Source organism: Nuphar pumila, chromosome 16, assembly GCF_984573655.1.
Source record: "Nuphar pumila chromosome 16, dmNupPumi1.hap1.1, whole genome shotgun sequence".
Taxonomy (NCBI): Eukaryota; Viridiplantae; Streptophyta; class Magnoliopsida; order Nymphaeales; family Nymphaeaceae; genus Nuphar; species Nuphar pumila.
The window spans coordinates 80,973,064-81,261,421 of NC_143264.1; the positions used below are offsets into that span (position 1 = coordinate 80,973,064).

General features: G+C 38.3%; 3 protein-coding genes and 1 long non-coding RNA gene across 10 annotated transcripts; 2 read left to right on the top strand and 2 right to left on the bottom strand.

Moving 5' to 3' along the window:
- Nucleotides 1-16,055: 16,055 nt before the first annotated feature.
- On the top strand, nt 16,056-19,089 carry LOC149813815 (putative xyloglucan endotransglucosylase/hydrolase protein 32). 2 transcript variants are annotated; one of them, XM_089991513.1, is made up of 4 exons: nt 16,056-16,407; nt 16,501-16,601; nt 16,739-16,956; nt 18,907-19,089. In XM_089991513.1, the coding sequence occupies exons 1-4, from the start codon at nt 16,200-16,202 to the stop codon at nt 18,971-18,973; spliced, it is 594 nt and encodes a 197-aa protein (XP_089847639.1). In that variant the 5' UTR covers nt 16,056-16,199; the 3' UTR covers nt 18,974-19,089. The 2 variants fall into 2 exon arrangements, with proteins under 2 accessions (XP_089847639.1, XP_089847638.1); XM_089991512.1 differs by lacking the exon at nt 18,907-19,089 and adding an exon at nt 17,993-18,802.
- A 5,407-nt stretch (nt 19,090-24,496) lies between these two features.
- LOC149813816 (uncharacterized) lies at nt 24,497-30,344 on the top strand. The gene is made up of 4 exons (XR_016428199.1): nt 24,497-24,579; nt 29,782-29,828; nt 29,912-30,031; nt 30,120-30,344. It is a non-coding gene; the product is annotated as an uncharacterized LOC149813816 (long non-coding RNA).
- Nucleotides 30,345-47,286: 16,942 nt separating this feature from the next.
- On the bottom strand, nt 47,287-208,656 carry LOC149813817 (uncharacterized). Of its 6 annotated transcripts, XM_089990768.1 has the most exons (26): nt 208,438-208,656; nt 208,018-208,327; nt 203,914-204,072; nt 202,744-202,818; nt 202,261-202,339; nt 200,633-200,697; nt 186,845-186,934; nt 186,539-186,628; nt 186,253-186,339; nt 186,005-186,088; nt 184,048-184,167; nt 174,101-174,132; nt 146,040-146,172; nt 145,394-145,948; nt 143,548-144,083; nt 143,355-143,418; nt 143,145-143,247; nt 142,837-143,015; nt 122,706-122,831; nt 122,473-122,543; nt 64,246-64,308; nt 60,304-60,376; nt 58,274-58,393; nt 58,092-58,169; nt 47,788-47,838; nt 47,287-47,655 (listed from the first exon to the last, which is right to left on the bottom strand). In XM_089990768.1, exons 2-26 carry the CDS (start codon nt 208,108-208,110, stop codon nt 47,542-47,544), a joined length of 3,240 nt encoding a protein of 1,079 aa, XP_089846894.1. In that variant the 5' UTR covers nt 208,111-208,327; nt 208,438-208,656; the 3' UTR covers nt 47,287-47,541. The 6 variants fall into 6 exon arrangements, with proteins under 6 accessions (XP_089846894.1, XP_089846896.1, XP_089846898.1 ...); XM_089990770.1 differs by lacking the exons at nt 208,018-208,327; nt 208,438-208,656 and having other exon boundaries at nt 203,850-203,925; XM_089990769.1 differs by lacking the exons at nt 47,287-47,655; nt 47,788-47,838; nt 58,092-58,169; nt 58,274-58,393 and adding an exon at nt 60,083-60,200.
- A 31,287-nt stretch (nt 208,657-239,943) lies between these two features.
- Nucleotides 239,944-241,161, bottom strand: LOC149813818 (gamma conglutin 1-like). Its single transcript, XM_089991211.1, has one exon. The coding sequence runs from the start codon at nt 241,159-241,161 to the stop codon at nt 239,944-239,946; it is 1,218 nt and encodes a 405-aa protein (XP_089847337.1).
- Nucleotides 241,162-288,358: the final 47,197 nt, after the last annotated feature.

Here is a 288,358-nt window from a genome sequence, read left to right on the forward strand (position 1 = left end):
TTATTGATGGGTATCCAATGAAACATTTATTGCAATTTAATTTGAAGAACCTCTTCTCTAAATGCCATAGAAAGTAATGTTAGTGGTTTGGTTGCTTGGATGAAATGAAAAGAGAAGTGTGGTAGGCTATATTTTGCACTAATATCCAATTCTCATGCGTCTTAATGTTTTCAAATAATTAAGAAGAATCGCATTGTTTTACTGAAAGTTTGCCTCAATCACGAGATATATAATAAATAGAAAAATGGCCATACCAAACTATTATGAAAAGAGTCATAATCCGATCACTTGGCCATACACAATGAACTTACCACAAAAAAGTGCATTTATTAAGTTTATTAAGGAAGCACCCTATTGAAGAGGGGTCACAATTTTTATAAGTAAAATGAAGACAAACAACTTCTTAGTTTTTTACTATGACAAATACTTATTTATGCCAAAAGGAAAATCAGAAAAGCTTCACTATTTTTTAGTACTTAAAGACTTGTCATTGACAACACCGCTTACCTTTTCGGCCTATGCATTGTTTTTTCAAGATGGACCTCAGTAACAAACTTATGCTGTTCTTTAGAAAAGGCACTAGTCTCACCTACTATTCCGTATATCTCTTATTTACCTTGGCGGTGTCTCCACCACAACATTGCATCATTTGAAAGGTATATTATTATAGTGTGCAATATGTTTGCATCTTCCTCAACTTCAGCAGCATTGAGGTACTGATCTATAGGGTAAATAAAGTTTTCTAGGTCCTTCAAATTTTGAGTACCCTTGTACTTCTTAGGTTTAAGCAACTTGATACGTGGCCTGTCCCCCCATGTGTAGACCTCCTCCAAATGAGACAATTCTCAATGACACTCTAGTTAGTCATTCTTCCGGCGGACCCCAACCATTTCTTTGACGATAGACTTAAATCTCTCAAGCAGATCATCAAAGTTAGTAGTAAGATTGTCTACAAAGTCTTCCACTCATTCCACTAAAGAATTGATCTCGTGATCAAGCTTCAAAATTGCAGTGTTTGGATCATGAACCAACTACTCCATGTTGGTCATAGTATCCATCAGTTTAACAGCATTCACCAGAGTTACCACACGATCATCAGCCATGAACTCATCTTTGGGAGGAACCTGACTTCCTAAAGCAGTCTCTTTCTACTTATGATTGTGAGCTCCCTTGAAAGATAACTCAGTCATCTTCAAAGACATGATCAACGACTCGTTGGACATTTGCTATCGAGTCCCTTTCTTAGTTTCAACAAGGCTCTTGCACCACTTTGTCATGGGATTCAAAGCAAAGGCCTCATGACTCGCCTCGATGCACCCCAGCACTAAAGGCTGACCTCTCGAGTACACCACAAATGCATGCAAGCAGTCACTCGAAAGGTGTGCAAGCACAGTAACACAAGCACATGCACATAAAATCACATAAAGAGATAGAATGCAAAGAGCAAGAATGTAATAACTTCTTAGCAAAAGAAAGCATGTACAAAGGGCTCTATATCACTTAGTACATAGGGCTCTTAGGGAAAAGCCCATTACAACACTTAAAAGAGGGCAAAAAAGTATTACATCAAGTAAACAAAGTGAAAACTACATGTATTTTTTTGTAATCATATTTCTTCTAGCTCCAAAACAATGCATTTTTTTCTATAAACAAGTCAGCTCAAACTCGGATCATTTAACTCAAACTGATTAAGTTTGGCTTGCCACAAGAATGAGCCAAGCTTGAACACTTCAAGCTTGTCTTGTTCAACTCGTTTACCAGCCATAGATTGAATTGCTCAATTGTTGCTTACGTAGTGAAAAGTGCACGACCTGCTCAAGATATAGCATAAGTCTGGTTTCTATTGTATCTTGTTTTTCCATGTTAAATGCGGCAAAAATTCATCCCTTGTACTCACCAAGTTTTTAGTGTCCTTTTAATTGAATTTTTATTTTCATCAAAACACAAGATATTCAAGAAGAGTATCAAAAGGTAACTTCACCAACATGGCTTCCACTACCAATGCAAGTTTATCCTGAACATGGTTTTTATATTTATAAAAAATAACCATACTACCCTTGAAAATAACGCTATTTCACTGCATAGCCGCCAGATATTATAATATTCCTCTAATATCCATCTGCTTGCTTTTCACCAACACTACAAGAAAAATGGTCATTAGCGACAAAAGTTTGCGACGGATTTTTTCCATCGCAACTTTGCGGCGGATTAACGAGAGAAACAAATCTATCGCTAAAATCCATAATATTAACGAAAATAGCGACGGAAAAACTTTTGTCGCCAAATCCGTCGCTAATTAGCGACGGCTTAGTGACGTTAGGTTTTTGTTGCAATACCCGCAATATTTAGCGATGAATTTGGCGACGAAAGTTTTTCCGTTGCTACGTAGCGACGATGTTAGCGACAAAAATATTTTGTCGCTAACTAAATTTGCGACGGAAGTAGGTCGTCGCCAAATCCGTCGCTAAGTTTCCCGTAAATCCCTAATCAGAACCCTTCTTTCTCTTTCATGTTTCACCTCTCCCGACCGCTGCCCTCTCCAGCCCGATGCACTCCCCGGCCCGTCGCTCCCCGGTCCGCCGCCCGTCCCTCCACCGGCCCATTGCCCCTTGTTCTGCCTCCCATCCCTCCCCCGACCCATCGCCCCCATTCTGCCGCCTGTTGCCACCCGGCCCATCGCCCCCCGTTCTGTCGCCGCCTGCCCGCCGCCCGGAGTCTCGCAGGTAAGTGGGTCATTTTTTTTTTCGACAGGGGGTCGCCCCCCTGCGTCATTTTTTTTTTGGCAGGGGGGGGGGGGGGGGGCGACCCTCTGCCTCATTTTTTTTTCCTGCAGGGGGTCGCTCTGCCTACCTCATTTTTTTTTATTCGTGCAGGGGGTCGCCCCCTGCCTCTTTTTTTTTCCGGCAGGGGGGGGGTGATCCCCTGCCTCTTTTTTTCTGGCAGAGGGTCCCCCCCCCCCAAGCCGCATTTTTTTATTCGGGCAGGGGGTCCCCCCCTGCCTCATTTTCTTTTTCCGGCAGGGGGGGGGGGGGACGACGACCCCAGACTCATTTTTTTATCGGCAGGGGGTCGCCCCCCTGCCTCTTTTTTTTCGGCAGGGGGTCGACCCCCTTGCCTCATTTTTTTATTCGGGCAGGGGGTCGCCCCTCTGATTATATCATGCTTTGCCTACCTTAGAACACATATGAGCATGATAGAATCACATATAAAGTTTTTTAACTGTCTTAGAGCATATATGACAATGATAAAATCACATATAAAGTTTTTTTGACTGCCTTAGAACACATATGAGCATGATATAATCACATATATAGTTTTTTGCCTGTCTTAGAACACATGTGAGCATGATAGAATCACATATACAGTTTTTTGCCTACCTTAGAGCACATATGAGCATGATAGAATCACATGTACAGTTTTTTTGACTGCCTTGGAGCATATATGAGCATGGTAGAATCACAAATACATTTTTTGTGACTCCCTTAGAGCACATATGAGAATGATATAATCACATATATAGTTTTTTGCCTGCCTTAGAACACATATGAGCATGATAGAATCACATATACAGTTTTTTGACTCCCTTAGAGCACATATGAGCATGATAGAATCACAGATACAGTTTTTTTTAATGCCTTAGAACACATATAAGCATGATATAATCACATCTATAGTTTTTTGTCTGCTTTAGAACACATATCAGCATGATATAATCACATATAAAGTTTTTTGACTGTCTTAGAGCACATATGAGCATGATAGAATCACATATAAAGTTTTTTGACTACCTCAGAATACATATGAGCATGATATAATCACATATACAATTTTTTGCCTGCCTTAGAACACATATGAGCATGGTAGAATCACATATAAAGTTTTTTTGACTGCCTTATAACACATATGAGCATGAGATAATCACATATACACTTTTTTGCCTGCCTTAGAATACACATGAGCATGATAGAATCACATATAAAGTTTTTTTAATGCCTTAAAGCACATATGAGCAAGATAAAATCACATATAAAGTATTTTTGATTGCCTTAGAACACATATGAGCATGATATAATCACATATACAGTTTTTTGCCTCACTTAGAACACATATGAGCATGATAGAATCACATATACTGTTTTTTGACTGCCTTATAGCACATATGAGTATGGTAGGATCATATACACAGTGTTTTTACTGCCTTAGAGCACATATGAGCATGGTAGAATCACATATAAAGTTTTTTTATTGCCTTTAGAACACATATGAGCATGATTGAATCACATATAAAGTTTTTTAACTGTCTTAGAACGCATATGAGCATGATTGAATCACATATAAAGTTTTTTAACTGCCTTAGAACGCATATGAGCATGATAGAATCACATATAAAGTTTTTTTGACTGCCTTAGAACACCTATGAGCATCATATAATCACATATACAGTTTTTTGCCTGCCTTAGAACACATATGAGCATGATAGAATCACATATACAGTTTTTTGACTGCCTTAGAGCATATATGAGCATGGTAGAATCACATATACAGTTTTTTTTACTGCCTTAGAGCACATATGAGCATGGTAGAATCACATATACAGTTTTTTGAACTGCCTTAGAGCACATTTGAGCATGATATAATCACATATATAGTTCTTTGTCTGCATTAGAACACATATAAGCATGATAGAATCACATATACAGTTTTTTGACTGCCTTAGAGCACATATGAGCATGATAGATTCACATATACAATTTTTTTACTGCCTTAGAACACATATTAGCATTATATAATCACATATATAGTTTTTTGCCTGCCTTAGAGCACATATAAGCATGATAGAATCACATATAAAGTTTTTTTACTGCCTTAGAACACATATGAGCATGGTAAAATGACATATACAATTTTTTTACTGCCTTAGAGGATATATGAGCATGGTAGAATCACATATAAAATTTTTTTACTGCCTTTAGAACATATATGAGCATGATTGAATCACATATAAAGTTTTTTAACTGCCTTAGAACACATATGAGCATGATATAATCACAAATACAATTTTTTGCCTGCCTTAGAACACATATGAGCATAATAGAATCACATATACAAATTTTTTACTGCCTTAGAGCACATATATATGAGTATGATAGAATCACAGAAACAATTTTTTTACTGTCTTTAGAACACATATGAGCATGATTGAATCACATATAAAGTTTTTTAACTGCCTTAGAACACATATGAGCATGATAGAATCACATATAAAGTTTTTTTTACTGCCTTAGAACACATATGAGCATCATATAATCACATATACAGTTTTTTGCCTGCCTTAGAACACATATGAGCATGATAGAATCACATATACAGTTTTTTGACTGCCTTAGAGCATATATGAGCATGGTAGAATCACATATACAGTTTTTTTTACTGCCTTAGAGCACATATGAGCATAATAGAATCACATATACAGTTTTTTGAACTACCTTAGAGCACATTTGAGCATGATATAATCACATATATAGTTCTTTGTCTGCATTAGAACACATATAAGCATGATAGAATCACATATACAGTTTTTTGACTGCCTTAGAGCACATATGAGCATGATAGATTCACATATACAATTTTTTTACTGCCTTAGAACACATATTAGCATTATATAATCACATATACAGTTTTTTGTCTGCCTTAGAGCACATATAAGCATGATAGAATCACATATAAAGTTTTTTTACTGCCTTAGAACACATATGAGCATAATAGAATCATATATAAAGTTTTTTTGACTGCCTTAGAACACATATGAGCATGATATAATCGCATATACAGTTTTTTGCCTGCCTTAGAGCACATATAAGCATGATAGAATCACATATAAAGTTTTTTTACTGCCTTAGAACACATATGAGCATGGTAGAATCATATATACAATTTTTTTACTGCCTTAGAGCATATATGAGCATGGTAGAATCACATATAAAGTTTTTTTACTGCCTTTAGAACATATATGAGCATGATTGAATCACATATAAAGTTTTTTAACTGCCTTAGAACACATATGAGCATGATATAATCACAAATATAATTTTTTGCCTGCCTTAGAACACATATGAGCATGATAGAATGACATATACAATTTTTTACTGCCTTAGAGCACATATATATGAGTATGATAGAATCACATAAACAGTTTTTTTACTGTCTTTAGAGCACATATGAATATGATTGAATCACATATAAAGTTTTTTTACTGCCTTAGAACACATATGAGCATGGTAGAATCACATATACATTTTTTTGACTGCCTTCGAGCACATATGAGCATGATTGAATCACATATAATTTTTTTTTACTGCCTTAAGAAAACATATGAGCCTGATAGAATCACATATACAGTTTTTTTACTGCCTTAGAACACATATGAGCATGATAGAATCACATATATAGTTTTTTTACTGCCTTAAAACACATATGAGCATGATAGAATCACATATAGAGTATAATTTATTTTAGTATATTTTGTTTATCAATACTGACCTTTCTTTTCTCGTGTAGGTTGTTGGCGATAATCAGCGTAGTGGAGCTGAAGGGACAGATCAAAACATTGAACAAGAGGACACACAAAATCTTGGCGAAGATTAGATTCATGTGTTGAATTTGTTCTACCTTCTTTTTGTTTCAAAAATGTAAATGTTGAATTGTAAATAATTAGAACTTGCAAATTTTACAGTGGATCGATTAATTATTTTAGTTTCCTTTTATATGTATTTTGATGTGTACTTTATTTTTTATTCACAGAAAATATAAATTGTACATGAAATATAAATTGTATCCCGAGAAATTTTTTCTCGATATTTAATTTTCAATTTTTTTGTTTTTATTTTTTTCTTGTTTGTGACGGATTAGCGGCGGATATATCCGTCGCTAATTACTATTAGCGTTGAATGTAGCAACGGATTAGCGACGACTATAAATTCATTGCAACACCAAAATTGTCGTATAGTAACGATGGCCTTGTGACAGATGTTGGCATTCGTTATTCTGTCGCAACTTAGCGACGAAACTGGCGACAAATACATTTTGTCGCTACTTTGCGATGGAATGGGCGACAAATATATTTCGTCGCTAATTAGCGTCAAAATTTTTATGATGGAAGTTATCTGTCTCTAATCCGATGTTAATATGTCGCTATGCTATTTAGCGACGGATTAGCGTTGGTTTAGCGACGGATTTAGGTCACCGCTAATCCACAAATTTCTTGTAGTGTAAATATGGAGGTATTTCATATGATTTTACCCTTTCACTGGAACATAAACAAAGTGACGTTCATAGTCATTACTCTTTGGCGAAACTCCTTTCTAGTGAAAGTCCAAATAAGAGCATAATTGAGATTCATCAGTGGATCTAAACAGTGGAACTCTATTTTTAGACAGAGCTGCAACTTGCTAAACTATGCAACAAATTGTGAAACTTTGTTATGTGCAAAAAAACTAAAAATTTCATGTAACATATATAAATAAAATTAAAATATACTTGTAACATGTATAGGAAGAACTGAATAGCAAAACTCTGTTATGTGCAAAAAAACTAAAAACTACTTATAATAGTTATGACAAATATAAAAAATGTACACGCATACACAAAAAACACATTGTTATTGAAATATTTATATTGATCAACAATTTTTCTTGATAATGAAGTGAGATGTGTCTTCTAAGTCTTTGGAGTCTTCTCAGGCATCATCTGAATGATATTCCACCTCAGTGTCACCCAATTTCTTCAATAGAGCTTTGACCTTCTTCATCATTGATTATAATCTTTTATGTTTTTTCTGAAACTCAGAAATCTTTTGCAATTTGAAATTTGAAGAATATCACATGAATATAACATACTTAATAAACTAAAAAATACAAACTTAACCCTAATAATACACAAAAGTATTTTAAAACTTACAATGTGGTGTTGCTTTCGTGCATTATTGCCATCAGGGCAATCATGGAAAATGACTCCAAAAAATGTTTCTTATAGGCTGTTATGTACCCTAGTTTGAACCCTTGGTCATCTAAAAACTTAATGGCTTTACCTTTTTAATCACAGGTCATAAGTTCAAGCCTGAATATGCTCTTAAAATCGTGGTCATGTTTTGTATTATCCGAAACTTGAGTTCTAGTTGTTCATGGTGTTAATGCTAATGGAATCTGAAACATCTTTAGTTGTTCATCTCTGAACGGACAAACTAGTTTAGTTGTCCAATCAGTTTGAGCAAATGACACACATTTGCCTTATCTCTAACCACTTTTGCATGATTTTGAGATAATATTCCCCCTAGATAAACTTTCTCACGGAAAGGACTCCTTTCAATTAACCTCATCTGTTAATGTCTATAAATAGGAGACCACCCCTATGATCAAGGGGAGGAAGGAAGACATTCGAACGTTGGCACTAAGAAAAATGAACACAAGACCATTGAAACTCACTTCTTCGATCTTCTTCACTTGTGCAGAGGTTCTGGCAAAGCAATTGCAGAAAACCCTCACTTTTCTGTGAAAGTGCTGCTAAACAAACGAAAATAACTCTAAAGCTTAAAATGGACCCCGAGTCTGAAAAATGTGTATTTACTTTCCCTTTCCCTTTCCTTTTCCCTTTCCCTTTACCTTTCCCTTTCCCTTTCCCTTTATTTTATTTTCTCATTTTATTTATTGAGTTAATTTTATTAGTTTAGAGCAGATACTTACATATTTCTTTTATTCATTTGCATCATCTACTGTGTGAGTTATGCTACAAGATCAAAAGGTGTGCTTCAGTTTTACCTTCTCTTTGGCGAATGACGGTCAAAGTTCGAACGACATCCCCATATCATTTAAAAAGGAATTTTTGTGATTTAAAAGGTAAGTCTCAAAATTTTTATCAATAGCTTTTTGCAATCACGATGGGCCACCGTTTTCCTTTAAAATTATGTAGCGAGACCTACATTTTGGTCTCTATTTTTTAGTCTGCTCTGTTGGACAACTAAACCACGTTAAGTTGTCCACCTTGTTCTTTTCGCAAACTAGGCAGTCTGAGGTCATGTCCGCACCTACATTTTTGTTGCTCTTAATAATATTAGTGTTCAGTTTGGATGGCTAAACTAGGTTTAGCCATTCATCCTCTTTTTCTACAAACTTGACTGACTAAGGGTCTGTCTGCATTCTTGTGTTTTTACTGCTCTCTAGAATATCATTGTTCTTTTTGGTTGTCTAAATTAGGTTTAGTCGTCCATCCTGCTTTTTTCGCAGACTTGGTCGTTTGAGGCCTTGTTTATGTATTGTCTTCTTGTCATCTACTCTGTTGTCTCTAACAGGTTTGGTCGTCCAGTCAAACTCTACTCCTAACAGATTTGGTCGTCCGGCCGAAATTTGTCTTTATCCTCTTTTTTGTTTTTGTAGATTGGTCGTCCAGGTCCTACATATCCTTTTCGTAGACTTGGCCATCTTGGCCTTGCGACCTTATTGCAAACTTGGTCCTTCAGACCCTGCAAGTTTCTTGCAGAGTTGGCCATCCAGGTCATGCAGCTCTTCGCTCTTTGGTTGTCTAAGGCCATTTTTTTATTTTAGCCATCTGGCCTAGTTTGGCCATCAGGCTCTGTTTGCCCGTCTAATACCTGGTATTCCAAACCTTGATTTCATTTAGTTTCTTTTTATTCTAAATATAGGCCGTTTGCATTAGTTTAATGCATAAATATTAGGTTTAGGATTTTATCACATTTTTAGATACCATTGATGGAGAAATTGCATGACATTTAAAAAATAGGAAAACATAACCTCTAGAAATTTTAGGATATTGTGTGAAAATATTATTTTTTCAATTATGTGCTTCCTACTTTTTCCTATTCTCGCTTTTAGGATTAAAACCCTCATTTTATTTTGGATTTTCAACTTTTTCCTATCCTATAATTTGGATCTTTGGATTCCCCCACATATACCTTTAACTTGTTATCTTGAGTATATTGGTGGCGGTAGCGTTCGGAGTCGGAACATCCACACATGTACTCTTAAGTTATTAGCTTGAGTACATCAAATATTGAATCCGAAATGAAACCCCTATCCCAGAACCCGAAGAAACCTCGCAAATCCATGGAGTACTTTTCGAAGAGACTTAGGATACCCGCCTAATTAAAAAATCTCTCTTTACTTGTTTGAGATTCTTTAAATCACTTGTTTAGAGTATCATGAATACCCAACCTTAGACCAAGAAGACCAACCCCCTATCTATTCTGGAGGAACCACCTTAGAAAAAATTCCACTTATGGGATGCCACCCCATCTGCTTAGACCCATGCATGGGATGTCACATCAAATGTTGCCAAATGTTGCCTATGATGTGGATCTAGATGAAAAGACTTACATCGATGTCCCAAGAGAGCTCGAAGATGCTCAAAAAAGGGGAAAGGGTTCAGTCCAGTAGGAGTCTAGCTCTTATCAGTACTCCTGATTTTCTCATAACATTCTTTTAACGGATTACGAGATGGATGGCTCTAGCACAGACGAGTCCACAAAACTTCCCAGGTCAGATCCCCCACCAAGGAATGAGATGAGCTGGCACAGATAAGTCATCACTTGAGGAAAATGGAAAGAAGGATAAGAGAATTACAAGAAAGAGAGAAGTACCAACGGGCCCAATAAGCATGGGAAGAGGAAGAAGACATAGATGCCCAAGAACAAAAATATTGGGGTGAATCCCAAGCATTCAATCGGGAGAAGAGAGCTCATAGACACCGAGTAACCCACCCGGTCCACACTAAATCCTCAGAGTCAGATATAAAAATAAAATCCTTTGAGGACATGGACTAGAATCTCAACACCAGAATGAGATCTGTGGATATGGAAGGAAGGGAGTATTCTACGGAGGACTTTTTATCTAAAGGGTATGATGATGAAGACAATGAAGCTCCTCATAAGTTTTTGAAATTCATAGAAAAAGGTGACGCGAGAACTCACCTAGCACTATTTAAAGTAATTGAGAGACACGGCCAACCATGACTCCATCTATCCCATGATATTCACTTTTGCTAGTCATGCCTTGTTCATCTAAGGTAACATGATGAGTAGCACTTGTATCTAGGTACCATGAAGAATCTTACATACTATTGAGATCCCTAGATGCAAACATTTTGAGGATATCATAACATGTATGAGTTGTATGATTTTTGTGACCATAGAACTGACAGATTACCTGCTCATCTCGACCATCACATTGGGGTGCCCTTGATTGCCCCTGATTATCCTTAGCACCAAAATTTTGAAAATTTTGGAAGAAGGGGTTAAAACAGCCAGCCCCTCTTCCTCTACCACCACATCCTCGACCACACCCACTTTCAAAAAAGAAGGCAGTAGTAGAAGACTATATTTGCTGCTGAGGAGGCTTAAGGTTTAACATTTGAAGTCTCTTTTCTTGATTCAATAAGAGATCATAAATCTTGGAAAATTTAGGGAGCTTATTGAGGGAAGACGTAGTAACGATGGTAATGAAACTTTCAGTCTTGAGAGAAACAATTCAGAGTAAATTGAACCAGATCTGTATCAGATACAGATTCATTGACAACACAGAGGGAGTTCGTAAGAAACTTAACATGATTCATATATTTTACTGTACTCTTTTCTTCCTTTTTCACAAAGAAGTATGTATAAGTCAACCACCAGGATACCCTGACTTTGTGTGCAGACTAAACTACACTCTTTATGGATTGAAACAGGCTCCCCGAACATGGTTTGAGAGGCTTCATGTTTACTTAGAAAAATTGGGTTTTATTGAATCCAAATTGATCCATCTATGTTTATCTATCATAATAATGATTTTCATATGTTTATACTCATATATGTTGATGACATCAATATTACTGGCAATTCAGAAGCATGTGTTGCTCATAAAATGGCGAAACTATTTATGCATTGCAAAATGATTTCTGGAAATTGGTTTTCCTAAATTAATTACACTGTTGAATTTGATGGAGCAAGGGCCCGAATTTGTTATTGCATATTGATTTGCATAATTATTCTTGTGTAAATAACTCTTAATTGATTAAGAAAGTAAAAGAGACCAAACCGTGTAATAATGTTTTTCCTTGATGTTCCTATGACAGTGTGAGAATCTTGGATGGCGGTCATGGGAGATCGTGAGGATACTAAACACCATTTTGAATTATTGTTCCAAAGAAACCAATGTGTGGTTTGTATTTCTGACCATAGTTGTAGGAAACTTTCAGCCACTTTGACTGGAAGTATTGTTGTTGACTCATATGTAGTTATTGGTATACCAAGAAAGTGGTATCAATAAATGTTGATTTTTTTTATGTCCTGGCATTAGGTGCTAATGTCTAATGTTCTGATTGATGGTGTTGATATCTGATATCGGTCAGAAAATAATTATAGAACACAATAATTAAAATACAAATTATGTGTTAAGCTATGACTAGAAACTACATTGAACATCAGAAACTTAGACCGTTTTGAGTATCCACAGGTTTGTAAGGAAAGTGAAAATCAAATTTGTATGCATTAAATAAAGACATGTATGCAAAAAAAATTCTGATAATTAACTTAAAAAGTTATGCATGCATGTTGCATTGGTTTATGCATCCTTAAATGATTAAACATTAATTTCGTACATCTCTAAAACTTTGATATGTTTGATTTAGCATGAAATTGTTGAATGCTTGTTTGAACTGCTTAAAGGGTAAGTTAGTTACGTTGATTTGTTGTCTGTGATTTCCTCTTCAATTTGTATAGGATTTAATTTGTGTTATTTACTTACTGTTGGATTTTTAGAAGAATTCGTATGAGGCCTTCAGTTCTTACACTTTTCTAAAAAAAAAAATCAGGCACGGAGGCTCAGTTATGAGAGGGACTAGCTGACTGGAGGACTCGAGGTTTATGATTTGGTGACCTGGGTTTTGATGTGCATGGGATGAAATAGAATTGATTTTTGAATTTTTGAACTCTCTTGACTTATTTGATTAAATAAATGAAATTTAATTCAGAGTTTTAAATTGTCTCTATGTTTTGAATGGTTGATGGAATGAGAATATTAAATCTGTAATGCGTCCCTAGTCCTTAGAAAGTTTTTCGTAATTGTTTAAAAAAAATATGCATTTTTTTAGGGTCAGTTTGGGGTCATTATAGTTCATGCATTCTAGGATTGTTTTGGATCTTTTTGCTCAGAACAAATATGGCAGACTGTAAGCCTATGGCTACTCCTACTGCACCAAATCTTGTACTTTCCATACATGAGGGAGAATTGTTAGAAGACATCACTCAGTATAGGAGCATCATTGGGAGTTTTACAATATGTCACCTTTAGCAGGCCAGATATAGCCTACTCAATTAATAAAGTTTGCCAATTTATGCATGAATCAACCTAAGATCATTGGACTCATGTAAAACAAATTCTGAGGTATCTTAAGGGAACCATCAACTTGGGGGTATACAGATGATGGCAAGTCTACAAGTGGTTACTTAACGTTTGTGGGAATAAATTTAATATCTTGGAGCTCAACCAAGTAGTGCATTATTGCTCGATCCAGTACAAAAGTTGAGTATAAGGCAGCCGCAAGTGCAGTCTCTGAACTAGTTTGGCTCAAACAACTATTGACAGAGTCGAATGTCATTTTTGAAGAAACTCTTACTCCATGGTGAGACAATTTGGGTGTCGCATATCTTGTTGTCAATCTTGTAATCTATACTTGAATTAAACATATTAAGATTAATTATCACTTCATTCGAGAAAAGAATTCTAAAGGTGAAATCAATGTGTAGTTCATTTCTTCTCACGATCAATTGGCTGACATCCTCACTGAACCGTTGGCAAGGCCTAAGTTTAATTTGTTCAGAAACAAGATCAATCTCATGAAAATTAGCTTGATGGGGCATGTTAAGATGAGACTCAAGATCTGATCCAAGATCCAACGTGAGTACATAATACCATGTTAAATAAGCTTTTATTGTAGAGAGTTCCAAGGATAAGAATACTCTTGTTGAGAAGAAGTCCCTGTCTCATAAACCTCTTCTAAAAAGTGTATCTTAGGTAAGGGTGACAATGGGTCAGGTTTGGTTTGGATCCAGGTGGAACCAGTCTTGGACCAGATTTTTGGGCATGGTATCAGATCCACTATAAGAAAAACTATACCCGAACCCGATAAGAACTACATGAACCAAACCCGAACCATACCCGTTAAAACCATATTTTTTTTATCATTTTTACATTGAAAAATTGCGGGTCTTAATCAGAACTCGGGTCGGGTCCGAATCTGGCATAAAATTTCACAAACTTTACCTAGGTTCATGTATTAATCAAACCTTCGGGTCCAAAGCCGAGTCTTAATCAGGTCTTCTTACTTATCACCATACCCGGACCCTATAGAGTTTGGTTTGGTTTGGTTCGGGTCGGGTTCAGGTAAACCAGGCCCCTTGGCAACCCTAATCTTAGGACTCTAAGTATATAGAAAATTGTAGAGTCCATTCCACTCATGATTGTAATCATAAGAGGTTTAGTTGAACTCTGAACCTCCCTCTTATAACTTTTATATAAAGGAAGAAGTTTATCTCGTCACAACATCAATTTAGAGAGAGAGATTACCCGTGAATGTAGGTCACACCCAGACCGAACCACGTAAATCGTTTGTGAGTGTGTGTGCTTATGATTGGTTTCTTTATTGTGAGTGTGTGAATCCTTAATTTACATGTATACATTTAACAGAGTTAGCTCGAGTTGCCTCGTCTCAAAGGACCAACGGACGTAGAAAGAGTTCCAGTCGGAGCTGACTCGCTGGGATAGGTCATCATAATCTTGGTTGAAAAGGACAAAGCACCAACTTATCCCTGCCTTCTTATATAAATAAGAAGAGGACCTTTCAAATCTTTTTCTTTTTTCAAATTATAGACCCAACTTATCCCCATGGAGTTATCACCATCCCTTCTGATATAAAATTCAATAGTTATTCTCACTCAATGACAAAAGTTTACCCCATGTCCGTTCTTGCTGCTTTAATTAATTGACCTATTTCCCTCAAAAAAGAGTAAAGGAAGTAATATTACGCTAGGAAAAAAAAACAAAGGAAATTTGATGATAGCAAATTTACATTTACAAGGGAATTAGTAAGATTTTACTTGGTATAGCTGACAAGGATTTTGCACCCCTCGCTAAAGGGTCAGCTCGTACATCTCAAGTTGAACAGACATCACAAGTTCGATATCTGCAGGGTGTGTCCCTTATCGCAAGCCCAAAGTTGGGAGCTCTTGGTGGGTAGATTTTTCCTTGGGGGTTTTACTTCGAGGTTGTGCAAGACGAACGTTGATCAGTATGCAATAGTACCTGCCAGCAACTAAAAATTGAAGTTTTTTTTTTTGCTGGTTATCAAAAAAAAAAAAAACACAATAAGTACTGCAAAGTTAAGTGTTCTTGAGCGAGGGAAGTATTGAGATGGGTGACCTTACGGTTGAACCTCTTTTGGCGAAAAAAATAATTTCCCTCTACATACTTTTTAAAGAAACAGCAAAAATACAATATCATGCAAGGGCCTGGCCAAATAACTCCAGTTGTGTGGGGGGTGGAGTGGGAGGGGGGGTTGTGCTTTGGTATACTTGTCCACCAGTATGCTTGAGTGAGAGTAGTATTGAGATGAGTGATACTATTCCTCACTCACATTTCAGGCTCTCTTAGAATCCAAATTTATTGTCTTGGTCCAGTCGACTTGTCTTGTAGAAGCAGTGAGTGCACGTCACCTTGTGTTGGGACGTTGCAAGTTCGAATCCCAATGGTATTGTTGTACAACTGGTAGTGGTAGGGGTCTGGCTAACCCAGCTTGCCTAAAAAAACAAGAAATTGGTAAAAAATGAGGTAAAGGGACATGCGTGTGAATTGTGAAAGATGACCCTCTTCGAGTTTAACCCTACAGGAATCCAAGACAATATGAACATGGAACAATGGCCTGGATTTGTCCCTATCGTACCTCTGGGACGAGAGGGAGGGAGAGAGAGAAAGAGTATTTATTGACTGTACCACCCCCCACTGAAGTTCCGTATCTCGTGGCCCCAACAACAACAAGGGAAAGGATTCAATAACTAGGCCACTAGCTCCCCTTTCTCCTCTCCAAAAATAGAAAAGAAAAGTGTGTATCCTCTTGTATTTTTTATCACCCTCTCCCTTCTCATCTCCCCTTTCTTGATGGCACTGCCTCTTGCTTTCCTTCTCCTCAACTTAATGGTGAAAGTAAGCAGCACCAACGCCCAGGGAAACCCATCTCCCGTCTACTACCCAACCTCAATCTTCCCTGCTGCCTTCTATCATTACTTCAGAACTCTCTGGGGTTCCCAACACCAATATGTTTCTCCTGATCAATCCTCTGCCACCATTTGGCTCGACAGCACCTCAGGTTCCTCTCTCTCTCTCTCTCTCTCTCTCTATAGAGTGTGTCTATATGTTTGGTTCTTATTAGCTGTTTGTGTGATTTTGTTGTGAAAATCAGGAAGTGGGTTTAAGTCTACAAGGCCTTATCGATCGGGTTATTTTGGAGCAGCAATCAAACTCCAATCTGGCTATACTGCAGGTGTCATAACTGCATTTTATGTAAGATATTTAAGTCATTGTGCTTTTATATATATATTAATGCTACGGTGCTCCGGGAACACCTACTAATTATAGGCTGCATCTTGTCAATCACATCTTATAAGTGCAAAGATTGATTTAGTTGTTGAAATTTACAGCTTTCTAATAATGAGGCACATCCCGGGTACCATGATGAGGTGGACATTGAATTCTTAGGTACTACACCAGGCAAACCCTATACACTACAAACCAACGTATACATCAATGGGAGTGGTGATAAAAGGATTATAGGGCGAGAGATGAAGTTTCATCTGTGGTTTGATCCCACTGCTGATTTTCACCACTACGCCATTCTTTGGAATCCAAGAGAGATAATGTGAGTTACTGTTGTTTCAATTATTGTTGTCACTACTGTTTTGCTAACATTACTTTTTGCTGGATGCTCTCTGCCTGTGTGAAGCGTGTCCTTTTGTGAATGGCAAACCTATCACTTATTTATAAGAACTCTAAAAAATCGTACCACCTTTTCCAAAACGCGGAAGGGGTTATCTACCAAATCACAGATCTTTGGGGTTATGAGATTGTCACTGCCGTTCATTGTGTAACTTATATGACATCATCATCATCAGCGGTTTTATTGGTGATCTGTTGATCTCTTGAATGGGTGGTGACGATCTCAAGACACTAAAAGATTGGTGATTTGGCACATCACTTGATTGATCTGCTCGCGGCACTAATGCACCCTCTTTCTAATGTTTTTTTGTGCCACCAATCTTTTTGGACAATCAATTACAACTTTTGTAATTGGTGATATTAGTACCCGTGTACAAACCTTTGGAGCCCTTTTGCTTTTAGGATTTCCGAGTGAACCATATAATATTTAGCAATTAAAGAAATGGTTAATTAATTGCATTCTCTGTGTATGTAAAGAGAGATCCATCAAAAGTTCTATGATACGTGTAAAGTTCCCAACTTATCCATCAAATGGTTACCTTAATTGCATGGTAAAGCCGGCTTGAGTTTTTTATTGTCCTTGGTCACTACATGATTCACAGCTCTAATTATTAGCATAATAAATTCTTTTTTTTAATGAGAAAAAAAAGGAATAAATAAACTTATATTTTTTCCCCCTTTTTTTCCTTTCAAAAGTTGGTGGAGATTCTTTTGCCCTCAAATAATAGTTGTGTTCCAAAGCTTAAGCCTATTATAGTAAGAATGCCCACAAAGGCTTCACTTTCCTGGCTACCATGATCGAGGCTTGTCACCTAACATGAAATGACAACGGTTCGAAACCCATGTGGGGGCATCCCTTGCCCCAATGTTTATGCCCTCTTTTGATTTATGTAAATTGGCTTTGATTAACTGGCAAGAACTTAAGCTCATGTCGTGTATTGGTTGTTTCTTATGTGTAGATTCTTTGTGGATAATATTCCCATCAGGATATACACAAGGAAGAGCCGTTCCACCTTCCCTCTAAGGCCAATGTGGGTCTATGGTTCAATATGGGATGCATCCTCTTGGGCCACTGAGAATGGAAGATACAAGGCTGACTATAGGTACCAACCCTTTGTGGCAAGGTTCACTAGGTTCATCATGAGGGGTTGTTCGGCCTACGCACCTCTGACTTGCCGGCCTCCGGTGGGCTCCTTCGGTCTGACCAGCAAGCAAAGGCTAACCATGCACTGGGCTCAGAGGTACTACCTGGTCTATAACTACTGTTGGGACTCCTCTAGGGACCGCTCCCTTACCCCAGAGTGCTGGACTTAAGAACCTGAAAACAAAGTCTCAAGAGCAAAGGCACCCTCCCCTTGTTGTAAAAGGAAGATTTGTGGGCCCCATTTTTCAGGACAAAGGCTGCAACAGATATACGGCCCATGTGTATATAAATATCGGGGTAGCTAGGGCACTTATAGACATTGTGTGGTGATGAATAAAAGATAGAATTAAATAATGATGGAATGTGAGAGATGTTATGTTTCTCAAAAAAATTGCTTGTTTTTTGCCAATTGTCATGTTTCAATGAGTGATCTTTTGGTTGGGGCATGATTGTAAGTCCAATTATTAGAAGCATGCATTGTTAGGGTAAGAGTCTCACTCAAAGGTGGCATTGGATGGATGTGGTTTCATGTAATCCCCCCATGATAAGGGGCATTATGTTATATCAGTATTTCCTGTTGTGGTTGTGAGTGTGGTAAGATTGCTATTGAGTGATAATAAATGAGAAAGCCTATTTTTTTTTCCTTCATTTGTTTGCATGGTTCAATTTATGGAGAAAGGACTAATTGAAATAGGACAGATAAAGACAATCTTTTTTGTTTGTTTACAGGATATGGATATTTCAGAAACGGAAACAGAAAAGTTACCCATGGATGGCCACATTTATGTCCGAGTAATCTACAGAAAATTGCCTAATGTTTTGGTTTTTACATTTAACTGCAAGCCTTTATATGTTATGTTTGAAAGACATGCTTGACCCTAATATTTGGCTATTGAACTTTGTTTAGTAAAAATAAAATGACTAATTGCCCTTACAATTGATTTGTTTAAAAAATTGACCAGAATTGTGGAATGAAAAGTTTCTTTTAATACAAAAGGATAAAAATGGTACTTTATACCTCAGGTGGAATGCATTCAGATAAAATAGGCAAACAATTGTAATAACCCAAATATTGGGCATCTTTTTGAAAATAGATGATTTGTTAGGTGGCTTTTTTGTATATTTTTTACGTATAGGCAATACAGAGAGAGAGAGACTCTAAAATTCTAGATCTGGTAAAGTGGTAAACTTTGAAAGGCAAGCTGGGGTTAGTCTGACCCTCTCTGACAAATATCGCTAGATTTATAAAAAATCTTTCCGATATATCACAGAGAAATTGCCTGAAAGTTTAAAACAGTATTTTTTCATGAAATTTTCAAACCGTGACAAATATCATGATATTTATAGTTTTTAAATATATTTATCATAAAAACCCCGAGATTTTTATTTTTAAAAATGTTTTATTTTTATTTTTTTTTAAGTTATTTTTAAAAAATTTTAATTCCTTAGATTTTGCCAAAAAATACAAGATTTATGATAATTTTCAAAATCTCTCAGAGTTTTTTGCCTGCCAAGATTTTGCGGTTTTTAACTTTTGTCACTATGGTCTGACCCCACCAGTTATTATTCAAATGTACCACTGGGGTTTTGAACCTGCAACGTCTCACCACACCCCCCAAAGGAGACGTGCACTGACAGCTCCTACCAACCACACGAAGACCCAATTGGTTATTTCCAGCTTTTGTGAGCCATTACTTTTCAGCAATTTTTAAGCGGGCATCGATATTATGGAGCTTGGCTTTTAATGTCCTTATTTAAACTCCATTTTTCAGACACTATGATTTGGTACTTCAATAAAATGCCAAGAAAAGGAGATCATTCCTTTATGTCCTGTCAAACCTTGCCCACAAATGAATGGCTAAAATGAAGCGAGGTGACGCCAAGATTATATATATATATATATACAAAAGGTGATAGTTGTGTTTGTAGTTAATCGGGCTTTTGAAGGATTTTTTTCATGTTTTTCTCAAATCATGTGTTCTATGGGCTTGATTTTCATAGATATTTAATATTTAAAATCATATTTTTTTATAAAAAAAAAACATTATTCAAGTGGCATTTTTTTAGTAAATTGACCATGTAGTATATATATATATACGCACACTGAAGGTATGGTCTCTGGCCCCATTCCGTCGAACGGTCGCTGTGCGTTCAACCGGGAGAGAGAGAGAGAGAGCAGGTAAAGCGGTGCATCGATGACTTAGCACCATAGAAAATAAGCGAGAGAGAGAGAGAGAGAAGTAATCAGTTTGGATAAACGATGTGATGTCGAGATAAGGGCGTATACGGTTGGCATGTTCAATGGTTACCCTTCGAAACGCGGAGAAAGGGTGTGATCCACAAATATAGTCATCGTTACATATTTCTTCTGACATTTTTGCATATTTTGAAAGGGCGAAAAAAAAAAAAGAGTTGTTCTTTCATATGTCATTCATATCAAGTACGTTGTCATGTTTCACCTTATCAATTAAAATAATATTTCATTTAAATACTCATGCATATCTACGCTTACTTAAATATGTTATGTTTATTTGTTATACAAAACAAACCAAAGCATTATTTGCATTAATAATTGGTGGTAATAAAAAGTAAAGAATTATCCGGCCTGGAAGGAGAAGTTGGTTTTTTGTTTGGTTGTTCACCGTTTGGTGGCCGTTTTGGTGAGACCATAACGCAAGGACCTTAGAGGGTCGGGGTAGGCCGGTCTCCTTTCATGGTTGCCCTGAAATGGCTGGCGATGAGGTTGAGTTGGATTCGCCCTATCTTTGCAGGCTGCCCTAGTGCCTTGCTCTTCTTGTAAAGCTGGGGTTGATACCTCATCGCCCTAAGCCTTTTCTATTTCTTGGTTTAATAGAATTAAGTTTTCCTCCGCCTAAAAACAAGTATAGAATTAAAGTCAAAATCACTTTCTTTTCATTTTTTTTTTTTTGGAGTTTTTATAGATGGGATCCTATGGATGTAATCTACAAGGTCGGTATAGTAGAAGATGAGTTATAATTAATGAGATCGTGACCCATAAGAGGTCTTTTAAGATCTTCAAAAACCAATCTCATAATTAATGTACCAAAACTTTCCTAGTTAAAATAGCATACTATAACATAAAATCATGAACCAAGGTTTTAGTTTTTAGCAAAATAAACTATGTTGAACACATCTATATGGATATGGTTAGAATGAACCAACCAAGTTTGAACCTATAATTTTCAGCTCAGTAGTTTCACTAGTTTCAAATTAAAACCCACAATATTCATTGGTTAAATTAACTAAAAATAGAAGAAAAGTTGAAAGAAGGAACAAATGATAGTGGGTTCCTAAAGTAGGCTCTTGAGACCATCAAATCAAACCTAACTATACTTGTAAGTTGTTTGTTGGTATGAAAAAAAAGGCCTTAGCATCCTTTTTCTGCTATAAAATTAAAGTGCTATGTTTGACTTAGCATGAAGCGTGGGGCAAAAAGTTTTTTAGAAACGCTTCACCATCATAGGTGAACATTGCTCATTGTTGATTCCTGGTGTTTAAATGTTGTTGGGTTAATTATGACTTAACTTGAGTTATGCTTTATGATCGTGTTAGAACTCGAAAACACAAGATTTTTTTATGTGACCAAGTCAAGATATAAGATAAGCATGTGAGAGCTTCACTCATCTAGTAGGAGGCAATTTGTGAGCTATGAGACGTCACAAATTCGAAACCCATCGGTGTGCATCTCCTGTTATAAGGCTTAAGGCTGAGGCTGTGTGTACTCCCTGGTTGGCAAGGACTTTGTGTTTTTAAACTAATGAGCTCTAAACGAGTAAAGTGATTTTTCCAAGTTATTGGAGGAAAAAAAAGGCGATATAAAATAAATGGTAACGATAAGGTGCTCCCGGAATACCTACTCCCCAAGCTTTAGATTTTTAAATTTCTTAATTTTTTTGCATTATTTATTGAAAAACAAGTTTTGAATCATGTCATTATAGCATACATGTATATTTTTTAAGACTTTTAAAAATCAACTGTCCACAATGTACCAAAATTTCATGACTTAAAAAATCATATTTTTATGTCCAAAAAACATGATTTCCTATGCATCCATAAGGTTTAATTGAGAAGATACAACCTATTTTTTCTAGTACGTGGGAGTAAGTACTCCGGGAGCACCTTAGCATTACTCATAAATGGTAATGCCCTTAGAGAAAGCAAAAAGTTTCGCTCAGTCCAAAGACCCCGTTTAAGTCTGACTTAATCCAAATAGTTTTTATCCTTAATCGAAGTTCAAGTTCGGGTTGGATATCCAACCAAATCCAAGTCCTTTAGTTGGATACAAAAGAGATACCAGTATCCTATTAGTAATCAAACTCGGATTCAGACCTAAACGAGCCAGTCTTTGCCCTTCGGGCCTTTTTTTCTCTTTTGGAGTGGGAAGCTTATGGATGGCTCCCCTGTGATTTGAACCTTGAGACCAAGTATGCTATGCCTGAATTTACCAAGTCAGACTGGATAAAATGAATGGTGATTTGGATCAGGACCAATGGGTCCCATCCTAACTCATCCACACCTTGGACTATGGATGCAACTCGGCTCCAACTCCGGCCGGTCCGAAACATGTCCAATGCATAACTTATTTAGATAGTATATATCGAAATCCAGGTCTGACTCGTAACGAATATTGTCAGTTCTACTTGGAACCAGATTGTAATTAGGTGAACAAATAAGTTAGAATCCAGATTAGAACCAGGTCTAATCCAAACGATTTTGGTTTTTCTCTTCAGAATGATGTTTTACCTGTTTTACAATGTGTCCCAGTAGAGCAAGGTCACACCTTATATAACAACCAAATCCAAAATTGTTTTTATAATATTCAAATAGTAACCAGATCCGTAATCAGACCCACCCTTCAAAATCCGGACCCTGTGTAGGGTCGAGTTTGACCAGTCCATACACAACCTGTTCTCGTCCATACCCTGGCTGGCTAGCAAAACTCAATAAATAGTTGTTTATTTTTAAATATATTTAAATTGGTGGGACTCACAATTTGGACATGAAACCGGGATGGAGGCAGAGATAGAGGTTAAAATCAAAACCGGTGTGGGGATGGACTTAAGTGTTCCCCCGCCTCGCCCTGCCCCGTTTCCGATCCCCGTTAGTAAAATAATTAAAATATCCTTAGACGGTTCGACCTCCTTCCGGCTGTGCACCGGGAGCAAATGGAGCCCTGCCCCACCTCACCCTGTTTGGACCTGGAGGATATGAAACGGGGATGGCGGGGTAGGGACTTATCCGGTCCATTGCCATCCCTATTTCAAAGTAACTAGTAGAAAGAAGGACCAGGTCTTCCATTCTAGCATTTGAAAGGCAACTTCTGAAATGCACCTATATTTTGAGCATTATTTAAAAAATGCAACTAAGTTTAGAATTTTCAAAAAAGCCACAAAGTCTTATTTGTGCAGATCAAAACACATTTTTTTTTTTTAGAATTAATCGCAGTTGCTGATAACATATCTATCTTGCTGCAGTACAACTACAAAAACTACTACTTTTTACCTTCCAGCAGTTACATTATGCCTTGGTCCTACGTCAATATGTGTTTGGAGGATTAAAAAATAAGTTTGCTTTGATTCAATATATTCTTTTTTTATCCTTTATGGCATTGTTTTGATTTATGTATTTGATCCTTCTAAATTATTTTGGGATTTTCTTTTTTGGTTCATATCGCCGACCCCAATTGTTTAGGGATGAAGGCATAGTAGTTGTTGTTGTTGTATCCTTCTAAATTATGGATGTAAACACATCGGATTCAGTTTCAAATGTAGTCTATACCATATCCAACTAATCAGATATTCGCTAGTCAGATTTTGATTCAAATAAAGAAAGAATAATATCAAATCGGAGTAATTACATGTATTTAGATTTTGATATCCATCGGAATCAGATCTGTCGGATTCAGTTGTAACATCTTAAATTTAACCTGGTTCTATCTCTTTACCAAATCTGACTGATCAGAGTCGGATTCGGATTGAATATTGGATAACATCCTATCCATTGACATCTCTATTCGAGATCAAACTTTTAGTACATAAGAAAAAAAAAGTAATTAACAAAAATTTCAAAGGCCAATATAAAGTTTTGCTATAAAATTAATGTCCAAACTGTTTATTGGTATTTTATTGAGCGCAATAACTAATGAAAGCAAGGATGCATTTTTTTTTTAAATTTTCTAAATTATAGCTGCATTTTTTAATTATTCTGAAACGTTAGGTGCCAATTAAAATTTATTACCCACAAGCAGAAACGTCCCAGCGGGTGCTGTGGAGTTTCCTCGTCTCTGAAATCTTTCTTCCCATTTTGCACTCTTCTCCTTCGTTAGAGAGATCAAGAAAGAGAGTCTTCATTATCATCTGCAACCATTGTCAAGACCTTCTGGTTCGTCCCCTCTTCTTCTCTCCTCTCCCTTTTCCTTTTTCTCTTATGTTTTTTGTTTATACCAATTCTCTTTAATGGTTGTTGTTGTTGTTGTTAATTCTCGTTGTTTTTGTTATCTCGTTTTCTCCTTCGGTATCTTATCTTCGTTTGTTTTTAAACGGAGAAATGTAAGTTTTTTTTTTTATATTAATTGTTGTCAATTCTCATTGGATTGAATCCATTTTCTCTTCATTCTAACTTCGATATTCTCTTTTTGTTCATCGTCTGGATTTACGTAAATAGGAAAGAATTGATTTTAAAAATCTGGGTGGAAATTGGAAAGAAAAATAACGTGAAATTGTGTCGTAGTGCTTCGATTTTGGGGGTATCCGGTTAAGCGTTTTGTGTCATCTTTTCTTTTTTTTTGGCGATTTTTTTGGGTGCCCGTGATTGTCTACTAAGTGGTTGTTGGGCGTCTAGAATAACGTGCTTATTATTGATTCCGAGATATGAAATGAAGTTTGCTTCTTGCTTTGATTCCATGCTACGATCATCTATTCTGCTGCTAGAGCAGGTATGAAGCTGAAACAGAACAACTCTCTATCCTCCCTCTTTTCTCTTTTTCTTTTCCCTTGATGATTTTGGTTTCAATTCGTAAACCATCCATTTGGGTTTCTTTAATTTCATAATTGTCATGCTACATTGCTCATAATTTGGTAAATATTGCAAACTATGATTTCCAAACTAAATCAGCTCAGGGAACTGGTTTCACAATACACGAAACATTTTTAGATTTGTTTACCTCATGTCGCCTATGCGAGGTGCCTCTGGAATTTATTGCGGAAAATCTTGATGTTTGTGCTGTGGATTGAATGGTTGTGTTGTAGAATGATGTAAAGTAGTAAACTGGAATTAGTATTTTGAGTCATTAGCTTGTAGCAGATATAGCTCATACATAGACTGATGTACTTGATTCTATGGTTTAAAACGTTTTGTTACAGAAACCAGCATAGTGATTTAAATTTGTAACCCAAGCCTGCAAATTCTTTTTGGTAAAGACAGAATTTGAATGGGTGTCTATATATATATATATATATATATATATATATATATATATATATATATATATATATATATATATATATATATATATATATATATATATATATATATATATATATATAGGGAAGTGGGACCATCCAACCAAAGGAAGGTCCAAAATCTACAACCAGCACAGCATCTCATCGATCGGACCAAATATATTTGTTCTTTATAATTTATTTAGTAAGAAATATGCTTTACACGACCATTTTAGACGTAGACATGTTTTTCGGAAAGTAAAAAATTGATGGCTCACAATGTATTTAAAACTTTACAATACAAAATTAATGTGGGCCGTTGATTTTTAGTGCTTTAAAAAACACATTTAAACATCAAAAATTTATAATCCAAAACATGGCGCTCACTAAATGAATAATAAAAATCCAATATATAAAGTCCGATAAATGAAAAACTTGATCGTTAGAGAAGAAATATCATCGATTATCATTGGTTGTAGATTTTGGACCTTCTTTTGTTTGAACGGTCCTCCTTATATATATATATATATATATATATATATATATATATATATATATATATATATATATATATATATATATATATATATATATATATATATATATATATATATATATATATATATACCAAATTATATGAATCTATTGAACCAAAAATTATATGTTTTAGCTTTTCTTTTGTAAATTAAATCTTATGGAGGTGATCTACAATATTTGTTTAGTGGGAAATGATTTTTCAATCATATGATTGTGACACATAAGCAGATTTTTTAAGGGCTTCAAAAATGAATGGTATACAATGCACTAAAATTTTATGACTCAAAAAATCATACTTTTGTATCGAAATAACACGATCCAAGGCTTGATCCTTGGCAACTAAACCTTCTTGAGCACATCTATATGGTCAGATTGATTTGATAAAGCTTGAACCTATGGTTTTTAGTTCAATAGTTACATATAATTTGGTGCCTTCAATAGCATTAAATATTGACCCTTTATATAGTGACATGGATTTTTAAAATTATTAACAAGTTAGCAAAAGTTTTTGCCCTAGCAAGATTGTGAAGATTCATCCTTCAGGTTAATGCTTTACGTAAATTATCATTTTGGAAATTGTTGAGGGCAATGATTTTGATCAAAGTAGCATCCACCAAAGATTGTGGATGAAGAAGCATGCTTTTCTAAATTTGACATTTATCGATTTTTGTGTTCACATGGCTTCTTATTCTACTTGATTCATGCCATTGGGCTTTCATGTAAACGGATATTTATATCATGCATGCCGGTTTTTCTCCATTTAGTTTAGCTTTATTTTCAGCTTATTCGGAGCCAAAAAATTGACCAAATTTGGCTTGTTGATTCACTAATGTCTCTCGCATTCATGCAAAGCTTCTTCATCTTCGACAACGTATTAAGGAATGGCTCAGCTTTAATAACCTGAACAAGTTTAGGTTCATCAGCCAGTGGAAAGCTGAGCTCTTCTCTTTGGCCCAACGTCAGGTCGATCTTGTTGGTGTGCCGGAAGGTCAAGTGCTTCAATTGCATGAGTGTATCGTTGTCCTCTCTGCCATTGTTGCAGAATGGAGAGCGCGAGATGAGCTTAGATGGAAGTTGAGGGCCAGAGTTGCATGGTTGGCTAATGGCGATGATAATACATAATTTTTTCATATGAATGCATCAAATAAGTACAATAAGAACTGGTTCCTCTTAGTCGAGATCCCTAGATGCCAGTTTGGTCAGCAAAATTGTCTGTCAGCTATTACTTCATATTTCTCCAAGCTGTATTCGACTGACGTAGGCGTTGGGGGGTCATCGGCGATATGGGTTATAAGCAGTTGGCGGCAAACCAATTTATTCCTCTGCAGGCTCGATTCACCGAAGTTGAGATTTCTAATGCTATTAGCGGCCTCTCAGGATGGAAGGCCGCAGACCTTGATGGTTTCTACGTAGACTTCTTCAAAGCTTTTTGGCCAATTGTTAAAGCTTATATGTTATACTTGTTTAATTAATGAATTCTATTGTAATGCAAGGTTGCCTAAACCATACCATGTGGCAGTCATCTCTTTGATTCCTAAGAGGCAAGGGGCGTCAGACATATCCAACTTCAGGCCGATTTCGGTAATGGGTGCTCTGTATCGTGTTATATCTAAGGTGTTGGCTAACCGATTGTGTGTTGTCATTGATCAACTTGTCTTTCTGAATCAGGGAGCGTTTATTCCAGGTTGAAGTGTGCAAGGGTCTTTTATTTGTGCAACTGAGCTTCTTCACTCTTTACAGTTGACTGAAGCACCGTACTTCTTGTTAAAATTAGATTTTAACAAGGCTTATGATAGTCTGGCATAGAATTTTCTGTTTGAATCTCTAATAAATATATGATTCGGCAACCAGTTTATAGCATGAGTTAAGGAGCTGGTCACGAAATCTGTGTCGTCGGTTTGCATCAACAGACTGAGAGGGGAAGAATTCAAGTTGGCTAGAGGTGTGTGACAAGGGTGTCCCCTAGCCCCCATCCTTTTTAATATTGCGGCAAAGGGTTTACCTATTCTCATGAAAAGGGCAGAGCAAACAGGCTTCTTGAATTCGTTGGGCATTCCTAGTTTTGTTGGTCACACAATTCAATATGCAGATGATACTATAATATTTGGTCATATGAATGTTAATCAAATGTCTAAGTTGTGCTTCATTATTAAAGTATTTGCTGCAATTTCAGGCCTTCGCCTGAACGAGAGTAAGTTCGCTCTGGTCTTACTCAATGCTGACCCTCTCCTCCAATCGGCTGCTGCAAGGATCTTCAACTGCCCAATATCCGACCTTCCTGTTAATTTCTTGGGTCTATCGTTGCACTCACTGCAGCCATCGAGAACTTCGTCTTGGATGTCTACTATAGAGCAGGTGCAAGGGAGATTGCAGTCTTAGAAGGCCCGATATTTATCTTTTGAGGGGCGATTGACGCTAATTCACCATGTTTTGGCCAGATTACCAGATTTTCGTATGAGCATGTCCATTATACCGACGATAGTAGAACGAACGATTAATCGTTTGCTTTCGCACTTTCTTTGGTCTGGGAATGCGTCTCACAAAAAGTACCTGCTTGTTTCTTGGCAGCAGATCGTTCTCCCGAGGCAACAAGGCGGCTTGAAGATTTCGGCTCTGAGAAAGAGGAGCATCATTTTAGTCTTGAAGTGGGCATGGGTCACTTCCACGTCTCCATTTCTTTGGGCTACGTTTGTTAGGCAAAAATATGGTAGTCTACCTAACTCCCTTCTTTTGATGCTCAGTTCAGTGTGCCATTTGTCCCTCTAGTTGGAGTGGCGGAAGACACTTCGCTCATTCAGTGACAGTGATCTTAGGGCTGGCCATGGTGGCTCGTGGCTTCACTGGGCCATGACGAGCGAAGATAGGTTCTCCATTAAGAAAGTTTACCATTCCTTGTTGCCAGTCGGGATGGACTGGTTTTCCACTGATTGTATATGGGGTAAGGGGCCCGCTCCAAGGGCAAAAGCTTTGGCGTGGCTAGTAGTTTTGAATCGTTTTCAAACCCAGATTAATGTCAGGAAATGGAGGCTTCAATTTCCCAGTAGGTGTGTTCTTTGCGAGAAGGCAGTAGAGGACACAACTCACCTATTTTGGTTTTGCCCTATAGTTCTAGACCTATTTTTTCAAACTTGGGGTGCACTGTCTGTTCAAACTCGTTCGAGTTCTGTTATTCGGGACCTCGTGCTTGGTCCCATGATTTTACAAAATAAAAAAAAATGGAGATTATTGTGGCGGGTATGGTTGTTTTCAGCATGGCTGGTGATCTGGACTGAAAGAAACAATATCTTTTTCAGGGGCATCAAATTCGATTTTGGAAGGCTACGTCAGCGGATTATGTCTGATGTGTATCTGGCTCTTAAATTATATAGTAGAGACGGGGTTAGATCTACTTGTACTCTGAACTGTGCACAGTCACCATCTAGATGGTGGCTGTCTTATTCTTATGTTCCTCTCTCATCCAATATTTTGTTGGATGTATTTTGGTAATGTTGAATGATGAATGCTCTCTCTCTCTCTCTCTCTCTCTCTCTCTCTCTCTCTCTCAATGTGTGTGTTCTGCATGCACATGCATGTGTTTGAGTGCTTGTCTTTCTTGCATATTGATTAGTGGACAACCTGGACAAAGAACCATGGATTTCAGAGATTAGGAATCAGGTAAGTTGTCCACAGTTGTGTTTGATGCTTTTTCTTGACGTCTAAGCATCTGATAAGAAATCACTGTTTCATTGGGACAACAGTGTATGATAATCAGAATGACAGAATTAGCAGCTGCACAAGAGAAGCTTAATGATCTAGAAAAGGAAAAGGAAGAGACATTGAGACTTTGTGCACCTCCACGCTTATCAAGAAGATGCAAGGCGAGTGGTCTTGGTTGTTGGTTTTGCGTGTCAACATGCATGAGTCTGAAAAAGAAACAAATTGCTAACTGCTGTCTGGTTTTTGCAGGTGCTATGGTTAGTGCAGATTCAGAGTCAGTTTACCTTCATTAGCAGTTTCTCGCAAGGGAGGTCAACTTGCAGAGCTTCTTAAACAAATACAAGGATCTCGGCATGATCTATCATTGGCGCTCGCTTCTCAATCTCGCTGCAAAGACATCTGTTTGATTGGCAACAGTCTGAGCACCTAGTGCATCCTGTGTAGCACACATCTGATTGTATTGGATTTGCATTTACTGTGTAGTTTTTTTTTTCATCAAATTCCCTGTTAATAATGGAGCATTGCTCGTTTCACTGGTAGGTCATGTTCCTAGAGCATTGGCTTCAGTCTTTTCTGAGTAACCCACCACGGTCCATGCTGGTGGGTTTTAGCATGCGATTCTCGCATGCCGTCAGAGTGCATTTTCGTGCAGCTGCTTGGGTAAGGTCTTCATATAGGAAAGCTGCAAGCCTGCAATCTCCATTGACACACTAGCGTGTGTGCGCTTGCGTGAGAGAGATGTCTGCATGTGTGTGCGTCGCTGCATGGCAGAGGGATAACCTTCAATGGAACTTCAAACCTTAGTACAGTGGAAACTTTCTTTCCGATATTTTACCCAGGAAAACCGCTGTCCGGGCTTAGAGACATAGTCGCCGTACCGTTTGGCGTAAAATGCTGTAGCTAGGACCCTCGTCCCATGGCCTATGCAAGGGGGTGGTGCCTGCAGGATTCGAACCCTGACTGCCCTTCTGACGGTGAGGCGTGATCCAACTACGCTAACCCCTTTGGGGCTAGGACAGTGGAATTGTACCGAGTTCATTCAACATACGGACGTCCAGGCACATGTATATGCACCATTTCTTGCTTTGGCTGACTGATTTGATCAGTAAACCTCTTAAAACCCCATCAAATATCTTTCTCCCCATTAAAATCAGAAAACCTCTTGAAACCGAGTGGTGCTTACACAGCTCTGCCTACAGTGCTGCACGAGGCTGGGAAACTTTTACGCTGCTCGGAAAAGCAAAGAGGGTACGGTTTGATAAGAGATCGAGAATCTAATTGTTCATGAAAAGAGATAAAGGGTAAGACTGGCGGTGCTATCATCAACGGGTGCCTTGGATGCTGTATCTGACCACCATGGGTCCAGTGCAATGTAACAGCAAGAAAAAAAAAAGTACCGCTCCTCTTGAGCACGCGCAACACTTGTCTGATTCAGACTGTGAACCCACTAACTTTGACAGGTTCATAGCATGTTTTCCCCAGGCACCAGTTGTGCACTCGAGTTAGTGTACCAGTTTAAAGGTGAATAAGGATGAGCATCTAATAACTACTGATGCAAAATCTAACCACAGATCAAATCCTTGTAGCTTTCCCTGCGCACGCCTTTCTTATGAATTATAGCATGTTTGGTTGGATCAGATGTGATTTACTTTCTCATTTGAATGAGAAAGTGAATCGATCATACATAAATTACATATATCTTTATACAATTTATGCATGAATTTTATTGATTTTAATGTTAAAATATCCATGGTTGATGAATTTTGATGTTTTTGTGTGCAAGAACCTTTTGGTGCCAATTTCGTCAAAAAAATGTATAATTCATTTTAGAGTTATTTCAAAGTAGTTGCAGCAAAGATCCAAAGTCGAGATTCAAATCCTACGTGCTCAAATCTCAAATCCAGTTGTGCAAATGTTAAAAAGTCTAAAATAACCCTTTGTAAGAGGCGCCACCTTGAAATTGTTATGAAATAATGGTATTTGTAGTGTAGTTTTAGAAATAAGTATTATTTTTTTAAATAAGAATGTTAGAAGTGTTTTTAAGAATTTAGAAATTAATAAAGTTAGCATAATAAATAGGTTATAAAACCTAAGAAGAAATTGATCTTCTCCTTAGGAGTTGCCACCACACCCTCTTTCCTCCACTTCTTTCCCAACGTGGGGAACTCTTTCTCCCTCTTTCTTCTTCTCTCTTCTTTTATTCTTTCTTCTTCCCTTCTTCCTCTCCACGTGAGTTTCATGTGCAGCTTCCAAGAGCTTGACGTGTCATCACTCCTCACGTTATAGGCAACCTCTGAGACGCAGTACCATCATACGGGGGATCCGCTCTTTTCTCAACCCAATCCAAAATCGAGAATCGCCGCTGGTAAGTTCCTTCTTCTGCCCCTTCTTTAGATTTTTAAAGTTTCTTGCATGTAGATCAGATTTTGTTTTATTCTTCTTGCATATTTAGATCTATTCTTTGTTATTTTTGTGTATTAGGATTGTTTATGATCGCTTAGACTCATTATTTTAAATTTTAGAATTTTTATTTTGGCAGAAAAACTTTTCTTTTCACTAGTCGGATTTTCTGTGTCGACTTGAATTTTTTAGTCTGATAAATAGATTGTTTCAGTCGATTCAGATGGAGTTTAAGGCTGAAATTTTATTATATGTTAGTTGTATATGTCTAGAGTATACCCTTCAAATTTTAGCTCAATTCGACCTGGGGTAGGGATTTTACGACTATTTTACTGAAGCTGGTTTTCTGGTCCTGCAGAAATCTGACCTTCGATTTTAGTTGCAGTGACTTTTGGAAATTATTTTTATTTTTATTTTTATTTTTATTTTTATTTTGTAATTAAGTGTTAAGTTTTTCTTGCCTGTATATGATTAGACATGTTTAGGAAGTGTCTAGATATTTTTGTTTGATTTTTAGAGTTGCCTAATTTCAATTTTAGAAGGCTCCAAAAAGAGGAGTCCTCCTTTTTTACCTTCCTCAGACTTCATTTTTTTAAATTGGAAAGTCCAACTTGGGAATCATTTCCTTCCCATCTTTCTAAATTCAATTTTTTTTTAAAGAGGAAGGTTCCCTTGTATGTGTTAGGCAACTAAAGGTCTCCTTTCTAAGAAGGGAGGGTCGTTCCCCACCTGAACCCAACCTAACCTAGCCTAGCTAGGTCAATTAGGTTTGATGGGTCAGTCTAGTCAAGGTGATCTAGCCAAGTGAGATAGGTCCTTTGTTGGTTTGTGTTCTTTGTCTTTAGTAAGTCAAGTATTGTGAGGTAAGTTAGGTCACCCAGGTTAGGTTTAGGACACGTCGAGACCTAGTCCACCAAGTTAAGTTAGGTTAAGTTAAATCGAGTAGAGTAGTTTTGTCAAGTTTTCGGTGACTAAGTATCTTGGGGTGTAATTGGTGAGTTTTTGGTGTCTTAGTTGAGCTCTTTTGTATGTGTTAGGTGCTAGTTTTCGTCAGAAATCAGAACCTAAAATTAGGTTTTGAGTGCTTAAGTTAAGTCTAGTTGAGTCTTTGTCGAGTCACTAACATAGTATAGAAATAGTTGCCTTTTGTATTTCCATTTTGTGTGATTGCAGGTAGTGGCCTCAATGAGCACTAAGGTGGATAAGGTTGTTGAAGTGGACACACTAAAGTTTCTTGCACGCGGGTTGAAGGAAGCTAGCTCGAAATTATATTTGGAGCTTTTATTTTTATTTTTTTATAGTTAGGGCATTAGGCCATTTCTATCATTTTGGGGTTATAATTTTTATTGTCGCTTGTACTTTTATAATAGGTTTTGTGCGCATTTGCTTCCATACTATTTTTTATTTTTGAGACAATAAAGAGTGTGATTTTCTTGGAATACTTGTTCTTATCTCGTTCCCTGTGTTTCGGCCCAGACTTCACCAACTTTATATGAGTCGGTTATTTAGATTTGGTGTAAGGTTTACACTTGATTTTCATTGAAAATATCTTTCAAAAAAAAGTAACACCAAATTTTTGGTGTCGTTGCCCGATAATGGTGATTAAGATTTAAGTATTCACTTTATTGCCTAGTATTTATTCACGTTTACCTAGGATTGTTAGTTTTTTTTGTTTATTACATAGGATTATTTAGTTTACTTCTTTGTTATATATTAGGAGTGTTTAGTTTGCTTTGGTTAAATTAAATAGGATTGCTAGATCCACGCTTAGTTGTAAACCTTAGAGCTATCTTACTTTTATTGTCTGACCCACCTTAAATAGGGTACCCAAACTATAGGTGATCGAGCATCTAGTTTGATTATTGATAAGATAACTCCATTGTTTCAAGTGCGTGATTGTGTATTTATTTGCTTTCGTAGTACTTGCTTGTGTGGTTTGGCTTGATTATACTTGTACGTTAGGTTAGGTAGAAAGCCTTTAGGATGTGTGTTATATCTGGTCCAACTCAATGGTGTATGCAAGAGCGATGCTCTCTAGACCCTGAGCTTATTGATCCTGTCGATAACCCCGAATCAATTTTCAAGAGATCCTGTAAAGTCGAACCCATGACGAAAGACCTCGCCTAAATCCGTCCTTTGAGGGAGTACTTCGTTCCTACCGAGTATACTTCCATCTTTTGCATTGCAAGACCTGATGTAGGAGTTAACTAATATAAAATCAACGTCAGTGTCATTCAAATGCTCTCATCCTATTATGACCTTAGCAACGAGGATCCCTACCATCATCTTGATGAATTCTTAAAGATATGTTTCACTGTTAAGATCAACAACTTTAGAGATGACGCACTTAGGCTAACCATATTCTGATTTTCTCTCAAAGACAAAGTCAAGCACTGGTTAAAGTTTCTAGATACGGTTCGAATTACTACTTGGGATCAAATGCAAAATGAATTTTTGAAAAAATATTTTTTGATTCCTAAAACGAACTAATTTTGGAAAGCTATCACCAGTTTCAACCAACTGGAGGAAGAACAATTCCATAAAACCTCAGAGAGGTTAAAGGATCTTCTCAGGAAGTGCCCCCACCACCAGGCGCCTAAATGACAACTGGTTTAGTACTGTTATGATGGCCTGATGGAGAAGAACTGTCAAATGGTTTGTGAAAACCCCAAATTTTTCAAAAAATTCAAAAATTCCCTTTTTGCCCCTAGCTCCATCCTCTGAATAAATTGGTTCAATTTCTGATCAAAATTTCATTCATTTCTCGGATTCACTGGAATCCAAATTTAAATTTCATATCTGACCCAATCTCGGATCCAGATCTGACATGCAAATCCGATTCTGAGTCTGGATCTTCTATTTTTCAAAAATAAAAAAAAATCAAATTCTCTGTATTTTCTCAGATATTTTATCTCGATCCAATCTCAAATTGAGATCCAAACTTAGTATTTTTCTTAAAATCTCAGATCCAGACCCATTTCTGAAACCTAATTTTTGAAATTTAACCTTGTGTTTTCACAAAATCTTCTTTTGTAAACACCTTAATTTTCAAAACAAATATTTTATAAAATACCTCCAAAAATCTTGTTTAGATCCCCATTTCCTAAAAATCCCTCATATTTTTCCTCTTATTTTTAGAATCTCTCTCAAAAATATAAAAAAGATTTCAAAAAAATATAGCCTTTACACCATTTTGAAGAAAACTTGTAAATAGGCCCTCTTTTTAAAAATTCCTAAAATTAAAATATCATTTTTGAAAATTAGCCTAACAACTTTCTCCTATAAAACCAACTGCAAGGGATCAATATTATCCATCGCCTTTCACCTCCCCATTGCTCTAATCACCTTCTTCTTCCTCTCTCAGCTTCTCCCTTCCCCTTTTTCCTCCTTCTTTGTTTCCCTCTGGTTTGATCGGCTGAAGGAATTCTACCTAGCAGAAACACAAGGAGAGATCAGATTTTTAGGGTTTTTAACCGCTTCTTTAGATTTTTAGGGTTTCTTGCATATAGATCAGATTTCATTTTATTCTTCTTGCATATTTAGATCAACTCTCTGTGATTTTTGTGAATTAGGATTGCTTATGATCGCTTAGACTCATTATTTTAAATTTTAGAATTTTTATTTTGGCCAAAAAACTTTTTTTCTTCACCGGTTGAATTTTCTGTGTCAGACCTGATTTTTTCGATCAGATAAACAGATTGTTCCAGACGATCCAAAAAGAGTTTAAGACTAAAATTTTTGTATATGTTAATTGTACGTGTCTAGAATATACTCTTCAAATTTTAGCTCAATCTGACCAGAGGTTAGGATTTTATAGACATTTTACTGAAACCGATTTTTTGGCCCTACAGAAATCTGACCTTCAGTTTTAGTTACAGTGATTTTTGGAAATTAATTTTATTTTTATTTTTTTTTATAATTAAGTATCAAGTTTTTCTTGCCTAGGTGTGATTAAACATGTTTAAGAAGTGTCAAAATATTTTTGCCTGATTTTTAGAGTTGCCTAATTTCAATTTTGGAAGGCTCCAAAAAGAGAGTCCTCCTTTTTTACCTTCTTTTCTTGGACTTTCAGTTTTTCTAAATTAGAAAGTCCAACTTGGGAATCATTTCTTTCCCTTCTTCCTAAATTCAATTTTATTTTAAAGAGGAAGGTTTCCTTGTGTGTGTTAGGCAACTAGAGGTCTCCTTTTTAGGAAGGAAGGGTCATCCACCACTTAGACCCAACCTAACCTAGCCTAGCCTAGCTAGGTCGGTTAGGTCCAATGAATTGATCGAGTCAAGGTGATCTAGTCGGGTAGGATAGGTCTTTTGTTGGTTTGTGTTCTTTGTCTTTAGTAAGTCAAGTATTGTGGAGTAAGTTAGGTCACCCAGGTTAGGTTTAGGATACGTCAAGACCTAGTCCAATGTCTAACTAAGCTAAGTTAGGTTAAGTTAAATCGGGTAGAGTAGTTTTATCAAGTTTTTGATGACTAAGTATCTTAAAGTGTATTTGGTGAGTTTTTGGTGTCTTAGTTGAGTTATTTTGTATGTATTAAGTGTTGATTTTCGTTAGAAAATCAGAACCTAAAATTAAGTTTTGAGTGCTTAAGTTAAGTCTAGTTAAGTTTTTGTCTAAGTCACTAACATAGTATAAAAATAGTTGTCTTTTATGTTTCTGTTTTGTGTGATTGCAGGTGGTGGCCTGGATGAAAACTAAGGTGGACATGGTGATTAAAATGAACGCACTAAAGTTCTTTGCACACAGATTGAAGAAAACTAGCTCGAAATTATATTTAGAGTTTTTATTTTCTTGTTTTTATAGTTTGGGCATTCGGTCATTTCTATCATTTTTGAGTTATAATTTTTATTGTCATTCGTACTTTTGTAATAGATTTTGTGAGTGATTTCGAATTCTTTTTTATTTTTGAGACAATAAAAAGTGTGATTTGTTTAGAATACTTGTTCTTATCCCATTTCTTGTGGTTCGACACGAACTTCACCACTTTTGTGGGAACCGGTTATTTAGATTGGGTGTGCAGTTTACACTTGATTTTCATTGAAAATATCTTTTAAAATAGCTTTAAAAAAAGTAACACCACAAATCTCATTTGTATATGCAGCCAAACATAAAAAGATAAGTTGTGAGAAAGTGAATCTCATTTGACTTTGCAAATGAGTCTCTTTCTAATTTGCTTGCAATTCAAAATTACGTGACCCCATGTGATTCTGAATCACATGATTCTGAATTATGTTTTAAAAGGAGCAGCCGAACATACCCCAAGTCTTACGGCGGTCTGAGGGATAAAAAAATGCCTTGGTGGTACTTTCTGTTTGATCATCCATCAATGCGACCATGACCGTAACCCACTGGTTTTTCCTAAATGCATTTTGAATTTCCACCTAAACTCTTTAAATTTTCTAAGAAAATAACTTATTTTATAAAAATAAAGTATTAAACTCATGAAAAAGTGGTAGCTGAGCACTACAGGATCACACTGGCCAACCATCGCAAGTGATGGACGGACGGCTAGCAGAAAAAATGCAGAAAAAAATGATGAAAAGGGAGTTTTTCCGCATTGAAAAGGAATTAGCAGTGCTCGAAACCGCCACTAAAGCCTATAAAGGATGCACCCGTCCTTTTTAAAAAGAACTTTAACAGCGGTTTTGAGCACTGCTAAAGGTTTTTATTAGGTTCAACGCAGGCAATATACTTGAGAGACAGTAAGCTACTTGGTTCATGACAGTGACATCCCTCTGTTGCAGCAGGTCATAGGAAGAATTTCCATATGCTTCACTTCTCTCCACCATATGGTACTTGAACAAAACTCGTTGAGATAGCATACAAATGATGTACCCTTTATAATTTTTCGGCCTTCCTCTTGAGAAATAAATTAAGACCTTAAAAGCATTCGCTTAACCATCTTAGAGCAAAAACCTGAAAACTTTTTGGCATTACATCAATCTTGACATGTGCACCTGTCTAGGTATCAAAATAGCGGTATGAGAATCCATTCCACTGGTGGAAAGAACATCCAATCCAAGATTATGTTCTCATGGCTCTGATGTGGAGCTTTGGAACACTTCCAAAGGCGAATATATTCTTCAATCTACTAGCCATATGCTTTTCGATCAGGCATTCTCATCTTTCAGGAAAGAATTCAGTGTCCCTTAATATTCTCTTTTAACACACTTTATCTGTAAAATGAGATCAAATCTGACATTTTCACTGAATCAACACGAGCAGCATGCAACCTGATCATGCATATATTTTGCATCTTATACATATATTTTTATGCATGATCCAGCAAAAAAATGCATTAAAAACTCATTCTTATCAGTGTTTTTGAAAAACTATTTTGAAATTAAAAATAAAAATAAAATCTCATATTTCAAGTTCTTCCCTACATTTTTTAGTGTTTTGATTAATTTAGGACCTTTTAATTGGTAGTTTAATTAGTTTAAAATTTATTATTTAATATTCTAGTTGGTTTAGAAGTTGTTTTTATAAAACATGTTTTTAGAGGAGAGAAGCTTTTAAAATTTTGGAAATCTAATTGGACGTTTTAGAAATTTTAGTTTTGATCTAATATCTTCAATATAAATAGTATTTTTCAGTCATAAGGAGGTGTTTTTCTCTTGGATTTCATGCAGCTCTATCTCCCTCCCTCTTCTCTCTTTCCCCCGTTTCACTCTTGGTTGTTTCCTCTCTCGGTTATTCTTACTCTTGTTTTATCTTGCCTCTAATTCTTGCTTTCACTGGCGTCCCCATCGTCGAAGCTACGTATAGCCTGGAGGAAGACCATGTTCTTCTTCTCAACCCTTTCATCGAAAACGGATCGTTTCTTCTCTCTCGTTGCTCCATAGTTATTATCTAGATTAGTTATTTCTTTCATAGCATACATTCATCATGTTTCATCATTACATATAGTTTAATTTAGTTGTTGTATATCCATTGCATATACTTTAGATGAGTTTTATTTTTAGAAAATATAAAAAGAAAAAAATAAAATAAAATAGCTTAATTTAGTATAGTCAATTTCTTGGATTTTCGTGTTGAGTTGGATAGTAGTATTTTTTTGTATAGATAGTTCTTAATTTTAAATTCATGTTTCCAGGTGATTTGATCATAATTAATTAGTTAATTTCATTAAACATAAATTAGTTTAATTCAAAACTAGATTAGATTTAATCATGTTAGCCAATTTATGCTTTTATCATTTTCTGTTTATTAGGTAAAGTAGTTGTTGTTTTCTTTATAAAATAATTGTAGTGTTCTGCAGTTTATTTTTATTCAATTCATAGTTAGTAGTAGTTTAATGCACGTTGGTTTGTTTATCTTTAAGTTCAATTCGGTAGTCACAATAGCTTTAGTTTTATTAAATACATAATAGCCAATACTTTTTTTTATTCGTTTACGTGCATTGATAATCAATTAGTTAGATATTTTAGTTCAGTTTGTTATTATTTTCAGCATTCATTAGTAGTTAGATTTAGATTTTATTCATTGATTTACTTCAACTTTTGATTTCAATCTTGCATGTAAATCGGGTAGGTTAGTCAATTAGCCGATTCTTGTTTTTCTTGTTTAATGTAATTAAGTGCATTAAATAGGCTATTTAAGTTAGATTTCATTGTATTCCAGATTTGATTAATTAGTTAGTTGAATCCGTACAATCATTAGATTAGTTAGTATTTTTTTATTTGTTTTCTTGAATAGTTTTTTTAGTTAGAATCTTGAATTTATTTAATTAGTTTTTTTTGAATTATGTGTTTCTTGTTTAGTTAAATTAATAGTAGTTCAAATCTTGATTTTCGATTAGCTTAGTTTATTGTTTTCTTAGTTGGATTGTTAAATTAGTTGTTACAAATTAGTTTCGTTATTGTTATTTAGTTAGTTTGTTTGTTATTTTATTTTTTAGTGAATTAGTTTATTATTGTTAGTTAATGTATTATAGGTTAGTTCGATTCTTATTTTGTGATTTTTTATCAAACTAACATTGAATTTTTGTCTAGTTTTCCTTCGTTTCGTTTTTGTTTTATATTTGTGTTTTACAGAGAATTGGTTATACATGCGGTGAGCCCTCAAAAGTACCTCAAAAGAGCTCTTTGAAGTCCCCAAAAGGTCTCCTCAAAAGGCCCTTTGAGCCCCTCAGAGAGCCCTCAATAACAAGCAAGAAGCAATAGAAGATAAGAGAGACTAGAAGCTCAAGCACTGAAGACCATGTTTTTTTTTCTTTCAGATTAAGATTGTTTATTTTATTAATTTGAATTTGTAAAAGGATTGTAACTCATTATTATTTGTTTAAGCCCTCTGCAAAGGGTCGTATTCTCAGTTGATGAGTTAATTAATTATTTTTATTTTCAAGACAATAAAGAGTAGATTTCTGTGGAATACAAAGTTTTCTCCCGTTCCTTGAGTTCGACCCAAACTCCACCCTAGTGTGAGCCGGTTTTTAGCATTTGGTGTCTGGCTTGAATAAACCGTTTTTATCAAAAATATATTTTAAAAATCTTTCATAAAACTTATACCACAATCCAATCCACTATTACCATCATTTCCAGATCTTGCGAGCCTTTCTTCATTCAAATCGAGTTGGGCCAAGAATGTCCAGCATGTCTGTTTTGTATAATTGTCCTAAGGTAAACTGAGAGCAAAGAGGAGAGGAGAAAGGGGAGGGGAAGAAAGGACATCAGGATATCTGTGCATATTACACCAATCAATTGTTGTGAATGAGTCAGCAATACCTTTTTTAAAAGAAATCAAAATACTACACAATTTAAAAGTCAGCATAAAAGTGGAGAATGTTTTCATGACATGTTCCTAGTCTGTTCCTAATTAGATTATTCCCTCCCCCACTTCGGAAGAGGGTTAATACTCTAGCAGGTATTCATTACCAAGGTATGTACCACAATTTCGAGAGCTCATTATTAAGGTCCCTTCCTGCATTAATATAAAATATTTGTGAGATTCCCATGCAACATAGTACAAAGAAATGAGATTCCAATTGCACTAACAAATTCACCAAGTACATAAGTCATGAAGCATTACTGTTAAGACCTACAAGGAGACTATACATGACATGATTTCCATGAGATTTTTTGTGAGGAATTACCATATAAAGTGCTCAGTTATTGTATGTATGCCTCAAATGTAAGTAGTGCTCAAGGGATCCACTGATGATTTTTTATCAGAAAAATAACAAGGATTAGCAGATGATGTCAGACTGAGAATAGTGAAAATATTAAAGATATATGAACCGAATGCTGCTGAACTTTTTTATCAGGTCAGGAAAGTTGAATATGTGATTTGAATTCAACTTGTAATGAAGTATGCGGAAGAATTCAAGAATGCCAAAGCATTCACAATGTCCAACACGGACAAATGAAACAAGCACAAGAGAGAAAATCCACCAAGGGATATACGAAGGGCCTTATAATAAGGCTACACACGTAAAAGAATATTTCTTTTATTGAAGAGGAGCTCTCTAAGAGCCATACCAAATACAAGGGGGGTTCCCCCTATTTATAAGAGAAGGGAGACAACGGTCACAATTGTGACCGTTGGGGGCCCCAACAACTCCATTGTGGGGCCCCTTTTCAGTATCCCAAAATACATTTAAAAAATAAAAAAACAAAAATAAAAAACAGCAAAATAAAAGAAATAAAACAAGTACCCCTATTGGGTACTTGTGAAAAGACCATAATACCCCTATCGGGTATTATGGTAAATACATCTATATTTATATATATATAGATGTATTATTACATATTATTACATATGTCTTAACACTCCCCCTCAAACTTTACGGGGAAATGATCGAAAGTTTGCCAAGAAGGAACAAGAAGCGAGGAGCAGGCAGGGCTTTGGTAAAGAAATCTGCAAGTTGATATTCTGAAGTGACATATGGCAGTGTAACTGTCCCACGAAGATATTCATCATGTACATAGTGACAGTCCATTTCAATATGCTTAGTCCTCTCATGAAAGGTGTGGTTGCTGGCAATGTAGATGGCACTTTTGTTGTCGCAACAAAGCTTCAAAGCACCGGTAATTTCGACTCCCATATCTTGAAGAAGACTTCGAAGCCACACAAGCTCCATTGTAGTAGTTGTCATAGCCCTGTATTCTGCTTCAGTAGAAGACAATGAGACTTTCTGTTGTTTCTTGCACCTCCAAGCAATTAGCGAATCTCCTAGGAAAACACAAAAGCCAGAAGTTGAGATTCGATCATTTGGGTTTCCTCCCCAGTCAGCATCAGTATAAGCCAGTAAGTCTAAGGAAGAGAGTGAGGATAGGAATAGCCCTTTAGTCAAAGTATTTTTGATGTATCGAATGATCCGGAGCACAGCACTCATATGCACAGATGTAGGAGCATGTTGAAATTGGCTTGCAGAGTGCACAGCATGAGCATTGCCAGTGATGATCATATCATCAACATAAAGCAGAAGGATGATGATACTATTACCTGCACGTTTAACAAAAAGAGCGGTGTCAGTATAACATGAACGAAATCCCAATTTTAACATGATAGCACTAAATCTATCATACCAAGCCTTAGGAGCTTGTTTAAGACCATATAAAGCTTTTAATAACCGAAGAGTTTGACCTTGGTTAAGGTTAATTCTCGGCGGAGGGTCCATATATATTTCTTCATTCAACTGACCATTAAGAAAGGCATTTTTAACATCTAATTGAAATATAGGCCATTTCTTAGATGATGCTACCGCTATTAGAGTTCTAACGCTTGTCATGCGAGCCACGGGGGCAAAAGTCTCCTCATAATCGATGTCATATTCTTGTGAATATCCCTTAGCAACTAATCTAGCTTTATAACGTTCTAAGGAACCATCACTTTTTGTTTTGACTTTGTAGACCCATCGACATCCTATAGCTTTTTTATTTGGAGGAAGGTGAACTATTTTCCAAGTTTTAGCCTTATTTAAAGCATCTAGTTCAACTTTCATTGCTTCAACCCAATGAGGAATATTTTTTGCTTGATTATAGTGGGAAGGTTCATAGTAAGAATGCAAGGCAATTAGACAAGCTCTATATTTAGGTGAGAGAGTTTCATATGAGACAAACCTATTAGGTGGAATTGATTCTCTAGAAGAACGCCTAAGGGAGGTTTCTTCTAGGGGTTCATTAAGCCGCAAGAATTTTTCTAAAGCACTAATAGGTTGTGCTTCCTCACGCCGAGTGTATACTTGGAGATTGTCACCATTAGTTGGTGATATACCATTATCATGAGTATTTTCTAAAAATTCTGGATGACTCAAAAGGTCATCATTTGAGTCTTCTAAAAGATCATTGATAAACATATAATCAATTTCATTTGGTTTTTCCAAAATTTCAAATCCATTTTCATCTTCTAAAAAGGTCACATCTTTGGAGACAAATAATTTATTGTTCTTATAGTCAAAGCATCTATAGCCCTTTTGATTTTCACTATATCCTAAAAATACGCATTTTATTGCTTTAGGTGACAATTTATCTCTTTTATGCAAAAGAACAAAGCATTTACACCCAAAAATACGAAGACGATTGTAGTCGGGTGTCATATTGAAAAGTTTTTCATAAGGAGAGATATTGTTCAATTTTGAAGATGACATCCTATTGATTAAATAGGTGGAGGTTAACACGGCTTCGGCCCAAAAACTTTAGGAATATTTTTGGAAATGAGTAAGGATCTAGTGGTTTCTAAAATATGTCTATGTTTTCTTTCCGCTAGACCGTTTTGTTGAGGAGTTCTTGGGCAAGATTTTTTATGACAAATGCCATGTTGTTTTAGATATGATTGAAAATCATTTGATAAGTACTCTCCACCCGAATCGGATCTAAGAATGGATATTTGACTTTGGAATTAATTTTGAACTTTTGCATGAAATTCTTTGAAGAAGTTAAAAACTTCTGATTTAAAGTTAAGAAAATAAATTCATACATATCTAGTATAATCATCAATAAAAGTAACATAATACGAATAACCACCTTTGGATAGAACCGGAGATGGTCCCCATACATCGGAATGCACCAATTCAAAAGGTCTTGTTGTCACAAAAGTTCTAATAGAAAAAGGAGTAGACTTCATTTTTTCCAAAAATGCAATCTTTGCAATTGATATCTTTTTCTTTACAAAACTTGTTTCCAAAAGAAAAAAGATACATTTTAGAGTAACTTGGATGTCCAAGCCTTTTATGCCAAGTTTCAATATTTTTGTTTTGGACATAAGTACAAAATGAGGTATTTGGAAGTATTAAGTTATCAATAAAATAAAGGTCTCCCTTCCTATGGCCTTGCCCAATCTGCTTCCCGGACCGGAGATCCTGCACAAAGCACCCTTGGGATGAGAAAGATATTTCACATCCATGGTCGGCTATTTGAGAAACGGAAAAGAGGTTAAGATTTAATTTAGGAACTATTCTAACTTTTGGAACAAGAAAATTTTGAACATTTTTAGAATCAAGAGTTTCAATACCATTTATTTTGAGAAAAGTTCCATCGGCCGTAGAGACACAAGATATTTTTGAATTGGTGTGCACATTGGTTAATGCATTTTCATGAGGAGTCATGTGAAAAGAGGCTCCGGAATCTAAAATCCAAGAGTACGTACCGGGAGGTGATGATGAGGCAATGGCGGCACCGGAGGTGGAAGAAGTAGCCTTTAGAATTTGTTGGAGAGCCAAGGAGATTTGTCCAAGAGTATCTTTAAGATCCCCATTCTTGTCGTCATCTTCTTTGGTGGATGATTCTTCAACGGAAGCCACCTTTGGCTTGAATGCCCCATTTAGCTTTGGGCAAAAGGGTTTAATATGTCCCGGCTCATAACAATGATGACATATAATCATTTTTCTTCCTCCACTCCCTTGCTTACCAAAATGAGGTGGTTTGTATGTTTTAACATGATTGCCGGGTTTAGATACGGCAAGAACTTCCTCTATGCTTTTACCCATGCTATGCCTAGTCTCTTCTTGAGTAATCTCGGCAATAGCCTCTTCTAAGGGAGGAAACGTAGATCTATGGAGAAGTGAGGATCTAACTTGTTCAAATTCGGGACGAAGCCCAAATAAAAATTGAAACAATCTATCTTGTTCTATTTGTTTTTGTCTTAGTACCACATCCTCCATAGCCACACATTTAGGCTCTAAAAGAGCCAATTCATCCCACAAAGGATTTAGAGCACTATAATAATCTTGTATGCTTATGTCACCTTGTTTTGTGGTTCTTACTTTTTCTTGCAAAAAATAAGCTCTTGCAAGATCCTCTTGGGTAAACATACCCTTCATAAAAAACCAAGCTTCATTTGCCCGACGGAATTTTGCAATATTTGCGCATACCTTGAGTTCGACATTATTCATAAACCATGCTAGGATTTTTGCATGGTTGCTCTCCCAATCTTCCATTTGGTGATTATAATCTTCAATGGCCTTGAGACGAGCATCGCCTTCAAGTGCTTTCTCTTGATCTCCTTCCAACTTTGTGAGCTTAAGTTGGGGTTCCGGAACGGTTCCCATTACATAACCCCAAAGCTTCTTGCCTTTGAGATTATTCTCCATTGCAGATGCCCACATCATGTAATTTTTCCCATTGAGTTTGAATTATAGATCGATCTTGACTTCCATTGCTACAAAATGAAGATGTGAGAAAGAAAGGAAGTAGAGAGAGACATGATTTTACCTTAGAAGATCGTATGGCTCTGATACCATGTAATGAAGTATGCGGAAGAATTCAAGAATGCCAAAGCATTCACAATGTCCAACACGGACAAATGAAACAAGCACAAGAGAGAAAATCCACCAAGGGATATACGAAGGGTCTTATAATAAGGCTACACACATAAAAGAATATTTCTTTTATTGAAGAGGAGCTCTCTAAGAGCCATACCAAATACAAGGGGGGTTCCCCCTATTTATAAGAGAAGGGAGACCAAAGGGGGCTCCCAATAGAGTCGTTGGGAGCCCCCAACGGTCACAATTGTGATCGTTGGGGGCCCCAACGACTCCATTGTGGGGCCCCTTTTCGGTATCCCAAAATACATTTAAAAAATAAAAAACAGCAAAATAAAAGAAATAAAACAAGTACCCCTATTGGGTACTTGTGAAAAGACCATAATACCCCTATCAGGTATTATGGTAAATACATCTATATTTATATATATATAGATGTATTATTACATATTATTACATATGTCTTAACACAACTGATACTGAATTGGCATCTGTTGAAGGTGACAGGATCTCTCCAATGTGCAGATGTACTATTGAAGACGCTGGCAACGGATCATGGACAGGTCACCTAGCTAGGGATTCCATTAAAGAAAGAAGGGGGGAGAGAAGTTAAAGAATATTGGAATTCAGGCTACACAATCGAAAAAAAAGAAGCTTAAGAGGTGAAAAACAATATTCATTTCATGCAGCAGTCCATGTAGTTAAAGGTAAATCATCAGTTCAGTTCTTGCAAAAGGATGTTATAAAAGTGGTAACACCAAGAAATCTCTCTTCCTAAAAGCTAATTTCAAGCAGAATGGAGCTACTAACCTGGCAGAAACCCATTCCTGGAATCTCACTCTTGATCTTTTAGCAGCAGAGAATTTCCCTCTTTGGGTAAAGGGCCTTCTTCCACATCCCACAAGTGGCTTCTGCACCAGTCAATTACTCTCATCCGAGGTCTTGCCACAGCCCTCAACAAATCATTTTCAAGAATCAAATGACCATCCCCTTCACACTTCATGGATCTGTCTATGCCTGCACCTCCACACATATTTCCTATATAGATGAAGCTTCATAATACATCCACCGAGTCAGTAAAAGGGTTATATTTCTAATTAAGTCATAAAAAGAAAGCAAATTCAGTTCTATTTGAGGGTAATAAAGCTTCATGATACATGCAGTAAGCCAGTAAAAATCTTGAATATATAACTAAGCCATAGAAAAAAGGAAAATTCAGTCCTGTTTGAAGGCAAGTATGCTGAGTCAAAGCATTACACTGAAAAGTCAGTAGGCGGAAAGAGGAAACAAAATAATCGCTCAGTACAAACACCAGATTTATGCCATCAATCATCTTTATATGAATTATTTAAAGACCAAAAAACACCCCGTGCATCTTTTACAGGTAAAATCAAGATGCTAATTTCACTGACTCAATGCATATATATATTTCCCTCATAATGAATGTAAATAATACATAGCAATATAGGAAAAAATAATATACAGCCTTTCTATCATAAGCAATATACACAAACCACAATAAATAAGCTGCCTAGAGACTGATGATCAAGACAGCATTTGAATATGTATAGCTACAAATTTCCTGTTTCTATCTTCTCCAGCACATCCAATCTTGTTTTTCTTTTCCAATTGTTCATTGTTGCAACCATATTGACCAGGCCTGTTATTTGGTTTTTATTATATTCCTGCAAGGAAAAAAAAGGGATATATATTTACAGGTAAATATAGAGTAGTTCTAAAGAACAAAACCATAATTTTTCTTTACATTCACTATACAAATCATATTTTGAAAAACAAAACAAGATAGAGGGTTATACCGGATGGGCGCGTGCCCAGTGTACATACTCAGTTTCAGGGAGGTAGTAGGCCTGTCACAATGTGAAACGTATACATCAACACCACAAAGAGAAGTATTAAGACTTCAAAAAAAGCATTTAAAAGAAAAAGAAACCAAGCTTGGTTATTTAATAGTTATTTTATAGAATCTAGTAAGGACCGCAACCATATCTATGGAGGCATTACCTATAAATCAAACACTGGTGACAAAAACAGTCAAAAGGAGCAAACAGCTTGTTGAGGGAATACAAAAAATAGATGCTTATGAATTAAAAAGAAGCAAGGAGTTAAATAAAATAAATTGCATGAGTAGGCTTTATTACTAGTTGATCAATTTCGCCCAGACAAGACAAACTAAGGCCCTTTCCCACCCTAACATCATTCGAGATATACCTATTAGAACAATAATGGAGTGTGTGCAAAGGAAAAACCACCTATATAAGTGTCATTTTTTAAAATAAGTTTTACATTGATATAGTGTAATAAGTTTGTAAGGACTTGGTTAAGGCTGGGTAACAAACCCAAGAAACTGGAAGAACAGTATATTATGATTGATAAGCTAATGAGGGTGCAGTAAATATGCATTTATATAGAGAGTCTTTGTGGAGTCTGCTCACTATGAGTTGTTGGTGTACTTAGATTAGTAGACCAAAGGCATGCCCATCCATAACTACCCTTATGCCCAGACAAGGAAAACTAAAACCTTTTCCCAACCCAACATCATTTGAGATATAACTATTAGAACAATAATGGAATGCGTACAAAGGAAAGCCACCTATATAAGTGTCAATCTTTAAAATAAGTTTTACAATGATACAGTGTAATAAGTTTGTAAGGAATTTGCTAAAGCTGAGTAACAAACCCAAGAAACTGGGAGGACAGAATATATGATTGATAAGCTAATGTGTGTACAGTAAATATGCATTTATATAGAGGGTCTTTGTGAAGCCTGTTAAAATGTACATATATAATGTATATATGTGTATCTATATGTATACATATGTATATATACATATGTACATACATGTATATATATTGTATAGATTTTAATCTTTTTAATTTTTACTTTTTTATTTTGTAGTCAACTCAATGTTGACTAGCCGTTGAAGCTAAGCTCCATCGGATAGAAGTCCTTCTCTTGTTGTATATATAGGGGATCTCCCCCTCCTTGTAAGTATGCATCTTGCATACTTTGAGTGAACTAATAAAATATTGATTTTTATATTTTGTGAGCCTTCTTTGGTGTGTGCTCTTAGTGGCCTTTGTGAGTGTGACCATAGTAGCTCTTTTGTGTTTGTCCATTTGGTTTCTTTGGTGGACATTTGTTCTTGTTTGAAGGCTCCGCTCTCTTTACATGGTATCGAAGTAACAGTACTCATGATAAGTTGGCAAACTCATTGTTTGTCTGCTTGTGGATCTCTCCTCAAGTGCTCGTGGTGCGGTGCTCATGGTAGATCAAGTGGGTGTGCTTCTCTACATCAACCTCTCTCTCTTACCACTTCTCTTTCTCTCTCACTCTCACTCTCACTCTCTCTCTTTTCTTTGTAATCATAGAAGACAAGGAAAGTGTCACCGTTGTGCCCATCAAACTCAATGGCACTAATGTAATGTGGTCTTCAATCATGAAGAACCATATTTGGGGCAAAGGTTTGTGGGGATTAGTGGATGGATTCAATCCAGAATCTAAGTTTCCCAGCACCAAAGTGGAGAATGGGAAGAAAGTTGCACTCCAAAAGGATGAGAGAACCAAGGCTATAACCGATTATGAAGAAAAATGGAAAGAGCAAAGAATGGGACACTGAAAATAATGTTTTGGCTTATCAATAGCTTAGACATTAAGAAATGCTCTAGCCTTGCAAAGTTTGAGCATGCCAATGATACATTACCTCAAAAATATGTATTCTCTTAAAGATTTTGCACATGTGTGCAATATACAAGATAATATTAGAATCATGACTCAAAGGGATATGAAGACACTGTGGATACTATAATGCTCTATTCGAACTTTGGAAAGAGTTGGTTATTCTTAAACCAAAGTGGCATTGCCCTTTGGATATTCAGCTTCGACAAAACCAAAAGGATGCGGAGCATTTTTACCAATTCATAAATAGGTTGAGACTCGAGTTTGAAGCTACCAAGTCAACTCTTCTCCATAGAGGAAAAATTATCTTTATTGTTGATACGATAGAATAAACAAGTATGGAGGAAAATAGGTTAAAGAACCCATTTTGCCCGAAAACCTATACTCGCACATACAAACCACCTCAGTTTGAGAGACAAGGCAATGAGTACGACAACAAGAGGAAAGTCATGTGTCACTATTGCCATGAACCGAGACACATCAAACCCTTGTGTCCTAAGTTGAGAAAAAGGGAGGAAAGGAAGGTGGTTTTGGTTGGTTCACCTCAAGAAACTAAGAACATGAGCAACCCTTAAGATACATCTATTGGAAGCATGTCTCTATCACAATTGGTGGAAACGCTTCAACCTCTTCTCAGAGGATCATCTTCCTCAACCTAAGCCGCGGTCTCAACCTACTCTGATCCTGTTAAGTCTCCTTGGCTTCTTAATTCCGACACATTATTTCATATGACCCTCAATCTTAATATGCTATCTGAATGACGTACTAATTCAAATGTGTGTAATGTTTTCACTGTCGATGATACATCTCTTGAAATCAAAGGAATAGGGAATTTTAAAAGAAATCTTCAAAACTCCAAAAAAATTAAATTCCAAAAATTAGATATATTCTCAAACTAAATTTAAATCTTTTATCTGTCTCTCAAATATCAGACCATGGATGTAATGTCTCATCATCAAGTGGTTGTTGGGTACAAGATCGCCAGATAAAAAAGTTGATTGGAGGAGGCCATAGAGAAGGACTCTACTACATATATTTTTTTAAAATATCCAAGAATACATTTTGTCATAATGTCCAAAAATTATAATTGGATTTATGGGACAGAAGATTAGGACATCCAAATGTATCCAAAATTCTATATTTTCCAAGCTTGAAAAAAAATTGTAACATTGACAATTTACCTTGTAATGATTGTATTATTGGCAAAATAAAGAAAATATCATTTCATGAAAGAACTTTTGTTTCTACTAAACTACTTGAGTTAGTCCATTTAGATGTTTGGGGTTCGACAACAATCATATCAAAAGGTGGATATGCATATTATGTGATATTTATGGATGATTTTTCTAGATATAACTTGGATTTACTTCTTTAGACACAAGTCTGAAGTCTTCTTGAATTTCCAAATCTTTCATAACTTCATGAAAAATAGGTTTAATAATAACATTTCTATCTTTCGCACTAATTCAGTGGGAGAGTTTTTATCTAAAGAATTTAAAGATTACCTTAACTTACATGGTATTACACATAAAATATCTTACCCGCACACACCGCAACAAAATGGTTTGGCTGAAAGAACTATATTTATTGCAATTCATGTACCTAAAGTTTTTTGGGCCGAAATCGCTTTGACTATTGTGCATCTTATAAACAAAATGCCATCTTCATCACTATAAAACATCTCTCCTGTTGAAAAACTTTTCAAACTTACTCAATATTTCAGATTAAGAGCTTTTGGATGCGAGTGTTTTGTCTTAACCAACAAAAATGGCAAACTTTCTCCTAAGAATATTCTTTGTGCTTTCTTTGGATATGCTGACAACCAAAAAGGTTATAGGTGTTATGATTCTAAAAATAAAAAATTATATATTTCAAGAAATGTATCTTTCTTGGAAAATAATTTTTTTTTATTATGAAAAATCTAAAGAAGTAAGTGAGTATTCTTTTCTATTTGATTTTGTTTCAAAGCATGATATTGATGATTGTGATTGCGAGTTTGGTCTTGAAAATGTCGATGAATCAAGAGGAGAGACTTGCAATACACTAGACATAGGGCTCAAAAACCTCCAATGTGCACTTGAAAAATATTCAAAGATTGGAAGTGAAGATGATGTAAAATCTAGGAGATCATCTAGGGTATCCAAGCTCCTAGAAAAGTTTGTATCTTACGACTCTTTTTTGTCTAAATATAAGGCATGTATTGTGTTAATTCACTCCTATATAGCTTATGCCCAAGCTAAAGAACATTCCAAATATGTAGAAGCCATGGAAGTATAAATAGAAGCCTTACAAAAAACCAAAACTTTGACTCTTCAAGATAGGATGTAGGTGGGTGTATAACGTAAAAACCAAGAGTAATGGGACCCTTAAGAGGTATAAGGCTAGAATAGTAGCCAAAGGGTACTCTCAAGAATATAGAATAGATTATGAAAAAACATTTGTTCGCATTGCCCGAATGACCACTGTTAGGCATAGTTAGCAAACTCGTGACTCGGGCTCAGATCGAACCCCTACTGGGTCACCGAGTCAGTGGGTTGACTCGGTGACTCGTACAAGTCAGGACTCTATATTTTATAGTGTAAGCATATGAATAAAACACGAAAATAACTAAACTTCAAGCTAATATGTCAATAGCTAAGTTAAAAAACATATAATTATATATGATTATTAACTTTTTTTATTGAACAATATTAGATTCTTCATAACAAGTGACTTTACATAAGAATTATGCATTAAAATAAAAAAATACATGATAAAATAAATTATTTAATAGGTTGGATCGGCAGTCCTGAATCGTGACTCAGTTGGGGTCGGATCTGAGTCGACTCGGGCGATTCCCGAGTCGTCTCGCCGGGTTTGCCAACTATGTTGTTAAACCCTTATAGCCGTTACATCCATTAGGAACTAGCCGATATACCAAATAGACGTTAAGAACGCTTTTCCTAATGGGGATCTTGTTAAAGAAGTGTACATGGAGGCACCACCTGGTATGAGCATTCCAAAAGGGAAGGCACTTCGCTTGAGAAAGGCACTTTATTGATTGAAGGAAGCGCCAAAAGCATGATATGATAGATTTAGTAAGGTTATGCTTGATATTGATTTTAGATCTTGATTGACTGACGCAACTTTTTTTTGTTAAGAAAATGATTCAAATATTGTCATTTTACTCTTATATGTGGGCGATATGATCATCACTGTGGAAGACAAACAGGGAGTTGAAAATATTAAAAGGTTTCTTAAAAACGATTTTGATTGGGTTTTTTAAGATACTTTCTAGAGAATGAGGTTGCTTATTCCCCTAGAGAGTACCTATTGTCTCAGTATAAATTTGTTTCTTATATTATTTTAAGGTTTGGAATTACGGATTATAAGAGTAGATACTTTTGAGGTTACTAATGTCAAGATGAGAATTGATGATGGAGAGCCTCTTGAAGATCTAACACCTTATCAATATCAGAGCACTCTCATATCTGTCAACATAGCACACGTTGTCTACATAGCTAGTCAATTTCAACATGCTCCTATATCTGTTCACATAGGAGCAGTCTTACGAATTATTAGATATATTAAAACTTCTATTTCTAAAAGCTTTTTTTGTCTTCTTCGTCTCCACTAGATTTAATTGCATATGTTGATTGAGACTGGAGAGGTGATCCCAACAATAGACACTCAACCACGGGTTTTGTGTTTTTTCAAGTGAATCTTTAATCTCGATGAGGTGCAAGAAGCAATAAAGGTCTCAATTTCATCAACAGAAGTTGAATACCAGGTCATGGCCACTACTATGATGGAGGAGGCTTGGCTAAAAAGATTGTTGGCAGCAGTGTTGTTAAAAGCATGCCTCGCCCTGAGGCGAGGCCCTTTACGCCTCAAGGCGCCAGCTTAAGGCGTGAAGAAGAAGAAGAAGAAGTGTGTATTTGTGTGTAAAACAGATATACATTAGGACATTATATTTTTTCAAAGCTATACAATTTGTTTCTAAGTTATATAATTAGTTTCTCAATTATATAATTAGTTTTCCAGTTATATAATCAATTTCTTAGTTACTTTTATATGTTAATCTCATATTTTTTAGTATTTATTTGAGATTTTCTATTTCTTATTGGTTGTTGCTTCATTAATAAAGCATTTTTTATTTATTTGTATTTTTAGATATTTTTTATAGTTTTTTTAAGTATAAAAAATTTTTTGAGACGAGACCCATGGTTTTTGGTACGCCTCACCTCAGTTTTTGGTGGAGCGCCTCGCTACGCCTCAATGTTTTTTACAACATTGGTTGGCAGACAAGAGAATTCGAATAAAATGAGCTTCAAAGATATCTTGTGATAATAAGAGTGTTATATATATTGCCAACAACCATACATTTCACGAAAGAACAAAACATATTGAAATGTATTGTCACTATATACGAGAAGAATATTTTCAAGGCAACATTGATTTGCCATATCACATCGGAATACCAATTGGCATATGTCTTCACTAAACCTCTCTCTACTCCTAGGTTTCACTTCCTTAGCAAACTTTTGGTCATTTTACTGTAAGTTTGAGCGAGAGTGTTATGTACAGACATATTGTAATATCTCATAATAATTTTGGAATTTCAAAAATTTAATAAATGACATTTTTATTCACTTAACCATATTTTATGCAACTCGGTGTAAAATAATATATAATATATGTTACAGGACTTGGTGCAAGCTTTGGACCCTAACTGGATCATGGGTCTTGTAGACAAGACCCATGGTTCAAGGTTTCAAATTGATTGTATTTTTAGTTTACAAAGTTAATTAGGTTAGATATGAAATATGTTATAGATAACAAATTTTAGCATGATATTTAAAGATAAGAAAATCTTATCTTTAAAAAAGAATCATGGTTTCCTAAAGAGGGACATCACCTAGGTGGAACGTCTCCTCCCTAAGTAAAGAAAAGGGGATTCCCCTTTTATAAATTTGGGTGTGACCCTCTCTCTCAAAACACAACTTTGAGAGAGAGGGCAGCACGACAGAGAGAAAGAGAGGGTAATAAGAGAGAGGAAGAGAGGGTTGTGTGTGTGTGTGAGAGAGAGAGAGAGAGTTAGAGCCCTATATATACACTCTCAAAGGGACCACCTTGGGGGCTCCCAAAGGAGACGTTGGAGAGCCCCCAACGGTCACATTTGTGACCGTTGGGGGCTCCCAACGTCTCTATTGGGAGGCCCCCAATGTGGTACGAAAAACGAAAATAAAAAAACAAAAAATAAAAGAAATTACAATGCATATTCCAATTGGAATCTGCGTAAAATGACAAATTACAGAAATACCCTTGAGGGTATTTTAGGAAGAGAAAATATATATATTTATATATAAATAGAGATACGTATACATATATATATATATATGTATCTTTATATATATATAAATATATATACGTACATTTAAGGATTATATTTCAACATATATGTGTACGAGTACACATATTTTAACAGTTGTCTGACTCGGTTGCAGTTATTGGTATACCAAGAAAAGTGGCGTCAAAGGGTGATGATGATGCCCTTATCATCCCAACATTAGGTGATGATTTTTAATGTTCCAATTTAGGGTGATGATCTCCGACATTGATTGAAGGACGTGTGGGACCCAGTTAATAAAATACAATTGTATGATTAAGATACAAACAGGTGACTGCCTTGGACCACGAGATTTGGCCAGTTTTTAGTATATGCGGGTTTTATGTAAGATGAAACTTAAATGTATTGCATTAAGTAAGAAATAGAGTTACCGGAAGCGCGAAATGTGGCACTTTCGAAATGTGCGGGGGAATCGCACTTCCCCTTATTTTTTTATTTTTTTGTGTTTTTTATTTTTTTTTTTACTTTTTTCTCTTTTTTCGCTTCCCCCTCGGTTCCTATGTCGCTTCTGGTTCGCTTCAGAGATGATTCCTGGTTTGCTTCTAAGTCGTCCCGCGTTTCCTGCTTCCTAAAATTTTAGAAGTGTCTCGCTTTCCGCTTTCCCGACTGGCAACTCTAGTATGGACATGCATTCAAAAGCAATGATTGATAATTAAATTAAAATGTTACTCGTTAAAGTTGCATTGATTCATGCATTAACATTGGTTTATGTAACATGTGATTTTTGATTGCCTAAAATTGATTGGTGTATATTGCAAGTCCGGTTTAATTGGAAATGTTGTAAGGCTTTCTTAAACTTATGTTTGATTTGATGTATACTTCATTCCTTACTATTGGATTTTGAGAGAGTCTCGTACGAGAACTTTGGTTCTTACCTTATTTTTAAAATCTTTTTCAGGTAATGAGGCTCAGTCTTAGCTAAGCAAAGTAACGGCAGGACCGGCTTGCTGGAGGGTGCAACAGTTTATGAATTGGTGGCCCAGATTCTAACAGCTATAGGAGTTGACTGTTTTTTGAACTTATTGAACTTTGAATTGGGTTTACTAAGTTAAATACATTCAATTTAAATTTGTAGATTGCATAAATTTATGTTTTGGAATGGATGTTGATTTGGTGAATATAAAACCTGTAATGTGCCTTAGATCCATGGGTTATCTTTCCGCAATGATTTAAAAACATTTATTCATTTCAAAAAAAAAAAAACATCAGACAACCACAAATCTATGGCCTTAGGTCGTTGAGCACATCAGAACTCTGCACATACCATCAATATTTCTGATACATGATCAATCTAAAATCCATACATGCATGGACAGTAAAACAAAATTTGTGCATGCGTCCTCAATAAAAATCGATACATGCTAAAAGAAAATCAGGATCTAAATAACCCCAAACAAGTCTGAATATACTATTATATCCCTAAACTGCATAAAGCAGTCCCTGCTATGGATGTGATAATTCGGAACATGCCCCTTTAAATAACAGGCTCTATTCAACGTGAATCAAATTCTGTCCACGGTATTAGAATATCCAAAAACGCATACATCTACTCATGCTCTAAAAATATTCTAAAACCACACGACCCTATCCATGCCATTAAAATATCAAGGAAACACATAGATTTAACCCCTTCTCTCTCTAACTCTTGCTCTCTCTCTCTCTCTCCCTCTCTCGCAGCCTCTCTCTCTTTACCCTCTCTTCCTCTCTCTCGTTACACTCTATCTATTGTGCTGCCCTCTCTCTCAAAGTCGTGTTTTGAGAGAGGTCACACCCAAATTTATAAAAGGGGAATACCCTTTTCTTTATTTAGACAGAACTCTAGGTTACAAAAGGGCAAGTTTGCACTGGTGCCAAATTACACCTTAACACACAACAAAAATAGCGGTATGAACAGGCAACTGCTTTGGAGACTTTGGATAATCATAACTTCAAAGACAATAATCTTATATGAAACATGAAAGGAATGGAAATGGAAAAGACAAAAAGCATTGCTTCACCTAAGAATAAGTGTCTTAGCATCCCAATTCCTTTGGTAGCATGATTCTCCTATGTATATAAGATTAGCGTAGTTCATGGGTCAACTCCAGGCTATCATGATCAAGTACAATCAGCAACAACAACTACGCCTTCATCCCAAAACAATTGGGGTCGGCGATATGAACCAAAAAAGAAAATCATTCTGGGTCTTCCACATGAATCCTTCTCCAATCATTTCTATCCAATGCCATGTCCTCGGTGAGGTTCAAAGCATTCATATCCTTTCCTATCATCTCCATCCAAGTCTTCTTAGGCCTACCCCAACCTCTTTTAACTAATATATTTTCCCATTTCTCCATCCTTCTAACTGGAGCATCATTAGGCCTTCGCCGAATATGTCCAAACCACCATAAATGATCAAGTACAATCAGCAATGTCTTTAAATTTTGATCCACATAGATCAAATTACATGTATCACATTCTGAATCTGGATGTGGACCAGAATAGTAAATCCCAACTGTATTAGTTTCAGAATCAGATGTTCATAAAGAGAGATTCTATAATATCTATGTATACCTTTTTGTAATCATAGTACATGCACACCTTACAACTTTTTAATGGCCCAGCAGCAAACATGCTGTCTGTCACCTGGCAATCCCATCCTTACTCCGACTGAAATTGCACAATACTCTGGGCCAGCAAGAGTCAGATATCTAACTAATCAGACCCTTTGTCATTCATCCAATACTAAACGTTGGACTGGATCAAAAGAGTCCTGCTCCAAATAATATGAGCAGTGTACATAGACTAGCATAAGATGATGCATTCCCTATATTGAAAACTGGAAAGACACGTTTTTGTTAATTAACCAACATCGTTTAATTGCTTTTTCACTCTTCTACGCCGATGCATCTTGAGCCAATTCTATTGAATACCTAAAAACTAAAGATGGATAAGAATGAAAGTTTGCTTCAACCCATAAGCAACGGAAAGACAAAAAGTTGGTCGACAACCCTGTCATGTGATCAAAGCAATGATGTAAAACATTAATATTTTACCTTGATAAAAGTTTCAACGATCTGCAATTTGGGTTTTACATTTACCGAAACAAAATGTTGAAGTCCATTGATTAGCACCTGAAAGAGAACATATGAAATACATATATAAAAACTACATACTAGTATCAAAATGACTAAGTAGCTACTGCTAAAACTAGACAAAAAGTTAGCCATAGGAGAACCTGAAGATCCAAGGCCATTAGTGCTCTTCCTTCATTTGTACACCTCTTTGCACGTGATATACCCTCGATAAAAATTTCGGAGACATTTTCAAGACCATATTCGAGTAGTACATCTTGAACCTGGTGTTAAGTGGAAGAGAAGAGCGGTTATTAGAACAAAACAATGAAGGAATAAAGAATGATCAGCCTCGAGTTGAAGTATTGCTACATTCCAGATACAAGATTCTATGAGGCAAAGGTGCTGCAGATTCTATTTTTATGGATGATCATTATTCCATTAATTTGTCATTTACTAAAAATGCACATTGTCACTCTTAATACTAGTCTTAAAGTTTCATATTAGCAACTCTTATAAGCCAATAACCACTTTGTATGAAGATCAAGTAATCACCAATTTTTCCTATTTACCAACAGAAATGAGCAGTGAACAGACATATGAGACTCTTAAATATGGATGCTTGGAAAAAGAAGGCCCTGAAAATATGACAAATCATAAAAACAATGATTTATAACTATGATATATATTATTTATTTATTGTTTATCTATAATCATTATTCAACACATCCTTGTATTCAGAGCACATACAAGATAAAGGAATAAGTGCAGATATCTTATGCCATGAAAAATCGTTCTCATCAAATTCTTCTTTCCCCCTTTCTTTCTAGTTTATGATACATTATGTTATCTTTTGTGTTTCATACAGAAAATTATTAAATTGCATGTCATAAATTATTTTGACTTTTCAGGGTATATATTACTATGGTGAATAATTTAATTCAAGGTCTTTTCTATCATAATTATGATGTGGTGGATATTACCCAATTGAGTACGATATTTTCTTTGATGGCCATTATTTAATACAAATACATTAAAATTTTAAAATCAGCTTTGGAAAGGCAACATTCTTCCGTAATTCATGATATGGTTGAGCTGTGGGAGTTTTGAAGGATATAGTAATATAACAGTACTCACTGAGCTGTCTACAGTCAGCTCTGATATCTATAGCACTATTGTTATCTAGAAACTTGCCTTGGTTTTCATCTTTTTCAGTAAAGTACAAAGTGTTGTCCTCTTCATACAAACAAACAAGATGATTTACCAGTTGGAAAGGGTGAACAGACACCATACCAAAAAAAATTTAATTATTATCCATTGCCCTGATGCTGTAGAACTAGATCATATTGAAGAAGTATTGACTGAATAAAAGAACAGAGAATGAAAGTATAAAGAACTTAAAAGAAATTTGTTGAACTCAAACAAGTTCAACGTATGAATGTGCTATGTGTGTGTGTGCTATTCCATATGGGTGGGGGTGTGGTGTGATTGGGCAATTTCAAAACACATGGGTGCGGGAGTGCGGCTGGGCTATATATATGTATGCATGTGTATACACAAACATACATATATAATGCATTAACAATTATACAAAGAAACTAATATATATATATATAGGGCCACTAGAATGTGAACTAGCCTTTCCCGATACCCATTTTTTGCAAATGCAGCCCTGCAGCTGTGTTTAGCATGACTCATTGCTAGGAATCGACTGTTGGATCATGATTTTTCAACAAAGAAACATGATTTTTGAATGCTTGAATATTTACGAAAATTCTGAACCATCGATTTTCAAGCCTTAAAAAATGCTGCCTATGCATCGCCAATCGGATGATTCAAGAACTGGTCCCTTTAAAACCAAGCATGTAGATCACATCCGTATGGTCAGATTTAAGGGGGAAAACCCATGAAAATCTCGGTTATATATATATATATATATATATATATATATATATATATATATATATATATATTTATTTATATATTTATAAAGTAAACTCAATCAAAGTTGACCAAGTCCAGTTTCGGAAAGAAATGGACGTGGGTGTAGTTGATTGCACCCACAGCAGAATCCATGAACAAGTGTCGCACCTGCATCAACACGGATTTGTTCAGAAGTGTACATGTCACATAGTGTGTGTTTGTCATGGTGAAATCTTCAAATAAACACAATCACCACAGAAAGACATACTACCTCCTTATGTATTCCTCCATGAGCTAGCCTTGTTTTGTAATGCTTAAACTCACCCAGCAGCAAATCAACGTACCTGATCACAATTAAGGAATGGTCATGTGAATAAACCAAAAGTTTAGACCTAACGTAAAATAACTGAAAACTGCTTTAAAAACTTTTTGCCCATCCAAGTTCTGCATCAAGGACTATTGCAATGTCACAACCAACATCTGCAAGATGTTTTCTAGTCAATATATTGACTAAATAGCAGCAAAGGTGCTTGAAGAAAAGGGTCTTTGTGTGTTTCACATATACACTAATTCAAATATGTCACTCTATGTATTATGTTACACATAAAAAGATGCTTATCACCATCCATCAACCAAACAAGCCTCCACACCATGTGAACCTGGAATTCAAAATTATGTATAACCATCTTCCATTTTTTTTTGTGTATATATATAGAGAGAGAGAGAAGGTGGTAGCAGACTACGGCAGCCTACCGCGACTGAAGGGGGAGTTTCTGAGTTGTTTTTCCCAAATCTGTCCATCGCAAATGTGTTCCGCATGGTCGATTTGCTAGGAAACGACACTTGGATCATGTTTTTTCAATAAAAAAATATGTTTTTTTAAGCCTTGAATATTTATGGTATTTATAAAAAATCTACACCGTCGATTTTCAAACCTTATAACAACCTACCTGCGCATCAAAATCGAATGATGCAAGAGTCCATTCCTATAAAATCAAACACGTAAAACACATCTATATGGTCAGATTCGAAAAAAACATGGGAAAAAACCCTTCAAAAGCCCTGTAGGCAGTGGTAGGAACAGCTTTGCATGTATTATCATTTCTAAGCTCTATCCAGTGAGAGTAAGTCAACTGTCTTTGCATGGCTTATCAGGATATGGTCGTTGCATCATTTTCCATTATCCAGAACAGAATTTCATGATTAACGCTTATTGGTTTCACTAAATCAAAACACTGATAAAATTATACTTTATTTGTTGTTATTCTCAATCTTATTTAACATCATCTGGTACTTGAATTATTAGTCTAAGTTTTAACTTGATTACTAAAAAGCTAGCAGTCAGTTCTGACCATTAAGCTACTGTTGTTTAGTGATTTGAACACATTATCTTTTGCAAGTGAGTAATTTGCTAATAACTTTATACCACACACATGACACTGATTCAATATATGATATGATGCGCACATCAACCCTTATAGTGTTTCACGTTTCACGTTTTCCTTGTGGTTGGCATAAAATAAATAAAAAATACAAGTACCCATGTCCTAATGAGAACCCAAGAAAATCAGCCTCCATTTAGGATTCTCACAATACCGTGGTATCTAGTCATCCATGCACCTTCTCAATCAACTTTTAAAAGGCTAAAGCTCAAGATAATCCTAGTTTCAGCATTTGGTAACCCAAGGGTCCGGTATCCGACTTATCAGGGTGCATCAGACCTACCAAATAACAAATAGCTGGGTTCGTGTTATGCATGGTTGAGAAATTGGAAGCCTGAAACAAGCCCCTATGATTTAAATAGTATCTAAAATATATATACAAAATACTCAAGTCAATTTGTTCGAGTTGGATGCTATGTAGCCAAAAGCGATAGGCGGTGCCTAGTCGGTAGACTCCTAAAAAGATTAGTCGGAACTAGTACATAACCAAAATTGTCCAAGACTGAGCTTTCGGAATGGGGCATGCGCAGTGCAGAGCTCTACCGAGTGGAAAATGCATCGAGTGTAGGAATGTGCAGTATGTGTTGGCTTGATCGGTGGCGTGTGGTGGTAGCACGGCACGTGATAGGAATCAATATTGTCATTAATGCATCGTTGTGTGGCGGCACAGACATGGAACGTTGTTTGGTTAAGTAGTGCCAACGGATCAGAGGATGTTACCTCTCGAGATTTGGTTAAGGACCTCTCAGCTTTCAGGAATGAGCCTCACGAGTAGCGGTTGGACGCACGGGGGTACATGTGGGTTAGGGCTAATTCTCCCAGGTATCAAATCAGGTGATTTCAACCGAGTATGGCGACTCGGGGCTAGGCGAGTGAATGCCTAGGCGTCGGTGAATGAGTCTGAGTGGTGCCCTTAGCTATGGTGTTCAATCATCAATTGGTCTTCAGACTGGGGGCCGCAAGGTTTTATTTCTTCAGTGGCGAGGTTTTGTTGTGGCGTGCGCATGGAGTCCCAATACGCTCCATGGCACACAAGGCTAAGGCACGTTTGTACCCTTTTCAGAAGTGATAGCTGGTATGGGACGGCTATGCACTAAGCGGCATGGACTAAATGGAATTCACATTTGAAAATGCGCTTGATCAGCTTTTGTTAAGCAGCTGCGCACGAGGTGTGTGCAGGGCCAATGAAAATGATTCAGCAGATGGAAAGGTGTTGGTACGCGGCCTTTGGCCGTTAGGCTAGACAGATTAGGCAGTTTGGCGCATCGTGGGTTTGTGAAGTATTCTATGCCTGTGACAAATTAGTTGCGAGTGAGCAACCGAAAGGCTTGTGACGGTAAGGAAGGATCGTCACGCCGCACTGGCCTATGGAAGAAATAGGCCCGTGACAAAAATATATATATATATAATTGTAGACACACACGTATGTATATATATATATATATATATATATATATTTCAATTATTCATAACATATTCAGTATAATCAACAAAATATGCTTTCAACCTTTCACAGAAGCACAATAACACATACATATATAAATAAAATATTACATAATTCATGGTGCTAAACATGCTTTCAGGCTTTTATAGAAAAATTCATCAAAACAAAGTAACATACACATATATAAAAAACATAATCAATTAAAATTAATTGTGCATGCTTTTAATGTTTCACAGAAAAAATCCTAAAAGCAAAGTGGCACACACACATATAAATATAATAACTATGCATGCTTTCATGATTTCACAAAAAAAATCACACAAACACATGCACATACATATAATTATATATATAAAAAAATAATATATATATATAATAAATAACTAAACTGCCCTCGTGCCTAGGCAAAGGCTGCTTAGTCACCGACTAAGCACCTTAGTCGGTGCCTAGTCGGCAAAATTGGCACATTTTAAGGTACCCACCTAGGAATTGCAAAGCCTAGGCGTTTTACTTAGCCTAGACTGACTAGGCAGACTAGTCAGTGCCTAGTCGGGACTTTTGACTACATAGGTCGGATGTATGACAAAAATCATAACTCATATTCAGTCCATATATTACCAGAATATTCAGGTCAGCATTTATGCATATAGCTGGGCATTCATATATGGATCAGGTCGGATACCAAATGTGAACCAGATCCATTGACATCTTTGTCAGTATACCAATACCGAGGCTGGTACTTCCTGGTGCTTGTGTTTCTAATTGTACATATATTTATAAATGTTCTGAAATTTTATGTATTTCTTTTTCATTTTGAGCATGTGATACCAGTTGCATCAGTGTCATACCAACTGTACCCACATCCTTGTGACAAATCAACACACACACAAACAGAGCCTAAAAATCTATCTAATAAACATTTGGCATCTATTACTATATATATCATAATCAATGCCACCAATCCATGAAAATAAAAAAGTTAGAGGCTTCCAATCAAAGCACCATTATGAGGGAAATGATACCAGAATCAGATTAGAGGAACTGAGATCCTTCAGGAGGACTAAAAAGATACATTGGAGAAAGATCCCTAGATATCATTGGTGAGAAACAAGAGATTTTGGGTAATTCACGATTCAGCTACAGAATAGATAGTATTCCAAAGTGAATATTAAAGTTACCATGCAAAAACACAAACAACAAAAAAAATATGAAATTCTTAGAACAGAAAAATTCAAAGCCACACTAAGACAAAGATTTTTGGATTTAGTGGCTAAAGTAAATTTATTAGAAAATATGCACAAGATCATCATGCTATAGAAAAGCATACCCATTGTGCTCTAGTCCAAGATCCTTAACCTCCCATTTTGCATTTGCAATCCGCTCCACATACCTAAAATTGAAATTAGTGCTTAGAAACACAGCATTAAACATATACATTCTTTCATTGAAAGAAATATGTTGCACAAAAATTTAAAGTTCTTTTATAGACTGGAAGCAGAGAAAAGCAACATGAAAGAGATGGATATTAAACAAGTTACAGAAGTCAGACACACAAAAAATTAAATGCTATAAGTATATTGTTTGCCATGACAGGAAAGTTTTAGAGGTTGACAAGATGAGTATTCATATATAAAACCCTTGGACAAATATGAATAAGGAAAAGAAGTTAAACTGACAGTAGTCAAGGAATATTTGCAAGAATCTTTGGGTTGATTCACCAAGAAAGTGTGGATCCTCAAAAAAAAAATGCGCTGAAATAACAAAACAGGCTACAAGGAATTTTGTTTCCTATTGCATACAATAAACTTTCAAGGGATAAGACCAATAAGACTCTACTCAGATACATGTTCTAGTACTACCAAGAATTAGAGTGGCACAGATCTCTTGCACAAGCTCTGCTTTGAACATGAATATAGATTTGTTAATGGAATGCTCTAACAACATATTGTATAGTGTATATCAATTGTGTAAAAAGGAGTAGAAACCATAGGTACCAGAGAGGAAAGCGAAATCAGGAAGCAATGTGAGAATCAAAAGGAAAACGCATACAAGAGTTCGTGAAACAAGAATTAGAAAGGAAGTGATGTTAAGAAATTCTTTTGCAGCAAATTAGGATTTGTCTCCACAGTGATGGGAAAGTGAATGGAGTAAAAAAAATTAACAAATATCATAATACAGAAGCTATGTAACACATTCGTAGTACTTTTAAACTAAAAGAAAATGAAAAATATAATAAAATATAATACAAATGTTTGAAACAACCATCATAGCATTTGATACAAAGATGACATCACATCTGCTCACAGTACAGATTATTGGGTGATGAATTGCTATATCTAACAATTTTAAGTTGGGCAGAATAAGAAAGATGCTGACCAATTCAGTGTGATAACAATGACATTTTTTTTGCTACTAATGCACTAATTGTGAGATCAAATTGTAAAAATGTCTTCAAAGAGACAATATGCATACAAGCCCTAATTCCTCACAAGAGATGTGCACAAAGGCACCCAAAGAACACTTAAATAACTATGCACAGAGGCATAAACACACACATGCACAAAGGCATAAAAATATCTCTTTATTGGAAATGCAAAGGAGCTTGAGGTGTCAAGCATATTTGAAATACAAGGGGAAGTCCCCTATTTATAACCCACATAAGGAGGCCCTGGAGGGGCTCCAACGACTATATTGGGCCCCCCAAGGATGGTACAAAGTACAAAAATAAAAATAAAAAAAATGAAAAATAAGAAAAAGAAAAAGAAAATAAAAATGTACAAACATATTTCTATTGAAATATGTGTAAAATGAGAAAAGACTGAATTACTATTTATCAGGTATTACAAAAAGGTAAATGATATATATATATATATATATATATATAAATAGAGATACGTATACATATATGTATATATTGTAATGAAATACGCAAAAACAAACACAATGTCCTATAATGGACATTTACACATAGAATGCAAAAAACAAGTCCGCAATGGGCATACAAAAAACCAACAATGGCTTGCAAACATAAAGATCTTATAAAAACAAGAAATGGGCTTCAAGAAGCCTTTCTTTACAAAGGGGTGTACCCCACTATTTTTAAACAAAGGAGTGAGAGAGAGAGAAAAAAAAGGATGAGAGAGAGAATACTTTGGGAGGCCCAACAAGGTGTCGTTGGGCCCCCAACGGTCACATTTGTGACCGTTGGGGGTCCAACGACTCTTAGTTGGGACCCCCAATGTGTAAAGCATTAAATGTCTTTTATAATAAAAAGACAAAAATAAAAATAAGAAAATAATAAAGAAAGTATAAAATCAGTCTAAAAATTGAGCCTCAAACGATTTTCCTCCCAGACTTAGCCAAATTTTCGACAAAACCTGAAGATGGCTAAGTGTGGAAATATGCGATATTACAAAAATGCCCCTATTGGGCAGAATTACAAAAGTACCTTTTATCGGGTATTAATGATATATATATGAATTATATATATTTTAACACCCTCCCTCAAACTTTACAGGGATATGACCGAAAGTTTGTTGAGAAGAAACATAAAACGAGGAGCAACAAGAGCTTTGGTGAAAAAGTCTGCCAACTAGTACTCGGATGTAACGTATGGCAATGCTATGGTTCCTCTTAGGTATTCATCACGAACATGGTGGCAGTCCATCTCAATGTGTTTAGTACGCTCATGGAAGGTGTGGTTGCTTGCGATATAAATTGTGCTTTTATTATCACAACACATCTTCGAAGGTGTAGAGATGACTATGCTCATACTTTTAAGCCACACAAGCTCCATGGTTGTAGTGGTCATTGCGCGATACTCTGCTTTTGTTGAGGACAATGATACTTTGTGTTGCTTCTTGCATCTCCAGAAAATCATAGTCACATAAGAATACACAAAAGCTAGTAGTTGAGACTCTATCATTGTGATTTCCTCCCCAATCAGCATCAGTATAAGCAATTAAATCTAAGTGTTGAAGAAGAGGAAAGAAAAACTCCCTTAGTTATGGTATTTTTAATGTATTTGACTATACTTAAAGACTCATGTGCACAGTTGTAGGTGCATGTTGAAACTGACTGACCGAGTGAACTGCATGAGTTATGTCTGGTCGAGTGATGGATAAGTATGTCAGAGACCCAACGAGTTGGCGGTAGGGAGTGGGATCTTCGAGAAGAGTTTCATCTTCCAACCTCAACTTTGCATTGATAACTTCAGGGGTTTCTGTCTTTTGTTATCTGAAATGTCAGACTTTGAACAAATGTCAGCAGCAAGTTTCATCTGAGAGAGAATATACCCTCGGAGAGAGTATGCAACTTCAATACCTAAAAAATGTTTTAAGAAACCAAGATCAGACATGTCAAAATTTTCTTTTAAAACTTTCTTAATATCATTAATTCCTTAATCATCACTTCCAGTGATGATCATATCATCAACATAAAGCAGTAGAATGTGGACCCTGCACTTTTTACAAACAAAGCAGTGTCAGTATAACATGAACGAAAGTTTAAACTTGTCATTACATTGCTAAATCTATCATGCCAAGCCTTTGGAGCTTGTTTTAATCCATATAATGCTTTGTTAAGTTTGCGAATTTTATCTTTACCAATACATATTCCTGGTGGAGGATCCATGTAGACCTCTTCATTTAATTTCTCATTTAGGAATGCATTCTTAACATCTAATTGATAAATGGGACATTTTTTAACTGAAGCAAGGGCAATAAGAGTCCTAACACTAGTCATTCTAGCTACCGGAGCGAAAGTTTCTTCATAGTCAATGACGTACTCTTGGGCATATCCTTTGGCTACCAACCGGGCTTTATAGCGTTCTAATGACCCATCACTTTTAGTTTTAATTTTGAAGACTCATCTACATCCAATAGATTTCTTTCCAGTGGGTAATGAGGTTATTTCTCAAGTTTTTGCCTTTTCAAGGGCACTAAGTTTTAAGTCCATGGCTTCAACCTACCGGGGAATATTTTTGGTCTCATTATAATGAGATGGTTCATGAAAAGAGTGTAACGCAATTAGACACGCCCTATAATTTGATGTTAGAGACTCATAGGAAACAAACCTATTGGGAGGATTGGAGATTCGGTCGGATCTTCTTAAAGAGGTTTCTTCTATGTTAGAACCTTGAGAGTATTTTTCTAAGGTATTTATGGGAACTTGTTGTCCACACCTAACATAGGCTTGAATTGGTCTACTTTCAATGACAGCGCTTTCATTTTCAACATTGTTAAGAGGAATATCTTCTTGATCATCCAACAAATCATTAGAAATAATCTCTTCTTGAGGAGTCGCATCTTCTTGAGGAAGAAGATCAAACAAGAAAGCATATTCACTTTCATCAATATCTTTAGTTTTCTCAAAACCATTTTCATTTTCTAAGAAGGTTACATCTTTAGAAACATATAGTTTGTTGCTTTTGAGGTTGAAGCATCTAAAACCTTTTTTATTTTCTCCATATCCTAAGAAAACACATTCAATAGCTTTAGGAGATAATTTATCTCTTTTATGTGAAAGAACAAAGCATTTGCACCCAAAAATTCTTAATCTATTAAAATTGGGTGTTCTTTCGAATAATTTTTCATATGGAGATGTATTTTGTAGGGATGAAAATATCATTCTATTTATCAAGTTGATGTTAAAGCGGCTTCGGACCAATAGCTTTTTAGAATTTCTTTGGAAATAAGTGTCCTAGTGGTTTCCAAAATGTGTCTATGTTTTCTTTTGACTAGACCATTTTGTTGAGGAGTTCTAGGACAAGATTTTTTATGACAAATTCTATTTTTTTTAAATAATTTTGAAATTCATTTGATAGGTACTGTCCACCCGAATCGGATCTAAGAGTAGAAATATTACTTAAAAATTGATTTTTGACTATCATATGAAATTTCTTAAAAAAGGCAAAGACATCGGATTTTTGGTTGAGAAAATAAATCCACACATATCTAGTGTAGTCATCAATAAATGTAACATAATAGGAGTATCCTCCTTTCGATATAACCGAAAAAGGACCCCACACGTCCAAATGAACTAACTCAAATGACCTTTTGGACACAAAGGTTCTATTTGGAAAATGAGTAGATTTCATTTTTCCAAAAATGCAATTCTTGCAAACAAAATGTTTCTCATTACAAAATTTCTTTTCAAAGAGAAAGGAGTACATTTTTTAGAAAACTTGGATGTCTAAGTCTTTGGTGTCAAATTTCAATATTTTTATCTTGGGCATGGTTACAAAAAAAGTTTGTTGGAAGTTTCAAGTTGCTCATGTAATAGAGATCTCCCCTCCTATGGCTTTGCCCAATCTTCTTTCCGGACCGGAGATACTGTATAGATTGACCCTTAGTTGAGAAGGAGATTTCACATCCATGATCACATATTTGAGAAACAGAAAGAAGGTTTAAATTAAATTGAGGTACCACCCTCACATTTGGCACAAAGAAATCTTTGAAAAAACCTAAAGTTCCAAAACTTTTGACTTGTAAAGAAGTACCAAGCGGTTGAAACATAAGAGGTTTTTGAGTTATTACATAAGTCGGATAGCCCACTCTCAAGAGGTGTCATATGAAAGGAAGCTCCGGAATCAATGATCCAAGAGGACATACCTGGAGGAGAAGAGGAAGCGATGGCGGCATCCGAAGTTGATGGTGATTTGAGTAGAATTTGAAGTGCCTCCGATAGTTGAGCAAGAGAGAAGGAATCTTTCCCTTTGATGGGCTCCTCCTTTTTTTGAGTAGTTTCTTCAACAGATGCAACCTTACTTTTGAGAGCTTCATTTAACTTAGGGCAATTAGGTCTTATGTGACCCAGTTCTTGGCAATGATGGCAAATAGTTTTTCTATAGTTGTCATTATATTTATTTTGCCTTCCAAAATGCCGAGGCTTGTAAGCTTTCACATGATTGTCGGGTTTAGACACAGCCAAAACTTCATCCCCACCTTTAATCATGCCAAGACGAGTTTCTTCTTGGCATATTTCAGCTATGACATCTTTCAACAGAAGAGGCTTAGATCTATGAAGTAGAGAAGATCTAACTTGTTCATATTCAGGCCTAAGCCCATGTAAAAATTGAAAAAAGTGTTCTTTTTTCATTTGTTCTCTCTGTAGTTCAACATATTCACTAGAAACCCACTTTGGTTCTAGTAAAGATAACTCATCTCATAAGGGTCCAAGAGTGCTAAAGTAATCTCTTACACCCATTTTCCCTTGCTTAATGGTACGAATTTTTTCTTGGCAGAAGAATTGTCTAGCAAGGTCCTTTTGAGTATACATATCTTTCATAAAGAACCATGCTTCGTTTGCCATTCGAAATTTTGCAATGTTGGCACAAATTTTGAGTTTCACATTGTTCATGAACCATGCAAGAATCTTTGCATGTTTGTTTTCTCAATCTTCAACTGTAGATTGGTGATCTTCAATGGCCTTCATGCGAGCATTTCCTTCAAGTGCTTTTTCTTGATCATCGTCCATCTTTGTGAGTTGGAGTTGTGATTCCGGAATAGTGCCCATAACATATCCCCAAAGCTTTTTACCCTTGAGGTTGTTCTCCATGGTGGCAGCCCGCATCATGTAGTTGGTACCATTAAGTTTAAAAGAGAGATCAATCTTTTGTTCTCCTTCCATTATAACTCAAGAGAGGATGACAAACCAAAAAAGAGAAATACAATATGTAAACTACAAATAATTAACTAGCTATAACAAGAATCAAGAGCATAAACCTTGCTTTGATACCATGTAATGAAATACGGGAAAACAAACACAATGTCCTATAATGGACATTCACACATAGAATGCAAAGAACAAGTCCATAATGAATATACAAAAAACCAACAATGGCTTGCAAACATAAAGATCCTATAAAAACAAGAAATGGGCTTTAAGAAGCCTTTCTTTACAAAGGGGTTTACCCCACTATTTATAAACAAAGGAGTGAGAGAGAGAGAGAGTGAGAAAGGGATGAGAGAGAGAATACAATGGGAGGCCCAACAAGGTGTCGTTGGGCCCCCAACGGTCACATTTGTGACCGTTTGGGGTCCAACGACTCTTAGTTGGGACCCCCAATGTGTAAAGCATTAAATGCTTTTACAATAAAAAGACAAAAATAAAAATAAGAAAAGAAAAAGAAAAAGAAAAGAATAAAGAAAGTAAAAAAGACTAAAATGCCCTTATTGGGCAGAATTACAGAAATACCCTTTATTGGGTATTGATGATGATATATATATAAGGGTACATTTTCAACACCCTCCCTCAAACTTACGGTGTGATGACCGCAAGTTTGCCAAGAAGAAAATTAAATCTAGGAGCACAAAGCGCCTTAGTGAAGAAGTCAGTCAGTTGATACTTGGATGTCACATATGGGAGATTGATAACCTTCTTCAAATATTCTTCTCTAACATAATGGCAGTCCGTCTCGATATGCTTCATGCGCTCATGAAAGGTGCGGTTCTTGGCAATGTATATCGCACTCTTGTTGTCACAACACAACTTTATCGGTTCTTGAATGTGAACTCCCATATCTTCTAGTAAACGTCGAATCCATACTATTTTCATGGTTGTAGACACCATGGCTCAATACTCGGCTTCAGTAGAAGATAGAGATACATTTTGTTGTTTCTTGCATCTTCAAGAGACTAATGACTCTCCTAAAAAAATACAGAAACCAGTAGTGGAGTGACGATTATTAGGGTCACCTCCCCAATCAGAGTCAGTATATGCAATTAAATTTAATTTAGAAGATGAAGAAAGAAAGACTCCCTTATTTATAGTTCTTTTTATATATCTGATGATGCGAAGAATGGCACTCATATGCACCAATGTAGGAGCATGTTGGAATTGGTTGGCGATATGAATTGCATGAGATATATCAGGCCTGGGGATGCTAAGATACATCAATGATCCAACCAGATATCTATCAATGATCCAACCAGATATCTGTAGGGAGTGGGATTATCCAAGGGAATCCCATCATCAATTTTTATCTTTGATCCAACTATCTCCAGTGTTTCACAAATTTTATCATCAGTAATATTTGACCTGTCAATAACCTCACAGGCAAGTTTAGTTTGTGATAAGAAATATCCTCTATGAAAAAAGGCGGCTTCAATGCCTAGAAAATATGTCAAAAACCTTAAATCTGACATCTCGAATTTTTCTATCAATGAAAGCTTAATTCTTTTTACTTCCTTGACATCATCACCTGTAATTAACATATCATCAACATATAATAGCAAGATTACAATTCTTGCATCAGATTTCTTCACAAACAGGACAGTGTCAATATAGCATGAGATAAATCTATTTTCTGTCATTAAGTTCTTAAAACGATCATACCAAGCCTTGGGAGCTTGTTTTAAACCATAGAGCGCTTTTCGTAAGCGAAGAACCTTTTTGTTAGGACAATTCATTCCAGGAAGAGCATCCATGTAGACTTCTTCATTTAAATCTTCATTTAAAAAAGCGTTCTTAACATCTGTTTGGTATATGTTCTACTTTTTAATTGGCGCAATGGTAATAAGATACCTAACTGTAACCATACGTGCAACGGGAGCAAATATTTCATCGAAGTCTATCCCATATTCTTGACCATAACCCTTAGCAACTAGACAAGATTTATATCGCTCAAGAGTCCCATCACTCTTGGTTTTGACCTTAAAAACTCATCTACACCCTATAGTTTTCTTACTTTTAGGAAGATCTTGAAATTCCCATGTCTTAGCCTTTTTAAGGGCTCTAAGTTCATTTTCTATAGCCTCTATACATTCATCATTCTTTTTGGCTTCTTTAAAAATTTTGGTTCTATGTATGAGTGAATGGCACTAAGGTAGGTTTTATGTTTGGGAGAGGAGTCATAGGATATGAACCTAGAAGGGGGTTTCCTATTTCTCTCCGTTCTTTGCAATTTTTCATTACTCAATGTAGTCATTTTATTAGGCTCATTATATTTTTCTATAGCACTTCTAAATTGTTTTTGTCCCTATGTGTATAGGTGATAGGCTCCTTGTATGTTCTATCATCAATCCCTTGATGGATAGATGGATGAGGAAAGTTGTTATTTTCCTCTACTTCATTATTGCTAAGACTATTTTATGTGGATTCATCATCACTAATGCCATCATCTCTAGATAATAGGTCGAAGAGGAAAGAGTAATCTACATTTTTCTCATGAGATTCATATCTTTCAAACCCACTAACATTTTCTAGAAAACTTACATTTATAGACACATACAATTTATCATTTTCAACATCATAGCACCGAAACCCTTTTTGAGTTTCGGAGTATCCCAGAAAAGCACATGGAATGGCCTTTGGTGAGAGTTTATCATTCTTATCTGTAAGAACAAAACACTTGCACCCAAAAATTCTTGACCTACTATAATCAGGATCTCTCTTATACAAAATTTCAAAGGGTGAAACCTTATTTAAATTTTTGGATGGAAGACGATTGATGAGATAGACAAACGCAAGAGTTGCCTCGGCCTAAAATCTTTTTGGAATGTTTTGAGAAATAAGGTTCTAGATGTCTCAATGATGTGTCTATGTTTTATTTCGGCCAAATAATTTTGTTGAGGTGTTTTGGGACATGATTTTTTATGGATTATCCCATGATTTTCAAGATAACTCTTAAATTCATTTGAAAGATATCCTTCTCCAGAATCGGTTCTAAAATTTTTTTAATTTTTGCCAAATTGATTTTTAATCATCATATGATATAGGTTTGAAATGTTGTGAAAAGCTCATGTTTATGTTGGAGAAAGTATATCCAAGAATATCTAGAATAAGCATCAACAAAGATCACATAATATGCAAACCCTCCTTTTGAGATAACGGGTGCCGATCCCCAAACATCCGAATGAACAAGTTCAAATGGTTTTGTAGCAAACATAGATCTTTGATAAAAAGGCAAACTTCTCATTTTTCCAAGAGTGCAACTTATTCTTACATAGATGTTTGGCAAAAGGTAAATAAGAAATCTTGGTGACATTGGGATGCCCAAGTCTTTTGTGCCATACATCAATGTCTATATGTTACACAACATTACAAAAAAGATTCTTTGGAATACGAAGAAAGTTCACATAGTATAGATCTTCATTCCTAGAGTCTTCCCCAATCAACTTCCCGGACCGGTGATCATGTATCCAACATTTATCAGATGAGAATTTCATATCACATCCATGGTCCGAGAGTTGAGAGACCGAATACAAATTTAAATTCAATTTTGGTATAAATCTAATTTTAGGGATAAAAAAACCTTGTTCTTCAAAATTTCCGATTCCTTTAATTTCAAGAGAAGTGCCATCCGCGGTTGAAACAAAAGTTGGAGAGGAATTTTTTAAATATTCGGAAAGAGAACAAATACTTGGAGACATATGAAAAGAGGCAACCGAATCCAAAAGCCAAGAAGTCTTACCGGGAGGAGAGAAGGTGCACACGGCCGCTCCGAAAATTGCCCTTTTGAGAAGTGGTTGAAGTGCTTCCACAATTTGATGCAAGGAAAGATCTCAATTTGAAGAAGTTGAACTTTCTTCCTTTGGGGGTTGAGATGTGGTGGTCATAGCTAGCAACTCCTATTTTGGGCAAACCGGTTTGATGTGCCCCGGTTCCTTACAAAAGTGGCACACAACCTTGCTATAGTCTCTTTTACCTCCTTGACCACTTGATCCTTGATTTTGATTTTTGAAGTGGGGAGGTTTGTAGGTCCTTAAATTGTTCCCCGGTCTTGAAACGGCATTTACAACATCACTTTCTTCTTGGTTAGAGGGTGTTGCAATAATACTTGGGTTGTTTTTGCTTATCTCCATACGGGTCTCTTCCCCACTTAGTTTTGTAATAACATCCTCAAGAGAAGAAGTAAATGAGGAAAGAAGGGAGGATCGTATTTGTTCGAATTCGGGTCTAAGCCCATTTAGAAAATTAAAAAAACGACCCTCCTCCAATTGCTTATGCCTAAGCTCAATGGCTTCACCACTTCATTTGGGTTCAAGCATGGCAAGTTCATCCCAAATGGATGACAATTCCACAAAATACTCTCTAATAGTCATTTCATTTTATTGGAGGGTCAAGGCCCTTTTTTGAAGATAATACTTATGAGATAAATCTCTTGAAGTATACATCTTTTCAAGATATTGCCATGCTTGAGAAGCTTTTTTGAATTTTATGATATTGGCATTGATCCTTATCTCAACGGATGAGAAAAATCCATGATAGGATTTTAAAATTTCTCCTCTCATTCCTCATGCTTCTTGGAATAGTCTTCAAGAGCTTTATATTTTTCTTCACCTTCAAGAATTTTTATTTCTCCTCTTTCTACCAAAGTGATCTTTGATTCCGGTTCCAGTATTGAACCTTGGACATATCCCCAAAGCCCTTTTTCCCTTGATATGTGCTTCCATATTTTCAGCCCAAACATGATAATTTGAGCCATTCAATTTGAACCCAAGAGAGAAGTGTGAATCCTTTTCCCCCATTTGAGAAGAGAAGAATTTCTTATCACTAGATGGGTTTCTTGGAGCTTACTTGATGACGTATATTTCTTGATACAAATGGCAAGAGGTCTTCACGCCAAAATCCAAGAGAGAGAGAGAGAGGTGCACGACTTTCGATGTAAAACCACAATTAAAAAAAAATCTGTTTGGACCCGGGCCGGGTCGGGTCCGGACCCGACCCGGGCCCCTTTTTATTTAGGGTTTTAAAAAAAACCCGAGCAGTCGGGCGCCGCAACCCCCCTTCTCCCCCCTGCGTTTTCGGGCTGGATAGGGAAACCCATCGAGGGTTTCCCCATTCAGGTGCCCCCCTGCGCCTTTAAGAGAGAGGTTCTAGGGCGAGGGGAGTCTCGCCTCCCTCTCGCAGCCCTCGTCCCTCCCCCTCCACGCCGGTCTTCTCCTTGCTGCGCACGCCGCCGACGCCGGCCACCACTCCCAGGTACGCCGTTCTCTTCTCTTCTCCTCCCTCTTCTTTTCCTCACCCCCCCTCTCTGTCACCTCGTCGGGAGGCCAGCAGGCTGCGCACAGCCCCTGCCGTGCCCTCCTGCCTCTCCGGTAATCACCGGAGGGCCGACAGGTGGCCTGCAAGGCCCCTGCCGTCCCCTCTTCCCTCTGGGGGTGCGCCGGAGTGCCGCCAGGGGACCAATGCCCCCTGCGACACTCCCTCACCTCTGTGGGTGACAGGGAAACTGACGGGAGGTCGGTTTCCCTCCCTGTCACCCCCACCCCGGTCTCCCTTTCGGCAGGGGTCAGTTCCCCTGCCACCTTTCGACCACCTTTAGGCAGGGGCAATGCCCCTGCCGCTTCTTGTTTTTTCGGCAGGCAGGGGCTCGCCCCGCTGCCTCTTGTGTTCTGGCGCGCAGGGGTAGTGCCCCTGCCGCCTTCCTGTTTAGGCTGGCAGGGGCAATGCCCCTGTCGCCCTTTATTTTGTTGGGCTGGCAGGGGCAATGCCCCTGTCGCCCTTTATTTTGTTGGGCTGGCAGGGGCTCACCCCCCTGCCGCCCTCTGGCTTCTGGGAGGGCAGGGAATACCCCCCTGCCGCTCTTGACCCTGCGGCTCCGCGATTTTTGACTGGCAGGGGTCGAGGCCCCTGCCATTTGTAGGTGTTTCTGGCAGGGGCCGAGGCCCCTGCCGTCTCTTGATTCGTCAGGCAGGGGCTGGGGCCCCTGCCATCCCTCATTTTCGGCAGGCAGGGGCTGGGGCCCTTGCCATTTCTTCATTTTTGTCAGGCAAGGGCCAGAGCCCTTGCCATTCTGTTTGTACCAGGCAGGGGCTGAGGCCCTGCCTTTCCCTATTCTTGGGGTAGGGGCCGAGACCCCTGCCATGCGTGACCTGTTTGGCTGGGGCAAGGGCCCTGCCCTTCGCGTTTTGTCATGCAGGGGCCAAGGCCCTTGCCATTCGCTATTATTGTCAGTCAGGGGCCTAGGCCCCTGCCATTCCCTATTTCGTCAAGCAAGGGTCGAGGGCCCTGCCTTTTATTGTTCTGTCTGGAAGGGGCCGGTATCCCCAGTCACTTAATCCTACCCTTGCTCCCGTCGCACCATTTAATTAAATTATCATTATTGAATACTCACCCTGTTGCAGACCTCGCATCGGAAACCCTCCGCTCTGGCTCCGCGGCCCGAGCCTCGTATCATCTACACGCGTAGACGCACGCAGCTGCACGACATCCCGAGGTAGGGGAAAGTCGCACGATGGGTTTGTAAGAATGAATTAAAATTATAAGGATTTTGTGATAGAATAGTTTATTTGGCATGCATTCTCACTCGTAGAAATCCCTAACTGGTGAATTGTCTGTGTTGTGTTTCTGCATCTGTATTCTTTTGAAATTTCATACTTATTGTTGAAGCTCTACGAGTAGACTCATTGCTAGAAAGACCTTATTCCTGTATGTTCGCCTGGCTCACTGTTATAAGTTACTATAAATGCCTTATTGATTATTGCCTGATGAATCTTGGAGGTGACTTCTTGATTCTTAGTATTCGAGCATGCCAAGCATAATACAGACATTTATAAAACCATGTGATAGGCTATCTATCAAGAACCCACAAATTTACTTTGGTAATTAGACCTGAAGAAAAGTATGATACAATAAGTACGGGAGGTCATTCAGTACCTCAAAGTGATTAAGAAATTCCTTATTGATATCCATGAGATGATACCGGCCTCCCCAGGCCCCTCTGCTCATAGAGCAATTCATGTTATGTATGAACCAAAAGAATCATAAACCATTATGATGCCCTCTCATCGTAGTTGTACATCTGGGAAGGTACGATCGTACTTTTGGACAAGTACATCCCATGTGGGTTACGATGGTGGGATGATGAGGTTGTGGCAACCTCGATGAATGCTATTAGCAAAAAGCTGAGATCACATAAAATGGTGACCATTTCGCCTTCACAGGCAAGATGCTCGAGTGGGTCTAATGGACCAGAGCATGTAGGATGGGACGGCGGTTAAGAAACCCCCGTCGTACCCATCCGATCTTCACGGTTCATCAAGGGAGAGGATGGATGGTACAAAGACTCCGATGGACAGGTTGTTAACAACCACCCCACGAACAAAAGACTCGGTTTTCCCCAGTCATCGGAGTTAGGGGAATGGGGATTACTATAAATTATCCTAGGTGGTAATTCCCAAGCACTTCTACAGAAGTTGGATGCATCCATGGGCCACGAATGCCTTTGGGGATTTACTCTCTTGGTCACTGACCGTCCCCTTAGGAGCGGACTCAGTCAGCCATCCGGGTTAATGAAAACACCTGACATAATAAACCCCCGGATCGGTCTCGGCTGTTTCTACGTTTCGCGTCTGTGCGTACCCACAGGCCAGTTAATATCAGAACTTAAAGAATATATTCAGGAATAGATATAGATGACAGAGACTTACACTGCTTCTCTTTGCACTTATTACATTTGCTAGAATAGACTACAACTACTTTAATTGCTTAAATATCATAACTGCTGATCTCATGAATGTCCTGTGTTATTTTCATTCTACTTATCTGTTCGTGCACCTACTAGTTTGTTATGAAACTGACCCATTTCATGAGCAGGTGAGGAGTAGGACTTCACTGGCGGCCGATGGCGTGGTGCAACGTGGATCAAGATTCATTTTCTTTCTGCTGGCGGCTTGGCTCTGGGACTTTTTGGAGTTTTTCTTAGATTTATAGAACTTTGAAATAAAAGACCCATTTTGTAATAAACTGCAGATTTTAATCGATTGCCTTATTTCTTAAATTCTTTTAAGATGTGGTACATGTGAATGATGGTTTTTCAGCTAACGTACCCAGGATTGTTGACTTGTGTCCCTTTCTAAATGTCTTCCGCTGTTGTTTTTTAAATATTAAACTTTAAATCTTTGAAAGGTTTTTCGATAAGGTTTTCGAAATCACAAGTCGAAATTTTGGGGCGTTACATTCGAGGCGCACGATGAAATGAAGTGACACACTATTTACTTCTATAATAACCAAGCTCTGATACCATGTAAAAATGTCTTCAAAGAGACAATATGCATACAAGCCCTAATTCCTCACAAGAGATGTGCAAAAAGGCACCCAATGAACACTTAAATAATTATGCACAAAGGCATAAACACACATGCACAAAGGCATAAAAATATCTCTTTATTGAAAATGCAAAGGAGCTTGAGGTGTCAAGCATATTTGAAATACAAGGGGAAGTCCTGTAACGCCCCAAAATTTCGACTTGTGATTTCGAAAACCTTATCGAAAAGCCTTTCAAAGATTTAAAGTTTAATATTTAAAAACAACAGCGGAAGACATTTAGAAAGGAACACAAGTCAACAATCCTGGGTACGTTAGTTGAAAAACCATCATTCACATGTACAACATCTTAAAGGAATTTAAGAAATAAGACAATCGATTAAAATCTGCAGTTTATTACAAAATGAGCATTTTATTCCAAAGTTCAATAAATCTAAGAAAAACTAAAAAAGTCCCAGAGCTAAGCCGTCAGCAGAAAGAAGATGAATCTTGATCCATGTTGCACCACGCCATCGGCCGCCAATGAAGTCCTACTCCTCACCTGCCCATGAAATGGGTCAGTTTCATAACAAACCAGTAGGTGCACGAACAGATAAGTATAATGAAAATAAAACAGGACATTCATGAGATAAGCAGTTATGATATTTAAGCAATTAAAGCAGTTGTAGTCTATTCTAACAAATGTAATAAGTGCAAAGAGTGGTTAGTTGAAGCAGTGTAAGTCTCAGTCATCTACATTTATTCATAAAATTATTATTTAAGTTCTGATATTAACTGGCCTGTGGGTACGCACAGACGCGAAACGTAGAAACAGCCCAAACCGATCCGGGAGTTTATTATGTCAGGTGTTTTCATTAACCCGGATGGCTGACTGAGTCCGCTCCTAAGGGGACGGTCAGTGACCAAGAGAGTAAATCCCCAAAGGCATTCGTGGCCCATGGATGCATCCAACTTCTGCAGAAGTGCCTGGGAGTGACCAACAGATTTTTTTTTTTTTTAAATGGGGTTTTACATCCTACCCCTCTTAAAAGAATTTCGTCCGCGAAATATTTATTACCTTGAAGAATCAAAATACAGGTCAGGATATTTTTCCCTAATATCGTTCTCAGGTTCCCAAGTACATTCGTCAATCCCATGATGTTGCCACCGAACCTTTACAAAGGAAATGGTCTTTGATCTAAGCACTTGGTCACGACGGTCGATGATCTCCACTGGTCTTTCTTCGAATGTCAAGTCCCCTCTAATGTCCACATCATCATAATGAATGATATGCGATGGATCGTGAACATACTTTCTCAACATGGATACGTGAAAAACATTATGGATCTGAGCATACTGCGGAGGTAACGCCACGCGATAAGCTGCTTCACCAATCCGCTCCAGGATTTCGAACGGTCCGACGTACCTAGGACTTAGCTTTCCCTTCTTCCTGAACCGAAATACGCTCTTCGTCGGAGATACCTTAACAAAAACCATCTCACCAATATCGAAGGTAAGCTCTCGTCGGCGTCTATCTGCATAGCTCTTCTGCCGACTCTGAGCGGTACGGAGTCGTTCCCGAATCATCTGCACTTGTTGAGTATAGTGTTGCAAGACTATAGGTGCCTCCAATCTTCGCTCGCCAACCTCGTCCCAGTAAACAGGTGATCGACATGGCCTCCCATATAAAGCTTCATATGGGGCCATCCCGATGCTCGCATGATAGCTGTTGTTATACGCGAACTCCGCCAAACTGATGTGGGAATCCCACTCTCCCTTCCAGTCCATCATACAGGCTCGAAGCATGTCTTCTAATGTCTGAATCGTACGTTCCGACTGCCCGTCAGTCTGAGGATGAAACGCAGTGCTGAACTTCAACTTGGTGCCCAACGCCAACTGAAGTTGTCCCCAAAACCTTGAAGTGAATCTAGGATCACGATCGGAGATAATCGAGACTGGAACACCGTGCAATCTCACAATCTCTCTAACATAGAGATCAGCGAGACTATCTAACGATTGGTTGAGACGGATAGGTAGGAAGTGAGCCGACTTGGTGAGTCTATCAACGATCACCCAAATCGCGTCATGCTTCCTCCGCGTCCTCGGAACACCGACTATAAAGTTCATGGTAACATCTTCCCACTTCCAAAGAGGGATTTCTATCTGCTGCATGAGCCCACCGGGTCTCTGGTGCTCGATCTTGATTTGCTGACACGTTAAACACTTCGAGACATACTCAGCCACGTCTCGCTTCATACCGTTCCACCAATAACTGCGTTGTAGGTCCTTGAACATCTTCGTGCTACCCGGGTGAATTGCGTACCTAAACTTGTGGGCTTCTGCAAGAATTTTATCTCGAAGAACCGGGTCATCAGGAACCCAAAGGCGCTCCCTCAACCATATACTTTCATCCTCCTTCAGACGAAAAGGGGTATCTGCCAGTATCGCCTGAGCCTTCAACTTCTCGTAGCGTGTATCAGTCTTCTGCCCATTGACGATTCTCGCTAGTAGCTCAGGTTGAGCAACAAGGTGGGATAAACCGATTGAACCTTGAGTGATTGTGAAAGGTTCCCAAGAGGCTAGGTCTTCGACCAACCTCCACCCAGCAAATAAAGCATTAATCGAAACTTCTGGTGCTTTGCGGCTGAGGGCGTCCGCCACTACGTTCGCCTTTCCTGGGTGGTAGGAGAGGGTGAAGTCGTAATCCTTGAGGAATTCAAGCCAACGCCGTTGTCTCATGTTCAATTCCTTCTGCGAAAATAGGTACTTAAGACTCTTATGATCGGTGAATGCTTCAAACTGCTCCCCATACAAGTAATGTCTCCATATCTTCAGTGCGAACACCACTGCCGCTAACTCTAAATCGTGAGTTGGGTAGTTCTTCTCGTGAATTTTAAGTTGTCGAGAAGCGTAAGCGATCACCTTCCCATTCTGCATCAGCACGGCCCCTAGGCCTGACCCAGAGGCATCAGTATAAATCACGAACCCGCCCTTACCAGAAGGTAAGGTCAAAATAGGAGCACTGGTAAGTCGCTCCTTCAACAACTGAAAACTCGCCTCGCACTTCTCGTCCCATAAGAATTTAGTCTCTTTCTTCAGCAACTTCGTCAAGGGTAACGCAATTTTAGAAAAATCCTGAATGAATCTTCTGTAGTAACCCGCTAGTCCAAGGAAACTTCTGATATCACGCGCGTTCTTTGGTTGCTGCCAACCAAGTACAGCCTCCACCTTTGCAGGGTCCACGGACACTCCTTCTTTAGAAATAATGTGTCCCAAAAACATGACTTCCTCGAGCCAGAATTCACATTTAGAGAACTTGGCATACAAATGTTCCTTTCGCAAGGTCTCCAACACAACTGTTAGGTGTTCTCGATGTTGCTCTCGACTTTCTGAGTACACCAAGATGTCGTCGATGAACACGATCACGAAGGTGTCCAAAAATGGCTTGAACACCCTATTCATCAAGTCCATGAAAGCTGCGGGGGCATTGGTTAGTCCGAACGGCATGACTGTGAACTCGTAATGTCTGTATCTCGTCCGAAAGGCCGTCTTAGGAATATCCTCATTCCTAATTCTGAGCTGATGGTATCCGGACCTAAGATCGATTTTCGAGAAAACCTTGGCCTTCTGCAACTGATCGAACAAGTCTTCGATACGCGGCAATGGGTACTTGTTTTTTATTGTGGCCTGGTTGAGCATTCGATAGTCGATGCACAACCACAAAGTCCCGTCCTTCTTCTTCACGAAGAGCACAGGAGCTCCCCCAAGGAGAAACGCTGGGGCGAATGAATCCCTGATCCAACAACTCCTGCAACTGCTTCTTCAGCTCCTCAAGCTCAGCTGGCGCCATTCTGTAGGGTGCTTTGGAGATTGGTGTCGTACCTGGTAGCAATTAAATATTGAATTCTACCTCACGAGACGGGGGAAGTCCCGACAGCTCTTTAGAGAAAACGTCGGGGTAATCGCGAACAACATCCAGCTCACCGATGGGAATAGGCATTGGATCTGACTGGATAACACCAACCAGAAAGGCAGTGCATCCCTTCCGCAAGAAGTTCTGTGCCTTAAGTACCGAGATCATCCGGCTTGCTCGAACAGGTCTGGGGATTCTGAATTCTACTCTCGAAGAGCCTGGAGGTGATAAAACGATCTTGCCATCACGGCAAAAGATCTTGGCATGATACTTGTGCAACCAATCCATGCCTAGGATGACGTCAAATTCAGTCATCTCCAGCAAGATAGCACAAGCAGGCAAGTGCCGCTCTGCCACCACTACATCCAATTCAGGTATGTAAGTGGTGCAAACCGTGATCTTCCCAACGGGGTTATACACGTCTAATGCATTATTAAGCGTTTTTACCGTTATATGCAATTGTTTTACGAATTTTTCTGACACAAACGAGTGTGTAGCACCACAATCAAAGAGTGCAAAAGCTGCTTGATCGGCAACAAGAATGGTACCTTGAACGAGATCCTCTTTGGTCAATTGATCGACCGTGGCTGCATAAACTCGACCCGGCTCTCTGCCACTGCTTGGTTGTGCTCGTTGTTGCTGTTGATGAGGTGGTCGAGGAGGCTGAGATACGTTGCCGGTTCGCTTGAGGTCATCTGCTGCTTTCTTCCGGCAGTCGCGTATGAAATGGCCCATCTTGCCACAGTACAGGCATCCGCCGGTGTCCCGCGGACAAGATTGTCCCACATGAGGCCTCTTGCACCTGGGGCAGTTATCACTCGACGGTTGCCTGGGCGGTGGAGGGCCTTGTTGTCGCTGGCGTTTTGCTGGAGGAAACTGTTTCTTCCCTGCTTCAGTCTTTACTGGAAAAGGTGGTCGTTTCCTTGGGCCGCCGGAAAATGTCTTCTTCTGCTCACCACCTGACGCGGTTGACTTCTTGGCTTGCACACTTTTTGAACGCTCTCAATCCTCGTTCAGTAGGGTGGCTGCTGCTACTGCCGCAGAAAAAGTCGCGGGCATGCTGGTGAGAACCCTATGCCTGAGTCCTTCCTTCAGTCCGCGAATAAACTTCCCGGCCCGCTCATGATCATCCTCGAATAGGTGAGCACAATAGCGCTCCAACCGTTGAAATTTGGCGATATATTCGTTCAAACTTAAGCTTCCTTGGCACAGCTCCAGAAATTTCACTTTCTTCTTTTCCCTCGCATGAGGAGGGAAATAGTTTCCGAGAAAAACCCTTCGGAAGGCCTCCCACGGAATCACCTCAGCACCCGGAAACTGCACCTCCCGCGTAGTGTCCCACCATTCGCGAGCGTCGTCCTTCAAACGAAAGGACCCGAACATCGTCTTCTTATCCTCAGGAACGGACAACACTTGGAACACCCGTTCCACCTCTTTAACCCAACTCTCCGCCAAGTCAGGATCAACCTTGCCAGAGAAAGTAGGAGGGTCCAGCTTTAGAAATTTTTCATATGTGGCGGTTGGGGCATTCCCAACAAGGGAACCTGGATCCTGATGGGGGCGACCCTGGTTACGAATCGCCTCAGCTAAGGAGTTGAGGGTATTCATCATGAATCCCCTCTGTTCACGCAACTCATCGGCCATGCTGTGGCTTGAGTTTCCCACCATCCTTAAAAAGCAACCAAGATTAAAGTCAAAAACACTGAAGACGTACAAGTAGGCATAAGTATAGAAACAAAGGCAAGAACATAAATCTTTATTCCGAGAGTCAAATATTTAGAATCCAGCTGTGTTGGTACATAAGCAAAAGTTATATTCCGCAATTATAAATGAGTTCACAGACTCCAACAAAACTGGGCGCGTGCTACCTCCCCTTAGGGACGACTAGAATACTTCCTAAGATATTCCCTTCTATTGCCTGTGCGCCTGAATCTGCGCTTAGGGGTGAAGGGAAGTGGCTCATCGTAGGAGGGCTCCTGCCCGTAAAGGGGCGTCGCCGGAGTATATTCCGGTGAGCCAAGACTATAATCTGAAGAATCCGTCGCAGGTGTATATGTGGGTGATACACCGCCCACTGGGTCTGCCGGAGGTGGTGGTTGCTTGCCTGCAGTCGAAAATGCGATCTTGTCGTCATGCTCGGCCTTGTGGAGGCAAGCATCCACGGTGTGCCCAGTTTCTCCGCAAAAACCGCACTCCTCTGCTAACTCAAGGGGAACAAAATCTCCCGATGACTCCTGTGGTGTCTGATGGTGCACCCGAATGTGTGAAGGCGCAAAACCACCTTCTCGAGCATGCACTTCAGCCCACGCTGTTGCCAAGGTTATCTGGTAGGCAACCGGTAATGAGAAGCCTTGCTCATCCGTAAAAATGGGTAGAGGAGGGCGGTTAGCCCAGTAACCAGCCCCGAACATTTCACGTCTGCCCCTCTCCCTTACGGAACGGCCACGTACACTACGTGTGCTCCTACCGCGACTACCACTAGCACCAGTAAACGGGTCCATATATCCAACGGTACTACGAATAAAACAAGAATATAATTTAGTCTAAACATGCTATGAAATATTAAAGACTTACTTACAGCGCGATGGGATGCTCAATAGTCAAGATTCACTTCTTTCTAACCTGGCTCTGATACCAAGTTGTAACGCCCCAAAATTTCGACTTGTGATTTCGAAAACCTTATCGAAAAGCCTTTCAAAGATTTAAAGTTTAATATTTAAAAACAACAGCGGAAGACATTTAGAAAGGAACACAAGTCAACAATCCTGGGTACGTTAGTTGAAAAACCATCATTCACATGTACAACATCTTAAAGGAATTTAAGAAATAAGACAATCGATTAAAATCTGCAGTTTATTACAAAATGAGCATTTTATTCCAAAGTTCAATAAATCTAAGAAAAACTAAAAAAGTCCCAGAGCTAAGCCGTCAGCAGAAAGAAGATGAATCTTGATCCATGTTGCACCACGCCATCGGCCGCCAATGAAGTCCTACTCCTCACCTGCCCATGAAATGGGTCAGTTTCATAACAAACCAGTAGGTGCACGAACAGATAAGTATAATGAAAATAAAACAGGACATTCATGAGATAAGCAGTTATGATATTTAAGCAATTAAAGCAGTTGTAGTCTATTCTAACAAATGTAATAAGTGCAAAGAGTGGTTAGTTGAAGCAGTGTAAGTCTCAGTCATCTACATCTATTCATAAAATTATTATTTAAGTTCTGATATTAACTGGCCTGTGGGTACGCACAGACGCGAAACGTAGAAACAGCCCAGACCGATCCGGGAGTTTATTATGTCAGGTGTTTTCATTAACCCGGATGGCTGACTGAGTCCGCTCCTAAGGGGACGGTCAGTGACCAAGAGAGTAAATCCCCAAAGGCATTCGTGGCCCATGGATGCATCCAACTTCTGCAGAAGTGCCTAGGAGTGACCAACAGATTTTTTTTTTTTTTAAATGGGGTTTTACATCCTACCCCTCTTAAAAGAATTTCGTCCGCGAAATATTTATTACCTTGAAGAATCAAAATACAGGTCAGGATATTTTTCCCTAATATCGTTCTCAGGTTCCCAAGTACATTCGTCAATCCCATGATGTTGCCACCGAACCTTTACAAAGGAAATGGTCTTTGATCTAAGCACTTGGTCACGACGGTCGATGATCTCCACTGGTCTTTCTTCGAATGTCAAGTCCCCTCTAATGTCCACATCATCATAATGAATGATATGCGATGGATCGTGAACATACTTTCTCAACATGGATACGTGAAAAACATTATGGATCTGAGCATACTGCGGAGGTAACGCCACGCGATAAGCTGCTTCACCAATCCGCTCCAGGATTTCGAACGGTCCGACGTACCTAGGACTTAGCTTTCCCTTCTTCCCGAACCGAAATACGCTCTTCGTCGGAGATACCTTAACAAAAACCATCTCACCAATATCGAAGGTAAGCTCTCGTCGGCGTCTATCTGCATAGCTCTTCTGCCGACTCTGAGCGGTACGGAGTCGTTCCCGAATCATCTGCACTTGTTGAGTATAGTGTTGCAAGACTATAGGTGCCTCCAATCTTCGCTCGCCAACCTCGTCCCAGTAAACAGGTGATCGACATGGCCTCCCATATAAAGCTTCATATGGGGCCATCCCGATGCTCGCATGATAGCTGTTGTTATACGCGAACTCCGCCAAACTGATGTGGGAATCCCACTCTCCCTTCCAGTCCATCATACAGGCTCGAAGCATGTCTTCTAATGTCTGAATCGTACGTTCCGACTGCCCGTCAGTCTGAGGATGAAACGCAGTGCTGAACTTCAACTTGGTGCCCAACGCCAACTGAAGTTGTCCCCAAAACCTTGAAGTGAATCTAGGATCACGATCGGAGATAATCGAGACTGGAACACCGTGCAATCTCACAATCTCTCTAACATAGAGATCAGCGAGACTATCTAACGATTGGTTGAGACGGATAGGTAGGAAGTGAGCCGACTTGGTGAGTCTATCAACGATCACCCAAATCGCGTCATGCTTCCTCCGCGTCCTCGGAAGACCGACTATAAAGTCCATGGTAACATCTTCCCACTTCCAAAGAGGGATTTCTATCTGCTGCATGACCCCACCGGGTCTCTGGTGCTCGATCTTGATTTGCTGACACGTTAAACACTTCGAGACATACTCAGCGACGTCTCGCTTCATACCGTTCCACCAATAACTGCGTTGTAGGTCCTTGAACATCTTCGTGCTACCCGGGTGAATTGCGTACCTAAACTTGTGGGCTTCTGCAAGAATTTCATCTCGAAGAACCGGGTCATCAGGAACCCAAAGGCGCTCCCTCAACCATATACTTTCATCCTCCTTCAGACGAAAAGGGGTATCTGCCAGTATCGCCTGAGCCTTCAACTTCTCGTAGCGTGCATCAGTCTTCTGCCCATTGACGATTCTCGCTAGTAGCTCAGGTTGAGCAACAAGGTGGGATAAACCGATTGAACCTTGAGTGATTGCGAAAGGTTCCCAAGAGGCTAGGTCTTCGACCAACCTCCACCCAGCAAATAAAGCATTAATCGAAACTTCTGCTGCTTTGCGGCTGAGGGCGTCCGCCACTACGTTCGCCTTTCCTGGGTGGTAGGAGAGGGTGAAGTCGTAATCCTTGAGGAATTCAAGCCAACGCCGTTGTCTCATGTTCAATTCCTTCTGCGAAAATAGGTACTTAAGACTCTTATGATCGGTGAATGCTTCAAACTGCTCCCCATACAAGTAATGTCTCCATATCTTCAGTGCGAACACCACTGCCGCTAACTCTAAATCGTGAGTTGGGTAGTTCTTCTCGTGAATTTTAAGTTGTCGAGAAGCGTAAGCGATCACCTTCCCATTCTGCATCAGCACGGCCCCTAGGCCTGACCCAGAGGCATCAGTATAAATCACGAACCCGCCCTTACCAGAAGGTAAGGTCAAAATAGGAGCACTGGTAAGTCGCTCCTTCAACAACTGAAAACTCGCCTCGCACTTCTCGTCCCATAAGAATTTAGTCTCTTTCTTCAGCAACTTCGTCAAGGGTAACGCAATTTTAGAAAAATCCTGAATGAATCTTCTGTAGTAACCCGCTAGTCCAAGGAAACTTCTGATATCACGCGCGTTCTTTGGTTGCTGCCAACCAAGTACAGCCTCCACCTTTGCAGGGTCCACGGACACTCCTTCTTTAGAAATAACGTGTCCCAAAAACATGACTTCCTCGAGCCAGAATTCACATTTAGAGAACTTGGCATACAAATGTTCCTTTCGCAAGGTCTCCAACACAACTGTTAGGTGTTCTCGATGTTGCTCTCGACTTTCTGAGTACACCAAGATGTCGTCGATGAACACGATCACGAAGGTGTCCAAAAATGGCTTGAACACCCTATTCATCAAGTCCATGAAAGCTGCGGGGGCATTGGTTAGTCCGAACGGCATGACTGTGAATTCGTAATGTCTGTATCTCGTCCGAAAGGCCGTCTTAGGAATATCCTCATTCCTAATTCTGAGCTGATGGTATCCGAACCTAAGATCGATTTTCGAGAAAACCTTGGCCTTCTGCAACTGATCGAACAAGTCTTCGATACGCGGCAATGGGTACTTGTTTTTTATTGTGGCCTGGTTGAGCATTCGATAGTCGATGCACAACCGCAAAGTCCCGTCCTTCTTCTTCACGAAGAGCACAGGAGCTCCCCAAGGAGAAACGTTGGGGCGAATGAATCCCTGATCCAACAACTCCTGCAACTGCTTCTTCAGCTCCTCAAGCTCAGCTGGCGCCATTCTGTAGGGTGCTTTGGAGATTGGTGTCGTACCTGGTAGAAATTAAATATTGAATTCTACCTCACGAGACGGGGGAAGTCCCGACAGCTCTTTAGAGAAAACGTCGGGGTAATCGCGAACAACATCCAGCTCACCGATGGGAATAGGCATTGGATCTGACTGGATAACACCAACCAGAAAGGCAGTGCATCCCTTCCGCAAAAAGTTCTGTGCCTTAAGTACCGAGATCATCCGGCTTGCTCGAACAGGTCTGGGGATTCTGAATTCTACTCTCGAAGAGCCTGGAGGTGATAAAACGATCTTGCCATCACGGCAAAAGATCTTGGCATGATACTTGTGCAACCAATCCATGCCTAGGATGACGTCAAATTCAGTCATCTCCAGCAAGATAGCACAAGCAGGCAAGTGCCGCTCTGCCACCACTACATCCAATTCAGGTATGTAAGTGGTGCAAACCGTGATCTTCCCAACGGGGTTATACACGTCTAATGCATTATTAAGCGTTTTTACCGTTATATGCAATTGTTTTACGAATTTTTCTGACACAAACGAGTGTGTAGCACCACAATCAAAGAGTGCAAAAGCTGCTTGATCGGCAACAAGAATGGTACCTTGAACGAGATCCTCTTTGGTCAATTGATCGACCGTGGCTGCATAAACTCGACCCGGCTCTCTGCCACTGCTTGGTTGTGCTCGTTGTTGCTGCTGATGAGGTGGTCGAGGAGGCTGAGATACGTTGCCGGTTCGCTTGAGGTCATCTACTGCTTTCTTCCGGCAGTCGCGTATGAAATGGCCCATCTTGCCACAGTACAGGCATCCGCCGGTGTCCCGCGGACAAGATTGTCCCACATGAGGCCTCTTGCACCTGGGGCAGTTATCACCCGACGGTTGCCTGGGCGGTGGAGGGCCTTGTTGTCACTGGCGTTTTGCTGGAGGAAACTGTTTCTTCCCTGCTTCAGTCTTTACTGGAAAAGGTGGTCGTTTCCTTGGGCCGCCGGAAAATTGTCTTCTTCTGCTCACCACCTGACGCGGTTGACTTCTTGGCTTGCACACTTTTTGAACGCTCCCAATCCTCGTTCAGCAAGGTGGCTGCTGCTACTGCCGCAGAAAAAGTCGCGGGCATGCTGGTGAGAACCCTATGCCTGAGTCCTTCCTTCAGTCCGCGAATAAACTTCCCGGCCCGCTCATGATCATCCTCGAATAGGTGAGGACAATAGCGCTCCAACCGTTGAAATTTGGCGATATATTCGTTCAAACTTAAGCTTCCTTGGCACAGCTCCAGAAATTTCACTTTCTTCTTTTCCCTCGCATGAGGAGGGAAATAGTTTCCGAGAAAAACCCTTCGGAAGGCCTCCCACGGAATCACCTCAGCACCCGGAAACTGCACCTCCCGCGTAGTGTCCCACCATTCGCGAGCGTCGTCCTTCAAACGAAAGGACCCGAACATCGTCTTCTTATCCTCAGGAACGGACAACACTTGGAACACCCGTTCCACCTCTTTAACCCAACTCTCCGCCAAGTCAGGATCAACCTTGCCAGAGAAAGTAGGAGGGTCCAGCTTTAGAAATTTTTCATATGTGGCGGTTGGGGCATTCCCAACAAGGGAACCTGGATCCTGATGGGGGCGACCCTGGTTACGAATCGCCTCAGCTAAGGAGTTGAGGGTATTCATCATGAATCCCCTCTGTTCACGCAACTCATCGGCCATGCTGTGGCTTGAGTTTCCCACCATCCTTAAAAAGCAACCAAGATTAAAGTCAAAAACACTGAAGACGTACAAGTAGGCATAAGTATAGAAACAAAGGCAAGAACATAAATCTTTATTCCGAGAGTCAAATATTTAGAATCCAGCTGTGTTGGTACATAAGCAAAAGTTATATTCCGCAATTATAAATGAGTTCACAGACTCCAACAAAACTGGGCGCGTGCTACCTCCCCTTAGGGACGACTAGAATACTTCCTAAGATATTCCCTTCTATTGCCTGTGCGCCTGAATCTGCGCTTAGGGGTGAAGGGAAGTGGCTCATCGTAGGAGGGCTCCTGCCCGTAAAGGGGCGTCGCCGGAGTATATTCCGGTGAGCCAAGACTATAATCTGAAGAATCCGTCGCAGGTGTATATGTGGGTGATACACCGCCCACTGGGTCTGCCGGAGGTGGTGGTTGCTTGCCTGCAGTCGAAAATGCGATCTTGTCGTCATGCTCGGCCTTGTGGAGGCAAGCATCCACGGTGTGCCCAGTTTCTCCGCAAAAACCGCACTCCTCTGCTAACTCAAGGGGAACAAAATCTCCCGATGACTCCTGTGGTGTCTGATGGTGCACCCGAATGTGTGAAGGCGCAAAACCACCTTCTCGAGCATGCACTTCAGCCCACGCTGTTGCCAAGGTTATCTGGTAGGCAACCGGTAATGAGAAGCCTTGCTCATCCGTAAAAATGGGTAGAGGAGGGTGGTTAGCCCAGTAACCAGCCCCGAACATTTCACGTCTGCCCCTCTCCCTTACGGAACGGCCACGTACACTACGTGTGCTCCTACCGCGACTACCACTAGCACCAGTAAACGGGTCCATATATCCAACGGTACTACGAATAAAACAAGAATATAATTTAGTCTAAACATGCTATGAAATATTAAAGACTTACTTACAGCGCGATGGGATGCTCAATAGTCAAGATTCACTTCTTTCTAACCTGGCTCTGATACCAAGTTGTAACGCCCCAAAATTTCGACTTGTGATTTCAAAAACCTTATCGAAAAGCCTTTCAAAGATTTAAAGTTTAATATTTAAAAACAACAGCGGAAGACATTTAGAAAGGAACACAAGTCAACAATCCTGGGTACGTTAGTTGAAAAACCATCATTCACATGTACAACATCTTAAAGGAATTTAAGAAATAAGACAATCGATTAAAATCTGCAGTTTATTACAAAATGAGCATTTTATTCCAAAGTTCAATAAATCTAAGAAAAACTAAAAAAGTCCCAGAGCTAAGCCGTCAGCAGAAAGAAGATGAATCTTGATCCATGTTGCACCACGCCATCGGCCGCCAATGAAGTCCTACTCCTCACCTGCCCATGAAATGGGTCAGTTTCATAACAAACCAGTAGGTGCACGAACAGATAAGTATAATGAAAATAAAACAGGACATTCATGAGATAAGCAGTTATGATATTTAAGCAATTAAAGCAGTTGTAGTCTATTCTAACAAATGTAATAAGTGCAAAGAGTGGTTAGTTGAAGCAGTGTAAGTCTCAGTCATCTACATCTATTCATAAAATTATTATTTAAGTTCTGATATTAACTGGCCTGTGGGTACGCACAGACGCGAAACGTAGAAACAGCCCAGACCGATCCGGGAGTTTATTATGTCAGGTGTTTTCATTAACCCGGATGGCTGACTGAGTCCGCTCCTAAGGGGACGGTCAGTGACCAAGAGAGTAAATCCCCAAAGGCATTCGTGGCCCATGGATGCATCCAACTTCTGCAGAAGTGCCTGGGAGTGACCAACAGATTTTTTTTTTTTTTAAATGGGGTTTTACATCCTACCCCTCTTAAAAGAATTTCGTCCGCGAAATATTTATTACCTTGAAGAATCAAAATACAGGTCAGGATATTTTTCCCTAATATCGTTCTCAGGTTCCCAAGTACATTCGTCAATCCCATGATGTTGCCACCGAACCTTTACAAAGGAAATGGTCTTTGATCTAAGCACTTGGTCACGACGGTCGATGATCTCCACTGGTCTTTCTTCGAATGTCAAGTCCCCTCTAATGTCCACATCATCATAATGAATGATATGCGATGGATCGTGAACATACTTTCTCAACATGGATACGTGAAAAACATTATGGATCTGAGCATACTGCGGAGGTAACGCCACGCGATAAGCTGCTTCACCAATCCGCTCCAGGATTTCGAACGGTCCGACGTACCTAGGACTTAGCTTTCCCTTCTTCCCGAACCGAAATACGCTCTTCGTCGGAGATACCTTAACAAAAACCATCTCACCAATATCGAAGGTAAGCTCTCGTCGGCGTCTATCTGCATAGCTCTTCTGCCGACTCTGAGCGGTACGGAGTCGTTCCCGAATCATCTGCACTTGTTGAGTATAGTGTTGCAAGACTATAGGTGCCTCCAATCTTCGCTCGCCAACCTCGTCCCAGTAAACAGGTGATCGACATGGCCTCCCATATAAAGCTTCATATGGGGCCATCCCGATGCTCGCATGATAGCTGTTGTTATACGCGAACTCCGCCAAACTGATGTGGGAATCCCACTCTCCCTTCCAGTCCATCATACAGGCTCGAAGCATGTCTTCTAATGTCTGAATCGTACGTTCCGACTGCCCGTCAGTCTGAGGATGAAACGCAGTGCTGAACTTCAACTTGGTGCCCAACGCCAACTGAAGTTGTCCCCAAAACCTTGAAGTGAATCTAGGATCACGATCGGAGATAATCGAGACTGGAACACCGTGCAATCTCACAATCTCTCTAACATAGAGATCAGCGAGACTATCTAACGATTGGTTGAGACGGATAGGTAGGAAGTGAGCCGACTTGGTGAGTCTATCAACGATCACCCAAATCGCGTCATGTTTCCTCCGCGTCCTCGGAAGACCGACTATAAAGTCCATGGTAACATCTTCCCACTTCCAAAGAGGGATTTCTATCTGCTGCATGACCCCACCGGGTCTCTGGTGCTCGATCTTGATTTGCTGACACGTTAAACACTTCGAGACATACTCAGCCACGTCTCGCTTCATACCGTTCCACCAATAACTGCGTTGTAGGTCCTTGAACATCTTCGTGCTACCCGGGTGAATTGCGTACCTAAACTTGTGGGCTTCTGCAAGAATTTCATCTCGAAGAACCGGGTCATCAGGAACCCAAAGGCGCTCCCTCAACCATATACTTTCATCCTCCTTCAGACGAAAAGGGGTATCTGCCAGTATCGCCTGAGCCTTCAACTTCTCGTAGCGTGCATCAGTCTTCTGCCCATTGACGATTCTCGCTAGTAGCTCAGGTTGAGCAACAAGGTGGGATAAACCGATTGAACCTTGAGTGATTGCGAAAGGTTCCCAAGAGGCTAGGTCTTCGACCAACCTCCACCCAGCAAATAAAGCATTAATCGAAACTTCTGCTGCTTTGCGGCTGAGGGCGTCCGCCACTACGTTCGCCTTTCCTGGGTGGTAGGAGAGGGTGAAGTCGTAATCCTTGAGGAATTCAAGCCAACGCCGTTGTCTCATGTTCAATTCCTTCTGCGAAAATAGGTACTTAAGACTCTTATGATCGGTGAATGCTTCAAACTGCTCCCCATACAAGTAATGTCTCCATATCTTCAGTGCGAACACCACTGCCGCTAACTCTAAATCGTGAGTTGGGTAGTTCTTCTCGTGAATTTTAAGTTGTCGAGAAGCGTAAGCGATCACCTTCCCATTCTGCATCAGCACGGCCCCTAGGCCTGACCCAGAGGCATCAGTATAAATCACGAACCCGCCCTTACCAGAAGGTAAGGTCAAAATAGGAGCACTGGTAAGTCGCTCCTTCAATAACTGAAAACTCGCCTCGCACTTCTCGTCCCATAAGAATTTAGTCTCTTTCTTCAGCAACTTCGTCAAGGGTAACGCAATTTTAGAAAAATCCTGAATGAATCTTCTGTAGTAACCCGCTAGTCCAAGGAAACTTCTGATATCACGCGCGTTCTTTGGTTGCTGCCAACCAAGTACAGCCTCCACCTTTGCAGGGTCCACGGACACTCCTTCTTTAGAAATAACGTGTCCCAAAAACATGACTTCCTCGAGCCAGAATTCACATTTAGAGAACTTGGCATACAAATGTTCCTTTCGCAAGGTCTCCAACACAACTGTTAGGTGTTCTCGATGTTGCTCTCGACTTTCTGAGTACACCAAGATGTCGTCGATGAACACGATCACGAAGGTGTCCAAAAATGGCTTGAACACCCTATTCATCAAGTCCATGAAAGCTGCGGGGGCATTGGTTAGTCCGAACGGCATGACTGTGAATTCGTAATGTCTGTATCTCGTCCGAAAGGCCGTCTTAGGAATATCCTCATTCCTAATTCTGAGCTGATGGTATCCGAACCTAAGATCGATTTTCGAGAAAACCTTGGCCTTCTGCAACTGATCGAACAAGTCTTCGATACGCGGCAATGGGTACTTGTTTTTTATTGTGGCCTGGTTGAGCATTCGATAGTCGATGCACAACCGCAAAGTCCCGTCCTTCTTCTTCACGAAGAGCACAGGAGCTCCCCAAGGAGAAACGCTGGGGCGAATGAATCCCTGATCCAACAACTCCTCCAACTGCTTCTTCAGCTCCTCAAGCTCAGCTGGCGCCATTCTGTAGGGTGCTTTGGAGATTGGTGTCGTACCTGGTAGCAATTAAATATTGAATTCTACCTCACGAGACGGGGGAAGTCCCGACAGCTCTTTAGGGAAAACGTCGGGGTAATCGCGAACAACATCCAGCTCACCGATGGGAATAGGCATTGGATCTGACTGGATAACACCAACCAGAAAGGCAGTGCATCCCTTCCGCAAGAAGTTCTGTGCCTTAAGTACCGAGATCATCCGGCTTGCTCGAACAGGTCTGGGGATTCTGAATTCTACTCTCGAAGAGCCTGGAGGTGATAAAACGATCTTGCCATCACGGCAAAAGATCTTGGCATGATACTTGTGCAACCAATCCATGCCTAGGATGACGTCAAATTCAGTCATCTCCAGCAAGATAGCACAAGCAGGCAAGTGTCGCTCTGCCACCACTACATCCAATTCAGGTATGTAAGTGGTGCAAACCGTGTTCTTCCCAACGGGGTTATACACGTCTAATGCATTATTAAGCGTTTTTACCGTTATATGCAATTGTTTTACGAATTTTTCTGACACAAACGAGTGTGTAGCACCACAATCAAAGAGTGCAAAAGCTGCTTGATCGGCAACAAGAATGGTACCTTGAACGAGATCCTCTTTGGTCAATTGATCGACCGTGGCTGCATAAACTCGACCCGGCTCTCTGCCACTGCTTGGTTGTGCTCGTTGTTGCTGTTGATGAGGTGGTCGAGGAGGCTGAGATACGTTGCCGGTTCGCTTGAGGTCATCTGCTGCTTTCTTCCGGCAGTCGCGTATGAAATGGCCCATCTTGCCACAGTACAGGCATCCGCCGGTGTCCCGCGGACAAGATTGTCCCACATGAGGCCTCTTGCACCTGGGGCAGTTATCACTCGACGGTTGCCTGGGCGGTGGAGGGCCTTGTTTTCGCTGGCGTTTTGCTGGAGGAAACTGTTTCTTCCCTGCTTCAGTCTTTACTGGAAAAGGTGGTCGTTTCCTTGGGCCGCCGGAAAATGTCTTCTTCTGCTCACCACCTGACGCGGTTGACTTCTTGGCTTGCACACTTTTTGAACGCTCCCAATCCTCGTTCAGTAGGGTGGCTGCTGCTACTGCCGCAGAAAAAGTCGCGGGCATGCTGGTGAGAACCCTATGCCTGAGTCCTTCCTTCAGTCCGCAAATAAACTTCCCGGCCCGCTCATGATCATCCTCGAATAGGTGAGGACAATAGCGCTCCAACCGTTGAAATTTGGCGATATATTCGTTCAAACTTAAGCTTCCTTGGCAAAGCTCCAGAAATTTCACTTTCTTCTTTTCCCTCGCATGAGGAGGGAAATAGTTTCCGAGAAAAACCCTTCGGAAGGCCTCCCACGGAATCACCTCAGCACCCGGAAACTGCACCTCCCGCGTAGTGTCCCACCATTCGCGAGCGTCGTCCTTCAAACGAAAGGACCCGAACATCGTCTTCTTATCCTCAGGAACGGACAACACTTGGAACACCCGTTCCACCTCTTTAACCCAACTCTCCGCCAAGTCAGGATCAACCTTGCCAGAGAAAGTAGGAGGGTCCAGCTTTAGAAATTTTTCATATGTGGCGGTTGGGGCATTCCCAACAAGGGAACCTGGATCCTGATGGGGGCGACCCTGGTTACGAATCGCCTTAGCTAAGGAGTTGAGGGTATTCATCATAAATCCCCTCTGTTCACGCAACTCATCGGCCATGCTGTGGCTTGAGTTTCCCACCATCCTTAAAAAGCAACCAAGATTAAAGTCAAAAACACTGAAGACGTACAAGTAGGCATAAGTATAGAAACAAAGGCAAGAATATAAATCTTTATTCCGAGAGTCAAATATTTAGAATCCAGCTGTGCTGGTACATAAGCAAAAGTTATATTCCGCAATTATAAATGAGTTCACAGACTCCAACAAAACTGGGCGCGTGCTACCTCCCCTTAGGGACGACTAGAATACTTCCTAAGATATTCCCTTCTATTGCCTGTGCGCCTGAATCTGCGCTTAGGGGTGAAGGGAAGTGGCTCATCGTAGGAGGGCTCCTGCCCGTAAAGGGGCGTCGCCGGAGTATATTCCGGTGAGCCAAGACTATAATCTGAAGAATCCGTCGCAGGTGTATATGTGGGTGATACACCGCCCACTGGGTCTGCCGGAGGTGGTGGTTGCTTGCCTGCAGTCGAAAATGTGATCTTGTCGTCATGCTCGGCCTTGTGGAGGCAAGCATCCACGGTGTGCCCAGTTTCTCCGCAAAAACCGCACTCCTCTGCTAACTCAAGGGGAACAAAATCTCCCGATGACTCCTGTGGTGTCTGATGGTGCACCCGAATGTGTGAAGGCGCAAAACCACCTTCTCGAGCATGCACTTCAGCCCACGCTGTTGCCAAGGTTATCTGGTAGGCAACCGGTAATGAGAAGCCTTGCTTATCCGTAAAAATGGGTAGAGGAGGGCGGTTAGCCCAGTAAACAGCCCCGAACATTTCACGTCCGCCCCTCTCCCTTACGGAACGGCCACGTACACTACGTGTGCTCCTACCGCGACTACCACTAGCACCAGTAAACGGGTCCATATATCCAACGGTACTACGAATAAAACAAGAATATAATTTAGTCTAAACATGCTATGAAATATTAAAGACTTACTTACAGCGCGATGGGATGCTCAATAGTCAAGATTCACTTCTTTCTAACCTGGCTCTGATACCAAGTTGTAACGCCCCAAAATTTCGACTTGTGATTTCGAAAACCTTATCGAAAAGCCTTTCAAAGATTTAAAGTTTAATATTTAAAAACAACAGCGGAAGACATTTAGAAAGGAACACAAGTCAACAATCCTGGGTACGTTAGTTGAAAAACCATCATTCACATGTACAACATCTTAAAGGAATTTAAGAAATAAGACAATCGATTAAAATCTGCAGTTTATTACAAAATGAGCATTTTATTCCAAAGTTCAATAAATCTAAGAAAAACTAAAAAAGTCCCAGAGCTAAGCCGTCAGCAGAAAGAAGATGAATCTTGATCCATGTTGCACCACGCCATCGGCCGCCAATGAAGTCCTACTCCTCACCTGCCCATGAAATGGGTCAGTTTCATAACAAACCAGTAGGTGCACGAACAGATAAGTATAATGAAAATAAAACAGGACATTCATGAGATAAGCAGTTATGATATTTAAGCAATTAAAGCAGTTGTAGTCTATTCTAACAAATGTAATAAGTGCAAAGAGTGGTTAGTTGAAGCAGTGTAAGTCTCAGTCATCTACATTTATTCATAAAATTATTATTTAAGTTCTGATATTAACTGGCCTGTGGGTACGCACAGACGCGAAACGTAGAAACAGCCCAGACCGATCCGGGAGTTTATTATGTCAGGTGTTTTCATTAACCCGGATGGCTGACTGAGTCCGCTCCTAAGGGGACGGTCAGTGACCAAGAGAGTAAATCCCCAAAGGCATTCGTGGCCCATGGATGCATCCAACTTCTGCAGAAGTGCCTGGGAGTGACCAACAGATTTTTTTTTTTTTTAAATGGGGTTTTACATCCTACCCCTCTTAAAAGAATTTCGTCCGCGAAATATTTATTACCTTGAAGAATCAAAATACAGGTCAGGATATTTTTCCCTAATATCGTTCTCAGGTTCCCAAGTACATTCGTCAATCCCATGATGTTGCCACCGAACCTTTACAAAGGAAATGGTCTTTGATCTAAGCACTTGGTCACGACGGTCGATGATCTCCACTGGTCTTTCTTCGAATGTCAAGTCCCCTCTAATGTCCACATCATCATAATGAATGATATGCGATGGATCGTGAACATACTTTCTCAACATGGATACGTGAAAAACATTATGGATCTGAGCATACTGCGGAGGTAACGCCACGCGATAAGCTGCTTCACCAATCCGCTCCAGGATTTCGAACGGTCCGACGTACCTAGGACTTAGCTTTCCCTTCTTCCCGAACCGAAATACGCTCTTCGTCGGAGATACCTTAACAAAAACCATCTCACCAATATCGAAGGTAAGCTCTCGTCGGCGTCTATCTGCATAGCTCTTCTGCCGACTCTGAGCGGTACGGAGTCGTTCCCGAATCATCTGCACTTGTTGAGTATAGTGTTGCAAGACTATAGGTGCCTCCAATCTTCGCTCGCCAACCTCGTCCCAGTAAACAGGTGATCGACATGGCCTCCCATATAAAGCTTCATATGGGGCCATCCCGATGCTCGCATGATAGCTGTTGTTATACGCGAACTCCGCCAAACTGATGTGGGAATCCCACTCTCCCTTCCAGTCCATCATACAGGCTCGAAGCATGTCTTCTAATGTCTGAATCGTACGTTCCGACTGCCCGTCAGTCTGAGGATGAAACGCAGTGCTGAACTTCAACTTGGTGCCCAACGCCAACTGAAGTTGTCCCCAAAACCTTGAAGTGAATCTAGGATCACGATCGGAGATAATCGAGACTGGAACACCGTGCAATCTCACAATCTCTCTAACATAGAGATCAGCGAGACTATCTAACGATTGGTTGAGACGGATAGGTAGGAAGTGAGCCGACTTGGTGAGTCTATCAACGATCACCCAAATCGCGTCATGCTTCCTCCGCGTCCTCGGAAGACCGACTATAAAGTCCATGGTAACATCTTCCCACTTCCAAAGAGGGATTTCTATCTGCTGCATGACCCCACCGGGTCTCTGGTGCTCGATCTTGATTTGCTGACACGTTAAACACTTCGAGACATACTCAGCCACGTCTCGCTTCATACCGTTCCACCAATAACTGCGTTGTAGGTCCTTGAACATCTTCGTGCTACCCGGGTGAATTGCGTACCTAAACTTGTGGGCTTCTGCAAGAATTTCATCTCGAAGAACCGGGTCATCAGGAACCCAAAGGCGCTCCCTCAACCATATACTTTCATCCTCCTTCAGACGAAAAGGGGTATCTGCCAGTATCGCCTGAGCCTTCAACTTCTCGTAGCGTGCATCAGTCTTCTGCCCATTGACGATTCTCGCTAGTAGCTCAGGTTGAGCAACAAGGTGGGATAAACCGATTGAACCTTGAGTGATTGCGAAAGGTTCCCAAGAGGCTAGGTCTTCGACCAACCTCCACCCAGCAAATAAAGCATTAATCGAAACTTCTGCTGCTTTGCGGCTGAGGGCGTCCGCCACTACGTTCGCCTTTCCTGGGTGGTAGGAGAGGGTGAAGTCGTAATCCTTGAGGAATTCAAGCCAACGCCGTTGTCTCATGTTCAATTCCTTCTGCGAAAATAGGTACTTAAGACTCTTATGATCGGTGAATGCTTCAAACTGCTCCCCATACAAGTAATGTCTCCATATCTTCAGTGCGAACACCACTGCCGCTAACTCTAAATCGTGAGTTGGGTAGTTCTTCTCGTGAATTTTAAGTTGTCGAGAAGCGTAAGCGATCACCTTCCCATTCTGCATCAGCACGGCCCCTAGGCCTGACCCAGAGGCATCAGTATAAATCACGAACCCGCCCTTACCAGAAGGTAAGGTCAAAATAGGAGCACTGGTAAGTCGCTCCTTCAATAACTGAAAACTCGCCTCGCACTTCTCGTCCCATAAGAATTTAGTCTCTTTCTTCAGCAACTTCGTCAAGGGTAACGCAATTTTAGAAAAATCCTGAATGAATCTTCTGTAGTAACCCGCTAGTCCAAGGAAACTTCTGATATCACGCGCGTTCTTTGGTTGTTGCCAACCAAGTACAGCCTCCACCTTTGCAGGGTCCACGGACACTCCTTCTTTAGAAATAACGTGTCCCAAAAACATGACTTCCTCGAGCCAGAATTCACATTTAGAGAACTTGGCATACAAATGTTCCTTTCGCAAGGTCTCCAACACAACTGTTAGGTGTTCTCGATGTTGCTCTCGACTTTCTGAGTACACCAAGATGTCGTCGATGAACACGATCACGAAGGTGTCCAAAAATGGCTTGAACACCCTATTCATCAAGTCCATGAAAGCTGCGGGGGCATTGGTTAGTCCGAACGGCATGACTGTGAATTCGTAATGTCTGTATCTCGTCCGAAAGGCCGTCTTAGGAATATCCTCATTCCTAATTCTGAGCTGATGGTATCCGAACCTAAGATCGATTTTCGAGAAAACCTTGGCCTTCTGCAACTGATCGAACAAGTCTTCGATACGCGGCAATGGGTACTTGTTTTTTATTGTGGCCTGGTTGAGCATTCGATAGTCGATGCACAACCGCAAAGTCCCGTCCTTCTTCTTCACGAAGAGCACAGGAGCTCCCCAAGGAGAAACGCTGGGGCGAATGAATCCCTGATCCAACAACTCCTCCAACTGCTTCTTCAGCTCCTCAAGCTCAGCTGGCGCCATTCTGTAGGGTGCTTTGGAGATTGGTGTCGTACCTGGTAGCAATTAAATATTGAATTCTACCTCACGAGACGGGGGAAGTCCCGACAGCTCTTTAGGGAAAACGTCGGGGTAATCGCGAACAACATCCAGCTCACCGATGGGAATAGGCATTGGATCTGACTGGATAACACCAACCAGAAAGGCAGTGCATCCCTTCCGCAAGAAGTTCTGTGCCTTAAGTACCGAGATCATCCGGCTTGCTCGAACAGGTCTGGGGATTCTGAATTCTACTCTCGAAGAGCCTGGAGGTGATAAAACGATCTTGCCATCACGGCAAAAGATCTTGGCATGATACTTGTGCAACCAATCCATGCCTAGGATGACGTCAAATTCAGTCATCTCCAGCAAGATAGCACAAGCAGGCAAGTGTCGCTCTGCCACCACTACATCCAATTCAGGTATGTAAGTGGTGCAAACCGTGTTCTTCCCAACGGGGTTATACACGTCTAATGCATTATTAAGCGTTTTTACCGTTATATGCAATTGTTTTACGAATTTTTCTGACACAAACGAGTGTGTAGCACCACAATCAAAGAGTGCAAAAGCTGCTTGATCGGCAACAAGAATGGTACCTTGAACGAGATCCTCTTTGGTCAATTGATCGACCGTGGCTGCATAAACTCGACCCGGCTCTCTGCCACTGCTTGGTTGTGCTCGTTGTTGCTGTTGATGAGGTGGTCGAGGAGGCTGAGATACGTTGCCGGTTCGCTTGAGGTCATCTGCTGCTTTCTTCCGGCAGTCGCGTATGAAATGGCCCATCTTGCCACAGTACAGGCATCCGCCGGTGTCCCGCGGACAAGATTGTCCCACATGAGGCCTCTTGCACCTGGGGCAGTTATCACTCGACGGTTGCCTGGGCGGTGGAGGGCCTTGTTTTCGCTGGCGTTTTGCTGGAGGAAACTGTTTCTTCCCTGCTTCAGTCTTTACTGGAAAAGGTGGTCGTTTCCTTGGGCCGCCGGAAAATGTCTTCTTCTGCTCACCACCTGACGCGGTTGACTTCTTGGCTTGCACACTTTTTGAACGCTCCCAATCCTCGTTCAGTAGGGTGGCTGCTGCTACTGCCGCAGAAAAAGTCGCGGGCATGCTGGTGAGAACCCTATGCCTGAGTCCTTCCTTCAGTCCGCAAATAAACTTCCCGGCCCGCTCATGATCATCCTCGAATAGGTGAGGACAATAGCGCTCCAACCGTTGAAATTTGGCGATATATTCGTTCAAACTTAAGCTTCCTTGGCAAAGCTCCAGAAATTTCACTTTCTTCTTTTCCCTCGCATGAGGAGGGAAATAGTTTCCGAGAAAAACCCTTCGGAAGGCCTCCCACGGAATCACCTCAGCACCCGGAAACTGCACCTCCCGCGTAGTGTCCCACCATTCGCGAGCGTCGTCCTTCAAACGAAAGGACCCGAACATCGTCTTCTTATCCTCAGGAACGGACAACACTTGGAACACCCGTTCCACCTCTTTAACCCAACTCTCCGCCAAGTCAGGATCAACCTTGCCAGAGAAAGTAGGAGGGTCCAGCTTTAGAAATTTTTCATATGTGGCGGTTGGGGCATTCCCAACAAGGGAACCTGGATCCTGATGGGGGCGACCCTGGTTACGAATCGCCTCAGCTAAGGAGTTGAGGGTATTCATCATAAATCCCCTCTGTTCACGCAACTCATCGGCCATGCTGTGGCTTGAGTTTCCCACCATCCTTAAAAAGCAACCAAGATTAAAGTCAAAAACACTGAAGACGTACAAGTAGGCATAAGTATAGAAACAAAGGCAAGAATATAAATCTTTATTCCGAGAGTCAAATATTTAGAATCCAGCTGTACTGGTACATAAGCAAAAGTTATATTCCGCAATTATAAATGAGTTCACAGACTCCAACAAAACTGGGCGCGTGCTACCTCCCCTTAGGGACGACTAGAATACTTCCTAAGATATTCCCTTCTATTGCCTGTGCGCCTGAATCTGCGCTTAGGGGTGAAGGGAAGTGGCTCATCGTAGGAGGGCTCCTGCCCGTAAAGGGGCGTCGCCGGAGTATATTCCGGTGAGCCAAGACTATAATCTGAAGAATCCGTCGCAGGTGTATATGTGGGTGATACACCGGCCACTGGGTCTGCCGGAGGTGGTGGTTGCTTGCCTGCAGTCGAAAATGTGATCTTGTCGTCATGCTCGGCCTTGTGGAGGCAAGCATCCACGGTGTGCCCAGTTTCTCCGCAAAAACCGCACTCCTCTGCTAACTCAAGGGGAACAAAATCTCCCGATAACTCCTGTGGTGTCTGATGGTGCACTCGAATGTGTGAAGGCGCAAAACCACCTTCTCGAGCATGCACTTCAGCCCACGCTGTTGCCAAGGTTATCTGGTAGGCAACCGGTAATGAGAAGCCTTGCTCATCCGTAAAAATGGGTAGAGGAGGGCGGTTAGCCCAGTAACCAGCCCCGAACATTTCACGTCTGCCCCTCTCCCTTACGGAACGGCCACGTACACTACGTGTGCTCCTACCGCGACTACCACTAGCACCAGTAAACGGGTCCATATATCCAACGGTACTACGAATAAAACAAGAATATAATTTAGTCTAAACATGCTATGAAATATTAAAGACTTACTTACAGCGCGATGGGATGCTCAATAGTCAAGATTCACTTCTTTCTAACCTGGCTCTGATACCAAGTTGTAACGCCCCAAAATTTCGACTTGTGATTTCGAAAACCTTATCGAAAAGCCTTTCAAAGATTTAAAGTTTAATATTTAAAAACAACAGCGGAAGACATTTAGAAAGGAACACAAGTCAACAATCCTGGGTACGTTAGTTGAAAAACCATCATTCACATGTACAACATCTTAAAGGAATTTAAGAAATAAGACAATCGATTAAAATCTGCAGTTTATTACAAAATGAGCATTTTATTCCAAAGTTCAATAAATCTAAGAAAAACTAAAAAAGTCCCAGAGCTAAGCCGTCAGCAGAAAGAAGATGAATCTTGATCCATGTTGCACCACGCCATCGGCCGCCAATGAAGTCCTACTCCTCACCTGCCCATGAAATGGGTCAGTTTCATAACAAACCAGTAGGTGCACGAACAGATAAGTATAATGAAAATAAAACAGGACATTCATGAGATAAGCAGTTATGATATTTAAGCAATTAAAGCAGTTGTAGTCTATTCTAACAAATGTAATAAGTGCAAAGAGTGGTTAGTTGAAGCAGTGTAAGTCTCAGTCATCTACATCTATTCATAAAATTATTATTTAAGTTCTGATATTAACTGGCCTGTGGGTACGCACAGACGCGAAACGTAGAAACAGCCCAGACCGATCCGGGAGTTTATTATGTCAGGTGTTTTCATTAACCCGGATGGCTGACTGAGTCCGCTCCTAAGGGGACGGTCAGTGACCAAGAGAGTAAATCCCCAAAGGCATTCGTGGCCCATGGATGCATCCAACTTCTGCAGAAGTGCCTGGGAGTGACCAACAGAATTTTTTTTTTTTTAAATGGGGTTTTACATCCTACCCCTCTTAAAAGAATTTCGTCCGCGAAATATTTATTACCTTGAAGAATCAAAATACAGGTCAGGATATTTTTCCCTAATATCGTTCTCAGGTTCCCAAGTACATTCGTCAATCCCATGATGTTGCCACCGAACCTTTACAAAGGAAATGGTCTTTGATCTAAGCACTTGGTCACGACGGTCGATGATCTCCACTGGTCTTTCTTCGAATGTCAAGTCCCCTCTAATGTCCACATCATCATAATGAATGATATGCGATGGATCGTGAACATACTTTCTCAACATGGATACGTGAAAAACATTATGGATCTGAGCATACTGCGGAGGTAACGCCACGCGATAAGCTGCTTCACCAATCCGCTCCAGGATTTCGAACGGTCCGACGTACCTAGGACTTAGCTTTCCCTTCTTCCCGAACCGAAATACGCTCTTCGTCGGAGATACCTTAACAAAAACCATCTCACCAATATCGAAGGTAAGCTCTCGTCGGCGTCTATCTGCATAGCTCTTCTGCCGACTCTGAGCGGTACGGAGTCGTTCCCGAATCATCTGCACTTGTTGAGTATAGTGTTGCAAGACTATAGGTGCCTCCAATCTTCGCTCGCCAACCTCGTCCCAGTAAACAGGTGATCGACATGGCCTCCCATATAAAGCTTCATATGGGGCCATCCCGATGCTCGCATGATAGCTGTTGTTATACGCGAACTCCGCCAAACTGATGTGGGAATCCCACTCTCCCTTCCAGTCCATCATACAGGCTCGAAGCATGTCTTCTAATGTCTGAATCGTACGTTCCGACTGCCCGTCAGTCTGAGGATGAAACGCAGTGCTGAACTTCAACTTGGTGCCCAACGCCAACTGAAGTTGTCCCCAAAACCTTGAAGTGAATCTAGGATCACGATCGGAGATAATCGAGACTGGAACACCGTGCAATCTCACAATCTCTCTAACATAGAGATCAGCGAGACTATCTAACGATTGGTTGAGACGGATAGGTAGGAAGTGAGCCGACTTGGTGAGTCTATCAACGATCACCCAAATCGCGTCATGTTTCCTCCGCGTCCTCGGAAGACCGACTATAAAGTCCATGGTAACATCTTCCCACTTCCAAAGAGGGATTTCTATCTGCTGCATGACCCCACCGGGTCTCTGGTGCTCGATCTTGATTTGCTGACACGTTAAACACTTCGAGACATACTCAGCCACGTCTCGCTTCATACCGTTCCACCAATAACTGCGTTGTAGGTCCTTGAACATCTTCGTGCTACCCGGGTGAATTGCGTACCTAAACTTGTGGGCTTCTGCAAGAATTTCATCTCGAAGAACCGGGTCATCAGGAACCCAAAGGCGCTCCCTCAACCATATACTTTCATCCTCCTTCAGACGAAAAGGGGTATCTGCCAGTATCGCCTGAGCCTTCAACTTCTCGTAGCGTGCATCAGTCTTCTGCCCATTGACGATTCTCGCTAGTAGCTCAGGTTGAGCAACAAGGTGGGATAAACCGATTGAACCTTGAGTGATTGCGAAAGGTTCCCAAGAGGCTAGGTCTTCGACCAACCTCCACCCAGCAAATAAAGCATTAATCGAAACTTCTGCTGCTTTGCGGCTGAGGGCGTCCGCCACTACGTTCGCCTTTCCTGGGTGGTAGGAGAGGGTGAAGTCGTAATCCTTGAGGAATTCAAGCCAACGCCGTTGTCTCATGTTCAATTCCTTCTGCGAAAATAGGTACTTAAGACTCTTATGATCGGTGAATGCTTCAAACTGCTCCCCATACAAGTAATGTCTCCATATCTTCAGTGCGAACACCACTGCCGCTAACTCTAAATCGTGAGTTGGGTAGTTCTTCTCGTGAATTTTAAGTTGTCGAGAAGCGTAAGCGATCACCTTCCCATTCTGCATCAGCACGGCCCCTAGGCCTGACCCAGAGGCATCAGTATAAATCACGAACCCGCCCTTACCAGAAGGTAAGGTCAAAATAGAAGCACTGGTAAGTCGCTCCTTCAACAACTGAAAACTCGCCTCGCACTTCTCGTCCCATAAGAATTTAGTCTCTTTCTTCAGCAACTTCGTCAAGGGTAACGCAATTTTAGAAAAATCCTGAATGAATCTTCTGTAGTAACCCGCTAGTCCAAGGAAACTTCTGATATCACGCGCGTTCTTTGGTTGTTGCCAACCAAGTACAGCCTCCACCTTTGCAGGGTCCACGGACACTCCTTCTTTAGAAATAACGTGTCCCAAAAACATGACTTCCTCGAGCCAGAATTCACATTTAGAGAACTTGGCATACAAATGTTCCTTTCGCAAGGTCTCCAACACAACTGTTAGGTGTTCTCGATGTTGCTCTCGACTTTCTGAGTACACCAAGATGTCGTCGATGAACACGATCACGAAGGTGTCCAAAAATGGCTTGAACACCCTATTCATCAAGTCCATGAAAGCTGCGGGGGCATTGGTTAGTCCGAACGGCATGACTGTGAATTCGTAATGTCTGTATCTCGTCCGAAAGGCCGTCTTAGGAATATCCTCATTCCTAATTCTGAGCTGATGGTATCCGAACCTAAGATCGATTTTCGAGAAAACCTTGGCCTTCTGCAACTGATCGAACAAGTCTTCGATACGCGGCAATGGGTACTTGTTTTTTATTGTGGCCTGGTTGAGCATTCGATAGTCGATGCACAACCGCAAAGTCCCGTCCTTCTTCTTCACGAAGAGCACAGGAGCTCCCCAAGGAGAAACGCTGGGGCGAATGAATCCCTGATCCAACAACTCCTCCAACTGCTTCTTCAGCTCCTCAAGCTCAGCTGGCGCCATTCTGTAGGGTGCTTTGGAGATTGGTGTCGTACCTGGTAGCAATTAAATATTGAATTCTACCTCACGAGACGGGGGAAGTCCCGACAGCTCTTTAGGGAAAACGTCGGGGTAATCGCGAACAACATCCAGCTCACCGATGGGAATAGGCATTGGATCTGACTGGATAACACCAACCAGAAAGGCAGTGCATCCCTTCCGCAAGAAGTTCTGTGCCTTAAGTACCGAGATCATCCGGCTTGCTCGAACAGGTCTGGGGATTCTGAATTCTACTCTCGAAGAGCCTGGAGGTGATAAAACGATCTTGCCATCACGGCAAAAGATCTTGGCATGATACTTGTGCAACCAATCCATGCCTAGGATGACGTCAAATTCAGTCATCTCCAGCAAGATAGCACAAGCAGGCAAGTGTCGCTCTGCCACCACTACATCCAATTCAGGTATGTAAGTGGTGCAAACCGTGTTCTTCCCAACGGGGTTATACACGTCTAATGCATTATTAAGCGTTTTTACCGTTATATGCAATTGTTTTACGAATTTTTCTGACACAAACGAGTGTGTAGCACCACAATCAAAGAGTGCAAAAGCTGCTTGATCGGCAACAAGAATGGTACCTTGAACGAGATCCTCTTTGGTCAATTGATCGACCGTGGCTGCATAAACTCGACCCGGCTCTCTGCCACTGCTTGGTTGTGCTCGTTGTTGCTGTTGATGAGGTGGTCGAGGAGGCTGAGATACGTTGCCGGTTCGCTTGAGGTCATCTGCTGCTTTCTTCCGGCAGTCGCGTATGAAATGGCCCATCTTGCCACAGTACAGGCATCCGCCGGTGTCCCGCGGACAAGATTGTCCCACATGAGGCCTCTTGCACCTGGGGCAGTTATCACTCGACGGTTGCCTGGGCGGTGGAGGGCCTTGTTTTCGTTGGCGTTTTGCTGGAGGAAACTGTTTCTTCCCTGCTTCAGTCTTTACTGGAAAAGGTGGTCGTTTCCTTGGGCCGCCGGAAAATGTCTTCTTCTGCTCACCACCTGACGCGGTTGACTTCTTGGCTTGCACACTTTTTGAACGCTCCCAATCCTCGTTCAGTAGGGTGGCTGCTGCTACTGCCGCAGAAAAAGTCGCGGGCATGCTGGTGAGAACCCTATGCCTGAGTCCTTCCTTCAGTCCGCAAATAAACTTCCCGGCCCGCTCATGATCATCCTCGAATAGGTGAGGACAATAGCGCTCCAACCGTTGAAATTTGGCGATATATTCGTTCAAACTTAAGCTTCCTTGGCACAGCTCCAGAAATTTCACTTTCTTCTTTTCCCTCGCATGAGGAGGGAAATAGTTTCCGAGAAAAACCCTTCGGAAGGCCTCCCACGGAATCACCTCAGCACCCGGAAACTGCACCTCCCGCGTAGTGTCCCACCATTCGCGAGCGTCGTCCTTCAAACGAAAGGACCCGAACATCGTCTTCTTATCCTCAGGAACGGACAACACTTGGAACACCCGTTCCACCTCTTTAACCCAACTCTCCGCCAAGTCAGGATCAACCTTGCCAGAGAAAGTAGGAGGGTCCAGCTTTAGAAATTTTTCATATGTGGCGGTTGGGGCATTCCCAACAAGGGAACCTGGATCCTGATGGGGGCGACCCTGGTTACGAATCGCCTTAGCTAAGGAGTTGAGGGTATTCATCATAAATCCCCTCTGTTCACGCAACTCATCGGCCATGCTGTGGCTTGAGTTTCCCACCATCCTTAAAAAGCAACCAAGATTAAAGTCAAAAACACTGAAGACGTACAAGTAGGCATAAGTATAGAAACAAAGGCAAGAATATAAATCTTTATTCCGAGAGTCAAATATTTAGAATCCAGCTGTGCTGGTACATAAGCAAAAGTTATATTCCGCAATTATAAATGAGTTCACAGACTCCAACAAAACTGGGCGCGTGCTACCTCCCCTTAGGGACGACTAGAATACTTCCTAAGATATTCCCTTCTATTGCCTGTGCGCCTGAATCTGCGCTTAGGGGTGAAGGGAAGTGGCTCATCGTAGGAGGGCTCCTGCCCGTAAAGGGGCGTCGCCGGAGTATATTCCGGTGAGCCAAGACTATAATCTGAAGAATCCGTCGCAGGTGTATATGTGGGTGATACACCGCCCACTGGGTCTGCCGGAGGTGGTGGTTGCTTGCCTGCAGTCGAAAATGTGATCTTGTCGTCATGCTCGGCCTTGTGGAGGCAAGCATCCACGGTGTGCCCAGTTTCTCCGCAAAAACCGCACTCCTCTGCTAACTCAAGGGGAACAAAATCTCCCGATGACTCCTGTGGTGTCTGATGGTGCACCCGAATGTGTGAAGGCGCAAAACCACCTTCTCGAGCATGCACTTCAGCCCACGCTGTTGCCAAGGTTATCTGGTAGGCAACCGGTAATGAGAAGCCTTGCTCATCCGTAAAAATGGGTAGAGGAGGGCGGTTAGCCCAGTAAACAGCCCCGAACATTTCACGTCCGCCCCTCTCCCTTACGGAACGGCCACGTACACTACGTGTGCTCCTACCGCGACTACCACTAGCACCAGTAAACGGGTCCATATATCCAACGGTACTACGAATAAAACAAGAATATAATTTAGTCTAAACATGCTATGAAATATTAAAGACTTACTTACAGCGCGATGGGATGCTCAATAGTCAAGATTCACTTCTTTCTAACCTGGCTCTGATACCAAGTTGTAACGCCCCAAAATTTCGACTTGTGATTTCGAAAACCTTATCGAAAAGCCTTTCAAAGATTTAAAGTTTAATATTTAAAAACAACAGTGGAAGACATTTAGAAAGGAACACAAGTCAACAATCCTGGGTACGTTAGTTGAAAAACCATCATTCACATGTACAACATCTTAAAGGAATTTAAGAAATAAGACAATCGATTAAAATCTGCAGTTTATTACAAAATGAGCATTTTATTCCAAAGTTCAATAAATCTAAGAAAAACTAAAAAAGTCCCAGAGCTAAGCCGTCAGCAGAAAGAAGATGAATCTTGATCCATGTTGCACCACGCCATCGGCCGCCAATGAAGTCCTACTCCTCACCTGCCCATGAAATGGGTCAGTTTCATAACAAACCAGTAGGTGCACGAACAGATAAGTATAATGAAAATAAAACAGGACATTCATGAGATAAGCAGTTATGATATTTAAGCAATTAAAGCAGTTGTAGTCTATTCTAACAAATGTAATAAGTGCAAAGAGTGGTTAGTTGAAGCAGTGTAAGTCTCAGTCATCTACATTTATTCATAAAATTATTATTTAAGTTCTGATATTAACTGGCCTGTGGGTACGCACAGACGCGAAACGTAGAAACAGCCCAGACCGATCCGGGAGTTTATTATGTCAGGTGTTTTCATTAACCCGGATGGCTGACTGAGTCCGCTCCTAAGGGGACGGTCAGTGACCAAGAGAGTAAATCCCCAAAGGCATTCGTGGCCCATGGATGCATCCAACTTCTGCAGAAGTGCCTGGGAGTTACCACCTAGGATAATTTATGGTAATCCAAATTCCCCTAACTCCGATGACTGGGGAAAACCGAGTATTTTGCTCGTGGGGTGGTTGTTAACAACCTGTCCATCGGAGTCTTTATACCATCCATCCTCTCCCTTGATGAACCGTGAAGATCGGATGGGTACGATGGGGGTTTCTTAACCGCCGCCCCATCCTACATGCTCTGGTCTATTAGACCCACTCGAGCATCTTGCCTGTGAAGGCGAATGGTCACCTTTTTATGTGATCTCAGCCTTTTGCTAATTGCTCTAATCGAGGTTGCCACAACCTCATCATCCCACCATCGTAACCCACATGGGACGTACTTGTCCAAAAGTACGATCGTACCTTCCCAGAGTTACAACTACGATGAGAGGGCAGCATAATGGTTTATGATTCTTTTGGTTCATACGTAACATGAATTGCTCTCTAAGCAGAGGGGCCTGGGGAGGCCGGTATCATCTCATGGATATCAATAAGGAATTTCTTAATCACTTTGAGGTACTGAATGACCTCCCGTACTATTGTATCATACTTTTCTTCAGGTCTAATTACCAAAGTAAATTTGTGGGTTTTCGATAGATAGCCTATCACGAGGTTTTATAAATGTCTGTATTATGCTTGGCATGCTCGAATACTAAGAATCAAGAAGTCACCTCCAAGATTCATCAGGCAATAATCAATAAGGCATTTATAGTAACTTATAACAGTGAGTCAGGCGAACATACAGGAATACGGTCTTTCTAGCAATGAGTCTACTCGTAAAGCTTCAACAATAAGTATGAAATTTCAAAAGAATACAGATGCAGAAACACAACACAGGCAATCACCAGTTAGGAAATTCTACGATTGAGAATGCATGCGAAATAAACTATTCTATCACAAAATCCTTATAATTTTATTTCATTCTTACAAACCCATCGTGCGACTTTCCCCTACCTCGGGATGTCGTGCAGCTGCGTGCGTCTACGCGTGTAGATGATACGAGGCTCGGGCCGCGGAGCCAGAGCGGGGGGTCCGATGTGAGGTCTGCAACAGTGCTACTCTAATTATTATGCGGAGAAGTAGAAAAACAAGCCTGCCTATAGGAGAAAAAGAGAGGCAGCAGGGGTGTGCCCCTGCTGGCCGAAAACCGAAAAACGACAAGGGGCGGGCCCTTGCCTGCAGACAGCAACGGGGCGACAGGGGATGAGCCCCTGTCGAAAACTACTGAGGCGGCAGGGGGTCAGCCCCTGCCAACGCAAAGAAGCGGCAGGGGCTGAGCCCCTGCCGGCAAAATAAATGTGGCAGGGGCTGAGCCCCTGCCAGAAACAATCAAGTGGCAGGGACTGAGCCCCTGCCAGCAACAGCCGAGTGGCAGGGGCTGAGCCCCTGCCTGCGAAAATGAAAGTGGCAGGGGCTGAGCCCCTGCTAGAACCGATTAGGTGGCAGGGGCTGGGCCCTTGCCTGCGAAAATGAAGGTGGCAGGGGCTGAGCCCCTGCCAAAAACGTCAAGTGGCAGGGGCTGAGCCCCTGCCGGAAACATCGAATCGGCAGGGGCTGAGCCCCTGCCGACAGACACGAGACGGCAGGGGTTGAGCCCCTGCCGATGGCGGTGAGGTGGCAGGGCCTCGGCCCCTGCCCGGAAGAGTCGACGAATGGCAGGGGCCCAGCCCCTGCCAGACCGAGTCAACGAATGGCAGGGGCTGGGCCCCTGCCAGACCGAGTCATGGCGACTCCCAAAACGATGACGGCAACAGGTGCCGCAGGGGTGACTGGACCCCTGCTGGCCCTTCGACAGCCCCGGTAGAAAAGGGAAAAAAGAAAAAATGGCGACAGGGCCCGAGGGCTCCCTGTCGACCCTCCGAAAGGTAGAGGGGACGCGGGAGGGCGCGGCAGGGGCCGTGCGCCGCCTGTCGGCCTCCCGGCGAGGAGACAGAGGGGGGGGGGGGGGGGGGGGGGGGAAAGAGAGAAGAGGGAGGAGAAGAGAACGGCGTACCTGGAATTGGTGGCCGGCGTCGGCGGCGCGTGCAGCAGGGAGGAGACCAGCGCGGAGGGGGGAGCGGGGGCTGCGAGAGGGAGGTGTGACTCCCCACGCCCTCCAACCTCCCTCAAAAAGGCGCAGGGGCAATCGAACGGGGAAACCCGTGGTGGGTTTCCCAAACTTGCCCGCACACGAAGGGGAAAGAAAGGGGGGGGGGGGGGGTTGCGGCGCCCGAATGCTCGGGTTTTTCTTTTGAAAACCCTAAAATAAAAAGGGGGCCCGGGTCCAAACAGATTTTTTTTTTTTTTAAATGGGGTTTTACAAGTCCCCTATTTATAACCCACATAAGGAGGCCTTGGAGGGGCTCCAATGTAGTCGTTGGATCTCCAACGTCTATATTGGGCCCCCCAAGGATGGTACAAAGTACAAAAATAAAAAAAATGAAAAAATAAGAAAAAGAAAATAAAAATATACAAACATATTTCTATTGAAATATGTGTAAAATGAGAAATGACTGAATTACCCTTTATCGGGTATTACAAAAAAGGTAAATGATATATATCTATGTATATATACATAGAGATACGTATACATATATGTATGATATATATGTATATGTATCTCTATATCTATATATATAGATATATATACAATAAGGGTACATTTTAACACAAATCACATAGGCCAGAAGTTTAATTGCACCTTCGTTGATGGTGTGATTTATACTGCAAGGACATGGTCATGTAATATATTTCCTAAAGAAAACCATAGATCCGGGATAAGTGATGTACCAGCAAGGGACTTAATTTTTTTGTGCACTCTAAGATTCTTGTTGAAAATTGAAATGTATTAGAGTTCAAACCCAAAAAGATTTAACTTCCTCTGTGAGACATTGTTAAAAAAGTTGGCAGGAAACCTGTTGAAATGTATTAGAGTTCAAAACCCAAAATAATTTCAACTTTCTCCACCAGACATTTTTTTTAATTTTTGGCAGGAACTTTTAGTCCTGAATCCATGATTAAGCTCTGGGAGTCAAGAATGTTTAACATTCTCAAATTTTGTTAGAACAATGCTTAGTTGTCAAAAGCAGTGCCGCCTAGGTGCCCACTACCTCTTAGGCTTATGGGTCTAGGCAATAAGGTCATGTTTTCCAGCCTAGGCCTCGCCTAGGCAGCACCTAGGCTGTCCCGCCTAGACGGCGCCTAGGCTGTTCCTGCCAAAACAGTGGAGACATGACTGTCATTATCTTTTTGTTTTTTTTTTTCTCTTTCTTTTTTTCTTTTTCTTCTTCTTCTTCCTGCCCCAAACCCTTTCTTTTTTCTTTTCCCCTTTTTTTCTTGTTCTTTCTTTCTTATTTCTTCTTCTTTCCTTTTTCCTCTATACTTTTTTTTAACTTCTCCTTTTCTTCTTCCTCCTTTTGCCCCTCCACCTTCTTTTTTTCCTCCTTTTCCTCTTCTTCTTCTTTTTCTTTGTCTTTTTCTTCATTTTTCCCCTTTCTCTTTTCCTTTTTTTCTCTTTTGAAATTTTTTTTCTTTCTTTTCTTCTTTTTCTTTTTCTTCCTTTTTTCCCTTTTGTTTTATTTTTGTTCTTTACATGTATGCCTATGTTTTTCACACACACACATCTATATATATGATTATGTAGATACATTATACAATATAGATATGCTTTATGTTCAATGCTATGCAATTTTACGAATTTTACGATATTCTACACTGAATTACACATGTATGATTAATTCATAATTACAATCATATCTTTGTTACTAAAATTAATTATTTATTGTCATGTTTATGCTTTTCTTGATATTTTGTTTTCTTCGTCCCGCCTAGGCCCTGACTATTCCTTTCTGAGGTCGTCCGCCTAGGCACCAACTAGCGCTTTTGACAACTAAGGAACAATGTGCATGGTGTCTTTCAATGCTTGCAGTTCAAAAACCAGTATTAGCATCCAACAACGGTCCAATACTTATGATTGTGCAGTGTGTATATATATATATATATATACATATATATATAATTTCCTTTTTATTCCAAAATACCCGATAGGGGTATTTTGGTCTTTTCACATGTAATATAAGTTGTTTTCTAAAACAACTTATTTTAGGTTTTATTTTATTTTTTATTTTTACTTTATTTATTTTTCTTTTTTGGGGAACCCTTGGGGACCCCACATATGTAGTCGTTGGGGCTCCCCAACGACTACATTCTGGGAGCCCCAAGGTCTCCCTCTCTCTCATTCTTTGTGTATATAAAGGGGGTGTTCCCCCTCTCATTTGTATGTTGTTCTCTCCCTCTCTCTCAATAATATTTTCTCGCTTTTGCCTTTTGGCATTTCCCCTTTATGGGTTTATGTGTTTGCACTTAAAGTGCTTGTGTATTCTTCTTGGTTCTTGTCCATTGTTGGACCTACAAGTGTTCTTCACTTGTTATTTGTATCTTCGCTTATTTCATTACACATATTGCATCATTATATCGGTAGCATGTATCCCACACTTTGTGAGAATGCCTCTGGAATATGATTCTCGGCACAAACAACAAAACAAGAAGAAAGAAGATGGAAGAGAAAGTTAGGAATCCCAAAAGAGGTGTCACCCTAGGTGAGTGGCGTGTTTCTCTATTTATATGACTTATGTTAAAAGTACATAATGGGTATATGGATCTGGATCTAAACTGACTCAATCCATTAGTGTAAATATTCTAACATGCCCCCTCAAACTGAACATGGTGGAGAACCATGGACAGTTCTGATTTTAAATCCCATTACCAATTTGTTGGAAGAGCCTTAGTGAATAAATCCGCCACTTGATCTTTGCCATGAATGAACATGAGACAAATTTCCTTCAATCTGACTTTCTCTCTAACAAAATGATGATCAATTTCCACATTCTTCATTTTGCCATGTTGAACGGGATTGGTGGAGATAGAAACCGCTTTTCGATTGTCACAATAGACGAGGGAGCTGAAAACGGCCTGGTGTAAGTCATATAAAATGTGCATAATCCAAGTGATTTCAGCGATCACGGCCGCCATAGCTCGATATTCTGCCTCAGTGCTAGATTGTGTAATCGTTTTTTGTTTTCTTCTTGCCCAAGAAACAAGGTAGGAGCCTAAATAAACCCCATAACCTGTAACAGATCTTCTTGTAGTTGGATCATGGGTCCAATCAGCATCTGAATATGCAATCACCTTGATTGAATGGTGGATAGGCGTATGAGGTGATTTCATATAGACTAGCCCATTAGAAATAGTACCTTTAATGTACCTGAGGATACGCTTAAGTACTTCCATGTGCTTTGTTTGAGGCCTATGCATGAACTGAGAAACCTGATTCACTGCAAAAATTAGATCAGGCCTAATGAAAGTGAGATATTAAAGAGATCCAATTGTACTTCTGTATTTGCTGGAGTCTTCCAAGTAGGTATCATTAGTTGAATATGCAGTTAAAAGTGTATGAGCAGCCATTGGAGTGTCTCTAGGTTTGCATTGCAGCATACCATTTCGATGCAAAATATCTCTGGCATATTTTTGCTGGGAAAGAATGAGTCAATCTGACTGCTGGTCCACTTGCACGCCAAGGAAAAACTGAAGAGGTCCCAAATCTTTCATGTGAAAAGCTTTGTGCAACAATGACTTTATCTCATCAATCTTTACAGGATTATTTCCTGTAATGATAATGTCATCAACATAAACAAGGATGAATGTCATATTTGAATGTACCTTTTTCATGAATAAATAATAGTCGCAGTAACTCCTTTCAAAACCTAGAGTTTTTACTACTAAATTGAAGGTCTCAAACCATGCCCGAGAAGCTTGATTGAGATCGTAGATAGCACCAAGGCCTTTGGATCTCCTTCCAAGTAACCAAGAAGATGCTCCATGTACACTTTCTTATATAAGTTCCCATGTAGGAAAGCATTTTTAACATCTAACTGAAAAAGGTGTCACCCATGTAACACTACCAAAGATAGGACAATGCGAATAGTCTCCATCCAAACCACAGGACTAAATGTCTCATCAAAATCTAAGACATGCTCTTGTGTGTACCCCTTGGACACAAGTCTAGCCTTAAAACGCTCGATGATGCCATCTGATTTGCGCTTTATTTTAAACACCCACCGGCACCCAACAATGTTTTTATCAGGTGGTTTGGGAACCACTTCCCATGTGTAGCATTCATAAAGTGTTGTAATCTCATCATTCATAGCCTCTGTCTAGAGAGAATCAAGACTAGCCTCAGCAAAAGACTTGGGCTCTGAAATATGTTCAAGAGTTGCAGCATACGTGAAGAAATCAATGGAGAAGGATTCATAGCTCACCCATCTAGATGGTGGATTCTTGATCCGAGTGCTAATACGAGAAACTAAGGCTACAATCACATGATCAGAGGTAGTCTCCATTGGTGGTTTTTCTGGCTGGTCCAAAACAGGAGAAACTGTGACACCTTGAGCATGTGTTGGAATGGTAGTGCTAGGTGCATTTGTTGGTGCCCATTTGCAGTAGACTTGGTCAAAGTGAGGAAAACCGGATACCTGTGAATCATGAAGAACTGGGGTAGCAACCGGGCCAAGCGAGGAAGAGACATCAGGATTATCATTTGCTGCACTCTTAACAACAAGTGAGGAAGGCCAATAAGAATGCAGAAAATTAGCAATGGAGGATTTATGTTGGCGGCCATAGGCATTCTCATAAAAAATAACATGTCGTGAGATGATAACTTTATTGGTTGCATGGTCGAAACAATGATATCCCAAGAATTCATCATCATACCCAATAAACTAACACACAGTGGCCCTAGGAGACAGCTTATCCCTCAAGGTTTTATCTACATGAACAAAACACTGGCATCCACAGGCTTTTAAAAGGGAGTAATCCGGGTGCACACCATAAAGGAGAGAATAAGTTGATTCTCCACTAAGATTAGACAAGGGCATTTTGTTTATTAGGTAAACAGTTGTGTGAAAAGCTTCAATCCATAGACCCTCTTTTAATTTTGCGTCATACATCAGCGTCAAGGTTGTTTCGACCACATGTCGATGCTTACGTTCAGCGACCCCATTTTGTTGAGAGGTCCAAGGGCAACTCAACTCACGTTGAATGCCATTATCATGGAGGAAACATGTGAATTCATTCGACATGTATTCACCACCACTATCACTTCGCAGGGCAAGAATTTTTCTTGAAAATTGGGTTTCCAGATACAACTTGAATTGATGAAAAATAGGGAAAACTTGATCTTTTGATTTTATAAAGAATATCCAAGTGAAACGACTATAATCATTAACAAAGATCAAATAATACTTAAACTTTGATAAAGACACTATAGAAGAAGGACCCCACACATCGGACTGAATAAGCTCAAAAGGAAAAGAAACCCTTTTATTTGATCTAGAGAAAGAGAGTTCATGACTCCTACAAACTTCACAACTGACACAAGAAGAAGAAGAAGAGACATCTTGATCTTTAACATCAATAAGACCTTTATTACATAAATGATTAAGAAAACCGAAATTGCAATGTCCTAATCTACGATGCCATATACTAGCATCCTGGGCAGCGACAATGAACTTCGATGACGAAAATAACGTATGAGTGACCGAAGAAGAGCTAGAGTGTCTGATTTGTGTGAATGCCCTTCACAAAAACAGAAGACGGAGAAAAGGTGACGGGAATTAGAATCTTGACATAACTGAGAAACAAAAATTAAAGTTTTTTGAAGATTAGGAACAAGAAAAACATTTGATAAAGAAAGTGGACCTCTACTGGTAGGAATATTGGTAGTGCCTACACGAGCTATGTGGTGATGTTTTCTATCACCAGTGATTACACGCTCATTTTTGTAATAAGGTTCAGAGTTAGCGAGTTTACCTGGGTCTCCTGTAACATGATTGGCTGCTCCGAAGTCTAAGAACCAGCCCTGATGATGTCCTGATGGAGGTGGCATGCTTGAGTGGGCAGACCAAGGATTCCCTGTGGGATTGGGTGGCTGCCGAATATTCATCTGACAAAAACCAGGACTGAGAGTATCCATATTAGAAGCAGCCGAAGGTGTTGTGGGAGGACTCTGAAGAAAGTAAGCTAGAACACGAGGTGGTTGGCCACCTATAGGCATGCTAGTTGTAGCGAGAGCACGAAAAAGAGGAGGTATAGGGACAGTGGGTGGTTTGAAAGAAAGAACATATCGCCAGTAGCAATTAGAAGTTGTGTGTCCTTTCTTATCACACATCTGACAGACAAGATTCGTATTGCCTTGAGATGTGGGCAAGATACCAGCACCTCGACCACCAATACTACCAAAATTTTGGCCTCGCCCCTTGCCTCTTCCTCTAGGCATAGAGGGGTCAGAACATCCTTGGGCAGCAACTAAGACATCATGAGTTTTATTCTTTTGAGACCGAGTGGACAGACCAAATATTGCCTCATCCTCTAACAACATGGTACGCAGACATTCAAAAGGTGGACGAGGTGTTGTGCCTGTATACACGGTAATAAACATGTTGAACTCTGCCCCTAATCCGCGAATGGTCTTTGTGCATATGTCCTCATCTGATAAAGGTGAACCAATGGTTGCCAGTTGATCCACAATAACCTTGACTTTTGAGAGATAATCGGCTACCGAAGAATCACCTCTCTTGAGATCTGCAAATTCAGCCTTCAGTTGATAGACCTTCGGGGTGGAGATTTCCTCATACCAGTGATGCAGAACATCCCATACTTCCATTGCAGGAATACCAGATGGAATATGGAGCAGAACTTCACGCGAGAGAATGGCCAGGATAAGTGCAACTGTGGTCTGATCATCCTTCTGCCAAGCAAAAAAATCAGGATTGCGGATCTGAAATTTCACAACTTCTTCAAGTTGTCCTGTTGAGAGCTTGTGTGGGAAACATATTCTGAATGGACAGGGATCGATCTGTCAAGGTGTCCCATTAAATCATAATTGCACAAGAAATGAATAATTTGCTTTTTCCAGGTAATGAAGTTGGTGGAGTCGAGTTTTTCAGTGACAAGATAACTGAGAAAAGAAGCATTTAGCCCAGCCACTTGCAATAGTCAAGAGAGAATAAAGAAAAGATGAATAGCAAGAAAAACATGAGACTGAAAAATAAAGATGGGAGACAGAAAAGAAAAGGATATATATATATATATATATATATATATATATATATATATATATATATATATATATATATATATATATATATATATATATATTAAAGTGAGCAGAAGAAGGATGATTAATAAAAAAGGAAACAGATTTTGATGCAGAAGAATAAAATAATAATATCGCCGATTTTTTTTTTGGAAATCGGCACAGGAGACGCGACCCTTTTTTTGTTAGGGTGCGATCAGCAAGAAAAGTGTCCCCCTTCTTTTTTGAACTTAAGGTGACGTATTTTCCTTTTTTTTGTTTTGGGAAGAAAAATTATTCAGATGGGAAATCGATCTTATCTAGTATGAAGAATAGGGAAATCGATCAGATCTATACAGATCTGATGCGATGCGAAAAAGATTTGAGAAAGAGCAAAGAAGATTTGGAAGAAATAAACATATCGATTTTTTTATATATGGGAAGAAAAGAAAATAGATCAGATTTTTTTTTATCAGATCTAGAAAGAGAAGCCGACGAAGATGAACAGATCTGATTTGTGAATCAAATCTGATTAGAAAAGAGAAGAGAAAAGACGTAGATCTGATTTTTTTTATCAGATCTAGGGAGAGAAAGTCGACGAAGAAGAACAGATCAGATTAGAAAAGAGGAGAAGAGAGAAGAGGAGATGTGCAGTCACGTTTTTAATGACTTACCTTGTTATTGGCTCTGATACCATGTGAGAACGCCTCTGAAATACGATTCTCTGCACAAACAACAAAACAAGAAAGAAGATGGAAGAGAAAGTGAGGAATCCCAAAAGAGGCGTCACCCTAGGTGGGTAGCGTGTTTCTCTATTTATATGACTATTATGTTAAAGGTACATAATGGGTATATGGATCTTGATCTAAACTGACCCGATAAATTAGTGTACATATTCTAACACACTTTAGTTCTTTATGCACAAACTTCCACTAATACTAAGCTGGATTTGATGGTATTCTAACCATATGTACACATTTTGTCAATAATTAGGATACTATCTTAATTCAAATACACCCTGCAACTACTTATCTTTGATGACACTTTAAGTTGAAAATGAATAATCTCAAGAAATAGAACTTGTTCTACGAGCTAGCTAATTTAAATTCAATGCTGCTGCAACCATTAGGCCTTTCCAGTACTGTTCTGGTTGATAAACTCGACGTAGAATCTCAATCATCTACCCTTGTCGAAGAGAGAGACCAAAGAGACATTCAGGAAGTCTGCATTTTTATCTGTGCATCCATTCTTTACCTCATTACCTCACAAAATTCTCTTCCATCCCTACACTGACACTTCTTTCATTTCAAGTACCACGGGTAGTGGTTTGCTCATGTAAAATGCCATATAAGGGTGCATCTGCAAGTAAAGGATCCCAGACCACTTCTTCTTTCTGCTTGCCTATGAACATGTATTTCATTTTGGTGTTTCCATAGACCATATTGTCTATAAGACTGTAAACATAATAGATCCATAACAAGTGGAAAAACAAAGTTTCCATAACCAATTTCATTGTCCTTAGCAGCAAATAAAGACAGATCATAAAGGCTTCCATTCTGCAAAATTTCAGTATCTTTAAAGACCTTGGTGAAATATGAAGTTCAACAACTTGATTCAGACATTTAAAAAAGTCAACTAATCATTTAAGACATGGTGTTTACTGCCACCAATAACAAGGAAACATTGAAAGACTTCAAGCCAAGCACATACGTACTTGTAACATACCCATTAATATGTAGGAGCAATTTCGCAGTTGTCCGGTGGATATGCTCTATAAGATCAGGAACAGCATCCACCTAGATAAATACCAAGAGGTGTTATTATATAAACTGCACATAAGATTACAAGAATGTGCGTGAGTGTGTGTGTGTGTGTAGAAATTATAGTCCTCAAAAAGATCTTTGCAATACAAGCAAAACAAGATGGTATTTTCAGCAATAACTTTTGAAGAAACTAACCACATTGATGTAAAAGTCATCAACCAAGGCTGTATTGTTCTCCAGAAGCATTGACTGCAGATGCATTTTTGACCTATGCAATATTTGAGCAATGTGTGATATTGATTCCACCCCGTTACATCTTTCCTAAAAAGGTGAAAAATCATATGTCAAAGCAACCTTGAGCTGAAGTATCAAAAACATGATTGTAGTCCATGAAATGAAGATTACTTGGATAGAAATAGAGATTTGAATTGTATCATAGCTAAGACAATTAGATATAAAGATGCTGCAGTTGATAGCAATCAACACTAAGAATAAAAGATCTGGTCATGTTTGGCAGTTTAAAGTGTTAAAAGATCTGGTCATGTTTGGCAGTTTAAAGTGTTAAAAGATCTGGTCATGTTACTGTGGTGGCCTACAGAAAGGAAGATGTCATGTACTCCCCAAAATCTCCCAAAATTCTCAAGATTCCAACTTTCAAAGTTACCAAAATTCATAAATGACCAATGTTCTCAAATTCCAATATATATAGAATTATAAAAGATAAAGGATTCTTAGTGTCTCTCTTCACCTTCTTACCCTCCATTTTGACCAGGAACATTCAAGTTCAGATTCATTCATGACAAGGTGCACCCACTCAAGACCAAGAGATGAGAAAAGACTGGATAAGTGTCTGCACCACCTTATCTGGCTCTTATGCAGATTAAGCATTCAGACCAGTAGAAAACAAAATGCCCATTTCAAACCCAAATCTCAATCTGCAGGCAGCTAGATTATGACGAGATTACAAAATCAAATTTCCTAAAAGAATTTAAATAGTCAATAATACTAAACATCATCTATGATAGTACATTGATGTATGTAGAGCTGGTAAACGAGCCGAACGAACTGAGCAGAGGGTGGTTGTTTCTTGTGTAGAGCTGAGTCGAGCTTGAACTCATCAAAAGCCCAACCTAAACGAGTCGAGCACGAGATAGATCATTCATAAAAACATATAGTTTTTTAGAGTTGAAAATAATAGGATTGGACTCTAAACCAATTAAGTGAAGCTCAAACTGGCTCATTTACAAAGTAAATAATTGTTTCAAACTTGCAAGCAATAGGATTTGAACTCTAAACTTGTTTCTTGCAAGCCAAACACTTCAACCATCTTCACTCTGATATAAAATCTATGTAAAACATATTTATTACTAACTAGCCTATACAAGCCAAGCCGAACAAAGCCGAACACTGGTTGTTCATGCTTAAGCTTGCCGAGCCTATTTCACAAATTTGAACGAGTTTTTATGAGCCAAATATGAGACGAGCCATGAGCAGCTCATCTTGTTTCCCAGCCCTAGATGGATGTGAAAGTCCAGCTACTCTGAATGAATTCAGATAATTGACTCAATGACACATTCAGATATGTTCCTTTCAAACATATTCAGTCTAATCTGATTGGCAAACAAATATAAATCCAAATCAGAACCCACTTCAGTGCTAGATAAGATGGTTTGTTTCCAAGTCCAGCCAGGAAATGCAGCAACCAAGAGTCCATAAGCTGGTCAGACCATCTGAACCAGATCCAGAGTAGATGGCTTGGAGAATTTCCTTCAAGATGAACAGAAATTGCATAAATCAGAGATTATGTTACTGCTAACATATAGTAAAATATTTAGCAAAGCAAAAGCTAGAACACCAAAGAAGGTTATGGAATCTAGAACTTGAAAATATCTGCAGTAATTAATTGGGGAAATTGTTTGTTAAGATTGTGTACCGAATATATATGTATTTATACGTATATATAGATATATATGTATTTAAATGTATGTAAACCGAAATACCCATCAGGGGTATTTCGGTCATTTCATATTGTAATAGTGGTCAGCCCATTAGGGGCTGACTTTATCCTTTTTATTCTTTTTTATTTTTTGTATTTTATTTTGAGTCTTGGAATTAGAAGATGATGGGACAGCTCCAACTAGCTGTTGGAGTTGTCCCCAGCCCAACAGCTAGTTGGGCTGCCCACTCCTCCTCTCTTGTTATAAATAGGGGTTCTCCCCTTCTATCTTCTCATGCTTTCTCAAGTACCATTTTGTAATACAAAAGCATTTATTTTTACTTTCTTAGCCCTTGTGTGGGTGATGTGCATTGATCCATAAGTGGTTCTTTGTGGGTTGGTTGTGTTCTTGTAAGCCCATAAGAGGCTCTCATTTGCTTTTATGCTTATTTCATTGCATGGTATAATAGCCTTGGTGCTCTTGGGTTGTGATTCATTCGAAAAGGCCAAGAGGAGGATCATGAGATTGGTGGAGCATCGGTTCGTGGGGTCGTTACATTAGAAAGCACACCATCAAAGTTCTCTTCAACAAAATTCTTGCTACCTTCTCTTTTCTTCTCTTCTCTCTCTATCTATCTATCTCTCGTTATTGTAAAAATGAAAGATGAAAAAGAAGTGGTCGTCTCCATACTTGTGAGACTAAATGATACTAACTATGTGATATGGGCATCCATAGTAAAGCATAAAATATGAGAAAAGGGTCTATGGGGTTTGGTTGATGGCACCGAAAAAGAGCCTAAACTTATACTTACCAAGATGGAAAATAGAAAGGAAGTGGCTCTTCAAGGAGAAGAGATGTCTAATGTCATTGTCGAATATGAAAAAAAATGAAAAAAATGTCATTCCAAGATAATTGGATGGCTTATCAATAGTTTTGACATCAAAAAATGCTCTAGCTTAGCAAAATTTGATTTTGCTATTGCATGAAACTATCTTAAAGATATGTATAGTCTCAAGGATATAGCTCACATATACAATGTGCAAAATAAGGTGCAAACTATGACCCAAGGAGAGATGAGCATTAGGAAATATTATAATGCCCTAGCTCTTCTTTGGGATGAATTAGCTCTTCTAGAGCTAAAGCGGCATTGCCCCCAAGATATAGAACTTCGTGAAAAACAAATTAGAACAGAGCATTTCTACCAATTTATTAATGGTCTTAAACGCAAATTTGAAGAGACCAAATCGGGCCTTCTTTATAGAGGAGGTGTACCTACCATGGCAACGCCCCAAAATTTCAAACTTGCGAACCTTTCAGAAAACAGGCAAGAGACTAAAAGAAAATCTCTTTCCTTTCAGAGTTTTTTATGTAATCAGTGGAAGATAAATCTTTTGTTGAATTTAGAAAGGCAAGCTGACAACTTTGGGCACGTTAGCTAAAAGAACCAAAAAGTACAAAATTCGGATATCCAAGGAAAATCCGTGACAAAACCCAAAAAACGTCCAGGACGCGAACTAAGAGCAAGAAAAGAGAATCTTGGAGCCATCTTGCAATCGCGCCATCACCCGTGGTGTACCTAATCATCGCTTGTACCCATAGAATGGGTTAGTTTCGCGAAAAACTAGTAGGTGCACAAGAGAAACTACAGGAAACTGAATTAAGTACATTTAATTCAGCATGCTAAGCAGTTTAAAGCAAATAAACAGTTAAACAGGTAAGCCGTTTCAAACAAGTACGCAGTTCAAAACAGGTAAGCAGTTCAAAGCAAGTAAGCAGTGCAACTGTCAAACGCAACATAATGATTCATTTGATCGTAAGTTGTGAGCTACCACGCAACAAACAAGTCTCATGACTCATCAACCAGTGTGAACAGACTATGTTTCGATAATTCCTAGCCTGCAGGTACGCGCAGACAAATCGTAGAAACCACTGAGACTAGGATGCCTTTATAACACTTGCAATGAGCGAAAACCTGACCATCATCTGCAATGGCAAGGCAGTAACGAAACATTTGCAAAAGCAAGAGCCTGGGCGCAAAGCGCGACGGCAAGGGAAAGACATGACAGAAAGTAAAGGACAAGAATCGCAAAACCGCGTCCATGAGTTAAATGCGTACTCGTATAAATATATATATTCGTATATATTTATTTAATTGTCCTTTTTAGTTAATTGAACTCAATTCAATTGTCCAAGTCCTCTGTGCAATCTTCCCCTACCTTGGAGAGTTGTAAGCTTGTTGGCGCTTGCAGGTGTAAACGATTGATGACTCGGGTCGCGGAGCGTGAGCGGGCTCCGTCGTACGAGCCGCAAAAGCGACAATCTTAGCAAGCTAACACCAAAAATAGAAGGTCAGGGGCATTGTTGTTGTCCTGACGTGAAGGAAGCAGGGGCAGTGTGCCCCTGTGAACCTGCTTAACGCGAAAGGCGAGCCCCTACTGACCTGCTGTCAGCAACCTACGAGGAGGCAGGGGGTTGCACCCCTGTCTGACAAAGTAGAAGAGAGGCAGGGGCAAAACCCATGCCTGTTAACAACGAAGGGGAGGCAGGGGTATTCGCCCCTGCCTGTCGAGCATGCAAGGAGGCAAGGACTTGTCCCATGCCTGGCGATTATCTGAACAAGAAGGGGGTGAAGCCCCTGCCTAATGCGGGGGGAAAGGAAGGGGGCTCTGCCCCTACCAGCCGAAAAGCAAAGAGACATGGGCTAGGCCCCTGCCCGTTAGCCACAAAGGGGGGAGGCAAGGGGCTTCGCCCCTGCCTGCCGAAATTAGCAGAGGCAGAGGCGACGCCCCTACCTACTAGAAGGATAAGGCACACAGAGGAGGCTTGGCCGCTCCCCTGCCAAACTAAGGGTGCAGTGAGGGGCCGCCCCTCCCCTGCAAAACGAGTGCACAGGGAGGGGCTTGGCCCGATCCCTGCCAAAGAGTACGCAAGGAAGGGGCTCAGCCCCTCCCTTGCATACAGGGGGTACAGGGAGGGGGCTCCGCCCCTTCCCTTTTGCTGGAAGGTGCAGGGAAGGTCGCAGTCCCTCCCCTGAACAACGAGGGTGCAGGGAGGGACTCGACCCCTCCCCTGCTGGAAAAAGGGGAGCAGGGAGGGGAATGACCCCCTCCCCTGCCGTAACAGGGAGCAGGGAGGGGCTCGACCCCCTCCCCTGTCGTAATAGAGAGTAAGGAGGGGCTCGGAACCCTCCCCTGCCGTAACCGTGAGCAGAGAGGGGCTCGACCCCCTCCCCTGCCGTAAAAGAGAGCAGGGAGGGGCTCGGCCCCCCCTCCACTGCCGTAACAAGGAGCAGGGAGGGGCTCGACCCCTCCCCTGCTGTTCGAGGTACCGATGAACAGGGAGGAGGCTCGACCCTCCCTGTGAAAAATGGAAGCAAAGGCAAGGGGCGAAGCCCCCCTGCCTGTCAAAGGAGTAGCAGAGCGAGAGAGAGGTAGGGTAAGGCACGGCAGGGGCCACTGGCCTCCTGCCAGCCTTTCGGTGAACGCAGAGAAAGAGGGAGAGAGAGAGAGAGACGGAGGAAGAAGGAGAAGAGAGGGTGGCGCGTACCTAGAGGTCGCCGGAGAGGAGCTTGCAGGAGAGGGTCGTCGGTGGCGGTTACTCGGCAGACGCGAGGAGAGTGGGAGAGGCGGTCGGGGGAGAGAGAGAGAGAGACGAGAGAGGAAAAGGGGGGGATGGGGTGTTAGATTTCATAAAACCCAAAGTTTCATCATGCATGAAGAGTGAAGAGCAGAGAAAGAGAGAAGGTGCTGCAGAGAAAACCTAATTCCCAATACAGAAATCGGCTATTGAACCTCTCATTATATGCTATTAGTGATACAGAAGATTTTAGGGTACTAAAATACCCTTTTATAATGCAAAACAATTACATAGGAGCCATTAATGAGATAATATAACATGTGATTACGTATTCGGGTCTGGACCCTGACCTGAGACCCGAATACAAATCTTTTCACCCTCCCTCAAGTTGTGCATGGTTTTGAACCATGAACAACTTGCCTTTTAACATCCAAAACCTGTCTTTAGTCAATCCTTTTGTGAATATATCAGCCACTTGATCAGTAATCCATACAAATTCAGGCTCAATCTCCTTCTCTTCTACCTTTTGTCTCACAAACTGTTTATCTATTTCGATATGTTTGGCCCGACTTTGATAAATGGGATTGAAGGACATATTGATGGCACTTTGATTATCACTTAAAAAGAGGGATCGAGAGATCGATTCTCAAACTTCTGTCAGCAAGTGTCTAATCCAAGTAGCTTCAGCAGTAGCAGCTGTCGTTGACCTATACTCGGCTTCTGTACTTGATCTAGCAACAGCTTTTTGTTTTTTTACTACTCTAGGATACCAAATTCATCCCAACAAACACACAATAGCCAAATACAGATTTGCGTTCATCTGGATCCCCGGCCCAGTCTGCATCAGTATAGACAATAATTTCATGTTCATTTTGCTCATTTGTCCTTTTTCTGTACAAAAGGCCATCCCAATCGTTCCCTTCAAGTACCGAAGTATCCGTTTAACTCCTTCCATATGTCTACGCGCCTCATGCATGAACTGAGAGACCTGATTTACTGAGTAAACAATATCAGGTCTAGTGAAAGTAAGATATTGCAACATGCCTATGATGCTACGATATTTTGTAGGATTCTCATATAGATCTCCATCTTGAGAACTAAGTTTCTGGTGAAGGATGTTGGGAGTTTCCAAGGGTTTGCAGTCTTTCATACCTGCCTTATTAAGCACATCAATAGTGTACTTATATTGGGTGAGAGTCATTCCTTCAGAGGTACTGTCAACTTCAACTCCAAGGAAGTATCGCAGTTTCCCAAGATCCTTCATTTTGAATCTCTGATTCAAGAGATGTTTGACCTTCTCAATATGAACTTTGGAATTACCTGTGATGATAATATCATCCACATATATTAACAGCAGAGTAACCACATCTTGGTTCTTGAATATAAACAAAGAATGGTCAAGGAGAGAGCGCCTAAAATCATATTTTTGAATTTCAAGAGAGAAACTATCAAACCAGGAACGGGATGCCTGCTTCAATCCGTATATCGCTCTTTTTAATTTGCATACGTATTTGGTAGGATTTCCTTCTGCATAGCCAGTGGGTTGTTCCATGTATACTTCCTCCTTCAAGTTTTCATAGAGAAAAGCATTTTTGACATCAAGTTGACTAATTGTCCACTAATGTTCAACAGCTAAAGATAGTATGATTCTGATTGTCCTCATTTTCACAACTGGACTAAAAGTCTCATCATAATCTTGTCCTTGCTCTTGTGTAAATCCTTTTGCCACAAGTCTCGCCTTGTACGGTTCTATAGTCCCATCCGGTTTGTATTTTATTTTGTACACCCATTTCGACCCAACTACATTTATGTCAGGTGGTCTGGGAACAACATCTCAGGTACCACATTCATGTAGAGCCTCCATTTCTTCATTCATTGCTTCAATCCATCTTTTAGAATTTGCTGCTTGAGAAAATTTTGTGGGTTCATCTTCCTTGCTCAAGACAGTTAGAAAAAGTTGAAAGTCCAGTGAAAAGTTTTCATAACTGACCCATCTTTCTATCGGATGATGAGAGCGGGTGGGTCTACTAGTGGATATAGAAGGTGTATCCATTTCCTCATTTAAGATAGGAGGTGCATCCCCTTCGCGTCGGGTATAAACAAGACCTTTATACCTTTCTGGACCCAAGGATGGCTTTGTACTCTCCTGTGCAATCAATCTATCAGCAAATATAGCTTCTTTATCCTTTTGATCACAATTTGAAGAACAGATATCACTAGTACCAGAGAAAAGCCCAGAATTCAACCAAGGATGATAGACCTCAACTTTGGAATTTGATTCAGAAGGAGTAATGCGTCGATGATCAAAATTCAATTCATCAAAGATAGCATTTCTTGATATTTTGATGCGCTTGCTCATGGGATCATAGCACCTGTATCCTTTATAGTCATTTGCATATCCCACAAACTTGCACTTAATGGTCATGTCCTGAAACTTATGTCTCATTGAAGTGTCAATATAAGCATAACATACACAACCAAATGCGCATAAATCATGATAATTGGGTTGAACTTCAAATAAGAAAAAATAAGGAGATTTGTTCTCCAAAATAGTCATGCGTAATCAATTTATCACATGAACTACTGAATGAAAGGCTTATGTCCATAAAGTAATCGAAAGATTACTATCATGTATCATACTCTTTGCACTCTCAACAATATGGCGATGCTTCCTTTCAGCAATCTCATTCTGCTGAGGTGTATGAGGGCAAGACACCCTTCGCTTTATTTCATTACTTTAAAGAAAATTAGTAAAATCACTTTAAGATAATTCACCTCTTCCATCACATTGGAAACAAAGAATGTTTTCAGAAAATTGATTCTTGACAAAGGTGCGAAAATTTTGAAACAATTTGAAGGTCTCAGACTTGTGTTTCATAAAGAAAATCCAAGTATAACGAGAATAATTGTCAACAAATATAAGATAATATCTAGTTCCAGAAAAAGAAGCAACTAGGGCAGGCCCCCAAACATCAGAACAGATAATCTCAAAAGGTCTTGAAGCTCCTTTATTGATAGAATGAAAAGGTAAAACATGACTCTTACATAAGTGACAACTAGAACATTTGTTGCCATTGACATTTATTCCTAAACTAGACTTGGGGATGAGGTTATTTAAAACAAGCTTCTCAATGAAATTGCTACTGCAATGACCTAAACAACCATGCCAAAGATTTGGCTTATTGGATTCAGAGACACTAAAAACACATGTAGGAACCACTGAGGACGACGATGAGGAGCGCTTCAAGTTTGGGTCAACATAGCAGACACGAGAGGAAGGATCCTCTTTAAAAACATACATATTGCCTTGTCGTTTTCCTTTAGCGAATGTCTCCCTCGTGCAGAGATCCTTGACAAGAACAGAAGAGGGAGTAAATTCAACTAAAGCATTCGTATCATCAACAAGCTTGGAAACAGAAACAATATTTTTCTTGATGTTGGGAGCATAAAGAACCTTTGAAAGACTGAGAGAGGACTTTGTCATGAGTATAACAGAATTTCCAATATGAGAGATAGAATGGTGAGATCCATCCCCAGTGACTATACTATTTCTACCAATGTAAGGAACAAGGTTTAGGAGCTTACCTGCATCGCCAGTAACATGAGTTACTGCCCCAGAGTCCACATACCAAGTACCTTCCTCATTCTGTTTCAGGTTTAATCCTGCTAGGGCAGACAATAACAATTCTTTTACTTTTTTGCTGGCCTTTGTGCTATTTGTTCCTCTCTTTGCTTCAGTTTGTGCTGATTTTTCGGGGATTAAACCAACAATTAACTTTGATGTGTCTTCTTTTATTACACAGAAAACAAGTAGGAATTGACCTCTGTCGCTGTGAGTTGGGATGTGTGTTGGGTGTAGGTAATAGTCCACGGCCTCCTTGTCCACTTCTTCTTTGTCCTCCTCTTCCATTAACAGCATAATTTCCTCGTCCTCGTCCATAGACTACCCCTGTGGCAAGGACCTCTTGCGTCCCTATATGCATATGTGATTCTTCAGAAAACCCTTTCAGGTTCATCTCATATTAAAGTAGTTTGGCACGCAGGTCTTCAAATCTGGGCAGATCAGGTAGACACAACAAGGAAGTAACAATCATATGATAGTTAGGCCTCAATCTACTCAGAGTTTGTTGTACCATATCTTTATCAGTCACTGCACACCCAACCACTGCTAATTGATCTGTGATGATCTTCATTTTGTTTAAGTATTCCATGATAGTCATGGAGTCCTTTCTTAGCATCTGAAATTCCCTTTTAAGAAATACAATACTGGCCTAAGAAACATGTGCATGTCTGAACTAGTCTTTCCCAAAGTTGCATGGTGGTGCAGTCATCCAGAATTGCCACAAGCACTTCTTGTGACAATGTAGAGGTAATGTAACCAACTAACGCCTGGTCTCTTTTCATCCAAGCCACAAATTCAGGATTTCTAACATATAATGTGGTAGATGCTCCTTTATTGTCCTTTTCTTCACATGATATAAACTTTTGAGGAACTAAAACAGATCCATCCAGATGTCCAGAAAGATCCTAGCTCCTAATGAAAGGAATGATTTGCCTCTTCCAAGTCAGAAAATTGGAATTGCTTAATTTTTCAGACACGAGTTGGCTAAGAAAGCTTGAGGAAAGGCCAAACTGAGAAGGAAATGTATCCATGTTTTATGATAAGAATAACGAGAATGTGTTCAACACACAACCCGATGATAGCTAAGAAACCAGTATATAGAAAGACAACTTTCAATTCCAAGGTAATTCCTGCAGCCTCTTACTCTTTCTTTCTTTCTTTCTTTCTTTCTTTCTTTTTCTTTTTTTTGTGTTGTTACTGACAGAGTAGTCACGCAAATGACAAAAATAACTGAAACTTCTTTTCCCTTTTTTTGCAGAATAACTATATCGGGCTATGCGAAGAACAATAAAACAATAATCAAGAAAAAGAACTAGAAAATAAAAACAAGTCTGATATCCAACTTAGATGTAATATTGAATTCAGATCAGATCTGTAACTATCCAGATTTGAAAGAAGGTATCACTAAGTACGAAATTTTAAGAGAAACACATAAATGAATCTCAGACCCGATTTTGATTTAACACATTCAAGGGTAAAATAATAAAAAATATCGAACGACAGATGGAGTCAGATTTGAATCTGATCAACAGAGAGAAAAACGAGATTGATAGTGTAACGACCCCAACTCATACCTTTGAAAAATGCGGAATTTTTTTTTCTAAGAGTTGCGGAAAACTTCCCAGAGACCTGGGGTCCCTACAGTTCCAATTTCAGTTGGATAACCACACACCACAAACCAACTTACATTTATCATTCATAACTAACCAATTGAACTCTTTTATTAATTAATCAATAAGAGTCATATATTCAATGTTAAAAGTGAAATAACAAATTGCAGGAAATAAGAAGAACAAAAGTAGAGCCACTATGTTTGTAAGTAAAGCCGTCTGAAACAAATGTGGCCCTCGTATCCCCTCAGAAGCGAGTCGATTTCACTAATCACCTGTGTCTGGGAAAAACCAATAAAAGAAGAGGGTCAGAAATCCAAAGAATTCTGCGTACAGGTTTCCCTAATGAATCAAATAAGAAAAAGAACTTAAATAAGATCCCTGTAATATTTTAGAAGGATACAACTATAACCCAATTATAAGGCAATTAACCATTCATGCAACAATAAAATAAACACTAAGCATGAGGGAACACTAAGTAAGTAACCGTGATTATAATTTAATCAATAAAGCAATTAAATGCAAAAAGATCAATATCATGCAATGATCAATATATAACAACCAAGCGAATAGGTAAACATGCATGAACTAATGCATAGCAAGAATATGCATGATTTATGTGCAATGCATGAACCCTTATTATCTTTCATTTAAGCTCCCCTCTTTCCATATGCATGTCCTATTAAATGCACACAATCTTTAAATTCCTCTTTTTAATTTACCATTTCCCGCGGATACACCAAACAGGTACAGTCCCCGAGGTCAAGTAGGGTTCCCGAGGTAGCTTAACACATAATTTGTATTTTATTACCGGGTTTCACACTTAGCCCTCGACCGATATCAGGAAACAGCACCATCCATCGGAACCTTGAAAAACAGCATCCAAAGTCGGGGACACCAGGGAAAACAGCATCCACTGGCGCCACTTTCTTGGTATACCAAAACAAACTCACAGTTGTGACTAACACACCACTCCCGGGTAAAGTGGCGGATTCTCCCTAAAACCGTGGCTAGGAGAAGAACCTCAATATCGGGTTCAGGGGCAACAACGCACACGAAGTTTTTGTATCCTCACGGTTTTCCCCAAACCGCAACATCCAAGATTCCCACGCCAGAGCAGGGACATTAAGAAGAAAGTGAATTACACTGTTCTTTATTTTCTTTTATCTGGTTATTAATTCATCTCTTTTACATTTACAAATTTACATGCAGAATTAATAACATAAGCTTGCACATCAGCATGCTAAGCTTTTCACGGGACCACAGCCCGTGACAACATATAACAGTGCGGTAAAACAATAATATCACATTTGATTTGTTGTAATGCATCAAAATAACTAAACAGAGAACGACTGGTTCTCGAGGCTCACCCAGCCCCTGATGATCCCATTTGATCCTCATTGCATTCATAAGCAAAAATCCTCAATCACATGCCACTATGTATTCTTTTCCCATGCTTTCCAATGCGCATTCATGTATGCAAATTGTGCATGAAACAATAATTCCATAAGCATAAGCATAAATTCACGCACCCACATTAAATGCAAGCTCTTTCTCAATACAGGTATTCATGTCATACATGATTTCATTTTATGCATCTATTCATGTCATATGCATGCTTTCAATTACGTGAACACTCATGCAATGTTCTACATATAATCACATTAATTCCATGCAAACTCATGCATAAAAAAAAACCAATCTTATCTCAAAACTTTAACTTAACATGAAACATGCAGTTAAAGCATTAGAAACAGCTTATATCATGGCAAACAGAAAACAGTTACATAACTAACTAAATCATGGCAGCACCCATAAACGTTTTTGTTCCACTAATTACGTAGGGTATACCTAATAAGCTTTGCATGACCATGTGTTTTATCACCTTATAAACAGGTGTGGCTATTAAAAAAATCAATTGGGTGATTAAACCTGAGTATATATACATAGGAGAATTTAAATCAGTAATGTCAAAGGCATCTTCTAAACCTAACAAGTTTTTGGTATTCTTCCAACAATCTCTTTAGAGAAAACTATTAATGCCTGCCTATGCAAATAGCAGATATGCACCGCATTCTAGAAGCATCTAAGGTTTATATATATATATATATATATATATATATATTTTTAAAAAAAACAGAAAACAGCCCTGCCGAGCCCACTTGCTGGGATCAGGATGACCTTGCCAACCGACCCCTGGCAGGCCCCATCTGCACTGCATAGAGGGCTGTTGTGCCAGCCTAGAACTGATCCGTTAGCATACAGAAACACAAGGTATGCCCCTTGGCATTAAAATTTCCTAGGGGTCCAAAAAGGATGAATTGACCCAAACCTGCACCAGTACATGTTCTAATATAACAAAAAGAAGAACTCAAAAAGAAAATTCTGGTTTAACAGTAAATCTGAACATGCACACATATTAGCTCTCGTACTAGACTCACCGTGACATAACACACTGTTTCCCCTTTTTTTTTTTTTACACCAGTCCATCTACATACATCTTACAGAAATGGGTTTCACGATCACATGAAGAATCGGTAGACGATGCCAGATTAAACATACTAACTCTGAATTTTTCATTGATAAACTTCTCATGACAATAGGGTGTAAATATGTGTATATTCTTTCCAGTCACTGGACTGTGAGACATCACCAAAACTGGTAATGAATGGGTCCAATTCATACTAATGGATTATGATATATGTATAAGCACACACACACACACACACACACATATATATATATATATATATATATATATATATATATATATATATGTTCCAAACAGACCCATGTATCTCGTACATGGTCTGTTCCAGGTGTGTTGTACATGACCAGATTTATACCGGTACATACACTTATGGTAAATCATATCTATGCATACATAAGGCTCTTATGCATCTACGTGTGCTGTGAACATAGGCCAGAACAGAATGTGTGTTTCAAAACAACAACAATGTGCACAGAAATTTTTCTCTATCTACATGCATAAAAGGTCATTTAACTCGAGTTTATATGCATCCCTACTATCCATAGCAAGGATCCTCCACAGGATGACGTGAATATCATGGTGTAAGCATACAATAACTGTTTTTTACCATGAAATGTATTTTGTTTAGCACAAAAGAGAAATATATACCCGATTTTATTCCTTTTTTCATAGACCTCCATGGAGGTGCTACATGGAATTCAATCTACATTCCATTTCTCATTTGATTTCAAGAGAGAGAACCCGTACCTTTGAATCGATGTTTGGGGTTGCTGCCGTGAGAGAAGGAGATCGTTGATGACCTTGTTGGCTGGGAACAGCAGCTAGGGCTGGCGTCGGTGGTTGCCGCACCCAAGAAAAAGGACAGGAGAAGGGCTGCTCGTGGCTGCAGCGTTCCGGCGACCTTCACCTCCCCAATGCATGCCCACACGAGAGAGAGAGAGAGACAAGGGAAGAGAGAAACGACGGAGACGAGGGAAGAGGGTGAGACCCCCTCTTCCACCTCCCTTTTATCGCCGAAACCCCTCCCCCCTCTTGCCGAGATGGGTGGGGATCGGTTACGCCAGCCGACCCCCCTTCCTTCCTTTCTGGTAACAGCAGGAATCGTGCCCTAGGCACGATTCTTGCTTTTCCTCTTCTTTAAAACCCTGCAGCCCGATATAGGGTTTTAAAAACCCTATCGGGTTACGGATCCGGGTCGGGTCCGACCCGGGTCCAAGAGTTCTCTTGTAATTTTTTTTTTTTTGTTAACGAGAGGGTCGGGTCCGGGTCTGCGACCTGCGGGTCGGGATCCAAACCCGACCGCAACTTTGGACCCTTGCCTCCCACTTGGTATGGATCCACGGATTGGATCCAAATGGATCCAATCGTGGGTCCCCTAAAAATACTCATATAATATATATTTATATATATATATTTAATCATGTACACGAATATATACGATATTTTACCTATATCCATATGGATCCTATCTGGGTATTGGATCCAAAATGTGGATCCCAAGCCCATATATACATTATATACGTAGTTATCTCTTGAATAATTCGCCTAATTAAAATTTTTGCACTTATGTAAGTACATATATGTTTTACAAGATAAATATATATATAAAGACCCCTTTATGGGTCCCGGATCCGCGACTTGGATCCCAGGCCCAAATCACTTAAGTTTTAAAAAAAATCGTGGTTATTACAGATAGACAACCAATTACCTGATCTGATATGATTCTGAGCAACAGATTGATTTAAAACAGACTGAGATTAAGAAAAGAAAAAGGGAATCATGCAGAAACTTTCAATAAGCGAAGCAGGATGATTACAGAGAAGAAGCAGTAGAGAGACGCAGCGTAAATGATGATATCGACGATGACGACAACGACGAGGGAGAAAAAGAAAAGTGCAGGCACGAAGAAGAGGAGATAAACAAAATCGATTTTCTGAGTTGTGAGGCTAATCAGTCTTTTTAGACATACCTTTTGGAAGCGATCCCAGATCTAGCTCTAGCGTGGCTTTGATACCATGTTAGATTTCATAAAACCCAAAGTTTCATCATGCGTGAAGAGTGATACATTGTCAATGGGCTTCTAGTTGCTCAGACATTCTGCCACAGGTGTTACCATTTCATAAAGCATTGTTATTGTACCAGTTTGAGTGGCTTGTACCTCCTATTGTGAAATCTTGTGGAACATCAGTTGTTGATACAGGTGGATAAATGTGTTCAGTAATACCAAGTTTTCTCTGTGAAAGCTTCTGCCTTGCATTTTTGTTTGTTTTGTGACAAATTTTCTTTTATTGTTAGAAACATCCAGGCAAAGCAGTTCTGGGAGTGCATATGGGCAATTCATAACCCTATTTAGGTTGAGCCAGACGAGAGTAATGATAATTGGAATGATGGCAGCCTGATAAACAAGCGGTTTCACCTTTATCTTTGCAATGAAATTTACCAACAATGAAGATGGTGTGTGTGTGTGTGCAGGAAAATATAGAGGCTCTCAACCACAATATTATATGGCGGAATATGCTCACAATTCCATTATTGTACAGTCGTCGGGAATAGCAACTAGTACTTCTTGAGACAAGGTAGATGTAATATAGGCAATTAATGCCTGGTCTTTTCTCATCCAAGAGACATAAACCAAGCTTCGAACAAGCTTAGTAGATGCAACACCTAGCGCATTTGTTTCCTCCTTCGCGATGAACTCTGGTGGGACTAGAATTGATCCATCCAGATGACCAAAGAAATCTTGGCTCCTGATAAAAGGAACTATCTATCTCTTCTAGGTCAGAAAATTGGAATTATTTAATTTCTCAGAGACAAGTTGATTAAGGAAGTTTGATGACAAACCGGACTGGGTTAAAGAAGGATCCGTGGTTATGAAATACTTGAATATAAAGTGGAAAATACTCTAAGGAGCAATTGAATAGCTAATCAAACTTGGAAATAATGTGACTGTTTAAAAACAATCCAAAAGTGAACTGGTTGTAACAGATTTCGGATCTGCTGTCCTTTTTTTTTTTTTTTGAAAAGATGTCAGATCACGTGAAAAATCAAATAATCAATTCAATATTCATGAATCAAGTCACCTGAACATGCCATGTTCGATTAGCGTTAATCGGCAAAAGAAAAAACGTTATACCAAAATCATGATAAAAGGTGTTTTCAGACTGATTAAGAATCAGTTTTGAGATGAGAGAACAAGAAAACAGAATCTAGAATAAAAAAACATAGTTTTTCTTGGAATATGATAACAATTTCAGAAGGTGGGTCACGATTCAAGAAATCAAGATGAGAGAAGATGGGTCACGATTCAAGAAGATACCGATTCAAGAAAATGACTCGAAATACGATAGATTTTAGAAACTTGTGAACAAACTTTTAAGAAAAAGACGTGTTTCAGTCATTCAGATGGAAACACGAAAACTTTTTCAAGAAGAGATGGCGGCAAGGAGAAGAGATCATATTTTTCTTTTTTTGAGAAAATACGATAACATAGAAGAAATAGTGAGGGAAGAATGTTTTCCTGACTGAAATCAAAAGATCTCTTTGTTCATACCTTTTTGGAAGCAATACCGAGCCCTAGACCCAACCCTGCTCTGATACCATGTTAGAACTTGAGTTTTGACCTGTGCTGATATGCAATGAGGAGAAAATAAGAAGAAAAGGTAACAGAAAAAGAAAACACTAAAGTAGAGAAAGGAGATGCAGAGAGGTTTTGGGCTGCAAAGGTTCACGCTTTCATCAATCGAGCGTGACCTGATGATACATCATATTTAACTATTAGGTTACAAGTAATTTTATCATGGACATATTTGTCCTACAACAAAACATAGAATTACACGTGTGTCCCAATAAACACGTCAAACACGCAAATCTTAGTTCGGGTCTGGATCAGACCCAAACCGAACCCAGACTGAATTCACGACACTTAATAAGAACTCCATTGGACGATCCCACTCCATATCGATAGATGATCGGTGCCTTGACATACTGACAATCATCAGAGCAGACATATCTCATGTCTATTCAGGCTACTAGTCAATTTCAACACTCTCCTACCTTTGTTCATATGAGTGTTGTTATGCGTATTGTTAGATATTTAAGAAATTTTGTTAACAAAGGATTATTGTCATCTTCCTCCTCCCCTCTTGAATTAGTTGCATATTCTGATTCTGACTGGAGAGGAGATTCCAATGTTAGACGCTCAATCACTGGTTTCTATGCTTTTGTAGGAGGCTCATAGGTGTCCTGAAAATGCAAAAAACAACAAAAGGTGTCTTTGTCATCTACAGAAGCAGAGTATTGGGCTATATCCACCACAACATCAGAGATTGTTTGGTTAAAAAGTTTACTGACAGACATAGGAGTGCTATCAATAACACCATCTAGGTTATGTTGTTATAACAAAAGTGTCATATACATTACTGGGAATCATACTTGTCATAAGCACACTAAACACATCGAGATGGACCATCACTATGTCAGAGAAGAATTCTTGAAGAAGACAATTTTGTTGTCACATGTCGTATCTGAATATCAGCTTGCTGACTTTTTCACTAAAGCCCTTCCTTCTATGAGGTTTTATTTCTTGTTAGGCAAACTTTCAGTAATCACACCGTAAGTTTGAGGGGGAGTGTCAATATATATCTATAGGGGTATTTTAGGCTTTTTGTATATAAGGGTATTATTTATCAAATGGACATTAAAAATGCTTTCTTAAATGGGATTTAAATGAAGAAGTTTACATGACTGCTTCCCCTGGCATGGATTGCCCTAATGGTAAGGTTCTCCGCTTACGAAAAGCTCTTTATGGTTTAAAACAAGCTCCCGTATGACCGATTTAACAGTTTAATGATAGAGAATGGATTTGTCTCTTGCTATACTGATATTGCCTTATTTGTAAAGAAATCTGATGCAAGAATTGTGATCTTGCTTCTATATGTTGATGGCATGTTAATCACAGGTGCTGATATCAAGGGAATTAAAAAAATTAAGTTTGCACTAACTGAAAAATTTGAGATGTCAAACTTAGGCTTTCTGACATATTTTTTGGGCATTGAAGCTGTATTTTCTCATAGAGGATATTTTTTATCCCAAACTAAGCTTTCTTGTGAGATAATTGATAAGTCAGGCATTACTGATGATAAAATCTGTGAAACACCCGAGATTGTGGGGTCCAAGATAAAGATCGATGATGGGGTTATTTTGGATAATCCTACTCCTTACAGACAACTAGTTGGGTCATTGATGTATCTTAGCATCACTAGACTTGATATATCTCATGCAATGCACATTGTCAGTCAATTCCAGCACGCTCCTACGGCAGTGCATATGAGTGCAGTCCTCCGAATCATCAGATATATAAAAGGGACGGTAAATAAGGGAGTATTTCTTTCATCATCCTCTTATTTAAATTGAATTGCATATACTGACTCTGATTGATGAGGTGACCCTTATAACCGTCTCTCCACCACTAACCGCCACTCCACCACTGGTTTTTGTATCTTTTTAGGCGAATCATTGGTCTTTTGGAGGTGTAAAAAACAACAGAGGGTCTCCTTGTCCTCCATTGAAGTTGAGTATAGAGTCATGGCCTCCATACCATGAAAATAGTATGGATTCGGCGTCTGCTAGAAGATATGGGAGTTCATATTCAAGAACCAACAAAGTTATGTTGTGACAATAAGAGTGTGATTTACATTGCCAAAAATCATACCTTTCATGAGTGTATGAAGCATATAGAGATGGATTGCCATTATGTTCGGGAAGAATATTTAAAGAAAATCATCAATCTTCCATATGTGACATCGGAATATCAACTAGCGGATTTCTTCACTAAGGCGCTTTGCTCCCCTCGATTTCATTTTCTTTTGGGCAAACTTGCGGTTATCGCACCGTAAGTTTGAGGGCGGGTGTTAAAAATGTAATCCTTATGTATATTAGTATGGATATATATAGAGATATGTATACATATATATTATATGTATACATATCTATATATATATATATACTAATATATATTTATTTCGATCTTAATACCCGAAAAGGGTATTTCTATAAATTCACTTTTTATGCATATTCCACTTGGAATATGATTGTATTTTCTTTTTATATTTTGTTTTTGTTTTTCTTTCTTTCGTTTCCTTTATTCTTTTTTTTATTTCTTTTATGGCTATTCATGCCATCTTGGGAAGGCTCCCCAAAAGAGTCGTTGGGGAGTCCCCAACGGTCACAATTGTGACTGTTGGGGGCTCCCAACGACTCCTTTTGGGAGCCCCCAAGGTAACCCCCTTGAGGTGTATAAATAGGGGTATTTCCCCCTTGTAAATGTATGGCTTGCGAGTCTCAAGCTTCTCTCCTTTTATTCAATACATTTGTATTACATGCATTTGTGCATGTTTGCATTATTTTACGCTTTTTGCATATTTGCTCAAGTGTTCTTTGAGTGCCTTTGCGCACATCTTTTGTGAAGTACTAGTGTTTGTATGTGTATTGTCTCTTCGTAGACATTTTTACAGGGTCCCCAACGTCTATTTGTGGGGGGCCTCAAGAATAAAAAAGAAAAGACAAGAAAAAAATAAATTACAAATATATTAAAAAAGATGAATATGAGTAAAAGAGAGTGAAAAGACAAAATTACCCTTATCGAGTATTACAAAAGGAATATATATAGAGAGAGAGAGAGAGAGAAATACATATGCATATATATAGAATATATATGCATATGTATCATATATATATATATAGATATAGATATAGATATATAGATATAGATATAGATATATATAGATAATATATATAGATACATATTTTAACAGGTTTGGCCTAAAACGAGGATCTCAAAACCTCGGTTTTGAGATCCTCCATTTGTAAAGAGGTTGGATCAAGGCATGGGCCCCACGCCCCGATCCACTAAACCTCAGTTCTCCTCAGAGATCTGAGGTAATCATACGTACCCATAGTATCATTAACATGCATATCATAAGCATTGAACAAGGTGTGAATGACCAAAAAAATCACTGACAACTTACACAAAATTAGACAAGTTCAAAATTTATTACATTGACCACGGAAAGATCTGGAATAGAAGTGTCACCTTTAGTCCGAATGATGTACTTGGCGCATAGTTTGCGATAGAGGGGCATGTTGGTGTAATGTCAATGAGTGAACTATTAACAGACCCAGGTGACATGGATGAAAAAGGCACTGTTAGGGTTCTTATCCGCTGCTCAGATAATTCATGCGTTATTCTTGTTAGGGCGGTCTTAAGTCGATCTGCCACCATGAGCACAAGCAATTAGCTGAAAAATTTTCCCGCTTAATGAGCATCACAAATAATAAACATGGCAGGTATCTCCACACTAAATGCTTTACAATAGGATCTCAACAAGGGAATCGACATACGAGTTAGAGTCTCTGTTTGACCCTTCGCAGCAACAAATGCATCCCGATGACCAAACGTCTCAAACACAACATAAAAGTAAAGCTCGAACAACTGGCAGATACCCTGGATTAACATGTTAAACAGAAAAGATAATAATAAATTAGTGGGGAACCTGATAAAATGTAAGAAGATAAAACAGATGAGCACATGTAAGAACCTCATTAGGTTACCTTAAAGAAATCAATATTTACAACTCCTAACTTCTGCATGAGTCTCGCATACTTGTCCATCAACCTAAAAAGCAATCAACAACATATATAAGCTCCAGCAGCTTCAAATAGGCACATTAACTGTTCCCCAGCAGATCAGTGTTTGGAAATCATAGTCTGATTCCATATTACTGCATAGGTATCAGTCACTAACCTTAGAAGAGATAATGAAGATCCAGTTAGCATGCCAGACTCATTACCATCCCAGTTTGTACCATAATTTTTTGCATGCGTAGATCTACGGATACGACTCGGCAGCTGGCTATCCTCGTCAATAAAATCAGCTAGAAGATCTTCATTTTCATCATCTATGAGAGAGCCATTACTATTCACATCATTCCTTCTGTCATTTCCAAAACTGACTGCCTCATTTTGTAAACCTTTAGCATCATTTTGATCAGGAATTAGCGATCTAGTAGATTGGCGTGGAGAATTCATGCCATCCACAAGCCCATCCGCATGCTTCAAAATAAATGGATTCCCAATCTTAAACCAATCTGCAAATCCATTTTTCAGATTTCCAGTTTCCACTTCCTCAGTTCTCTTGGAGTGCAAAATCTTAGGCACATTCACACCATGAGGAACAATTAGTGGTGCCCCATCACCAACAAGGCCTGCCAAACTCAACATCTGCACTGTATCAGGTGATATTTGCAGCCATGTTTCCTTCTCTAGAACCATTTTTAGAGCCTGGATCAAAATAAAGAGCAATTTTCAAGTACTGTAATGAATCATTTTCCACCATGCTTTCATGCTACATACTTATGGTGATACCTATGGAAATTGCATTTCATATTATTATGAAACAGTTGGGTTCTGAGTAAACAGATACTAAAATAGTAAGAAAACTGCATGAGGAAAATTAGCAGAGAATCAACAAGAACGGGAAATCTGCTCTGCACAGAAAAGTGCAGCATGTCTAATCACCTCAAAATTGATAATGTACTAGGACATCCTTTCATATGTTCATGTGTGCAAGCATGCACTTGTTTTATAAGAGTAATGACAAGATAGTAAAGAATAGAACCTAAATTTATGTCAATTGTATCATGAAAGCAATTCTCCAAAAACAATGTGTTCTTGGGACGATGAAAAAGAAAAAAAAGATAAACACAAGAAGGCATGAAAACAGGTTGGGTATGGGTTGGGTCAGGCTCCACCATCTCCCCTTACATACATTCTGATACGTGGGCCTTGATTGGATCCAGAACTGACTCAGATCTCATAGTGACATTCTAGACCCCGCTAGGATCTGAGCTTTATGTGGTATCTGATCCACTAAAACTGGATAAAACCAGTTGCTTTTATGCGGAAAAGGTAAAACAGGTATATTCAATTACCAGATTCTGAACCGGATCCAAATAGACCCAACCACATTTATTTAAGGTCTGATCCAAATTTGGATAAATACTATCCAGATCTGACCATCTGTGTTGGATCTGGGTCAGAGTTCTGACCCACTTGCATCTCCAGGCACGAGCTTCTAAAGTAGGTCAAAATAACCACCTCAATTTCCAATATACCCTTTCACTAGCTTACACAATTGAAAACATAAAAGCATCAACACACTATGCCAAATAATATGAGCTCCAAAAGATACCATAAACTTATGACACCTGGACACAAGGATGCAATTGAAATAGTGAACATTCAGCACATCAATGGCTAGCTATCTCACATGGATATGGCTGCAGATGGATATGGCAATTTTTATGAGGTTTTCAATATGACTAGTATATAAGGGGTTACGGAATGGGGAGGTACCGGAAATTGAAGGAAAAGAAAGAAAAAAGTAAAAGCATTAGTTTTAGATGCTCATCAAGAACAAATAATGAATGCTTGAATAATTTTGAATACAAGTATGGGTACACACATGCACCACACAATACACACACATATACATATATATACTTGCACAAGTAGAGTTAAAACTTAAAAGGATCTCACTTATGAACAGCACATAGATCCAGTAGAGGAAATGGAAAGTAAAGGAGACATACACAAATACTCTGTCGATGTAGGGAAGCTAAATAATTTTCACAAACAATCTTCAGTTTTTGCCTAAATTCAACTGCTTCAGCTCCACAAAATGCTTCCCCGGCAAGAATGAAAGTATTCAGGTCTTCACAATTCTTCAAAAATTGATGAGTGCTTGTTGAAGATGCTGCTGAGCATGACAACAAGACAGATACACGACTAGTTGTCAGGTGCCAAAGGTTATTTCGACCTTTCTGCAGTGCTTGTGCAATGTATGCAATTGATTCCTTCCTCAATTGATCGCAAGAAGAAGGGGTGCTAGGAGAAACAGAAGGATCATCAGCTGCCTCACTAACAGGCCTCTGAACAACACAGGATGTAGCAGAATTTGGGGAGTTATCAGACAAATTGACTATAATATGACCCTCCGCTCCAGGCGCTGTCATGTCCGAGCTAGATTGGCTCACACAGGAATATGCATCAGAGGTTGCAGTACTCTGCTGAATAGGCCTTTCAAAGTTCTCTAATGTTGATGTGACATGCAAAGTCTCCCCCCAACAAGCAGAGTTTTCTGGGACCTGAAACAATAATGAGAAGATGCAGGAAAATAAAAACTTAAGAACAGCAATCCGCATAAATCAAGCATAGGATGCATCATAAAGCACACACCTTATCATGAAGTTGGAAACTCGTAATTGTGTAATAAGAACTCATTAGCTTAAATAAAATGTTGAGTGTTTTTGACAAACATTGTCTGAACTTGGACTCTGGTATTTGAAGACACAGATCACTATAGGTCAACCTGAAAACAAAGAAAACAAAAAACCATTGCAGACGAAACAGAAGAAAATATAATGATCAAAAAAGTTACATGCACCAACCAGCAAATTAACAGACTAGGAATCATATTTGGGGTTGCTAGATGTAGTCTCCAAACAGCAAAACAAAAGACAGTCAGTTAAGACTTTCTCAAGACCAACCAAAAAACAGCTTTCTTTTCCCATGTTTTACAGAAACCCATTTGCCAGCACTTAATGGATTCATCTTGTTTCAGATTAACTAAAGATTAGGTTTCCAATCAAAATTATTGGAGAATATGGTCATGTTTGCCTCCTGCTGGTTTGATTTGTTTATTTTTCATCTTTTCTCTATCTTATACTACTTGTGAACCATAAGGCCATTGAAGCCTAGATTAAATGTATACAGTTTCCCATTAGTATTTATGCTCACCTTCCCGTTGACAAATCTCAAAATTGACAATGGTAAGGGAGCTGATCTCCATTTGTTTCATCTCCAATAGTTACTGCAAAAGAAAGTTTTAAGTGCACCAATTCATGCAATGCCATGTTCCTCTATCACATACGATATTAACAATTGATGTTGTTTATCCAACTTTTTGAGAGAATATGGATCAACTAGTCATGCACAAAGAACTAGGTTTGACAGATTTTTCCCAAGTTTTAGACTGTTTGAGTTGTATATACAGAAAGTTGGTGAACAACTGTTTAATAAGGCTTAGTTTCAAGTGATCAAACGTATGACAAATAAATAAAGAAATCCAGACTTTTCAGGTGCTGTGTTAAGAATACCCTTTTGTATTTACTTGTACTTGTGTTTGTAAGTAGGGTTATATTTGTCATTCAAGTTAGAACAGTCTAGTTGTGCATTATTGTACCCTTGATAGTGGTATTCTTGTACTTGTGAAGTATATCTATAATCATCTCTTAGGTGTCCACCCTGATTCTGATGAAGTCTCTTTGCTGCTGCCATATTCCTCCCTCTTCCTTTCTCTCTCTTGGTTACTTGCATGAATCCTAAGGCACGTATTTCACAAAATATTGTTACGGTATCAGAGCAGGGCCGAGAATAAGACCCCATCATCTTGAAGACTGCTCCATCTCTTCTCCCAACAAATAAGTTTTTTCTTTTTTCCCTTATTTCCTTTAACACTAGCCTTCTTGATCCTCCTTTTCAACTTCACCTTCAACCCAATTTATATTTTCTTCTATTTCTTTCCTTCTCCTTTCCTTTTGTTCTTCTCCTTTTCATTTTATATATATATATATATATATATATATATATATATATTCATTCTTCTTGTCTGGTTATTTCTTGTTTTTCTTACATCTGATCAGATCTGAGATAGATTCTTGGCATAAAAAAAAGGCCAAAAAAAGGAAAAGAAAAGAAAGATATTGTTTAGAAAAAAAGGAAGAAGCAACTGGTATTCAGATTCAATTTGATAGACTTGAATCTGATCATCTTTCAAAAAAAGGAAATGTCAGCACTATTGACGATCTGACTTTGCAGATCTGATCTGGTTCCTTTTTCTCTTATCTCAGCAATTCTTAATCCTCTATTTTATTACTTGTTCCTTGTATTCATGTCTTTTTCTGTCTATACATACATATATATATATATATATATATATATATATATATATTCCTTGTGTGCTTCTGTTTTGTGTTTTCTTTCTTCTTTTTTTCTTTTAATATGATCCTTTTGCACTCATTGATATGGCATCACCCAATCCTACCCTGAATTCCTCTTTCTTGAACCAACTTGTGACTAATAAGTTGGATTCCTCTAACTTTAAAACTTGGAAGAAACAGATTGTCCCGTTCATGAGCAGTCTAGATTTGACGGGCATCTAGACAAGACTCTACCCGTGCTTTCAGAATGCATTGAGTCACATGTGACAAAGGAAGGGCAGCCAGCTGAAAAAGCCACCATCCCGAATCCCTTATATGCTTCACGAAGGAAGAACGATCAAGCAGCAGTGACCTTTATTGCAGCCATGCTTTCTCATGAGGTGTTGTTGCATGTTTCATCCGGTGTCTCTGCTAGAGAACTCTGGTGAATCTTACATCCGCAATTTGAGCAGATTTCCACTCCTAAGATCTATCAGCTTAAGGGTGAATTGTTGAGTTGCAGTGGGGCAACTCTAGTGTTTTGAAGTATCTGAATCAGATTAAATCCATCACAGATCAACTTGCTATTATTGGAGCCCTGATATCAGATGAAGACGGTTTGTGGTCTGGGCTCAGAGTATGATATGTTCGTCACCGTGTATAAAGGGTGAGATCCACGTCCCAATTTTGATGGCCTCAGGAGTATGTTGTTGGAGCATACTACTATGTTTAGTATTTTGGCTAGTTCCAAGAAGGCGACTCCCACTCCCTAGCATGAAGTTTTGTTTAAGGGAAGCAATCAAAATAAGTCATGGCAGAGGCATACAATATAAACGTGGTACAGGTATACTTCCTACACCATCAAGACCCAGGCCCAATAATGTGACATGTCAAGTATGTGGTAAGCAAGATCATGTGAGTTCTGGCTGCTACTAGCTACATGTTTCCACTGCCTAGCCCTGCATGTTTTAGAGCTCATGTTGGTTTTCCTTCTTATCAGTGCTGTCAAAAGAGTTGAGGCGTAGCGAGGCGCTCCACCAAAAACTGAGGTGAGGCATAAGCCTCGAGGCGTAAAGCGTAAGCATCAAAATTTTTTTTTAAAACTTTAAAAAATATATAAAAAATATCTAAAAATACAAATAAATAAAAAATACTTTATTGATGAAGTAACAACCAATAAGAAATAAAAAATCTCACATAAGTGTTAAATTATGTTGTTTTGATATATATATATATATATATATATATATATATATATATATATATATATATATATATATATATATATATATGTGCTGTAAACCGAAATACCCATCAAGGGTATTTCGGTAATTTCACTGTAATAGGCGTCAGCCCAATAGGGGCTAACAACCCTTTTTTATCCCCTTTTTTATTTTTTATTTTCTTTCATTCTTTTTTGTATTTTTTAAAGTTACTTTTTGGGTCATTGGGAGCAGCTCCAATATGACTGTTGCAGCTGCTCCCAACTGTCAGAATTCTGACACATTGGGCTGCCCCAACAGCCCCCTCTTGTTCTATAAATTGGCCTTGAAGGCCTTATATTTTTGTATCACTCTCTTGAGAGATTATATGCAATATTAATTTTGCTAGACCCTTGTGTGGGTGGTTCGGTGATTCAATCAAGCATTCCACTTGATTGAAAGTGTGTTCTTACATGTTCTTGCATGTATATAGGATTCAATCCACTTCATTACATGGTATCAGAGCTTTGGTGTTCCAAAAGACGCTTGTTAGAAAGAAGGTCGTGATCAAAAGGAGGATCTTGGACTTGGGAAAATTCCGAGAGTCGTATCGGGAAGCGGACCATCTCCAAAAAGGCCTTGTATCACTTTCTTCTTCTCTCTTCCACTCTTCCCCATCTTCTCTTGTTTTTTTATTCCCGCTTGTTGTTTATGGAGAATGAAAGAGAAGTGATTGTCCCCATTTCCATACGCCTAAATGACACCAACTATGTGATGTAGGCATCCATAGTTAAACATAAGATATGGGAAAAAGGGCATTGGGGGTTAATTGACGGCACCGACAAGGAGCCTAAACTCATCCTTACAAAGTTGGAGAACGGAAAATAGATTGCGCTTCAAGGAGAGGAAATGACTAAAGTCATTTCCGAATATGAGAAAAAATGGAAAGAATGGAGGATGGGTCACTCCAAAATTATTGGATGGTTAATCAATAGTGTGGGCATTCACAAATGTTCTAGTTTGGCGAAGTTTGACTTCACTAGTGATGCTTGAAAATACCTTAAAGACATGTACAGTCTTAAGGATGTTGCGCGTATATGTAATGTCAAAAATAAAGTAAGAACCATGATTCAAGGAGAGATGAGCATAAGAGAGTACTACAATGCTCTCTCTCTCTCCTTTTGGATGAATTGTCTCTTCTTGAGCCAAAGTGGCATTGCCCACAAGATGTTGAGCTTCGTGAAAATCAAATCAAAGCGAAACATTTTTATCAATTCATAAATGGGTTTAGGCCCGAATTTGAAGGAACTAAGTCTGCTCTTCTTCATAGAGGAGGGGTCCCTTCCATAGTTGAGACACTTGAAGAATTAACTATGGAAGAGAATAGATTGAAAAGGCTATCCACTTTTAAGGATGAAGAATCCGTGCTTGCTATGTAAAAGCCCGAAAACCATACGAAGAGTTATAAACCACCTCATTTTGTAAGAAATGAGAATCGAAGGAATCCCAACAACTATGAAAAGAGGGGTGATCATGAGTCAAAGAAAGGTAGAAAAATTATTTGCTATCATTGCTACGAACCAGGACACATCAAACCTTTTTGTCCCAAAAGAAAGAAGAAGGATTATAAAGAAGACAAAGGAGTGGCTTCGGTCGAAAGGAGTGAAGTAGACAACTCCAAATGTATCGGTTCGCTATCCTTGGCTCAATTGATGGAAGCATTGCAACCTATGTTTAAAGCTCAATCTCCCTCTTATTCGGGAGCGGCCGTATCGACAAGTGACAATCACAGTAAGGCGTCTTGGATCTTAGATTCCGGTGCTTCATTTCATATGACCCCTAATGAGTCTATATTGTCTAAATGCAAGTTTAACTCAAATGATTCTTGTGTTTCTACTGCCGATGGCACCTGTTTAAAAATCAAAAGTTTTGGCATTTATCGAAAAAACACCTATATTTCACATATCAAATATTAGAGTAGTACCAAAATTAAATTTAAACCTATTATCGGTTTCTCAAATTGCAGACTATTGTTGCAAAATTGTTTTATCATCTAATGATTGCCTAATCCAGGATCTTCAGCTCGGGAAGTCGATTGGGCAAGGCCATAGAAAAGGAGATCTCTATGTTATAGACAATCTTAAATTGCCAAAACAATCTTTTTTGTAATTTTGTGAAAAATAAAGATGTAGGAATTTGGCACAAAAGACTAGGACATCCTAGTGTGACCAAATTACAATTATTTTCATTTCTTTCAAATTGTAAAAAGGAAAATTTTTCTATGTAAAGATTACATTCTTGGCAAAATGAAGTATTTATCTTTTGGAACAAGACATCTTATAACTAAGAATCCATTTGAACTTGTGCATTCGGATGTATGGGGACCTGCACCAGTCATATCCATAGGAGGTATTTCTTACTATGTTGTATTTGTGGATGATTTTAGCAGACACTCTTGGATATTCTTTTTAAAATACAAATCAGAAGTATTTGATTGTTTTAAAAAATTTCATAGTTATATACAAAATCAATTTAAAACCAATATTCAAATTTTTAGAATTGATTCCGGGCGAGAATTTGTGTCAAGAGAATTTAAAAATTATCTTGACACAAATGGGATTGTTCATCAAAAATCATGTCCCTATACCCCTCAACAAAATGGTCTAGACGAAAGAAAGCATAGACACATTATTGAAACCACTAGAACTCTTCTAATATCTAGAAATGTTCCAAAAAAATTTGGGCTAAAGCTGCCCTTATGGCAGTCTACTTGATAAATAGAATGCCTTCAAAAAATATTAAAAACACTTCTCCTATTGAAAAACTTTGTAAAATGTCTCCCGATTATAAAAGATTGAGGGTTTTTTAGAGCAAATGCATTGTTCTTACCAACAAAAATGATAAACTTTCCCCAAAAGTTATTCCTTGTGTGTTTTTGGGCTATTCCGAAAACCAAAAAGGATATAGGTGTTATGACATTGAAAAAAACAAGTTATATGTTTTTAGAAATGTTATGTTTCTTGAAAATGAAAGCAGGTTTACCAAAGATAATATCCAAGAGAGTTGTGATTATTCGTTCTTATTTGACCTAGTCAATGACAAGAGTGAATGTATTCATGAGAATCAAAACATTCATGAGGCAAATGAGAATATAGTAGGAGTCTTACAATGTGGATCCACCTCACGATAATTTACAAACCTATGCTCGTCGTACTGAAGATCACCCACAAAGTGCTTTAGAAAGATACTCCCAATGCCAAGAAGAAGATTCTTCCAACCATAGAAAATCCATAAGAATTTCGAAAGCTCCTAGTAGATTTGTATCATATGATTCCTTTGAACCTAAGTTTAGATCCTGCCTAATGGTCATTCACTCGTATTCTGAACCTCAATCATATCATAACTTCTAGATACTAGGTTCAGTGATGTGATGACATAACTTCATTTTAAATCTTGTTTTACTGATAGTGCATTATTTGTTAAGTCTTCTAATGTAGGAAAGGTGATTCTACTACTGTACGTAGACGATATGATAATCACTGAAGATGATAAGCAGGGAGTTAACCATATCAAAGATGTGCTTAAAGCCAACTTTGATATGACAGATCTTGGTTTTTTGCTTACTCAAATCGTGGTTATTTTTTGTCACAGACCAAATATGCAACGAAGATTATTGAAAGATCAGGACTCCCGGATGAAAAATTGGTTGATACTCCGAAAGTCATAAATGTCAAAATGAAGATAGATGATGGAGAGCCCTTGCAAGATCCAACGCCTTACAGACAAATGATTGAGGCTTTGTTTTATCTTTCCATTATTCGTCCTGATATATCTCATGCTATTCATTCTGCTAGTCAATTTCAGCATGCTCCCATTATAGTACATATGAGTGTTGTAATGAGAATTGTTAGATATATTAAAAAAATCTATTAACCTTGGCTTGTTTTTATCATCCGCTTCCTCAGTAGAAGTCATTGCATATTCTGACTCTGATTGGGGAGGGGATGTCAATGATAGACGCTCAACCACTGGTCTATGTGTTTTTTTAGGTGATTCTTTAATCTCATGGCGATGCAAAAAACAGCAGAAGGTGTCGCTCTCCTCGACTGAAGCTGAGTATAGGGTCATGGCAACCACTACATCGGAATTAGTTTGGCTGAGACAACTTCTAAAAGATTTGGGGGTTCAAACTGCAGAACCTTCAAAATTATGTTGTGACAACAAGTGCGTTGTTTACATTGCAAGCAATCATACATTTCACGAGAGAACGAAACACATTGAGATGGATTGTCACTACGTTCGTGAAGAGTTCCTGCGAAAGACTATCACACTACCTTATGTTCCATCAGAATTCCAACTCGCAGACTTCTTCACCAAAGCGCTACCATCTCCCATATTTCACTTCCTACTTGGCAAACTCTCGGTGGTTGTACCATGAGTTTGAGGGGGGTGTTAAATTATGTTGTTTTGATATGCATATATATATGTAGATTTATATATGTATATATATACATATGTTGTAAACCGAAATACCCATCATGGGTATTTCGGTACTTTCACTGTAATAGGCATCAGCCCAATAGGGCTAACAACCCTTTTTTATCCCCTTTTTATTTTTTATTTTCTTTCATTCTTTTTTGTATTTTTTAAAGTTACTTTTTGGGTCATTGGGAGCAGCTCCAATATGACTGTTGGAGCTGCTCCCAACAATCAGAATTCTGACCGTTAGAATTCTGACTGTTGGGAGCAACCCAACAGTCACATTGGGCTGCCCCAACAGCCTCCTCTTGTTCTATAAATTGGCCTTGAAGGCCTTATATTTTTGTATCACTCTCTTGAGAGATTATATGCAATATTAATTTTGCTAGACCCTTGTGTCGGTGGTTCAGTGATTCAATCAAGCATTCCACTTGATTGAAAGTGTGTTCTTACATGTTCTTGCATGTGTATCGGATTCAATCCACTTCATTACAATAAGCACTAAAAATATGAGATTAACATATAAAAGTAACTAAGAAACTGATAATATAACTAGAAAACTAATTATATAACTGAAAAATATAATGCCCTACAAAGCAACAACCAATAAGCAATAGAAAAGCTCAAATAAGTACTAAAAAATGTGAGATTAACCTATAAAAAGTAAAAAAATAAAGAAACTAAAAAATATAACATATAAAAGTAAAGAAACTAATAAAAAGTAAATAAATAAAGAAACTAATAAATATAACATATAAAAGTAACTAAGAAACTGAAACCGATTAATAAACATATGAGATTAACATATAAAAAGTAAAGAAACTAGTAAAAAGTAAATAAATATAGAAACTAATAAATATAACATATAAAAGTAACTAAGAAACTGAAACCGATTAATAAACATATGAGATTAACATATAAAAAGTAAAGAAACTAATAAAAAGTAAATAAATAAAGAAACTAATAAATATAACATATAAAAGTAAAGAAACTAAAAGAAACTAATAAATATAATATATAAAAGTAAAGAAACTAATAAAAAGTAAATAAATAAAGAAAGAAACTAATAAAAAGTATAGCTTCTTCTTCTTCTTCTTCTAATAAATATAACATATAAAACTAAAGAAACTAATAAAAAGTAAATACATAAAGAAACTAACAAAAAGTAAATAAATAAAGATGATCTACTTCTTCTTCTCTGTTTTTTTTTTTTTGCGCCTCCGGCTGGCGCCTTGAGGCACAGAGGGCCTCGCCTCAAGGCGCGTTTTTTATAACAATGCTTCTTATGGACCACGATTCTTGGGCCCAGGGTTGCCTATGAGGTCAGTCCCTTTACCAAGTTAAAGGGTCACTTATGCTTCATATCTTAGTAGTTAAAAGTGGCGCCTAGGCAGCCTAGGCGCAACCCCACCACCTAGGTTATTGGTCATAGGCGGTGGGGCACTATTCTTCCGACTAGGCACTGCCAAACCCGCCTAGGCGGCGGGGACAATCATGTCTTTTTTTTTGTTTTATTAACTATGTTGACCAGGTTTGGAATAGTCCAAACTGTAATGAAACAAGCGGAAATGCAAAAACAATGTGCCTAAGCACAAATACAAGCCTACTTAAGGGATAATACAAAAGGAAAAAGAACACACAAGCACAAAAGTGCATACAATGGCTACTAATGGCCAAACAAGAAAACACAAACAATATAAAAAAATGTCCTTATTAACTAACAAATGCTTAAGAAAAGCATTAACTAAAGAGGGGGATAACCCACTCTATATATACATTTTGTTGGCATTGGGGAGCTCCCAATAGAGTCGTTGGGAGCTTCCAACGGCTATAATCATCCCAACGACTCTATGGTCAAAAGACTATAGAGCCCCTACACAATAAAGACAAAAAAAATAAAAAGAAGAAAATACAAATATGTCTCTATTGGACAAACCCTATTACATAGACAAAAAGACCAAATACCCTTATGGGTATTGCCTATTACATCAATATATACAATTATATATATATATATATGAATCTATATATAACTATAGTTTAACACAAACCTGGTCAACTACAAGTTAGGGCAACTATAAAAGGGAAAGGGCTACTATGCCCTTCCCTTTTTGCTCTCTCTCTCTCTCTCTCTCTCTCTCTCTCTCTCTCTCTCTGCAATAGCAACAACAAGAAGGAAGAGGAGGAGGAGAATACCAGGTATATTTTTTCCCTCTTCTTTTTTTTTTCTTTTTTCCTTCTTCCCTTTTCTTTCTTTTTTTCCTTCTCTGCCCTCTCACCCTCTTCATTTTTTCTTCTTTCCTTTTTTCCCTTTTTTCTTTCTTTTTCTTTCTTTTTCTTCTTGTTTTTCCTTCTTCCCATTTTTTTATCTTTTTTTATCCTCTTCTTTTTCTTCCTCCTCTTACCTCACGCCTTCCACCCTCTTCTTTTTCTTTTCTTTTTTCCTTCTTTTTCTTCCTTTTTCCCCTTTCTTTTTCTTTTTTTTCCTTCTTCCCTTGTCTCTTTTTTCATTTTTTTTTTCTTTCATGGTTACGCACACTATTTTTATTCATAATTGTTTGTTTTTATGTAATAGTTGCTTCATTCATAATTGTCTTTTTATAATATATTTGCTTCATTCATAATTGTTGTTTTATAATATATTTGCTTCATTCATAATTTGTTTTTTATATTATATTTGCTTCATTCATAATTGTTTGATTTTATATTATATTTGTTTCATTCATAATTGCCTATTTTTATGTTATATTTGCTTCATTCATAATTGTTTGTTTTTATGTCATATTTGTTGCATTCATAATTGTTTATTTTTATGTTATATTTACTCCATTCATAATTGTTTTTGTTTATGTTTCATGTTATGCAATTATACAAAGTTTGTGATATGTTATTGAAATACACACTTATACTTCATTCATGGTCACAATCACAATTGTATATACTTGTTACTTAAATTTAACAATTTATTGTGATATTCTTACTTTTCAATGATTTTTTTGGGTCCTACCCGTAAGAAATGTAACAACCACAAATTTTACACTAAAACTTAAAGAATTATGTGGATTTGGGCCTGGGATCCGGTATTGGATCCAAAAGAAAAATGTGCATATTTGAGTATTTTAGTAATACTATATAAATAAATAAGTAATAATAATATTTTTTTAAAAACCATTGTTGGACTCAAGTGGATCCAACTCCCGGATCCACTGCTATTCACGCGACCCGGATCCAAACCGCAATCGGATCCGGCATCGCAGGTCGTGGGTCAGACCCGGATCCGACCCACACCCTGTTAAATTAAAAGGGGTTAATAGGGGGGCAACCCGATATGGGATTGCCCGATAAAAAAAAAATTGAGAGGGGAAAACCCTCTCCCCTGAGATATCGGGTGTTAGGGTTCAGCCGAACCCTAACACATAAGGAGATGGGAGGTGGGGGAGCACACCGCAGCCGCCGGGAGGAGGAGGAGCTCCTTCCTTTTCGGGTGGCCACCCTCCTACAAAGAGGGGACCCCGAACCTCTCTCTCTCTCGCTGTCCCATTCTCTCTCTCTCACTCTTTTCTACCTTTCTAAACCTCGAAGCTCCCTCCAATCCCAAGCCGCAGCTCGAGGCCTTGCCGGGAAGAGCCGACCTCGCCGGTGGTGGTGCTGTCCAGGCCGACCGACCCCTCTCGTGGATGCCGCAACACCCTCGCCGAATAATGGTAGGAGTTTAGTACTTTTATTGTTTGGTGTTGAGTGCATCCGGGTATGTGGGTCAGTTAAGAAAGAAAGCTGATTATCGCTTGAAGTGGGGTTTGCATTTGGGGATTTTTCTGATGACTGGGGGAAATCACTTCAGATTTGGGGGTTTTGCAATATTAGCATGGAATAAACTCGGATTAGGAGTTTTCTAGCTCAATCTTATGTTAAAGAAAGTCCGATTGTTTTTGGATGTATAAAGACTCATAATCGGGGAGTACGATCTGTATATGTGGGTCATTAGAGTCTATTTCCATCCCTGTTTCATGTGCTGATTTTTTATAAAAATAACAAAGTTTAGAGAATCGGCTATGTTTATGACAGTTGCTAAAGTCTGAAATTTGGGTCTTAAGGTCTCCAACAGCCATCTTATCGCTGATCATAAAAAACGAACTTCCTGTTGGATGTTGACTTGCCGGAAGGAACACCCATTTTGGTTTGAATTAGTGTAATTGTTATTACTTGCTTAACTGTAGTAGTACCTTAGGGTCAACAAGTAACATATTGAATATAGTATGCTGTGGTAATGCGAAAACTGACACTTTGAGGTTGACTACTTTCATGAAACTATGATTTTCGTCCATTTATGCAATGACTATATTCTGCCCAGTTGTACAGGGAAACACGTAGTTAGAATGTTTCTTTAGGTCTGGTTGTTGAAATAAGGTTTCATTGTAACCTGCTCAAGATTCAGATTTTTAATGATATCTCTAGATTGAATAGTTATTCACAGAGTTATAGATTTGCACATTCAAGCTAAGAAATGAGCAACCGTATGCATAGTAATTTAAACTGATAATTAGTTATATATGAAACTGTGTAGTAACTTGGAAATTTACATTGATATTTAGTTACATATTAAGTTGCACAGTATATAGTAATCTTAATTGATGTTTAGTTGCATATTAAACTGCATAGTAACTAGTAAATTTATATGGATGTTTAGTTATAGAATAAGCTGCATAGTAACTGGGAAATTTAATGTGAGGATTAGTTGCATAATAAGCTGCATGAAAATTTTTGGTGTTCACTGCATAGTAGCTTGGGAAGATAAATTGATATTTAGTTGCTGCATAAATTATGTTGGTCAAATTTCATATTCCTTAAAATATTCAAATGTTATTAGGTGTGCACCATCTAGAAGGTTCGAATGGCCATTTAGAGGCCTATTCGTCAATGTTCCCATGTATGTGAAACTGTGTATTTTTCTGAGGTACTATGTTCAGACCCTACATAATTTCTGAAATTATTAAATAAAAAAAAATTGCATATCGTGGGGGATGTTCAAATGAGGGTGTATTGGGAGATGTGTATATAGTAGTGTCATGAATCTCAAGACACCAGCTGTGTTTTTGCTTGTTGGTCGAGCTTTCAAATACATGCCATTTTTTTTTTATATACACGGAGGGGTGGCGGCCATTTACTATTAAAGAATAAAGCAATAATAATAATAATGTTTCGACAACCGAATCTATGGGTCGGTTTGTGGTGGACATACAAATGTCCAGCCAGTGTATTGAGGGTCTTGCATAGGCCATCGAAGTTATGATGTGAATCCACATGAAAATGAAAAATAAAATATTGTTGCTTGTCTGAGTTAAAGACACCGGAGCAATTTGGGTGGGTTATGCTATCAATATGACAAAGGATTGGAACTGTTCTATAACCTTGGTGAATTGACTAAGGTTGGGGTTTTCTACTGCTGTGGTAGTAGAAGGAAGTTGGGTAAATGCCCTGTACTTCGGGAAATAAATTAAATGAAAAGATTAACCCACTCAGTTTTGGGCTTACCTTGGAGAGGGTAGGTGGTACAAAGCTCCGGGGACATGTTTACTGTTTCGAGCTAAAGTGACTCGTTGGTCCCCAGTCCTCGGAGTTGGGGGACCCGGACTACCAATATGTCCAAGGTGGTAGCTCCTTGTTCTTCTGCAGAAGTAGGGATGCATCCTGTTTTTGATTTTGGCCTTTGGGAGTTTCTCTCGGTCACTGATCGCTCCCTTGGGATTTCAGTCACAGTTAGAATGTTCGGGTTAATAAAACAACTTTGAATAATATACCCCCGAACATTCTTTTCTGTGATGGTTGCCTCAGCCCGTGTGTACCCACGGGATAAGACAAGATAAACATAAATTAGTACATGTTAGGTATCACCGCGAGTGGAGTTACTAGTGAGACCGGTTTATATTCTTCCAGCATGTTCTGAATTTGTGATTAAATGACGCCCTGAAATGAGTAGACATGAGATAATCAAATCCGTGTTGGGACTGCTACACGAATGATTGCATGACTGTCATTGTGATGCATAAAATGTTTAATTGCTTAAATACTGGTTTAATTATTATGTTGCATAACATGTTCTAATGCCTTGTTTAATTGTTGTCGTTGCATGAAATGTTTAAATTGCTTAATTATAACTGCTGTATAATCTGCATGCCTGTTTAGATATATGTCGGTTACTGCAGATGCATACTCTACTTTGTGTGATTCTTAATAGCTGAAAGATTCACACATCACATACTAGATTCATGACATACCTGCATTAAGAGTACAGTTTCCCTACTTAGACGTGGTAGTCTAATTCCTATAATTTTTATTATTTTCAGGCACAGGGTAGTCCATGAGCGAAGCAGGATGAGGCGCTGACCAGGACTGGATCTAATTGTTCCCTGGCGATCCTAATTGCTTTTTGATTGAAATTTTTGTTTTAAGATTGATGATGTGATAAACTCTGTTTGGATTCTATTATTATTGAAATAAGAATAAATGATGTGGTTTGCTTTTAGTTTCCTGTATCGTTCTGAAATGCTTAACCCTGTAATCATTTGTTGTTTCCGCTTTTAAAAAAAAAATCCTCAAAAATCTGGGTTAAAATTTCGGGGCATTACAAGAAATCACCACAGTTAGCATTCAGCTGGAGGAGGAGAAGGGAGAAGAGAGAGAGAGAGAAAGATGCTCAAAAATGGCAGCCAGGCTAAAAAGATGCATAGCCCTAATCTCATATAGTGAAACAAGTATTACAACCGGTTTATAATATAAAGAAATTACACAATAGCCATTACATAAAAAATACATTCTTAATATGAATAGAAGCATGGATCTGGATCCAATGACATTAAAGACATTTTATCACCCTCCCCCAAGTTGTGCATGGTCATGAACCATGGACAACTTGTTCTTTAAGAACCAAAATTGATGCTTTGTTAGGCCTTTGGTGAACAAATCTGCAACTTGGCTTTTTGTACGAATGTGACGAGGCTCAATCTCCTTGTCTTCAACCTTATGTATGATGAAGTGTTGATCTATCTCAATATGTTTTGTGCGACCATGCTATATAGGATTATAAGCAATGTTAATAGCATTTTTTATTATCACACCACAGAAATGATTGTGAGATTCCTTCTCCAAGATCCGCAAGATGTTTGACCCACATAGCTTTAGTTGTCCCAGTTGCCATAGACCTATATTCAGCTTCAGTATTGGACCTACGCTCTTTATTTTTTGCTACTCCACGACACCAAATTTTTTTCAATGAATATGCAATACCCAGAAACAGATCGTCTTTCATCCGGATCCCCAGCCCAATCCGGAACTATATAAGTGATGATCTCATGTCCCTTATTGTCAATCCAATTTCTTTGATAAAGACCGTCACCAATAGTTCTTTTAAAAAATCTTAAACTTCTTTTCACGACTTCAACATGACCAGTTCTTGGTTCATGCTTGAATTGAGAAACCTGATTAACGAAATATACAATGTTTGACCCAAGGTTGCCAGACTAGGAAGCAGAAGCGGGAAACGATACGAGAACCGGAAGCGAGAAGCGATGCATTTTAATATATATAGGAAGCGGGAAGCGAGGAATAAAAAATATATATATAAGAATTAATTGAGAATCAGAATAAAACACAAATAAAAACTAAAATAACAGTGACTAATATTAAATTTTATGATTTTTTAGTGTAAGAATTAAATTTTTAACAAAATCTACAAATGATGACTACCAATTTAACGAAAGCACATGAAAGTGAGTGAGAAGAGTCAGATAAAACACATAAAAAGCATGAAAAGTTGAGTAAGAGAGCATATAATAAGAATAAATTAAGCGTGTGGAAAGCATAGGAAAAGTGTCGGGTAATCAAGTTTCTCATCAAGTTTCAGAAGCGAGAAGTATCGCGCTTCCGAAGCGAGTTTCCGGGAAGCGAGCTTCCCACCTATCTAAGAAGCTTCCAGTAACTTTGGTCTGGCCTGGTAAAAGTGAGATACTAAAGCATTCCAACGATACTTCGATATTTGGTTGGATCACTATATAAGTCTCCATCATTAGAGTTCAGTTTTTTATGCAGAATAAAGGGCTTACAATTTGACATCCCTGCCCTGCTCAAAAGATCAAGAGTATATTTATGTTGACTAAGAGTTAAAACATCATCTCTTTTATCCACCTCAACCCCAAGAAAATACCTTAAGTCACCAAGATCTTTCATCTTGAAGTTTTGCATCAATAATTCCTTCACAATCTGTATATGACTGTTAGAATTGCTTGTAAGAATTATGTCATCAACATATATAAGTAATAACGTAGTAACATCCTTATCCTTGAAAATGAAGAGAGAATGATCGAGAGTATCTGCGAAAACCATAATTTTGAATTTTGACAGAAAAACTCTCAAACCAAGAACGAGAGGCTTGCTTCAATCCATAAAGAGCTCTTTTCAGTTTACAAACATAATCCTTGGATTTTTCAGCATATCCAGGAGGTTGCGCCATGAAAACTTCCTCCTTCAAATCTCCATGTAAGAAGGCATTTTTTTATATCAAGCTGATTTAACTTCCAACCATAATCAACAGGCAAAGATATAACAACCTGTATTGTTCCCATCTTAATAACAGGACTGAAAGTTTCATCATAATCTTGCTCATATTCTTGTGTAAAACCACGAGCCATAAGTCTTGCTTTATATCTTTCAATACATCCATCAGGTTTATACTTAATTTTATAAACTCATTTGCACCCAACAACATTCTTCTTTTTAGGTCTAGGAACTATTTCTCAGGTTTGACATTCATGAAGAGCCTTCATTTCCTCATTCATAGCTTCTATCTATTTATGTGATTTAATGGCTTGATGAAAGTTAGCAGGCTCATCATGCTTCTCTACTTGAGATATGAATAACTGAAAATCCATGAAAAAGTTATCATAGCTGACCCATCTCTGAAAAGGATGACGTATCCTTTTCGATCTTCTCATAGAAGGCTGACTCATATCATGTTCAACATTGTCTGTGACATGATCACTTGCCCTTCTGACATAAACTTGACCAGAAAATCTCTGAAAATCTCTAGGCATTTCGTTTTCCAAAGAACATAGAGGTTCGAGATATTGTCCATTTGAATTCAATTCTTCACAAAATGGCTAACAAAATCTCTTTTCACTCTCAAACAATTCATCACTTAATCAGGGATCATAAACTTCAACATTTCGAGATGAGTTCTGCTCTTGGAATAATGACATGCTCTCAAAATTCTGTTCATCAAAAACAACATTTCTAAAAATCTTGATACGCTTGGATACCGGATCATAACATTTGTATTCCTTATAATCATCAGCATATCCAACAAATCTACACTTCACAACTTTATCCTGAAATTTATTTCTCAGAGATTTGACAATATAAACATAACAAACACAACCAAAGGTGCGCAAGTTATTATAATCAGGATGTTTTCCAAGAAGGGTAAAATATGGGGACTTGCCTTCTAAAATTCTCATAGGCATACGGTTAATCACATGTACAGCGGTATGAAAGGCTTTTGTTCAAAGATTTATAGAAATGTTACTATCATGAAACATACGCATGGCACTTTCAACAATATATTGATATTTCCATTCAGCCACTCCATTCTGTTGAGGACATGACACACACCTACTTATCCCATTATTTTGAAAAAAATCTAGAAAGTCATTTGAAGAATATTCACCTCCACCATCACATTGAAAATGCACAACATTGGAAGAGAAACAATTCTTAACAAGAGCAAAAAAATCTTGAAACAATCTAAAAACTTCGGACTTGTGTTTCATGAAGTATATCCAGGTGAAACGAGAATAATTGTCTATGAATAGAACATAATATTGACTTTCAAATGAAGAACATACAAGAGTTGGCCCCCATACATCAGAATACACAATTTGAAAAGTTTTTGAGGCTCTTTCATTAACAAGATTAAAAGGAAGAACATGACTCTTACATAATTGACAGCTTGAACATTTTTAAACCTCTAGGACAGAATGTAAATAGGACTTTGGAATCAAATTTTCTGACACAAGTTTCTTATTGAAACCGTGACTACAATGACCCAACCGACTGTGCCACAAATTTGGCTTATTACATTGAGAGACTAAAAACATCTCTATGACAAGACTTGAGACTCTTAGATGTCGGCTTCAAAAAAGGGGACTTCAAGGTAAAAGAAGAATGAGAAGTTGGATCCTCCTTGAAGATATACATGCTTCATCGTCGCTCCCCTTCAGCGAATGTCTCCTTCGTTTGAAAATCCTTAACATACACAGAAGAGAGTAAATTCGACAGAAGAATCTGTATCATCAACAAGTTTAAATACGAAAACAATATTCTTTTTAATATTAGGAGCAAAGAGAACATTAAACAGATCAAGTGAGGTACTAGACAAAGGAATTTGTGCACTTCCAACATGAGAAATGTGATGGTGTGTTCCATCTCCAGTGACTATACTACCTCTTCCAAAATAAGAGGATAAATTTGAGAGCTTACCAGCATTTCCTGTGACATGAGTTGCCGCTCCAAAATCCACATATCATTCACCTTGTTCATTTTGCTTAATATTCATCTGAGATAAAGTCGTCAGCAAAAGTTGTTGCAGATCTCCAAAAGATCTCTGACCATCAGCTTCTCTTTTGTTTCCTGATTTGTTATTCTTTCCCTTGTTTTGAGGATTAAACCAACAGTCAGCTTTCATATGTCCTTTCTTATTACACTGAAAACATGTAGGCACTCTTTTCTGATTCTCTGTATTGAAAAATCCTGGTGTGCTCGGAGTAAGAAGAATACCACGACCTCCTTGACCAAAATGACCCCGACCTCTAGCACTTTAAAGATTGTTACCTCCATGCCCAAAACTGTGAGATATATCTGATGCCAAGATATTATGAGAATCTACATGTTCACTACCTTCCGTCAAGTGTTTTATGCTCATTTCATATTGAAGAAGTTTAGCTTGAAGATGCTCGAAGCTAGGGAGTACAGGTAGAACTGATAAAGAAGTAGAGAGAACATGATATTCTGGACCCAGTCAATTGAGAGTTCGCTGCACTTTTTTCTTGTCAAAGACAGCACTTCCAACAATAAAAAGTTGATTTATAACTGAGTTCACCTTGTTTAAAAATTTCATGACTGACATTGAATCCTTTTTAAGAGTATGAAACTCGATTTTTAGAAATAAAACTCTTGCATCTGAAATCTAAGAATAGGTTTGCGCAAGCCTATTCCATAATTGACTAGCAGTACAATCTTATGAAATTGAAATGAATACTGCCTGAGACAGGGTGGAAGTAATATATACAACCAATGCCTAATCGCGCTTCATCCATGTTGAGAATTCAGGATTTGAAACATAGGTAATCGGAGCATCTCCTTTATCATCCTTTGATTCCTGTGGAATGAACTGTGGTGGAACTGGAATTGATTCATCCATATGCCCAAACAGATCTTGGCTCCTTATGAAAGGAACAATTTGTCTCTTCCAGGTCAAAAAATTTTAGTCATTAAGTTTTTCAGAGACAAGCTGACTCAAAAAGTTCGAAGAGGCCAGCATAAGAAGAAGTATCCATTTAAAATAGATGAAAGGATAAAAGAAGAAAGCAAAAGAAAGAAGAGAATAAATTTCAGTCAAGAGCAAATATGCAGCAACACAATAAAAAGATTTGGTAAGATGCAGGATATAATATAAAATGTGCCTTTTTTTTTAAATAGGGCACTATTTTGGACCGAATCTGATTCCTCCAACTGACCAGCAAAATACAATAAAATGTTGCTAATATGCATATGCCGACTGAAAATATATGAAGCAATGGAGAGAAATATTGGAACCGAAAAGAAATAAAAATAATAAATCAAGATTCTAGAAAAATAAAATCTGGAAAACTAACAAGAACAGAAACCTTTCCCTTTTTTTTAGATTAGGAATATTGGAACTAGAGTTTAGATTGGGATATTCGAAAGCAAACAACCTCTATTTTGACATCAAATACACTTTTTCCCTTTTTTTCCTAAAAGGATTGAGGTCAAATATAAAAACACAATATTGGATGAATAAAAACAAGAAATAATCTGCTGACAGTAGAGAGAAAGAGGAGAAAGAAGAAAGATTGGAAGAGAAGAGAGGATTTTGACGGGAAGAAAACAATATTCGATCTAAAGGATCATACCTTTTGGAACAAAACCGAAGTCCTGCTCTGATACCATATAAAAAATCACTACAGTTAGCATTCAGCTGAAGGAGGAGAAGGGAGAAGAAGAGAGAGTGTAATATCGTGTATTTTTACATTTAGTTAAATTTGAGATTTTTGAAAAATTTGGCTGTGTAGAAGAAAAATCGTTAGATTCTCGATTTTAGGTTGATGCCTTTGAGTCTGGGTTTGGCCCAGGTCTCATTGTCAAGGCCTAAACGAGTCACTTAAAACGCGAGAAAAAGTTTTATTTTTTACTTTTAAATTCAGGCGAAATTTGAGCAAAATTTGGGTTATTTTTTAGCAAAATTCGAAATTTATGTTCATGTTATATATCGTTGGATGCGTCTCAAAATTTTGAGCACAACGATATTTTACTTTTCTGAATTCGGGCTCCGATTGGCCCAAAAATCGCATTTTTTTGAAAAAGAAGCAATTTGTCGATTCGGATCCGAATTTGGATCGGACCGGAACTGATGGATTTTATCCAAATTAATATGCATCTGAACTCTATCCAAGACCCATATTAATCTAGTATTGATCCAACATAAAATATATTTGGATTTCTAGATCTTGGATCCAGATCCAAATTCATAACCACCGATTTTCCAACTTTAAATTCATTGTGTACCTTTAAATTGAAGTTAATTAGGATTAAGAAGCCTCACAAGTTAATATAACTTTTGGAAGCTTCTGAAGTTAATTATTATTTAATAAAAAAAAAGAGAAGGAAAGAAAAAGAGAAAAGGAAAAAAAGAAAGGCAAAGAGAGAGAGAGAAGAGAGGAAAAGAGAGGTAGAGGAGGAAGGAGGCTTCTTCTCCACCAATCTGGCTTTTTCCACCATTATTTCCTTGTTTCTCTTCGATCTATGATCAAGGTACGGGTTTCTCGTTCCGAATGAGAAAAAGAGCATGAATTTGTATTCCATGCAAGATTTTAGTGAAACCCATGAGAAAAGAGTAAATATGGATATTTACCCTAAGATTCCTTCTTTTCAAAACTTATTTTGGAACAAAATATATATGCAAATCTAGGGTTCTAACATTTTGAAAAGCAAAGTGTTGTGATTCGCATATAGATGTATTCTTTTTATGCATATTTGTTGTTTATGATTGCTTTTATGCTAAAACAGAATTTTCGTTGATGTTAGATCAATATGCTAATGTGTACATCCATGGCAAATTTATTTTCTCATGAAAAATTTAATGTAAATCTGTGTAAGCATGCTTGCCTGATCATGAGTTTATGCATACCTGAATGTAAGCTTGCTCATCCACGCATATTTGGTTCTGGATATGTGTATGCATGCATACTTAAGAGAAACTACATATGCAAAGCATGTTGAGTGTGAATATAGACACATATGCATGTTTAAAGTATGAAGTTGCACTTGCATGCTAAACTAAATGGAAATATGTGTATTCCTGTATACGTGAAACATAAACTTTTGCTTACACTTGCAACCTGAACATGATTGTGCATGTGCATGTATTTTGAACATGAACACGTGGATTTCGCAAACTGTTACAGCATATTTTGTTTTTGATATTTTTCTAGGTTCGAGTGGTTCGGCAGGAGCCGACCTGGGCCCTGCCAGGACAGCCATTCGGCTGGTGCAGCGTAGCTGGCACGTTGGATATAAAAAACAAAACTGGGGCTACAGGGCAGGCCTGGTCAGCAAACCAGCCGAGCCACGCCCTGTCAAGGCAGCCGGCCCAGCTGAATCATATCAGTTGGCCCGGTCTGCCACGCTTCTCCGTAGCCAAGCCAAGTGGATCAGCTGGGCAGGATTTATTTATTTTTTTAAAAAACTTATGTAGACTGGCTGGGATCTGCCAACCCCCAGCCGGCTACTAATTTACGGCTGAACAGCTGGGCGCTGCAGCACCCTGCTGAACACAGCAGATTGCTACCGGTCTTATGAGCAGGGTGGGCAGCAGTTGCAGCACCTGTTTAGGTGCAACAGACTGGGTTCAACCGATTCCAGCCCGGGTGTCAAATAAAAATCTGGGCAAAACTTTTTGTTGATTACGAAACATGTACATATACATATGTTTATTTGTTTTATGTGTGTTTCACATGCCTATTTGTTATGACATGCTTATTCAGGGTGTTATTCCAAAGATGTTGTGTGTGTTTACTAGAAATTAGTATGTGCTCCACATGTGAGTTATTGCATGAATAATCATATGTTCAAATGGAGGTGATTCATGAATGAAATGCATGCATGCTATGTCACAGGGATTCGGCTAGCAGGGTGCCGCACCCGCGTCGACGCGGGTGCGGGTGCGGCACCGGGTGCGGTCAACCCGATCCTGGGTGCGTTGACCGCACCCAGGATCATTTAGGTCCATTTTATTTTTTCGATTTTATTTTTAAAAAAAAATTTGCCCAAATGGGCTGCGAATTTTTTTATTTTTTTTAAATGTTGACAGCAGCTGTCAGCTGTCTGTCAGCTGCTGACAGACAGCAGTTGTCTTTCAGTTGCTGACAGCAGCTGTTCTGTCAAGCAGCTGACTGTGAAATTTGAAAAAACCCGCCGACCCCTTTTATTTATATATATATATATATATATATATATATTTTTTACATTTTTGCCCCTGCCGCACCCCCGCACCCGGGTTTTTTGGAAGTGCCAAATCCCCGCACCCGCACCCGCACCCATGTGACATAGCATGCATGTGACATGTATATGGGTATTGAATGAAAGCATACACTTAACATGAATGTGTGAACTCATGCACATGCATACGAATATTATTGTTTCATGCATATGGTTAAATTGGCATATAGAAATGTGCATCGAAAAACACGTTGACATCATTGCATATAATGGCATGTTATGATTTTTGCATATGATGCAGTGATGATCAAAAAATAGATCATTGTGGGTTGTGTGAGCCTTAAGCATGAATTGCCCATTCTTTACTTGTTTTAATGCATCGCAAAAGTCACATTGTTATTGTTTCACTATATTGCATTGTTCTATGTTTTCGCAGGTTGTAGTCCCGTGATGAGCCTCGCATTTGGATACGCAAACTTATGTTACTAAATTGGCATACTGAATTGCAAATTAGTGGAATGGCTATTAATAAAAAGATAAATAAATATAACAGTGTAATATATGTTCTGAGATATCCCGTCATTAGAACAGGGCTCTTAGAGTTGCAGTTTTGGACAACCGTGAGGATACAAAAACTTTGTGTGCATTGTTGTTACCCCTGAACCCGATATTGAGGTTCTTTTTCTGACCACGGTTTAGGGAGAATCTGTCACTTTACTTGGAAGTGGTGTGTAGACACAGATGTTGTTTTGGTATACCAACAAAGTGGCACTTATGGATGTGGAGGTTCATGGTGTCTCGACATTAGATGTGGAGGTCTAATGTTCCGAAGGTTGATTCGGTCGAGGGCTAAGTTTGGAACCCAGTAATAAAATACAACTTGTGTGTTAAGTTACCCTGAAAACCCTACTTGACCTCAAAAAAATTTACCCGTTCGGTGTATCCGCGGGCAACGGTAATAAAAAGAGAAACTTAAATTGTGTGCATTTAATAGGGACATGCATATGAAAAGAATACTCTGATAAAAGATAACAATTTATTCATGCAATGCATAGAAATCATGCATATTCCTGTTATGCATTAGATCATGCATATTTACTTGTTTTCTTATAATATATGGGTGATTGCATGATGTGTGTCCTCTATTGCATGATAACAGGTCTTTAATGCATAATTGATATTCCCTATTAATAATATTTGTTCTCTCTTGTTCGGCACTTGTTCTTTATTGCTTAAATGATTGTTTGAATTATGAATTTGTCATAATTGCATCCATCTAAAATATTGCATGTCTTATTTATGTTATTTTTACTTATTTATTTCATTAGAGAAATTCGTACATAGAATTTCTTGGATTCTAACACCCCTGCTTTTGTGTTTTTCACAGCCTTAGAGGCCGAGTAAGGTGACTGACTTTGCGAGGAGCTACGAGGGCACTGTGACTTCTTGGCAGACTTTTCCTTTGGACAGCATGGCTTTTCATTTTGCTTTATTTACATTTTATTTTGCTTATGTCTCAGGCTATATGCACTTTTCTTTGTCTTTTTGTTTCAATGAAAAATCTTCATGTGAAGCAGATGTTTGTTGAGGGAAGAAGATGCAAAGATTTCTCTGTGGTTAATGGAGCTCAGTCCTTGTCACCTTCTTCCAGTTTCAGTCCTTTATTCATGTTGAGCCTTGAAGTTCATAATAAAGAAGCCGAGTTATAGCATTGAAGGCTTGGTCACTGCAATTCCAATTTTCTAGAATTTTAATGTGATAAGAACCTTGTTCCTTTAAAGAACAAGACTCATAGAGTCCCTTTTCATGTTTTGCGGGTCATATTTGTAAAAGCAATGAGCTTCCATTTGGTACATCTAATAAAAGAACTTTTTTCCTTTTGAACTTGTTTATTCTAATCTTTGGGGTCCGGCTACGATTCCTTCCTTTTCTAAGTCTCAATATTATGTTACATTCATTGATGATTATAGCCGTTACACTAGGATTTTCTTTCTTAAATCTAAGGACCAAGTTTTCTTTGTTTTTCAGCAATTTAAAAAACTATATTGAAAATCAGTTTATGCTTTCAAGTGTTTGAGTTATGTGTACATTCATAGATCCTTACGAGATAAACTTTCTCCAAATGCACGTGTTTGTCAGCTTGTAGGATATGACGATGAACATAAGGCCTACAGATTCTTTGAACATAATGCTAATTGTTTGATTATATCACAAGATGTTTTTTATGAGTATAAAGTAGGAAGTTGCGGAGAAAATTTAGCACAAGTTCAGTTTGATAACCTATCTGGATTTTAGCCTACATCTAATAGTTCGTCAAGATGTCTCGGAGGACAAGCAATTAACTATTGATGGTGAAAACAATAAACAAAGTAAAGTTGCTCTAGAGGTGGCAAAGCAGTCTAGTCATCAACCTCCATCATTCCCATGCTTTGATCGTATATATAAGAGGATCAGAAATGTTGTCATGCCACAAGAAGCTTAAATCAGGCCAGATGCAACCCTTGTTAATGAACATTCAACGGATGTACAGCCAGATGTCATGCAATCCACTCATATGCAGCCTAGTGGTGTGCAGTCAGTTCATGTGCAGTCTGAAGTTGTGCAGCCAGACTCAAATGCCTCAGTTGACTCTGGGGTACAATTGAGAAGGTCAGATAGACATCATCCTGAACGATTCATTAGCTATGAGGTTTTTTCTTTAGACTTGAGTTTATATGTTGTAGCTATATCTCATGAAAAAGAGCCTACTAGTTTTCATGAAGCTTGCCAAAACTCTTGGTGTGTGGAAGCTAAAAATGAAGAGGTTAAAACTCTCCATGAATGTCAAACTTGGGAGGTAGGGAGTAGACCCTAGACAAAAATATTGTGGAGGTGTAGATGGGTCTACAAAATAAAGTATAAGACTGATGGGAACATAGAAAGATATAACGTGAAGTTGGTGGCTAAACGGTACCCAAGAACATGGGTTGGATTTTGATGAAACCTTTAGCCGAGTTGTTCGTATGGGAACTATACGTGTTGTCTTGTCTCTTGATGCCTCATATGGATGGACATTGTATCAGTTGGATGTCAAGAATGCATTTTTTCATGAAAATCTATATAAAAAAAGATATATGGAACATCCTCGAGGTTATATAGAAGTCGACCAGCAGTACCGTCCTGGGACTTAAGAAGGCTATTTATGGCTTAAAGCATGGTTCAAAACTTTTAGTGGAGTCATCAGATCTCTTGGTTTTATAGGTAACCACTGTGATTATTCCTTGTTTGTGTAGTGATTCCAGAAGCATGACAATTACGTTGGTGTATGTTGATGACATAGTTATAACTGGGAATGATGGAGCCAGGATCAAGGAATTAAAGATCCTTTATAACCATTTTCATATGGAGGATCTAGGAGTGTAAAGTTATTTTATTGGGGTGCAAGTAGATCAAAGTCAAAATCTCCTTGGTTCTTACTCAAAGTAAATAGGATCAGGACCTTCTCCAACATAGTGGCATGCTTCAGTGTAAAACAACAAAGACTCATATGGCCCTAAATGCAAAGATGTAGGAAAATCAAGGTGGTGATGTTCTTCTTGATCATCCTAAGAAGTTCAGAAGCATTGTGGGAGCTCTTCAGTACCTGACTTTTACTAGACCATACCTAGTTCAAGCGGTTAATCAAGTTTCCCAATTCATGCATGCTCCTAGGAAGTCATATAGAAGCAGTAAAGAGAATTTTATGATACATTAAAAGTACTATTTTATATGGCTTGGTTTATAAGAAAAGTTCAGGGTTTGCACCTTACTCTCCCATGATGCAGATTGGGTAGGCGATCCAAGTACAAGGCGATCGGTAACAGAATATGGTGTGTATTTAGGCTCTCATATGGTCTCTTAGTCTAGTAAGAGACAACGACGACCAGTGGCATGGTCCAGCACAAAAGCAGAATATAGAGCCATAGCTACAATGACATCATATGTTTTATGGATTCGACATTTATTGTGTCGCATCAGAAAGTGGGCAAATCCTTGTTTTGTGATTTCAGAAGTGTGATAGATATCTCGACTAATCCAGTTCAACATGAAAAGATGAAGCAGGATGAATTGGATCAACATTTTGTATGAGAAAGACTAGAGAATGGAGAGGTTCAGCCTATGTATATTTCTAGTGATGAGCACTTGCGAATTTGCTCACCAAACCTCTCTCAGTTCAAAGACACTGGTTCTTGAAAGGCAAACTGTTCATGGCCCTTACCCATGTACAGTTTGAGGAGAAATGTTAAGAATATCCTTTTGTATTTACTTGAACTTGTGTTTGTAAGTAGGGGTATATTTGTCATTCAAGTTAGAACAGTCCAGTTGTGTATTATTGTACCCTTGATAGGGGTATTCTTATACTTGCGAAATATATATATAATCAACTCTTAGGAGACGTCCGCCCTAATTCTGGTGAAGTTTCTTTACTGCTGTCATATTCCTCACTCTTCCTTTCTCTCTCTTGGTTGCTTGCTGCACAAATCCCAAACCAATTATTTCACAAAATATTGTTACTTTGAATGTTAGTATATTTTATTAAGTGCTCCTGGATGTGGTTGTTTACTGTCTTGAACATTAGGAACAGTGGTTAGATCACATGTAACTGCAACCGACAAGTGGCCCATCTTTCAGATTGAATTTTAAGTTCAGGCAAGGATGAGCAAAAACATCAAATCAATAGCATAAATTTTATGGAAGAACCAGTAAGTAGTCCTGGTCAATCAAACTCATGAAAGGACCTAAGAGAAAATCTAGGCTATCTAGCCAGTCAAAAAGGAGCTTCAACAGTGAGAAAATAAGAACTTTGTTATGTCATGGCCCGTATGTTCAAAGATAGAATTGTAATTCAAATCTACCGATGGTGAACTTGATGAATTCAAAGTATTTGACTGCAATGCCCCAAGAATGAATGGTGCCCAGTTGAGGTTTATGTAAAGGTTTATATCTAGTCCCTCGGTTTCAATCAAGTACCAAACAACAATCATTGTATGATATGGAATTTGGGAGCTCAAAAAGGATTCCTCAAAATAGTTTCCTCCACAAACTTGTATTACTTTTGGGTTAAAATCTTATTATGAGGTGAAGTTTATAAGTTTGAGCACAAAGGGAAGGATAGTTGCTAAGTTCAATTGAGATTTCAAAATCCATATACAGAACCAACTGAATTTCATCCAATACTTGACAACATGAAGGAAAAGAGGATTTGGTTAGACACGAACCACTTAAAAGCTGATAATATATATAGGATAAGAATGTCCTTAATTCAAACATCTGCAACTAATCTTTCATAAACTGATAGTATGATCATTTGATATCATTATTATAATTAAATATTACTTGAGTACTCTAGTGGACATGCTCAATCCTAAACCCATTTCTTCCGATACTGGACAATGAGCATGTCAGACTGCAGCCCAGCTATTGGCTGATACTACCTAGTAAATTAAAGAAGAGATCTCTGGTTCTTATAAACACCCACAATCATACTGCACAAAGTCCGCAAATAAGTCTCAAACGTTTGTTTTCTTAACCTCATAAATGTTTCATATAACCTTTTTAGGGATAAGGCTGATAAGCCCATTAATGAAGTAAGCAAGTCAAAGCGTCTAATATTTAAGTTAGAATAGAATAATTCATAAACATCCATAAAGTAGCTAAAAGATAAACAGTATCAACAACACTAAAGAGGTTAATTACAAAAATGACTTTCAACCGTGAGATCTTACTGAAGCAATTTGGCAAGCTGTTCACACACCCCAAAAAAATAAAAGACTAGAGAATGAAACATGGAATGGGAAAGAGAAGGGATGGGTAGGAAATTTCCACCACCTACCTATTGCTCTGTGGGTCCTGTAAATTAAGATCCTGCAAAATGACAGTTAATGTCATGAACCATCCTTCAAATTTCATGCAAAAACAAAATGCATGCTTCAGAGAACTGAGAAAGAAAAGCACATCATGTTAAAAAAATAAAAACAATCACCAGCCATACTACAAAGCTAGCATTCGCCAATTACAGAAAAGATAGACAAGATAAAGTTGTTAATGACCTTTAATATTACATGGTCATCCCTTCTTTCAGTTTTAGAATAAAGGGCCATATTAGTGAAGTTCCACACACTGGAGTGCTGCAGAGGTGTGGACTGGAGACGGTCCTAACCTTCTGCTTTTTGCATGAAGCAGCTGCTCTCAAGACTTGAACCCTCTGTTTCTGTGATAATGCCAGAACACTAGATAATGTCCCTCTTTTCAGTTTAAGTATATATTAATATATTATCATATGTGTTTACTAGTTTGGCTGAGGATAGGATTTTCCGCAATTGGATATAAAAAAATGTTTTTCTTTATGATAATTAAATGAGGAGATGTCTTTTCCTCCTGGATTTACTTGGGCAGATGCTGAAGATCACTAAGGGACAAAACAAAGAGCCAACATAGGCAATACAAACAGCCACTATGGGCAATACAATGCACTAAGGCACAAGAGCAAGAACAACAATAAAAATTAATAACATTGTATTCTTAGTAAACTCACTAAGGGACAAAGCATTAAGAATGCTTTAGAAGAGCATCAACATACAAGAGAGGGATTACCCCCTTTTTATAGACAAAGAGGAGCTCAAGAGCCCTTGGGACCCACCCCAACGGCTATAAATATAGCCATTAGGGAGGTCCCAACAGCTCTATGAGCTAAGGACTTTAATGCCCTTAGCTCAAACCAAAAAGACAAAAGGAAAAAGAAAGAAAGAAAGACTAAAGTGCCCCTAATGGGCATGGCCTATTACATATGTGAAAAGACAGAAAATACCCCTAATGGGTATTTACCTATTATAATGATAAATATATATATAATGTATATATACATTATATATACATTATATATATATATATATATATTATACATACATCTTAACAGAAGGTAAATTTTGCAAATTGAAGAAAGCTACAAACAGGCTAAAGCAGCCTCCAAGAGCATAGCTTGAGAGATTCAGCATGGAAATCACCCAATTTGGCCACAGAAAGAGCGATAGTGACTACACATTGTTAGTGAAGACATGTAAAAAGATATTCATTTTGATAGTATATGTTCACAATATTGTGATCAAAGGTGATGATGTTGAAGAGATCTCCAATTTAACAGGAGATCCAAGTGAAGTTTTTGACAAAAGGACCTTGAGCATCTTCACTACTCACTTCAATAAAGGAAATTCTCTATCCTAGAGGAATATGTGTAGGATTTATTTAAAGAAATGGAATGCTAGTATAAAAGCGCAGGTAGCCTAACTGAACAAAATCATTAGTTGAGGTTAAGTGAACTTGAGAAGTTTGAAGATGTGGACAGATATCAAAGACCTATTGGTCATTTATCCTAGTACTACTAGGCCCGATATATCTTATACAATAAGTGTCCTAAGTCCCTATATGCATGCTTTTACGCCAATTATGGACACTTTAATATTAAGGCATATACTAACGCAGATTGGACAAGTTCCTCAGAAAATCGACAATCTACTTTAGGCTACTACACCTTAGTTGGAGGAAATCATATTTCATGGAAGAGTAGAAAGAATACAGTTGTATCCTATGTCACATGGGTGCGGGTGCGGGGGTGCAGCACTTTCAAAAACCTTGGGTGTGGGGGTGCGGCAGGGAAAAAATGTAAATATATATATATATATAATTTTGAGGTTTTAACATTTAACAGTTAACATTGTCATAATATCATTCATCATACATGTAATGTATCAACCTAAATATCAATCAAATAAGTAAAGCAATTACATAAATCAACCTAAATATCAATCAAATAAGTAAAGCAGAAAAGAACTAAATTACATACCAAAGTATATCCTGATGAAGTAATGATTCTTAATAATTTTCTTCTTCATCATCAAATGCATCATTAGAAGGAATATTGGGCTCAGCTAAATCCATGTTTGTTATGTTGAAATCATGCTCTCCCTCGAAGTCACACTCTTCTGGGTTTACATCCCAAAATTTGGATATTCCTTGTATGTGTTACAAACCCAATTTGAAAATGTTAAATACAATACAAGTATATTTAAATGAAAAACTAAGAAATAATCAAATAACTAAGAGAGCAAAGTAGTACATGTATTCATCATTGGTTCGCAAAAGTAATCGAAGATTTGAATGAACATATACTAAATCCTCTGCACGTTTGTTGGTGAGTTTGTTTCTCTTCATGTTGTGGATTTGAGAATATGTGCTCCAATTTCTTTCACAACAAGATGAACTAGCAGGCTTCGATAGCAATCTTAATACAAGACATTGGAGAAGAGGTGTTTCTGATCAAAATGTTGACCACCATGTGATAGGATCTATATTATTCTCTTCTCTCACGAATAATGTCGGTCCATATAATCTCGAAGATGAAAAATTTTCAAATTCTTGTGTGACTTGATGTAGAAGATATGCTTCTAAAAAAAGTCTTGTCATACACATATTTCTATGTCTTGATAGCTCTGGGTCTAAATTTGGAGGGACATGACCAATACCACCAGCCCGCCACTTATTTGCATAATATTTTGGATTAAGAGAATGTGTCATGCAATGCAAAGGAGTGTTGCTCTTATCTCATCTTCTAACTAAAATTTAATGAATATGATTAAAAAATTCAAAATTGAAATTCCACTAGAAGGGGTGAATAGTGAAATATGAAATAGATCGATAATATAAAATTTAAAGGCAATAAGGCACAACACAGAAAACACAAGATTTATACTGGTTCGGTCGAGTTACTGACCTACATCCAGTCCCCAAGCAAAACACTTGAGCCTTTCACTATAAAATCCGAGTTACCGGATAAATAGTATAATCACCCTCTTTCCCAGAGGTCTACTTCTCTCAACAGAGAAGGGAACACCCTCTTTCTCAGAGGTCTACTTCTCTCAACAGAGAAGGGATACAGTGAGTAACAGAAAGTTACAATACTTCCTATAGAACCTTCAGAATGATATGAATGCACGAATGAAGATTCTCATAATGTTCTTTTCTTTTCATACAGATGATTCTCTTTGTCAAAGAGCTTTTCTTGACTTTTTATCTTTATTTTCTCTTTCTTTTTCTAGGCTCTCTTTTTCAAATATTGAATAGGAATTTTTCTCTTTGTAAGCTCACATGTCTTGTTCGAAAAACTATTTTATTAGTGTATATATAGCCTCAAGAAAATAGTCGTTGCCTTTTTTAAATGATTGTGCTTTTGAGATATGAGATGTTAAGTCATTTCAAAAACAACTTTGTGTAAAAAGATATGTGTACTACATTGTTTTTTCGAAAAGTCTTCTTTCCATAAGTGTAGCATTTGGGGTACATTATTCGTTGTTGTATTTTAAATAAGATATAATCTGTAAAAGGTCTATTCTCATAATAAATGATTTGTAGTACAGTGAACGTTGGAGTATAAGATAACATGTAGTTTTGTCTTTACTCAATTTAATGATTTGTAGTATATTAGTATTTTTATTACAAATCGTCACTTCTTTAGTTAAATGCATGTAAGTATAATAAATGCTTTGTTGAGTACTTTATTTATAAATGGTCATTTCTCAAATGCTTTTTGAGGTGTTTATTTAATGTTTACAGAATGAATGATGACTTTAAGTAAGTCGACATTCTTGAGTGGGGATTTTATTATTAAATAAATAGTCATTTCTCAAATGCTTTTGAGGTGGCTTTTAATGCTTACAGAAAGAATGATGACTTTAAGTAAGTCGACATTCTTGAGTGTATAAAGTAAATAAAGTCTTTTTCAAACACAATTGTGTTGTATATAATAATATTTGTTTTGTCAATTCAAGATAGTTGATTATGTATTATGACTTAAATTCATTTTGTTTTTTTCTTTCATACTTGAAATCATTAGCTTTTGTTTCTTTTCAAGTTGTCTTTTTCATAAATGCATGTTAGAAGGTACAATTAATGCTTTTGAAATCATAAGCTATTATATCTTGTCAAAATACCTTTTTCATAAATGCTTGTAAGAAAGTACAATGATTTGTTTTCAAAAATGTGCTTTTTGAAATATCGTATCCTTTTATGAAACATAGCTTTTTGTAAATAGATGGCTTTGTATGATAAAGCATGTAATATGAAATATGCAATATGCATGCTTCTGAAGGTTCTGTTACATATGACTCTAAAGAAGAAAAAAGTCTTCATCTTGAAGTAACTGATCTCCTTGGATGATCTTTAAGAATGTATGGCCCATCAAGTTTTTTCTTCAGAGAGTATGATTCCATCAAATAGTTGTACTTTTAGCAGGTTGTCTCCATTCTTTTTAGGTGAAATAACCTTGCATCAAATACTCGTTAAATATATGACAAATCATATCTAGTCATAATATAACATTTTTCATTAAGGCATATCATTATATCATATTAAAGCATATATGACAGTATATCATATTATGTGTCATCAAAACATAGTATATCAACAAAAATCATCTAATGCATGATTTTTTTCTTCATGCTTGAAAACTATAGCTTGTATTTTTTCAATCATATTATCCCACATTTCATAAACTCTGTGATGGGCTCAATCTTATCAACTTCTCTTAACATTTCCCAAATAGGTTGCGTAAATTGAAGGAAGTATATCACTCTGTCACAAAACTCATCATTAAGAATGAATTTTTTAATTTTTTGAGCCTTGATATCATCATCAGCACGATAGAATGTCCAATTTTCATCAGTCGCCATGTTAATCAAAGCATTCTTCACTCTTTTAATCATCTTCATCATCACAATGATGGACGCAAAACGTGTTTCAGCGACCTTCAACAATTTGAGGTCAGAATGCCTAGTAAATATAACATTAGCACGATGGTAGTTAACAACAAAATTCCTAATGCTTTTGACATTTCTTTCTAAATCTTCAATCCATGAACATAAAGCATATGTTTGTGAATTTTCTTCTTCTTTGGGGTTGCAAATGCTCTTTAGGGCCAGATTTAAGCAGGGAGTCCAAAAAATATGAGGGTACTCACACTCCAAACTCAACGCTGCAATTTTACAAACTGGAGCGTTGTCTGTAATTATTTGTACCACTTTCTCATCACCCACTTCTTTTATGACTTCTATAAACAATCTCTTCAAATACTCTGCATTTTTATATTCCCCAGATGCATCAACTGCTTTCAAGAATATTGGGTCACTAAGCGAACAAGCAATGAAATTGATCAGTGGACGCCTTTGAATATATGTCCATCCATCAGACACAATAGAAACTCCATTTTGCTCCCATAAATATTTTTTAATCTCCAGCAACCTCTCCACATTTTCCCTCTCTTCTGCAAGAAGTGTGGTTCATATTTTTTTTGAACTTGGAGACAGATAGTCACTCAAATTACAATTTGCCAAGGATGTTACTAAATCCTTCCAATAAGGATTTCTAGCCACATTAAATGGGAGTGAACTAGAATAAAAATACCTCCCAACTTTTCTATTCAATTCTTCTCTTCCATATGTATTGAATGTTGCTTGTATTGTTCATCTACCTCCTACATTGACTTTTCTTTTTTTTCAGCATCTTCTTGGTGGCTTGCAAATGGCATACTAACTGCACAAGAATCGGCCATTGTCTTTCTCTTCTCATATTCTTCTTGTATTTTCTTGTATTATCTTCACGTTGACTTATCAACTTTTCTGCATCCTGAAATGTCATGTCCTGGTATATTCAACAAATGAGCATTCACTTTTGTGTAAGACCCAAACAAAATCTCTTTCGCAGAGCTTGCAACAAAATCTCTTGTTTCCACCACCTCCTTTTCCAGTTTTTGCAAGTTTATCTATTTCGCAAAGCTTGCAACGAAATCTCTTGTTTCTGCCACCTCCTTCTCCAGTTTTTGCAAGTTTATCTACGTGTACCCATGTGGCCCCACATCATCAATCCCACTACAACTATCAACAAAACTAGCAGCAGAACTCACATGTTGGGATGAGGATGATGCAAGTCATTTCCCTTTATCCGTCATTTTTATCCTGAAAACACAAAAAAAAATACATTCAAAATTTCAAATGCCAAAAACAGGGAGGGACTCAGCCCCTCCCATGAAATAAGAGGGAGCAGAGACGGAGGCTCGACCCCCTCCCCTGCCGAAAACAAAGGGAGCAGGGGGGCTCAGCCCCTCCGCTGCCGACCCAACAAGAGAGTGAGAGGAAGGGGCTCGGCCCCTCCCCTGCCGAAAACAGAGGGAGCAGGTGGCTCAGCCCCTCCCCTGCCGACCCAACAAGAGAGCGAGAGGGGGGGCTCGGCCCCTCCCCTAAAATCAAAGGGAGCAAGGTGGAGGGCTCGGCCCCTCCCCTACCGACCCAACAAGAGAGCGAGAGGGGGGGCTCGGCCCCTCCCCTGCCGAAAATAGAGGGAGCAGGGAGGGCTCAGCCCCTCCCCTACTGACCCAACAAGATAGTGAGAGGGGGGAGGGGCTCGGCCCCTCCCCTGCCGACCCAACAAGATAGCGAGAGGGGGGTAGGGGGGCTCGGCCCCTCCCCTGCCGACCCGACAAGAGAGCGAGAGGGCGTAGGGGGGCTCAACCCCTCCCCTGCCGACCCAATAAGAGAGCGAGAGGGAGCAGGGGGGCTCGGCCCCTCCATTGCCGACACAAGAAGAGAGCGAGAGGGAGCCAGAGGATACGTACGTACGATGAGGGAGAGGAGGAGCCTAGGAGGTGGCGTCGAGGCGTCAGGAGGAGAGAGCTCGAACTGAGCTGCGCGGGAGAGGAGAGGAGAGTTTAGGGAAAAAAAATTTGCCCTAATCCTCCTTTTCATCGGGTTTTTTTTAACGTCCGAAACGTGGACAAAAATGACCCTGGGTGTGTTGACCACACCCAAGATCGTGTTGACCACACCCAGTGTCGCACCCGCGTCGCGTCGATGCAGGTGCGACACCTGCTTTGCCGAGTCCTTGTGACTTAGGTTATATCCAAATCAAGCATTGAGGCCGCATAGAGAGCCATGGCACATAGGGTATGTGTATGCTTGTGGTCAATTTCCATACTCACTAAGGCATGAATGTAAAAACTCTCATTACCTTGTCAACTCATGATAAGATGGCCATTCAAGTAGATTCTAATCCAGTTTACTATGAGAGAACAGAGCATATAGACATAGATTGTCACTTCATAAAGGAGAAGGTTGAAGCCTATGTCACAAAGACACGAGTACGTACATGTACGTGACACTTATTCAGCAGTTTTTTAAAAAATATGACACGTCGACACATATATATATAATTAAAATAAGGTGTTTTTATTAAAACAAAATATTTTGTGTTGTTTATTTAAAATTTAATAAAATTAATATGATTTTTGTGACATTAATTCCTTATGAAAACATTTTTGTTTTAATATAATAGATTTAATGAAATATTTTACATTATCCATTTACAAGAGCATTTTATAATATTTTACATGAAATGAAAGTAGCCTCTCTCTCTCTCTCTCTCTCTCTCTCTCTCTCTCTCTCTCTCTCTCTCTATATATATATATATATATATATATATATATATATATATATCTGAACAATCAAGAACCCCTCGTAACAAAACACATTTTTTGAAAGGGTCAGTCTTGGTTAAAAAAAGCAGATGCAGTTAACAGTTTGATAGAGTCAGACACATTTTGGAACATGTCATTAGCGTGTTGCATGCCAAAACGTGTCGATGACACCAGCTATTTTGACGTGCCACTCTGACCTATGTAGTCAAAAGCGCCGACTAGGTGCCTCTCTCTCTCTCTCTCTCTCTCTCTCTCTCTCTCTCTCTCTCTCTCTCTCTCTCTCTCTCTCTCTCTTCCCATCCAGGTACGCCTTATCTCGCCCTCTTCTTCTTCTTCTTATCTCCCCTTTCCTCCGCCTCTTCTTTTTCTCTCCCCCTTCCTTTGCCTCTTCTTCTTCTTCTTCTTCTTCTTCTTCTTCTTCTTCTCCCCCTTTTCCTCTGCCTCTTCTTCTTCTCCTCCTCTCTTTTTTTGTATCTTTCTCTCTCCTCCTTCCTTTGCCTCTTCTTCTTGTCTCCCTGTTTTTTGTTGATGCTCCCTAGTTTTGTAATCGTTGTAATGGGATGTTTAAATCAGAGTTACTGAAAGCGCCTAGGTAAGTGTGGAAGCACGCTTCCCCGAAGCACGCTTTGGAAGCGCGAAACGTCGCACTTCTGAAATGCGTGGGGAAGCGCCCTTTTTTAATGGGAAGTGTGCTTCCCTTTTATGGGAAGTGTGCTTCCCTTTTATGGGAAGCGCGCTTTCCATCACGCTTCCCCCATTTTTTCAATTTTTTGTATTTTTTATTTATTTATTATTTTTTCGCTTCCCCCTCACTTCCTAGGTCGCTTTCGGTTTGCTTCCTAGGCCGCTTCCGAGATGATTCCTGATTCGCTCCTAAGTGGTCCCACGCCTCCCGCTTCCTAAAATTTTAAAAGTGCCTTGCTTCCCACTCCCGGTTCCCGTATCGCTTCCTCAACTGGCAACCATGGTTTAAATTATATAACATGTTTACTAATATTGGAGATAGCAATATCTTATGCTTCGTGCATTTTTTGTTGATTAATTTTATGATGGATAAATGTTTGTTGTTAGTTTTAGCACTTTATTTTAAGAATTTAGACTATTTTTAAATTATTTGACATTTGTTGATAGTTTGCTTTGCTTATTCAATTGTTTTTAATATTTGGGAAGGTTTTGTAATGACATGTTTCTTTATCTTTTGCTTATTGTTGATTGATTTTATGTTGCATACATGTTTGTTACTAATTTTAGCAGTCATTTGCATTTTTTTTTAATTAAGGTACCGACTAGTCCGCCTAATCTCCAACTAATCTTTTTAGGGATACACCGACTAGCCACCGCCTAGCGCTTTTGACTACATAGACTGTGACATAGGTTGAAGCTAAATTGTTCCAAGTGATGTACATGACATCTCACTTTAAACTTGCAGATATTCTTACTAAAGTTGTAAACAAATGTAGGCTTAAATAGATTATGAGCTTGGGGATAATCAATATATTATCCCCAAACAAGGCATAGTGGACATGTTGTACTGTTTCTCTTTTACAGGGGTAGTTTTGTCTTTTTACCTCAATAGTATAGTCTTAGTTTGTATTCTGTTTTACAAGGTTATTCTTGTCAATATGTACAAAGGGATTTCCGATATAAATACATGCAATATGGAATGAGAAAGAACATGATTTGCCCTCATCTGTCTATTTCTCTCTTCTTCCCCCTCTTCTTTCTTCCAACTCCTTAACCAATCTTTTTTTTTATTTTTTTATTTTTTTTAAGAATAGACATATAAGAAATGTAGATCCAAACAGTTTTAAGAACATCCACATGTGAGTATTAGTGAGCTTGCCAATGTGCACTACAAGCGTAGACCTTGAAAACACCCTCCATGCAAAGACATAGTCGAGTACATTAATTTGAGGGTTTGAAGCAGCTAGCATCAAAAGTCTACCAGATACTGTAAACTCAACAGATGAAAAATACTGTCTTCCCTTTTTGAGATTTTTAATGGTAAAAAAAATTACTTATCAACAATAAACTATAAGAATGTACTTGAAATAGATCTGCAGCTTCTCTTTTTAATTTTTTTATAGTCGGAAAAAAAAAAGTTTACTTGTCAACAATAAACTATAAGAAGACACTTGAAGTAAATATGCAGAACAAAAGAGAAAAAATTTCTGCAGAAAGGGTTACAAACTTCTGATACATTATGAGGCAATGCTGCAAAATAGATCATTGAAAAAAATCATAGCTTTTTTTTATGCATATACCTCCTGCAAAATTTCCTTCAAAACTGATTGAGTTTCAGAAAGAACCTCTTGCATATAAAAGCTTTGTATTTTCTCAACTAGCCCAGCAGTGTCTCCGACCAATGCATAGGCATCTACAACCTGTAACACCATATAATGCACAACAATACAATCATATTGTCAAATAATCCATAATAATTGCAATTCTGCACATATATTGTTTTACAATAAGATACTGAGAAACAACACCAATAACACAAACTGCAGTAGAAGTTTGGAACAGATGTACATGTGACTCAAACTTTCAAATAAAAGTATATTCAAAAGAATCTAACAGATCCAAGAAAATTTCATATGATTCTCCAAGCCCAAGATACTAATCACAAGTACAAGAACCATGGCATAGGATCTAGAATTACCAACAGCCAGAACAAAGCTGTCAATTTTACAAAGGCATTTAGCAGAACCTAGAGGCATAGATCTTTCAACATGACTGTGGAAGCATATTGTTTTGGCCCCAAGTATGCCATAGGTTATACAACCAACCAGATGGAATATATAGATGGTGGGCCGACCCAGCACTTCCAACATGGTATTCTTGATAAGCTCAACTATAGATGGATACATCCCAAACGCTTATCTTCAGGGTTGTTGCAACTCTTTGAAGTTTCGCCATGACAATAGCATTGCAAACTGGCACTTTTGATCATGCTGGTGGAGGAACAGCAGAAGAGTATATGTAATATCTATGAGGGTTCATAATATCTGAAGTTACAGCAACCGAGATAGTGCATTAAGGCCTAACCATTCAGTGGTCCTCTAGTCCAGCACCACAGGCACCATTCTCACACTAGTTATGATTAATCAAACTTTAGATGATGGGTAAGATAGACTTTTATGCCTCTTTTAATGATAGAAAATGACTAATAAAATACACATACATGAGTAGTCTAAAAGGCCTGCATGCTATGTCACCAGGGTACGGGTGTGGGTACGAAGGGTATGACACGGCAAGTTCAAAAAATGTGGGTAATGGGACACGGCTATATATATAATATTTTTAAATAAAATAAAATTAATAATAACATTTTAAATGTAAAAAAAGTAATGGTAAAATGAAATGGAAGAAGGGGTAAAATGAAATATTTTTTAGAAATAAAAGCTGTTTTAAAAATATGTGGGTGTTTGAAAAAATATAAAAGGGAGTCTTTAGGTTATTTTTAAATAAAAGAGCAGTAGGGGCCTCAATGAAATTTTCAATTTCATTAAGAGGAAAAGGGGGTGGGAAGGGCACCGAGTCACTGACTCTCTCTCGTTAAGGAGGAAAAGGGGGGAGGGAAAGGAAGACATGGAGGCGGTGGCACCAAGTATGGTCTCTCTCTCTCTCTCTCTCTCTCTCAAGTGACCTTGCAATCGCAGAGAGAGAGAGACAGAGAGAAGGGGGGAAGAGCAAGACCAAGGAGAGAGAGAGTCGAGGGTTTGGGGGGGGGGGGGGGGGGGGGGGGGGGGATTTTGCGTTTTTTTCTTTTCTGAGGTTCGGGTCTCCATTAGACCTGACCCGGCATAGTGTGGCGTACCCGCACTGCGCCCGGTACCCATACCCGTGTCGACACGGTACGGCAGCCGAACTGCAGTGTTGCGGTATCATAGCCTGCATGACATCAGGAAACATTTGTGAATGTAAAAACTATTTCCAACAAGATGTTAGAAGAAGCACAAGGAATGGCAAGATCTATATCCATAAAATGAAATTTTGAAAAGCGAAAAAGAAAAAGGCATTATGTGTATGTTGTGGATCAGCATGCATGGGCGTTTTGGGGACTGGGTGGAGAATTTTCACATATAATACAAAGCAGGTTTCCAAAATCTGCATCTGGACAAGTCAAAAATAAGCAAGATATGCCAAAGAACAACAAAACTATGTTTCTCATCCAAAATAAATAAATAAGAGGTCTCAATACAGAGTAGAATCACCTACATTGACATAGTTCTGTCCCTTGAACTCCTGGCAAACACTCAGTAGGAGTGAGTCAAGCTTCTGAAGTGTCTTCTCCAGCCACACCTTTATGGGGAGAAAGAGAAGAGTCAGCCTAGCTCAGAAATATAACATCAAAATCCAATGTGCCTAACAGCATCTTTTACAACAATAAGGAGAAAACAATAATTGATTCTAATACACATCAAAATAAGCTCCAAAATAGTTGCCACAACTGGAAACACAGTTACCTCTGAACCATGGATCATTTCCTGCACAGATGAAAGATCTGAGAAGCCATCAAGAATCTGCAGATACTCTGAAAGCACTTGAAATGCCTATACAACAAATTGTGACAATAAATTGCATGGGATATTTAACAGACAAGACCATTCTAGAAAGCCATTGCCGCATAAAATCACACCATAAAAGGTTTTGCTGCAGCAAGACTGAGCAGCACCACACTAACATCAAACTGCACAAAATAACCTAATGATCACAGATTTCCATAAACGTAGAGAGAAACTGTAAACTCACTCGGACATAGTTTCCATCCTCAACATGAGTGCTAAGCACCAATTGAATGTCAAGAATATGGCGAAGTTGTGTAAGGACAGGAAGCAAGTCCTGCATGTTCGAAGAGTCAATCACTAACTGCATAACTAAATAAGACAGATAGTACCAGTAGATGTGTCATAGTGATAAGTTAATCATATAAAAAACAGGACATGTAAATTTCAGCAAAAAAACAATGGCACTAAGGTATCTATCATCCAGCAAACCAATGCATATGGCAAAGGAAAATGAAAACTTGAAGAAATAGCTACTGAAAATTATAAATACCAAGAGAGCTTGCTTCTTTTTGGCATTAGATGTAACCACGAGATCTCTCGATACTTCATTCATTGAGGACCTAATGTATCTTCGACCATTCTACAGTGAAAACAGATGAATTAGATCCTTGATATTGACAGTAGGTACAAAATCATGGTTTTAAGAAGACAATGCTAACCTTTGTAATAATACACACACCTGTAATGAAACAAGATGGAATACAAAAGCCAGTGATTTTAAGGGTTACAAGAGCACAAAAATTCACAAATACAAAGTGCCACTTATGGGTAAAATACAAGTCCAAAAGGAATCTCACAAACACAAGCCACTAGAGGGCCACAACATAAAAAATATAAATATTATTGAGTGGCAAAATGCTTGAGAAAGCATATAACAAAAATGGGGACAAGTGTCCCTGTATATACATAACAATATTGGGAGAGGGAAGAGCTCCCAACAGTCACATTTGTGACTGTTGGAAGCAAAGAGAGAGAATTCCCAACGGTCATAAATATGACCGTTGGGAGCTCTAATGCTCTATGGTCTAACAAGACCATAGAGCCCTTGCCCCTTTTACATAAATACAAAAAAATTAAAAGACAAAAAATATAAAAACTGTCCCTAGTGGACAGTACCTATTACAAAGCAAAAAGGCCAAAATGACTTTGATGGACATGGTCAAAGAAAATACTGTACACACACACACACACACACACACACACACACACACATATATATATATATAGTCAAAAGCGCTAGGCGGTGCCTAGTCAGTGGACCCTTAAAAAGCCGGGACTAGTCGGTACCTTAATTAAAAAATATAAACATATGCAAATGAACTGCTAAAATTAGTAGTAAACATGTATGTAACATAAAATCAATCAACAATAAGGAATAGACCAAAAAAAACACGTCGAACACGGAACATTACAAAACCTGCCCAAATATTAAAAACAATTGAATAAGCAAAGCAAACAACTATCAACAAATGCCAAATAATTTAAAAATAATCTAAATTCTTAAAATAAAGTGCTAAAACTAACAGCAAACATGCATCCAACATAAAATCAAGTAAACATGCTTTCATTCAGCCAAGCAACTAATGCTTCATAAAATCAGAAAATCAGAAAAAATACATAACATGCTTTGGTAGAATCATAAAATCAGAAAAAAATCATGTTTCATAAAGTCAAAAAAAAAATCATATGCCTGGAGAAAAAAAGCATGTTTCATAAAAAATCATCACACACCATAAAATTAGAAGAAAATACAGGAAAAAAAAACAGACTCGCATTCAGCCAAAAAAATAGAAGTAGAAAAAGAAGAAGAAGATAGAGGAGGAAGAAAGGAGAAGAGGAGAGGCGGGAGGAAAAGAAGAAGAACAGGGGAGGAAAAGAAGAACAACAGGGAAGAAGAAGAAGAAGACAAGGGAGGAAAAGAGGCAGCAGGAGAGGAAAGGAAGAGGAAGAAGAAGACAGGGGAGGAAAAGAAAAAGAATAAGAAGAAGACACCCCCTCAAACTTACGGTGGTGTAAAGTAAACACCCTAAATTTTTCAAGGTCCATTCCAGACATTCTTTTTTCACAGATGCCCCACCCCTGCAGGGCAGTGTCGAGTCTCACCCCTAGGCTTATCCCGGTCTAGAAGTCAGTCTACCCCCATTTTCGTCAATAAAATTACTATTTTGCCCCTGAGTCACCCATAGCACTTCGTCTGTCGGACTTAGCCAAGCTCATTCTAAGGTTCAGAAGAGCTAGAATGACAGTCATTTCCAGCTTCCCTGAGCTCACGATTAGCAGTGTCAGCCCATTTCAGCTAAATCTAGTTCATTTCAGGCGAAATGCGCTCATTTTAGCTCAAATTTTAGTCAAATCGATTCGAAGTTAGTCAAACCCAGTAGACCTAGGGGTGGCAATCGGGTCGGGGTGGCGGGTCAGCATACCTCAACCTGAACCCGACCCGTTTAATAAACGGGTCGGCAATGGCAAACACAAACCCGACCCGTTTATTAAACGGGTAACCCGACACGACCCGCCAACCTGTTTAATAAATGGGTTGGGTCGGGTAAACGGGTTGGCGGGTCGGGGTCGGGGTCGGGTAAACGGGTTGACCCGCCCCCCTAACCCGTTTATTAAATGGGTCAGCCGGGTTGGCGGGTTGGCATACCCCGAACACGAACACGACCCGTTTAATAAACGGGTTAGGCGGGTCGACCCGTTTATTAAACGGGTTAGTTTAAACCAAACTCGAACCCGCCTAAGAGGCGGGTAGGCGGGTCGTGTCAGGTTTTGCCACCCATAAGTAGACCATATCTCCATGAGTCTGACGTGAGTTCATTGGAAGTTTTGAATGGTCCAGTTCCAGTTCTAAGTCATTGTTCATACTTTCGAACCTTCATTTTAGCTCATTTCAGCTCGTTTAAGCTCAATTCAGTCCAAATTGAGCTAACCCCAGCTGGTTGAGATAGTGTTTTAGCTAAGAAGTTAGTTCACCTCAGTATAATTGGCTTCTGATTCAGTTCATTCCAATCCAATCTAGTTCAAATTAGTTCAGATCAGTCCAGTACCGTGTTTCTACCCTTGCAGGGCAAAAACAAAAAAATAAAAATTTATTCAGGACACTGTTTCTACCAATTTTCTAAACTGGGACAAGTCTCAATTCAGACTCGGATCAATTCCTTCATCTGATATTTTATCAATATCCGAGATCTAATTTATTTCAATTCGGATATTGGATCCAATGCTGGATCTGGTGTCAAATTTTTGTCCTGGACCTGGATTTTTCATCTAATTCACTTTAGGATCCATATCCAGAGTCCAAATTATTCTTTGAACCTAGAAGATCTCATCGGATATCCAAGATCCAATTAATCATTTCGGATCCATTTCCATTTGGATCTACCTTCTGATCCGTTGAGAAGGATAATTGAATCAATTTCTAAATTTAAACTCAGATTCATCTAATATCTGAGATCCAAGATCAAATTTCATTCTCTAAGCCGGATCCAATATCCAAATCCAAATCTAAATCCCAATTTTCATCATGAATTCAGATTTTCTATTTCAAATTTTCAGAAATCCATATTGAGGGTTTGATTGCCATTTCGGACCAATTTTCTTCAATCGAGATCCAGATCCGATTTTTATTCAAAACCTCGGATCCAGATCTTTTTCAAAATTCAATTTTTATCCTAATTTCAAAAACAATTCTTAAACTTCAAATTCAAATCCATCATTTTGTAAAAATCTTTTGAAAAATACCCTGGATCCAATTCATAATTCAATCTGGATTTCGAAATATCAAAATGTATCCAGATCCAAATTCAAAATCCAGTTTTTATTCAAAATCAATTCTTGGATTTCAAATTCAAAATCAAAATCCAATTTTTATCCCAATTTCAAAAATAATCTTTAAATTTCAAATTCAATATTCAATATTTTTGCAAAATTTTTTAAAATTTAATCTGGATCGGGTTTTAACTCAATTCGAATTTTGAAAATCAAATTGGATCTTGGATCTAATTGAAATCCGTTATTTTCAAATTCCCCTTTTATTTTTCATCTTTAATTTCACTTTTATTTTTAAACCTTTTAAAATAAAAAAGAAAATACATTTTGGGTGCGACTTGGCATTTTTCAAATTCGTTTTTAAAACCTACTTTTAAAAAACCCCTTTTGCTTTGAAAAACACACATGGGCATCACTTGCAAAGTGATGCCATGTGTCAAGGTTTTAATCAAATGCCCATTTTACCCATTTATAAAACTTGAAAAAGACCCACATGGGCACCCACTTGCAAAAGGGGTGCCATGTGTCCATTTTTTGGCAAATTACCAATTTTGCACATTTGAAAAAAATGAAAATGCCCACATGGGTTTGGCGCCAACCATAAGGAGATATTTTCCAATATTTTGATGCCCAAAATGCCCCCAAGTTGGGCTATAAATAAGACCCCTTGGGGGTCTCTTTTCCATAACTAGAGAAATTGAGATAATCCCCAAAAAAAAGAATTATCTCTTTCTCTTTCTCTTTCTCTTTCTCTTTCTCTTTCTCTTTCTCTCCTTCTACTTGGGATTGACGTCAATTGAGGAGAAGAAGGCCTCCCTCTTCAGCCCAAGGTAAGTTCCTTCTTCCCTCTTTTGATTTTCTTTCTTCTTTTCCTCTTATAATTTCTGATTTTTAATTAGATCTTTTCTTTTCTTTCTAATTTCATAAATAGCAAGGTAGATTTGCTTTAGTTCTATGTTAATTTTCAATATTATGCTTTTGAAATAATATTTGATTTGTGCATTTTCATTCTAGCCATTAGAATTATGAGATTTAATCTTCAATAGATCAAATCTCATTTTCAATGGGCTAAATCAATTTCAATTTATACCTTCATGCTTTCAATTTTATTTTGAATGTTTTAATTTTGTTTTTGCATCATTTTTCATCACCATCCATGATTTGAAATGATAGATCACATGCTTGATCATTAGATCAATTCATTAGTGAGATGTTATTCAACTCAATCATGTTTAGATGATATTTTCAATTCTAGTCTGGTTTTAACATCAATTCGCCTATAATTAGATGACATTTTAATCTAATTTTTTTACTGCATCTTCATTCATCTGTTTTCGGGATCTCCACCAAAAATCAGATCAATCTGAGTTGATTTGACCCCTTTTAAAAATCGATATTCGGACCCTGTCATTTTGCTTCGTCCGGATTTGACCCGAAATAGCACCAACTTGCCAGAGTGATTTCTCTTTAACCGGAGATGATCTCTCTGATTCGTAAAAAGTGGTGTCTCCGGCAATGAATATAGTTTGTTCATGCCAAAATTCAGCAATTTCTATGGTGCTTTAATGCCTAATTTCGGTCAGAAACCACAACCCTGTCACCCTATGTCATTTTAATTGCTCTGATTTTTGTCCATTTTGTCATAATCATATCTCCCTAATGGAAGATCATTTTCGAGATTTGTAAAAAGGATCTTCTTCATCTGCATGTCTAATTCATCTTTGTAAAATTTCAGCAATTTCTATGGTAAATTTCTATTTCTTTTGCATTTAAAGCCGAGACCCTATCTGTTTATAATCTCAGGTGTTGCTCAAACCCAGGATCGATTTGTTGCATTCATATCTCCCCAATGGGAAATCATTTTTCAGATCTGTAAAAAGGAGTTTCTTCCTTAGAATGTCTAGTTTATGCATGTCAATTTTCATAAACTTTTATTTTCTTTTCATCTGCCATTCGGATCAAAAACCAGAACCCTGACGATTTTCTTTGACAGGTTTTTCACAAGTTTTAAACCAACTTGTTTGGATTGGATCTCCCTAATGGGAGATCATTTTCTAGATTTGTAAATTGGATCTTTCTCTTCTGCATGTCTAGTTTATCTCTGCAAATTTTCAGCAACTTCTAGAGATTTTTCATATTTGATTATGATCAAACACCAGAACCTTGTTATTTTGCCTCATTAATCATTACGTAAATCTTATCTCATTTTATTTAGATTAGCTCTCTCCAATAAAAAATCATTTTCGAAATCTGTAAAAAGGGTTTTTCTCTATTTTGTGTCTAGTTTAGCCATGTTAAATTTCATAAACTTTCATGTTCATTTGGTATTCCAATTTTGCTAAAAAAGGAGACTTGTTGTAACAGGACTATTTCCTTAGATGGAACAGTGACTTCCCGAACTCATCATTTACAAACTAGGATTGATTTTTCATTTCTATAAATTGGAGTTGTTTCCTGAGAGTATTGAGCAACTTCTCCCACAAATTTGGGAGAAACTGAATCGGTTTAGCCTCTAAAACACTGAAATTACAGAAACTTGTATGTTAAAATCCAATTCCTTGTCTCTAATGTTTTAGTCATATCTCAAGCTTTAAAAATAATTTGAAGTTCTGTAAAAGGGAAATGTCTTTATGATGTGTCATGAATCTATGGATTCATTTTGAGCTTCATTTGAGTTGTTATAGACCTTCATTCACCCAAAATGCTCTAACAGGTCCCCTTGTAAATCCTGGATTTTACAAATTCTTGTTTTAATTGGATAAAAAGCCCTAATTCGGGTTTCTACAATCTTTTCTTGCATTTTTCAATTCTAGAGTATTTCTAAGGTTCTTAGGAGTCTCCACATCAATTTTCATAAATTTCTATGGTCATTTGACACTTCATCCATTGCATTTTTCAAAACCGAATTTGTAAAAATCATTATCTTTGTTAAAATCAAGTTAAATTGAGAATTTTAACACTTTTAAATTCAATTTTCAAACATAATTCGTGTATTTCACGAATTGAAAATATCTTTTATCAACTTAGAATGCCTTATTAAACAAATTTTGGAGTTTATTTGCCTTTTATTTCAATTATTTTCAATATATTTTCATAAAAACCTTAATTTCAAAGTTAAATTCATTTTAAATTCAAGTTTTAAAATAAATTTACATGTTTCAAACCCCAATTTCGAAAATTTAAAACTCAAAAACATATTTTCAAAATGCTTTTGCAAAGGCCTTGCATCATTTGCATTTATTTTTAATTTTTCTTTATTTAGGGGGGGGGGGCTTAAAAGGCTAATTTGGATATTTTCTTTAATTTTTCAATAATTGAAGAAAATCCATAAATGCCTACCTTTATTTCTAACATGTTTGTTAATTTTGCAAGAATTTTTATTTCTTTTTCAATTATTGTAATTAATTTAAGCGTTGTAATAATTCTATTAATGAGAATTTTACTTTATGCTTAGTTTAGAATGAATGAGCATATAGTTTAATTTTAATTTCATATTAACTGGTTGTATTTTTCTAATTTTTTTTTAAATACACTATGAAAACATGAATGGTACGTGCACCATTTTAATAAAGGATAAATAAAACTAAGTAAAGTTTGTATTTATGGCCATAGTTAGAATACGAATAATACTTAGAATTATTATTCTTTATTAAATAAAAATTTGACCTACACTCTTATGTTATTTTCAAAAATCATCGTTTTTCAAAAATCAATTTCTCATTTCTTTCTTTATTAGAATTTAAATAAAGATTAATTCAAAGTGTCTTTGTGGCCATAGTCACGAGTATTTTAAAAATTAATCTTGTTTTAATTTTATAAAGGCAAAAAACTTATTTTTCTTCTTTATTAGAATTTTAATAAAGATTAATTCAAAGTATATGTGTGGCCATAGTCATGAATATATGGAAATTAATCTTGTTTTAATTCTATAAATGTATAACATTCTCTTTAAATTCAAATAATTTTCAAAAAAATAGCATATTCATCATTTAAGATAGAATTGCATCATTATTTTTCATTTTTCAAAATTATTCAAAATACTTTCAATTTCAAAGTATTTTTCCAAGTGATTTTCGAAATCTATCTTTGATTTTTTGTAAATTCAAAATTATTTTCGAAAATAAATTTAAAATTCAAATTTAAAATCATTTGCAAATTCAAAAGTGTTTCCAAAATTATTTTCAAAGTCCTAAACAAATTTTAAATTTAACTTCAATTTCCACTTCAATATCAATTTTCCAATTCAAATTCAATTTTTAATTTCAAATTTCAAGACAAATTCAACTTTAAATTTTCAATTTTAATCTTAAATGCAATCTCAATTTCAATTTCCATTTTTAATCTCAAAATATTTTCCAAGTTATTTTCAAAATCCGATTTCAATTTCAAAGTTCAATTCTAAATTTCAATTTTAAAACTTTGATTTCAAATTTTAAAAAGTCAATTTCAAATTCAATTTCAGTTTCAAAATCAATTACAAATTCAATTTCCATTTTCAAATTTCGATTTCGATATCAATCTCAATTTCGAAATCAATTCCAACTTATTTCCATTTCAATTTTAAATTCATTCCTAAATTTCAATTTCAATTTCAATTTCAATTTCAATTTCAATTTCAATTTCAATTTTTCATTTTTTCAAATTCATTTTTTTATTTTAATCTCAATTATGTCAGCTAAAACTTAGACGTGATATACGGCAATTCGATAGTTCCTTTCAAATATTTCTCACGTAAATAACGGCAATCCATCTCTATATGTTTTGTATGCTCATTGAATGTGTGATTACTTGCTATATGATGGCACTTTTATTATCGCAACACATCTTCGAGGGCTTTGAGATGACAACTCCCATATGTGTTTGAAAAAACTCCTTAGCCCCACAAGTTTCATTGTTGTCGTAGTCATTACACGATATTTCAGTGGAAGATAATGAGATTTTGTTATTTCTTGCACCTCCAATAAACCAAAAAATCACCTAAAAACACACAAAAGTCCGTGGTTGAGATTCTATCATTAGGATTTTCGCCCCCCCCCCTAGCGAGCATCAGTATAAGCAAGTAAATCCAAATAGGAGGATGAAGATAAGAAAATCCCTTTGCTAATTGTATTTTTTATATATCTAACTATTCTTAACGCAGCACTCATATGCACAGTTGTTGGAGCATGCTGGAATTAAATGATTGCATGAGCTATGTCGGGTCTAATAATAGAGAGGTAGGTGAGGGATCAAATCAGTTGTTGATATGGTGTAGGATCTTCAAGAAGTGTCTCATCTTTAAGTCTTAATTTTGCATTGACAACCTCAGGAGTCTCCATCTTCTTGTCGTCAGAAAACCCTGAGTTAACACAAATATCAATTGTCAACTTTATTTGTGATAGGATATAACCTATGGGAGAATAGGCTACTTCAATACCTAAAAAATATCTCAAAAAACTCAAGTCATACATATCAAAATTCTCTTTTAAAATAAATTTGACATCACTAACTCCATGTTTGTTATTCACAGTTATGATCATGTCATCTATGTAAAGCAGAAGGATAACAACATTAGTACTTGTGTTTGAACAAAGAGAGCATTGTCAATAGAACAAGAGTGAAAACCCAAATGAGTCATTACATTACTAAACTTATCATATCAAGCCTTTGGGGTATGTTTAAGACCATATAAGGCCTTTCTCAGTCTTAGTATTTTACCCCTTTCAATATTGAATCCTCGCAGAGGATCCATGTAAACTTCTTCATTTAATTCTCCATTTAAAAAAGCAATGTTGACATCAAGTTGATATATATGAGTCATTTTTTGATAGAGGCTACAACTATGAGGATCCTAACACTGGTTATCCTAGCTAGGGGGCAAATGTTTCTTCATAATCAATCTCATATTCTCCGAAATACCCTTTGGCAACTAACCTAACTTTATATCTTTTTAAGAATTCATTACTCTTGGTTTTCACTTTATATACCCATTTGCAACCTATTGCTTTCTTTCCTAAGGGCAAAGAAACAATTTTCCATGTTTTGTCATCTTTAAAGGCATCTATTCTAAGTTTATAGCTTCAATCCAATGAGGAAAGGTTTTTGTTTCATTATAATGTGTTGGCTCATGATATTAATGAATTACTATTAGGCAAGATCTATATTTGGGTGATAGAGATTCATAGGACACAAAACCTATTAAGTGGGATAGAAATCGACCAGATCTCCTAAGAGAGGTTTTTTCTACAAGAGAGTCATGTGAATATTTTTCTAGGGAATTAAGAGGGTGACTTTGATGTCGCTTGGTGTAAACTTGAATCGCTTTAGAGGGTACTTCAACAATATCACTATCATTCTCATTACTTAATGATTATTCATTATTTTCATCATTAGTTTGATCATTACGAAGTAACATTTCATTATCAACACTAGAAGAATCATTTTCTCTAGGCAATAAATCAAATAAAAAAGAATAATATACTACCTCTTTATTATTATTATTTTTATCAAATCCATTTTTATTTTGTAAGGTTGTGCATCCTTAGAAACATAAAACTTATTGTTCTTAAAATCAAAACATCTATAACCTTTTTTATTTTCTCCATATCCAATGAAAACACATTCAATGGTCTTTGGAGATTATTTATCTCTTTTGCGCAAAAGAACATAACATTTACAACCAAAAATCGGCAATCTTTTGAAGTCCGATGATAGTTGAAATAATTTTCATAAGGAGAGGTATTTTGTAACGAAAATGATGCCATCCTATTTATCAAATAAGTGGAGGTAAGAACGGCTTCAGCCCAAAAAAAAATTGGAATATCCTTAGAAATAAGCAAAGTTCTAACAGTTTTCATAATATGTCTATGTTTTCTTTCGAGGACAAGATTTTTTATGACAAATTTCATTTTGTTTTAAATAGCTTTGAAAATCATTGGATAAATACTCCCTCGGAATCGGACCCAAGTATAAAAATATTGCTTTGAAATTAATTTTGAACAATCTTGTGAAACTCTTTAAAGTAAGAAAACAGATCCGATTTAAGATTGAGGAAGTAGATCCAAACATATCTCGTATAATCATCAATAAATGTCACATAATAGGAATATCCTCCTTTGGATATGATCGAAGAGGGACCTCGTACATCCAAATGCACTAACTCAAAAGGTCTCTTAGAAATAAAAGTCCTATTGGGAAAATGAATAGATTTCATTTTTTCTATAATACAATCTTTACAAACAATATATTTTTCATTACCAAAATTTTCACCAAAAAGAAAAAAATACTTCTTAGAATAGCCTAGATGTCCAAGTCTTTTATGCCAAGTAATAATATTTTTTTCTTGGACATAGTTACAAAAAGATTTAGGAGGAAGAAGTAAAGAATCAATGAAATAAAGATCTCCCCTCCTATAGTCGTACCCAATCTGCTTCCCAAACCGAAGATACTGCAAGAAGCAACCCTTAGATGAGAAGTTTATTTCACATCCATGATCCGAGATTTGAGAAACTGAAAAAAGATTTAAATTTAATTTTGGAACTCTAGCATTTGGGATAAAAAAATTGAGAATTGTTAGGAGATAAGGTTTCAATACTTTGAATTTTTACAGAAGTACCATCGGCAGTAGACACACAAGATAGTTTTGAGTTAGGACATATGTTAGATAAAGTATTCTCATGAGGGGGTGATGCAGAGCAAGATCGGGTCCGGTCTACATATTGACAGCACCCCGATCCATCAAGAGCATGAAGATGATTCGGGTCAAGACCCGGGTCCAATACCGAACCCAATACTCTGTTCCAGTAGCAGTCTTTAAAAAACCCTCTAGGGTTGCGTGCACAAAAGAGAAGAATATTTTCAGAACTGCAGCAGTCGTCTTTTCCTTTTCAGCAGTTTTTTTTACCTTTTGGATATTCTTTTTTTATTTTTTGCATTCAGTCAGACTCCTTTACTGTTTCCTTTTGTCATTTAGTGTTTGATTTATTCTATCAGTCTGAATACTCTATCATTGCTCTTTTTTTTCTGTTTCATTCCCTGTTAGTAAAACACAATCTGTGGGCATCATTGGTTGATTCTTCATTTAAATCCATGGTGGTCGAACCTTTTTGTTCTGAGGTTCTCCTTTTATTGGCTTCACGTGTTTCTGCGTGACTTTACGTTGCACGATTGTGCGTCGCAAAGAGAGCAACCAGTGGTCGTCCGTATCCGGGGCGATACCGAGTCCATCACGACATCAGTGACCGTCAGCGTGTTGTTTCATCGTGGTCGTGTGATTCGAGCCATTCCCTTGTTCCTTCGCTTGTTGGGTAACGTTTGTTGCACAGTCAACGACCCCTTTGTTGCACCGAAAGAGTGTCTGGTACCTCATTTGAAAAGAGACTCCTTAGTCAAGAATCCAAGAACACATACCTGGATGTGAGAATGAAGGTATAGTGGCACCCGAGGTTGATGAATTCTTTAAAAGTTGTTGGAATGCCATAGTTAGTTGATTTAGGCTTATTGAGCTTTCACCTTCATCTTTGCTAGCCTCCCCTTTTTTCTTCGTTATGGACTCTTCAACGGAAGCCACTTTGTTTTTGAGTTTGAGGAAAACTGGTTTGAAATGTCCCGACTCATTACAAAAGTGACAATTTTTCTAAAGCCTACATTGTTGGATTGATAAGAGCCTCCATTGTGATATTGCATCCCAAAGTCAGGAGGCATATATGTCTTGCCATTATTACCAGGCCTAGAGACCGCCAACGCATCATCACTCCCTTTCGTCATACCAAGATGAGTTTCTTCTTCGCAAACTTGAACAAGGACTTCCTCTATAGACAAGGGAGTAGTCCTATATAGAATAGATGATCTCACTTGTTCGTATTCGGGAAGCAACCCATGCAAAAATTTAAAGCAATGTTATTTTTCACTTGCTCCTGCCTAAGTTTCACATCTTCAGGAGCCACTCACTTAGGTTTCAAAAGCGTCAATACATTCCATAAAGGGGACACGGCACTAAAAAAATCTCTAACACTCATATCTCCTTGTTTTATAGTTCGAATTTTGTCTTGCAAGTTCCCTTTGGGTATACATGTCTTTCATAAATAGTCATGCCTCATTTGCCTTTCTAAACTTGACAATATTTGCACAAATCTTAATATCTACGTTGTTCATGAACGATGCAAGAATCTTGGAATGGTGGTTCTCCCAATCTTCAACTTTCATTTGATAGTCATAAATAGCCTTTGATCTTTCATCTCCTTTAAGAGGGTTTTGTATATCTCCCTCAAGCTTGGTGAGCATGAGTTGGGGTGTAAGAGTGGTGCCCATTATGTATCCCCATAATTTCTTCCCCTTGAGGTGGTTCTCCATGCCGATCACATCATGTAGTTTCTCTCATTCCCATAATTTCTTCCCCTTGAGGTGGTTCTCCATGCCGATCACATCATGAGCTCAATCTTTGAATCACAATCCATAGAGAAATAGAATAGAAAAGAATAGGTGGGAGATCACAAACATGTCCAACATCACAAGCACTTGGTCCCTTGATCAATCACGAACAATACGCTCCAAGGGTCCCTATCTCATGAAATACAAAAAGAGTGCTTCTAAGGTTTACAAGAGCATAAAAATACACAAATACAAAGTGTCACTTATGGGTAAAATACAAGTCCACAAGGAATCTCACAAACACAGGCCACTAGAGGGCCACAACATAAAAAATATATATTATTAAGTGGCAAAATGCTTGAGAAAGCATATAACAAAAATGGGGACAAGTGTCCCTATATATACATAACAATAGAGGGAGAGGGAAGAGTTCCCTACAGCCACATTTGAGACGGAAGCAAAGAGAGAGAGAGTTCCCAACTGTCATAACTGTTGGGAGCTCTAATGGCTCCATGGTCTTTTTACATAAATACAAAAAAAAAATAAAAGACAAAAAAATATATAAAAACTGTCCCTAGTGAACTGTACCTATTACAAAGCAAAAAGACCAAAATGCCCTTGATGGACACACACACACACACACACACACACATACATATTTTAACACACACCTACCCACCCATGCATGCATGCACACACACACATGTACATGGACACGCACACAAACACATCCACATCCACACCCACACATAAATGCACACACGCAAGCACACACCCACCCATGCACACCCATCCACGTTCACGCCAATGCACTCACACGCACACCAACAAACACATATATGCACACCCACTCACCCACCCGTACATATGCACCACCACCACCACCACACCTACACATTCACACGCACACAGGGAGTCAAAATCATTTGTGTCCATTATGTAGTAAGTAGGCATGACGTAACTTGGTTTATAACATTGGAAAAGAAAATGGATTCATCAAGATTATATGCCATACAGTTCTCTATTAGCAATGACATGGATCCATGCCTCTGACAAGAGCAAACTCACAAAATCCTTGCAAACCGGTTGACAAATTATCAATGCTATATTGTCTTTTCAAGCAACAAGCACAAAAAATGTCCAAAAGTAGAAGCTTACCTACCATGCATATGACGTTTGCAATCTTCAAATCCTGCTCTACCTCCATTACTAACTGCATTCCCTTCACTGAGCAAAAATGTCTATTAGCCCAAAGAATTGCTGCAATTGCAGATGCTTGATAAGTCTAACTATTTCAGCGACATTGCACAACCAAAAACATGGTAACATAAAACTAACATGACATGAACAACCCTTGCGTAAGCATTTTCCACAAGATAACTATTAGATAAAACTATCAGCAACTATAACACTCTTTTCTTGTGCAAGAAGGAAATCCAGTGGCAATGGAAGAGAGACAGTGTCACAATTGTAAGAATTATATCCAGTGCCTTTGCAAATACCCAATGATGAACAATGGACCCTGACAACCTTCAACAAGGGATGGATTTTGCTGGACATTCTTTGAAAAGTGATAAGGAGGCACATAATTTATGCAGAATGAAGCAAGCAAGACGAGAAGCACCCAGTCCGAGTCATGTGGCACCTTGAAGATGCCACCTTTGATTTTTTCCTAAATGAAGTGACAATCCATGCCAATGTGATCTTTTATCTACATGATGCATCAGGATCATAGCTACATGTATAGTAGAATTTTGTTACAATGAAAGGACATGGATAGAGAAATTTCAATACCCATCTCACTTAGACTCAATCTCAATTGTATCCTTTCGCATGCACCAGGAGCTGTAGATCCTGCACTTGATCATGAGACCACATTTTGTTTTCTACTCCAAGAAACTAAGTTACCACCTACAAGAGCACAATACCCAGATGTGGATCTTCCACACTGGATCTAAACCAATCCACATCCATATATAGTTCCACCTAGCAATAATTATTGTTAGTGTGAAGGATTCTCTTGCCAAGATTCTTCTTCAAGTATCTTTGCTCTCTAAACACACGTGAAGAAGGCTTAGAGAGTGCAGATACCAACTCAACACGCTTACAGCATGTGATATCTGATCTTGTAATGGTGAGGTATATCAATTTCCCAATGAGCCTTTGGTACCTAACTCTGATCTTCGCATTGCACTCCATTTCTTTGACATAAATTATCATTTTTCTCCATGGGAGTGTCTAAGGACTTATATTGCCAACATGCAAGTTTCCTTCAGAAGATCTAACATAGTTTCTTTGAGATGTGACTTCTTTTTGTGATTTCAATACTTTGATTCCAAGAAAGTATCATAATGACCCAAATCTTTAGTGTCAAACAAACACCAGCTTCAAGTGTTGCTTCAACCTTCTAATCTCTGCTTCATCATATCCAGTCACCGCAATGTCATCAACATACACAATGAGAATGCTAACGTATTGACCATTTATTATTAAAAGATTATGGTCAAATGCACTACTTTGGAAACCAAACTCTACAATAGTTCTACAAAACCTTTCAAACCAAGTGCACCACAATAAAGGATGTCTACAGACTTTTATGTGACATTAACTCCTCATAGCTCAGGAAAAAAATGAATTTTTTTTAAGGAAACTTATAAACTTGATCAAAATTCTGACAAAAACAAGCCAAAATCTCAAGAGTCATAAGGGAGAAATCAAACAGAAGAACTACAAGACCAATGGCATTACATAGTCATCAGACAAATGTACACAAATAAAAAGGAATAGTACCCATTTGTTCATGGTGCTCCATCACATGGCGAGATAAACGCTCTGATATTGCATCCAACTGAGCTAACCTCAATGCAGCCTGCATATGGTGAAAGTAGCATCAGCCTCAGTAGTAAAATGGTACAAATCTATTGACTCACTAATCTTTGTAAAGAGAGGATGGCAAGGACTCAATGCATACAATTAAAGATCCACCCACCAATAGGTGATGATTTCCGTACAACAGACAAGAACTGGAAGGGCACAAAAAAAACACTCTAAATTGTCATCGGGTACATTTACAAATTTGTCATATTTTTGCATCAATCATGGAGGCAGACGAACAAGAATGGACCAAGTAATATATCTATCAATTTCCTTAAGGTAAAATACTATGACATTTTTGCCATTTTCAGCAAACTACAGTCTCAATCCATAACAAAATAGAAATGGCTAATCAAGAAAACTGGGGATAAAAATAGCAAAGGCATCAATCTGCATTACCTTCTTTTCAAAATAACTTGGATCATTTTCACCTGATGGAATATGTTCAAGCATACGCCTGACAGGATCGAAACCCTACATGTACCAAATAGTAAAGTTTCATCAACATGGACTTAGTGAGGCACTTTTAAATAAAACATGTCAAGGGTATAATTTCTGATGTTCCTTCAATGGGAAAGAATGTTAAAACGTAATGGCTTTGCATTTTCAGGGGAAAAAAATGTTAGCATTAGATTTTTGACACTTTGTGCATGTATTCATCTAATGTAACATATGCATAAAGATCCAAACTATTTAATATATCAGCATATAAGGGCAGGATCTCGTTAAACTCTCGCTAAAAAACATGGCCAAACTAGAACAGTTATTTCTTGCCTGCAGTTACAGGTCCGCACATCACTGCAAAATAAAAGAGGCCAATATGTCTTCAAATTTGATTGTGGTCAAAAATTTCCCAATATTAACACAAGACCCCCTCACATAATAATCAAACCATTAAATCTACCATTAGAAGGCTTAAATGAGAAGTCGCTCTCCCTTCAAATCCTGCAAGTATCTTCGCCCTCAACTTGTTCCATTTTTTATTACACCAACCCCATTATCCCAAACTTCGACAGTTCTACTGCCAATTTGCCACGAGCAGTAGGTGGTTACAGACACACAGGCCCCTAATATTCTGGATGCCAATCCACATTGCTTCAACAGTAATTTTTGCAACCCCCCAACCGTTTAGTGTGCTGCCCCTCAATGATTTCTCATGGCCCAAACTTTATCATTGAGATGCTTTCAAGTTTTGGAGTTGATCTTTACAAATGATATGGGCAATTATTCCATGGGTTAGTAAATTTTTCTGTGTATAACACGTGATAAAATGAAAGATTCAGGAAATTTTCCTTCATAAGAATATTCTATTCTTAACAGAGTTAGCCTGCAAAATTACTGGTTGTCATCCAGACTCAATTCTAAATGGACATGTTTGTCAAAGGGTTACCAAGACAATGTGACAAAACAATAATAATTGCTTACATTTACACTAAAGCAAGAGAAATGTTGGTAAAACAAGATATTGAACTACTTAAAGTAGCAGAAGAGTGGAGAAAAATTACTCAAACTTTGCACATATATTTCATATTCCATGAGATAAAGCTTCAAAAAGGAGCTTAGGAGAACCTCTTCATAAAATTCTTCCTCTAATTCTTCAACAGTTTGATCATGATGATTTACTCCATATAGATTTTCCGAATGTGATGGAAGACTCAGCCGCTGAAGAGGTGGAAGACTTGCAAGAGCCCGAGCAATTGCTGCTGCTGTTGCTTCCCGTTCAAGAACCTACAGAATCTCCCAACTCGTGAGGGACGACAAATCATAAAACGGACAGTTGAGATCCCAGTTGAGTCGTTAAAGATGCAACAAGCACAAAAAGGAAAATACACAAGATCACGACCAAACTTATAAATATAGTGGCATTGCTCTCATAGAGACAATAAAGCAACAAAGAATAAAACCCAGTATCAACATAACCAGGTACACCACTTATCATGCATGCTTGAACAAGACATTTCCAGGGAATATGGTAAACCTCCATGAAAACCATAAATAGTTTGCACCAAGCCATGTTTCAATCTTCTTATATCTTTAAGTATTTTAAAGCAATTATGTGCTCATTACATAAAGCAGGAATAGTGACTCTTTTCATTGTGCTTAAGAAATTTCAGAATAACAAGAAAAGTGATTTGTCCTGGACAGGAGTCAGGACTACCAACAGCATTTTGTAGATTTTATAACGTATACAATTAATTCTTTTCAAACAGAATCCCAGGTCTGCAAATTATACAACTCATAAAATTCTCAAAGAACCCAGTAATAATCAAGAGAAAGTAACCTTCCCTCCTATGTCACATTGGTGCGGGTATGGCGATGTAGCACTTTAAAAAAACTTGGGTGCAGTGGTGCAGGAGGGTATATATATATATATAACTTGGATGTGGGGGGCTTGAGGTACCCCTTGGGGGGGCTCAAGGAAACCCTTGTTTTTTGAATAGGGCCAAGGGTGGCTCGAGGTACCCCTACCCATTCTCGAGGTACTCTCGAGCCCCTTCCTTTTTTTAATGGATCAAAATGGACTCGGTCAAAGTTGACCGAGTCTATTTTGGACAAAAATAACCTTGAGTGCGGGTTGACCGCACCAGGTGCCGCACCTGTGTCGCATCTTGTCAACACGGGTGCGGCGGCCTCTATGGCGTGTGCACGTGACATACCTTCCCTCTTATCGCTTCTTCTATTTTTTGATGGAAATGGGTATGACCAACGTACCCCTCAAAGGTAAAATCACTCAAGGGGTACCTTTCCCTCAGTGTTGCAGTTCTTGTGTTTGTCAGGCACTTTTACCAATCATCCCACGGCGGTAGCTAACGCGACATTTTGTTGGAGGAACGAGTGTGTTCTTGATTCTAGAGCGGGCCAAACATACCATCTTCTTGTTGACTTCTCTTCCAGTCAAATGTATTCTATGAAAGCAAAGCCAAGAGGCAATAGTGGCATCGATCTTCCAGTTCCATGAGGAAAAGAAAATGTTCGGAATGCTTCTTCCCTGGATGTTGCCACCATTGCCATTGTGTTGTCCTCCGCACCATCTCTACCTGTCCAAACTATGGTGTCACCAAACCTATCTTATCCAGCGGTTTCATAGCATGGCATAGCATAGTTTGGTTCCGAGCCAAGCCATGAGTAGCACACTAGCATTTTTAAGCAGGATACTCCGCTATACACAAGTAACCCCATATCAAGAAATTAAGACCAAATGCTTCCAGTCCAATCGTTCGTGCATTCATGTGAACAAGAGTGATTCCCTTCCTTTTGGACAACTTTCCTGGGCTAGATATTCTCACATATCTGTTGCGACTTCGTGGGACTTCTAGAGTGAATTTTTCCAATTCGTGATTAGCTCCGCGACCTCTGTTCCCCTTTTTTTATATTGCCTACGTCTATATCAGGGCCGCCACATACGAAATTCCCCCAAACAAACCATTTCATCCAAAAAAAGCTCATTGCAAAAGATTCAACATTCAACACAAAGAAAGAGATTCATACAAAGCCAATACAATACTAATAATATATGAGCATTGAAAGAAATGATTCCGTTTTTGTTTTATGGGAACCCAAAGTATCACTCACTACACTATCACTAGAACACTACTCTCTACTATATATATATATATATATATATATATATATATATATATATATATATATATATATATATATATATAGTAGAGAGCAATTGATTACATCTATCCATGCTTACAGGGCTTTTGAAGGGTTTTTATGTGTTTTTCTTGAATATGACCATACATGTGTTCTACGTGTTTAATTTTATAGGAATGGACTCTTGCATCATTTGATTCCAACGCGAAGGTAAGTTTTTAGAAGGTTTGAAAATTGACGTGTAATTTTTATAAATATCATAAATATACAAGGCTTAAAAAATGTGTTTTTTTTATCAAAAAAACACAATCCAAGTGTTGTTTCCTAGCAAATCGACCATGTCAAACGCATCTATGCGGTCAGATTTGGGAAAAACTCGGAACCCCCACCCCTCCCCCCCGGCCACTCGCGGTAGGCTGTCGTAGGCAGTTACCTCTCTCTCTCTCTCTCTCTCTCTCTCTCTCTCTCTCTCTCTCTCTCTCTCTCTCTCTCTCTATATATATATATATATATATATATATATATATATATATATTATACAATGGAATCTTTTCTTCACTTCAATAATAAATAAAGACCATTACTCACACAAATTGCTTTATTTGCTTTCCTTGCTCCGCTATAGACTTACTTGGCTACTGTTTTGATTCGGTTAACAATTATTTAAATTTCTTCATGGAATGCAATAGAAAGAATAATTCTTTCTTGCATGGATATCAATTGAAGCCTCCTTTTGTCAGGAAGGACAGTCTGTCCCAGAATCAATAGGAGCAGAAGGCCAATCTCAATTCCACCAGTCAAGGAATATTGTTGAGGAAAAGCAAAATCAGCTCTTTCATCCACTAAGGCATCAACAAGTTTAAAGATAATGCTAAAAGAGGATGCCCTGAAGCAGGAAAATCCATGAGATGATTCATCATTTTGTAATAGATCCATAGCTCATGCGAGGGGTTGTTGTTTGAAAAATCTGAAATGAAACTAAACTGGAAAGGAATTCTGTAATTCCCATATAATATAGTATAAAATCCATTGGTTGATTCATTCCAACCCATTAGTTTAATCTGGTAAAGTCGAGGTTCTATCCTACGTTAAGTCTCCAACTCCCAAACTCCATGACGAGTAGAGCCGCATTAAATAGGGAGTCTTCCACGAGCATATATATACCTTGAAGCACGTTTTTGTTAAAACTAGTCTCACGCAAATATAGCTCACCAGAATCAGAGGTTTTACCCGACTTTGTTATTGGATCAGATGTCACTTGACTGTCTACGGCTCCTCAGAGCTATGTCACAGGGATACCCCATTTTGGTGGTGTGTCCCTGCGACACGGGAGGATACGTTCGGTCTTGTAGACACGACACGTGCACGAATTTTTTAATATTTTTAATGGTTTTCTGTTTAATTTCAATAAAATGCATTGTTTAATGTTAAAAATACCAAAACATTAGTTTTTTCATTAAAAATAAATAAATAAAATTTGTGCTCGTGTCCTATTTTAAAAAAAACGAACTTTCCAGTCGAATCCGCGTCACGCATCGTGGTGTCTACGTGTCTTTGTGACATAGCCTCAGAATGTTCAGCCAATTGTACTATGCTACTATTAATGTTCAGTGGCTGTATAGATGTGTTCGGATAAAGCCAGTCCCCTTGGAAGTCTAGAATGAATTGGGAGATCGTGATTGTGCTCCATAGTGCAAAACCCTGTTTTAGAGTTTCCAAAATAAGCAGGTGCATCAAACCCCGCCCCCCACCCCGCAAACGCACTTTAAAGTACCGTAATTTCCTAATTCCCACCACTCCAACATTATCCGCCAGTCTGAAACTATATATTAGAAAGACACTCATACCAAATATTTCCCCATTGTGAGAAGAAATCGATGTTATTAAAAAAATTCAGGAGACTTTTGCGTTTTGGAAAGAAATTTGTCACTCTCTACAGCTACACCAATAAGTTCCTAATTTCAAATTTTTCCATCAATGTCGATTAAAGTAAAAAAATAGATAATCAATTTGCAATGACAAATCCTAATACTCACTCCCAAACACCAACACATGCACGCAGAGGCATACCTCGCGACGATCCGACTGAAAGGGAAGAAGCCCCAAAGACCTCGCGGATCTAACAGTGCTAAGAAGCCTTTCACCGACCTTCGATAGATCCATCTCACACCCAAACGCGAATCAAAGCCCTTAATCAATCCCCCATCTCCCACTTCGACGGAACCGGAAGACCACGCAATAGCCAGCCGCAAACAACCCGAACTACCCCACTCGGCCCGTCAAGAGCTGCTAGGGCATCGGTTCTCCCCACACCAACTCGCCGGAGGCTCGCACGAACATCACCGCCTCGGCAATTCCCCGCCCCTAAAGGCGAAATCCCCTGAATAAAACATCACAAAACAATCAAAGCCTCCTTCTTCCAACCGCCGATGAAATTTACTCCACGGAAGCCCTAACGGGAACGAAAACGAATCAAGAAAACAACCGAACCAGATCTTCAAAATCGAATGCAAAACCGCGAATAACGATCTAGGAAGAAAGGGAATGCCAGTCGAGCGTTGCGAACGATCGGATCGTCTCCGTGCGGATTCTTGGAGAATCAAAAGAAGATGAAAATTTTAGGGCACAATGGCGCGGAGGAAGACGCAGATCCAGGGAGCCCTCAACAATGAGAAGGCAAAGTGGCCTCACTCTGCCGAAGACCCGCGGGGTTGGAGTCTTCCGCCTGGTATTAAAATCGACTAAATGCTATTTACGAAAAGCGGCTAAACGTTTTAATTATTACGTACAACCCCCTGCTTTATCTCAACGTATTCCAACCACTATTCTGACGTGTAATAATGGTGGTTTTTTCCCTTTTCTGATGAAATAAACAATCCCAATAAGCTCTCTAAAGGAAACGAAATGATGAGCAATGGGTAATTAGATCGTTTCAGTTATTTATTTAAATAAAGAAATGTCAACCAATGGATTTTATCATTTTACTACCGATCGTGTTTTTGAAACACAAATGAAAAAAATGGGGGTTGAGCGTAATAATTGAAATATTAGCTGGCTTTTAAATGTCTGGTGAGTTTAGCGGCTTTTCGTAAATTACTCAAACGGGGATTGTGTATATAAACGAGTTTCCTGTGAACTTTTGCCCGGCGTGAAGCGTTTCCCGGGGGAAATTACCTTATTCGCCGACTCTCATCCGTCTCGCAACGATTCCCGATTTCGTGTAATTTTCGGTTTCTTTTCTCGAGACATGTCGCTGTCATATGGGTCCAATTTTAGAATGCTAGTTCTAAGAAGAACGCTAATATGAGTTCAATTTTATGGAATCTTGTACTCCAATCACATTTGTCTTGTATTCAATATCCATAGTTTATTGGTGTATTCGCAAAATCAAAGCTGAAATGAAAATGTGTACATGCTCAACGTTCTCCTCAGCCTATCGATCAACCCAAGATAGTGAGTAGGACCCGGAACCCAATAAAAATAACCTGAATGTGGGCAATAGGGTTGGCTTGTAGTTGTTGGCTCTTAGCATAGGTACAGCCCAAACCCTTTTTTTATAGTAAAAGATAGGGGTGATTACCTCAATGTGGTCTCTCTACATTCAGGTAACTTTCACCCTAGTAATTTCACCCCAGTAACCCCTATTAACTCTCCACTAAATATTCCACTAACTATGTCAAATTGGTTTACTTGATGGGTTGGACTCAGACCCAAAATATTGTGAACACCCCAAATTTTTCAAAATATGGTAAATATTCCTCTTTTTACCCCTACCCCACTTTCTGGGTAATTAAGTCAGTTTTAAATCTAAATTCCATTTTATTTCTCAAATTTTGCTGAAATTAGATTCATTTTATATATTTGACTCAATTTCGGATCCGGATTCATTGTCAGAATCAAATCTGAGCTTCATTATCCAATTTTAAATCAAAATCTCAAAATTTCCAAAATAACTTTTTGAATAGCTCGGACAGTCCATCCGACATCAGTTTGATCCATCATGTTGTATTTATCAATTCGAGTGTCAAAACTCGAACATTTTCTCAAAACCTGGGTCCAAACCCATTCTTCTCAAGAAATTTCCCCAAAATGGTCCAAGCTTCTCAAAAAAAATACTTTTGTAAATATTTCTCAGAAAAATACAAAAAATTAGTGTTTAATCCTTGTTTTCTCGTGAAATCTTAGATTTAAATTCCCAAAATACAAAAGAAAAAAAAAAGTAAAAATATTGAGAAAAGAACAAAATAAATTAAAAATAAATAAAGGAAATTTCAAAACCCAAAAAAAAAAAAAAAAATTGGTTTTTGAAAAACCCGTTTGGAAAAATCTTTTTATAAGAAGACCTCTTTTGGAAAAAGGAAAACCCTTGCAAAACTCTCAAATCGAGTTAGGGTTTCAAGGAGGGGGGGGGAACCCTCTCGAGTTTTTCTCCCTCTTTCACCAAAACCTTCCTCTTCAGCCACCTTCGATCGCCATGGTCATTGGCCTCCTCCGTTCATCTTCAACGGCCTCGCAGGCCTTCTTCCTCTCCCCGCCAGCCCCATATGCGACATCAAGCTCCACCCTTCATCACCGAGCCCCCTCACTCGGACCATCGATCTGCAACAGAAGCCCTCCTTCTCGAGGCTTCTCCTTTTCTATAAAGGAAGGCCGGTGAGAAAGGAGAAAGGGGGGGGGGTCTCAGCCAGCATCGATCGGCATCCACGAAGCATCCGCGTCTCACCCCCTTCTGTTTCTTCTTCTCTTCCTCTTCTTCTTTTCTCCTCCCTCTTTCTCCTCACCACTCCTTTGGTTTTCTCCCCTCCTATTGAAGGAGGCCGACCTTGCAATAGAAACTCCATCGAGGTGAGTACTTCTGCTCTAGCTTCTTCTTGAATCTGATTTTTCCTTTTTCTTTCTTCAGTTTTTCTTTTTTTTTCCATCTCTTATCTGTTTAGAGCAAAATAATGCAATGTTGATCTGTTTATGGCAGCATCGACATGCATTCTGCAATAAAAATTTGGCCCCATCGTTGGCTACATTTTTTTTTACTTTGATTTTCCAGAGTTTTATCATATCCGCTTGTTGTATATCGGTTGTAGTAGATTTTAATTCCCAACCTGTATTTGATTTCCCTGTTTTAGTCTACGCTCAATTATCCTTCTAACTGTGTTTCATCCATCATTGTTTACTGATATTTCTGTTTAGCATCATGTTTTACTTCATTTATGATCCATCCATTGCATCCCCAATTTCATCGGCAATATCGATCTGCTTTCTGGTAACAGGGTGCGGACCCCCCCCCCCTCTTTTTTTTATTTTATTTTGATTTATATATGTTCGATTGTCTGTTCATGTGGTAAAATTTTGTGTTCTCTTGAAGCCACAGCTATTCCTTTCCTTTGATTGTCCGATCGGTATGCAGTAATTTAGTTTATATCATGGGATTCAGAAGTCGCCATATTAGATTTCAAGGATGATATTCATTCCTGTATCAGTCACATTTCATTGTAACATTATAATTATGTATCAAATCGACTATGGCACCTCATCTGGTAATCCTTATTTTTACGAAGTTTTCCATTTGTTGCTAGCGGATATTTATTAAGATCGTTTGTTTGATTTTATCTCTTTCGCAGCATCATGGGTATATCCGATTGTGACTTTCCACTTTATTTCCTGTTTTCATTTGAATTTCCTGTGGCCGATTTCCCTTTTTTCTTTTTTTTTTGGTTTCATTTTCCTATCAACATTTGTTTTCATATCCCACTGCTAATCTCTGTCTTCGTCCCACTCATTGTATCATATGGTTGTTTCTGTGTTTAATTACTGATGTATTGTCCATCGAGTATTGATTCACGATACTTCTGAGGGTGGGTCTAGAAAGCCTATCGATCCCAAATCCAGCCATGTGAAGAAAATGGATGTTTCAGATAAAAAAAATTGAAAAGTGATGGCACGCCTGATCCTGTTGCAGTTAATCAAAAAAAAAAAAAAGTAGAAAAAGAGTTGCCGCCATGCCTACTTGTGTAGGTGGGGTGTGGATATTCAAGGGAGACAATGGACGTAATGAGAATAAGGCAAAAGAATAAGAAAAGTAGTTGATGACCTTCGGTTCTCAAATCAAGACCTTGATTTGGCTTCTGCTGGCCTGAGCAAGTGAGCAAGTAGAAGGATATTCTTAAAAAAAGAAAAATGATCATACCTTGAAAGTTCCTGGAACGAGAGAGAATCAGGTTTGGTGAAATTGTTGAAACTCCTCCAAAGCTTACACCTCTGAAGGTACCAAAGGCACATCAAAGTGCTTCACGTGGAAGACTTCGTTGCAAGTAATAGAGGCCTTCATGAACCATAAAGAATGGATGTCATGACCCGGAAGCCATCCTCCGCCCATGTCTGCAGTTACTCCTTCTGGAATTCTTGAATAAACAAACTTTCAGGATTGATTCTATACAATTCTGCTGAATGTCTGGGTGATGCTGACTCATGCCAAGAAGTTAGGCATACAAAAAATAAACAGGTGTAATATGACATATGAGTTTTTTTTTAGAGGTTTTACTAGTTTAGGTTTAAAACTAGACTGAAAGATCTTATAGTCTGACACCTCCAGTTGAGTCATACAATGCGCATATGTTTGAGACCTTGCTTTGCACCCTGTTGTTTATCTCTCTTGCAGTGATAACAACGACTATGCAACCAAGTTTTAATACAGGAGCAGGCCAGGAGATTTTTTTTTATAACAGAATATAAACTATGGTTCTGGTAAGCTGGGTGCAGCAGCATCCGGTTGTTTGGCTAGCATTTCCTCAAATCTTGATGCTCCATCTACATCTGGATCATTGGCTGCTGGTCTATTTCGGAGTACCAGAACTATTCCTGGTGTTGGAGTTGCAATGCTTTCCTCAGTCCTATCTCTGGATGCCTCAAACAAAGAAAAACAGTGGTAGCCTATTCCAATATCACCTTTTTTTTCTTAGGCGTGTTTGTTCTCAATGTTTGTCTGGCCATTGAGGGGCTCAAGCATCATGTATGTCCCCAGACCTTTCATCTTGAAAATGGTTTATCTGATGGATAACAACTATGTTTTGCCGCAGCATGATCAGTTCATTTTTTTGGGTTGTTTTGATGTTTCCTTTTGATATACATTTTTTTTTAACATCTCTGCCATGTAATGTCTTTTTGCTGTTTACAGTCCATTTTTTTTTCTTTTTTTTTTCTCTCCAATACACTTCAGATATGCTTGGATTACTTTTATCTTGTCCATGTTTTTCCAGTTTCCATATTAGTCCATCTTTGAGCACTGCCCTCTTCCCTGCATCATTGCATCTCCACTTCTAGCACATTGTCATTACTTCTCCACAGCTGCTGTAGAAGCAACACCCACCTCCCACCAATATATGTCCTGACTGCTTACTGGGATTGAATGAATGACATCACCTAGCGGACAATCATCGTGATACTCTCATTATCAAGCTCCCCAAGGTTTCATTTCCCTGAGAATATTGATAGAAAATCTGCTCATTTTTGGCGTTATCCTCCTGAAAAAAAAATTTGGTTGCAGGACTGTTCACGAATCCCTACAGATTCTTTTTTTTTTTGTGAGCATTAATTAAAGGTATGTACATAACAATCCCTGTGTTATTAGTGCTTCTAAAAAATTTATTAAATTCCTGCATTTGTATAGATTCTCCTTTTCCTGTGTTTCTTTTAGAACATCAATTGAAGGTATGTTCATAGCTGTGTCGTTGGATAATAATGATTGCTAATAATTTGAACCTAAGTAACAATGTCATGTTGCCAATGAAAACTTTTTCACCTATCACAAGAATCACACCATCTCCAGTCATCGTCAAACTTAACACACATTTTTTTTTTTTAAATCCATTGAGATAGGGTTGTCAGTCATTAACAAGATGTTCTAAGGCATACAAGATGTCAGTCCATACATCACCTACAGAGTGACAGATCCCACTTCATGGGATTGGGAGAAATTGATATTGTAAGTGCTTTGCCAGTCATCCTACAGGATTTGTAAAAAAATCTGGAAGCAGTGCTCGTGATGCCTCAAAAACAAAGTCGTTATCCGTGGTTACTAACAATCTCCTGAGTTGTAAAGCCAGTGGCTGTATGTCACTCAAACAATTTTTTTTGAAATTCCATCTGCAAACTCAAATTGAGACTGGATCTCGATTCACAATTTTTATCCCCACGTATCACCCTTTTTTTTTTCTTCTTCTCTCACAGTGGTTCCCAAATGAACCACTATGTCTTCTTCTCTTCTATGGTAGTTCAACAATGAACTACCATAGTCGCTTCCTTCCTCCAATCTATGGTAGTTCAACAATGAACTATCATAGCTGCTGCATGTTTTTCAGTGGTTCCCAAGGAACCACTATGTCTTCCTTTAATTTATGATAATTCAACAAAGAACCACCATGGTTGCTGCATTTTTTCTTCTTTACAGTGGTTCCCAAGGAACCACTGTAGCTTTTTCTTAGTCATGACAGTCACTTAGAGCTATCATAACTGCCTTTCTTTTACAGTGGATTACAGGGAACCACTGTAGCTTTTCTTAGTTATGTTAGTTCATCTAAAATTATCATAATTGTTATTCTTTTACAGTGGATTCCAGGGAACCACTGTAGCTTTTCTTAGTTATGTTAGTTCATCTAAAATTATCATAATTGTTATTCTTTTACAGTGGATTCCAGGGAACCACTGTAGCTTTTTCTTAGTTATGTTAGTTCATCTAGAAATATCATAATTGTTATTCTTTTACAGTATTTTTTCAAGGAACCACTGTGGCTTTCCTTTGTTATAATAGTTCAGCTAGAGTCATCATCACTGTCATTTTTTTTATAAAGGTTCACCTGGAACCATTACGATCAGTTTTTGCTATAGTAGCTCATCAAGAACAACTATAGTCACATTCTTTTTCCTCATAGTGGTTCATCACAAACTACTATGGCCATCATGTTCCACGATGGTTCACCTTAAACCATCCTGGCCCTTGCTTTCATTCGTTGCATATAGATCTTCATGGCGTTGCCTATATATATATATAAACGTAGGTGCACGTTTTCTAACCAAGGTAGGGTGTACCATCCTGTGTAAGAGTTGGACTGGTCATTTACATTCATAACATTTTAAATTTCCCCCTTTATGTTAATTCTATTTTGCAGAGAATAAAAAAAATGACATTATTTGGGAATTGTATTTTCAATTTTGATTATTGTAATAGGTTAGATCTTAATGAAAATTTACATTTCCAGCTTTTAGATAGAATTAATGAGCATTGTAAATATCATGAATTACTTGTTCTTCATGCATTTTTCCTTTATTTTTCAAAATCTCACATTGGTGAAACACGAATGGCACGTACACCATTTCGTAAGAGGTAAATTAATCCTAAGTTGATGATCCACATCAATGGCCATAGTCAGGGTGTGGACAAAACTTAGTATTTTTATCTTTTACAAAATAACATTGGATCCACATTGGACCCGTTTTCAAAATTCATCATATTTTCCTTAAATATTTTCTTCTTTTATTAGAATTTAACTTAAAATTAACTCAAAATATATACCAATGGCCATAGTCAGGGTATATTGAGAGTTAATTTCATTTTAAATTCTATAAAAGCACCAAATGTGTTTCATTCTTCACCTGAATTTAAATATAGATTATTATATAATACATTCAATGACCATAGTCAAGGATGTATTATATCTTCAATCTTATTTTAATTCATTTAAAGAATGAAATAGCTTTTCAAAAATTCAAAATCAAAAATTTAAATTCATTCATCATTTAGATAGATTTGCATCATATTTCTAAATTCTTTTTCATAAAATCCAAGTAATTCTTTCCTTTCTCAGATCAAATCCTATTTATAAATTCAAATTCAATTCTATTTCTCAAAAGGATTCAAGAATTCAATTTCAAAGTCCCATTTGACTTTGAAACTTCAGAACCATCTTGTATTTCAAATTCCAAATTCTATCTTAAATTTAAAATCCAATTCAACTTTGAAATTCATCTGTATATTCAAGATTCAATTTCTAAAATTCATTTTCCAAGTTCAAATTAAACTTGGAAGTTCTTGATTCATCTCCTGATTTTAACTCCAAATCCATTTTAGGATCCAGGATTCAACACTCACATTGGATCTCAGACTTCAGATCCAATTCCTCCTTAGGATCCAGAGTCCAATTCCACTTTTGGATATCAGACTTGAGATCCAAATCCTCTTTAGGATTCAGACTCCGATTTTATTTCAGATCTTAGACTTCGGACCCAATTCCTCTTTAGGATCCAGACTTCAGTTTCACTTTGGATCTTAGATTTCAGATCCAAATCCATCTTAGGATCCAGAGTCCAACTCTATATTGGATCTCAGACTTCAAGATCCAAATCCATCTTAGGATTCAAAGTCCAACTCTACATTGGATCTCAGACTTTAGATCCAAATCCATCTTAGGATCCAGAACCCAAATTTACATCAGATCTCATATTTCAAATTTTAAATCCATTTTAAGATCCAATTCCATTCATAAATTTTAGATTTCAAATCCAATTCCATTTTCAGATCTCGTCTGCATCCATTTCTACTTTCTATATCATTTGGATCTCTCAAAGCTTGTCCTGATTTCAAATCTTAAGATTACACTTTCAAATTTCATCTTCTTCTCCTAAATTCATGATTAAATTCAAAGTCCATTTCTGACTTTGAAATTCCATTTTCTTTCATTTCAAAGCTTTAAATCTTTCTCTTCAAAATCAATATTTATTTCCCAACTCTGAAAACTTAGAACTTCTCTGATCTATCTCAAGTTCTAAGTTAAATTCAAATATTTCTTCATTCCCTTACCAAGTTCATCTTAGAATACTTGGAAATTTCCAAAACATCTTTGAAAAGAGCATACATCCTCGCATTGCACAAGCATGATTCTTTGTGCATTTATAGTTGGAATAAATTCTTAGATTATATTTAGGCAAAGCAAAAGGCATAGATTCGATCCTTGGTTCGATTACCCCTGGTAAAGGCGCCAGGAACGGTCGAACCTCGTACCGACGAGCGAATCCCGTCTCTCCATTTTTCCCGCAATATATTTCAAAACGGAGGCGAGTTATTTGCTAAATATTTTTCAAATAAAGGTCAAGTGAGACCGCGCAAAATAATTTCTCTTCTCTCTTCTTTTCTTTTCTCTTTTCGTCTTCTATTTCTCTCCCTTCAAAAAGGAGGAAAATAGAGGCTGAAAAAGGAAAAGAGAAGAAAGAGAGAGAATATTACGAGAGGAAAATTCTTGATATGATCACAAATATTCAACATTCTCTCGCTTGACCCATTGATACTAAAATTACACTAAATCGAGGTTTATACCATTATCTCGATTTAATTCTTAATGTGGGTTTACATGTTATCTTGTATTACAATAATGAATCATATGAGTAATGGAGATGAATACCTCTTTATGAAATGTCATATTTTTATGCACTACAATATAATTTATTTTCAATGTTTTAGCATATTAAGATTACCCTTATGAATAGGTTGGTCTCTAACTCATTCTATTGGTCCTTTAATATTGTTATTCTGTTATTCTCTATAACCAAATGAGATATCTTTTATGCAAAATCAATAATACATAAAGTTATAGAGAATTAATTTATTTTCATAAATGTAATCACATAATATATTGTCATACATCAGAAGGAATAAAAAAGACTCATCTCCTTTATATGTTGGAAATACAATCCCGGTGCTAGCCGTTTAGTAATGGGATCCACAGTTATTTCTTTCATACCAATTATATCAATACATATCAAATGATTTTTAGTCCTTTATTTAACAATAAAATATTATAACTTCATATATCGACACGAGTTTGAGCTCTTGTTGTTATTTGAAAAATGACACAGTTGTTTCATTATCACAAAAGATCTTTAATGGCCTCTCAATAGAGTCCACAATACCAAGACCTATAATAAAGATTCTTATCCAAATGGCCTGAGACGAAATCTCGTATAGAGCAATAAATTATGCCTCCATGGTATGAGCACCAGTTGTAGAGTGCTTTCCACTTCTCCATAAAATGGCACCACCTGCTAGTAGGAAAATGTATTCAGTTGTAAACTTTCTACAGTCGAGACATCCTCCTACATCTGCATAAGAGTATCCAATGACCTCTAAGTGGTTAACTTCTTTGTAGGTCAACATATAGTCTTTCATTCATTGCAAATAACGCATGTCCTTCTTCGCTGCCTTTCAGTACGCAATGCGTGAATTTGACTTATATCTACCAAAAGCATTCTCACAACAAATGCTACATCAGGTCTGCACGTACTGCAAATTCTCAATCGCTGAAGCATATGTGACAATTGTCATATGAGTGTTTTCATTATCATCTTTAAAACAATCCTTTAAGCTCAATTTATCCCCTTTCACTATGGGTGCCGAACCAAAAGAATGATTATCCATCCCATATCTTTTAAGAAACTTAACGATATATGATTTCTGAGAGAGGCCAAGGACATTCTTAGTTTTGTCACGACGGATATAGATTTCAAGTTCATATGTGGCCTCACTCATGTTCTTCATATCGAAATGAAAGAAAACAAATTCTTTTATCCTATATAATAGGCTCAAATCATTAGTTTATCATCAACATATAAAACCAAAATTATGAATTTGTTCTCACTAGTCTTAGTGTAAATGCACTTATCAATAATGTTTTCAGTGAATCTAAAGTTTATAATTATTGAGCTTTTTATACCACTGACGGAAGGCCTATTTGAGTTCATAAATTGACTTATTCAATTTGCAAACCAAATGATTCGAGTCATTTACACTGAAACCAGGAAGTTATTGCATGTATGCCTCCTCTTCCAGATCTCTATTTAGAAAAGTAGTTTTCACATCCATTTGATTTAGCTCTAAATAAAAATGAGTTACAAGGGTGAAGGAATCATCATCAATATCTATAGAATTATAGACTTTTGCTAATACACCACATAGTTTGGATGGATAGTGTATTTTCTGGTCCTCATAGACCTCCATACAGGTGCTACAGGTGATTCAAAATGAACTTATGTATCATGTTGTTGTTGTATATCCTCATTAACAACTGACTCTCAAACAATAACAAGAAAAAATATGTATTTATCCTTTTCATGTATAACACATGAATTTTGCATTTTCTCAAAATCAATATTTTGAGATGCATCTATCCCAATAGAATCATTTTTAAGAAATTTTGCTTTATGTGTTTCCACTATCTGTGGTATATGAGATGAACAATAAAACCTAAAGCCCTTTGATCTTTCTAGATAACCAATGAAAAATCCACTAGTCGTCTTACGATCAAAGTTTTTTATATGTGGGTTATACAGTTTAGCTTCCGTTGGACATTCTCATTTGCACATATATGACAAAAAAGTTTTTTTACCTATCCATAACTCATAAGGAGTCTTTTAAATAGCCTTCGTAGGAACCTTATTCAAAATATTTATTGTTATCCTAAGAGCTTCACCCAATAAGGTCAATGAAAGGTTTGAGTGATTTAACATCGCTCGAACCATTTATTTAAGCGTACGGTTTTTTCTTTCAGTTACACCATTATGGTAAGCACTACTATGTATAGTATACTGAGGTACAATGCTTTTCACTTTTAGAAATTGCGCTAATAGCCCTTCCGTTTGTCTCATCTTAGTGAAACAACTATAATATTTATCATCTCTATAAAACCTGACAACCTTAATAACTTTATTGATTTGTTTCTCTACTTTTTTTTTGAAGTTCTTAAAAACATGAAGGACTTCTATTTTTTCAAATAATAAGTAGATATACATATATCGTGAGTAGTAGTATATAAAGGCGACAAAATACTTTTCACATGTATAACACAGTGAAAAAGGGCCACAAACATTTGTATGCACTATCTTCAACTTTTCATTGTTGCATTTGACATATTTCTTATACGTATTAGACTGCTTAGCCTTTATGCATTCAACACATGACTCTATATCCGTGAAATCAAAGGATCCAAGGATTCCTTCTTTCACAAGTCTTTAGATTTTCTTTTACAAGATATGTCCTAATCTTTGATACCAAAGCAAGTATGATTGATCTTTCTTTATACCATATTTATTGTAAAACAATGTGTTCTCAATATAATGAGATTTTTTAATTTAAATTTCAGTTTTTAATCGATACAAACCATTACATATATATGCAAAACCTACATTAATAACTTTTTTAATAATAACAAGACTGGAGTTTTCAAATTTAAAACAAAAACTAAACTTATCAAGTTTTGAAATTAAAATCAAGTTCCGACTATAAGATGAAACATAAAATGTATCAACCAAATCCAAAATGAATCTCGATTCTAACATAATTCTATAGGTCCCAACTTTATTGACTTGCGAACGCATCTTACTTCTTGAGAAGATGCTTCTTTCATGCTCTGTTGGTTTCCTTTTGTTCAAAAAATGCTTACAAAGAGTTGGTAATGCACCGTGACATCAGAGTCAATCAATCAACTATGCAATAGAACATGAATAAAATTGCACTCATAAAAAATGAATGACTTACTACATTTATTTTTTAGTCATTTCTTATGCTTTAAGCAGTCAACTTTCTTATGTCCCTTCCTTCTTGCCGAAGAAACACTTTATAGAAAAGTCTCTTGCCTGTGATTTGGCTTTCGCCTCAAAGTTAGAACTCTCTCCAAAGACTTTTTTCTTGTTCTTCCTTTTAAATGAACCTTTACTTGACCCCGGCCTCTGTTTTTTCTTATGAGAGGCCATATGTGCATTTGGCACCCTCTCACCATTCAGTCGCTTCTCTTCTTCAACACACTTAACCAAAGGGTCATCAAAAGACCATTTATCGTTATATGTGTTATAGGAGATTTTGAAGGGTCTATATTTAATAGGCAACGAGGTCAAAATCAGATTGACTAAGTTAGAATAAAAAACAATGAACTTCATGTCATTCATATTTCTTATTTCCAAAATATATTGTCGGATGTGACTGTCACCAATATATTTCATAGATACAAGTTTGTACATTAATACACTAGCCCTTGCCTTATTAGAACTGCCAAATTGAGCCTCAATGACTCATAAAAACTCATTCACTGCTCTGTAGTGAGGAATGACGCCTCAAATATTTGTAGCTATTGGAGATTGCAAAAGTAATTGGCTAAGTCTGTTCGAGCACTCCCACTTCTTAGAGACAACCTTTTGTTTAACTATGCTATGCTCTGTAAGAGCAGGAGGTTCTTCACTTCTAAGGGCCAAATCAAGGTCCATGTAACCCTGAGTGAACTGCACTATTTCTTTTCAGTCTAAAAAATTAGATTCGTCTGAAAAAAAAATGTTACTAGAACCATTGATAAGGAAAGAACCTGATACAATAAGGAACAAAAATGGAAGACTTTGATATTGCTCATACGAGACTTGTGATGAAAAGCTAAAAGTGAGACCCTTTATTATTCATCTTTTATAAGACAAGCATAGTTGAGCTATTATCATTCCACTTTGGTGAAAATGACATTATTCATAGTTGTTCAGTCACTTCAACTCACAAGAAAATGACTTTAGTTGGTGAAACTAGCAGATCATGTAACTAGAGACAATTCAACACTATAGCTTTGAGTACAAACATGCTTCATGGGTTGAAATACAAAACTACTATAACACCCTATGTGAATTTGAAACACAACAACTTACCTTTGTGTATAATCGTTGTTTTATAAAGTCACACACAATTATAATAACGAATCTTAATACAGTTTAAAGAATTCTTAATCAACACAACTCAGATCACTTTAGTGATTGCATGAATCGGTCAATCAAGATCTTTTACCGAAAATATATTCGTATTAAGAAGCATGCCTACGCACACATGTTAATGCATGTATATTCATGACAAAATATACATTATATCATCAAAATACAAGTTCATGCTTAAACTTATATGCATAAACTGATTTTGTTAATAAAATATAATGAATTTAGTCGTAATTCTTGCTTAAAAGCATCATGCATAACTTAACCAACATAAAAATATGCATTAACATGCACAAGTCATGCTTTTTTAACATCAAACACTTATAAAGTATAAAAATGACAAAACATGCTCATATGGGTAAAACTCGAGGTCCTTAAGTTGGAACAAGTCTTAAAACACCCCGAACCGATCTAAAACGGGTCTGAATCGATCATCTAAGGGTTTGAACCAGTTTTGGAACTAATAAACTAGTGCAAAACATAAACAAAAGCTCATAAAACCCTATAACCGATTGAGAAAATTCCTATGTTTTCATAGATTCATGAAAATAGGGTATCTGCATCTCGAAACTAGTGAAAACTGAAAGGAACTAATACAAAATGACTTCGAACCGGTCTAGAAAAGGGCCAGGGTCGTATCGATCGCTAATCCAGTTCATGTTTAAATAGTATATGGATCCTATTACAGATCCTATCCGATCCAAACAGGATCCCGGTTTGCTTCGAATACTGTTTGGGCCGGGTTTGTCCCAGGTCTAGTTCAGATCTGATTTAACCTAGGTCCAGTTCGAATCGGGTTCGACCCGAATCCTGTATGGATCGGGTCAAACTTGTATCTTGTTTGGATTGAGTATGACCCAGATACTATTTGGACCAGGTCAAACCTGCTATTCAAAAAATGAACAGTAGCAGGGGAGCGACACCAAAACCATCGACGACCAAAGCGCAGAGACAACCGTAGTAGACGGGCATCCCATCATGCCGACCCCATTTTGCTACCTGCCGACGCCGAGAAAATATGACAGCAGGCCCGAGTCTGCGTCAACAGCGATAATAAGATATGTCATCATCGATGAGCATAAACTAAACGCTTTCGATGCACCCACACGTGCAACAAAATTGCGCTCTAAGTGAGCCCATAACCCATTGTTGGCATATTCGCAAAATCAAAGCTGAAATGCAAATGTATACCTATAGACACCATGAAGCGACGTGCAAGTGCTCAACATTCTCCTCAGCCTATCGACGCCCGTGATGAGCCCATGCCTTAGGTCGATGGTGATCAGGACCCTGAACCCAATGGAAATAACCTGAATGTGGGCAATAGGTTTGGCTTTTGGCGGTTGGCTCTCATCATATGTACAACCCAAACCCTTCATTTTATAATAAGATATAGGGGTGGTTACATAAATGTGGTCTCTACACATTCACTTAACTTTCACCCCACTAACCCCTATTAGCTCTTCACTAAACATCCCACTAACAATGTCAAATAGGGTTTCCTGATGGGTTGGACCCACACCCAAAAATGTCCAACATAGTTCACTGCACCTAGCTTGGCTTTCAAGAAAAAAAACCTCACGTATAGGTTTCATTATATCTTTCTTGTGAATTACCAATTATCAATTTTTTTTTTAAAGGCAAGCTGGGGTTAGGCAGACCCCACTAGCTGCTCCTACCAGACAAATGGAGCCCCGGTGGATCAATTATCGAAATTATATATGATTCATATTTGATGTACCTCTATCTTTTTGTCCATCTTTTGAAGCAGAACAATTTTAGTAACGTATTGATTGTTCAGGTTCTTTCTTTGATTGATTTTTGCAAGGAAAGTTTGGCATATTAATTCCTGAATTTGGACTTTACCAGTCCGTTCGACTGCTAGCCTACAAAGGCTTCATTCAACTGCTAGCCTACAAAAATATCACCAAGTTGGTCGGGACATTATGAGTAGGAAGCCATGACGAAGAGTGTCCTTTGCTGCAAGGTCGAAGCTGGTGTACTCTTTGGTTTGCAAGAGAACCTCAAGGGGTTTTCCAATTAAAGGGCTGCCAAGGTACCGTACAATGCTAAGGGGTTTTACCAACTAGAGGCTTGCCAACGTACCTCACAATGATAAGGCTTTCCCTCTGCCTATGCAAAAAAAAGAAGATCAATTCATGAATGATTTGTTCCATCTCAATCAGAACCAAGAATCCTCTTTTAGAGAAAAAATATTAGAAAGAATCTTCTAGCAATGTTTTGAAAAAGCATGTTTCTACTGAGAAGATAATAATGAAAAGAATCATCTGTCGCCATTTTTCTCTAAAATTTTACTCTTATCAAGTGGTTTCTGATTGTGGGTGTTCTTCTCTGTAGCTGGCGCTGTTATCAGAAGGCTGGTATTCAAGTGACGGGCTTTATACAGGAACCCATGTAAGATGATGGTTGCAGTGGTGGTGGTGTAAGGCGAGGCCTGTTTTCTTTATTGCGCCTTGTTAAAGGGTGTAGAAGTGGGCAGGTGATGCCCATTGTGCAATACATATAGGGAACAAATATAGGTTTTAACAAATGGGGAATTTTGGGTTTTATTATTATATTTTTCTCCATATGTACAAGCAAGTTAAACTCGATGAAAGTTTTGTGATGTTGCCTGAGTGACAATCAGGTTTGCCTTGTATCAGACCAAAACCTCGTTTTTCTCTCTCTCTCTCTCTCTCTCTCTCTCTCTCTCTCTCTATATATATATATATATATATATATATATATATATATATATATATATATTTCATCTTCAGGGGGTTGTTTGATTGCACCCACTAGGCCAGATGGGTCGGATGATCTGAATTGCTGTCTTCTGTACTATAATGATTATATGGCAATGTCCCACTTTTTTCTGGATAAGTGTGTGCATCCGAACACCACCAATGTCAATCTCATGCCTCTCGAACATGGAGGCGTTCAGTCATTTTGAGGAATTGGTGATGATTCTAGACGAACTTTCTGAATACCAGGTCGCCCCATTTAGGCTATGTTTGGAGGAAGGAAACACCTTCTCCATGTGTTGCCAAAATATGGTTTTGCCAAAATGTGGTGTTGGGAATGGTGTTCAAATTTGGTGTTAGAGTTGCCAACTCCATCCCCAATGCAGTGTTTAGCAACACCAATGCTCCCAGACAACAGAGGGTGCTGGGGAAACTGCAACGCACTGCTTCCAAACAGCATATAGTATTGGGGAAACTGCAATGCTCCTTCAATTCAAGGCTCCAAAGCAGAGCCTTAATTGCTTTCGAATGGATATAACAGTGCTCCCCAAGTTCACGCAGACAGTAGTGTTTATGCATCTTCATCTATTTACTGTAGTTGTCAGGTTGGTTTTGGTATACTACTTGATAGAAATATTGCAAAATATCCTCCTCAAATCAGCATCAAGCCACACATGCATATGAAGAAAAACACAATTACGAAATTGCATGTCATTTGCAAATTGGCAAGAAAACTAGTGATAGGAACGATAAGGTAACAATGCTATTAATGATAAGTGGAGAAGAAAGTTCTAAAATTCGAGTTTTGCAAGAAAAGACAGGCTTCTGGTTTTCTACATAAAAAGGCTGAGGGATAGCTGTTACAATCTTGTATATGCATCTGCGCAACGTGGCAGTACACACCTCCTTGTAACAAGGAAGCCAAAAATAAAAGGAGGCAAGATCTGTAAGCTTGTTTTTGAAATTGGTACTACTGTCATCCTAAACTCCATTACTACTGTAAAGTGTAAAGTGATAGCAGTGGACAAAATTCCTTATAGATCTATAGTTGGGCCTAAGTTGAGCTTTCTTATTTATTGTTCTCCAAAGCTACTTCCAACATTTGCTCGGAGACAGGCTAAAACTTGCATTGTCCATGTTAATTGGTCCACTTTGCACAATTAGAGTTAACCAGTCGCCTTCCAGTCCAAAAGATGTGTGAGACCAGATGATAAGGTTAACAACAATTAAAACAAAAAGGTGGTTCTGTTAAAAACAGGAATACGATGATATAAAAGTCACATTTGTTGGATGGAGAGGAAAATAAATGCAAGGACATATCTGACAGTTTTTTCATGCAGTTCATTCAGTTTAGGGTCCTCTACTCAGCTAAGACTTCAGTTACAATGAATAGGAGTCCTCGGCTAAAGACATCAATTACAATGAATTACATGTATTTTCAAAGTTGTTCAGTTGTGTTTGTTTGATGGGTTTCTATGTGTATTTAAGTACAGGTCCTTGCATGATTGATTTGTCTATCTTTTCACATGGCAGCTCACTATACTAGGAAAAGCCTGAGATAAGATTGGTCATTAGAATTTCTTAAAAAAAAACTTCAATGGCAGAATAAAAGTTGTTGCTCATTTAGCAAGAAATCACAAGTATTATTTGCTTTCAACTATAATATTGGTTAAAAAGCTTCTACTGAGTTTTTAGTATTTACCAATGCTTAGGTCTGCGGTGAACTTCATTCAGCAAAATGCAGGCAGTGAAGATTGGGTTGGTACGACAGACATTTGCCTTGGCTTCATCCAATGAATCCTGCAGCAAAAAGCCCCGCCGGAGGACTAGAGATAAGAGGAAGGCTATGGTTGAGTCCTTTGTAACAAAGTAATTGTCCATTCCAGAATAGAATATAGATTCCATATGGTTTTTACTTGAGACCTGTAAGTTACAAAAATGTGTTTGCTCACTTTTCTTTCCATTGATATTGTTAAGATAAATGTTGCTTTATGGACCAACCTTAATTGAGAGGAGCGGCTGAGTCATAGTCTCTCTCTGTCTGTGTGTCTATCTATCATAGTCACATCTCTGGAAATTATGTATGAGCAATGTGATGACTGAGAATCATTACCAAATAATTTTCCTGTTGCAAGAATAATGATTTGATCTTCAATATTGCTGCATTGCATGCTTGAGGCACCTACTTATAAGAATGAGTGGATCTTATTGCATTGAGTGATTGCCTTATCCCATAAATAAAATTGATGGTTTTGTTTCCTCCTACTTTCTTGTCTCGAGGAAAAGTAAAAGAGAATCTATGACTGGAATATGATATAATGACTGCCAACTTGTGAAACCTTCTTGTTCTCTCTTCTGCGAGTTGTCTTCTAGGCTGAACCTTTGCTCTTTTCACTTAATTCAACATTAGGAGACCTTAAAGCACTTATACTTGCTCCTATGAGTGTCTTTCTACTAGGTTAGGTCCAAACCATCTAGGTTAACCCAAGGCACAAAAAGCTGATTTTTTTTGTATAAAATTGTAATGCAATATGCTGCATGTTCAGGGATTGGACCAGGTCTGGGAACATGCCAACAAACCCTTTTACCTGGGCTAAGCTGGGATCCGTGTCTGAACCACGTTGAGTATGCTAATAAGGTCAAGCATGGGACCTTCTTGGACCCCATTTGAGGTGGGCCAACATGAAAGTCAGCACCACTGACCAGGGCATATGTTCACACGTCTTTGCGTGGTCCATTGGCAACCTGTATCTTGTGTTCGATGGGTTTGTGTTGGTGGCAGGGCTCAATGTGTTCTGTCCTACATGGCTGACCTTTGTTGCATTGTTTTGAAACTATACTTGGTCCTCATTTTAGCGTGTGAATGAGGTATATGGTCATTTCTCAAAGCCTAGAAACTCGTCTCAGGCCTGTTGTTGTCAAGCTCGTGGATCTCTGTGTACCAAGTAAAACACCCACGTGAATCCTAGAAGTTGCACTGTTCTTTACTTTCTTGAATTCTTTGTCCTAACTTACAATAAGAAGTGCAACTATAGTCCCGCAGATGGTGAAAATAGAAGATTTTCTGAAAAAATACGTAATGCATTTTCTAAGGTGACGCCTGGTAAACACTTGTATGCTCTAGTTAGTGTCTTGACCAACCTAGGAGGCAAGTGGAGCAACTATCCTCTGCCTTTGGGTTTAGAATCGCTAGAAAAGCATTAATGTGTGCAAACATGTCAATGCACAGGTGATTCAAGTGTACACTAAATCAATAAGATTTCATGAAAAAAAAAATAGAAGCTATTTCCTTGTTCATCAGTTCATCTTTATCATTACCAAAAAGGAGTTTAAGGCCAATGAAGTCCATCAGTGTCATGATTTTATGGATCTTATTCATAGTTTTACCTCATTCCTGCTGGCAATAGTGGTCAAGTTTCCTTTCTTAGGCACCTTCAGTTTTCTAATGCATCATATCCTTCTGTTTTCCGGCTTGACACTTTAGGTTGCAGACTTCTACAGGAGTTGCCAGACTTTTGGTTTGAGTTTTGCTAAAGAATCTATTTGAGGGCTTCCTGTTATTTTGGTTGCTCCTGTGTGCACAGGGCTGCAATAACCTAATTGTCTTTAACGATTGTGATTTCTCCAACTTCTTTTAACAAATTTGAAGTTTCTACTTTGTTTATAGTTTACTTTTTTGTATGGTGTATTGACAGTTAAATTGCATGTGTACCAGGTATAGAGACTCAAACAATGGAAATTACCCCTCGCTTAGTCTTACACACAAGGAAGTAGGAGGATCCTTTTACACTGTACGGGAGATCATGAGGGAAATAAAGCAGGATAATGAACTCTCCAGCATTTCCATTTTACCTTTAGCAGATCAAGCTCTTGATAATTGTCCAATAGATTCTCCGGCAGAACCTTTCCAGACAGAATGGCTGAGTCTTGCAACTCTGTCATCTACTGATGACCATGCATTAGGGCAGGTGCAGGGCTCTTTTGTCCAAAATAATTACTACCAAAGCCTTATGGAGTGCTCTCTAACAACTGCAACTGGGGAATCTCAGGATGAAAATGTTGAGAAAGGGAAATATTTTCCCCAGGAAATATCTTTATCTCACTCTGAAAATAATATCTCAGTAGAATTCATGCATGAGGTTGATCGTAAACAGGAACAGAGTTTATACTGTGCAGAATTCGGTGAAGATCTAATTGATGAAGCAAACAAAATGGTGACTATAGTGGGGCCAGCAGAGCAGGAACAAGTCAAAGAAGTTACTGAAGTATTTTCCCCAGTAGCTGAGGAGAGAGTGGAGGGAGCCCCAGCATTAACGAATGCTGCTGACAGTTCTGATTCCTTATTCTATAACCATGGCTCTATTTGCAATTTTAAAGTGGATGAAAGTGCTAAATTCCTTCATCAAAATGAGCTCCTGAATTGTGAAGTTGATGACCAGTTAAGTAAACTGCCCAATGAAATGAATGTAACTGGTGGGAGCAGTTTCATTCTTGAACAACTGGAAAAATCACGCTTGGTTGAGTCAAAGGCCATACATCCAACGGTAGAAAGAGAAAGTGGAGATCTGATTGATGACCACAACAACAATGTTAGTGTGGAGTTTGATTCTGCTTCCAATTCAAGAATGGGATACCATAGACCTGAAGCTGGGCACTTGGTTAATGCTCTCTCTGGGAACAACTCAGATGAGGCATCTGGCCAATTTGTTCCATTACGTGTTTCTTTGGCATCAGCTACATTGTCAACTGGCTGTTCAGATGGCAGCTTTGTGGACATGGAAGAATCATTACTTCAAAATGGAACTCCTGCACCAGTGAACATATCAATTGAGAACAAAATCAACTCCAGAAAAATCATTTCTTTATCTTCCAATCATAAGAAAGAGATCATGCTCCTTCCAAGTGTAATATCTGAACATTCAGATTCTACTCTTGTTTTAACTGCAATAAATGACTCAATAGCTTCCCAAATAAATAGTCTACCAGTGGTTGAGGATTTCCAGGTTGTTACTTCTCAGAGTGATGACTTATCTCAAAATTTGGATCATCATGAACTTGTTCCAGTGTTTGAGGTCAGTTATCGATGTTTCATCTTTTTAGTTATAGACCTGAATTATCATTCTTTATGAATAATTCACCTGCCTTACACATGATTGCATGTTCTTCAAGCCTGTTACCATATTTACGTCACCTTGAAGAACTGTGGGGAGGCGTTAGTAGTGATTTCATACACACACACACAATATGGGACAATATATTATTTGGTCATGGTGCTGCAATGTCAAATGACTCAAATCGAGTAAAAAACACCCATTTTTTCATAATTTTGGACTTTTTTGGTAGATCAGATCCTACAGGGGGGGGTGATCTCTGTGGTTTGTTTAGTAATTGGTTCATGTGAATAGAACTTGCAAGCAGGTTTTAAGAGCTTAAAAACTTAACGGCCCACAATGTATCAAAATTTCATGACTCAAAAAAATAGTGATTTAAGTTGAAAAAAATGTGATCCAAGGTGTGACTCCTACCAAATGGACCATGTTGAACACATCTATGGGGTCATTGTGTTGATACACCTTGCAGTCATAACTTCCTGCTAGATATGGTGGTCATGTTATCCCTACATATGTATGTGCATATGTATGTATATATGTACACAGAGAGCTATCAACTTCCATGGCCGCATGTCAATGTTAAAATGACATGGCAGTTTAATGCATTAGTTGTCACCACCATGGTCATCTTGTTATAAAAGTAAGGCAACATTATGCATTTTCAAATTAAACTAATAAGGTTAATTTACTCCATAAAATTACTCAAATCCTCACGAGAGAACTTGTCAACAGCTGCTACAGCTAACGTCCTTATGTGCACCACATCTAGTTTGTTGTTGCTTTACAGTTCTACCTATGTTGCACATCTAGACCATGGTATATGTTCATGAAAAAATATTCTAGATGGTTGCAGACTGACTCTGTCCTGCAAAACCAAGGGCTGCACCAGCAACTATGCCCTGCTTACTCTCAGTAGTAATTATGTCTTTGTTTGGCTGATGAACAGTTACCCAAATAAATGGGGCTCCCATATGGATCAGATATGGTGTTGGGTACTAAATGATCTGAGTATGGAATACCTGGATTTAGAACTGAATCATGATAATCTTACTAGAATTTTGGTTGACTTAATGTTTGGTTCAGGATTGTGAGCTGTGCTTTCTTCTCCAGTAGCTGACCAACCTGACCAAACCCAAGCGTTCTGTATATATTTTAAGTAGAATACATACTTCACAATAATAGCATACAAATCACATATGTTTCTGCATTGTCTGGTTGGATTTAGATATAGTCTATCGGGCAGATATCTGGGCATGTTTAGCACCATAAAGAACTAGAGTGTTGATTTCCCTTTTGACTGCATGCTTCCTGGTATGTTTGTTTTGTCAAGTTGTTAGGTCCTGTACTTATCACTTTAAAATGGTTTGGAGTTCTTTTCCCATCTAAGGTGCTATTTGCTCATATATTGCTGAGTGATGTTGCAGTTGGAGGCTAAAGGTAACCCCAACAGCTTAAAGATAGTAAATGGCATTGGTTGCGCAGAGGCTAGACATGTAGAATTTGTTGAAACTGTCTCAAACGCAGATGCTGGAGCAAGTGCCAAGAATAGCAGCAATCATCCAGTTCCAGCAACTCTGTATGAGTCTTGTGATGCCTATGTCCTTTCCTTGGATTCCTTTAAATTTTACAATCTTACTTTTTTTCTTTGTCAGAGTGTCATCATCAGTATGTCAAAGACCTGTCATTGGTTCCACCGGGAAGGAAAAAGAACGTCAGTGGGCTAAGTCAGTTAGACTAAGTCGTTCAGTTCTATACACACGTGGAAATTTTCCTATGAAAAGGGAGGAGTTGAAGTTAATAAGAAAGCCAGAGACTAACCCATTGTGGGCAGTAATAATGAAGGCCTTTCTAAGTGCCTTTTATCAGGTTTTGGACAGAGTGGTGCAGGTGTTCAATGTTGGCTCCAAAACAAGGACATAAGGACATAAAAGGTCAGGTATTTGCTTCAGAGCAAATGTACGAGTTTTTTTCCCTCTAGATTCTGCTGAAGTTCTGTAGGTGATGAACAATTACATTTCGCACCCAACACTTAGTTGGTCCTCATGAGGTCTTCTTGATAGACAATATTGATCTTCTGTTACTCGACTGCCTAAGTCTTCCCACGTTATGCAGTGTGCCCACTGTTGACTTGCATTTTGCAGTGTTAGCTGGAGCCACCATTCAAACCACACTATTACAATTTCCACCACACTATTACAATTTCCATAGTCATAATGCATCCAATTTTTTCAATTGATGTTCTGCATAAGACCAAGTCACGGGCTATAAAATGGGTATGTTTGTGATTCTATATAGTTCCGAATCGTGGCATTTCATCCAAATATTTTGTATAGTTCAGCAGTGATTCAATTCAGAGGCAACTTTGATAACGAGATTGCGCGTAGTACACCACAGTTTGAGATGTATGTCACTGGATCATTTCCGTTATTGGGCATGGTATCCAGTGATCAGATCAATGGATCTCCTCTCATAATTGATATAATATTCTAGCTCATTCTCCACACACTGTTGTGTGAATCGGTTTTTTAACCAAATTGTTTTTTCAAAATGATTCAGAGAATTGGCCGTTTCGGAACTAGAATGAACCGGCCTTTTAACTTTTTTAATTTTTTTAAAAAGCTGAACAACTCATAAAACAAAAAAAAAAAACAGGAAAATTATTAACATAAATAAAATAAATGCTGATTGCTGACTTATAGGGTCCAAACAAGATCTGAATTATGCACATCATGCCTAAACAATCAGCGAACCAATAAATATTATTATTATCATAAAAACCAAAAATAAAAAGAAACCGATTCAGCGGATTTTCATGAAAATCAGTGAATGACCGATTTGATTTGAATGAGCTGATTTAGGCCGGTCTAATTGGATTCTGGTAACATTGGCCCCTCAAGACCGGGACGTGAAGTCGCCACAGAGAGCCCCATCTTGTTGGAAGCAAGGTCGAATGTCATCAACTGGTACGTCCAACTATCGCATTCTCAGGGTTGACCCCACCATCAAGGTAGGAGAAGCAGCCCACGTCCTTGCTCACCCTGATCATGGCACCCCCAGAAGGCTCCATTCTCCATAATGAAACTTATGTAGGGTCCTACCCTTAGCATGTCCCAGACGGTTGGCTTGTAGCCCGTGACGTTCAAACACCTATGGAAGGGAGCCACCGGAGCCGCGCGTGATATGCCTCTGCTCGCCCTGTTGAAATCCCGGACCAAGACTCGGTACAGTGGCTTGGGCGGGGTGGTGCAAGGCACCAGTGGGCTGATCTTGGTCCACCCCCTGAAACTGGTGATGCTCATTCTCGGGCTGCTGCCGGGCCATCACACCTCAATGTTCTTAATGCCTACGAAGTTGTCGGTGTGGTCAGGGTTCCAGAGGGGAGGACTTAGTAAGGCCCCGGGCCTAAAAAGATCATGCCTGGTTTGGTAGCATTGAGACCAGGTAGGCAGACGGCAAAGTGCGGCCGGAGCATGGTAGCATTCTGAGAGTTGATGGTGCAAGTGCAACCGGAGCAGGGTACTGAGGGTAGGGTGGTTGTGGGGTCAGTGGGAGGGAAGGCACATTGGTGGGATTTGCAGAGGAAGGTGGTGTGGTGGGAAGGGCAGATGGACCAGGGGGAGTGGCCACCCACGTCTAGAAGGTAGGGGATGCCTGAGTTGAGAGTGACCATGTAAAGTGAGTCATTTTGTTCAGAAAATCGATCGATGCGACTGTTATTGTTATAGCCTTTTCAACCAAGGCCGAATAATTTTTTCTTTGCTTAGTTTTTGGGAAATAGATTTTCGAAGAAAAGTTATTTGTCCACATTCAACATTTTTTAGAAACACATTGTGTTTAAAATGTGTAGACTTGACTTAGAAGACAAGGCCCGTCAATTGAATTTTGGACTTGGACTAGGCTTTGGGTTTGGATTTGGTTCGGTTTGACCAATCCTTTTATCGTTCTTTTTGAACAATTTTGTACTTCATGAACTCTCTTAAAAACATCTAATTTTTACCAAAACTGTTTTGGAGGTTGACCACAAATATCATTTTTGACCTATCTTGAGAACGACAACTAGTGGCTAGCCTCAATATTTTTGACATGTTGGGAAGGTGAGTGGGTGCATGAGACCCATTTGGTAGCCATTTGAGGCCTTAAATGGGTGCGTGTTACCCGTTTAAGCATTAACCAGTCCATGCTATCCTGTTTTGCCTTTATGGACCAATGCAAAAGGTACTTTCACACAGTTCTGTTGAGGCCTATACAAACTCCAGGTGTCTCCGGTCACGAAAGAACAAGTTTATGCCCTCTTCCTTTACTTCTTCATGCGTCTCTTATCACTGTCTTCATCTCTCTGTTTTTTCTTGAAAGGCAAGCTGGGGTTAGGCAGACCCCTAACTATACCATTGGGCTTCGAACTTACAACGTCCCATTACAAGGTGACATGCACTAGCTGCTCTTGCCAGACAAGCAGATCTCCCATTGGTATTTATCTGTTTTTTCTTTGAAGTTGTACAGGGTAGTCATGCCGTAGTGACCAGTCTACTCAGTCATAAAAGAGGTGGTATTGCACATGAGGTGCAGGGACTGTATCATAAAAGCAAGGTTTGTTCAATTCTACTGCAACCGAGTTCAACCCTAGTAGAGAAATTATAGTTTTTAAGAAAGCATCATTGTCGCTCGCCTTCAAGCTTTAGTCCCACTTTTTACAAGTAGAATTGCAACAACTTCGGCCTTTGAGGCAACTAATGTGAGCACTAGGAGGATGGTGAGGAAGAGGCTGACGGAGTTTGGAAATGGTGAGGTGCAGGGCATTTTGATTTGAAAGAAAGAGTTACGATCTGATGTGAGATCAATTGGGTGATGTATATACAGGTTTGGGCATGGTGGTGGATGGTGACCTCCAAACTCCCTTTAGCTGGATAAAATGGAAACGGTCGCAAGGACACAACTTTCCGTCATTTTTTATTATTTGTTATTTTCAATTTTTTTGTACGTGCCACGATTTCGTGAATGGATTGCATTCATCATTATCTTTGGATCTGCTTACTCTGGGAAGTGGTTTCGTGTTTATCCATGTGTGAGTGATCGCGTATGTGCTGTCCAGTTGTACAAATTCAGGTGTTTATTTGGACTTAGGGCGTGTTTGGAAGAGAGAAAAACTCTCCGAGGAAAAGAAATGATATGAGAAGTTTTTCAAAAGAAAGTTTTTGGCTTGTTTGTGTAGCATGAGAAAATGTGAAAAAATGAAAGAGAGGAGGAAGAGGGTGGTGGGTGATGGTGAGATGGTGGGTAGCGGTGAGATGAGTGGTGGGGAGTGTAAAAATAAATTTTCTCTTGGTATTTCTTATTAAAAAGTGTAATTTAAAAAAAAAACTCTTTCGCTGCAAAAGTCTCTTGTTTGGAAGGGTTAGAAAATCTCTACAAATTTTTTGTTTTGGAAAACTTTTCTTACATCTTTCTCGCTACCAAACATACCCTTAATGTCACAACTATGGTTTTGGGAAGAGAAAATATCATTGTTTTTTGCATGACCGTCTCTAAGTGGGGCTTGGCTTCGAGAGCAGACCAGGTGATTGACATCTTCACCGTCCATTGCGTCGTCCCACCAGGACCCTTGTAGACGGTGAAGATGCCAAATCACTTTAAAGTGATTTGGCAGATCACCTGATCTGCTCTCCTTCTCTTAGCTGGAATGGCTACAGAAGATTTTTCATTATTTCCTTCATCTGCTTCACTCTCTAGAAGTCGATTTCCTATCTACTTCTACCCATATGTAGCATTCTTTTGATGAGCTTTAATGACATGTTTTCCTTTAAAAAAAGTTTGGTTTTTTTTTTTGAGAAACCTTGAAAAAATATGGGCATGTATAAAATAAAAAAATAGAAAAGTACATAAGATCCTTTTTTGACATGTTAAAATCACAATAAATCATCATGCTTTTATCAAAATAAGTCATACTTTGAAATACCATGTTTTTAAAAATTATATCCGTCTTTGAGAAATCATATCATCTTCAAAACTTTGAGGATATCATTAACATAGTTTACGGTTAACCGAAAAGGTAAAGGAAATATAAGAGAAAATTTGATAAAATTCTAGGAAGAGGAGATCAGGTCATAGAGCAGATACAGTCATATTGTATATAACCGGTTGCTAGTTGTATTCAACCCCCACCGCACATCTCACTTGGAAACTGTGAGAATGAGGCCCCACGAGCACGTCCATCATGTAAGATACGTGACGGGGACTAACTATAATTATATATCTTACCGAAAAAAAAAACAATAACTATATAACAGATAGATTAGTTATATATAATATGAGTTGGTCTGCTGTTGCAAGTCCAACACAATAAATAACTGCATGGTGTCTGCACGCGTCCTGTCACGCAACCAGGGATACACTGCCAAAAAAACGTCCCGGGGACAGATTAATCAGACCAAACTTTTTCGAAGTCTAAAGTAACCTGAAACATTTAATTTCTTCTATTTATATGACGAGAAACCTTCATAAGGTGCAATATGATTGCACAAATATTTGTGCATTAAGCACCTGATCACCTCCATGAGGATAGGGCCTGTCAGGTATGGGGCCAAAGACTTGATGGAGGACGATCGAGTGCTTAATGCACAATTTTTGTACAATTATATTGCACCCGATTGGGACTTCCCTCATTCTGGTAGAGGGAAAACCTCGGGTAGCCAAGACCATCTAGATTTATGTAGCCCACCTCTGACACCTACAAACACACCCGTGTGCCAACAGGATTTGATCCCAGGTCACGTGGTCCACGCGTGGATGAGTACTTGCGCCCAGTGCTTTGCTAAGTACTCACCCGGCTGGGATCACAAAGCAGATCTCCAGTGTTGGGACCAAAACACCTTGTAAGGTGTTCTGCCCAACTAGAGGAAGCCACGTAGTGGCTGGCCTATATTAAAACGGATACCCCACCTACCCCCGGCCACTAAAAAAAATAAAATAAGGAAAAGCTCTTAAAAGGGCGAACACCTTATTGTTCACCTCCGAACACCGAACGACGCCTCACTAGACAAAGAGCAGCAATGTGGGATGGTGGCCCCCCTTACATTCTAAAAAGCAATTCCAGCTATTACTACTTTGCTCCAAGGGCTCCGCTCATCTCGTTGGGGCCACTTACTAATGTTACAAGTTGACGGAAAGTCACAAGTTTGAAAAGTACTGCATGGTGTATGTCCCCCGGGATGATTCACTGAATCCCATGTCTGTGTTCGGGGCTTTGAATGAGCACCACGTATACAAGCACATGAGGCTCGTATTCTCGTGTATGTTGACATCACTAAGCATTGGAGTCTGGTGTGGTTGCAAAGACTTCAGTACCCTTTCTTGCTATTCTTCTCATAAAGTGATGGTTTGAGAAAATGACAAAAATGCCCTTCATTCAAAAAAAAAAAAACAAACAGTTCAAAAAAAGGACAAACATGTCCTCCATCCAGAAAGTCGAGGATGATGTTGACTCTTCAAAGTCTTCTTCTTCTTTCTCCGTAAAACACTGAAAAACCCTCTCTCTCTAAAGAAAAAATCAAGGGAGGCAAAGTGTTCTCCCTGGAGAAGGCCATGAACATCAACCCTCTCACTCTATCTCCCTTCTCTCTCTACTTCTGTGCACATTCAACAGACGATCCTACATTGCTCCATCAAACACCGACGGACCTGCACACTGACTGTAGCATCGTTCAACTTGATGAGTTGTGAAGCTTGATTCATAGTTTTTGCCCTTAAAGGAGGGGTTTGGGGGCTCCTCCCAGCGTGGGCAACATCATTCAACTTGATGAGTTGTGGAGCCTGATTTAGAGTTTTTGCCCTTATAGGAGGGGGGTCCGGAGGCTCCCCCTCGGCGCGGATCCCGCTACGCGGTCAGCGGTCCAGAGGAGGCCGCCTCTGGCGGGGGGCTCGGGGGGCAGTGCCCTCCAGACCAAATTTTTTGGGGGCCTTCCAACAACGATTTGTAGTGTTATCGAGCTTTCCTACAACGATTTATAGTATTTTTGGGTCTCCAACGAGCCCCACAACGATTTATAGTGTTATTCGACTTTTCAACAGCGATTTGTATTGTCTTCCGCAAATCACTATAACGATTTATAATGTTTTTGGGTCTCTAATGAGCCCCACAACGATTTATAGTGTTATTTGGCTTTTCAACAATGATTTGTAGTGTCTTTCGCAAATCACTATAGCGATTTATAGTGTTTTTGGGTCTCCAACGAGCCCCACAACGATTTATAGTGTTATTTAGCTTTTCAACAGCGATTTGTAGTGTCTTCTGCAAATCACTATAGCGATTTATAGTGTTTTGGGGTCTCCAACGAGCCCCACAACGATTTATAGTGTTATCCGACTTTTCAACAGCGATTTGTAGTGTCTTCCGCAAATCACTATAGCGATTTATAGTGTTTTTGGGTCTCCAACGAGCCCCACAACGATTTATAGTGTTGTTGGATCTCATTATAGCGATTTATAGTGTCTTCCGCAAATCACTATAGCGATTTGTAGTGTTATTCAATAAGTAAATCACTGTAAATCGCTATCCGAATTAGGACCAACTTATCAGGGTTATATCTCCCTAACCGAAGGTCATATTCCAAATCTGTAAAAATTGGTGTCTTTGTTTTTTAGTCTAGTTTATTCCTGTAAATTTTCAGCAATTTCTATTGTCATTTCATTCTCCATTTTAACTAAAAACCAGACCCCTATTATTCTGTGTTATTTGAGTTGCACAACAGCATTCTCGCTTGACATCCACATCTTGATTCTGGCATGCTCCTTGTTGAATTTTCCATTGATTTCTTCCAACCTTGCTTGAAACAAACATATGTCTTTCTCACCCTGACACCTTGTGCATTTTTTGACCACGACACCCGGGACCCGTGCCGGTAAGGGCAAAAAATCTAAATCAGGCTCCACAATGAATCAAGTTGAACGATGCTTCCCACGCTGGGAGGAGCCCCCAAACCCCCCTCCTGTAAGGACAAAAACTCTGAATGAGACTCCACAACGAATCAAGTTGAATGATGCTATCCACGCTGGGAGGAGCCCCCAAACCCTCCTCATATAAGGGCAAAAACTCTAAATCAAGCTCCACAACTTATCAAGTTGAATGATGCTATCCACGCTGGGAGGAGCCCTCAGACCCCCCTTCTGTAAAGGTAAAAACTCTGAATGAGACTCCACAACTCTTCAAGTTGAATGATGCTACCCACGCTGGGAGGAGCCCTCAGACCCCCCTTTTCTGTAAGGATAAAAACTCTAAATCAAACTCCACAACTCTTCAAGTTGAATGATGCTACCCCACGCTGAGAGGAGCCCCCAGACCCCTCTTCTGTAAGGGTAAAAACTCTGAATCAGGATCTACAACTCATTTAGTTGAATGATGCTACCCACGCTCGGATGAGCCCCCAAACCCTCTTCCTGTAAGGGTAAAAACTCTGAATCAGGCTCCACAATAGTCAATGTGCAGGTCAGTCGGTGCTTGATGAAGCAATGTAAGATCTTCAGATGGATGTGCACAAAAGCAAAAATTGAAGGGAGAGAGAGAGAGTGAGAGGGTTGATGTTCATGGCCTCATCGAGGGGAGATTTTTTTCTCGGATAATCCTGCAGTGCAAAAACTGAGTCTTAAATAACCATCTTCGGGGCATTTAAGTCTTTACAATCACTCTGTTTCAAGAATCGTCATTTTTTTGGCACCAATGGAGGAGAGGGTACTTAAGTCTTTGCAATCGCATCAAACTCCAATGCTAATTAATGCTGACAAACATGGGGATAAGATATGCACATGCTTACATACGTGGTGCTCTTTGGGACCCCGAACATAAGATGTAGCTAACTCCCCTGTTAGGGGCCGGGGGGGAGGGCTACTTCGCAAGATAGAAGCTCAGTGTACTCTGCAGTGGGTAAGGCAGACTTTAAGAGTTTTACTAACCATTGGATTATACGTTCCATTGTGTGACCATGGATGCCGTCCATCCCGAAAGTGGATGGCGTCAAAAAAGGTTGTTAATTATAAGGGTTTGCAGCTGCCGTTCATCGTAGGGATCAAAGAATACCAAGGCATCATGGACGCTCCCCTAAGTACCCAACCCCGAGCACTGGATCTGCTCTCAACATTTCCCCCGTATGAACATGTATATTTTCCATCGCTTCTTAATTACCAACAGAAGCAAAACACAATAATACAATCTACAAACCAGCCATACAATAAAAGCACATACGAGTGTAATGTTTCTGTTATATAAGTGTAAAACAAGCACCACCGGCTTATAAATCTTGCGACCATTCTATTCTTTTATTCCTTACAGTCCAGAGCTTCAAAGAAGTAGATGGATACATCATATATGAGGCCCCTCAAGCCCGAGACATGAAGTCTCCACAGTACCCAGTGTCGTAGTTGATGTTATGAGTAAGCTCCACAGTGTTGGAAACGAGGTCGAACATCGCCAACCTTTCCTTCAACTGGAAAGTCCCTATAACTATCGCATTCGCAATGTTGATCCCACCATCAAGGTACGCAAAGCAGCTCACATCCTTGCTCACCCTAATCATCGAGTCCGCATTCTCGAACTCCCAGTAAGCCCCATTCTGCATCTTGAGAACTATGTAGGGCCCTACCTTAAAAGTGTCCCACAGGGTCGGCCCATAGCGGCTGATGTTCAAGCACCTATCGAAGGGAGCCACCGGCGCCGCACGGGGTATGCCTCCGGTCGCCCTGTCGAACCCCCGAGCCAAGACTCGGTACAGTGGCTTGGACACGGTGGTGTAAGGCACCAGTGTGCTGATCTTGGTCCACCCCCTGAAACTGGTGGAGCTCATCCTCGGGCCGCCGGCTGGCCACCACATCTCGATCGCGTTGACGCCGATGAAGTAGTCGTCGGGGCGGTCCGGGTTCCGGACGAGCGGCGCCTGTTGTTGGTACACTCTGGAGTAGTCTAGGGGCGCTGGGAGGACGTGGTAAGGCCCCTGGCCGAAGAAGATCACGCCCGGTTTGGTAGCATTGAGATCAGGTAGGCAGACGGCGAACTGTTTAGCGACCCCAGCAAGTTGGTTGAGCACCGAGAGGTTGGAGAGGCCTAAACCGAGTGTGCCGGCTACGTTAGCGGGGAGGCCGTCGAGAAGGCGAGACGGCGCGCATGAGGAGATCACGTTGGGGAAGGAGATGGCTGGGCCTGGTTTGTAGCCGTTGGTGGTGTTGAGGGTGGCCTTTGTGTAGGTCAGGTCGGACTTGGCATTCTTGTTATTGATGGGGTTCTGAGAGTTGATGGTGCAGGTGCGGCCGGAGCAGGGTACGGAGGGTAGGGTGGTTGGGGTGTCGGTGGGAGGGAAGGCACATTGGTGGGATTTGCAGAGGAAGGTGGTGTGGTAGGAAGAAGGGCAGACAGACCAGAGGGAGTGGCCACCCACGTCTAAAAGGTAGGGGCTGCCTGAGCCGAGAGAGACCGTGTACAGGTGAGTGTTTTTGTCCAGAAAGACGGGTGCAACCACCGTCTCTGAGGCAACTAATGTGGGCACGAGGAGGATGGTGAGGAAGAGGGGGATGGAGTTTGGAAATGACTTGGTGAAGGCCATTTTGATTTGAAATGAAAGAGTTGTGATCTATTGTGAGATCAATTAAGATATTTATATATACAGGTTTGGGCATGGCAGTGGTAGTGGGACAAGTGGATGGTGATCGCCTTTGCTTGCTTGAATGGAAACTGTTCTGTAAAGGAGCTTTCCTAGTGATTTTCTATTCTCTGTTGCTTCTACGTGCTATGGTCAATGAATTAAATTTTTATCTTTGTAATCAACGATGACTTCCGATTTCCAAGGCAGCCCTTGGGCATCAAGGAACGTGTTGATCATACATAATTTCTTATCAAAAGGTTGAAATCTCATTTGAATTGTGCTTTTCGGGTTTTATAAAAGGATTTAAAATTTACTCTCGAAAAAATACAAAAGGATTTAAAATTGTTGAGGTATAAGTTTATCGTGTTGATCATAATTTCTCATCAAAAGGTTCAAATCACACAGAACTGAGCCTTTTGGGTTTTACAAAAGGATTTAAAATTGTCGAGGTACGAGTTCATTAATTTTAATTCGTCACCTCGGTAGTGAAAACGAATTTAAGGCTATCCAAGAACTCTTTTATAAAAGAACACTATATATGTTCAGCAAATACAGATTACTGGACTGAGTGTCAGAGATTTATTAGACCTCCTGTATTCATTCCATAACTTTTCAGTTGGCGATGTAGACATTCTGTTTTTCACATTCAAGTCAGCTCTAGATGGACATATTAGATCTTGAAAAGATGATCCTACCGGACAGATTTTCTGATGGTAGCAGATGTATAAGTAAGCATGTATGCCCATCCAAGGGGGGAGGAGGGGGGAATAACAGTAACACTAATGCCAAGAATCCATAGTTTGATGAGAATAAGAGAAACTTTTTTAGGAGGTTAAGTAAGCACTAAGAAAGAGTTGGCAATTTGACGTGCTAGAGCCGATAAAGAGGATCAATTTAACTATGCTTTGGTTGACTACAAAAGGATATAAAATGACTGGGAGAGGGAAAATAAAATAAATGGAAAAACCATTCAAAATATAGTACTCATCGGACCATTTTGTACATAACCAATTTATCGATAATATTTGATCCCCACCGCACATCTCGCTTGATGGAAATGTGCACGGGCCCCAGTCTCAGTTCACTCGGATCCAACCTAGTTCAATGTTGTTACTGGTGTTTTTTTTTTTTTTCTTTTGAAGGGTACTGACGTGCTAGTGATTCATTTTGAGTTCGTGTAACTGAGCAAATTGCCTTGCCTTGCAATTGCAATCACTTACTTTTCGAGCTGTCTCCCGGCTCCGAGTGAAGTGATAGACTGGGTTGTGTAATAATGAGATAAAGCAAACCCCCATATGCCAGATAGGGTTGACTCAAAGCAAGATTACGCTGAGTCAACGCCTAATCAAATCTTTCCTAGTCAATGACCAGGGATTTGCCGCTCGTGCCCTAATTTATTGAGAGAGGATCTGGTCCAAAGAGAGCAGATCCAATGATAGAGGCCGAACATCTATAAGGGGTTGAACACCAACCTCGTAGCGCCCGGAGCAAACCTAGTGATGGAGCCCGAATACTTTGTAAACTCAAGCTAGATCATCTAACCACACCTTGGTATCGCCAAGTACTGGCCTCCCCAATCCTTTAAGTCGGGGCCCCACGCCTCCCCTATATTCAAAAGGGCCAAACTTAGAACACTGATCCCATCATTTGAAATAGGATTGGTTTCATCATACATTCATCCTAGCCATCCAGCAGAACCATCTAATCATTGGTTGGATGGCTAGAATTGAAAGTATGATGGAACCCATCCTATTTCAAATGAGGCAATCAGTGTTCACAATTTTATAAGTGTTGGGCATGATCGCACAGCTACGCCTCAGTCCAGGGGACCTTGAATGAAGACGCCTCCAAGGAATGATGTTGTCCATCGCCAAGATGAACGGCACCTAGAAATCCACCTATCGGAAGGTCCCCACCTCGATGGGTCCCATTAAATTAAGTCATTCTAATGCCATTCATTTTCTAGATGAACGGCTTTGGAGGTAGCAAAGTGAATACTTGATATTTGTTTCAAACACCTTTTGCTTGGTGGATTGCTAGGTGTTGTTCATCTTGGTGATTAACCGTATCTAAGGTTTCTTGTACGCTTGTCCGGCCAAGGTTCCTTTGGATGTAAACCTCCAAATCAGTTCCACTCATCTCCTATTGTCCTTTCATTGACGCAAATAGTTTTGATCAAATCTGTTTAGTGAAGATTGACATTTAAATTGCTGAAATCAGACTTGTGTGCATGATTTGATGTGGATTTCAAATTTGACAAAATAAAAAAAATCTGTGACTTATAAATTCATATTTTTTGTTTGTAAAATATAATCTAAGAGCCGTTTCTTACTAAATCGACCACGCTGAATCCATCTCTTAAGATCAGACTTGATCAAAACAACTTGCATCATAATATTTAAGAGGGGTAAGCAAATGGGGATGAGTGAAACTGAACTTGCAAACATCTCTCCTATTGATGATATATTTTGGACTATGACCCTTAGTACGTAACAAGGAGGTATCAACCCAAATAAGTGACTCAGTTGTGAGGCTTTTTTTCAAACTACGGTTCAGTGAGAAAGCCCAGCAACGTGAAGACCGGGACAATATAGGTATGGATGTTTTCAAAAATATGATCAACATGCAAGAAACCAGGTGTCTCTAATGCAAAGTCCTAAATAGATAGAATTTTGAAGATCATAAAGAAGCATAGACTTGCATACATTGTTTACATTCAATCCCTAGATTTGAAGAGAGTTGTATTTCAGACTTAAGTCTAAGTGAACATGAACAAATCTCCTCAATTTGGTCCTACCAAACCAAGCCTAAGCCTAAGCCTATATGCATCATGTAAGCTGAGCTAGAGTCTAAGCTCCTAAGTTTGCATAAAATGAAGCTCACATTTTAAGGAATAATGATTTAGACAAAATTTAGATAAGGCAAAGGCATAAATTCGACCAGACGAAGACGAATCTTATCTCGATCGCCAAACCTGTGATCGTTGCAAAAATTTTCTCTTTCTTTTCTTTTTGAGGGGAAAGAAGAGAAGAGAAGAGAAGAGAAGAGAAATTCTTTACAAGGTCCACTTGACCTTTTGAAAAAGATAGATTTGATTTTGAAGTAATTCACCTCCATTTTGAAATTTTGCAAGAAAATATAAAGACAGGATTTGCTCGTCGCTACAAGGTTCAACCGTTCATGGCGCCTTTATCAGAGGTAATCGAACCAAGGATTGAATTTGTGCCTTTGCTTTGCCTAAATTTGACTAAAAAATTATTCTAAGTTCTAAATGTGCATTAAATCAGGCTTGTGCTATTTAATCTTGAAAAGAATGTTTATGCTCTTTAGAAATATTTTAGAAATTTGGATTTTTCCAAGTGATTCTGAAATGGATTTGAAAACATCCATTTAAGAAGAAAACTTTGTAGTTTAGAAATCTATTTTGAATTGAAAGGTTGAAACTTGAAATGAACTTGAATTGAAAGCTTGAAATTAAAGATTTTGAAATTGGATTCAAAGTTGAGAACTTTGAAATCTGAATTTGAATGAAAAACGAACTTGAATTGATTTTGAATTAAGAATCAAACTTAGAAATCGATTTTGAGATTTGAAATCATAATTGAACTTGAAATTTGAACTTGAACTTGAAATTAGAATTGAAGTTTGGAGTTCTGAAAGACTGAGTTTGAAAAATGAACTTGTAAATTGAAATTGAATTGGAATTTAAAAGTTGAAATGAAAATTTGATTGAGACTTGAATTCGAACTTCTGAAAATAAAATTTGAAATTAAAATTTAGAATAAAGAATTTGAAAATTGAAATTGAGATGGAAGTTGAAATCAAAATTGAATTTATTTTGGATTTTGAAAATGATTTTGAAAATACTTTGAATTTGGAAATGGTTTTAAATTTAAAGTTGAAATTCAATTTCGAAAAACAGTTTTGAATTTCATTCTTGAAAATAAAATAAAATGAAAAATAAATTTCGAAAATCACTTGGAAAATGCTTTGAAATTGAAAATATTTTGAATAATTTTGAAAATATGAAAAATAATGATGCAATTCTATCTTAAATGATGCATGTATTAAAAAAAATTGTTTAAAGTTGAAATTAAAATCAAATTTTGTTCTCTAATAGAATTGAAATAAGATTAAAATTTCAATATATTCATGACTATGGTCACAAATATATTTTGATTTAATCTTTATCTAAATTCCAAGAAAGAATAAAATAAATTTTGTGCCTTTATAAAATTAAAGCAAGATTAAATTTCTACATATTCATGACTATGGCCCCAAATATATCTTGATTTAATCTTTACTTTGAATTATAATAAAGGAAGAAAGTAGGTTTTTGAAAATATGATGATTTTGAAAATGAATTATATTTTAATAAAAAATAATAATCCTAAGTATTATTCATATTCTGACTATCACCGTAAATACAAACTTTACTTAGTTTTAATTATTCTCTATTAAAGGGTGCACGTGCTATTCGTGTTTCACCATAGATCTCTTTTTGAAAGAAAATAAAAATAAAATGTCACAATCAATTACGAGAATTTGAAATACAACTACAAGCCCATTTATTATAAGCGAGACAGAAAATAGAAATTCTCATTAAATGAAAGTATTTACAATCTTAAATTTAAACTGAACATGAACATTTTCTAATAAAAAAAAGTGAAGCCAAGGTCTTCCTTGCTTCCATACAAAACGTGACTTAACACAAAGCAGCAAAAATATGAAATATAAAAAGAAATTGCAAGTGCTATGCTAAAACCAAAATGCATATGATTATGCTGGATGAAAATGCATATGTATATGCTAAATGGAAATGCATATGATGAAATGCATATGCTTATGCAAATGCAATGCATATACTAAGATCAAAATGTATATGATAAAATGCATATGCTTATGTAAATGCAATGCCTATGCTAAAATTGAAATGCATTTGCATCTGTCAAAGCTAAAAATGCATGTGCTTGTGCATGGCTGAAATGCAATGTATTTGCAAAATGATATGTGATGCATATGTTGGACCAAAAATGGAGTGCAGATGCAAAATGGAATGTAATGCACAGGTTGGAGTGCATAAGCAAAATGATAGGCTGAAGTGAATATGTTGTGCATAACTAAGATGTCGTGCACAGTGTGCCAAACTAAAGTGTTGTGCACAATGCACCCTATGGAAATGCAAGAATGGATGCCAAATACATAAGGGTAAAACAAAAAATGCAAATGGAAAGCATATGACTGTGCATACACTCATGTTCATTTCAAACATGGCTACAACCGACTGTCCTTAGTTTTTGAAATGTGACTATTCAGATACACATAAGTTAAGCTCAGATTCACACTTTGAGGAAGTGTAAAGGCTGTACAAAGGATTAGGATGTAGGCATGAAATTCATCAACAACTATATATAAAATGCACTGAGACGAGAGGTGCTGATGTCATGCTCGGTGCAAGTAATATAGTAAAATGGTGTACAAATGCAGAGATATCAATGAAAAATAGGCACAAATGCAAATGCACATTAGTGAAAGGGGACTTGTCACAACTTTCATCAGGTATATAAATCAGGAAATAATGTTTTCAATCAGAAAATCGAAAAAATGAATCTGATTTCGATGTTGTTAGTGCTGAAGCCAGAGACCTGGATCGATGAAGGGGTGTTGCTGCTACTCATATGATGCACAGGGATGGTTATGATGCAGATTAACAAGAAATAAATTTGATGTAGAATACAATTGAATGCAGTGATTAGATAAACCAAAACTGAGGCTGTATAATCCAAACAACATTTGTAGGTTGATCTGATGCAAGTGTTATGCCAAGTGATGTTGTGAATGCAGATAGATGGTATGTTGCGAAATGCAGTGAAACCACAGACTAATATGCAAGGGAAATGCAACAGAAAAGGTTAATGAAATGATATGAGTGCTAATCAAATATCAAACAATGAATGAAGATGATACTAGAAAACACATGAATGGGTCAACAAATGATTGATGTTGTAAAGCAAGCAATCGTGCAACATGAATGGAACAAAAATTCAAAGCAAATGCTTATGAACACATGAAATGTTGTAAGAAAGTGCTAGCATGAAGTGCTATAACAAGCAAGCTAATTGACAACTGAAATAAGACGTTGTTGAAATGCTATAATGAGATGCTGAGCCGCAATGGAATGCTGACAAAATTACAAGATGAAATGCTGCTGATGATAAGAACGTTGTATCCAAAATGTTTCAGCTCATAGGATGAAAACAACCATGATGAAATGACGATGATCAAGGTCCTTAACTGAAAACTCCAATGGTTTAGGGAACCGTTTAAGAGCAGACCAGAAAAGAACTCAAGTATTAGCGACAGCATCTTCCAGAAAAGTGAAAGTCAGCTGCTCCACATGATCTAATTCCAACATCAGTCATGACCCAAGCAACACAGTCTTGGAATATTTTGGAACATTCAACGCGGAGACACTTAATAGCATGTTCTAAAAGTTCTCTAGCCTAAAATCCCCTGACGATCTCATAGCAGGCTTGCATTTAGTTTGGTTGGAGAGGAAAGAGTTTACTTCATTTGGTGTTTTCTCAAGTCAACCTTTGAACTTGGATTGAGCCCAGGTTGAACAGTGATTAATGTTGTGTGGGAAGGAGTGCATCATACACATAGATACTCATCTCTCAAAAGGATTCCTGGAAGCCCCATAGTTCTCTTTGAGATGAGGGATTTGAGTATTACACTCGGTTCTCAGAGTTTCAAACTCCAAAAGTGACTCCATATAAACACCTACTGTCAATATACAGTCTCACATCCACATTATCCAACACATTGATAACAACATCTAAACTCTTCACAAAACAAAAACACATCATAAAAAACATTCCCAATTTCAGGATTAGCATGGTTTTGCATAGCTTCTATCCAAAGGGAAGGGTTGATCAATACGGCAGCGGATATAACAATGAAATTCAAATGATGCTGAAAAGTAAAATGCACTATACTAAAAGAAACTGATGAAAATATTGCAGAGATAAAAATCAAACATTGACCAAAATATAAAATGTGAATATGCAACACACAACAATGCAACAACACATTAATGCAACAACACAACACAACACCAAACTGAGTGATGATATGCAGGTGATGCTCCACAGAAGGAAATGTGAATGCTTAGTGAAAATGACGTTGACGCATATGAAATGGAGTTGATGACATGCAAATTATCAAATGTGACTATGCACATTCTGATCAAATGCCAAAGGACAAAAAGTAATAGATGCAGAATAAAAAGGGGAATGCGAGGAAGACGATGCAGCTATACAGAAAAATGTGATGCAGGAAAAATACAAAGAGGCAACAAATGCAAATGTTGTAGAACAATAATGCAACGCACAAATACAAAGAGCTAAATTTTATAGATGCGCAACTGAAACCGAGAATGCAGAAGTGGAAATAACACAGTAGATGATGTTGAACTGATGCAACAATGTTGGACTGATCCAATGCAGGATGAACACGTTGCTATGAAACAAATGTAAAGATGATGACAAGGTGCGATAAACAAAATGTGCAGGAGATGCGATGATGCAATTTGAACAAAAATGCACAAGAAATGAAAGATATGAATGTGTTGCAGAATATTTCATTGCACAACAAATACACAAATCTCTGAAATTGATATGTAGCGCACACATAAGTTGATGAAATTGAATGTAAATGAAGACACAACTAATGAAATTGAATGCAACAGAGGACATGATCCTAATCGTGGATCAAATCTAATGTGAATGAGATGCAGGATGCTTATGCGATGAAGATCGCAACACAATATTTTAAGATGCTGAAGTACAAACAAAATGTATATGAGGATGCATAGTGAAGCAATGCATAGCAAATGCAATCAGGATGCAGAAGATCTGATGGATTAAATGCTACATGGAATGCAGATGCTGATTGAAACTATGATACAGAACTTGAATGCACAATATGCATGCGATGCAAATGGAACGAAACACACATTGCAAAAATGTAGAAATGCAACAGAGGATGATGTGGAAAATCAAATGTGTGCATAAACAATGAAAATGTAGCAATAAATTGCAAAAAAAATGTTGAAGCACTGACAACATGTAGATAAGAGTGAAAAAAATGAAATCAATATCTTGTTACAGTATGCAGATCGATGTTGCTATAGGAAAATTGATGTTGTACCAGGTGCTTTCGATGGATAGTAGAGAATGAAAGAAAAGAAACAACAACCGACATTATGCAAAATCAAAGAAAAGAAATGCTCAAGGTGCAAATTCATAGAAAAAGCAAAGAGGGAGAGGGGGCGAATCTCACCGTGAGTTGGCTTAGGTTGACAGAAGAGAGGTGTTTCCTCTATGCACTGCTGCAGGATCAAGTTCCTTCACCAATCGAGAAAAGAAAATGAGAAAAAAGGAAGAAAGGAAGGGGAAAGGGAATAAGAGAGGAAGAAAAATCAGGATTGAAAAAGGGAAAAGGGGAGAAGAATCCCTTGCAGAGTTTAACTAGGAGAACTCTCTTGCCCAAAACCCGATGCCTCTCCCTCTCCTTCGCAGATGGTTATAAAGGAGATGGCCATTACAAATTTTTCAGAAATAGTCCCTCAAATTTTCTAGAAAATTTTAAAACAAGGTTTTAGTTACAACATTTTCAAAACCCTAAAGTTATTTTTTTGAAATTTTGCCCCTTTATGTTTTTTTTTTAAAGAAAACCTAAAACATAAGGAAAATGCGAGGGCTTAAAAGATGGGATCCAGATGAGCTTTTTAAAAAATTTAAGAAAAATATTGAATTTGAAATTTTGAGGATTTTACAAAATAAGAGCTTATGAAATAGCAGAACTAATTTTCAAATTTGAGTTTTAAAAATGGATCTGGATCCAAGATTTTGATTAAATATCGAGTTTGGATCTCAAACTGAGAAAAAAAAAGGAGGAATGAATCCAAATGGAGATTGGATCTAGATGAAATACCTAAGCTATACAGATAATTGATTTTGGATTTTTATATTTGGGTTGAAAATAAAAGATCCGGGCTCAGAATTGGATTTGGATGTCTCATCTGGATCCGAGGTTGGATCAAGTATATAGAATGAAATTGGATTTTGGATCTTCAACAAGGAAGTGAATCCCATAAATGATTAGAAATTGACCCAATTACCTTTCTGAATGACTCAGAAGGTGGGTGGTAGGGGCAAAAAGAGAAATTTTAATATTTTAAAAAAATTGAGGTGTTCACACTAGATTCCATGGGATGACATGGGGTACACAAGGACACTTAAGGATGTAAACGGGTAGGATTTAACCATTTATGAGTATGACCTAATCGGATCCAACAAATCCGTATCTAACTAGCTTAAGATCCGATATTTACATATAATCGGATTCAAATTTAGATTCAGACCCAGATGCAAAACTCAATAACCCGGGCTAGGCCGCAGCCTGACACGAGCCAACCACTTTTCTAGATAATTAACCAGCTAGTCAGTTTTTTCATAGAGTTTTTTCATGTTTTTTGTAAATCTGACTATTCAGATGTATTCAAATCATTGATTTACTAGTAAACAACACTTTAATCAAGTTTTTTTGATAAAAATATGATTTTTTAAGTCTTGAATGTTTATAAAAATCTTAGACCATCGGTTTTTAAGCCTAATAAAATCCTAGCTTATCCAAGAGTTTTTTTCCTAAAAAACTTCAAAAGCCATGTTAGTTGAAGGCTAGTTAGGAAAGTGGTTAGCAGCTACCACTTTCTCTACATGTGTAAGTTCCAGACCATTTATCTCTCTGACTATTCTAGAACCAATTAAAAATATATTTAGATGCGTTTTTTACTTGATCTAAATCTGTAGATGTGATCTTTATGCTTTATTTAGTAGAAAACATGTAGTGGTTTAAAAAACATGTTTACATTTTTTTTAACTTAACAAAAAAAATCAATGGTTCATATTACACCAAAAACTTGTTGGATTAAGAATTAACTATAAATATATGGTTCATATTAACTAAAGTCAAGATTTTTTGTTAAATTGATTTTATCCAAAATATGGTTCTTAATGAATAAGCAATGATAAACACATCTAAAGGTTTGGATTAAGCATTAAACACATGCAAGTATATTTTTTTAAGGGTTCTGGCATAGCCTTGGGGATAAATGGTCTGAGACCTACACATTAGTCTCTTTGTGTGTGTATATATATATATATATATATATATATATATATATATATATATATATATATATATATATATATATATATATATATATATATATATATATATATATATATATATAAATGTGTGTGTCAAAATGATCAGCATTCAACATATTCATATGCCTAACTTTAAATCCTTTATATGATAGTAGTGTTTGAAATGACCAAGCTGTTGCTGTAAAAAGAAGTAGAATTTTTATTTTTATTTTTGTGTAAGTGTAGATCATGTCTGTTTTTTTTTTAATAGACAAGTTGGGGTTAGGCAGACCCCTAACAGTTACATCATAGAATCAATTCACAAATTACACTGATTAAGTTGTTCAAGATGTACCACAAACGCGATAACTCTCTCGAGGTCCACACACATTTGGCTTTGGTAGGAAGGTGGAGTTCTGGATTAACCCATGGGTTGGTCGTATTTCCATCATAAATCTCCTAGATAGTGAGCCTACGAGAGTGGAATTCCTTTCTTGGAGAAGAGTGATTGTCCATAGTACCATATCTAATTATGCTTTATGCTGCAATATTTTTCTAACTTTTCTTTCCCGATTCAGTCCCATGTCATGCAAGCTTTTTTTGTATTGCAAGTTAGTCAACGTGAGAGGGACCAGCTCATGTGGATGGACCAGATGGAGTTGAGCTCTAAGTATGGAAGGTTGCTAAGGACCATGGCCCTCAATTTTCATTATACAAATTCATTTGGAAGGGAAACTATTTTTCGGGAGCAGCGTAAGTACACATTGCAATTGGCATTGGATAGAAGAATGCGCTGCTGAAAATTTCGGATCAAGTGACCCGGTTTGACATAGGGCACACCAAATGGTAAAGCAAGAGAGTGGGGTGGGCTGTTGAGTGAATGTAAAGAGTTCACATTCATTATGAAACATGAAGGGTTCACATGCATGAATGCCATGCATGTAACCTCCACTCGCCTTTCACTGTAAATAGAAAGGCATGGTTGCTTGATGAGTGCAACCAAGGTGCTCTCTCATATTGGGTTCAAGGGTTTTGCTCACCTTTGAATCTTGCAGCTTGGGCTCACTAATGGCGTCGATAGGCTGGGAAGAACATTGATCACCCACATCAACTCAAGCTTTGTTTAGATCAAGGATGGATGTTTACGGTATGTTTTCGTTCTCCATTATGATTATATCATGGGAGCATAGTTGCACGAATACCCATTGCACCGAGGACTTGATCTTAAGTGGGGTCATTATCGCTTGAAAGACAATATATTTATGCATGCCTCCAAGCTCGCTGGTTCAATCTCAGTTGTTTGACCTACTAAGTAAGGTAAATTTTTTAACACGATCAACATTCTTGGGCTTAATAACCTATCTAAATCAGTCATTTTAAAAGATATAAATAATTATGTAAAAAACCATCCAAAAGAAAGGTACAACTCAGATGCATATATGGATCTTGAATCAATCCTTTCTTGTTGGCTATAATCTTTATCCACTAGATGAGCCTTGTAATGAGCAATGAACTCATCAACATGCCTCTTGATTCTATATATTCACTTATACCCAACAATATTGGATACAACATCTAGAGGAACCAAGGTTACAGTGTAGTTTTTTATTATGGCTTATTTCTCTTCTTTAATAGCTTGACTCCAATTGGGTCAATTGAAGGCTTGACTGAAGTTACTGGGCTCATCCTTTTGAACCAATTAGCTAAAAAGTTCAACACCAAGGTATATAGGGTTGACAAGAAGGTTCATGGTTTCAAGGTTCCATTTTAGAACCTAGTGACCATATGATGCGTACGAGTGGGTTGGATTCACAATAATTATTTATTCTTTTTTTTTTCATTTTTACTTTGTCTTTCTCTTTTTCTTTTTCTTTTCCTTTGTTGGCCTTCACCTGCATGCACTTTACTTTGTTGAAGGAATAGGACCCGAGTCCACTAGTGAAGGTAGTGGATCCAAATGTCAAGATGAGAGATCTCAATCCAAATGTAACGATAAGAGACCCATAAGTTGTGATAAGATCAAATATAAAGGTGAAGCTAACAACTTCACCCTTGTCCACGTTAAACCAACTCATAAGAATCCTAATCAGTGTTGGTTGTGGAAGGATCAAATCTATCAGTGGAGGAAAAAAACACTAGAGAAGAACGAGAAACAGAAAAATACAGAGCATTGTTTGAGAGAGAAGAGAGTCTGTGTGAGACACAGGAAGATACAAAAGGTTGGACCTTTGTGTGTTTAAGAAAAGAGGAAATACTGTGTACGTTGGTACACAGTGGATGACATTATATTGTTTCTTTAAAAGAGAGATCTCAACAAGGAGATCTGTGCAAAAAAGAAACAGTAAGAAGAAGAAGATAGTGTGTTTTGTGATGAATCAACGTGATTAGCATTTAGACTCGTGGAATCATCGTTCTCTCCAAGTGAGAGCACGCATCCGTTGAGCAAAAGCGGGCATCATCGATCCACTGTTTTTCCGCTTCCGCAACAACGAAAAAGGTATGTTTTCGTGCTCTTCAGATATCAACGAGGCGGTACTCTATGCCAATTTGTTTGGCAAGAGGCAGGGAATGATGGACGTTTGAGGCTAATCACAAATCTCTATCCATGGGAAAAGCACACAGAGCTTACTACCATTCAGCAACCGTTTCAACTGCATAGTGTTTCATCGTCATATTATCGACGAAGGTCAATGTTGCTGTGAACTGTTTGTGGTTATGCTCGTGTACATCACACAAAAGATTAGTTTTCTCTTTGATGGTACTGGTTTTGCACAAGAAGCCGCATCAATAAGGGAGTTTTTTCACAACCTCAAGGGCTATCGGTGTCTTCTTCGTTACATTGACAATGGGCTGCTCAAAGTTTCAAAAAAGGATCACATGATATTTTAAAAAATTGCAGATAGTCTATGGGAAAGATCGCGGTTGGATGATCGAATAAGAAGACGGACTAGTGGTGGTGTCACGATTACTGTGGATACCATCACAGAAGCTCTTAACCAATGGCGCAACGATGATTTACAATACGTACTACGTGACATTTTTCGAAAAGTGGCCGAATTTTATGGTTTTTGAGCTGTTTCCACACCTTATGCAACAAAAAGTCATATTACATGTTATTTGTGATGCAATTTCTGCAGGCCTTAAAGAACACTCGATAGAGCAAGATCTAGAACCCGAACCATCTCTTGGGCTGCTTAAAGGAACAAGTATGGGGAGTCATATTTTCTTGCCTTCCCAACATTTTTCTTGCAATGTCTAAAATCTTTATTGATAAACATAAAGCACTTACAATTGGGGGACCACCACTACCTTTAGATGACATGGATCAGGGAGACCCGTGATGTACTCAATTTGCTTCAAGAGGAACACCTCTTGCGTTACTTGGTCACTTTCCGTTGTAAGGATATTGATATGTCAAAATTAGGTGCATAGATGTAGGGGTGGCAATTTCTGACACGACCCGCCAACCCGCCTCTTAGGCGGGTTCGGGTTGGGCTTAAGCCAACCCGTTTAATAAACGGGTCGACCCGCGTAACCCGTTTATTAAACAGGTTGGGTTCGGGTTGGGGGTATGCCAACCCGCCAACCCGGCTGACCCGTTTAATAAACGGGTTAGGCGGGTGGGTCAACCCGCCAACCCGTCTGCCAACCCGCCAACCTGACCCGTCAACCCGACCCGCCAACCTGCCTACCTGCCAACCCGATCCATCAACCCGCCAACCTGACCCACGAACCTGAAAACCCGTTTACCCGACCCAACCCATTTATTAAATGGGTTGGCGGGTCGTGTCGGGTTACCCGTTTATTAAACGGGTCGGGTTCGTGTTTGCCACAGCCGACCCGTTTAATAAACGGGTCGGGTTCGGGTTGAGGTATACTGACACGCCAACCCGCCAACCCGACCCGATTGCCACCCCTACATAGATGCGCGTGGGTTTAATTAGGTTATAATTTTATAAAATGGGGTAAAAAATAAACATATATGTGATTGTCTTCTATGAGAAACAAGTTAGGATATAATGAAATTCATATTCAAGAATCATTACTCTTGGAATGCAAGACCCAATCCAATTGGATTTGTAATTGAGTTTTTTTGAAAAGAATCATAATCAGTGTTGATTGTGGAAGGATCAAATCTATCCAAATGTAACCTCCTCTTGCTATTTTAATAGAAAAGAACTCTCCTTTTTAAGTATGAAGAACTAGAGAGAGAGTAAGAGAGTTCTATCGACAGTGGGCGTAGGCTTCAAAGCCGTGTTTTGTGTGAATGTTATGTTTGAATCTATATCTATCTTGTATGGCTCTTTAACATACTTGAGATAGTGTCGAACCCTCTAAAGAAAATCTTTTTATGGGAAAGTTTTGTTAGGAAAGTTTTAAATTATTAATGGTTACTACCAAAAGTGTTTTGAAAAGTTTAGTCCCATATCTAAGAGAGAAAAGTTTTTCAAGAGGTTTAAATAGAGAGTTTGTAATCTATTCTTTACTTTGGTAAGCCTTGAGTATGTAGGTGGATTGCGGACGTTGCTGCGCATCGTGCAGCAACGGACGCGCCGTTCGCGCACACGCGCGCGTGCGCGCGCAAGGGCGCTTGAGGCGCAATGTGGCGTTTTGATGGCTCACTTCGCACGCTCGCAGCGGTGCGAGGTGCATATGAGGCGCAAATATCGATTTTGATTTTTCGGTTTTGAGACATCTGGCCGTTTGAAAGGTTTTAATAGCATTTATATTGAGTTTAAGGCGCTTTGTGACTGTTGGACGGTTTTGGAGGCCTTTGATTGACAGTCAAAGGTGGGTGACCGTTCAGGTACCTTTCATCCTATTTTCAAACTGTCAGATTTATGGCCTTTAATCTCATTTATCGCAAAACGTTTTGGCCTCTCTAAAAGGTTATAAATATCTTCTATTTTCGTCTTTTGGAAATCAGAATTTCTGACTCTCCAGTTTTCTCCTTTCTTTCTTCTCGGTTTGGCTTGCAGAGTTCATGTGTGGGAGAGGTCATCTGTTCTTGCGAAGCAGTGACTCTCTTGAGGTTCAAGCCTAGTTGTATCCTGAGAACTCAGTCGTAACAAAACCCTTTTTCGCATCTTCGGAATTTCCGGAGTGGGGCGATTGAAGTTCTAAAGATAGCGATCTTAAGAACGTGCCTCTAGGCTTGAATTCTCTTTTCTGAAATCCTATTTTCACAAGGTTGGAATAACAATTTTAGAACTTCAATTATGGCCTCTGGTTCGACATCCAACTCCATCAATCTGCTTAGCCGTGACCTTGAAAAACTTGATCGATTTGATGGGTCAAACTTCAAGCGGTGGCAATCAAAGGTATCTTTCTTGCTGTCCCAACTGCATATCGACTATGTCCTCAAAAAGTCTTGTCCCACTGTCGTTGCTGGAGAAGTTGAGACAGGAGAACAGAAGAAAGAGCGAGAGAAGTGGCATACTGACAACTACAGATGCAAAGGGCATATCCTGAACACTTTAGCTGATTCACTCTTTGACCTGTATTCACCATTGGAGTCGGCTGGAGAGTTGTGGAATGCTCTCGAGATCAAGTACAATGCAGAAGATGCTGGTAACAAAAGGTTTATAGTAGATCAGTATGTTAATTTTTCTATTGTTGATGATAAGCCTATACTTGCTCAAATTCATGAGATGCAAATACTGGCCTATAAGATCAAAGGAGAAGGTATGTATCTTGATGATGACTTCCAAGTTGCTGTCATCATTGGGAAGCTGCCGGATTCCTGGAAAGAATATAGGAATCACCTAAAACATAAAAATGAGAAAATCACTTTAGATGGCCTTCTTAAGGACATCCGAATTGAGGAAGAGACTCGTCTTCGTGACAAAAAGAATTCGAGTCCTAAAGAAGGTTATCCTAAAGTGAATTTTGTTAGTAACAAGGGTGTCAAAATCATGAAAACCCAGAAAATCAAAAAGAATTTTGTGAAAGGGAAAAAGCCAACTGATAAAAAGAAAATTAGTTGCTATGTTTGTGGCAAGTTTGGCCATTTTGCTAGAGAATGCAGAGAACGGAAGAGGACTGGTCCTAAGCCAAATGAGTCAGAGGAGAGGCTTGTTGCTGTAATCTCTGAAACCTTTTTGGTGGCTGCAAATAAGGACTGGTACCTGGATACTGGAAGCACTGTTCATGTGGCAAACAACAGGAACTTGTTCAAGTCGTATGAAGTAGTGGGGGAGGGATGCAATCTCTTTATGGGAAACTCTTTCTCAACTAAAGTGCTGGGAAAAGGGAGTGTGGAAATTAAGTTCACCTCCGGGAAAGTCCTAACACTTGAGAATGTCCACTATGCTCAAGAAGTTCGGAAAAATTTAATCTCTGCAGATCTCCTGTTACGAAATGGTTTTAAGATTGTTATTGAGTCTGGGATTGTAACTGTGACCAAAGGGAAAATCTTTGTAGGAAAAGGGTTTGCCACTGGTGGTATGTTCAAGATGAGCATAAATGAAGCTACTACTTCTGTTTATATGGTTGACTCTTATTTTCTTTGGCATTCAAGATTAGGACATATAAATTCTCGTTGCATTCATAATATGAATAACTTTGGTCTTCTTCCGTGTCATGTGAAAATAGAACATAAACATAAGTGTGAGACATGCATTCAAACTAAGCTAACTAGACTCCCGTTTCCTAGTGTAGAAAAGAATTATAAATTGCTTGAATTAGTGCATTCTGATGTGTGTACGATGGATAATGTTTTGAGTCATGGTGGCAATAGGTACTTTATTACCTTTATAGATGATTACTCAAAATTTTGTTATGTTTATTTGTTAAAACATAAATCTGAAGCGTTTTCCAAATTTCTTCTTTATCTAGCTGAAGTACAAAATAGGTTTAAAACAAAGATTGTACATTTAAGAACAGATAGAGGAGGTGAATACTTAGGTGGAGAATTTGATAAATTCTGTGAAGATAATGGTATTATCCATCAAACGTCAGCTCCTAGAACTCCTGAACAGAATGGAGTAGCAGAAAGGAAAAACAGAACACTTGTAGAAATGATGAATGCTATGCTTCTTAATACGGGTTTGCATTCCAACTTATGGGGAGAAGCTATACTTTCTGCCTGTTATATTCTTAATCGAGTTCCTTATTCCAAATCTGATAAATCACCTTATGAATTGTGTTTTGGTAAGAAACCTAATCTTAGTTATTTTCGTGTTTGGGGTTGTTTAGCATATGTTAAAATTCCAGAAAATAAAAGGAAGAAGGTTGGACCTAAAGCATTTAAATGTGCATTTGTTGGGTATGCTGAACATAGTAAAGCATATAGATTTTTGGACATTGTTAATGATGTTATTGTAAAATCTAGAGATGCATCTTTCATAGAACATAAAAATGCATTTGATTCTCTTCTTGATGGCAGCCGGATTATAGTAGATGAACTTCCTGTAAATGACATGATTGAATATTCTAATGAATGTGTTAATGAACTAGAAACTGAAGTTAGACTCAGTAAACGCATTAGAAAACCAACTAATTTTGGTTTTGACTTTTATACATTTCTAATTGAGAATGATCCTGTGTCTTTTCAAGAGGCTATGTCTTCTCAAGATGCTGCCTTTTGGAGAGAAGCTATTAATGATGAAATAGAATCAATTATGTCTAATAATGTTTGGAAATTAGTAGATTTACCTGTTGGTTGCAAAACTATTAGCTGCAAATGGATTTTCAAAAAGAAATTAAAAGCTGATGGTACAATCGATAAATTTAAAGCACGTTTGGTTGCAAAAGGCTTTAAACAAAAAGAAGGTATTGATTATTTTGATACTTTTGCTCCTGTAACCAGAATATCTACTATTAGAATTCTGATTGCCATGGCTGCCATATATAAGCTTCAAATCCATCAAATGGACGTGAAAACGGCCTTTTTGAATGGAGAATTAGATGAAGAGATATATATGGAGCAACCTGAAGGTTTTGTAGTGCTAGGGCAAGAGCGCAAAGTTTGCAAACTTGAGAAATCCTTATATGGATTAAAGCAAGCCCCTAAGCAATGGCATGAAAAATTTGATAGTTCTCTAGTGCATAATGGTTTTAAAATTCATGATGCGGACAAATGTGTCTACAGTAAAGTAGATAGTGGCTCAATTATTATTATTTGTTTATATGTTGATGATATGCTTATTTTGGGTAACAATAGTGAATGCATAAATCAAACAAAAAGATTTTTATCTTCCTTGTTTTGTATGAAAGACTTGGGTGTTGCATATGTTATTTTAGGAATCAAAATAATAAGAAATAAAAATGGCATCATATTATGTCAATCACACTATATTGAGAAAATTCTTACAAAGTATGGATATCTTAATAGTTCACCAGCATGCACCCCATATGATCCAAATATGAAATTGACTCCTAATGATGGTGCTAGTGTTCAACAATTAAAATATGCCAGTGTTGTAGGTAGCCTTATGTATGCAATGAACTGCACAAGGCCTGACATTGCCTATGCAATGAGTAAAGTGTGTAGATACACTAATAATCCTGGTCATCAACACTGGAATGCAGTGAACAGGATTCTTAGATATCTAAAGCATACTTTAGACTATGGAATTCACTATACCGAGTTTCCTGCTGTTATTGAAGGGTATAGTGATGCAAGTTGGAATACTGACTTTGAAGATTCCAAGTCTACGAGTGGTTGGGTTTTTACCCTTGGAGGAGGAGCAGTTGCATGGGGGTCTAAGAAACAGACCTGTATAACTCATTCTACAATGGAATCTGAGTTTATTGCTTTGGCATCTGCTTGTAGAGAAGCTGAATGGCTTAAGAATATGCTAGTGGATATTCCACTAGGTGAGAAGCCTATACCTGCTATTTCAATGTTTTGTGATAGCCAATCAGCTATATGTAAAGCAGGTAATATGAAATACAATGGGAAGTCTAGACATATTAGTCTAAGACACAGTTTTATAAGACAAATGATTGATGACAATATTATTTCATTGAAATATGTGAAGTCATGTCAAAATTTGGCAGACCCATTTACGAAAGGCCTTTCGAGAGATGTCATCAATAAAACATCAAGGGGAATGGGAATTAAGCCAATTAAGTCATCACCTAAGGATACCCAACCTAGAGCGTTGGAGATCCCACATGCATAGGTTCAATGGGAAACGAATTGGTGAATGACAGATATTGAGCATATTTATGTAAGCCCATTACTGATGTGTGCTCATGAGCTGTAACTAATATGAGGGTTGAGCTAATAGCTCTTAATGAGTTTGTAGGCCTTAAGGCTAAGGTGTGTGTTACAGTACACCTAGACAAACTCACCTATATGAGTGTAGAAATGTTTGCCGTTTCTTATGAGAATTGGTAATTCTCTAGGGCACTCATGAATCCAGGAAAGCACAAGGCTCTAAATGTGCCAACATGAAATCCACGCAATCGAACTTTTGGAAACCGATGTATGATTGAAAACTCCGTTAACAATATAAGGAGCTAAGTTCAAGGTAAGTCCACTTAGCACCTTGGTTAATTTAGGTTTTCTTTCAAATAGTGAGAGTTCAAGTCATGCAGACATTCTCACTAATGCATAGGTTTCAATGCAAGCCAAATATATTTTAAAACTAGTGGGGGATTGTTAGGAAAGTTTTAAATTATTAATGGTTACTACCAAAAGTGTTTTGAAAAGTTTAGTCCCATATCTAAGAGAGAAAAGTTTTTCAAGAGGTTTAAATAGAGAGTTTGTAATCTATTCTTTACTTTGGTAAGCCTTGAGTATGTAGGTGGATTGCGGACGTTGCTGCGCATCGTGCAACAACGGACGCGCCGTTCGCGCACACGCGCGCGCGTGCGTGCGCAAGGGCGCTTGAGGCGCAATGTGGCGTTTTGATGGCGCACTTCGCACGCTCGCAGCGGTGCGAGGTGCATATGAGGCGCAAATATCCATTTTGATTTTTCGGTTTTGATACATCTGGCCGTTTGAAAGGTTTTAATAGCATTTATATTGAGTTTAAGGCGCTTTGTGACTGTTGGACGGTTTTGGAGGCCTTTGATTGACAGTCAAAGGTGGGTGACCGTTCAGGTACCTTTCATCCTATTTTCAAACTGTCAGATTTATGGCCTTTAATCTCATTTATCGCAAAACGTTTTGGCCTCTCTAAAAGGTTATAAATATCTTCTATTTTCGTCTTTTGGAAATCAGAATTTCTGACTCTCCAGTTTTCTCCTTTCTTTCTTCTCGGTTTGGCTTGCAGAGTTCATGTGTGGGAGAGGTCATCTGTTCTTGCGAAGCAGTGACTCTCTTGAGGTTCAAGCCTAGTTGTATCCTGGGAACTCAGTCGTAACAAAACCCTTTTTCGCATCTTCGGAATTTTCGGAGTGGGGCGATTGAAGTTCTAAAGATAGCGATCTTAAGAACGTGCCTCTAGGCTTGAATTCTCTTTTCTGAAATCCTATTTTCACAAGGTTGGAATAACAAGTTTTCCAAAAAGACACCTAAAGTTTTGGCCATAATAAAAACGCACTTAAGATTTTTTTGTAATTGCAACACACATTTATCGACAGCTTTAACATGAGCAAACCTGGGTTTGTTTTATTTAACCATAAAAAGGTTTAGGTGTGTTTTTAACAATATTGAAAACTTAGGTGTGTTTTTGATAATCACTCAAAATTTAGGTGTGTGTTTTGAAAATGTCCCTCAAACAAATGTATATCTGTGCACACATGCAACATGGGAAATAACCCGTAACAAAAATTGGAGTGTGGCTGAGATCTATTGGGATCACAGTAAATCTTTTTAGAAGAATTTCTAACTTGTCAGCAAGGGAATTTGTAGGGGACTTTTCAAAAATGATTGGTTTTTCTTTCAGAGAATCAGTAATTTAGAGAAAAATCAAAAGGAAATTTACAAAAGCCAACAAGTGAAAATGTTTAGTTTATAAAAAAGAAAAACATGACACAATAAAGATGAAAATATTATTCATGGCCGCATTGATCCCAATTTCATGGAGATACTATGTACGTTGGTGTATAAAGTGAGCCTAATAAACGATAACGTCTATTTAGTACAAATATGACACCCAACCCTTTGCTTTATCAATCTTTTTTTATAGGCAAGCTTGTTACAAAAACCGACAGCAAGAAACAACCTAAGGAAACAAAACCCAGCAAGAACACACAAGAACCGTGCCGGGCGAGCACCCGGACCCCCCTTACTGCAAGGGCAAAAATTTTGAATCAGGCTCCACAACTCATCAAAGCTGGGGTACATCACTGAGTATTTGATGGTGCAAGATTTATATTCTGAACAAATATATCACATGCACATCATCATAATCACACCACCGAGCCAGCCTAAACTGTGAAGTGTGAACTCAAAAAGGACAGTTTAGAAATGTTAAAAAAAAATGTGAAATGTTAAAATAAATGCTACCAAATAATGTCCGAAAATATGATGAAGAAAACTGCAACACCAATAGCTTGAAACACTGAACACAGTATTAGAATACTTTAATTTTTTTCTTCACTTACCTTTGTTTACAAGGTTCGTACTGAGTGTATACAGCTTTTAAGGTTTGAGATATAACTTGAATATCAAAATCTGCAAACAAGTGTTGGATATCAGTGTTTCCAGATGCTTAGTTTGCAACTTAGCTCCTTTCGAAACATCTTCAGACAAGATATCATTTAGTATGGAAAAAAGGCAGGTTCTGAAGCATAAGCAATTGGAAGATAGAAATAAAAATTACTGGGCGACCAAGAAGGAAAACCTATGATAACACTTTAACGATTACACAGAATTAGGAAACACTGGTAAAAAAAATTCAGCAGGAAAGATTTCCCTCAAATTATTTCAGAAGCGAAGAGACAACTCAGATATGACACATGCATCTCTGGATGATCAAGATGTGGCAAGAAAAACCACAATGTTATCCAATTCCTTTGCATAATCTGCAATCAAGGTTGCACTATGAGATGAGCTAATGACCTCTTGCAAAAAATGTAATAATACACATGTAGGACGTACAAACAGAATTTAGAAGACCAGGAAATATTTTTACAGCCAATCCTGACATATTTATGGCATATACGCCTAACTTTTTTTTTCTCCCAAAAAACATAAAGAACCACATATTACTCAAGAAGATTAGCATGAGAGAAAGAGAGAGTTGACTTTTCCTTTATAATTTGTATATATCAGAGAATCAAAAGGCCTGCTTGCCCTGTTTCCACTTTTGCTAACACCGTAAAAGGACAAAAAAATTGTGCTTTCACTCCCTAGCTTTCGCTAATTGCATATCCAGAGGCATTTTTTTCAGGCACCTTTGACAACACATAAGCTACAGTGTCAGAATCTAAACATTTTTCAATCTTATATTGTTTGAGTGGCATATGATAATCTCAGTTTTTACATGATATAGATGATTACCAATTCTAAGCAGTTATTATATTACACTAATTCTAAGTAATTCGCACAGCAACTGATTAATAGTCAAGACTTCTGAAGTGGAAATTAAATGTTATTAAGATAAAATTGCAGGACTACCACTTCAAACAACAAAGACGTCCAAAAGTAATGTCACATTCTTGTGGAGTCAGAAAATTGTTAATGGCCTTGTCTCTGGAACCACCTCTCCAGTAGCAAGATTAATACGAGTAGAAAAACTTGTGTTCAGTGCTGACATGGTCTCTATTAGTAGCTTCGGTACAAGAGTTCTAAAATAATCAGGGAAAGCAGTCATACACCTGCCAACATCAGTTGAAAGGCAGCAGATTTAGAATGAAAACATCAGCCACATGTTCCCTGAGAGACAATTAAACGCGATCGCATTTCTTGTAACTACTCTGACAACAGAAAAAGGAAAAGGAACAAAAAGGAATAAGCTGATACCAACACTTAAATGGTGATAAAAAAGGGCCAGAGAATTCAATAAAGTATGAATAAATAGCAAAGAAAAAGAAAATAAAAAATTGGTTTATGCTAACTTGAGAAACTGGGAAAAGATCTTGTATATCAGAAAATGAGAAAACAAGAATAGATATCCTGTTGGTCAGCAGACAAGGGAGAAATACTCTGCATTTCACAATTTTCTCATTTCTCTTACTGCTAATTTTGCAGTGAATTAAAGAAAGACATCTCAAAAAGTTTGCACACTGAAGACTTGTTTATTTTCGTGACATTGTCGTGGCCTCAGGTTAATCTAGTGATAATCTCTTCAGAAGCTTTCATCTTTTTAAAGATATAAACTTTATGGTATAGCATCAGTACAAAACAAGCCTGAGTTTTCGTAAAATATTTCACAGAAAAACTGTAGGAGGACGGCCTCTAGGTAACATGTTGAAATTTCATGGTTCTCAGCGACTGTCGTCATTCACAAGGGGTTTCCCTTAAATTCTTTTTCTCTATTTATTAGTTATTACCATCTAAGTCCAGACCTGAAACACTCCAAGTTTCCCTTCCATTTAGTCCATGATAGATCAATCGTTTGCATATTATTTTTCAGGTCACATAGGAGTAGGACACACTCAAACCCTTCTACTTTTTCATTATTTTGTCCTACATATAGGATATGCCCAAGGACCCATTTGTTAGCAGGGGAATTTTTTTTGGAAAAAGATAGTCTCATGAAAACACAAGTCTCAAGCATTTTCTGGTTCTTAGTCAACAGAGGAAAGGTTTCCTCCAAAAAATTTATCATTTTAGTCAAGCTTTTTTGGAGAAAAAATCTGAAGTGAGGACATCCAACTTTTTTTCCAAGATAAAGCTTAGTATTTTTGTAATTCAGTGCCATAACTTAACTTGTGCATCACCAAGTATGCTCAGGCATTTATCGAAACTATTTAGAAGGTCAGACCAAAAAGAATTAGAAGCAATTTCCATACCATTTCCATTCTTGTTCTTGATACAGTAAAACTTCATCATAGAAGTTTGGTAACCAGCTGACAAACAGGATTGAGGAAGAGTTAGATACTAAATCACTTGCACTGGCACGCCTCTCACCATCCTAGGTTCCAGTTGCTAGCTTATTTGATCCTTGTCTAGAGTCAAATCTTCCCAAAGTTGCCGTATAGGCTTCATATGAATTTTTGTGTAGAGAAGTTCCACAGACTGTGTACTTCATCAACCTGCATGATTCAGCTTAGTTAGAGAATGTAAAACTACAACCTTCATGACATGATAAAAGAAAACTACCTGATAGAGCTCACTCAATCAGTCAACCTCGCTGCCTAGCCACAGCGCTCAAGAACAAAATACAAAAAGACAACAAGATGTGAAACTAGAGGAAATTATTACCTTGCGGTTTGATATGGCATCTGATAAGCGAGGCTGGACCATCGCATCTAACCTATCCTCTAGCACTTCAAGCTGCTTCCTGACGTTTGCAAACTCTGCAACCTGAAGGGAAATAGACTTATGATACACCTTTCAAATGCCTCAATGCTTCTCTACACTCATCTGAAACAGTTACATAAAAAAACTGACCTCACCAACACCAGACAAACAGTGCCTCATGTTGGCCAAAGTCTCTGCAGCACGAAGATCACCATTAGCGAATACATCTACACTTGCACTTAACTGAGTCAGCTCAGCAGCATCCTATTCTCAAGAAAAGGGGGATATGAATTGGTACTTCACTCTACAACAACAAAATAACCAGTCGAAGCACCTCATCGACCTATAGATATAAGAATAAAACAAAGAATTGATAATTACATGCAACGTCTCATATGCAGCTTCCACTGGCTGCTTCACCATATCAATTTCAGCAAGTGCATCTATTGATTTTGCTGATGTGTAGATTTTCAAGGCACCTTATCGCATGGCACCAAGTGTATCACCTTGATATTCGTAAAAAAACATGGATCTGTGAGGTTATGCATTGACTACTAAGTACTTAACTAGGCTACAGTTAAGAACAAGTATTTCTTTCCCTCCACATAGAAGACTTGTTCAATCAACTGCAGAAGGCCAAGGTCTTTTCAAAAATTGACTTGAGATCTCGGTACCATCGTCTTAAGATCAAGGATGAAGATGTCTCGAAGACGACATTTTGGATGAAGTATGGACATTACAAATTTTTTGTAATGTCGTTCAGAATCACCAACACACTAGTTGCATTAATGGATCTGATGATTTTGGTTTTCTGACCTTATCTAGATATATTTGTGATTATTTTTGTTGATGACATCTTGGTGTACTTCGAGAATATGGAGCAGCATCAGGGCCATCTGAGGATTGTATTAAAAACCCTTCGAGAATATCCATTGTACATCAAATGCTCAAAAGGTAAATTTTGGCTCGATAAGATCACATTCTTAGGACATATCATCTCGAATAATGAAGTCTTAGTGGACCGAGTAAAAAGGTGAATGACTATCCCTATTGGAAATTTTGAAAAAAAAATATTTTCATTACCTTAATAGATTATGATAGATGGATCATGAATATTTTAATAGGTCGAGGCAGTAATGAATTGGGTACAACTGAAGAATGTAAGTGAGATCAGGAGTTTTCTCAGTTCGACAAGTTATTACAGGTGATTTATACAGGACTTTTTAGGGATCGTTATACTTATGATGAAACTCCTAAGAAAGGGAGTTAAATTTGAGTGAAATGAGAAATGTGAAAAGAGTTTCCAGAAACTGAAGGCAAAGCTTACAACGGCACCAGTACTGACTTTGCCATTAGGTAGTGGTGGATTTGTAGTTTATATAGATGCCTCAGGTACTGACCTGCATCATGTTTTTTAATGCATCATGAAAAAGTTATTGCCTATGTGTCACGATAGTTGAAAATTCATGAAAGAAATTATCTGACTCATGACCTAAAATTAGAGGTGGTAGTCTTTGCCTTGGAGATATGGAGACATTACCTGTACGAAGAACAATTTGAAGTGTTTATAAATCACAAAAGTCTAAAGTATCTGTTCTCGCAAAGAGAATTAAATATGCGGCAAAGAAGATAATTGGAATTCATAAAAGGTTATGAGTTCACTATTTTCTATCACCTAGGGAAGGAGAATGTGGTAGTCAATGCCGTTAGTCACAAGGCTGGAAGTACATTAGTCAGTATAGTGAGTATAGGGTGGGAACTGTTAGCAGATATCGTTGAGAAGCCATTTTTCACCGACCAAGGTGTGGTGAGATTATCGAGTTTGACAACTCAACCAGAAATCCAAGTAAGGATAATTGTTGGAGAGAAAGAAGACCCTTAGTACGAGAAAATGAAGGTGCTTAATTACCCAATAGGAGAACACATCTTTCTGACTCAAAGATGATGAAAGCATATGGATGCGAAAGTGACTTTGAGTGCCAAATAACCCAGAATTGAGGAAAGAGTTGTTAGAAAAGGCACACAAGAGTAAGTACACCATTTACCTGGGAAGTATGAAGATGTTTAAGGACCTAAAACATGAGTACTGGTGGAATGGCATGAAACGAGATGTCGCTAGGTAATCTAATTTTTTGATTAATTATGTAGTGATTAACAAGTCCAATGTTTTTTTGACTCAAAGTAATAGTATAAAATTTGATTTATATTTCCAAATATGTCTCGAAATGCTTGACTTGTCAACAAATCAAGATTAAGAATAAGAGACCTGGGAGAATAATTCAACTGATGAAGATTCTCTAGTGAAAATGGGAAGATATTACGATGGACTTCGTGATAAGTTTACAAAGAACCCGTAGACACCATGAATCTATCTGAATTATGGTCGACCAACTTACCAAATCAACCCACTTTTTGCTTATTCGAAAGGGACAGTCCCTGGAATGTTTGACAGATTTATACATCAAAGAGATTGTACGATTACATAAAGTTCCTGCCTCAATCATATTTGATCAAGACCCACAATTTACATCTTAGTTTTGGCGTCAGTGGTAAAAGGCTTTGGGTACAAAACTGAAGTTTAGCATGACTTTTCACCTTTAAATCAATGGTTAGTCAAAGAGAACGATGCAAACTTTGGAGGATATGTTACGAGTCTGCATGTTGAATTGAAATGGTGATTGAGATGCTTATATGGTACTAGTTGAGTTTGCATACAACAACAACTATCACATATGCATTGGAATGACTCCTTTTGAAGCTTTATACGGGCGACCCTACAGATCGCCAATATGTTGGGATGAGGTTGGTGAGCAAACTGTAGAATCATCGATGGTGCTCCAGCATTATACTCAGCGGGTACAAATGTACGAGACTAGTTGCACACTGCACAGAGTTAGTAGAAAAGTTGCGTTGATCAACGACGGAGAGAACTCACCTTTGAGGTGGGGGATTCTATCTTTGTGAAAGTATTTCTGACTAAAAGTATGTTAAGATTCGATAAAAATGGTAAAACTAAGTTCCAGATATGTTAGCCCTTTGCAATCTTATTGTGAATCAGTGGAACAACATACCAAGTGGAGTTGCGTACTAAGTTTACATAGATTCATAATATTTTTCATGTATCGATGTTGAGAAAATGCATACAAGATTCATCACATATGATCCAGTTCGAGGACGTAGATATACATAAATACCTGCATGTAGATGAAAAGCATGTGGAGATTACGGATCGCAAGGAACAAGTGTTAAAATCCAAGATCATTCCACTTGTCAAGGTATGATAGCAACATTATCATCATAAAGAATGAACTTAGGAACCCGAGGCATCAATGAGAGAGAAGTACCCCCATTTATTTGAGTAGTATGTGTAACAAATTTTGAGGGCAAAATTCTTTTAAGGGGGTGTGAACACCCCAAATTTTTCAAAGTTTTGTAAAAATGACCCTTTTGCCCCTAAACCCCGTTTTCTGAGAAAATCAAGTAATTTCTTCAGATTTTCTGAATTAAATTCTATATTGATATATTCAAAATCAACTCCGGATCCGAATCCAGTGTTTTAAATCCGTATTCTCTCAAAACCCAGATCCAAACCCATTTTCTGAAGAAATTTTCTCAAAATAGCTTTTAAATTCTCAGAAAAAAACCTTTTGTACATATTTTTGCAAAAACACAAAAAAATTAATTTTAATCTTTGTCTTCTCGTGAAACTTTAGAATTTTATCCTAAAAATACAAAAAAATGAAACGATAATGCAAAAACCAAAAAAAATGGGAAAATTATGAGAAAAACAAACGAGTGTAAAAATCGATTTTTGCTAAAGACCTCGGAAGCCCTTTTTTTGTAAAAATTTGAAAACCGAAGGGGGTCTTTTGCAAAACCTTTTTAGGGTTTTTCTTCGTAAGGAAAAAAAGAGAAAAGGGAGCCGCCCCTCATTCTCTCTTCACTCTCGCCTCTCTCCCCTTCTCGGCTTCCATTCACAGACCTCCCAAACCCCCCATCTCTGAACCCTCTTCAGCCTCCACCTTCGATCTCCAACGGCCCATTCCCGAAACTTCGCCACCCTCCTTAAGAAGGGCACTCGAGGGAACCCTAAAGGCATCGTCTTCACCCCTCCACAACTTCTTCACGCTGCTCATTTTTTCTCTTTCTTCCCCCTTTTTTTTCTTTCCCCTTTTTTTTCTTCCTCTCCTTCATCCATCTTTCCCTTCTGCCTCCTTCACCATCCCTCGTCACCCATTAAACCTCTGGAATCGTCCATTACATCGGCAGTTGATCCTTCTCCGTTCAGATATCATTTTGTCCTCCTCTCCTCCAGAGCTTTGCACACAGGAGTCGCCATTTCCATCTCTCTCACTTCATCGAACTCACAGAGTTCCCATCTCAGAGCATCAGCAATCGACTCTCACCCATTATCCCCTTCCTTCCTCCCTTTGGAGCTTCCCCTGCAAGAGCAGAAGAAGGATTTCTCTGCAAAAACGTAGCAGTTACTTGAAAAAAAACCATATCCTCTGCAAAAGTAGGTAAAAACCCCTTGCTCACCTCCAATTTTTCTGCAGATATTCCTTTATATATATATTTTTTTTTTGGGTTTTTCCCCATTAACGCACCACTGAGGGCTTCGGTTTGCTTGTGGCAACACCGACCCCTCTCGTGCAAGATCAAAGGGATCACCGTGTCCTTACATTTCTTTGATTTTATTTTATTTTTTATTTCAGAACTCCTTTTTCGCATATAATCCCTGTTTATATTCCTAAATCCAAAACTGTTCTATAGCAATATATCATCTTCTGTTTTTATCATTGTCATCCCCATTATATCAGTTTATTAATACTTTTTTCGTGCCTCATGCTCTTGCACGCACTTGTGCATCTTCATTTTTTTTACTGTACACTAATCTCTACATCACAGGTGTGTTTGTTACATTTTTTTTAACATCCCACGATGCACCTTTTTTTTATCTACATATCCTCTTTCCTTTTAGTCATTTTGATGCTTTACTTTATGTGTTCACTTACTTCATTGTCGATCTATCTAATATGCTAGTTTCAATCTTGTTAAATCAAGATTTTTCCCTTTTCCAGCTTTTTCACTGTGAACACCCCAAATTTTTCAAAGTCTTGTAAAAATGACCCTTTTGCCCCTAGCCCCATTTTTCTGAGAAAATCAAGTTATTTCTTCAGATTTCTGGATTAAATTCTGCATTAATATATTCAAATTCAGCTTCGGGTCTGAACTCAGTATTTTAAATCCAAATCTGAGCCCCGTTGTCCGATTTCCAAAATAAAATCACAAAAATACCAAAAAATGAGTTTGAAAGGCTCGGGCAGCTCATCCGGCACTCTGTTGGACACTCGACCCTATATTTCTCAGTCTGAAGTTATAAACCTCGATTATTTCTCAAAAATTCGGACATAAACCCATTTTTGAAGAAATTGTCTCAAAATAGTTTCTAAAATTCTCAGAAAAACTCCTGTTGTAAACATTTTACAAAAACATCAAAAAATTAGTTTCAATCTTTGATTTCTTGTAAAGCTTCAGGATTTTATTCTAAAAAATACAAAAAAATAGAAAAATAATATCAAAAACCAAAAAAAATTAGGAAAACTACAAGAAAAATAAATAGTTTTGAAGCTTTTTTTAGGATAATTTTTCTAAAAACCTCACATTTGAACCATCTTTCAAAAATTTTCCAAAAGAGGACCTCCTTTATGGAAAGAGGGGAAAGCCCCAACGAACTCTCTTCTGCGCCCTTCTTCTCCTCTCTCCATCGTTCATCCTCAACAATCTCTGCATCCCTCCGCCCTCAATCTTCAACAAACCCCATTCTAGAAGCCTCGATTGAGCCCTCCATCCTCCGATGGCTGATCTCTTTCTCCCACCATTGATCTGCAACGGAAGTTTTTCTTCTCGAGTCTTCTCCTTTCCCCTATAAAGGAGATCCAGGCAGAAACAGGAAGGGATCGGATTTTTTTTTAACTAGCATCCATCATCCGGCATCGACTTCCATCCATTACAGTCCATCTACTTTCACGCATCCGGCATCAGCTCTCCTTTAGCAGCCATCGACTTCTTTCATCGGCATTAGAAGATCTCCAGAGCGGAATAAAGAGAAGACTCTTTTACGTCCTTCAGAACTTCGATCGAATCCCGGTAAGTCACCCACTCAACCTTCATTCTGATTCTTTCCTCTTCATTTCCCCTAAAATTTTCTCGTTGTTCTTTAGCCCCATTAATGCACACTCGGGTGTGCTGGGTTGCTTTGAGCAATATCAGCCCTTCTCCTGTGCAATAGTAAAGGAACGGTCTCGTTCCAACATTTCATTCCCTCTGGTTTTCCTCTATATTTTTGTTATTTCATTTTACATTTCAATCTATGCCCTGCTGGATTTCTGAGTATTGTCTCGATTTTTTTTTTTTTTTTGATCTCTTTCCCCCCCCCCCCCCCCCCCCTTCATCGTGAGATGTCTAAGTAATCCTTATTAAGACCCATTAGGATTTTACCGGGAGCATGACAGGAAGCCTATTTCAAAAACCCCTAAAATCTTATCGATATAAGCAAAAAAGGGGAGAGAAGGAACTGCTTCTGTTTCATTTTTTTTAGTATCGCAACTTTCATGGTTGAATCAATTTGATAACCAAATAGATGGTTCTCTATGTTTATCTATGTGCTAAGGGCCCAAAGATCAGAACCGCAGAAGATTTCAGATCTTCGATGTTGTTATTTACATTTTAGCTACATCTGTGTTGGCTTCCAGCATCACCCGATATGGTCACAGCCTTATGAAATGGCCATCGATATTAAACTCATCTTCAGTATGTAAGAATTTTACTTTTTCAGCATGATAAAACTTTAAGCTCAGGATGGAGTGACCATTGATACCATTATCATGTGTGAGCTTTGGTTAAAGATCTTCAGCGAAATCCTAAGAGTTCTGAAAATGGTCATCGTCCCCTGTAGTAATCCAGCAGACCTTGATCTGCTATGATTTGGGCGATTCATAACCTAGTGATAGTGAATCACCTAAAATTATCTCTGGACTCACCTGATTTGCAATCTCATCATGTATTTCTTTAGTCATCCTTCCATCATGGCACATTATCTTGATTAATATTTAGATTCCCTCTGTATCATCTAATTTGTGAGTTTTATTCATCAAAAAGCTGGTAACAGAGATTGACCAACCATAAGAGGATGGTTGGAACCAATCCATCGGTCATGTGAGGATATGATCCATGTCGAATCCTCTTCACTCCATGACAGATCCAGCTGCTAAGATTGCTCAATTGGTCACAGCAATTAAACCTGAAGCCTCGATTCACTATGTAACCTGTTCACAAATCCATGACCCAGCTAGATAGGATCAGACCATCAGCTTGTCCAGTTGTCTAATTATTATTATTTTTTTTTCTCAACATAGAGTATGAATAGTTGGATTAATGAAAGTTGGTCACATTGAATATAATGTTAAGCCCATTATTTTTGTTCTTATCATTCAGAGACCTTCTGCTTCCTCTCAGGATCGGTATAATAAACCTTTTTTTTTAGAACATTAGTTAATATTTTCTGATGTAAGTCACATTTGTCATTAGTTTTTACATTAATAACAAGCAAAAGGAATCTTGAGGACTGCCGGGGGACATCAAATATGGAGGAACATACCAACTCTGGAGGGATATATATTCAGCATTGCTACAGCAAAAGGGACTACCAGTATCAACTCACACAGAATCATACTATGAGTTGAAAAGGTGTTGGCTGATGTTTGAATTCAAATACCCAAGAGCAGTGTACATCTATAACAGCCGTATTTCAACTTTCTTCCTTTTTTTTATTTGAAACAGGTGTAAATGTGTGTGTTGACATATGCTTTTTCATTCGCAGTCACTATGTCTTATAGTTTCATTTTTTTTTCTGGTACCTCACTGTTATGGCTCCAATATACAGGAGTAAATATCATATCTTCCCTATTTGACTGTTGCTTTGATCCATTTGGTAAATACCCATACTCAGAAATATAGTAGATGCCACACATACCCACCATTTCCGTAGGCTATCACAACTTCTACACAGCCTTCATCCAGCACCAGTAGCCGTCCCTATACAGCATATCACCAAACTGTCACCGATATTTTCAATCTACCAAAATTTTCCACCCTATTATAGCCTGCAACATTTATACCTCCATTCTTCCATTTCAATAGCCATCTCCTCACGCCTACAGTAGCGTTGGGCGTCACTATAACCCCTTACCTGTTTGTAATAGTGCCCCTGCACTATCGGGTTTTCATATGTACATACTTACAGCAGTGTTTAAGCACTGTTGTAATCATGAGTTAGGTACCTTCATAAGTGCTGATCATCTCCAATGTTTAGGCTGAAGTCTTCATTCAGTTCAACTATGCATTATTTTGCATTTGTTGGGACCTCATTGCCTATTTACACTCTCCACTACCTGCCCCTTTACTACTTGTAAAGAACATACTGCTACATGCCCCATGGCCCATCTCACACCAGCAAGTTTTTTTTTTTAGTGCCCATAATGGTTGGCACCACAGTGCCTACCTTGCTGCCATTGTCTGGCAGAAAAATCTATCATCAGCACCATCTGGTCCACAACCACCTTGTGGCTATCTACCACATCATTACCCAAATTAGGCCATCCTGCTGCAAACAACACAGTAGCAGTACCCAAAAACTTGTTGCAGCCTTGGTAATATCACTTCCCCCACACCTCAGCACATCTCTCCATTGAATATACCCCTATATGTATATATATGTATATATGCCTATACATAGATATATACATTTATGTGAATATACCTATATATGTATGTATATATATATGTATGTAAGTATATAGATATCTTTTTCATCCTTTTATCATACATATATTTTCATCATCTGATTTCCATATATATGATTTTCCCTTTTACTAACCTGTTTGTTTTGCAGGAAATATGGAAAATATATCATTATTTGGGGTTGCACATTTGATTTTATCCATTGTAATAGTTAGGTTGGAATAAGAATTTACATTTCTTGCTTTAGGTAGAATGAATGAGCATTATAGAATACCATGAATGGTTTATTCCATGCATTTTTCCTTTATTTCTCAAAATCCCCACAATGGTGAAACACGAAGGGCACGTGCACCATTTCGTAAGAGGTAAGTTAATTCTAAGTTGACGATTTACATCAACGGCCATAGTCGGGGTGTGAACAAAACTTAGAATTCTTATCTTTTACGAAATGACATTGGATCCACACTGGATCCACTTTCAAAATCCATCATATTTTCTCAAAATATTTTTTTCTTTTATCAGAATTTAACTTAGGATTAACTCAAAATATATACCAATGGCCATAATCAGGGTATATTGAGGGTTAATTTCATTTTAAATTCTAGAAAAGCACCAAAAGGGTATTTTATCCTTCACTTGAATTTAGATATGACTATTATATAATACATTCAATGACCATAGTCAGGAATGTATTATATCATTAGTCTTGTTTAAATTCACTTGAAGAATGAGATATGATTTTCAAATTCCAATTTCAAACTTATTCAAGTTCATTCATCATATAGGATAGAATTACATCATATTTTTCAAAATTCTTTTCCAAAATCCAAGTGATCTCAAATATCTTTCTCAAAGTCTATAGTTTAATTCATTCTTCTATCTTATTTCAAAGATTTAAATTCCAAGTTCAAAGTCCAACTTGACTTTGAAATTTCAAAATTCAATCTTTATATTCTTGATTCATTCCAAATTCAAGCTCCAAATTCAAAGTCCAAATTGACTTTGAAGTTCATCTATAAATTCAAATTTTCAAATCAATTTTGAAATTCCAAAATTTCAACTCAATTCAACATCCAATTTCAAAGTTCAATTTAAAGTTTCTGATCTATCTTCTGATTCAAAATCAAGTTTTCTTCAAGTTTTAAATCAAAGTTGAGATTGATTCTGAATCTCAAAATCCAAACCTTCCTAAAGTTCAATCTGGGTTTTTCAAAACCCAGATCCATCTTCAAAAGTCCCATTTGGACTTTTAAAACCCAAAATACAAAGTTAATCTCAACTAGGACCCAGATTTCCAAGTGTAAAACTCTATTCCATTTTGGATCTCCCATCATAGATCCAAATTCCATTTAGGATCCAAACCCTTATTCTACTTTGGATCTCCAATCACAGATCCAAACGTCATTTAGGATCCAGACCCTCATTTTATCATGAGATCTCAGATTCAGATCCAAATTCCAACTCTTAGGGTCCAGAATCCAACTCTACTTTGGATCTCAGACTTCAGATCCAAAATCCATTTAGGATTCAGATCCCATTCTACCATTGGATCTCAGATTCAGATCCAAAATCCAACTCTACTTTGGATCTCAGACTTCAGATCCAAAATCCATTCTTTAGGATCTAGAACCCAATTCACCTCGAATCTCGGATATCAGATCTGAGTCCAGTTTAGGATCCAGAATCCAATTCTACTTTGGATCTCAAACTTCAGATCCAATTCCATCTTAGGATCCAGAGTCCAACCCTATCTCGGATCTCAGATTTCAGATCCAAATACCATCTTGGATTCCAAATCTTGAATCCAATTCCATTCAAAATTGCAAAATCCAAATTCCACTTTAAATTTCAATTCTCAAAGCCAGTCCCATTTTTTTCATTTCAAACCAAAGTTCCTATTTCAGATCCTAAATCCAAAAATCAACTCAAAACTCTATTCAGAATCTAGAATTTGGATTCGGATTTCATCTTGAAATTCCAACTGTTCCAAATCCCATTCCTCAATTCCTTTAGATCCCCCCACATTTCCTTCTAACTTCAAAACTTCAAAGTTAGAATTCAATTCCATTCCAAATATCCATCCAAGTTCAAACTTCCAAATTCAAAGTCCATTTATGACTTTGAGATTTTCTTTCTTCGAGATCATTTCTTTCAAAGATCCAAATTCATTTTTCCTAAAGCTCTGATCATTCTAAAAACTTAGAACTTCAAATCTTAAGTTCTAAGTTAGAAAACATTTCTTCACTTTATCTGATTCACTTGGAAATTCTTCAAAATATTTTCAAAAAGAGCATACATCTTTGCATTTGCACAAGCATGATTCATTGTGCATTTTTAGACTTAGGATAAATACTTAGATAATTTCTTAGCAAAGCAAAAGGCATTAATTCGACCCTTGGTTCGATTACCCCTGGTAAAGGCGCCAGGAACGGTCGAACCTCGTACCGACGAGCGGATCCCGTCTCCCAATTTTCCCGCAAATATTTCAAAAACGGAGGCGAGTTATTTCAAAATATTTTCAAAATTAAGGTCAAGTGTGACCCGCAAAAGAGTTCATCTTCTCTTCTCTTCTTTCTTTTCTCTTCTCTCTTTCTTTCCATTTTTTATCTTTCTCCCTTCAAAAAGGAGGAAAATAAGGGATTAGAAAGGAAAAGAGAAGGAAGAGAGAGAATATTACGAGAGGAAAAATTTTGCGATGATCACATTCACCCTGGTTTACTTAAGTCATTTCTTACTGAAAGCGCTAGAATCTAATGTCGTTGGGTAGTTGTGGTGGCCCACGAATAGTTGGCTGGATCCTATGCACCAGAATGTCAATTTGCTTTAACCTGATGATGATGAAGGGATCTCCTGTGCCAATATTATCACTACAGATAAACCAGAACTTCAGCAGGCGTCTTTTCCTCAGGGGCTGGAGCATCAATTGCGTTAAAACCATGGATCCAACAGTTCGTTTATTAAATCACTTACGGTTTCACTTGATTTCATTTTTTTGTCGATCTAACCCTGATCTATCTGTTTCATTATGATAGTCCTCTTTATTCTCTTTCCTCTATCATTTTACCTTTCTGGTGAACTTAAAATTGCCTAGTTGCATTTTTTTCCCTATTTTAGTTTAATCACCTATCATATATGATCTCTTGTTAATATCATCGATTTTTAGTTTCTAGTATATCCTTAATTTCTGATCTCATGTTATATATTCACATTGCATGTATGTGGTCAATGGTGTTTTCTTTCTGAAATCTACTGAATGTCAACGAAGGGTTGCATAGTATCCATCTCACGATGATTCACATTTCTGAAAGGTTTTGCGATGGAGTAGATTGCAGTGATTTATGGCTTGTATTCATGGAGTGATGCTTGCATGAATTACCTTTACCAAATATTGTGCATATTTCATATCAATTAAGTCTGATTCAGCCCCCTGCTAAACCTCCAGTTTTGATAATCAATATAAATCACACCATTTCAGAGGTTCAGTTTGACCTCCATCCAACTAGGTATATGCGTATGGCTCAGGCTGAGCAATGTACTACATTTTTTGATATCTATTATTGCTTACATAACTGTTGCTTTTGCAGGAATCCATAATCATTACAGTAGTTTTGAAACAATTGGTCAATATTAGAGTGACATGACTATCAAAGACATGGTTCGGAATAAATCAGAGCTAGATTGAGGCTATTTTTCAATATTTTTTTTAGCATACATATATCATCATCAACCTCCGCTAAGTCCAGTTGATGCATAGCATTTGTATATTACTTGTCACTTTGGAAAGACCCATCAACGTGCAGCAGACATTGTAGAAAGAATCAATGGCTAGTCTGTCCATTAAAATTCTCCTTTGTAGGTGGCAAAGTTTCACAGCACGAGTCTGTCTCCGTCCCTGTCAGGATCTATAAATACCACTCCTTACGATTGTTCACAGCGAAATCAAAAAGTACAGAGAAAGAGAGGAACACCAACTCGAGTTTTGCTACAGGTAAGTAGGAACTCCATTTTTTTTTCTTTTGCTTCTGTCTGAAATCTGTTATCAATTCAAAAGCCAACTTGTTGATCTATTTGGTCCTTTTTTGTGGAGTGACCCATCGTTGGTGTTCATGTTATTCTTTGGTTTGGTAGTTAGCACTTTACTTCATGTAAGATTTTCACTGTAATTCATGGATCTGATGATTTAGTTGTCTAATTTTTGGTGGTTGTGGAGTGTTGAACTTTCTTTATTTATGAGGATGTTCTTGCTTGATGATCATGATGCTTAAGTTTTAGTTTAGGAGTGTATCTATGTGTTAGTTCTACGTTAAGTATTTTTTTGTTTGTTTTATGGGGGGGGGGGGGGTATGCCTTGATGTAAGCTGGTGATAGTCGGTTGGTGTCCTTGCATCTGCATTACCATTTTCCCAAGAATTGCTAAAATTCGTCAGGTTAACAATTCAATGATAGAAATAATCAACATCAAGTGACGAGCTATCCATTAGCATTACCACTCAGTTTTCAGCTACATGACTCCTCATTGTAAGTCTCCAACCTTTGTCTCAATCACGGATGATGAGTGGATAGGGCCATCAGGATGAGTCTTGGTTGATTGATGAAGGTTCCCCTTTTTTTTGAAGCCCCAATGGTGGAGCCTGCCAAGAGGAATTGCGTGTTCTGTCTGATACGTTTGAAGAATGGGACCCCATTCTCTTTTGGTGACCCATTAAGACATAATAATGTTGTTGACATGAATGAAATTCAACAATGTCTGGTTGTTGGAACCCATCACATAGTGTTCCAATTGATTGGGTTGCCTCTCCTAATCTTTTAATGATGAAAACCTCTTTCTGAAATCGTTCTGAAAGATGGAATCTCTTTCTGCAAAATGGAAAGAACAGTGCTAATGCCTACTCTAAATTGAATTATTTATATGCTTCTATTGATGAATCTTTAGAATTGGATATAGTTCGTCCAAAATCTGGTAATGCTCCATAATTCTACAGCACTCTTCCCGGTAAGATATAATTCCTTAGGATACATGTGTGATGTTGCTAAGGATCGGCAAGGTTGTTGATTTCTTCAGAGGATTTTCGCTGAGGGAATTCTCCAAGAAGTTTGGATGATATTTAATTACCTATCGTGCTTACCCTTTTGGAAATTATTCGATGCAGAAGTTGCTGCACGTCTGTGCTGAACTGCAGAATATTCATGCGGTCATAGCAAAGCCTAAAGGACTCGCCAGCATCTCTAAATTCCATAGATGATCAGTTCAGATCAGGGATTTGTGAGCAGATACATTGCATGATAAAATATCTACTATGAATGCTGACCATCATAGTAGATATTTTATCAGTCTTTAAACATTTTTTTTAATGTTTTCCCATCAAGCATACACATTAACAGTGTCAGCATGTTGTAACATATGTTAATACCAGGCTTAGCATACATTTAGTCCTTTGTATTTGCCTAATATGCTTTAGCATTTCCCTGCATATCATAATATACACCAGCTTGGCATATCACATGCATATTTTAATATCCATCACCTACATCACCTCTTCACCATGTAATATATATAGTATAGGCATCTTTTCATTAATAGTGATCATGTGTATATCACTTTCAGCATGATTTTCTTCTATATTTCTATGCCTTGTAAATGTCATAAATTGTTAACCCTGTTTTGCAGGAATATAGATTTTGCTTTTCTTTTTCAAGTTAGATAATTTTCATCCCCTCAGAAATCATATCCATGATGAAATAATTAGATCATCAATGAGAATTTACATTTCCAGCTTTTAGAAAGAATGAATGAGCATTGTAAACATCATGAATTGCTTGTTTTCATGTATTTTTACCTTTATTTCTCAAAATTCTCACAATAGTGAAACACGAATGGCACGTGCACCATCTCGTAAGAGGTAATTAATCCTAAGTTGATGATTTACATCAATGGCCATAGTCAGGATGTTGTGATCATCGCAAAATTTTTCCTCTCTTGTGTGGTTTCTCTCTCTTCCTTATCTTTCCCTTTTCTAACCTCTATTTTCCTCCTTTTTGAAGGGAGAAAAATAAAAGAGAGAAAAGAGAAAAGAAAAGAGAAAAGGGAGAAAGAGAGAAAGAAAAGGAACTATTTTGTGCGGTCTCACTTGACCTTGATTTGAAAAGATTTAAAAGATTACTCGCCTCCGTTTTGAAAATTTGCGGGAAAAATGGGAGACGGGATTCGCTCGTCGGTACGAGGTTCGACCGTTCCTGGCGCCTTTACCAGGGGTAATCGAACCAAGGATCGAATCTATGCCTTTTGCTTTGCCTAAATATAATCTAAGAATTTATTCTAACTCTAAATGCACTGAGAATCATGCTTGTGCAATGCAAAAATGTATGCTCCTTTTGAAAGATGTTTTGAAAATTTCCAAGTGTTCTGAGATGGACTTGATAAGGGAGTGAAGAAATGATTTGAATCTAACTTAGAACTTTTGAGATGGATCAGAGTAGTTCTAAGTCTGTGAAATGAATCAGATTTGGAAGAATAAATGAGAAAGAACGATTTGAAGCTTTTTGAAATGAAGGAAAGTGAAGTCTCAAAGTCAAAAATGAACTTTAAATTTAACCTGAATTTAGGAAAAGAAATGAACACTTGAGATGGAATTGAATTTAGATTTCTGAAGTTGAAAATTTGGAATGGATCTGAAAAATCCGGATGGTATTTAAGAATAGAAATGGATTTTAAGAGATTCAGATTAGATCCGAAAATGGAATTGAAATCTAGAATTGGAATTGGATTCTAGATCCTAAACAGAATGGGATTCGAGATTTGGAATCCAAGATGGACTTGGGTTCTGGATCCTAAAATGGAGTGGATCTGAAATCTGAGATCCAAATGTAGAATTGGGTTGTGGATCCTAAAAATGAATTTGGATCTGGAGTCTAAGATCCAATGTAGAGTTAGGTTCTGGATCCTAGAATGGATTTGGATCTGAAGTCTAAGATCCAAAGTGAAATTGGTGTTGGATCCTATAAGAAAATTGGATCTGAAGTGTGAGATCCAAAAGTGAAATTTGGAGTTTTGATCCTAAAGAGGAATTGGGTCTGAAGTCTAAGATCCAAAGTGAAATTGGAGTCTGGATCCTAAAGAGAAATTGGATCTGAAGTATAAGATCCGAAATGAAATTGGACTCTGGATCCTAAAGAGGAATTGGATCTGGAGTCTGAGATCCAAAATGAAATTGGACTCTGGATCCTAAAGAGGAATTGAATCTGAAGTCTGAGATCCAATATGAGTGTTGAATCCTGGATCCTAAAGAGGAATTGGATCTGAAGTCTGAGATCCAATATGAGTGTTGAATCCTGGATCCTAAAATGGATTGGGAGTTAAATTCAGGAGATGAATCAATGACTTCCAAGTTTGAATTTGAACTTGGAAAATGAATTTTAGAAATTGAATCTTGAATATACAGATGAATTTCAAAATTGAATTGGATTTTAAATTTAAGATAGAATTTGGAATTTGAAATACAAGATGATTCTGAAGTTTCAAAGTCAAATGGGACTTTGAAATTGAATTCTTGAATCCTTTTGAGAAATAGAATTGAATTTGAATTTATAAATAGGATTTGATCTGAGAAAGGAAAGAATTACTTGGATTTTATGAAAAAGAATTTTGAAAATATGATGCAGTTCTTATTCTAAGTGATGAATGAATTTAAAGAATTTTGAAATTGGATTTTGAAAAGCTATTTCATTCTTTAGATGAATTAAAATAAGATTGAAAATATAATACATCTTTGACTATGGTCATTGGATGTATCATATAATAATCTATATTTAAATTCACGTGAAGAATAAAATATATTTTTGTGCTTTTATAGAGTTTAAAATGGAATTAACTCTCAATATACCCTGACTATGGCCATTGGTATATATTTTAAGCTGATTCTAAGTTAAACTCTAATAAAAGAAGGAAATATTTGAAAATATGATGATTTTGAAGAGGATCCAGTGCGGATCCAATGTTATTTTATAAAAGATAAAAATACTAAGTCTTGTTTACATCCCGACTATGGCCGTTGATGTAAATCATCAACTTAGTATTAATTTACCTCTTACGAAATGGTGCACGTGCCATTCGTGTTTCACCATGGGTGTAGTTTTGAAAAAGAGAAAAATGTCATGAATCAAGCAATTCTAGAAGATATATACATGCTCATTCATTCTATTCTAAGACAAATAATGTAAATTTTCATTGTATCTAGTTATTACATTGTCGGATGGAATTCAAACTCAAATTCCTAGACTAAGAAGAGAAATAGTCTTGATCCCTGCAAACTCAAGTTAACATGAGAGGAAAATGTATATAGAAAGTAGTAATATCACATTGAATCTTAAGATCATGCTAAAAGGAGTTGTAAGATAGATGATAAAATGTATCTTAAGACACTGAATATATAATGTCCTAAAATAGTGGTGAAGGCTAGTTGTTGAAAACATGTGAATGTCACCCTAACCATATAAAAAAAAATGCAATGTTTGTGTTTGATGGTGTAGTATATACATCTAAATGGCATCACAAAGGGGACATCTATATACACATTTGCAACATGCAAATACTTGTGTGAATATATATACTGAAAAGGAAGCATGATACAAGTATTAAAAAAAAATGAAGATGTACAGATATGTATGCTATGGTGGATAAAATACAGGGAATGAGGTGTATAAGGTAATAACGGATATAGCTCAGATTAGGTGGAAATGGCAATATGCTGGGGATAATATGTATTTGTAGGAACTTTAGCTGCAGTTGTACCAGACAGAGCTATTTTGACCATGTCAGGAGTTAACTCCCTCTCTCCTTGTGCCATTATTTTAGGTTCCAAAGCATCATAGAAGTTTAGGCAACCTAGGAGACCTATCTAGTTTTATTCTGCATGCATTCAGATCTCAGGGCAACCTTCAATTAAATATCAAACTGAGTCATTCTGGGCCAAGGAGATGGTACCTACCTGGCTGTGAATAGCAACAAATCCGACTGAATTCATGGATAATTGGCTCTGCTTGATCTACGATGAACTCACTGGAGCTGGTCACTGATAAGGGGTTTGATCATAAGGCCCTGAACTGTGTAGCTGGAGGGCTGCTGGTGTGGTTTGAAGTGTTGTAGCAGCAAGGTAGAAGCAAATGGTGACAGTGAGGTGGGTTACAGAGCATATACCAGTCATGCACAAGATGTGGTTTAAGTGGTTGTTGTGCAAAAAGGTGGAATCGCAGTGAGGTAAGTGGATGGGTACCTAACAGAGGCTGGGCAATGAGGAGATATGTGCTGGGAATCAGGGTTGAAGTGGCTATGATAGGAGTGTTTAAAATGATGGTCAGGTGAATGTAAGGTGAATAGATAGGGGAGGCTGTTATGCCCTCTGATGCGAAGGTTGTTATGCAAGTAAAGCAATCACAACAACTCTTTGAGTTGCTGTGAAAAGATAAAAGTTGCAATGGTCCAAAGAACTGTTTGGGCAACTAAAATGATTACGGCGACTCTTCGAGTTGCTGTGGAGGTTTGCAGCAATTCTGTGAATTGTTGTGCAACTCAAAGTGACCACAGCGACTCTTTGAGTTGCTGGTGAAGGAATGGAAAGATGGAATGGGCAGATGTTGAGAAATGAAAACAGTGAGGATGAGGTGTTTGGAAGTTGGTATGAAGGGTGTGGGTGCAAGTAAGTGAAAGATGCAACGGCTTATGGATGTTTGGAGACCACAGTAGATGTGACACAGATGGCATATACAAGGTACAGCCATTCAGACTTTCAAATTGACCCGTAATGGGATGGCATATCTAAGGGGTAACAACATTAAGAGTTGCTGTAAGCTAATCACAGCAAACTGATTAACTGAAGGACTAATGAACCACATTGATAACAAGTTGATCTATGGTGAATCAATTACTTATAGCAAATCGACGCTTGTAAAGGGATCTCTACCAACTGGTTTCAAAAAGGGGTGACTATTGTCATAACTAATGAGGCATTAGAGTACACAGGTATATGTGTGATTATGCGCAAGTGAATAATATACCAAGAGTGGCAAGTGTGCGGGTGGTGTTGTGGGCATGGCATACGACACCTAAAAAAAAATTCAAACAACAGATAAGAAGGATAAAGAGTGTGCACCTATCCACCACAACTTGACTGGCGGCTCAGCCCAGAGGTGTCGATCGGCAGCAGTTACTCCAGCGACTTCGCAGCAACATATGGGAAGTGTAGTATCATTAAAAAAAATGTAGTGACAAGGTGATGTAATAGTGAAAGATGATCTGTCAGTAATGGGCTGATTCCTGCAGGCTGTTACTGAAGCTTGATGGCCGTTGCAAACTGTCATTTAAGCTCAAGAATTGGTTTTCCATCTGGATTGCTTTGACAGAAAAAGACAGCAACCCTGCAAATCATTGACTTGACATGGCATCTACTGTAATCTCATGAGTTGGTTTTCTTGAGCAGAGAGGTTGTTATGGAATGATATGGGATTACAGATAGTGAACTAAACAGGTGGAATGTAAATTATGCAAAGATCAAAGGATTGTTATAATGCATAGGGGAAAGAAACATGAAATGTAATGAAATGGCTACCTTCCTATCTACAGGTACAGAAGATGGTCTTCCAACTTTATGTATATATATATATATATATTTTATATAAAAAGAAAGTAAGACGCAGACCATAACATCAATATTGAGCAGGAGATATAAAATGATATTGCAAGTAAAACAACACAATGAAGTAAATATTCCACAGGGATACATGATGCTGTGACGACTGCTATGATATGACAATTCTAAAAAAATGTTATAGGAAAGAAGACAACAGATGTTAAGATGGTGGATTACAACTTTGATTGCAGGGAAGATCGTAAAGATGCTCAATACACCACAGGCCATCTAATTTAATAGGATCAAGACACATTAAAGGGCGATCAAATATCCAGAAATTGTAATGCTATCTGCAATAAATTATGTACCCAACGTCAAACCTACTTTTACTCCTTCTTCCCCCTTTAGAATCAGAAATTTGGTATCTATTTAAAATGGTTCTCACCGTGAAGAAAAAAATAAAATAAAATAAAATTGACAAAGAATACAGAAAACAGTAAAGAAGAATGGAAATAACGACTAATCAAAGGTCGTTTTACAGAGGCAAGCCCATATCCTGATGAGAGCTAAAGCAAACACAGAATATAATGAACCATTCAAACCAAAAAAAAATAAATAAATAAAAAAACAAGATCGATATATTAAAACAGGAAATGAAAATATAGCCTCAAAAATGCCATAAGCATTGGAACGGAAGCGAGATTGTTGTTGCATTTGCATAGCATCGAGGCTGCTATGTACAGCTCGATGCTATCAATATGCTTTTATGAATTGATGAAAGGATAAAACCAAAAGGAACCAGAGAAAGGGATAAAATCATAATGAAACGAAAACTGGAACTGATAAGGTGAGAAAGAGGGCAAATAATAGGAAAGAACAGAGGGATACGATGGCTACCAAATAATAGGAAAGAACAGAGGGATACGATGGCTACTTACCGTATTCTTGCTGCAAGGAGGACTGGAGCTCTGAAGGAAGGAGGCGAAGAACGACTTCTCTGAATATCGTTGTTGTAGGATAGACTTTTCTTCTTCTTTTTTTTTGGCAGCACTTTTGCTGTAAAATCAATTTTGCTTCCGTCGATCGAGTGTTGATATCTTCTAAAAAAAAGTTGGAAATCTGATTCGTAGCTTGTCTGTAGAGATGGCTGATGTTTTTCCACTAGTCGGGGAAAAATCAACGAAATGAGAGGAGAAAGAGGATGTAGAAGAAGGGGTTGGATTTAGGAAGAGGCGATGAAGACTCAAAAAGGTGGAGGGGTGATAAATGGATCAAAGAAGTTGAAGAAGGGGCAAAGCCATCGTGAAAGAGGGGTGCGAGGGTGATAACGGATTGAGTAGAGGAAGAAGAGAGGTAATGGTGGGGAGGTAGGAGACGGATGCCCCCGTGGGGTGTCCTGCGAGCTCTTTTTAAAGGGGAGAAGAAGGTTCGGGAAGATGGTAGAGGTCGTTGGGGATCGGATGGCTGAAGAGGAGGGAGGCTGATCCGACGGTTGGCGGAAGATGGAGGAGGCGATGGGGAAGTTGAGGATCGGTGATTCTCTGGAGATGGGTGGCGATGGAGAGAGGGCGGCTGAGGGTTTCGGCCTTCTTCTCCTTACAAAAAACCCTAAACAACGATTTTGTAGAGGACCCCCCTCTGATTTTCGGGTATTTACAAAGAGGGGGCTCCCGAGGCTTTTAGCAAAAAATTTTGATTTTTTTTAAGAGATTAAACCCATTCGTTTTCCTTGAAATTTTTCCATTTTTTTGGTATTTGTTTTATTTATATATATATATATATATATATATATATATATATTGTAAAAAACCCTAAGATTTACGAGAAAAGATTTTAAAACTGATTTTTTGTAGTTTTGCAAAAATATTTACAAAAGAGAGTCTTTTGAGAATTCGGGTTCTTTATTTTTGAATTTTTTTCTCAAAGAGGGGGATCGGATCCAATTTGGATCAAAATTGGGTTAGAGCTAAGACTTTGGGTCCGAATTCTAACGAATCCAAGGGATGAATGAAATTTTTGGTTAAAAATTTACCCGATTATTCAGAGGGCGAAGGTCAGGGGCAAAAAGGTCATTTTTGGATTTTTTGGAAAATTTGGGGTGTTCACAGATATAAACAAGACTTAGTGTTTTTTTTTATCTTTTATAAAATAACACTGGATCCACACCGGATTCCTTTTCAAAATCATCATATTTTCTTTAAATATTTTCCTCTTTTATCAGAATTTAATCTAAAATCAATTCAATATATATACCAATGGCCATAGTCAGGGTATATTGAGAGTTAATTTCATTTTAAAATTCTATAAAAGCACCAAAATGTATTTTATTCTTCACTTGAATTTAAATGTGGTTATTATATAATATATTCAATGACCATAGTTAGGGATATATTATATCTTTAACCCCATTCTTAATTCACTTAAAGAATGAAATAGCTTTTCAAAAACCAATTTTCAAAATTCTTTAAATTCATTCATCATTCAGGATAGAATTACATCATATTTTCAAAATTCTTTTAAAAAACCCCAAGTAATTTTGAACATCTTTTCTTCAATTTCTACTTCAAACTCATAAATTCTATCTCTTCTTTAAAAGTCCAAATTTTGACTTTGAAGCCAAATTCAAAGTTCAATTTAACTTTGATTCATTTTCTAAATTCCAAATTCAAGTTTCAAATTCAAAGTCCAATTTGACTTTGAAATTCATCCTCAAATCAATTTTGAAATTCCAAAAACCAAAATTAGATCCTAATCTCAACTTGGATCCAGATTTCCAAGTATGAATCCAATTCCACTTTGGATCTTAGACTTCAGACCCAAATCCATTCTAGGATCCAGATTCCAATTCCACTTTGGATCTCAAAATTTAGATCCAAAATCCACTTTAGGATCCAGAACCCAATTCTATTTTTTTGGATCTCAGACTTCAGATCCAAATCCATTCTAGGATCCAGATTCCAATTCCACTTTGGATCTCAAATTTCAGATCCAAAATCCATTTTAGGATCCAGAATCCAATTCTATTTTTTCGGATCTCAGACTTTAGATCCGAATCCATGTTAGGATCCATAACCAATTCTACTTTGGATCTCAGACTTCAGATCCAAATTCCACTTTAGGATCCAGAACCCAATTCTACCATGGATCTCAGACTTCAGATCTGATTCTATTTTAGGGTCCAAAATCCAACTTCACTTTGGATCTCAGACTTCAGG

Bases quoted from the DNA above. Each gene is read 5' to 3' on its own strand.
- LOC149813817 (XM_089990768.1), bottom strand. From the start codon at position 208,110: ATGGATCTATCGAAGGTCGGTGAAAGGCTTCTTAGCACTGTTAGATCC. The intron at 186,089-186,252 runs GTAACTGTGTTT...CTCCCCATAAAG, and splicing joins AAATGATCCATGGTTCAGAG to GTGTGGCTGGAGAAGACACT. The intron at 144,084-145,393 runs GTATGTCTCCTT...ATTTTGATCCAG, and splicing joins TACATCGACAGAGTATTTGT to GCTCTAAAAATGGTTCTAGA.
- LOC149813815 (XM_089991512.1), top strand. From the start codon at position 16,200: ATGGCACTGCCTCTTGCTTTCCTTCTCCTCAACTTAATGGTGAAAGTA. The intron at 16,408-16,500 runs GTTCCTCTCTCT...TGTGAAAATCAG, and splicing joins TTGGCTCGACAGCACCTCAG to GAAGTGGGTTTAAGTCTACA. The intron at 16,957-17,992 runs GTGAGTTACTGT...TCTTATGTGTAG, and splicing joins TGGAATCCAAGAGAGATAAT to ATTCTTTGTGGATAATATTC.
- LOC149813818 (XM_089991211.1), bottom strand. From the start codon at position 241,161: ATGGCCTTCACCAAGTCATTTCCAAACTCCATCCCCCTCTTCCTCACC.